General features: G+C 40.8%; 2 protein-coding genes and 3 pseudogenes across 2 annotated transcripts; 1 reads left to right on the top strand and 4 right to left on the bottom strand.

Annotated features, from left to right (window-relative positions):
* Nucleotides 1-13,688: 13,688 nt before the first annotated feature.
* Nucleotides 13,689-50,422, bottom strand: RNF2 (ring finger protein 2). Its single transcript, XM_012736199.3, has 7 exons — nt 50,158-50,422; nt 27,297-27,385; nt 22,865-23,025; nt 21,978-22,193; nt 16,242-16,514; nt 14,913-15,084; nt 13,689-14,635 (listed from the first exon to the last, which is right to left on the bottom strand). Exons 2-7 carry the CDS (start codon nt 27,381-27,383, stop codon nt 14,534-14,536), a joined length of 1,011 nt encoding a protein of 336 aa, XP_012591653.1. The 5' UTR covers nt 27,384-27,385; nt 50,158-50,422; the 3' UTR covers nt 13,689-14,533.
* LOC105855333 (high mobility group protein B1 pseudogene) lies at nt 17,276-20,158 on the bottom strand (annotated as a pseudogene).
* On the bottom strand, nt 39,955-49,701 carry LOC142863881 (adenosine 3'-phospho 5'-phosphosulfate transporter 1 pseudogene; annotated as a pseudogene).
* A 48,701-nt stretch (nt 50,423-99,123) lies between the features above and the next one.
* NIBAN1 (niban apoptosis regulator 1) lies at nt 99,124-243,033 on the top strand. Its single transcript, XM_012736170.3, has 14 exons — nt 99,124-99,436; nt 156,405-156,535; nt 159,406-159,537; nt 163,651-163,765; nt 168,026-168,193; nt 212,515-212,630; nt 220,443-220,547; nt 220,856-221,018; nt 225,607-225,794; nt 228,416-228,577; nt 230,434-230,544; nt 232,472-232,579; nt 236,255-236,366; nt 238,296-243,033. The coding sequence occupies exons 1-14, from the start codon at nt 99,382-99,384 to the stop codon at nt 239,396-239,398; spliced, it is 2,769 nt and encodes a 922-aa protein (XP_012591624.2). The 5' UTR covers nt 99,124-99,381; the 3' UTR covers nt 239,399-243,033.
* Nucleotides 143,638-144,081, bottom strand: LOC142863882 (protein MIX23 pseudogene; annotated as a pseudogene).
* Nucleotides 243,034-254,972: the final 11,939 nt, after the last annotated feature.

Consider the following 254,972-nt stretch of genomic DNA (forward strand, 5'->3'; position numbering starts at 1 on the left):
TCTAACAGGTGTTTTTTTTTTTTTTTAATCTTTACGAGTTTTCCATATATGATCATGTCATCTGCAAACAGAGACAATTCTTCCTTTCCAATGTGGATGTCTTTTATTTCTTTTTCTTGTCTAATTTCTCTGGCTAAGACTTCCAGTACCATGTTGAATAAAAGTGAGAGTGAGCATCCTTGTCTTATTTCTGAACTTAGAGGAAAAGCTTTCCACTTTTTACCATTGCATATAATATTAGATGTGGGCTTCGTTAGTTTTTTTGTGGGTTTCAGTCTCTTTCATGTCAGAGGCTTTCCTCAAATGTCTGATGATTTGGGCTGAATTCTCATATTTCAATAGTTTTGTGTATAAGGGTATGGTCTATTGACTGCCGGGCCCCACTGCAAAGTGGTCAGGCAGAGTGTGTAACATTTTTGTCTGGGGTACCCTCAAACACTTTTGTGGGTTTCTCTGAGAGGAATCTTCCACTCTTCTACCAAGTAGTCATTAAGTTTAAACCTCACTGCCAGCATTGTGGGGATTTTATATGGGAAGGGAACAGGCCCATCTCATCATTCAGTGTCGGGCTTCTTCCCCTATGCCTGGTGTCTTCAAGCTTCACATAGCTCTGATTAATTTTCTGTAGAGAACCAGATCGCCTTTCTGCTAGAATAGGAAAGGGATACTCATGCAGTAGCAAGGAATGGTTCCTGTGGATACACATCATTAACCTGTCTCATTTTCATGCCCATTTTTTCCCCTTGTCTCACCAGCTAGCCAGTCTCCAATTGTTGAAACTTTTTTGGATGTTTCTGGCAAGAATTTGTGTACTACTTATTGGTATTCCCGTCATAAACATTTAGCATCATTCACCCTGTTAAATAATTTACCATTAGGCCGGGCGCGGTGGCTCACGCCTGTAATCCTAGCTCTTGGGAGGCCGAGGCGGGCGGATTGCTCAAGGTCAGGAGTTCAAAACCAGCCTAAGCAAGAGCGAGACCCTGTCTCTACTATAAATAGAAAGAAATTAATTGGCCAACTGATATATATATAAAAAATTAGCCGGGCATGGTGGCTCATGCCTGTAGTCCCAGCTACTCGGGAGGCTGAGGCAGGAGGATCGCTTGAGCCCAGGAGTTTGAGGTTGCTGTGAGCTAGGCTGACGCCACGGCACTCACTCTAGCCTGGACAACAAAGTGAGACTCTGTCTCAAAAAAAAAAATAAATAAATAATAATTTACCATTGACTTTTCACCTTCTGTGTGCAAATATCTAACCTTCTAATGTGTTAACATCTAACACCTGTTGTCTCCATCTAACATCTGTTATCTCCACAAGTGTAAAATTTCTCTATATTCTTATTGCCTATCTTTTACTTTAGCAATCCTAGTTGGTGTAATGTGGCATCTTGTGTTTTGATGTACAATTCCCTAGTGATTACTAATGTTAAGTATATTGTCATGTATATATTGGCCATTTGTATATCTTCTTTGGTGAAATGTCTATGCAGATCCTTTGCTCATTTAAAAAGTTGGGTTGCCTTTTTATTGTTTAATTGCTAAGAGCTCTTGAAATATTCTGGATACAAGTCCATTATCTGGTATATGGTTTGAAACTACTTTCTCTCATCATGTGGATAGTCTTCTCACTATTTTGTTTGTGTCCTGTTAAGCATAGAAGTTAATTTTGAAATCCAACTTGTCTATTTTATCTGTTGTCACTAGTGCTTTTGGTGTCATATCTAAAAAAGCATTGCCTACTACAAGGTCATGAAGATATACTTTACAGCTTTTCTTCTAAGAGTTTTATGGTTTTAGTGCTTATACTTTGGTCTTTGATCCATGATGAGTTAATTTTTATATATGGTGTGAGGCATGGGGTCCAAATTCATTCTTTCACATATGGATATCCAGCATTATTTCTTGAAAAGACTATTTTTCCCCAGTTGAATTGTCTTGGCACCATTACCAAAATTAATTGACCATAAATGTGAGGGTTTATATCTGTACTCTCATTTCAGTTACACTTACTTACATGTCTATCCTCATAAGAATAACCCTATCTTGTCTACTGTTCCTTTATAGTAAGTTTTGAAAGCAGGAAGTTTGAGTCCTCCAATTTTGTTGTTTTTCAAGATTATTTTAGCTATTCTGGGTCCCTTACAATTACATGTAAGTTTTACGATCAGCTTGTCAAGTTCCAAGCAAAAAAGTTCATGGGATTTTGATAGGGATTGTGTTGAATCTATAGATCAGTTTGAAGAGTACTACCATCTTGACAGTGTTGAATATTGCAACACAAAATGCCTTCCATTTATTTTGGTTTTTGATTTTCTTCAAGGATGTTTTGTAATTTTCATTGTACAAATCTTGTACTTCTTTTATTATATTTATTCCTAAGTATTTTATCCTTTTTAATGCTATTATAATAAAAATAGAATTATCTCTGAATTTTAATATTATTCATTACTAGCATGTGAAAATACAACTGATATTCATATATTGATTTGTATCCTATAAATTGGCTGAACTTGGTTATTGGTTGTAATAGTTTTTTGGCAGATTCCTTGGGACTTTCTAAATACAAAATAATGTCATCTACAAATAGGTATAGTTGGACTTCCTTCTTTCCAATATGAACATATTATATTTATTTTTCTTGTTTATTTGCCTGGCTAAAGCTCTCAGTACAATAGTGAATAGAAGTGAAAAAGAGCAGACGTTCCCATCTTGTTCCCATTCTTAGGGAGCATGATGATTAGTTATGTGTCTACTTGGTTGACTACAGTACTCAGCTATAATCAAGCACTGATCTAAGAGTTTTGCTGTGAAGATATTTCACACATGTGGTTAACATCTATAATCGGTTGACTTTAGGTAAAAGAAATTGTCCTTTTATTATTATTATTATTATTTTTATTCCCCTCCCTTCGAGATGTCCTTGATATTGTGCACAGGCTGCATCCATTTAGTTGGAAGGCCTTAAGAGCAAAACTGAGGTTTCCTTGAAGAAGAAATTCTGAGTTTTCCGTCTTCCAGCCTGCCCCACACATTTCAGAGCTTCCAGCTCCCGCAATCACATAAGCCCATTCTTTAAATCTCTTTGTACACACACATATAAAATTCAATATAAATCTCTATATATATAAATATATAAGACATTTATATTTTTGTATTGGTGTTCCTTTTACTGATTTTGTTTCTTTGCAGAAGCCCAACACCAGCTAATTCCGATACTGGGAAGTGGGGGCTGCTGCAACAAATACTTAAAAGTATGGAAGTGCCTTTCCAATTGGATACTGGGTAGAGGCTGGAAGAATTTTTGAGGCACAAGATAGAAAAAGCCTAGATTGACTTGAAGAGCAAGTTGGAAAAAATATGGATATTAAAGGTGATTCTGGTGAGGTCTAGAAAGGAAGTGAAGAAGATGGTATAGAAAGCTTTTATCTTAACAATAAATATATTGTTGTGAACAGAATGTTGGTAGAAATATGAATGTTAATAAATGTATCTGGTGAAGTCTCCAAAGGAAATGAAGAATGTAATAGGGGAAACTGGAGGTATAAACTATAAGGTGTAAAGTGACATAAAATTGCCTAATTGGCAAATCCTGGTGACACCCAGCTACAGTCCCAGCTACTTGGGAGTCTGAGGCAGTAGAATCGCTTAAGCTCAGGAGTTTGAGGCTATAGTGCATTACAATTGTGCCTATAGATAGCCACTGTACTCCAGACTAGGCAATATAGTGAGACCTCATCTCTTTGAAAAAAAAAAAATTGGCTTGGCTAAATTATGTTCTACTGTGGGTGGAAAGTAGAAGTCATAACCATGAACTTGGATATTTAACTGAGAAGTTTTCCAAGTAAAGTTTTGAAGGTACAGCCTGATTTCTCTTTGCTGCTTAGAGTCAAAGTGAGAGGAAAGAGATAAATTGAGGAAGTAATTATTAAGCAAAAAAGCGATGAGCACTTGATGATTTTGGAGATTCTTCTCCTATCCAAATTGCAAAGGATGCTAAAATTAACAAATATACTGTTGGAAAGGCATGCCAAAGGAGTGGTTGGACAGCCTTTGCTGAAAAGATTAGATGTGTGACTCATGGATACAATCAATCATCTTAGCCAAAGCCAGGAAGAAATATGGGGTTATTTAGGAAGGATCTATGGAGATTTCTCTCTTGTCTAATGGCATAATCCCCCATGGGACAGGACATAGGAGAGTGACAAGGATTTTGAGAATGTGATAGCAGCAGAAACACTAATGACTTGGAATGAAAGTGATAGAAACTATACAAAATGAAAGGTTGTTAAATTTCCAAACTTCTACAGGCAGGAAACAAGCTGCTAGGGCTACTCAACTGCAAACATACATTACCTTTCAAGAAAAACAAGAATGACTCCAAAGGCAGAAACACAGGTAAAAAGGCAGAGGCCTCAGGGGGGCCCAGAGGCTGGAGCTAATTGGAGCCTCCACGGACCCATAGTGTGGAACACTATTATCCCAGAGAACAGAGCATTAAGCCACAGAGGATAATTCACAAGCCTTCAAACCTAATGAATTTTTTTTCAGCTGAGTTTTGAACTTGCTTGGGATCAGTGACCCCTTTATTCATTCCATCTTTTCCTTTCTGGTACCTGATGCCTTTCCCATGATTGTATTTCAAAAGCAGACAATTTGTTTTCTAGTCCACAGGTCTATGGATAGAGAGGAATTCTACACTAGGATGGACCATACCTAGAGTCTCACCCATATCTGATTTAGATGATGAGAATTGGGCCTTTTTGAGTTTAAGAGATTTTAGACATACAAGTTAATGCTGGAATGGGTTAAGACTTTGGGGGATGTTGGGTGAAGGTATTTTGCATGTGGGACAGACATGAACTTGGGGGGACCTGAGGGTGGACTGTAGTGAGTTGAATAGTGGCCCTAAAAAGATATGTCTACGTAGACCTCAGAATGTGACCTTGTTTGGAATAAAAGTCTTTGCAGATGTAATTAAGAAGGTTCAGATGAAATCATCCTGGATTAGGGTGAGTGGGTCCTAAATCCAATGACAGAAGTCCTTATAAGAGACAGAAAAGAACACATTCAGAGACACAAAAGGCAAGGCCATGTAAGGATGGAGCAAAGACTGGAGCAATGCATCTAAAGTCAAAAACTGCCAAAAATTGCGAGCAGCCACCAAAAGGTAGGAAAGCATAATGGAATGCATTCTCCCTCAGAGTTTCCAGAAGATATCAGCCCTGCTGACACCACAATTTCAGACTTCTGGCCTCCAGAACTGTGAGAAAGTTTAAGCCACCAAGTTTGGAAAAATTTGTTACATTTAAGCCACCAAGTCTGGTGTAATTTGTTATGGCAACCTTAGAAAATCGGATGGGGTAAGCATTCAGTGTATCACCATTAAGTATGATGTTAGCTGTGTGTTTTTCATAAATGCCCTTTATTAACTTTCCTTGTATTCCTATTTTGTTGAGTTTTTTTAAATCATCAAGAGATGTTGAATTTTTTCAAGTGCTTTTTCTGTTGTCCATTTAGATGTTTATGTGGGTTTTGTTCTTTATTCTATTATTAGGTGTATTACATTGATTGTTGAACCAACCCTGCATTCCTGGGATAAACCTATGTAGCTATGCGTGTGATCCTTTTTCTTTTAAATTTGTACTTTTAAAAAAAATTTGTAAATGGTATTTTTTAGTGTCCACATATTCATCACTAGCAGAAATATATTTTTTGTGTGTTTATCTAGTGTCCTTAAACCTTGTTGCCCTTACTTATGTTCTAGAAAGTGTTTCTATACATATTTCTTAGGATTTGGTAGACAATTATGTTATCTGCAAATAGGGAGAGTTTTATTTCTCCATTTTTTGATCTGCATGTTTTTCTTTTTCTTACTTTATTGCACTGGTTAGAACTTCCATTGTCACATTGAATAAGTGTTGAGAGTATACGTACTTGATTTGTTCACAATTATGGGGAGAACTGAGGTGTTTCACTATTAAATACAATGTTAACTATGATTTTTTTATAGATGCTATTGATTAAATTGAGGAAGTTCCTTTTTCAAATTCCTAATTTTCTGAGGTTTTTTTTTTTATCATGAATGTATGTTGAATTTTGTCAGATGCTCTTTATGCATATGTGATTTTTTTCTTTAGTCTCTTAATATGGTATATTGATTTTTGAATATTGAGCCAAACTTGCATCTGGAAGAAACCCTTACTTAGTTGTGGTATATAATTCTTTGTATATATCGCTAAATTCTATTTGCCAATATATTTTTAGAATTGTTAGTCTATATTCATAAAGGACATTAATGTCTGGTTTTCTAGCTATCTTTGTCTAGTTTGGGTTCAGGGTAATAAATTCATGGAATGAATTTGTAAGTGTTCCTTCCTCTTCTATTTTCTGGAAGAGATTGTGCAGAATTGTTCATCATCTTTAAACATTTGGTAGAATTCTCCAGTACAATCACTGGAGCCTAAAGATTTATGGGAGTTATTAATTTATGACTTTCCTTAATAATGATAGGGCTATTCAAATTATCTTTTCCATAGTGGGTGAGTTGTGGTAGTTTTTCAAGGAATTATTCTATTATCCTTTTGATGTCAGAAGCATCTGTAGCAGTACATCCCTCATATCATCCATGGTGTGGGTAATTTGTCTTCTGTCTTGCTAGAGATCTTTAAATTTCATGGATCTTATCAAATAACCACTCCTTTGCCTCATTTTCTTTGTAATTCTTGTTTTAATTTCATCTATTTCTGCTTTTGTCTTTATTTCCTTCCTTCTGCTGTGTATTTGTCCTTGAGTTTCTACTTTCTTGAGGTGGGACTTCATTGATTTGAGACTCTTCTGCTTTTCTAACTTATACATTTAGTGCTATAAATTGCTCTCTCAATGCTTCTTTACTTGTGTCCTAGGAATTTTTGTTATATTTTTATTCGTTCAAGATGTTTTTCAAAATTTCCTTTGATACTCTGAGTCACAGATGATTTAGAAATATATTGTTTACTTTCCAAGTATTTGTGGATGTTCCTCTTGTATTTCTCATGTTGAGATCCACTTTGATTCTATTCTTATAGAAGAAAACTGTATGACTTTAATGCTTTTAAAATTGTTGAGGTTTGCTTTGTGGCTCCAGATATGGTCAATCTTAGTATATTTCACATGTACACTTAAAAATGAATGTATATTCTGTGATTGTTGGTAGATTGTTTTATAAAATGTCAATTAAACTTGATTTTTGATTGTGCTGTTTTTTCATACTCTTCCTGGTTTTCTGTCTAGTTTTACTATCAACTGTTGAGAGAGAGGTGTTGGAAGTCTCCAAGTATAATTATGGATTTGTCTATTTCTACTTTCAGTTTTATCATATTTTCCTTCACATAGATGCAGCTGTGTTAGTTCCATGCGTATCTACACTTGCTGTTTTCTTGGTGGATTGGCCCTTTTATCAGTATATAATGACTCTGTCTGATAATTTTCTTTGCTCTGAAGTCCACTTTTCCAATATTAACATAAACATTCCTGCTGCTTTCCTCTGATCAATATTTGCATATCTTTCCTTTTACTTCTGTCCTGCCTATGATATTTGAGGTGAGTTTCTTGTGGACAGCATGTAGTTAGGTTGTTTTTAAACAAATTTCCTAATATTTTTTTTATTGGTGTTTAGACCATTTGCAATTATTGTAATGCAATGTGTTAGGGCTTAAGTGTGTCACCTTATTTTTATATTCTTTGTTCATTTCTTTTTTGGCTTTACTGTGTGATTTGAACATTTTTCAGAATTCCAGTTAAAGTGTATCTCTTTATATAAACACTATAAAACCAGTTTTAGTGGTTGCTCTATTATATATAATTTCAGTTTGATGTCATCATTTTCCCAATTCTAATGAAGTATAACTTACCCTCCCCCTTTAACCCTATTTATGCTATAATTGTGTTAAATATTACCTCTACATACATTTTGAACATCAGTGTTAGAACTTTTACTTCGGCCATCAAAATATAATTTAGGGACCTCAAGAGAAGAAAGTTTATTGAATTTACTCACATTTTCTCTTATTGTGTCCTTTTTTTTTTCTCTACATGATATTTTTATTTTTAAAAATACTTTAAGACGGGTCTCACTTTTGTCCAGGGTGGTCTTCTGGGCCCAAGTAATCCTCCTTTCTCAGCCTCCCCCCATAGCTGGGACTATAAGGGCGCCCAACTGCCTGGAAGGCTTTGTAAGCTAGCAGGCAGGGTAGAAACCAAGGAAATCGAGATCAGAGACGTGAGAGCACCAGGTGGGGCCAACAGGCTATCTGGAGGGACAGTTAGTGAATCCTAAATGGAAATACAAATTGCTGTGAAGATGCCTTCCTCAGTGTCTCACTTCCTTCTTAATGTTCTAAGGTTCCTTCTATTATCATTTTCTTCCTGTTTACAGAATTTTCTTTAGCCATTCTTTCAGAAGTAGGTCAGTTGGCAGCAAATTCTTCATCTGAGAACATCTTGATTCCCCCTTTATTACCGCTAAGGTCACCGGATTAGCAGTTCTTTTATTTCGGCACCTGAAAATATCCCACTTCTTTCTGGCCTCCAATGGTTTTTGAAATGTCTGTAGTCTAAGCCGTCTGGCCTGATATTTTATTATAGGAGCCTGAGCAGACTAATACATTTGTACTACCTTTTATATTTATTCAATTACCTTTACCAGTGCTATTTGTGTAAATTCATGTTACTCTTTTTTATTAAAAATGTTAATTTTCTTCACAGATCTCATCTGCCAAGAGACATGTTACTATTTAATCTTTCATTCTAGCCTAGACTTCCTTTATTATTTCTTGCAGGGCAGGCTTGCTAGTGACAAGAGTCTGTTTTTATATGGAAATGTCTCAATTTCTCCTTCGCTTCTGTGGAATAATTTTACTGGATAAAGAATTCTTGGGTGACCATCTTTCCCATCTCTAGCACTTTGAATGTCATTCAGTACATCCTGGTCTCTATGGTTTATTATGAAAAGTGAGCTGCTATTCCTTAGAACTCCTTCTATGTGAATTGCTTTTCTTGTGCTGCTTACAAGATTCTCCTTTAACTTTGTGCATCTCTTCGAATTTACACTAATTTGCTGAGCTTCTTGGATGTGCAGTTTTTCAAAAAATTTTGAAGTTTTGGCAACTATTTCTTCAAATATACTTTCTGCTCCTTTCCCTCCTGTATGTTAGTACACATAATGGTATCACACGTCTCTGAGGTTCTACTCAGTTTTTTTTTTTACTCTTTTTTTCTAGACTGGATATTCACAATTGGTCTTCTAGTTCACTATTTCTTCTACCAGTTCAAACCTGCTGTTGAGACTCTAGTGAATTTTTTATTTTTCAATCCAAACTTCTAATTTTTTTCATAATTTGTCTCTTTATTGGTATTTTCTATTTGGTGAGACAATCCTCTAGTATTTATGTTTTCTTGTAGTTCTTTGAACATGTTTATAAAAGCTAACTTAATTTATTTCTCATAAGTCCAACATCTGGTTTCCTCACAGACACTTCCCTGTTTCTTTACATATCTTGTAATTTTTTGGTGAAAACTAAAGTTTTAAAAATACAACAGTTCCCCCCTTATCCTTGGGAGATACATTCCAAGACCTCCAGTGGATCCTTGAAACCATAACTAGTTTAATTGATGAGAGATTAATAACTAATAATAACATACAATAGTAATAGTGCACTGTTCACAATTTTACAGATAGAAGATTCGTTCTTTCCATAGGTTCTTAGCAACCCCAGCATATGATTTTCCCCCTTTCCTTATTAAGGAGAGATCTTTTATCTTTTAACTCAAAGGAAGCATTTTGTAGCTTCTCTTTGGCATATCCAAATTGCCAGCATTACTACCCTTGCATTTCAGGGCCACTATCAAGTAAAGTAAGGGTTACTTGAACATAAGCACTGTGATACCATCACAGTCATTCTGATAACCCTGACAGCTACTAAGTGACTATCAGGCAGGTAGCACATACAGTGTGGATATGCTAGACATACTGGGTGGAATGGTACAGTTTCATCATGTTACTCAGATGTTACATCATTAGCTTAGTGGTCAGATAATAATTGCACAGTTAATAAGTGTTCTGCATCTGTTCTGGGATATCCCTTCAACACTCCAGCATGAAGTTTACAACTGTGCTTTGGCCTTAACGTCCTGCTTGCACAGAACCTCAAGGTCTGCCACAGGTGAGTTTAGTGCCTTCTTAGATTTTTTTCTTGGGCTCACAACAAGCCTTGCACATGTGTGTGGCTTTCTAGACACCTACAAATATGTTGGAGCTTTTCAAAGTCCTCCACAGATATATCATTCATCTTTTCCTTCCTTTTGGTCAGCCTCTTTTTAGCCACAACTGCCTCAGGCAACTGCTATTAAATAACCATAGGGAACTATTTTTCACAAATACCCTCATGATAGTCTTTTGCACAAGTTGAGCTAGGTCAAAATAAACACAATCTCTGAAAATAGTGCTTTTCAATAAGGTGCCAGACAGGTCAAACAGTGACAATTCTCTGGAGTTGAGATTTTTTCACAGAGTGTCAGGATAGTTCTTTGGGAACCTCCAAATTCTTTTGAGGGGGCTTCCTGTCCCCTCCAATGGGTGGCAAATTGCTAGTTTTCACTGCTATCACAGTTGTGAAACTATTCTTTTTCAAGATTATCCTGGAGCTAGGGAAAGGAGGATTGGGCAAGTTAAAATACTATAAAATTGTTATGGTTTTAACTGAATTAATGTTCTTCTGATTGTTGGAAGCTTTTGGTTAATTTCAGAGTCCTAAAAAAGTTGATTTTGATGGCTTTTACATTAGTTTTGCTTTTATAACAGATTTTCAGAGGCCCTTACTCTATTAACCCAGAAGACTACTCAATGAAGGTGTTTTCACAGTAACAAGAATACACTAATTAATATTCCTTTCTTAAAATTATGTTAAAATTAGCATGCAAAAGGTAGACAAAGAAAAGCAAATATTTCTGAGTAGAAACGCAATGGGAATTTAAGAGATGCTTTTTCTCATCTGGCATTTCACTTATTTTATATTCAGTTATCCAAATCAGAATCCTGAGCCTTTGTCTCCTCAAATGCACAAGGAAAATATAATACTGTCTTCCTCTTTAAGTTCCACCTATTAGAAATGATAGTGTAAAACTTATCACAAAGCTAAGGCAATGAAAACAGTGTGGTACTGGCAAAAGGTCAGACATACAATGGAATACAAGGCCCGGAAATACTCACATATGGTCAACTCGTTTAGGACAAGGGTACCAAGGTCATTCATTAGAGAAAAGGGTTGAGAAAACTGGATATCCACATACAAATAAACAAAATTGGACCCTGACCTTTCACCATATATTATACAAAACTAAAAATGGATTGAACACCTAGGTAAGAACTAGAACTATAAAACTCTTAGAAGAAAACCAGAAAAATTCTCAGGACTTTAGATTTGGCAATGACTTCTTGAATATGACACCAAAAGCACAGCCAAAAGAAAAAAACAGAAACACTGTATTTTATCAAAATTAAAATATTTTGTACATCAAAGGACACTATCAAGAGAGTGAAAAGAAAACCCACAGAATGGGAGAAAATATTTGCAAATCATGTATCTAATAATGTATTAATATCCAGAATATATAAAGAACACCTATAACTCAACAACCCAATCAAAAATGAATATCTGTCTCTACAAAAAATAAAATATAAAAGTTAGCTGGGCATGGTGGCACACATCTGGAGTCCCAGCTACTCAGGAGGCTCAGACAAGAGAAGCACTTGAGCAGAGGAGTTTGAGGTTGCAGTGAGCTATGGTAACCACCTCTGCACTCCAGCCTGGGTGACAGAGTGAGACCCTATCTCAAGAAAAAGTTTTAAAAACATATAATTATCATATGATCCAGCAATTCCACTATTGTGTATATCTAAGAAAAAAATATATATAAAGTAGGGACTCAAATACCTGTATAGCAATCTTCATTATAGTATTATTTACAAGAGCAAAAAGGTATCCATCAAACTATTAATGAGTGTCCATCAACTAACGGATAAATAAAATGTGGTATATACATACAATGGTATTTAGTCATAAAAATGAATGAAATTCTGATACAAGCTATTACATGGATGAACCTTAAAAACAATTTATAATTCCATGTATATGAGGCACCTAAAATAGTCAAACTTAAAGAAAGAATAGAGGTTACCAAGGGCTAGGGAAGAAGAGTAAATTAGGAGTTGTTATTTATTGCATAGAGTTTCTCTCTGAGAAAAGAAAAGGTTTTGGAAGTAGTGGTGATCATTATATAATACTGTGAATGTACCCAATGCCACTGAATTAAACACTTAAAAATGGTAAATTTGTTATGTGTATGTTATGATAAAAACATTAGAAATGACAGTGTATCATCCAAAAGCTTTCACATTTGGTCAACCTTTTGTTCCTCAGTTGAGAAAGTGACTATAGAAATTATTTGAATAATATTTTATGAAATCGTGGTTGGCAGTGATGGTCAATAGTATCCTCCTTCCCCCTGCTCCAAAACACACACACACAGACACACACACACACACACACACACACTCTCTCTCTCTCTCTCTCTCTGCTCTATCAAATATCTATAATTGTACTTCACAAAGGATTACACATCCAATGACTTCACTAATAATGTAGTTTATATCCTCCCATACTGACAGATAAAAACACATACATTCTCTAAACACAAAGCTTATATTCACAAATAACTCTTTGCTTAAAGACAAAATTTCAATTAATAATCACAATGGGAATTTAGTTATTTAATGCAACCACTAATCTAATGTCACCAACAAAATCTAAGCAGTTTTATCACAAAAGCAGGGTTATATTCAGTGGGCATGCATTTATCTATACAACTTAACATTACACCAGAAAAGGAATTGAATATAAAAGTTCCCTTGATTTTTGGTGGTTTTCAAATTTCATGGCACAGATTACCAAAAAAACTGTAAAAACAGATTTTAAATATTTTTAATAAAATGGTAAAAAAATTGAATAAGCTTTTAAGTTTTCATATTGGGCTGAAGATTTAAAACATCAAGCTGGCCCCAATCTGTCAAAATTGACAGATAAATATTCACAATGACTAGACAGACTTTAGTTACAATGGTACTTGCTGGAGGTCTACTCCCTCCTATCTAAAAACCCTTTGGGGTTAATTTCTCAATGTGAACATGTATTTTTAAGTACTGCAATAATATAAACTTGGAAGCACACCTAGAATCAGGACAGGGACAAAAAAATAACACACAAGTCAATCGTATTTCTGACCTGTCAGCATAAAGCCTTCTAGCTCCCAAACACCCAACACTGTCCCCTTCAATATAAAAATTAGGAGGAGTACAATGACTTTACCCTATTGGCTGGCATTCTTCTACAGAATTATCTTTCACTACCTATCAAGGCAGGGCTCAAGCTCCATTAACCTGCTTCTAGAATATAATTAGCAGAGCACCAAATTTATAAACTGATACGGCAACCCAAAATGCTAAACACACTTTTCCAATGGAATCAAACTTTTCTCCATTGTTCTATGTGCCATGTTACTCTTGAAACTTATGTGGCTACCAATAAGAAAAGAATCAGGGAAGCTGTGAACATATCTTGTACTTTTTATCAAGGCTAAAGTGCAAAATATCTCATCTCTGGTATTTTAATAGGAAAAACATCAAACACACATAATAAAGGAACTGAAGTGACAGCAGAATTAATACAACAAAAAGCACTCTTAAATATACATTTGAAGACTACATATCACTACCAATTTAATTCTTCTTTCAGGAAAATCTGTCAATGGATCAAGTTCTCATAGAACTTAAGATTTTGTTTGATTCTCTTTCCAAGACCCAAAATTCCAAAAATCCAGGGAAAAAGAATGGAAAAAACAAAAAACAAAAAACATTGCATTGACGATGGACACTAAGTTCATAAAGAACTTCTTTTTAAAATGAAATATTATGGAAGAAAATACCATGAAAAGAACAATCCTATGAGAATTGTTTTTAAGCACATTAAACTTGAGCCTTGGTCTTCATGAAGATACTACAGTTTATATAGAAAACTATAAATATACACGACTCCGGGAAGAAAAAAGTCAGAATACATATTATTTAACATTCTGTAGGCCTAAAAACCTTTTGAGGGAAGAGGGAAAAAAGACGGCCAACAGAATCTTTACTTAAGAATACAGAACTATGAAAAATTCCTGGGTCCAAAGGGTGCTCCAAATGGAACCACAATTTGTGAAAACACACAACTTAGATAATATTTTTTAAAGAAACAAAAAGTACTGAATAACTGCAGTCCCTTCCATAAAGGATATCTTAAATTAAGGGGAAAAGATTTGAATAGTGTAAACGAGTCTGGCTCAGAAAGAAAAGTGAACAACATATCCAAGATCTGTCCATAAAAGTAATGACAGTACATCTTTAATATTAAAGAAATAAGCTATAAAAAAGTTCAGTCTCAGAATTGGTTTTTAAAAGCTCATTTGTGCTCCTTTGTGGGTGCGTAATAAAGTTCCATGGGTTTGTTTACTTTCCAGTATTTCTCACTGACCAATTCCAAAGAGAAAGAGCCATTTAATACCTGAAACAAAAAAGAAAGAATTATGAAAACTGTGATGAAACAAAAATAGAAGTCCACAGAATCTTTTTTTAAAAAAATCTTAGGAGTAACTACTTATCTCTTACATTTTTCGTAACAGAATAAACAAAGGGTATTAAAAAATGTTAACTACCCTGTTGCAATTTCTCTCAGGGTCCCAGGGTTCTACACTGTCTTGTTAGATCCCACCCCACCACTTGCCACTCAGGTGGATCAATGTGCTCCAAGTTTCAACAGTCCATTATCTTAAAATACTCACAGTGAACTGGCCACTGGCTGTTGCTATATAAATGGTATATTGCTTCTCACTGGCTGTATCAAGGTTCATCTGGTTTGATTCGCCTTTGCTTCGAAGTTCTTCTAAAGCTAACCTCACAGCCAGATACTTGGATAAGTGATCAACGGTGGCGTTACCTGAAGTCTTTATGTATCTGGAAGAATAAACCATTAAAAATTTCACTTCTAGAATATACTGAGAAAAATTTACTTAAACCATGGACCTAATAATATATTTCCTTCTTTCCTTTTTTTTAAGAGACAGGGTCTCACTCTGTCTGGAGTGCAGTGCAGCACACAATCATAGCTTGCTATAATCTTGAACCCCTGGGCTTAAGAGATTCTCCTGCCTCACCCTTCTGAGTAGCTGGGACTACAGGCACCCACACCACGTCCAGCTAATTTTTTTTATTTTAGGTAGAAACAGGTCTCACTCTTGCTCAGGCTACTTTTGAATACCTGACCTCAAGCAATCCTCCCACCTGGGCCTCCCAGAGTGCTAGGATTACAGGCACGAGACGCTGTATCTGGCCTGGAACTAACACATTTCTTAAAAGCTAAGTACAATGTAAATGTTCCAATTATTAACAAAATAATACCAGAAAATTTATTGCTTTACCATCTAAAAATTTCTTATTAAAAGGTACAGAAAAAAATTACATGTCTACTATCTGATTGCTGGGCTATGAAAATTTTACCTACCTTACCTTCTGTAAAATATGTTACAAAGCAACAAAAAAACTCAACAGAAATACACAAAGTACTTAGGAGGGAAAAACAACATATCCCTTAAACCCCAATGATCAGAATTTGCTGACTGCAGCAGCAAGAGGAATAGTTAGAATATGAGCAAATTTCTTATTGTCTAAAAATTAAAATATGTGGTTTCTAAGACTGAGTAGGCAAGTGTTAATCTTGGGGTTTTTAAAGCCTGGCATACCATTCAATCACTCATTGAATAAACATTTGATGATTATCTGCATTCAATGGCAGGCAGTATGCTAGACATACAATAGTAAAGCAGCCATCCTTGCCAGCAAGAATTTTAGAGGCTATTGGCACCTTAGTGTCATTGTTTAAAAATCTGAATGGTCCTTTTCCCTCTCCTGTCTAAAAGGGTCATTCCTTTCACATATGCAATTTCAGGTGGAAAGCACATGAAAAAGAAAACAATTTAGGCAGCCAGTATATCCAAATCAAACCCAAACAATCAATGGAATGAAATATACTACTCCTACTTCTTCTGAAAAATTGCCTTTTAACTCCAAATTAAACATTCTGAATTCAGATAATCTGAAACCCACATGCTTACCTTGTCTGTGCACTGTCATCTTTTTCCATAAGTGTGGGATGAGGCCTGAACACTAATTCAATTTCACTAGCACCATCCATTACCGGATCAATTGCCACTGCCGCGTTGTTATTATCAAGCTCGAGCCCAGAATCATCAGATGTTTTGGTCCGTTTGTTACTAGGGCCGGCTTCCTGATTGCTATGTGTGGATGCATTACTACAGTGCGAGCTGTCACCATTATCTTCTGCTCCACTACCATTTTCAATCTGCTGTTTTTTGCCTCGCTGTAATCTAGACAAAAAAAAAAAAAAGAAGAATGCATAAAGTTTACTTTTAGTCCTGTAAAGCATCAAATTTGAAGCATGTTTACTACTGAACTTTAGAATTCTAAAAAATCTTGATAACTGAAAATTTGCTCCAAGTTGGATGATGGCATTGTTTCCCACTTATCCGTAAAAGAAAATCTCTCACACACACAGGCAAACATTTAAATGATTTAAACAAGTGTATCTATTCATTTAGTAAGTTTCTTTACTAAACTAAAGACTATAAGAATTACTGGCAAATCCTTATTTATATTTTTATCATTTTGTCCATTATGAAATTATGTTTAAAGAAAGGCATGATTTAGGTATGAAATGTGAAAGTTCTGAGGGAAGGTATTTACGCCTCTTTAATTAGAAATTCTTAAGGAAATACTACTTTAAAAGGATGGTAAGCATCCCCACCCTGACCTCCCTCAAAGTCTAATTGCTAATGCAATGCAAAATGATTCTAGTCAGAAAAAGGGCATGGTATCTAAATAACCAGCATGGACATAGAAGCAGCTCTCTAACAAGCTCAAATACTAAAAACAATTACTGGGCAAGGCACTTTGTATATATAATCTCATTTACTCTTCAAAACAACCTGGCAAGGCAGTTAGCATTACCACCATTTTATAGTTGAGAAAGTGAAGAAACTAAGGTATAAGATTTAATAATTTGCCTATGGTTATACAACTAGCAAGTAAGTGCCAGAGCAAGACCTTAGGATGTGATATCAAACCACATTCTTTCTACCATATCACCAGTCTCTCTACCTCTATATACAAAAAAAAAGAAGGGGTATATGATGAAAAAGAAATACAAAAGGATGACATGTACTTCCAAGAACAGTGTCATTATTATGTTTATTGCCAGGACAATGAAATAGCAGCCTTACAGGAAGTTGCTTAAAAACTCTTGTTTAAAAAAAAAAAAAAATTAAATCCTGCTTATAAAATCTATAGATCATTTCAAAGCCAAGAAGGGATTGTCTAACACATTAAATGACAAACTATGATTCAAAAAATAATGGAACAAAAAAACTTGGGGCCAGGTGCAGTGGCTTGTGCCTATAATCTCAGCTACTCAAGGAGGCTAAGGCAGGAGGGCTGCTTGAAACCAGGAGTTTGAGACCAGCCTGAGGAACACAGCGAGACCCCGTCTCTTAAAAAAAACAATAATAATAACCTGGTACAGTGGCTCATAACCTGTAGTCTCAGCTACTTGGAAGGCTATAGCAGGGGATTGCTTGAGCTCAGGAGTTTGAGGCTGCAGTGAGCTATGATAGCACCACTGCACTCCAGCTTGGGTGACAAAGTGAGACCCCCCTATCTCTTAAAACATAAACACATACGCACACACCGCACGAGACAGCGTGCACATAACCACTCCCGCCCCCAAACTCTTGACAATAATATAGGGATTAACTATTTTCTAAAACCCATGATTAAAGCAAAGGTTGTTTTACTTGACCATAAATTACAGAGATCTAACAGGTTTACTAAGAATTAATGTATGTACTTTTATCCTACACCTATTTCCAAAAAAGGATTGAAGTGACAGAGCTACATTAATGTAATTGCAGGCAGAATTTAAAGAACAATGTTCAGATAAAGGAGATTAATAGCCTATTATTATATATCCTACATGTATCAAATCCCATCCATAATACTACATACTGTCTTGACAGTAGTATTTTAAGAATGACACCAATAATCTTGAACGTCATGTGAGAAATGTGAAAGTTTAGCCTTTAGAGAAGCATGTAAGAAAATATATCTATATTAAAGTATTTGGAAAACTAGAAGTAGAATCTGAAATATACGTAGAATCCAATGTAAGTATTTTGACAGAAGACAGGCCCAGACCGTTATACACTAATTTTAATTCAATATAAAGGAAGAACTTACAAAAAAATTCACATATTCAAAAATATTTACTGAGCAGCTACTTTAAGCCAAGCACAGTTCTAAGTACTGGTGTTGTAAGAGTCAATGATACTAACATAGCCTCTTCCCTCTTAGGGCTCATATTCCAGTAGCAGCAGGTAACACATGTCAGAGAATGGTTAAGTGCTGTAGAGAAAAAATGAGGAAAGGAGGGTAAGAAAGTATGGAGTCCTGGGGTGGAAGATGGGAACTTAGCAGACATCTGGTAAGAAAGTGAGGGACATGAAGATAATCTGGAAGAAGAGAATCGTAAGTACAAATGCCCTGAGGCAGAAGCCTGCTTGGTGAGTCTAAAGAACAGTTAAGAAGCTGTAATATGAAAGGCATTCCTGTCACACAGCCCCCACTGCTTTCTATGTTCAAACAAAACAAAAGACTACTTGTAAAGGATTTTTTTTGCAAGGGGATTCTTGCTCCTTAACAACATTAAAGGCCTACCAACTCTTAAGAATATATAATTCTTTAAAATTAAAATACTTAACATTTAACACTTGATTGATTTATTTTTTTTTTTTTTGGTTAAATCTTACACAGCCTTACATTTCAATTTTTTTCTTTAAAAGGAGTTGTGTAGAAGGGGGTTAAATGCTTTATAAATAAGAAAAAAAAACTGCACTAGAACCAACTTATTCATCATCATCATCTTCTTCATCTTCCTCCTCTTCCTTCTTTTTCTTGCTTTTTTCAGCCTTGACGACTCCCTTTTTTGCCACAACAGGCTTTCCTTTAGTTCGGTATGCAGCAGCAATATCCTTTTCGTACTCTTCCTTCAGCTTTGCAGCCTTCTTTTCACACGGCTGCTCGTCATCTGCAGCAGTGTCATTCCGCATCTCTCCCAGTGTCTTTGCAACATCATCAGTGGAAAGGCCAGGATGTTCTCCTTTGATTTTAGGGCAACACTCAAAACAGAACAAGAAGGAGGCCTCTTGGGTGTACTGGGATCCTTGAACTTCTTTTTTGTTTCCCTTTTAGGAGGGATATAGGTTTTCATTTCTCTTTCATAACAGGCCTTGTCCGCCTTTGCCATACCTTCACACTTCCCTTTCTCTTTAGCAGACGTGGTCTTCCACCTCTCTGAGCACTTCTTAGAAAACTCTGAGAAGCTGACTGAGGCATCTGGGTGCTTCTTGTGCTCCTCCCGGCAAGTTTGCACAAAGAATGCATATGATGACATTTTGCCTCTTGGTTTCTTACGATCTCCTTTGCCCATGTTTAGTTATTTTTCCTCAGCAAGGCAAAGGGTCACTCAGTGCCCATCCGACTCTCACTTGCCCCGGCGCTGTCACTATGGGCCTCAATGTACTGCAATGGCTGTGAGAGTCTAACACTTTATTTTAAGACAGAGTGGTAGGTTAGTGTACTAATATTAATATATTTATAATGGAGCACATCTTTAACCTTTAATTCAGTGGTTTTGAATGTACCTGCACGTTAGAATCACCTATGGAACCCAAAAAACAGTAAAGCCTGGGCCCCGATTACTCAGTTTGCCATGATACCTACACCCCAGATTTAAATGCCTTCCAAGTGATTCTGATCTTTAGCCAAGGTGAAAACCACTAGATTGAGATGGTGCTTTATTACTACTTCTACTTGGGAAATCATAATTCTCCCCCGGGTCTGAATACATTAGAAGATAATGTCAGAGGCCGGGAGTGGTGGCTCACGCCTGTAATCCTAGCACTCTGGGAGGCCGAGATGGGCGGATTGCTCAAGGTCAGGAGTTCAAAACCAGCCTGAGCAAGAGTGAGACCCTGTCTCTACTGTAAAAATAAAGAAATTAATTGGCCAACTAATATATATAGAAAAACATTAGCTGGGCATGGTGGCGCATGCCTGTAGTCCCAGCTACTCGGGAGGCTGAGGCAGGAGAATTGCTTGAGCCCAGGAGTTTGAGGTTGCTGTGAGCTAGGCTGACGCCACAGCACTCACTCTTACTCTAGCCTGGGCAACAAAGTGAGACTCTGTCTCAAAAAAAAAAAAAAAAAAAGATAATGTCAGAGAGAAAAAAAGGATAGGGGTAAAGAAAGTGCCCAGATTACATAGGGTCTTAGAAGCTATCATAAAAGTCTTTTGGTTTTCAATGTGAATGTGAACAGAAGCTATTAGAGGGTTTTGAGTAAAAACCTCTGATCTTACTTTTAATATCTCTAGCTGTGGCTGGGCGCGGTGGCTCACGCCTGTAATCCTAGCACTCTGGGAGGCCAAGGCAGGAGGATTGCTCGAGGTCAGGAGTTTCAGAAATAGCCTGAGCCAGAGTGAGACCCCATCTCTACTATAAATAGAAAGAAATTAATTGGCCAACTAATATATATAGAAAAAATTAGCCGGGCATGGTGGCACATGCCTGTAGTCCCAGCTACTCGGGAGGCTGAGGCAAGAGGATCTCTTGAGCCCAGGAGTTTGAGGTTGCTGTGAGCTAGGCTGACCCCACGGCACTCTAGCCCAGGCAACAGAGTGAGACTCTGCCTCAAAAATAAATAAATAAATAAAAAATAAAAATAAAATAAAATCTCTAGCTGCTGTGCTGATAATAGACTATAGGGGTAGCATGGGAAGCAGAAAGAGCAGTTGGCAAGCAATTTCAATACTTCAAATGAAAGATCACAGTGGCCTGGACCAATCTGGACATACTATGGAAAATGCTAAAAATATTTATTCACAGACTGAGAAAAAGAGGCTTAAGGGTGACTCTAAAGTTTTCAGCTTAAGCAAGTAGAATGATGGGGTTGCCATTAACTAAAATGACCAAGAATGAACAGAAGCAGGGGATAAGAATTACAAGTTTAGTACTGATCATGTTAAGTTTGAGATGCTTACTAGACATCTAAGAGGAGATGAGTCTAAAATTCAGAGACGTCAAGACTGGATATATAAATCTGGGAGTCATCAGCATATAGATGGTAATTAAAACCATGAAACTTTCTGAGATAATCTGAAACAGACTTTGTATTGAAAAGAGAAAATAAAGTCTGATCCCTGGCACACTCCACCTTTAAGAGTTAGGGGAATTGAAATAAAACCTGCAGAAGAAACTAAGCAGAAACAGCTAATGACATACAAAGGGAACCAGGAGAATATGGTGTCAAATACTACTAAAATGAGGTCTGAGAATCAGCAGTTAGACTGCGTAATGCGGAGGTCACTGATGAATAACTTTGATAAAGGCAATGTGATGGGGTGGTGTGGATGTAAGCCTGACTGGAGGGAGGTTCAAAAAAGAATGGGAAAAGAACTGGAGAGAGACACAGCAACTCTTTCAAGGAGTTGCGCTATGAAGAGGAGAAATAGAATGGTAAGTGGATGGAGAAGTAGATACAAGAATTTCCAAAATTTTAAATGGAATACCCTATTATGCCCAGAGGCATATATTATACTGACATGAAAAGGTAAGCATGCATAACTACTATTTGTTACTATATTTTACCTTTTCCAAAAGCAAATTCAATATTTAATAAAGTATTCAGAAAACGGCTACTCTGGCCTTACTTCCCATATACCTGTTCATAGCCTGTATCTTCAGTCCTTCCTCAATGCTGTGACTGAGTGCTTGCTGATTATTGTGCTTGTTGATCCTGGCTAGTACTCTCTCTTGATGAGCTTCGTATTCATCACGACTTGGATAAATTTTGCTGATGAGTGCATCAAAGTTTGGGTCTGGCCTTAGTGATCTTTTAGAAACTAGCTTTTTCCGACAGGTAGGACACTCTTTGTTCCTAAAAAATAAAAGGAAGGGAAAGCAAATGTAAATAATGCCAGTATCTCTGGGCTAAAGGCAAAAAATATCCAGCTTCTGGAAAGTTATCTTTAAGGCAATACTTTTACCAAGTCATAGAAATTTAAACCAATTAATCTGAATTTCCATGAAAGTGACTATGGTAAGCAAGATTTTAGAAACCTCAAGACACTCTACAAACCATTTGCCAAAAGTGAAATATTTGAGTATTTCTCAATGATAATTTACATATATATAACCATTTTAGAAATACAAATCTACTCTTTACTAATTTAAATTTCCCTTTTCTGATATCTATGCCATACAAGGAAAAATTACCACTTATATATATTAACTTACATGTTATCAGTTCTTTTACTGAAATAACAGTTTAAGAAGGATATTCTTTTATATACTTAAAAAGCAGAAAAACCATGGTTTCATGCTTTGTATTATAATTTCCTCAAAAAAAATACTCATCCTATAAAGCTTCTAAAATTATATAAAACCAACTGTTTCAAAACAAAGATTCTCCAATAATTAAAACCTAGACTTTAGAAAAATTTCTAGCTCTCAACTAAATATTTATAGAGAGTACTATATTTCCCAAACCCCGAAGAGAGCACTGTCATGGTACAATTTAAGTACCTATTATAACTCTTTTCAACATACCCACTTCTAAGGGCTGTGATGATGCAGTCTGCACAAAAACGATGTAAACACTCCTTTGTAGTCATAGTATTTTTCAACATATCCAAACAAATTGGGCACATTAATTCACTGTGTAGACTGCGAGGTGAAACCACAATTTCCAAGCCATCTGTTATGGCCTCCTGTAAAAAAAAGTCAACTTTAAAATTAAATGCTACTTAATTTCTTTTATTATGGACAAGTTCAAGCATATAAAAAACCTCTATGTGTACCTAGCCACCACCATCAACTCACAGCCAGTCTTGTTATAGCTATGATCTTCTCCAACTTCCCTCAGCCCCACCACCATCACATTATATAAATGCTCTTATTTTAATGCTAAACATAACATATTAATTTATTTAAAAGACAACTATGGGAAATTAGCCTGGTATAATTTTTTTTTTTTTTTTTTTGAGACAGAGTCTCACTTTGTTGTCCAGGCTAGAGTGAGTGCCGTGGCGTCAGCCTAGCTCACAGCAACCTCAAACTCCTGGGCTCGAGCGATCCTTCTGCCTCAGCCTCCCGAGTAGCTGGGACTACAGGCATGCGCCACCATGCCCGGCTAATTTTTTATATATATATATATATCAGTTGGCCAATTAATTTCTTTCTATTTATAGTAGAAACGGGGTCTCGCTCTTGCTCAGGCTGGTTTTGAACTCCTGACCTCTAGCAATCCGCCCGCCTCGGCCTCCCAGAGTGCTAGGATTACAGGCCTCACTGAGCCACCGCGCCCGGCCCTGGTATAATTTTTAAAAGCACTGAATTTGGAATCACCTGCCTTAGGGTCTTGTTCTAGTTACATTATATTAACTAGCTGTATGACCTTAAGTAATTATTTAACATTGTTTTCTTACTAGCAAAATGAGGAAGTTAGGGCTAAATGAAGCCTCAGAATTTTCATCTTCAAAAATTATGCCATTTTGACACAAATTACGTTTTGTGCTACCCATTAAACTATTTTAAGATTCCAAAACAAGTATTCTCTAATTTATAAACAGTTGAACAAGATTTCATTTTAAATCACTTTGAACCTTAAAAAGTCTTGGCTCATGGAACAATTTTATACCAAGTGATCAGGTTCTCAGGCTAATCCACAAGCTGATTTAAACCAGAATACAACTGAAGCACAACATGTATCACTATATCCAACTGTCATGCCTAAAAACGTTTCTCTGCAAAAATGCATTTGGACTTCCAATGTAAAATTCCAGGAAATGTCTCCCCTGCTGCAGAGCGATTAGTGAATCCCACTTGCTTCACCACCATTATGCACTTTCCTCACAAGCCTGCATCAAGAACAAAGATAACCTAGCTCTAAAGCCACCAATACCAGCTCCTATGGACTGAGGAGAGTTCTAGTGCAATGATTATTATAAACAAAGTGCAAGTGGCTTCCAATAGGCTCCTGACACTTTCTGTTTCCACTAGCTGTCCATATATTTGTGTTTTCTTTATATATCAAAAGACTGATTACTCCACAAGGAAAGACATAGAAAGTATAGATACTATTCCTAAAAGGCTTGAGTAAAATATACTTACATTTACACTAACAACTACCATTATTAAGTACCTGTTATGTTTCAACTTTTATTTATACATAAAGTATTTTTTGTATTTTATTTTACTTAGTTTAATACTACATGCAAACTTCTCATTCGGGAATTATTTATTTATTTATTTATTTTGAGGCAGAGTCTCACTCTGTTGCCCAGGCTAGAGTGAGTGCCGTCAGCCTAGCTCACAGCAACCTCAAACTCCTGGGCTCAAGCCATCCTGTTGCCTCAGCCTTCCGAGTAGCTGGGACTACAGGCATGTGCCACCATGTCTGGTTAATTTTTTCTATATATATTAGTTGGTCAATTAATTTATTTCTATTTATAGTAGAGACGGGGTCTTGCCCTTGCTCAGGCTGGTTTCGAACTCCTGACCTCGAGCAATCCTCCTGCCTTGGCCTCCCAGAGTGCTAGGATTACAGGCGTGAGCCACCTCGCCCGGCCTCATTCAGGAATTATAACTTCATTTTATAGATGAGGAAACTATCACTCAGAGAGAATGATGACAACCCAGGTAGTAAGCAAGTCTGTTCTCTTCCTTTTTAAAACATGCCTAACAAAATCCCAACCCTAGATAAACTCAACCTTCTATGTTCTTCAGGGGTATACCTGTGCAGATATGTAACATGGTAGGGAAACAGGGAGAAGGGAAACTACACTGGTATCACTAAAAATTTCACCACCAGACTCAGGCTGGGTGTGGTGGCTCATGCCTGTAATGCCAGTACTTTGGGACCCCAAGGCAGGAGGACTGCTTGAGGCCAGGAGTTTTGAGATCAGCCTGGGCAACACAGCAAGATCCCTTCTCTAAAAAAACAAAACAACAACAAAAAAACCCAAATTAACTGGGCATGGTGGTGCACACCTGTAGTCCCAGTGGCTTGGGAGGCTGAGGCACAAGATCACTTGAGCTCAGGGGTTGGCTGCAATGAGCTATGATCATATACCACTGCACTTCAGCCTGGGCAACGGAGTAAGACCCATCTCTTTAAAAAAGAAAAAAAATTTCACCAGCCTTAAATGGGTGTTCAACATTGCTTAGCAATTGGTTAGTCAAACAAAGTTGCTTTTCCTTTCTCTATGCTATTTTACACTTTTTCTTCTGTCTGCACTTTTTTCCACCTGAACTTTCAATAGATGATCTTACAATATTTCACTAAAACAGAGCTCCCTCATTTCTACTCTACCAAATCTATAAATCTTTATCTCCTCTCTTGTTCACAGAGAAACTATGCTTCTTCCCATCAAAGGTACATTCCTTTGCACCTTCTCGAGGACATCCCCTTTTGATTATTCTATTTGCTCTCAGGCTTCAGCAATTTATCCCTTTCCATTGAATCAGCCCAGAAGATTAGTATCTCAACTGGGCTGCTGCATAGTAAATTGTGAATAATGAACTCTAGAGTTGTGCAAGGGAAGGGCAGAGAGGAGCACTCTATCTCCATCTTATAAATTTAACAAAATTTAAAATTTAATTTCACATTCCCCTCCAGTTTTTTGCTCCATTTCTCTTCTCCCCTGAATAGCCAAATTTCTCTGAAGAATCGTATATTCATCTTTTTTTCACCCCCATCCAATTACTGGACCACATATACATATAATTATCATATCCTTGATTCATGATGTGAACCAATGAGAATGCATCACGATTCCATTTAACCTTCGGCCTACTATAATCTGCTCAAGTGAATTGGCTCTTGTCAAGGTCATTAAGTATTAACACATATGGTCGTCTCTCTGTATATCCATGTGGAACTGGTTCCGGGAACCCTTAACAAATACCAAAATCCTTCGGTGCTCAAGTCCCTCATATAAATAGTGTAGTATTTCCATATAACCTATACACATCCTCCTGCGTACTTCAAATCATCTCTAAATTACTTATGATACCCAATACAATGCCTACACATCACTTCACTTACATGGAATCAGTGCAGTACTCGGCACATGGAAAATTCAAAGTTTGCTTTTTGGAACTTTGTGGAACTGTTTTCCAAAATATTTTCAAACCTGCAGTTAGTTGAATCCACAAACACAGAACTCATAGATACAGAGGGCCAACTGTATTGCCAAATCTAGTATAGACACTTTTCTCAACCTTCACTTTATTCAATTTCTCAGCAATGTTGAACACATTAACCACATCCTCCTTCTTGAAATAGTTCCTTTAGATTTTAAATCCCCCCTCTCTCCCAACCTTCTAGTTTTCTCTCCTTTACTCTGATGGTGCCCCTCTCAGTTTCCTTCATTGGCTCCTTGTCCACTGCCTAATTTCTAAATGTTGAAGCACCTCTGGATAAACGTATAGGCCTATGCTCATCTCTCTGGGTGATTTTATCCATTTCCACTGCTTAAAATGTGCTGACTATCCCTAAAATTTATAAGTAGTTCAGACTCTGGTTAGCATCTTTACCTGCCTATTGTATTGGACTCTCAAAATGAGTCCAGTTTTAAGCATGCTTATTGTCTTCTAACCTGCTCTTCCCCCATTCTTTGCTATCTTTATCTTCTCAAATAGTCTTCCCTAGCACCTTGTTATTACTTGTTACAATATGGAGGACCTGCCCTTTACACAACTTCTCACATGTGATTTTATGGATATTTACTTGTTTAATGCCTATAAACTCCATCGGCTGGAGCCACATCTATTTTATTCACCAATGTTTGCATATGTCTAACACAGAAGCTTGTATAGAGTATTCAAATTATTGTTGAAATGATGATGTGTCAACCAAATACATATAAGTCAGGACTGCTTGTACATACTTTATCTTCTACTTAAGTTTTCATTTTCTAAAATGTACCTCAGTTTACATGTTTTATATTTCCCCTTAAGTCATCTTAGTCTGTATTACCTGAGGTGTTCGTTGTAATTCATACAAGCTGAGTTCCCATGTTTTGCTTAATGGTTGAGTTCCATTTGTCTGCACAGCCTGAGACATAGCTAGAAACAAAAAGGAGACAAAAACAATTTTAGTATATGAAGGGGAAGGCTACCGTCTGAATCTACGTGTACCTCCAAAATTCTTACGTTGAAACCTACTTTCCAATGCAATAGTAGTAAGAGGTGGGGCCTCCGGAAAGTGATTAGGCCCGAAGAGCTCTGCCCTTATCAGTGGGATTAGTGCCCTTACAAAGCAGCTTGAGGAAAGCCTTTCTGATGTTCTGCCATGCAAGGACACACAGAAAGCACTATCTATGAAGGAATAGGCCTTTACCAGACACTGAATCTGCTGGTATCTTGATTCTCAAAGCCACAAGGCCCTTCCAGCTCCCTATCCTCCCCCATACCACTCCTGCAGCTTCAGTGCTGTCACCTCTCAGCCACTCACCATAAAGACTATGTCTCCCTCCTAGGAGTGTGCCAGTACTACCACCAGGACCATCCACTGCCAGATCAACCGACAGCTCTATGCCTCCTATACCTGTCCATGCCTTACTACTTTGTCATCAATGACGTGGCTTTGAAGAACTTTAACATATATTTTCACCAATCTCATGATGAGACGGAATGTGCTGAGAAAGTAATGAAGCTGCACAACTAACAGAGGTGGTCAAGAAACCAGACCATGATGCCTGGGATGGTGGGCTGAACACAATGGAGTGTGCATTACACTTGAATAAAAACGTGAAGTAGTCACTATTAAAACTACATGATCTGGGCCAGGCACGGTGGCTCATGCCTGTAATCCTAGCACTCTGGGAGGCCGAGTCAGGATTGTGTGAGCTCAGGAGTTCAAGAACAGCCTGAGCAAGAGTGAGACCCCATCTCCACTTAAAAAAAAAAAAAAATAGAAAGAGACCGGGCACAGTGGCTCACGCGTGTAATCCTAAGCACTCTGGGAGGCCGAGGCAGGAGGATTGCTCGAGGTCAGGAGTTCGAAACCAGCGTGAGCAAGAGCAAGATCCCGTCTCTACTATAAATAGAAAGAAATTAATTGGCCAACTAATATATATAGAAAAAATTAGCCGGGCATAGTGACGCATGCCTGTAGTCCCACCTACTTGGGAGGCTGAGGCAGGAGGATTGCTTGAGCCCAGGAGATTGAGGTTGCTGTGAGCTAGGCTGATGCCATGGGCACTCACTCTAGCTAGGGCAACAAAGCGAGACTCTGTCTTAGAAAAGAAAAAGAAAAAGAAAAAAATTAGCTGGACAACTAAAAATCTATAGAAAAAATTAGCCGGGCATGGTGGCACATGCCTTTAGTCCTAGCTACTCAGGAGGCTGAGGCAGTAGGACTGCTTGAGTCTAGGAGTTTGAGGTTGCTGTAAGCTAGGCTGACGACTCTTTTCGGGCAACAGAGTAAGACTCTGTCTCAAAAAACAAAACAAAACTACATGATCTGGCCACAGACAAAAACAACCCCCACTTGCAGGTACAAACTGAATGAGCAGGTGAAATCTGCTCATTGAGAGGTACAAACTGAATGAACAGGTGAAATCTATCAAAGAATTTGGTGACTATGTAACCAACTTGCCCTGACCATATAGAAACATAAAAATATTTTCTTTTCACACAGAAAACATTTGACCAACTGTTAAATCTTTCTTTTCTCTTACCTTTCCCATGTTTGGTTTTGTTTTAGTTTGTTCATCTGAATCAAATTTCTTTATTTAAAAGAATGATACAAATGAAAGAACTTCAGTGGATATTTTGGTACAACTTACAGAGAAAAGTTAAGGTAACCCCAAAATGCATGCATTGCCTTGGTAGGGAAGTCACCCCCATGGCTATGGGAAAGTCAGCTTAGCTTTTGTCATTACTGTCTCCCCAAATGTGCTTGTTGAGGTGGTCCTCTACCTTGCCAGATTCTGTTCTGCATGCTCAGGCTACATGACATGCACTTGTAGTTGTTACATGTAAAAGGTAACCTGACATTTGTTGTCAACAGAGTAGGCCCAGTTTGAGCTGGTCCCGTGGTTATGAGACATTTCTGGTTCAAATTTCATTAGATATGTGTGGATTCTTTATAAAATGTTTCTTGGATTATGATCCCCATTCCTTGGTCCCAAACACATACACAATCTTTGAGGGGATTAAGATAATACCCTGCTGACGATTAAGGATATAGTGCTAAGCACAGAGAACCTACATAGCCTTTCTTCTCAAGGTCAGACTCTCCATAAGCCAAGTGAGACTCAAGTGAGACCAGGGCACATGCTGGATCATAGTGAACTCATAATTCAATTCTTGGATAAGAGCCTCAAGAGTATATTTCCTACAGTATAGCTGAAAGAGGAATTCATATTTAAATAGCAGATGTATAGGCAAGAGAGCTAACACTGTGTTGTAAAACTATAGGAGTCTGAATTATACTCTTACCAGAGCGGCTATAAGAAGGCAGCCATGAGGCAGCCTCCAGATTGGATAAAACATTTTTCTCAAGAAAATAACTTTAAATATAACATTTTGGGCTAAATTCTCAAGAGTTCTGTGCCTAAGAAATGTTTACCAGATGCTTTATCATAAAAATTCCCTGGACTATTCAGAGTATGTGAAATGAAACTATAGATTAATATGAGTGCGCTATGAATTATAACCTCGAAAAAAGGAAGAGTTTAGGTAAATGTAATTATTTAGAAATGTCCATTTACATTTTGAACAATGACTGCTATATTAGTTTTCTATGGCTACTGTAATATTACCACAAATTTGACGGTTTTAAACAATAGTAATTTATTCTCTCACAGTTCTGGAGGCCAAAGTCCTAATTCAGTATCACTGGGCCAAAATAAAGGTACCGGCAGGGCTGTGCATTTTCAGAGGCCCTAGGTGAGAATCTTACCTCTTTCATCCTTACCTCTTTCAGCCTGAGGTAAATGCCAGCATCCCTTACCCTGTGGCCACATCACTCCCATCTGCCTATGTGGTCACATTGCCCCATCCTCTTCTGTGGCTGTGATAGACCTCTACTCCCTCTCCTATAAGACTACATGTGATGACATAACCTCCTCATCCCAAAATTATTAATTACATATGCAGAGATGCTTTTTTCCAAGTAAAGTAACATTTATAAATTCCAGGGATTAGAATGTGAATATCTTTTGGGAGACATTTTTTAGCTTACCCCACTGGCCAAAGGTAAAATATTATCCACCAATGAACATAACCAACTCCCCACAGACAACATTTAAGTCTTTATTCTGTATGTAACTTGTTTTCAAATTTTGTTTTGTTTTTATGAAATACATATCAGAAAATATGATCACTCCTAAATTTCTTAGATTATTTCATTTTCCAACAATGTATTTTTCATGATTTGTTTTAGCTATGCCTCCCTAAGCACTATGAAAAAAAACTAAGAAGCTTTCTCTCTCTCTCCTTTTTAATAAGCTATATATCTTTTTTCTTCTGTGGTTATTGTCCCATCTGAACAGAGTAAAAACAATAAAGGTCACATCAAATTAACTCTCCCAATCTCTAGCATTTTTCTTTTCCTCTTTATATTATATAACATGTGAATGGGCAAACAATTTCTTCCTTAATTAAAACACTGCTTGCTTATAGGATACAGATATTAGATTTTAGAAATTTACTCAAGACTAGGCAAACTGGGAAGCAATAATATATTCTGAGTAAGCAATCCAACTACCATCATAACACTGCCTGAAGTAACTATCACCTTGTAAAAACCACTTTCAGCAGTTTAATCTAAAACTACAGCTGTAAGACAGACACTAATTTCTGTAAGCTTTTAAAGACACAAGGAAAGGGCTCTTTATAGAAAAACTTGTCATTGTACTAAACATCTGGAATATGCATCTAAATTACTTTTGGTAATCTAATAGCTTCTTTATTTAAAAAGCTAAAATATTCAATTCCTAGATTATATCTTTTCCACACTGTGGAACATATATAGTAGAAACCATTCAAAGGTGATCTGCTAAATCTTCATTACCCAGTCTTAAATTAAATCTTTGAGTACTGGTAATAAATTTAATGTTTCTGAATCTCTTTATAATTAAGTTATTATTACAGTGAAAATAAATATTAAGATTTTTAAAGCTACAGTTTAAAAGCATATCTAATTTAGTGTGATCTGTGCCCTCCTACCATACTTCTCCCATCACCCATCTCTACCTCATCTCTTCTAACACTACCTCAACACACACAGATACTTTCTTAATAGCCCAATTTAATCTATTTCTAAAGTTTCAAGATCCAATGTTACTCAACAGTAGTTACAAGCAGCCTTGTTTTTGTTCTGTCCCTCTGCATATCCGTATTAGATGTTAACAGACTCATAACAAAAAACAGATGAGTTCACTAGTTTAGGAAACATTTATCAAGAGCTACCATGTGACAGGAAATAAGAACATCCAAGAGTTTACTGGCTAATGGGGAGGACAACCTCTGAACTTGTTTTCACTGTAATTTGGTAAACACTACAAGAGCACAAAGAAGCAATCAAATGGGAGATATCAGAAAAAGTTTCCTAGAGAAGAGACTCCTCCTTGTAGGAAGAGTTTAAGGTTAAGTGGAAGCTAACCAAGTAGGAAAGGAAAGCAGTCCAGAGGGACCAACATAATAAGCAAATGCACAACTCAGCATAGTATGTTTGGGAAACTCCAAGTGGTTCACTATTAAATGAGTGGAAGGGGGGAGGTAGGGAGTAGCACAGGATGAGGCGGACAAATTTAAACTGTGGACCAGATAAGTGAGGCCTAACATGCCATGAAAAGGTGTCAGGAAAGTGCAACTAACTACAAAGTTAGATTTGCATTTTAGTCAGATTACCTCTGGCAACAGTAGAGGATGGATTTGAGAAAATCAAGAATCCTACTTAACTGTTTGTGCAATAATCGAAAGAAGAGATGAGAAAGGCCTACATCAGAGCTGTTAATAAGGATGAACTAGGAAGGGAACAGCTCAAAATACTTGGGAGATAAAATAGATGGGATATAGGAAATGAAAACGGAGAGTAAAGAAGAGCTCCCAAGCTTGTGGTTGTGTAGATGTTGATTCTAAAAAGAGACAGTAAAACAGGAAATGGTGTTTTTACTACTTCTATTCAACATACTAGTGGAAGTTCTAACCAGAGCATGTAGGGAGGGGGTAAAAAGAAAAGGCATCTAAATTGGAAAGGAAGAAGTAAAATTTATCTGTTTATAAATAAGATCATATAGAAAACCCTAAAAATTCTATGCCAAAATAAAAACTGTAAAAAGCTGAACAAGTGAATTTACCAAAGTTGCAAGGAAAATAAAAATCAACATACAAAAATTGGTTGCATTTCTATATACTAACAATGAACAATCTGAAAAGGAAATTAAGAAAACAATTCCATTTAGAATAGCATAAAGAAGAATAATACTTAAGAATAAACTTAACCAAAGAGGTGAAAGGCCCGTACACTGAAAACTATAAAACAAGGTAGAAAGAAATTAGAGACATAGGTAAATTTTAAAAAGCCCATGTTCATGAATTGAAAGACTAAATATTGTTAAGATGACAGACAATACAGATGCCCCTTGACTTATGACGGGGTTACATCCCATTAAACCCATCAATAAAATAAAAGTCAAAAGTATTTTCAACTTTCAATATTTTCAACTTAAAATGGGCTTATCCAGATGTAGCTCCACGGTAAGTCAAGGTGCATACTTGAATGCATACCACTTTCACACCATTTTAAAGTCAAAAAAATCATAAGCCAAGCCAGTGTAAGTCAGAGCCATCTGTACTATCCAAACCAATCTACAGATCCAATGCAATCCCTATCAAAATCCCAATGATGCTTTTTGCAAAAATTGAAAAACCCATCCTAAAATTCATACAGAATCTCATGGGATTACCAAATAGCCAAAATAATCTTTAAAAAGAACCAAGTTAGAAGACTCATACGTATTGATTTCAAAATTTACTACAAAGATACAGTAATCAAAGTAATGTGATAGTGTCATGAAGACAGACATAGAGAATGATGAAACAGAATAACGAAATAAATCATCACATATATGGTCAATTAATTTTCAGTAAGGGTGCCAAGACCATACAATGGGGAAAAGACAGTCTTTTCAACAAATGGTACTGAGAAAACTGAATATCCACCCACAAATGAATGAAGTTGGATCTTGACCTCATACTACATACAAAATTTAAATAAAGACTTAAACCTAAGAGCTAAAACTATAAAACTCTTACTAGAAAACATAGGAGAAACTCTTCATGACACTGGGTTTGACAATAATTTCTTTGGATATGATACCAAAAGCATAAACAACAAAAGAAAAACTATAACCTTTTTATATAAAGGACACTATATCAAGAGTAAAAAGGCAACCTACAGAATGGGAGAAAATATTTGTAAATCATTTCTGATAAAGGGTTAATATACAAAATAAAGAGATCCTACAACTCAAAAACAAAAAAATTGCCCAATTAAAATGGGCAAAGGACTTGAATAGACATGTCTCCAAAGATGGCCTGAAAAAAATGTACATGAAATTGTACATGAAAAAAAGCTCAGTATCACAAATCATTAGGGAAATGCAAATCAAAACCACAATCAGATCCCACTTCACACCCATTAGGATGGGCATATGCCTATTATTTAAACAAAACAAAACAGAAAGCAACAAGCCTTTATGAGGACATGGAGAAACTGGAATCCCTGTGCACTGCCTTGTTGGTGAGAAAATGTTACAGCAGCTTTTGAATACAGTATGGCAGTTTCTCAGAAAGTCTGACACAGAATTACTGTAGGATCCAAGAATCCCAATTCTGGATGAATAGCTCAAAGAACTGAAAGAAGAGACTCAGATATTTGTACACCCATGTTCATAACAGCATTATTTATAATAGCCAAAAGATGTAAACAACTCAAATGTCCATCAACAGATGAATAAACATGTGGTATTATACATACAATGAAATATTAGCCTCAAAAAGAAATGAAATTCTCATACATGCTACAATGTAGATTAACTTTGAGAGCAGTATGCTGAGTGAAATAAACCTACCATAAAAGGACAAAGATCTCATATGATGTACCTAGAATAGTCAAATTCACAGACAGTAGAATAGTGGTTATCAGAGACTGAGGGAATGAGGTAATCGGGAGTTGCTGTTTAATGGGTACAGAGTTCCAGTTTAGGATGATGAAAAAGTTCTGGAGACGATGATGGATGTACAACAATGTGAATATATTTAATATCACTGAACTGCAGCACTGAACTGTATACTTCAAAATGGATGAAATGGTAAATTTTACATTATGTATATTTTACAAAAAATTAAAATTCATTCTTACCATAGAGTTTTGCAAAATCAGCATACAATTTTTTTCGTTCCTTATTAAGTCAAGAACTTTTACGTTTTCAATTTAGAAAAAAGCAAGCATTTTATGGCTTCGCTTTGGCTTAACCAAATTGCATCATTACTCTTGCACTTTGGAGTCATTATCAAGTAAAATAAGAGTAACTTGAACACAAGCACTGCAATATTGCCACAGTCAAACTGATAATTGAGACGGCTACTAAAGTGACTAATGGGCAGTATCATATACAGAATGGATATGCTAGACAAAGGGATGATTCACATCCCAAGCAGGACTGAGTGAAATTTTACCATGCTTCGCAGAACAGTTCACAATTTAAAACTTATGAATTGTTTGTTTCTGGAATTTTCCATTTAATATTTTCAGACTGTGGTTTGACTGTGGCTAACTAAAACTCCAGAAAGCAAAACAATGGATAACAGGGGACTATCGTACATTATCTAGGAAGGGATGAAAAGCTGAATTCATTAGAAAAGGAAATGGACTCTCCCCTAGAGACTCCAGAAGGAACACAGACCTTTAACACCTTGATTTTAATCCCACAAAACTCATTTTAGATTTCTGACTACCAGAACTGTAAGATAATAAATATGTGTTGTTTCAATTCACTAAATTGCAGTAATTTGTTACAGCAACAATAGGAAACTAATACACCAACTGCCCCACAATTATCAGGAAAAAAACAACAATAGAGTAGGAGAAGGTGAAGAAAAATATAAACTTTAGTTCATTTGCCCAATAGTCTTGTCTTCCACCAAAAGAAAAATACATGCCTAGCACTCTGGGAGGCCGAGGCGGGCGGATCGCTCAAGATCAGGAGTTCGAAACCACCCTGAGCAAGAGCGAGACCCCGTCTCTACTATAAATAGAAATAAATTAATTGGCCAACTAATATATATAGAAAAAAGTAGCCGGGCATGGTGGCGCATGCCTGTAGTCCCAGCTACTCGGGAGGCTGAGGCAGGAGGATCGCTTGAGCCCAGGAGTTTGAGGTTGCTGTGAGCTAGGCTGACGCCATGGCACTCTAGCCTGGGCAACAAAGCGAGACTCTGTCTCAAAAAAAAAAAAAAAGAAAAAGAAAAATACATGCACCCACAGGAAAGCATGTTCCTCCAGTGAAGTAATTCTCATGTAAGGAATCATCTGAAAAAAACTTTTAAATAATTCTGGACAGGCATGGTGGCTCATGCCTGTAATCCTAGCACTTTGGGAGGCCAAGGTAGGAGAATTGCTTGAAGCTTTAAGACCAGCCTGAGCAACAGTGAGACCCTGTCTCTATAAAAAAAATAGAAAAATTAGCTGGGCATGGTGGTGTGTGCTTGTAATCCCAGGTACTTGGGAGGCTGAGGCAGGAGGATCGCCTGAGCCCAGGAGTTTGAGGTTGCTGTGAGCGAGGCTGACCCCATGGCACTCTAGCCCAGGGAACAGAGTGAGACTCTGCCTCAAAAAAATAAAAAAGAAAAGAAAAAACGATGTGGCTCTGAATTCATTCAATGGTTTAGTGTATGTTTTGCTTACTTCAACAGCAAAGAAGTTATCTTGGCAAAAAGTTGTGGTTGGCAAATTCCTAGAAGTGGAATTACTAGCCTAAAGGGCAAGGAATTTTTGTGATAAACACTGCTAAACTGCTATACCAATTCACATCTCTACCAATTAGGGATTATTGAAAAATTTTTAAAAGCCTGCCCAATCTGATAAGCAGGAAATGACACTTCATTATTTTAATTCGCAAGCTTCAATCATAAGTGAGGTTAAGTATCTTTTCACTAATTTATTGGCCATATTTTGGTCTGTCAATTACCTATTCATATCCATTTCTATTAGTTTTTTTTAAAGTTAATTTGTAAGAACTCCTTCTAGTAAGGAAACTGACCTTTTGCCTATCATGAGAGTTAAATATTTCCCCCTGTTTGTTGCTCTGTCTTTTGTCTTTAAATACTTTAGGATACAAATTTTATTTTTTATATATTTTTATATAACAGTTCTGACCAAACTGGACAAAAACAAAAACCCTACATTTATATATTTTTAGTGTACTTATCTTTTCTTCCATTGCTTCTTTGGAAAGATCATCCACACTCTAAAATTATAAAAACATCCACCCATACTTTCTTCTAATACTTTCAGAGATTCATTTTTTACATTTAGGAGGTCAGGTTCTAGATTTTCCACCCCATTTAATTGGCAAGTTGTCCCAATATCATGTATTGCTTAGTCTCTTCACTGATAAAGTTAGCATGCTTTTAACTCATAAGAAATATGGCAAAAGACAGAAGTAATTTTATATATGTGAATTTATATATTTTATGTTTATATATATGTATATATGAAAACTATAAAGCCTAACACACTGTAACTGTCAACACTGTCAACTGTCAACAATAAATAACTGCCCAATTTGTTACACAGATTATACAAATTCCTAAATAAGGTTATGACATATGAAAGTAAGCTTTGGACACACTGTCTCCAAAATTCCCTTTGCAAAAAGAACACAACTGTCACCAGGCTGGCCAACTTTTCCTCAAAAGCAGTGAAAAATTCTCCCTATCAGTTCTCTCCAATGTTTGGACACAGCCTTGTAAAATACTTGCTGCCACTAGGTGGAGACAATTTGATAACAGGAATATTGGTTACTGAAATGGGAGTAGCTACAATTTTCTACAAATACTTCTAATGGTAAAGAAGCTCTGTTACTAAATTCTTGGGTGAATAAGGGCTAGTCACTTTAGCTGATAATCCAATTTCCTCATTTGTAAATTTAAGGCTTTATATTAAGTAGCCTCAAGAGCCCTCTTAACTCTAATATTCTGTGGATTAAAGCTTGCTTAAATGTTCTTGACATATAGTGACTCAAGACAGTACTATTTCTCTTGACCTAAAAAGGAATTCTAACTTTAGCAACCTCTTTCAACTCAAATACTTCCACCAACCACAACCAGCTGCTTCCTCCATTTTTTTCTTTTAAAGAAGTCAAAAAGAGGCATATTGCCTATTAAAATCAATACATCTCGCTTCCTAGGTCAGACCCGAGGCTTTCTGCCTTTTTCTTCCTTGTTTTAAAATAGCTAATCCCATACTTCTCCACATCCACCTGCATTGATTGTATATATATTTGAAACAACAAATTAGCTATAGATTTTCCTCTGAACTGGCAGTCTTAGTGCTAGAGTCCATATATCTGGGGGGGTTTGGTTTTTGCACTTGTGGGATTTTTGTTTGTTTTTGTCTAATTTGGTCAGAACTTTTCATTTTTGTTTCCTTGATCCTAACTGTCCCTCTGACAAGACACATTCCTTACACTGATACTCATCTATACTGGTACTCATTCCTCCTGGTTCTCATCTGCCAGTCTAGATTTTTACCTTTTCTAAGGATGTTTTAACCTCTGCTTGCCTAGAGTTTGCAGTCTATCACTTCATCCAACTGTTTAAATCTAGTGATCCAACAGTAGTCTAGATCACAAACTTTGGCATAATCCAGACTCTCAGCCCTGAACACACACCAATTTTATACCACAAATTCACCACATTCATAATTTACACAGGACTAGCTTTAATTCTCTCAGTGCCCTAAGACCAAGAAGCACAAAGGACACTAGTGATTTCCTAAGCAGAATAGGAAAATTCTGAGTCTCTAAGTAAGCAAGGGACACTACCAATTTCATTTCCCAACCCAGATCACAGGAACCTATAAACAAGGGAGCATACTGATGTGATAGCAGTAACCAGCTTACTACTGACTCTTGACTGCTACTCTCTGCTATCACCACATACGGTTGGCCCCCAATAATTAAATATGGCACAACAGACAATGGCACAGACAGATCAGTAATCTGTATCTCTCAGAGGGAGGTGTGACAATTAAAGCAAAGCTTAAAGATTCATAAAGAGAAGTTTAACTACTGACTCTTATTAGTCCAGAGCTTCATATGCCAGAAGTCGACAACTTTTGAAAAGTGGTATACCCCAAGGTTGTTATACCTTCCTGGGAAGAGAAATGTCCATCAAGTGCCAAGTTAACTTTAGCAAGTAATGACATAAGAAGTCAAAGCAACATTCCTTTGTGTCACTGAAAATATACTAACAGGTTCTACTTTTCTGGGTAGGGCATAATCTGCTGACAAATTAAATTTGTGGCCAGGTAGTGACCTAAATAATAATTAGATTAAGACAAGAGAAGAAAAAGTTAAAAGGCTGATGCATCCACAGTCTCCTAACAGCAACTGGGATAACCCTTTTGAAAAGCAGCTAGGGGATGCATTTCTAGAGACAAAAAAAATTTTCAAATTCTTTGACCTAATAATCCCAGTCCTAGGAAATAATACTTATATTAGGTAATATCTACCATGTTTACCACTTTATATGAAATCTCATTTACTTCTAACAACTCCATGGAGTAGATACTATTAATGCCCTAATTTAACAAGGAAACTGAGCCAAAATATAAATAAATAAGCAAGCAAGCAAATTGCTTAATGGTCTCATAGTAAATAGTAAGAGGTAAGATTCATAACCAAGTAAGTCTATTTGACTAGGGCCATGGCCTTAACCACTAACCAAACATACTATTATTACAATACCAACAATATTAATACCATTAACATGGAGATGTTTGCGGCAACTAGGAAATTTTTTGTCACTAAAAATAACTATTTTCTTTTTTTTTTTAATTGAGTAGTATTCCATTGTATAAAAATAACTATTTTTAATATCATACAAAATGATCAGAAATACTTGAAGGGTAACATGATGATATAATTTGCATCTGTGCTAAATGGGAGCTACATAAAAAATTATATTCTAGATCTAGAAGGTAACATGGACTTGTCAGGAGTTTGTGGGGTTCCCCCTTCCATCTTTCAGCTTCCAATATTATTATTATTACCATATTACAATAAACACAAATTTTTAACAGTTTAGGATAGTTTTAAGAATATAGGAGTAAAGGCCAGCGAGGTGGCTCACACCTGTAATCCTAGCACTCTAGGGGGCCAAGGCGGGTGGATCGCTCAAGGTCAGGAGTTCAAAAGCAGCCTGAGCAAGAGTGAGACCCCCATCTCTACTATAAAAAGAAAAACATTAACTGGCCAACTAAAAATATATAGAAAAAATTAGCCGGGCATGGTGGTGCATGCCTGTAGTCCCAGCTACTCAGGAGGCTGAGGCAGGAGGATCACTTAAGCCCAGGAGTTTGAGGTTGCTGTGAGCTAAGCTGACGCGACGCCACGGCACTCTAGCCGGGGCAACAGAGTGAGACTCTGTCTCAAGAAAAAATAAAAAATAAAAAAAATAAAAGGAGCCTTATAATCTAACCACAAGGAAATGGTTAAATGCACTGGGTACATTCTCCTGAAATATTTATGCAATTATTAAAAATGTTACCAAACTGGTTTTGGCATAGAAAATGTTTGATATTTGAAGTTAGATTTTAAAACACAAGTAAATTTTGGTCAGCATATAGAATGAAGTTAAAAATATGTTTTAAACCAAACCAGACCAAAATCTAAAATTTATTTCCAAAAGGAACTATATCAAAATGTAAGAGCAATTGAGTACTGAAAGCATGGATGATTTTTTTCTTTCTACTTCTTCGATTTTCCAAAATAAAATATAAAGATGAATAAAGTAACAATTGAACTTATAATATTTGATTAAAAGACAATTTAAGTAATAATTTATGGATTTTCCCCCATTATTAGCTCTTAAATTACTTCTGAAAGCACTAAGCAACACATTGAACAGAGGGATTAAAACTAAAAACAATCCATTTTAGAAATGAATGATGGATAATGTACCATCTACAACTTTTTTCTCACTGTCACACCAACAGTCTTAATTATCCTAAATCAATTATTCCAAAGATTGCCCAAAAGGTTTCAGAACAAATTAAACTGACATTAATAATGTTATCTATATTGAACATAATTGCAATATTAGCTTTTCGAAAGTGAGAAGACTTCTGAAAAACAAATTTCAGGAGACTACATTTATAATTTATAACTGGTTATCCCAAACTGATAAACAGGACCTATATTTCAATCCAACTATAATGATTAGGCTGGGCAGGCTCGGTGACTCACTCCGGTTATCCTAGCACTCTGGGAGGCCTAGGGGATCGCACAAGGTCAGGAGTTCCAAACCAACTATAATGATTATAACATTAAGAAGAATAGAGAGGCGGGGTGGCAGTGGCTCACGCCTGTAATCCTAACACTCTGGGAGGCCAAGGCGGGCGGACTGCCAGAAGTCAGGAGTTCGAAACCAGCCTGAGCAAGAGCGAGACCCCGTCTCTACTATAAATAGAAAGAAATTAATTGGCCAACTAATATATATACAAAAAATTAGCCGGACATGGTGGCGAATGCCTGTAGTCCCAGCTACTTGGGAGGCTAAGGCAGGAGGATTGCTTGAGCCCAGGAGTTTGAGGTTGCTGTGAGCTAGGCTGACGCCACGGCACTCACTCTAGCCTGGGCAACAAAGCGAGACTCTGTCTCAAAAAAAAATAAAAAATAAAAAAAAAGTAAAATTATAGGAACAAAAAGTTATAGTTCCAAAGTACTCAAAACCTGCAACTGGCTCATGCAAACAACCTAGGGATCCAGGAGCACTGGGTGGTGTTGGGCAGGGACCTCCATCCCCTCCCTCAGGGCAGAATCAGTCATATTTCACCCTCCTGGGAAAGCAGCATTTTAAGCCTACTGCAGTAAAAAAATGCAGGTATCTGCAGAGGGAGGAAGTCTTGAGTGGTAGAGTGAATAGGCAGGGCAAGACGTCAAGGAATTTGAGGAGGGGGAGAGAGCTGTTCAAGGCACCTCTGCCCTCTTTTTTTCCCCCACTTTTTATTTAAGTGGACTTAGAGGACTTAGAGGACTTTTTTGTTACATGGATGAATTACATAGTGGAGAAGGCTTTTTTGATTTACCCATCACCTGAAGAGTGTACAATGTATTCAACAGAAATGTTTTCATCCTGCAGCCCCCTTCCATCCCTCTACCCTCTTGAATCTCTACTACCACCCATCTACACTCAGGACTGTCCACCCTGTGACTCAGAAGAACCTGCCTATGGCAGGATAGGTAACTTAGCGCAACGGCAAAGGCTCCCTCAGGGCTCCCCACTCCCAGCCGCAGAGCTGGTGTGTGCTGAGAAAACACCCTAGAGCCAGCACTTCTGATAAGTTACAGCAGAAGTTACCATATGAGAGGAAAACAAGCATGGTGAGAGGGTCCTACTTCACTTTACCCCTCAGACCACCTCCACCCTCCTCATATCTTCTGCACAGGGGACTCAATGGGCACAGCCTTCTCAGATGCCTAGATGGCACCAGGCACAGACTCAGAGCAGGAGGGCACCAAAGACCATACAGCACCCCAGTCCTCCCACCAGTGACAGTGTGGCCATAGAGGCAGAAAAGAAGATGGCAAAGGCCTGGTGGAGGGTCACAATGATGGCGAAGACAGTGGCCACAAACTGCCCAATGATGCAGAAGATGAACAGCTGGCCACATGCAGAGCAGAGGGAGAGCAGCAGGGCATGGGCAGCAAACTCGCTGTCACTCCATGCAGCGGAGGGCTCCCTGCTCTAGCAACGAGCCTACTGCGAAGAAGCAGAAGAAACTGACCCCACACATCACCTGCACTGATTACACAGGCAAAGAGGGCACCCTGCCAGTTTGAGGTGAAGGTGTCAAAAGCAATGTAGCCTTCCAGTAACATGAGGCCTAGGAGTGTGGAGGCCCGGGAGGTCCACGACTCTGGTCTGCAGGACAGCAGAAACATGCTGACCCTAAGGGAAATGAGGCCAGCTGTCAGGTAGGTATTCCCAGTGTTTGCAGCTGTACCGAGATACCAGCTTTCCCATCAGCATAACAGGGATCACCTTGGCGGCCATGGACAGTATCTGAGTGGGTAAGCTGACAAACTTGAAAACTTCACATAGGCACCAGCTGCTAAGCATATGTGACAGGCTGGCAAAGGAGTACCAGTACTTGGGTGTCCCATGCCAAGGATGCTTGCAGAGGATACAGTAGAGGCCAGCCACGATCAGTGCCAGCACTCTGTTCATTAGCACCAGAAACTGAGTCCATGAAGTGCTCACCTGGTGATGCAGCTATGGCCCCACATCTGCGATCATCACTCTGTCCTGTAGCACACCCCAAGTCAGGGAAGAGACCTGGAGCCCTGAAGTACAGAAGAACAGCTTTGGGGCCTGCCACATGGGAGTGGTCTTTGCTGTCTCTGTCCGGGGAGCCAGGAGAACCTCAGAGGCCTTGTGCTCATTGCCAAACACACAGCTTCCACCAGGGGAAAGCAAAGACCCCTGCCTGTCTCCAGGCAGTTCTTCCATCTACCTGAAGTGTTGCACCACGAGGTAGCCAGCAGCATTCACCAAAAACCGGAAGAATCAAAGCTGGGTCCATGACTCCAGAGGGGCTTCAGGAGTCTCCCCATCTGGGGAGCCCAGGGGTGTGCACACAGCACCACCACTGCCCAAAGCCTGGCGTCCATGGTCCAGTTCACCTGGGGTGGAGTGGGTCCAGGGAATGTGAGTTCTCAGACCCTGTGCTCCCTCCACTGCCTCTAGGCAGTGTTAATATTTTAGACAGTATTTAACTACCAATACTTGAGAGCTCTTAACAACACATATTACTTTACAGTCACATGAGGAAATGTTCTTAGAACACAGTACCCACATACTATTTAAAAAAAAAAAGAACTTTCCACTTCCACTAATTCACAAAGCCCTGTTTTCTTCACAAATATACTAACTAAAAGTGTTAAGATCAAGAATAAAAGAAGACGAAACAGATACAATTTCTTCCAAATATATTTTTAAAAGAAGAGATTTTCTGAAACTGATATAATTATCATATAAAACAAAACTACAGTAGTAATTTCCAGCCAAAATAGTAATACAGGTTTAACATCCCTAATCCAAAAATGCAAAACTTTTTGAGCACTAACATGATGAGATGCCTATCTGGTAAGTACCATGCAAATATCTCAAAATCCAAAAAAGTCTGAAATCTGAAAACACTTTTGCAAGCATTCCAGAAAACCGATACTCAACCTGTAGCATCTGTTTTTCCTAGTCCCTCAGGCCCTTGTCATTTAAACAATCTCCAAAGTGACAGTTTTATTTCTATGCATAAAGTCTGGGATATTGTCTCATGAAATAGGATACTTAACGCTGGTGGGAAAAAATTAATGAGATATGTCAACCTTAAAATTACGGGGGGGGGGCAGAATGTTACACTATGAAGCAAACTTGCGAAAACTAGGGTTACAGGACATCCACAACTCCTCCCACAACCCATTACAACCCTAACAATTTTCTTTTAAGTACAGAAACTAAAAAACTTGAGAAAGTGGATACAAAACCATCCTCAGGGTCCAAGCCATGAATCAATGGATCTCTCTTTTTTTTCTTTCTTCACATAACACCCCTTATATTTACAATGTGCTTTACCATTTACAAAAACCCCTTTACTTATATTACCTCTTCATGTCTTTTCAAATAATCCGTAAGGTCAAGTAAGGGTGTTCTTTTTTTTTTAACAGAAAAGAAAACAAACTCAGAAAGGCCAAGGATCCTGCCAGTAGTGGGTCCAGGCCTAGAAACCAAGTCTCCTACATTCAATTCTGAATTCTACTATACACAACACTACCCCTTCTGTAATATAGTAAAGCCTTCTATAAAACATTTGGCTGGGTTCCAAGACAGCCGTCCCAGACTGAATAAGACTCTATATAGCAAACAGTGTAAATAGTGAGAGTCTAATGCAATTACTGGCATGGAGGCATACATCTTTTTTTAAAAAGTGAAGAATTAGTTGGTTTAAAATTAAATCAACATGGTGTGTGTATGGTGGGGAAAACAAGCAGAACACTCTTCTAAAAAGAAATCAAAACGAAGTACTGTAGATTTGTACATTTCACATTAGCTGATAGAGGTAGTGGCAATCAATACAAGGAGGAAGAAAAAAAAAAGGAGACAGAGTGGACAACTATGAAACTGCATGATGTTTTATTTGTAGGAACTAAAATGAAAGACTTCTGCTCCCCTCAAAATAACTGTGAGATTTTAGAACATTAGTTTATAAAATAACAGAAGAGGTAGGGGAGGATTTTATTCAGCCATCAAAAGGAATCCCTGCCAAAATGTTGGCTCTGGAATATAGATCAGGAATCCAAAGTCCCATTTCTAGATCATCTCTTGGTGCTATGCATTTTAAATTGTTTTGATTGTTTTGCCCTTTCAATTCTCACATCTGTAAAATCAAATAACTTTACCCAAACAATTTCCTAATGACCTTGGAAGGAGGAAGCAATGTCTGCAAAGGTAATGATCAATATTTTATTCCCATCCTCCACTGCAAAAACAAGTACTTCTCACACATCTATATACACAGGACTAGGCTAAAAGTGTGAAGAAAGTGATGGTCTTTATAATCCAGATGAATAAAGCACAGAGAAATGTTTATGGATAATATGACAAATTTAAACATCGTAGAGAAAGTTTCCACAGGAGTTGGGCTGAACACAGCAGACAGAAAGAATGAAGTTGGATTTGATCAGGATAGTAGTCATTAAGTTTAGGTAGGCAGAGAAGCAGCAGCAAGTTGGCTGTTATGTCTTTTGGGCTCCCAAAACACATCACTCATCTGTTATTGCATTTAAAATACTGTCGAGTAGTTTATTTGTCATCCCTACTTAGGCTATCAATACTTCAAAAACAGAGACCTTGTTTCATTTTTCTATCCCTAATCCCTAGTATAGGGTCTGGTACACAGAAGATAATCAACAAACTTTTTAAAATAAAAAATCCACTTTATTTGTTATTTATTTATTTAGAGACAGAGTCTCACTTTGTTGCCCTGGGTAGGGTACAGTGGTGTCAGGGTAGCTCACTGCAACCTCAAATTCCCATGCTCAAGCGATCCTCTTGCCTCAGCCTCCAGAGTAGCTGGGACTGCAGGCTCCTGCCACAATGCCCAGCTAATTTTTCTATTTTTAGTAGAAATGGGTCTCACTCTTGCTCAGTCTGGTCTTGAACTCCTGAGCTCCCACCTCATGCTCCCAGAGTGCTAGGATTACAGGTATGAGCCACCACACCCAGCCAATGAATGCTTTTTGAAAGGCAGTCAGGACAGAATTCCCAGTTTGTTGTATTTTAACCTACACTATTTGTGCAAATCATTTACTCATTGTCTCTCAACACCAAAACTATCCTCCTCTATTCTGTTCTATGTTGTTGTGGCTGAGACGGTGCAAGTGCATTTCATCAACTCCTTTGCCAGCCTGGTCCAAGTTAGGTTTTGCCAATAGACACAGTAAATGGAGACAGGAAAACAGGAAGATGTGTGAAGGGACTAGAAGGGACATCCTTCCAGTTCCTGTCAGTAGTAACTGCAACTGCTGGCTCTGGCAGCAGCAATTAGTTCACATTTCCAGCTCCTTTTGGTTCTCCCAGAACCAGCTTTACATGCCTTTATATGTACCGGCAGCAACTGAACAAAGCTAACCTACTCAAAAGTCAGACACCAGGTCCATGGAACCTCTCCTCTCAGCTCTTAGGTTCTGATTACTGTAATGTTCCCCTTTTGCTCTTACACTCATCTAACCAACTCCCTATATTAAGTCCCCTCTGTTCAAATTCCTATTGAAGTTTCTGTTTTCTCTACTGGACTCCCATACACTGTTAAATACAGAGATTCTAACCGCTCTCCTCTGAGATATCCTGCTGCTTCACTGAAGGAGAAAGTAAACAAAACTTGAGTTATTGTATAAATAAAACTTATTTCATAAAGGATAATTTGAAACCCTCTAAATTTGCTCCTGTTAAATTGCAGCACTAAGATCACTTAACGTTTGTGATTTAAACTATCACATCATTTATTTTTTTTTCTTTTTTTTTCTATTTGACTAAATTATCCTTAGAGAACACATCATTTAAATGAGAAATAATTTAAATGGTGCAGGCTATTCCAAGCACACACACCCTCCTCCTCTTACTACAGCACATAACCTACAGATAATGTGAAATGGTAAAGTTGTTCGGCTGTTCCCCAGTGGTCTCAGTTCCCAGCTCCCATGTGCCTCTAACAGCACGGCATGAGACCCTGCTAAATGTGATTCTTGTATTTCAAGACCTTTTTTTCCTGTTGTTCAACAAGACCCCTAAATGCAAGCTAGCTACTTCATCTAGTATTCAAGGAAAGAAATGGCAAACTGGTCCAACAACAAAGCTCAGGTGAATTTAATGCTATGTTGTTCTACCTTAAGGGATTTTCAAGCATAATTTTTTACTGCATGTGATTTTCATTTTATGCATTGACTTTAGAATCTAACCTCTTCATAAAATACAACATCACTCTATAACATAGAAACAAAAAGAAATCTACCTTGCAGGAGAGCCCATAAGCAACATATCTGTTGAAAACAACCAACCAAAATGCTTAGATGTTTTTCATTTGGCCTGTTACTTCACTTAATAGTATACCCTCACTAGACAATTTAATCGAAGGTTAATTTCAAAACATAATTTTCACGATTACATTTAATACAGATAAACCAATTTTTAAATATTACAACAAATGGTATGTAGATGCAGCAAACGTATTAATTCATTCTCAAAAGGAAATGGGAAGGCAAATTTATGCAATAGGAATCTTTCTTAGAATTTTTAGCAATGTATATAGCTGCTGAGCATCGAACAAGACACATCACTAGGCCCAATCATTAGTCCACTTCAGTTGCCTAACAACCCATAAGGCAAAAGACAATTAAGAACATGGCTAGTTCCACTGAAGTTCCTCCACACAGCATAAAATTGAATAATGGGCCACCTACTACTCTCTTAGCACCTACAGAGTGAGGGATTTTATCACCTAGCTCCTGTCTAAGAACACTAACTTCTACTTAAATGCCAAGAGTCCCATTACCACAAGTCAGTATATCTATGTAAAATCAACCAAACTGTAGTCCCCACACAAGAAATACCAGAAGACCCGTAGACACATTAGGTAGAAAACATAGAAAACTAGTGAGGGAAGACAGGATAGACCTTTAGGGAATGAACTGGGTAAATGTTACTGTACCTCTGTACCCCCAATTTTATGGGGACTTAATTAAATGCAAATGAACGGTCAATAAATTACTACAACAGCAAAGATGTCAGAGAAATGAATCAATCGAGAAATTAAACTGGCGTCTGATGGCAATGTCTGTCAGCAGAGTGTGTAATAAACAACACTGATTAAAAATCAATTGTAGATCTGTGTGTGCAGAGTATAATCTCACAATTTTTTCTTTTAAAACTGCAAACTATGATGCATTTTTAGTTTCCCCAGAATTTAATAAATGAGTCATTATAAAACTATGAAGTGCTTTAAGTCACACAAGAAACACTGCCATAATTTTAATAAAGTGCATTTTAATGTTAACTCATTTCTCTTGCTGGAAGGAATTATGCTTCTTTGCTAATGTATAGAAAATGAAACTGTCACTGAAACATCTGGTTATATATTATTCATTAGGCATATATCACCTTTACTCCAAAGACTGCATAATATAAACACAAATCATGAATAAATCCGATTAAAGAGATAGACCTGACACCACAAACTGAAGGTTAGTAATAAAATTCCAAAGATGTCTGCTGACCTGGTCTACCCACTCAAACGTGGGAACTGGCTGTCTCAGTGTTCCACACACGCAGAAAAAAACTCAAAATTCCCAGTATTTTGAATATCTGCATTGTCTACATTATGTTAGTGATTCTAATTTGAAATTTTTCTATGCAGCACATTGGAGGATCATTAGCTAGTTATTCAAATACTCAAACGGACTAGCCTGACTCAGGCAATTTTCCTTCACAAATTCTCCATTTCATTCTCCATCTAATATAAATAACCTCAACCGTGGGTTCCAAAAGGGTACCTGAGGGAAATAACTAAAATCCTTAGAAAAATGAAGGGCCATATTTGCTGTGCTACCCCTGGAAAACGGAGTCTTAAATAACTAGCCATTATTTTACTAAAAAGTAGGTTAAGTGTACAATCAAGATTTTGATACCTGTTGATTGTAACAAGCAAAAATTTCAGAGGAAAAAAGGAATAACCAAGAGTCATATTGCTGCTATTTAAATTCTTTATAAATCTACAGATAAAGTTTCACTAAAAGAACCAAGAACACCAAATCTAAATTATTAAACTATTCAACAATTACACCTCATAAAAGCATATTGATTATCTACCCATTACACTAAGTATACCAGTTGATCATCTTGGAACTACCCAAGAAGATTATGTAATGCCAATCGCTCACACATTAGTTTTAAGCACACTCCTCAGTTTAAAACACTGAAACCACGTCTCAATTTTTTAATTTTTAAAAGAAGTATATTACTACAACGCTAAATGCATATCATTTTCACAGTAAACAAATTTCTTTACACACCTCAAAGAAACTCTATATTTTCAAACCATTTTACAATGATTCTCTAGATCTTCCGACGAGCTCACAAAAGATAACCAAAGGGGCTTCAAGGAGATTAGTCTATAATTAGTTTTAGTGAGCAAATAATCGGAATGAACCTCAAAGTTTGAGACCAATTTTTACTAACACCATCTCTGAGAGCAGGGAGGCAACTTCTGTGGGAGGGAAAAGATCCTGACCACCGGGACGAGGGCTCCCCAGCGACACAGGGTACCGCGGAGCTCAGCGCGGACGGCGGGCGCAGAACGCGGAGCTCCCACCAGAACAAACCGAGACGCCCCCTCCCCCACGACTCCTCGGGGCGAGCTCGCGGCGTCGGGAGCAGCAACAGATACTCCCGGGCAGAAGGCGGCACTCCAGGAATGCTGGAACAGGAGGGGTCTCCCGCGGCCCACAAGCCACCGGACGCCGAGGAGCGCCTCCACTCGCGAGCCCGACTCCGGCCCCCGGGAGGAAGGGGACATCCGCACAAAGTGCCCCCTCCCCACCCCCACGGCGCAGACACCTATCCCCGGTTGCTAGGGGAAGCCCGGAGGAAAAACCCGCATTCCACCCCGTCCGCCTCCGGCGCGGGGCGGCAGAGGGGCCGGGCCCCCGCCCCGCGCAGCGAGGGGCCGCCCCGCCGCCCGGCCTCCGCGCTCCGGGGAGGGCAGCGAGGGCTGGCTGCAAAGGAACGAGTCCCGGCGCGTCGCCCACTGCGTGCCTCGCAAACCTGGCTGGCTCCCGTCTCCTGACCCTCGAAGAAACGGGAACAATGAGAAGCCGCCCCCTCCCCGCCATGGGAGCGCCGGGGGCGGCGGCGCCATCTCCCTCACACCCCCGCGGACACACACCCCCCCACGCCGCGGCGGGCGGCCGGCGCCAGCCGTCCACGGCCCGGCCGGGCGGACGCGCGTCCCAGCCCGCCGCTCCCGCGCCCTCGCCCGCCGCACTCACCGGCTCCTGCCCCAGCCCCAGGCTCCGCGGGCCCGGCCGGAGCGAGACTCGGGTAGCAGCTGCCGCGGCCGCCTGCGCCGCCGCACAATATGGCGAGCCTCGGCTTCCGCAATGGAGCTCGGGAAATACAACAGGGGCCGCTCAATATTCATGAGAGACTGAGGGGAAGCCGGCGCGGCCGGCGCTGCGGGGAGGGCGGGAAGCAGCGAGCGAGCGAGGGGCGGAGGCGGGACGGAGACTGCTCGGCGCGGGCGGCCCCGGCGCGGGGGAGGGGGCGCCGCGTGCTGCCCGCCAGCCCCGCCGCCGCCCCGCCCCGCCGCGCCCCGCCCCGCCCCGGCGCCCACCGCGGCCCCCGGCGACGCCCGGTGACGACGCCGCCACCTCGTTCTCAACGTCCGTCTCCTTGGGTTCTTCTGCCCTTGCCTCGGCCCACCGAGTGCGCCTCCTGGCCGGCTCCTCGGGGCCGGGCTCCGACTTCTCTCTCCTGACTTCGTCCTCTTACACCCATCCCACCCGGTAGAAATCCTAATTAGGCTTTCAACTCCAGAACTTCACCTGAACTTCCGCGCCCTTCCACCCCCAGTCCAACACACACACACTTTTGATCCTTGCAGGATAAACCTGCACGGTCTAATTTTTCCGGAGAAAATGACCTTCAACTCTAGATTTGTATTAGCATTCTGATTGTACTCATCAGCTCTCATTGTTTACCTTGTTGATGCTTTATCCCTACTTGTTTGGCCCCTTCCAGTATTATCTTCTGCACTTGAGGATCTAAAAAGTTATAGATTAAATAGATGTAATCATTACCTAAAACACACTCAGTTAGCAAGAAATTATTCGACGCTGAATACATATAAATTATGAGCTGAAGAAGTAAAAGAGTTCTCTGACCTCGAGATGTCTATCCGTGAGATGTCATGTTCTCTTGAAAAGATAACCAACAATACCAGATGGCAAATCTGAAGGCACTCATGGCATAAAGGAATGAACTGCAATGGGAATTGAGCAAACGGGTCCATAGCCACCAATGTGAGTCCAACTATGTCACTCAAACAGAATACATAACTCCTTTGGACTTTATTTTCCTCATGTGTAAAATGAGAAGATTGCATTGATTCTTAGGTCCTTTTCAGTTCTTGAACTCTCTAAAACTCCCTATAATCGATTCTAAATAAATAATATGAACTTACATAGGCTTTTGGAAAAGAAAACTATCGATTCAAGCTGGTATGTTCAGGGACGATTTCCTAAGAAGCTAGGATTGAGCTGGTCTTTGACAGATAGCCTTGGATAGGTGGAAGAGGACAGGTGTTAAAATATTAAAGACAGCACATTATGTATGCTACCTAACAATCCATCAAAGTAAACAAGAGCAAAGCATTATTCTTATTTCAATGGCTTGAAAACTTTCGCCTACTATCCATAGCTTTAAATAAGAAATGACAGTTCTCTGACTCCACAAGTTCTTCAAGGTTAAGCTCTTCCTCCGAAGTAGAAAAAATAAATCAAAATAATCGGGAATGCTCTGCTTCTCCCGTCTGTGAGAGTCCACTTTCTACTTTCTAGAGACAGTGCAGTTGCAGAAGCATCTCCCTTCTTTATTCATGATGACTGCATATGTATTTCAATTAAAGGAAGACAGGATGTTCATAATTTAGAAACTTTCTAATTAAAATGCTTTTGAAAATCATGATGTGTGGTTAGATTAAACAATTCAATTGATGTTGAAGAAAAGTGATCATTTGTAAAAAGCACAGGAACTTTATGGATGAGAGTTAAATATAGTGCTTAAAAAAGACTCAGGAGAATTAGTGGAAAAATGGAAAACTTATGGGATATCTGGATTAAATGTGATTAAAAAGCTACACCTCAGGCTAACATCCTTAATATGAAAAACACTACTGACAAATTAATGGAACTCATTTTATCTATTTTATCTCTTACTCAAAGATTTGGCACTGAGAGTACTATGAATCTTCCCGGACTATATTAATCAGGAAAGATTATGTTAGGGTGTAGTAACAAACATCTCCAAAATCTGTGTGCCTTAACATGACAAAAGTTTATTGCTTGATCATGTTTCACGTGGGCCAGCCAGATCCACTCTGTTCTAGTCATTCCGGGAACCCGATTAACAGACTCCATCATCTTGTAACTGTATCACCTGGAACACAGCAACTCATTCTCTGTGGCAGAGTGTTAGAGGCAAGGACCCTCAAAGACCCTCAACTCCCCTATGACTCGTCCTACGCACGGACTTCGCCCTGGAAAATTCCAGCTATAGCTCCGAGAAGAATGCATTCCATGACGTGCTGACCACGGGATGCTCCAGGGAGTGCTGACTGCAATTGTTCCCGACCACCTGCCAGGTTGGAGATGAGTAACCAGTCAAAAACAGGATACCAATAAGACGCTGATTGGGGCTGATTAACCCAGACCCAAGCCTCATCGTCGCCCTACTCTATTTTTTGTTTCTACTTCCTTGTTTCTGTATGCTTATAAAACCTACTAAGAATCTAAGTAAAGCAGACCTTGACAACCCTTTGCTTGGTCTCGTTCCTTTCTCTCGCCCATCTCTTTCAGGCAAGGTCCCCCTTGACCCCCGCGAGTAACAGAAGGTCCTGTGGGTCGGGACAGCAGAGGAAGAAAGTGATGTAGAATTCCCATGAATTTTTCATAACCTTAGCTTGGAAGGGAAATAGATCGCTGATCACATTTCATTGCTTAGAACTAGTTGCATAGCCCCACACATCTACAAGGGAACTGAGTCCTTGAACTGAGTTCAGGAGGAGTGGGGAACTTGGTGAACAATACTAATGTCAACCACACCAATGCCACCAGTTGGTTCTTAGATGCTATGAAAAAACTCCAAGAGATTTTATTCCATAATGCTGGTTCCCTTGAGTGACTTCAAGAAAGTTATACTTTCAAAAATAAACTCTCTGTGCCTGTTAAGATTTGACTGTCATATAAATAGGGTGGACTTTCCATTTTCATCCTTTTTAATTATATGTTAAATCAATATAAACTCCACAGTCAGCGTATCAATAGTGATTTGCCATATCCAGACTATATTATTTTTGCTAATGTTTTGAACTAACATAAAGGATATCACCCTGAAAAACATTTTCATTCTGCCTGTGTGTTATACTAACTGGAAGTGATGTTTTTATTTTAAATAGAACATTAAATTAACACTACATAATAGAAGTATCATATCATAAATGGATGACTAGATGAACTCCTGTTTAAAAGATTCTTTCAAGCTCAGTAGTAGTACGGGGTTAATCACATGGTGAATGGTAGGGATCCCAAAGTGGTCCCAAAAAATCACCATTTTGCTGCCATTCTGCTATGGTCATGCTACAAAATTAGATAGTTGAGCTCAACCAACTTTTACTGAGTAGTGCGTGCCAATCAGTTTTTAAGTGCTTAGAATAAAAATGCTAATATGACTATAAGTTCTTTGCGAGCAGAATTTTTTTTTTTTTGAGACAAAGTCTCACTCTCTTGCCCAGGCTAGAGTGCCGTGGTGTCAGCCTACTCACAGCAACCTCAAACTCCAACTCCTGGGCTCAAGTAATCCTTCTGCCTCAGCCTCCCAAGTAGCTGGGACTACAGGTATGAGCCACCATGCTCAGCCAATTAATTTCTTTCTTTTTTTTTTTTTTTAGTAGAGATGTCTTGCTCAGGCTGGTTTCGAACTTTTGACCTTGAGTGATCCACCCGCCTTGGCCTCCCAGAGTGCTAGGATTACAGGCGTGAGCCATCACTTCCGGCTGAGGGCAGAAATCATGTTCACCACCATATACCTAGAGATGAGCTTGGCACTTAGTAGACACTCAGTAAATACATGTTAAGAGAATGAAAGAGATTATTTGATCCCACTGTGTATATGAAATAGAATAACACATATGCCATTTGCCTCACTTTTTTTTTTTTTTTTTTTTTTTTTTTTGAGATAGAGTCTCGCTTTGTTGCCCGGGCTAGAGTGAGTGCCGTGGCGTCAGCCTAGCTCACAGCAACCTCAAACTCCTGGGCTCGAGTGATCCTTCTGCCTCAGCCTCCCGGGTAGCTGGGACTACAGGCATGCGCCACCATGCCCGGCTAATTTTATATATATATATCAGTTGGCCAATTAATTTCTTTCTATTTATAGTAGAGACGGGGTCTCGCTCTTGCTCAGGCTGGTTTTGAACTCCTGACCTTGAGCAATCCGCCCGCCTCGGCCTCCCAAGAGCTAGGATTACAGGCGTGAGCCACAGCGCCCGGCCACATTTGCCTCACTTTTATAACTTAGCAGAAATTTCTGTCAAGATTGCATTGGTCCCTCCAGAGGCTTTCTCTGTTTAGGCAGTCTTAAATGGAAATTCACATCTGCCTATTCCATATCCACTGCATGGATTTCTTTTCAGCCATGCTCCAAGTATCTAATTGTCATCTATTCGTCTGAGATGAAGACTGCAGGCCATCAAGAGCCTGTTAATACTAAGCTATATATGTATCACAATTTATAGAGCACTTTAGATCCATTACTTCCCTGAAACTTCAGACAATTTTTCAAAGTCTTATTCCTGTTTTATAGTGGAGGGAATTATGACTTCTGTGGTTCAATAACTCTCCCACATGTTGAGTTAGTAAGTTGCAGAGCAGAGGCTCAAACCCTGGCCATTTGATTCCACGTGCAGGATATTTTCATTATGCCACATCTGCCTTACTACTCTCTGCTACATGCACAAATGCAGTATCTTTCTCCTTTGTAGTGAGCAAGTGGTACATGAAGCAATCATTTCCAGAGCTTCCTCTCAACATTATTATTTATTCCAACCCTCAGTGTAGTCTATCTTCAAGAAGCCAGAGGTGATGGTAAATATAATAGTCTATGACCCTGATCCATTAAGAGGAAACTAGCAGGTTTTGTTTTTGTCTTATCAGAAAACTTTAAGAGAACAAAACAAAATTAAAAGTAAAAGGTAGGCTAGAAGAGCTTGGGCTTTAACCACTATCTATATATACTATTGTCAAGATATATCCTCTGCCAATATCTTTATTTGCCATCTTTTAGATGTGTTGTGCTTTCTTTGAAAGAGCCAAAGTAAGTAGGGACATTGTAGAAAGGCCTAAAGAGACCTATAATTCAAGGTGGCTTCAGGAAGCAGGCAGCTCAAGATTTATGACCTCCTCAGCTGAGAAAATATAGCTGTAGCCACAAGCTTTAGTGAAGTTTTATTTGTATTTCAGCACAGTGCATTTCTGTTTGCGATACTTCCCTTGGTGTTTTAGTGCCTTTTTATATTCCCAAGATAACCAAAATAATTGCTGCTATTCTTATTTGCTAACTGTTCACCTTAAAGGAGTTAAACAGGTTAAATGAGATGGTCTAGTTAGAAAAACTTTTAGGGAGAACTAAACAATATTGCTATTTCCCTCCCATGGAGACTTGGAATGGTATTTTATATGTCCCAGATGTGGCCACATTCTGCCTAACATCTGTTAATGCATTTTATTAAAATAATGAACTAGCATGTGTTTGAAAGGCCAAAAGAATGAATTAAAGTTTTCATTCTGATGCAGCATAAATTGCTGTTTCTTTATAGTTCATAATGGAGTATGTAAGTGGGAGATATTATTGTGCTATCCATCTTCAAATATAAAATAAAACATGATTTAATAATTGCTGGATTTTAGTTTTCTAACATGAAGAAAGTTTATTAAGGTTCAAACAAACCTTCTCAGGTTTTTATTTTTTTCTTTCAAAATGTTTTCTGCAAGAGGTGGAATTTGTGCCTTGGTATTGATCTAGGAACACCAAGAATCATCTTAGAAACCAATAAAGAACAGATAATTCAGGTCAAAACTCAGAACTAAAGTGGAAATTCCTCTGGAAAGGAAGGCTAGAAGATCCCAGTGGGAAAGTACAGATGAAGAGTGCAAACTGTTTAAATCAACTTGCAGTTTGCTCAAACTGCCTTTGTGTACATTTTAGTTATTCCCACTTAATAGAAGCATGATGCTAGAATGATTCTTTGTGGGGTGAGAGAATGGAGGGTGAAGATATCTCTTATCTAATACAGTTCATATGTTTTTCAGTAAAGAATTTAAAAGAACTGCCAAATTCCATCCATATAAGAAAATTTTATTTTAAACTGTATCAAGATTTAGAAACCTCTGCAGTATCCATCTGCTGAGACGTTAGCATTTTATACTCCACAAAAACAAATCATTTAAATATACATTGAATAACATACTAAAGTAGGTTATAATTTAGAATAAATCTAAATAAATATTCTGGTCAACCTAAAGCACTAAGGTTTTATGTGCTACATCCTAAAAGAGATACTTTCTAAGACTTTCTAGTCTTTCTGTAGGAAATTTTTGTTTTATTATTATTTTTTTAAAACGAGCACATTTCATAGGGCATGCCTATAAGGTCAGAATTGACTGTGGTTTCCTATGTATTATGAAGACTGCTGCACAGAAATAGATGGGATAAAGGTAGCTGCCAATGACCCTTCCTGTTAGGGATCAGTAGGTGGACTAACTCACCTTCCTGTGAACCTCTCCAACACTCAGTCCTCCTCTGATCTAATTATAAGTAGTCTTTGTTCTATAAGTGTTTAAGTTCATAGTTAGTGGATTTCCAATTCTATGACTTCTTGGCATACACACATCCTTAGCTACAAGTCTTTACTCTTGGACTTCATCATATTAGCTGCCTTAGTTGACCCTTTTCTAAAATTTGAAAGATTAGTGTGGGTCTGTTCTCAACGCACCTGTCTCTTCTTCTACACGATGCAGATTTTAGCCAGTTGCCAACCTATTCATTCTCTCACTTGGCCCTTAATTAGGTTTGGCCATATCCTCAGCCCAGCCTTTAGCTTATAACTTGACATATAGTAAATGTAAACTGTATTATAAGGTAGTGTCACAAACATAACCCACAGGCACCATGCCATTCTTGGTACAGAAAAAGCCTTTTACATGGATGCTGATAGGAACACTCATACACTGCTGGTGGGACTGCAAACTAGTACAACCTCTGTGGAAAGCAATATGGAGATACCTCAAAGAGCTACAGGTAGAACTACCATTTGATCCAGCAATCCCATTGCTGGGCATCTACCCAAAAGAATAAAAAACATTCTATAAAAAAGACATTTGCACTACAATGTTTATAGCCACACAATTCACAATTGCAAAGATGCGGAAACAACCCAAGTGCCCATTAATACATGAGTAGATTAATAAAATGTGGTATATGTATACCATGAAGTCCTGCTCAGCCACAAAAAATAATGGTGATCTAGCACCTCTTATATTATCCTGGCTAGAGCTGGAACCCATTCTACTAAGTGAAGTACTCCAAGAATGGAAAAACAAGCACCACATATACTCACCATCAAATTGGTATTAACTGATCAACACTTAAGTGCACATATAGTAGTAACATTCATTGGGTGTTGGGCAGGTGGGAGGGGGAGGAGGGGATGGTTATATTCACCTCTAGTGGATGTGGTGCATACCATCTTGCAGGGGTCCTCAAACTTTTTAAACAGGGGGCCAGTTCACTGTCCCTCAGACCGTTGGAGAGTGCGCACTGTGGGCCCGGGACAAATCAGTTGCTAAGGAGGACAGGCGGTGCCGGCAAAGACACCCGGTGGGCTGGATAAATGTGCTGGGCGGCCTGCATGTAGCCCGTGGGCCGTAGTATGAGGATGCCTGGCTAGGGGATGGACACGCTTGAAGTTCTGACTCGGGTGGGGCAAAGGCAATATATGTAACCTAAACATTTCCACCCACCTAATATGCTGAAATTAAAAAAAAATTTAAAAGAAAAGAAAGAAAAAGCCTTTTATATCAACAAATGCAGAAAATGGAGAGCCCTGAAGTGGAAACGAACTGACAAGAAATGAGATTGCTATCTTTGGCGTTGAATACCACAGGAATTATCTTGGGTTAGTAGAACTTGCATGACATTGGGTGATAATGTTGCAATTATCTAAGGAAAATAAAACCAACCAGAAAGCTTATTCTTGGTGAACTATCAGCAAGTAGAACTGTATTTGGATGTTGATTTTAAGGAGTCCTGTCAAAACACACTATTATGAATAAAAGTTTAAAATACTCTACATTAATCTTAATATTCCAAATTGGAACTTGAAATTTGAGTAATTTTATTCTCAGAGCACATTTAGCATCTGTCTTTCTCCCCTGTTCACTTGCTTCAATTAGTAGTATCCAAGTACATTCCTACCCTACCACCAGAGTGAAAGTAGCATGAGGAAAACCATGTCACTATTCATCTTTCAACACCAGTAGTAATTTATCTTTATGTAGGCCCTAGCATTTGACACAATGCAATGTACATGTATTAAATATACGTAGATATCTACCTCGTTCCTAAGGTACTTTGGTATCCTTCTAAGTAGAAATAATAACTACAATTTGTAAAAAGCAGGTACTAAATACACTTGCTTTATATATTTAACAAATAATATCAAATTAAACAGTATAATAACATTTAGAAAATGCAAATTTGAATAGATACAATTTTCTACTTATCATGTTAAAGCAATTATAATAATCATCGTTGTTCAATGTTTATGAACACCAAAATTGCATTCATTATCAATGTGCATGAAAAAATGATGCAACCTTTTAAGAGGGCAATTTGGTAGTTATCTCTTCAAATTTTAAATATGTATATCTTCTAGCCTAAGAATTGTACAATTCTAGGAATCTCTCCTATAGAGATACTCACACAAGTGAGCAAAGAAATATGTACATAGATATTAATCTTTGTATTGTTGTGTTTGTAAAAAACCGAAAATAGCCCACTCTTTTTGGCTAAATAAATTTTGGTATATCAACACAGTACTACATCATGTAGCTGTCAAAAAGACTGAGATAGAGCTACAAGTGCTGACATAGAAAGAGATCAAAGATGTATTAGTAAGTAAAAAATCAAGTTACCCAGCAACATGACTCCATTTTTGTAATACAAATAAAAATCTAAAAGAATATACACCAAACTATTAAAAGAAATTATATTTGAGGAAAGGAAGACTTCTGAACACTTGCACTTTCTAAATTATTTCTTCATTTCTATACTGTTTGAATGCTTCACACTGAAATAAAACATTGTGTTTCAATCATAAAGTCAATAAAGATACAATTACATATAAAAAGCAAACTCATCTAATACAATGGGTAAAAATTTTAGCACGTATCTACTTATTATTAAATAAAAGACTGTGGTAAAGAAAATAGCTGTTCTAGATCAGGCATCATTAGCCAAAGCAAATGGAAAAACTAGAACTCCAAAATTCTTTGTTTCTAGTTGTGTAGTGGCCTTGAAAATCAGGCAGTCAAATGACTTATTATTAGACCTTAATCTCCATTCCCCTAAACATTCCTAGCCCTATTTAGTAAGAATTTAGGCTAAACTGGAACCAACCAATGATTATAGATCCCTCAAATAGCAGGCATTTAAAAAGAGTTCTAGGACTTATATAATTATCACTCTACTCTCCTCCTACTAATTTATATCCCACAGTCTCTAGGGAAAATATCAGGTGTTGTTTGCTAATTAGTCTCCTTAGCACTCCCTCAAGAAATTCCTACTGATTTAGCACGCCATTGCTGGAAGCAACTAACTGTAGGTTAAGAATTTAATATTTGAATTTCCCATCTTCTATACCTCTATGCCAGGGAATTTTTATTGTGCATACTCTGTGAGATCACCATCTGGTAAAAATCTTGAGCAATGTATTTAATATTAGGCTGGTTTCAGAAGACATGCCCTTCCTCCAAATCTGGCACAAATGGCTTGAAGGGTCATAGCAAGAGCACTAGCCACTGGATTTGGGGTAGAGTGGGGGCAGGGTTGTGCAGAGATAAAGGGACCAAGGAACTGGCTGAAAAGGACAGGATATTTGTCCCAATTGGCCAAATGCCCAGAGCTGAAGCAAGAATATAATACACAGGCAAGAAAGAAGTACATGAAAGCAAGACTCAGTATAAGTTTAAGGGGATGCAAGGGACTCCCCTGAAAACTGAATCAGGGGGTCTGAAGCCAAGACTATCAAGAGCAGCTATGCTTCCTTCTCCTCCAGTGGGGAGCATGGCACAAAAAGTGAGGAGCCGTGGGAGATACAATGTGCTGATATGAGCTGAGGCTGGCAAAAGGATATCCCTGACCTAGACTCTAGGTCCTCAAGTTACAAGTGGGGCAAATTTGAAGACATGTGCAAAACCCAGAATTATTGAGTGAAGGTCATGAAAAGCAGAGGGCCAGTTAGAAAAAGTAGAGATGTGTATCCAAACAACTCACCAAAATTGGGGGAAAAAAACCAAAACCAAAACCAAGATAGATGTGAGGAGTCAAAGAATGAGATAAGAGCCAGGGACAATGACAGCTGATAGGACGATTTGTCTGGGTTCTCCTAATTTCTCTGACCCCCTGGCTCACTCCATCTCAGTCTCCGTTGTGGCTTCTCATCATCATCTCAAACCCTAAAGTTTTGGAATGTCCCAGGATTTTGTCTTGGGACCTTTTTTCCCCCTCTTAATGTATACCCTCTTTCTGGGTGATCCTATTCGGTCACATGGTCATAAGTACCACTGTTGTGTTGATAGCTCCCAAATTTCTCCAAAGTTATGGACCTCCATACTTACAGGTCTGTAAGTTTCTCCATACATACATACATACATACATGCTTACAGACTTCTCCAAACTTATGCCAGCTACCTATTCAACTCCACGTTTTGATGTCTAGTAGGTATCTCAAATATAAAATGCCCCTCTTTGAAATGCAAACAAAGGGTAATATATGATTGTTAACTGTCCTTTTATGTGTAGCTATAAAGTCTATGTTGCTTTACTAGTCCCAAGGGAGTTAAAAGAAATTTTTCTTTACAATTACTTAAAACCACAAAATAACTCAAGTGTAAAATTAATGTTTTAAGTGTATTTACATGCATATTTCCTTTTTACATTATTTCCTTATGGAGTCTACAAATAACCAGCCTTACTAATTCAAAAAAATGTAAAATGCAGACCTCATCTTCAAAGAACCCAGCATTTAGTAGGGGAGACAGATACATACCAAATGTGATGCAGCCAATAATAATAAAGGCAGTAGGAATACCTCTCCCTGGAGGCCCATTATTAATTACACACTATAGAGTAGTATCTCTCATAGGGCTCCAGCCATGGCAATATTAGTTTTAATCCTGGAAATTAGAAGAGTTGTAGGTAAATTCTCAACTGCGCTAATAGCCAATTATCTCATGAACTCTGTGTCAGGTACTGTGTCAAGTATTTTATAAGTATTATCTCATTTAATCTTCACAACAATCCTGTGAGGAAGTTACTATCATTCTTATCATTTTATGGGTTGGAAAATAGAAGTATAAAGTACTTCAATACTAAGCTACATCAAAATAACAGGATGGAAAAACCCATACCCTTAACCACTATTCTAAACTGCCTTCTTATAATTGGTGGCCCTGCTTTAACTAATAAAATAGTGCTTAGTTTTTTTTTTTTTTTTAATATTTGGAATAAAATAAAAGGATAAGTTTCTTTTTTTGGGGGATAGAGTCTCACTCTGTTGCCTGGGCTAGAGTGCCGTGGCATCAGCCTACCTCACAGCAACCTCAAACTCCTGGGCTCAAGCGATCCTCCTGCCTCAGCCTCCCGAGTAGCTGGGACTACAGGTATGCACCACCATGCCCGGCTAATTTTTTTTCTCTATGTATTTTTAGTTGGCCAATTAATTTCTTTCTATTTTTGGTAGAGACGGGGTCTCGCTGTTGCTCAGTCTAGTTTCGAACTCCTGACCTTGAGTGATCCTCCCGCCTGGGCCTCCCAGAGTACTAAGATTACAGGCGTGAGCCACCGCGCCCAGCCAAGAATAAGTTTCTGAATAAACCAAATAGTGAATATGTCCATTAATCTTGAATAATAATTCTTAATTACTGAACATAATTGGATGAAAAGGACCACAGCACATGAGGCTCAGCTGCATGACACAGAGGAATCAATTTTCCAAAGCTCATAAAGACACAGTAACAGGCTGGGCGCGGTGGCTCACACCTCTAATCCTAGCACTCTGGGAGGCCGAGGTGGGCAGATTGCTGGAGGGCAGGAGTTCGAAACCAGCCTGAGCAAGAGCGAGACCCTGTCTCTACTATAAATAGAAAGAAATTAATTGACCAACTAAAAATATATATACAAAAAATTAGCGGGGCATGGTGGCACATGCCTGTAGTCCCAGCTACTCGGGAGGCTGAGGCAGAAGGATCACTTGAGCCCAGGAGATTGAGGTTGCTTTGACCTAGGCTGATGCCACAGCACTCACTCTAGCCTGGGCAACAAAGTTAGACTCTGTCTCAAAAAAAAAAAAAAAAAGAAAGAAAAAAGAAAAAAAAAGACACAGTAACAGAGATTGGTCCTTTCAAGCTTCCTGCTGATTGCTTTTGGAGATAAGCTCTTAATTCTAAAATACATTCTATGTTTTGGGCCTTCTCTTATTACTATAACGTATATAAGCTAAGATGGAAAAATCATCAGACTTGCAGAGGCTAAGAGACTCGAAGCCAAAGCCTATAGGAATGTAGCCTTCCAAATTTATTATCTGTTGTGCATTGATGAACCACATATGGCAGGAACTTAAACCAGATGTATTTTAATGGTGGAGGCCATCCCATAACCAGGGCACAGGAATATGGCCTCAACTTCAAATTAGACAATAGGACTTGTAGGTGGTTCAGGGGTTTCCTTTTATTCTAGTTGTACACTAGAGTAAAAGTTTTCCAATCACCTTTTCAAATTAACTGGGACTCCATTTCTTAAGCTGGAAATTGTTGAAACTTCTAGCTTTTGAAATGTAATTATTTTCATTTTTAGAAAGACCCAAGATTTTCTGAATAATTCTTACTTAATCTAAAATGAAACATTCTTGGAAACTACAGCTCTGATATTAACATCTACATGTCCCCATTTGCTCCATTCTCATCTGGAATTTAGACATCACATTTTCATAGCCAGAATTCAACAAAACATCTTGGTCTGTCATCTGTTTTTTTTTAACTAAAGTTTTAGAAAGTCTATTATTTTAAGTCACATTTAAGTATTAAAAAATAATTTCATTTTAATCATGTACATGTAAGGAAAAAATTTTTCCATGTTAATGCAAAATGAGTTATGGTTAAAGAGTTATAAAACCTTTTTATATGTATTTATTTAGAGACAGAGTCTCGCTCTGTTGCTTGGGCTACAGTGCTGTGGCGTCAGCCTAGCTCACAGCAACCTCACACTCCTGGGCTCAAGCGATCCTCCTGCCTCAGCCTCCAAAGTAGCAGGGATTACAGGTGTGTGTCACCACGCCCAGATATTATGTTTTTCTTGATGGCTGGCCAGGATGTACTGGGTAAAAGGAACGGAGATAAACAGGCCTTTAAGGTGTGGGAGGAAAGGAAACATTCTGTAGTCCTATGGTTAGGTCTCAGTCTTTCAATTAGCCTGTGCCTTCGGACTGTGAACTTTACAACATCTGCTCAGTACACCCTACCCCTTAAGTGGGACGGGATGGCCAGGTGGGCTGAAGTTGAATATTCCCCTTTCCCAGGTTAGTTAGGCTCTGAAAAAACCTCTAATAGCTTAGACTCATTCATAGGTTCTCTTGAGTGCACGTCTTGTTAAGAACAGAACGCTCTGGTATATTTCAAAATATGCTTTCCTCCTTCACCTGGTATAAGCAGGAAGAGATCTTTCTGCAACATTCACTGTGAGGATCTGGTAGAGCTTTTAGAGGTAAAGCTCCCAAAAGTGTGGGGATCCCCTGGGGTTTTGAACTCTCAGAGTTGTCCACACTGAGCCTTCAGCGATTTGTCAATTACAGTTCAGGTTTTCCTGGGCTGACGCTAGTTTCTGTGGCAGTTTCTGCTCGTGGGTTTCAGTAAGCCGCAATGCTCTGTATTTGCCTGTCTCTCCAAATTTGAGGGTAGCAGTTTGCCCTGTGACCTCACTTCTCTGAGGGATCCAGGGAGAGTTGTTAGTTTTTCAATTTGTTCAGCTTTTTACTTGTCCGGATGAAGCAACAACTTCAAAGGTACTTACATATCAGACTACAAGCCTGATTTACCTTTTTTGTAATCTTGATGGTATCTTTTGATGATCAGAAATTTTTAATTTTGATAAAGTCCAATTTACCCATTTTTTTTTTCCTTTATGGTTAGTTCTTTCTGTGTTCCAAGAATTCTTTGCCTACCCCAAGGTTGCGAAAATATTCTCCCATGTTTTCTTTTGGGATCTTTGTAGTTTTAGCTTTTATGTTTCACCTATGATTCAGTTCAAACCAATATTTGTGTATGCTGTGAGATAGGGTTGAGGTTTATTTTTTTCCATATATTTTTCCAGTTGTTTCAACACTATTTATTTAGAGGACTTCCCTTTCCTGTTGAATTGGTGCCTTTGTGAATATTCAGTTGACTCTATATATGCAGCTCTATTTCTGGACTCACTATTCTTCTCCATTAATCTATATGCCTATTCTTGTGCCATAATCACATTTCTCTTTAATATCTAAACTATTTTGATTTTAGTCTCACCTTTTTCCAGATTACCCTTTGGAGTTTGCCCCACTCCCATTAATACTCGGGATGCACATTCACTCATGGGATCAGTCTTATTTTCATAACTTGTTCAGAAGGAAGCAGAGAACGTGATCAGCCCCCCTCATGGTGTCTTTTGTAGCTGTTCTGGCTGTAGTCTGTCATTGAAAACACAAAGTCTCAAACCCCCTGAGATCATCACTGTCAACTGCTAGAACAACCAGGGCCCTTACCATTGCTGGCTGCAGTGGTAATTTTTCAGAGTGTAAGGAGAAAAAAGGAGAGATCTCTGTTACTATTATGATCTTTAATATGTACTTTCCTGCACAGCCATTGTGACCCAGCATGCCCCCAGTGCTAAGGTGACTGAATCAAGATAGTCTCTTGCTCAGGTTCCTCTCTGGAGCCCTGTAATATGCCCAGGTTCTCCTGCTTCTTGGGGTACTAGGACTCCTTTCCTTTCAGGTGAATTGAAATGAGAATATTTAGTCACATCTCTCTAAGACGTTCTAATAAACTTGAGTCTCAAAAGGGAAGAGTTTGGTTTGTGGATCCATTTTTCTCCCAGGAGACTTTTAGGGTCTACATTAGAAAAAATTTTATTTCCTTCCCAGAATACAAAATAAGACCCCAAAGTATCATTATAACTAGGGGTAATGAACTGGTGGCCACAGGCCATATCAGGCCTGTAGCTGTGATTTGTTTACCTGCCAGTGTTTTCTGAATGTAGGCCAATATTTAAAAATGGAGAGATTTTAGTTAAAAACACAGATATCTAGCTTCCACGTGACTTGGGAAAACTAGATCTGCCTGCTGCTTCCATTAATTGGAACTGAGTTGGGTTTACTCACTTTAGCTCTCACATCGAGCCATAGTCACTTAGCTAGCTTTCTTCAGCATCAGCCTGGCTCCTGAAGCTTTTGAGTTTGTCATTCTCCTATAGAACCTGAGAACTATTGTTCATGCCTTGCCTTGTCACACATGCGCATAACTAAAAAGAGCAAGTCACATCCTTGGTTTCTGAACAAAGCTTACCACCACAGTGGCTTTTTTGTATCCACTACTAGACTTAGAAGTAGCTGACAACTTTAATAATGTCTGTTTTTGTTAACAGTAAGAAGTTTAGAGTTTCACTTTACCCTGCCATATTTATTCATTCAACAAATACTTATTTAGCACTGACTATGTGACAGGCTCTTTTTCTAGGCACTTGGAATACATCAGAGCACAAAGTAGCAAAAGTGTCTGCCCTTGTAGCACTATTAGTGGGGAAAGATGAATAATAAACAATTATCATAGTAAATACGTTAACTATATAATCTATTATAAAGTGTGGCGTATTATATAGTGAATTCTTGCCAAATGGTCTATGTGCTTTTCTACTTATATGAAGTACCCAGAACAGTCAAATTCATAGAGACAGCAAGTAGAACAGGTAATCATCACCAGGGGCTGGAGGGTGAAATGGGAGAAGTTGTTGTTTAATAAACACAGAGATTCTGTCTGGAATGATAAAAAAAAAAAGTTCTGGAAATGGATAGTGGTGGTTGTACAACATGGTGAATGTACTTAATGCTACAGAATTATACACTTAAAAATGGTTAAAATGGGCTGGGCACAGTGGCTCACAGTGCTAGAGTAATCCTAGCACTCTGGAAGGCCAAGGCGGGCAGATTGCTCGAGGTCAGGAGTTCGAAACCAGCCTCAGCAAAAGTGAGACCCCGTCTCTACTATAAATAGAAAGAAATTAATTGGCCAACTAATATATGTAGAAAAAATTAGCTGGGCATGGTGGCACATGCCTGTAGTCCCAGCTACTTGGGAGGCTGAGGCAGCAGGATTGCTTGAGCCCAGGAGTTTGAGGTTGCTGTGAGCTAGGCTGACGCCACGGCACTCACTCTAGCCTGGGCAACAAAGCGAGACTCTGTCTCAGAAAAAAAAACAATGGTTAAAATGGTAAATTTTATGTTATGTACATTTTATCACAACAAAATACATTTTAAAACAAGTCACACTTTAACAAACTGAATACTGATTTTAACATAAGTAATTGTAGGTGGGCATTCCTTTCCAAACTCAAATCTTCCCTGGACAGGGTTCATTTCGAATGACAGAACTGTGAACAGGTGCAGTTTGAGATTAGGAGTGTTTGCTGACCTTCCAGAGATCAGTTTAAGTTATTTGAAGGGAGCAGAAGTCATAAATCAGAGGCTAAGGATAAGGTGTGTGGTGAGAAAGTTGAAGGCCTTTGATTTTGAATGGAAGAAACAGCCTGTAATTAGAAGAAACATTGGGTTAAGTGGCAGTGTTTTTAATTTAACTTGATACCTAAAGAGACAAAATGGGAAGAGATTGCAAATGATGGAAAGAGGGGTACAGAAGGGGAGGAAGTCCTGAGGGAAAATATGGGAAAACAGACCTTGGAAGGAGGGACATTTATTTATCTAAGATGCAAAGCAGATGAGAATAATATAAAGATGTCTTAGGAGTAGTGTAGGGCAGAGGAAGGGCAGAGGAATTTGTAGGGCAGAGGAAGGGCAGAGGAATTTTTCCAATTGTCAGGAATTTACTTGGGTGGGGCAATGAGCTAACCGCAAACTTTTGCTTCTGGTCATTGCTTGCTTGCTACACCGCTGTATGGGGAATTATGGGATGAGGTCATTGAAGCACAGGCAACTGGCCCATCAGGCAATAGAGGGCAACCAACCCGCCAATTATTTCAAAAGGCAATAGTGGGCAACCAATCATTTTAAAGGTCAACGCATGATCTATGCGTGATCAGCTTATGCGCAGCTTGTGCACCATGGGGATAAAAGGCATGCCGTTGTTCCGGTCGGGGTCCTTGCCTGCGAGAGTGGCCACTGCGTTGGTGCTCTGCGGCTTGGACCCTGGCTAGCCAGAAAATAAACCTCCTCTTGTGTGATTGCATCCTTAATGTCTCTGCTTTTCTGTCCGGTGGGTCTGTGGAAGGTCGGTACCTAACGTTAGAAAGGAGGAAATATTGAAGAGATTATTTTTATTATTTTTATTTATTAATTTTGACACAGAGTCTCACTCTGTTGCCCTGGCTAGAGTGAGTGTGAGTGCCATGGCATCAGCCTAGCTCACAGCAACCTCAAACTCCTGGGCTTAAGCAATCCTCCTGCCTCAGCCTCTTGAGTAGCTGGGACTACTGGCATGCACCACCGTGCCTGGCTAATTTTTCCTATATAGTTTTAGTTGTCCAGCTAATTTCTTTCTATTTTTAGTAGAGACAGGGTTCTGCTCTTGCTCAGGCTGGTTTCAAACTCCTGACCTTGAACGATCCTCCCTCCTCGGCCTCCCATAGTGCTAAGATTACAGGTGTGAGCCACCACGCCCCGCCTTGAAGAGATTACTTACCAATAACTTTGATCTCTACCTAGAAAGAGATTGAAGGTTAAATCATCTTTAGATAAGGAGGAGTGTCTAGAAACATAAGACTTTGCATGGTCTGTTCCCCATGTTCTGAATGCTTTGCCCCCAGTCAACCACATGGCTCATCTCTTATCTCCTTCCAAGTTTCCTTCTCAAGGAGTCCAATCCTACACCAAATCTAAAACCTTAACCTGTCCTCTGGAGCCCCCTGAGCCTTTTCTTTTTCTTTTTTCCCAGAGGTCTTATCACTGTCAACTGTGCTATCTAATTTACTTACTGTATTTTTCTGTTATCTGTCAGCCCTCCTGAGAATGTAAGGCCACAAGGGCAGGGATTTTTTTTTTTTTTTTTGAGACAGAGCCTCGCTTTGTTGTCCAGGCTAGAGTGAGTGCCGTGGCGTCAGCCTAGCTCACAGCAACCTCAAACTCCTGGGCTCGAGCGATCCTTCTGCCTCAGCCTCCCGAGTAGCTGGGACTACAGGCATGCGCCACCATGCCCGGCTAATTTTTTATATATATATCAGTTGGCCAATTAATTTCTTTCTATTTATAGTAGAGACGGGGTCTCGCTCTTGCTCAGGCTGGTTTTGAACTCCTGACCTTGAGCAATCCGCCCGCCTCGGCCTCCCAGAGAGCTAGGATTACAGGCGTGAGCCACCCCGCCCGGCCAAGGGCAGGGATTTTGTTTGCCTTTTTTGTTTACTGAGAATGATCCCTGGTGCTTCATAAATACTGTTAATGAATAAAGAGAAAGGTTGGTGTTACATGGGGGCAAGAAAAAAGAAGAAACAGTTTTTGGAAAACTTACACTTTAGAGAAAAGTTGATATTTACTTGGTTCCCATCATACAGCTGTACAGTTGGTAAAATACTGACACACATCTGTTGCTCAGGCAACCTCAGCTCCCCCCCAGCCCTCAGTCAGCAATTACAGGGTAAACGCAAAGTGCATCTGGGGCCTCTCTCAGCCCCTGCCCTAGTGCCAGTGTTAGTTCAAGGTTGATGCCTCTGTTGTACTAGCTGTTCAAAATTTTGAATATTATCCCTGACATAGATGATTTTAAACAATCAGTAAGAAATGACCAAAAGGATCACTGGGCAGCAGTAGGGGCCTTGTTGAGGTGAAAAGTTTGAATTTACAGAAAGCCAAGCCAACAAAGTTCCCTGACTTTCTCCAGGAACAGTCATCGGCCTGGGACCAGCACACAGACAGTCACAATAGGGATGACACCGAACAGATATGGGCATGGGAAGGGATGGGGGGCTAGAGATTTTAGGTGGTAAGAAAGAGCGTCTTTCGTCTTTCGGATGGCTGATAATGGAATCCCGGCTGTGGGTTGAATGTCACCACTCTTAATGAGGGGTGGGGGTGGGGAAGGAACTCAGACAGTGACGTGAGCAACGGGAGTGGCTGTAAATGAAGCTTCAGTAGCTGGCCCACCACTCACTTCCTGCTGTGCACGCCTCCTTCCCCCTGCCCCCCTTCCTAAATTTGGGGTGGGGCGTTGAAGCTCTGCACCGCAGGGTTAGGTGACTTAGGAGGAATCCAGTGACAACAGAATCCAGACTGGTGATCACCTTACAACTGTTGGGGAGGAAAAACTTTTCCTTTATGCTCTTAGGCTCAGTTTTGGGAGACTTGCAAATTAAACTGACAAAGGACAGATTAGCAAGAGAATAGAGATGTAATCACTTATATATAGGAGCTCACAGAAAACTGTGCTGCAGTTAGAATTTGAGGCCTATATACCAGCTTAACAAGGGAAGGAGAGGAGGAGAAGGCACTTATGGGAGAACAAATGACTCTTTGGAAAGACTCTAGGTCTCCTAGGAGAAGAGACGGAGATAAGACAGCAGCTGGGAGATCTGACAGCTTCCTGACAATGCCCTTGTGGGTGTGGTGGGGAGACTTCTCTTCTTTTTTTTTTTTTTGAGACAGAGTCTCGCTTTGTTGCCCAGGCTAGAGTGAGTGCCGTGGCATCAGCCTAGCTCACAGCAACCTCAAACTCCTGGGCTCGAGTGATCCTTCTGCCTCAGCCTCCCGGGTAGCTGGGACTACAGGCATGCGCCACCATGCCCGGCTAATTTTTTTTTTTTATATATATATATATCAGTTGGCCAATTAATTTCTTTCTATTTATAGTAGAGACGGGGTCTCGCTCTTGCTCAGGCTGGTTTTGAACTCCTGACCTTGAGCAATCCGCCCGCCTCGGCCTCCCAAGAGCTAGGATTACAGGCGTGAGCCACAGCGCCCAGCCGAGACTTCTCTTCTTGATGATAAGAGTCAATCTGCTTTTAAGTAGATAAGAGATTTCACAAACTCAAATGCCTTCTGCTCAAAATAATTTTTATGCCACAATGGCATATTCTGGATCCCTTCACTACCCAACTCATTTGAGCTTTGGGATTAAAAAAGCAAAAAGACATTGTCAACTTCAGTTATTTTTTTTTTTCTGCTGTCCTATACGTCTGAGGACCTTCTTATTTCAATATTAAATTGAGACACTATCTCTTTATCATAGACTGATGTGAGCATTATAGGAAATAGCATAGTTACGCAGGACATAGTACCAAAATAAGTAAGAAAATAAGTAAATAAATAAAATTGTTTAAAAACTAAAGGAAAAAAACAAAACAAAAACAAAGAAAATAAAACAAAACCCAAAACAAAGAAAACAAGACAAAAACAAATAAAGAAAGACATAGTACTTGCCCTCAAGATGCTTATCACCTCTTGCAGGAGAGGGAAGATTGATATTCTTCAAGCATGCCACTTGTAAGATTGTGTATTATAGATTAAAATATGACTGGACTTTAAGCTCTATGCAACAACGTGAAAACAATGAGTCGTAGGTAGCATCTAGTAGTCATCCACTGTTCTCTTAGATTTGATCACCAATATGTGCTGTGGTTTCAGATTCTCTGGGGAATTTTCCCAGCCAATGAAAGTGCTGCCTTGAGATTGTGTTGTAAAATGTTCAAAGCCATTTCAAATTTAATTCATCTTACCACCGTCATGATTAGTCAATTAATTAAACTCCTGATCACGCCGTTCTAAGTTTCCTCTTTGGAAAGAGAAGCTCTGCTGATACTTAAACACTTTGGCCAAGAGACAATTTCTGTATCTTTCCTTTTCACTTTGAAAGAGGTTTTGTTTGTTTGTTTGTTTGTTTTTGAATGTTATTAGCAATCTGCAACACAGATACTGCTTCAATTTCTGTTCTAAATCATGCAGTATGTCTGTGTGATTTTAATTCAACTAGTGCCTGCTTTTCAGTCTAGACACACGTTTGCCTTGTGATAATAGGTGATATCTCTGCATAGGAATATGCTCTTATTAAACACATTTGTGGGGGAAAACACCATGTTTGGGAGAAGCTACCTAGCGAGAGCTCTGCTTGTATTATGGGGGGCAATGGGGGGAGGGAATGATATATTTCTTCCTTAGCTTATTATAATTAGAGATATTTGTATGAAAATAGAATCTCTGTTGCTTAAGTGCTGCTCGGCTCCTGCTGATCTGCCCTTACTCACAGGCACCGTCCTTTGTGATATAATAGTTAGTTGCTGTGGAGATGATTATCCTGTCATGGAGAAAAGAGACTTATGAATTTAAATGAAGAATGAGCAGCAGGAGTGAAAGAACTATGCCAAAAGCCAAGCACTTCATCCAATTTAATTTTCCCTTGCCTTTTTAATATATGTTGTACGATAAAGTTAGATGTATCAGCTTAAATAACACAGTTTCAGGGTTAATGATGAATAATGACAAAAGGGAAATTTAAAAGGAAAAGCAAGATATAATACTGACATCCTCTGCAGGAGAAAGAATGAGTTCAAGTTACAGAAAATTCAACAATAAACGTATACTATTTAGCCATACCGTATGGTTTAAATAAAAAAATTAAGCTTATTGCAGTTTAGCTTTTGATGAATTGTGGAGGTAATTTAGGCATCATTCAATAAGTAGGAAGCGGAATGTTGAGAGAGAAAGAACAGGTGTTGTATCAAACAGAGCTGATTTGAATCTGTCCTCTGCCACTTACAGTAATCCGTATTATTTTCGGCAAGCCACTTGATCCCCTCTAAATTTCAGTTTCATCAATTATAAAGTGGATTATAAATTTGTAGTGTTTTGTTGGTTTTGTTTTTTTTAAGAGATGGACTCTTGCTCTGCCGCCCAGTGCAGTGGTACTATCATAGCTCACTGCAGCCTCAAACTCCTGGCTTCAAGCCTTAAGTGATCCTCCCACCCCAGCCTCCCCAGTAGATAGATTACAGGTTCATACCACCATGCCTGGCTGTGGGGTTGTTTTCAGGGCTATTCAACTGGCATGGACTCATGCACCCATGATAGTTGTTTACAACCAGTATCTTTTATTCATTGGTCACTGCATTCATTCTAATAGGTCAGTGCCCGTTCTGTGCTACTTATCATATATTCTGAATATCATCTATGTTAGGACAAGACAGGTTATGCTGCTGTAACAGAAAAATTCTGAAATCTCAGTGGTTTAACACAATGAAATTATATTTCTCACTGTCACAGATTCCAATGTGGGTCTGGCCGCTGTCCTTCCTCTTGTGGCTATAGGCTTCTAAGCCAAGATTATGACAGCAGGAGAAGAGAGGGATGAAGGAGGCACACCAGCTTTTAACTTCCTTGACCCCAAACAGGCAAGTGTTATTTCTATTCATTGTCCAGAACTGGTCACATGGCCCCAATCTGTTCTCAAGGGAGGCTGGGAAATGTAGTGGAGGTTATGGAGTCATTGATGAACATTGGAACTATCTCTGCCACCCTTGTTCTTGTGAGAGTTAGATGAGAGAATATATATATATATATAATTATGAATTATTTAACAGTTATACCTGATGAGCTAGGTTAGATGACAAAGGTTGATCCAGGTTTAAGGTTTGGTATGAATGATGACTTGGTTGAGATTTCCATTTTCACCTGAAACTAGCAAAGAAGCAGAAGGAAGGACATACATGAGGCTATCAAGGACACAGGGTAATGTGGGTTTAATGCAGGACCTCAGGGCCCCACCTGCCTTGTTTCCATGGAAGCATACAAGTCAGAGGAGCCTGGAGCAACGGCTTGTTACCTGTCAATTATTTTAGGGCTGGATGGTGGTAGTGTAGGGAGTAAAGGGAGGAAGTCAACACATAAGAGTCCACCCTATTGCCATAAAGAAATTTCTTACTGAGTCATCTTTATCTATTACATAATTTATTCTTCAGTATATCTTTGATTCTGCATTAATAAGAATTTCCTGAGTTTGTACTTCATGTGTACGGTAGAATTACACTGGGAGAATTATCCCTCCATAGGAGATGCCAAAAAAAAATATTAAATCTAACCTCTCCTCATAAGGAATTTGTAATCTAATTAGGGAGATGGAAGTCACTATCAGTAAACAAAACAATCAATGAATGGCAAAACCATATCTATGAAAGAAGGACAATTTAAAAAGGTTAGGACTGGGCTCACACCTGTAATCCTAGCACTTTGGGAGGCTGAGGCAGGAGGATTGCTTGAGCTCAGGAGTTGGACACCAACCTGAGCAAGAGTGACACCCCATTCCTACAAAACATAGAAAACTCAACTGGGCATGGTGGCATGCGCCTGTAGTCTCAGCTACCCAGGAGGCTGAGGCAGGAGGATCCCTTGAGCTCAGGAGTTTGAGGTTGCAGTGAGTTATGATGATGCCACTGCAGTCTAGCCAGGGTGACAGAGCAAGATTCTGTCTCAATAAAATAAAATAAAAATAAAAACAGAGTATCGTAAAATAAGGTGTTGATTATGGGGTACAAATGACCAAAAAATGGAATGAAAAAGAATAATTACTAGGAAAGTTAGTAGAAGAAAGGCAACACTAATTCTCCATGGACAATTAAAGACTATTTTAATTTAGGTTCTGATACCATAGCCAAGAAGTGCAGAGATCACATTTGACAACAGGACTAGTCTTGGAGGCTAAGGAAATTTCAACCCGGTAGCTCTGGATAAGGTGCTACCAGGAAGTGCCTGGGTACTGTGGGAATGGAATGCAGATGAGATATCCCCTGGGGCTTCTTAGAACCGCCTGGGGAAGACTGAGAAGGCCGAGCTGAGGGCGTGTGGTTACCAGCAAGGGGCAAAAGAGAAAAATTGCGCATTGATGTATTCATATGATAGGTTACAGGAAGATTTAAATTATATCTATAATTGTAAGCATTATCTGTATATACTTTAAATCTTAATATTATATTATATACATTTCCCCTATTGTGAAATAATATTTAAAACATTATTTGTACTGGACAGAAAATGTTTCTCAAGTGTTAGATAATGTGCTCAGCATTTAGAAACATACATTCTTTTTTTTTTTTTTTTGAGACAGAGTTTCACTTTGTGCCCAGGCTAGAGTGAGTGCCGTGGCATCAGCCTAGCTCACAGCAACCTCAAACTCCTGGGCTTAAGGGATCCTGCTGCCTCAGCCTCCCGAGTAGCTGGGACTACAAGCATGTGCCACTACGCCCGGCTAATTTTTTGTCTATATATTAGTTGGCCAATTAATTTCTTTCTATTTATAGTAGAGACGGGGTCTCGCTCTTGCTCAGGCTGGTTTTGACCTCAAGCAATCCGCCTGCCTTGGCCTCCCAGAGTGCTAGGATTACAGGCATGAGCCACCACGCCCGGCCCTAGAAACATACATTCTTTTGTTTAATTTTTATAGCATCTATATGAAATAAGTGTGAGTACCTTTTTTTTTGAGACAGGGTCTCGGTCTGTTCCAGGCTAGAATGTGGTGGTGGCATCATCCTAGCTCACTGCAACCTCCAACTCCTGGGCTCAAGCAATTCTCCTACCTCAGTCTCCTGAGTAGCTGGGACTACAGGTGTGCACCACCTCACTCAGCTAATTTTCTTATTTTTTGTAGAAATGGGGGTCTCACTATGTTGCTCAGGCTGGTCTGGAACTCCTGGCCTTAAGTGATCCTTCTGCTTTGGCCTCTCAAAGTACCCAGTAAGTACTACCATCACCACTTTACAGATTTAAAAAAATGAGGCTAGTAGATGGTAAAGTCACACATTGAGTATCTGATTGAGGCAAATGAAACCTTAGTTTGTCTGATTTGAAAGCCCATCCTCTAATTATATTGCCTTTCCTATTGTACAGCATCCTGTTAATGTACCACTAACTAATAAACTGATCCCCTGTTGTTGAATATTTAAGTTGCTTCAAAGTTCTTTTTGTAATAAATAATCTATGAACTTCAGTAGATCACTTAAGAACATTTAGGTATACACATCAGTGACTTTGGGGAAAAAAAAAAAAAAAAAGAACATTTAGGTAGATCTTAAGTGTTCTCATTACACACACAAAAAAATGGTAACTGTGAGATGATGGATGTGTTCATTAACTTGATTATGGTAATCATTTCACAATATGTATGTATAGCAATTAATTATATTGCACACCTTAAATCTATGTAATTTTTATTTGTCAATTATATCTCATTAAAGCTGGGGAAAACAATCTATGGTAAACATTCTTGCACATAAATGTTGGATACGTAAAATTTACATGCATCTTTACATGTGAATTTCTTTAACAGTAAATATTACTATGCATGAATTGCTTAAAGTGGATATATGGGTCATCAAAGAGTTTAAATATTTTCAAGTTTTGGTTAACATTATTAAGTTTGCCAACTGAGAAGTTATACCAACTATACTCCAACCAATAGTGTATGAAAATGTCTATTTCCCTGAAACCTCCCCTACAATAGGTACTATAACTTTAACAGTTTTTTTTTGTTTTTTTTTTTGAGACTGAGTCTCGCTTTGTTGCCTAGGCTAGAATGAGTGGTGTGGCGTCAGCCTAGCTCACAGCAACCTCAAACTCCTGGGCTCAAGCGATCCTCCTGCCTCAGCCTCCCGAGTAGCTGGGATTACAGGCATGCACCACCATGCCCGGCTGATTTTTTCTATATATATTATTTGGCCAATTAATTTCTTTCTATTTATAGTAGAGACGGGGTCTCACTCTTGCTCAGGCTGGTTTCGAATTCCTGACCTCGAGCAATCCGCCCGCCTCGGCCTCCCAGAGAGCTAGGATTACAGGTGTGAGCACCCGCGCCCGGCCTACAGTTTTTGTTAATCTAATGGCAAAATGTCAAAAGTTCAGAGCCCCCTAAATTGCCTAGATTTGTGGTATTCTAGCAGTCGTTTGTGTTCCTTACTTGGCATTAGTCTTTAATAGAGTAACAAATGTTCTATTAATTAATTGCAATCATTTGCATACTTAATATTATATTAGCCCCTCTTGGACCATGAATGCAAACCTATATTTAAAAAGTAAATCCTTGGAATTTATTTAATTCAGGTCAGCAGCATTGTTCAGCCAAACACTATTACTCTATCAGGAGACTTTTTTTTTTTTGAGACAGAGTCTTGCTTTCTTGCCTAGGCTAGAATGAGTGCCATGGTGTCAGCCTAGCTCACAGCAACCTCAAACTCCTGGGCTCAAGCGATCCTCCTGCCTCAGCCTCCCGAGTAGCTGGGACTACAGGCACGAGCCACCATGCCCGGCTGATTTTTATATTATATATATTAGTTGGCCAATTAATTTCTTTCTATTTTTATGGTAGAGACGGGGTCTCACTCAGGCTGGTTTTGAACTCCTGACCTCGAGCAATCCGCCCGCCTCGGCCTCCCAGAGTGCTAGGATTACAGGCGTGAGCCACGGCGCCCGGCGTATCAGGAGACTTTTAACTAAACCATATCTGAAATTCCTCCTGTAGAGGAGAAGGAAAAAATCACTATCCTTTATCTTTGTAGACATGAATTCCTCAGATATTCTTGTGTTTGTGGTCCTGGGTATGGGTTTATGTCTGTAGGGGCAGGGCAGGAGACTGGAGTGCTATTGTATAGTATGAATTAGATTTAGGGAAATGAAACAGTAATGATGAAAAGTGGAATTTTTCTTAATAATAATAATCATTAAGAAATGAGTTTTAGGGTGGGCGCGGTGGCTCACGCCTGTAATCCTAGCACTCTGGGAGGCCTAGGCGGGCGGATCACTTGAGGTCAGGAGTTCAAAACCAGCCTGAGCAAGAGCGAGACCCGTCTCTACTAAAAAATAGAAAGAAATTAATTGGCCAACTAAAACTATATAGAAAAAATTAGCTGGGCATTGTGGCACATGCCTGTAGTCCCAGCTACTCGGGAGGCTGAGGCAGAAGGATCGCTTGAGTCCAGGAGTTTGAGGTTGCTGTGAGCAAGGCTGACACCATGGCACTCACTCTAGCCTGGGCAACAAAGTGAGACTGTCTCAAAAAAATAAATAAATAAATAAATAGAAATGAGTTTTTAAAACTATCTTGTATATTACTTTGTGTTTTGGGAGAAATAAAAATTTTTCAGGATTCAGTAAATAATGTCCAGAAAATATGTATAATTCATCAACTAAAACATAAATAAGATTATTATTTGAAAAATAATTTATACATTTTATTGGAAATATTAAAGTTACTAGTGGCATGTTCTTCATAAGAAGTCTAAATGCCACCTAATTTGTATCTGTTCAGCTGATTAAACTGCAGTATCAACAAGGAAGCTGTCTTAATTCCTAATTTCAGATAAAAATACTTGAAGTGTGAATGTGTATATTAAAATGAAAAGCAGTAGTGCATGACAAAAATCTCAGAGTATTTAGAGCATAGACTTTTGAGTCAGAAAAAAATAGAGTTTATATCAAGTTCTTTCACTTCCTAGCTGTTTAATTTAGGGGAAAGGGACAGTTGCTTAACCTCTTTCATCCTCATTCCCCAAACTATAAAATAGGGATGCTTATACTCACCTTGTGCCCAGGTGGGAAGAGGTAAAGGAGAATCTGTTTCAGAAATAACTAGACATAATAGATGGCTAATAACTGTTACCTATTTCATTAGTCAGCATGTTCTTGGTAGATGGACTAGTGACCCAGATCTGTAATTATCTAGCTATTTTGGACTTATCATAATTCGACCTTATGGTAATTTAATTTGCTTAGTTATAACAAGCTGTCATTCTCACTGTGGGTACTATTAGGTGTGAAGTAAACAATCTGTAGCTCATTATTTTCAGCTAATGGTAATCCAAGCCAGGCTCCAGGAGATGAAAAAAGGAAAATGAAGACAAAAGGTCCAAATACACTAGAATTTAAAATAACTCTTGGAGAATTTTGAGAAAATGAACTGTTTCAAGGTTGACATTTTTTTGAAAATGAGAAATAGCATTAGCTATGTGGAGGGAATTTTGTGCTTTGAGTCGACATGGTTTAGTGCTAAAGCCTTTAATATATTTCATTTAACAGACTCAGAATCTGTTAAATAGCTAAGTGATTTCATTTTTATGTGTTTTAGGCAGCAAAATGAATAGCTCTTTAAGTGCTTTTTGATGTGTGAAGTAATATACTTTTCAATTGCCACTAGTAAGTGTCCTTAATTTAGTGAAATCTCTTCTCTGTTGATGGTTTGCCTCTCTGATAAAACAAAAAATATTTGCTCATTGGCCATAGATATTATAATGATCTTATAGAAGGATGGTGATAAAGGATTTGATAATATGTGTATAGATAAATAGGAAGATTTATAGGAAATGCAGCAAGGTAAAAAAATATTATCTTTATAATTAGCACCAGAATTTATGTTAGGGAGGGAATTCTCTTACTTTAGAAAACTACTTACTACTGTCTTTGGACCTTAAAAAAAAAAAAAAAAAATAGAAAACTACTGCAATACATTGCTTTGAGTGGAAGGTGAGACTCAGTAGGGTCAGCATGAGACATGGGAACGAAAAGGTAGCGTGGATGAATGGATTCTGAGAAGATGGTAGAGTGGGAAGCACAAGAAATTTGTGTCTACAACAATTGCACTGGCAGGGTCTGTCTAATGTAACTATTTTGGAAATCTGGAGTTTATTAAAGAATTGCAACTTCTAGGGGAAGTCTTGGATGATAAGTTGTTAATTTGGGTCAATTTGATTGCTAGCTGTAGCTACCCATTCCCTACCTCTCAGCCTATAGCAGGCAACTGTGCAAGTGCTCCCGGAGCAGTGTGGACATCAATTGCAGGAGCCAAGGTGGGCAAAACAGACCCTGACCTCCAAATATCAGGAATCTGTGCTCTTATCACTGCTTCTGATCACAGGGATGCAGAAAAGACCATTGCTTTGTACCTTCTCCCATTATTGTGAGTCCCTCCCCCTCTGGCTGAAGTGACTTCCAGGGTACTCAAAGGGCTGGCACCTTTTCTCTGCCTTTGTTTCATTTCTCCATTTTAATGTCCATTTCATTCTTCATTTTAATGTCCAGACATTGAAGACTAGGACATTAAAAGCAACTGCACACAAGTGAGAAATTAAAAAGTCACTGTACATGCCCAAGGGAAGGTGCAGGCTCAGAAAAGATCTGAGAAGAACTTAGGCATATACCTTAGCCTGATCCTTGGCATAGAGACAGGCTATAACAATGAAAAAACAAAAACAAAACCAAAAACCAACAAATCGTGGCAAAGAGAAGAATCTGATTCCCAGAGTTATGACGTTATTAAATTCAAGTGTTCAGTTTTCAACAACAATAACACAATCACAAAAACAGAAAAGGAGGCACATTAAAAGGAAAAAAATAAATCAATGGAAACTGTACTTGAAAAAGATCTGACGACGAATCTACCAAAGACTTTAAAACAGCCATCTTAACGATACTCAGGGAACTAAAGGAAGATATGGAGAAGGTCATGAAAATGATATATGGAACAAAATGGAAAATGGAAATATCAGTAAAGAGGTAGAAAACCTAAAAAGAAACCACGAAGAAACTCTAGAGTTGAAAAGTACAACTGTAACAGAGTGGTCGTCATCGCTCATATGTAGCGGAGCAGTCACCCTCATCCTATAGATGTGGAAGGGACATATTGAGAGTGGGACATATGTAACAGAGGAAATGGCTTTGAAAAAATGGCAAAAATATTTTATGTCCCTATGAAACACCCTCCACTCCTTTTTGAGAACTAAAAAGCCTGCATCTCTCTGCCTTAGGCCAGGGGTTGGGAGGGGCAGGGTAAGTCTTTTGTTTATTTGTGTAACAGGAGATGTTCCAGCCAGACCTGGTAAAGGGAGGTCCTGGGTGGAGGTCATGAGATTGTCTTCAGCGGAAATGGGATGATCAGAATCTTCAACTGTAGTTGAAGAGTAATTGCCTGAAGCTGAGAACTCATCCTTTAAAAGCTCTGTATTTCTGTGAATGTTCAGGAAATTTGAATTTTGAGACGAGAAGATCTACCATGTTTTCTCCTTTGCCAACAAAGTAATAAGACTTCTCTTTCCTCCTCTTCAAACCACTTGTCCTCGTTCTTCTGATTCGGCCTCATGGACAAGTGCTGAGTTTTCGGCTGAAATGAGACTTCACTAGGGGGATTCGAAGATAGATTTGAGCCGGCAGAAAGAAGAATCACTGAATTTGAAAACACGACAACGGAAATGATCAAGTATGACAAATAGAAAGAAGAAAGATGAAAGAAAGGTGAATAAAGTCTAAAGGGACCTATGAGACACCATCAAACAGACCAACATCTGCATTGTGGGAGCCCAGAAGGAAAAGAAAGAGAGTAAGGAACAGGGAGATGATTGGAAGAAATAATGGCTGAAACCTTCTCAGATTTGGTGAAAGACATCAGTATAAACATCCAAGAAACTCAACAAACTTTAAGTAGGATGAACTCAGAGACTCACACTGAAGCACAGTATAATCTAACTGGAAATGCAAAGATAAATAGAATTTTGAAAGCAGCAAGAGAGATATGACTTATGGAATATAAGGGATTCTCAAAAATATTATCAGCAGTTTTCTCTTTAGAAACTTTGGAGGCTAGACGGCAGTGGGCTGATATATTCAAAATGCTAAAACAACAAAAGTGTTAACCAGGAATTCTATATTGGCAAAACTGTGATTCAAAGGTGAGAAATAAATTAAGACATTCCCAAATAAACAATAGCTGAAGGAGTTTGTTACTATTAGATCTCCCCTCAAGAAATGCTAAAGGGAGTCCTGCAGATTGAAATGAGAAGACACTAGATAATAACCCAAAGACATATGAAGAGGTAAAGATCTTTGTGAAGGTAATACATGAGCAGTTATGAAATCTGTTACTAAAACAATGACATGAAACTCTACTTTTTGTTTTCTATATGATTTAAGAGACTAATACATTTTTTTTTAAAAAAATCATGTGTCTAAAAGATAGTATTATTGTAACTTTGGTAATTTCACACTTTATTATATAATTTAAGAGACAAATACATCAAAAATTATTAGTTTGGCACTCTGACCTGGGCAACAGAGTGAGACTGTCTCAAAAAAAAAAAAAACAAAAAACCAGTATTAGTTTGTATTTGTAGACACAATGTATAAAGAAAAAATTTTCTGATATCAGCAACTGAAATGGATGGGAATGGAACTGTTAAAAGAGCAGAATTTTTGTAAGTTATTGAAATTAAGCTGGTATAAATTCAAATTATAGCACTATATCTTTAGGAGTTAAATATAATCCCCATGGTAACTACAAATAAAATAGCTACAGAATATACACAAAAGGAAATAAGAGAGGAATTTAAGTATTTCACTACAAAAAATATCAACTAAACACAAAAGAAGATAATAACGCAAGAAATGAGGAAAAAAAGCTCTAATGCATATGGAAATTTGCTAAATATATTTGCTAAATAAATAGCAAAATGATAGAATTAAGTCCCTCCTTATAGGTAATTACTTTAAATGTAAATGAATTAAACTCTCCAATCAAAAGATGAAGATTGGCCTGGTATGGTGGCTCACACCTCTAACCTGAGCACTCTGGGAGGCCAAGGCAGGAGGATTGCTTGAGCTCAGTAGTTCAAGACCAGCCTGAGCAAGAGCAAAACTCTGTCTTTACAGAAAAACAAAAAAATTAGTAAGGCATGGTGGCAAATGTCTGTAGTCCCAGCTACTTGGGAAGTTGAGGCAGGAGGGTCGCTTGAGCCCAAGAGTTTGAGGTTGCTGTGAGCTATGATGACACCACTGAACTCCAGCTGGGGTGACAGAGTGAGACTCTGTCTCCAAAAAAACAGATGGAGATTGGCAGAATGTATAAAAAATGATCTGTTGTCTCTAAGAGACTTACTTTAGAACCAAAGGCACAAATAGGTTGAAAGTGATAAGATAGAAAAGGATATTCCATGCAAATAGTAACCAAAAGAGAGGAGAGGTGGCTATACTAATAGACAAAATAGACTTTAAATTTTAAAAAAGGTTACAAGAGACAAAGGACATTATAATATATTAATATAAAGTTTAATATAGGAAAATATATAATAATTATGTTTTTTATTTTTTATTTTTTTTGAGACAGAGTCTCACTTTGTTGCCCAGGCTAGAGTGAGTGCCATGGCCTCAGCCTAGCTCACAGCAACCTCAAACTCCTGGGCTTAAGCAGTCCTCCTGCCTCAGCCTCCTGAGTAGCTGGGACTACAGGCATGCCCCACCATGCCTGGCTAATTTTTTCTGTATATATTAGTCGGCCAATTAATTTCTTTCTACTTATAGTAGAGACGGGGTCTCACTCTGGCTCAGGCTGGTTTTGAACTCCTGACCTGGAGAAATCCACCTGCCTCGGCCTCTCAGAGTGCTAGGATTACAGGTGTGAGCCACCGTGCCTGGCCAAAAATTATAAACATTTATGTACCTAATAACAGACCATCAAAATATATGAAGCAGAAATTGACAGAATAAAGGGAGAAACAGACAGGTCTACAGTAACAGTGTACCCTACTCTCCATAATGAATAGGACAACCAGATAAGATATGTAAGGAATTGGAGGACTTGAACAACTCAATAAACCAACTAGATCTCACAGGATATACAGAACACTCCATCCAACCACAGAATACACATTCTTCTCATGTGCCTATTGAACATTTTCCAGGATAGATAATATCATAAATTAAGTCTTAATAGTTTTTAAAAGATAAATACCATACAGAGTATCTGCTATAGCTTTCTACATTTTCTTTGGCTTTTATTCAACAAAATTAAAAAATTTATAGATTCAGGAGCTTAGTGAACACATTTACTATAAGGCAAAATGACATGGTTTGATCCAAGTTCAAAAGCAAGTAGGTAAGAAAAAATTACATTGATTGAGGTAGATGTTGCACAATGAGAAGCTTAACTTCTCAATTAATAATTTAATCAACTGAGTGAGGGGATATTTATAATGCTCATCTGTAAGAATTGAAAACATTCAGAATACTTTTTTTGTTCAGGAGTTACACTAATACTATATAATATTTTGTGGCAAAAAATATTAACATGGGGGCAACCAGAAGTATTATAATAGGCTGTGCCATATTTGGCATAAATATTTGGGGACTTGAGTCCTGTACATCCTGGCTCCTTCAGCTCCAATTATTTCTCTTGGATTTGCTCCTCTTATCTCTTCAGTTTCAGCACCTCTAAATGAAGTTGCCTTGCTCACACAAGGCTTGTGTTAATAGAATCTAGCTTTTGAAGCAGGGTCTGAATATTTCATTCCTTCCATCTGAATGTTCCTCTTCCATCCGGATTGAGCCTGCCTTTCAGCTCAACTGTCCTCCCTTGCTCGATGACCTACTCGTGATGTACTTCTCTGGCTTGTGCTCTTTATCCTGCAGCCAGTAACTACATGTAGAGGTACCCAACCCTAGCCCTCCCCCGGCCCCATGGAACTGTGTCCACAGCCCTGTTTCCCGCCAGGCCTTCCCATCCGAAGAGGGGAATATTGTGTTGGGTTCATTCATCAGTCTGAATGCAGTTTTCTCTCGGGTTCTCAGATGAAGATGTGCTCAGTGACCTCCGGCTCCCTCATGCTTGTCCGCTCTACACAGAGTTCATGATGAATGGATCATGCCTTCTGCACTCAGCTTTCAGTTCTGGCCTCCCAGTTGACTTGTCTCCTTCCTTCCTGCCTGGCAAGCTCCAGGGTTTGAGCCTTAATAACGAGTCCTGATAGACCCACAATTGCTATTCCCCAAGCTTCTGTTTCCTGATTGCAAAAAGGCACAAGACATAAAAAGCTCCGATGCGTGCCATAGCATGTATGAACCTTGAAGCCATTATGCTAAGTGAAATAAGTCAGATACACAGGACAAATATGATTATGTGATTATATTTATATGAGGTACCTAGAATAAACAAATTAATAGAGACAGAAAGTAGATTGGAAGTTACTAGTGGCTGGGGTGGGGGAGGGAGAGATGGGGAGTATTATTTAAAGGCGACAGAATTTCTGTTTGGAGTAATGAAAAAAATTTGGAAATAATGGTAATGGTTGCACAACATGGTGAGTGTAATTAATGCCACAGAATTGTACACTTAAAAATGGTTCAAATGGTAAATTTTTTTTTTTTTTTTTGAGACAGAGTCTCATTTTCTTGCCTAGGCTAGAGTGAGTGCCGTGGCGTCAGCCTAGCTCACAGCAACCTCAAACTCCTGGGCTCAAGCGATACTCCTGCCTCAGCCTCCCGAGTCGCTGGGACTACAGGCTCGAGCCACCATGCCCGGCTAATTTTTTTTTTATATATATATTTATTAGTTGGCCAATTAATTTCTTTCTATTTTTTTTTATAGTAGAGACGGGGTCTCACTCAGGCTGGTTTTGAACTCCTGACCTTGAGCAATCCGCCCGCCTCGGCCTCCCAGCGTGCTAGGATTACAAGCGTGAGCCATCGCACCCGGCCTCAAATGGTAAATTTTAAAATGTTTAAAATGGTAAATGTTATCACAGTAAAACAGAACAAAACAAAAATGCACAATAATACCTCCTTGACCTTTTTCAGTTTTCTGCAGGGCCACTCTCTTCACCTACCTCTGAAACATTAGGGTTAAGCAATGTTTGGTCCTTGGTTTTCTTCTTTTATTGTCCTGCCCTCTTCCTTTGAGGAATCTCATCTAGTTTGCTAGTGACAACTAAACCTATATTTTTAGCCTAAAACTCTCTCCTGAGAGGCAGACCCACGTTATTAAGTGATTATTTGAAATCACCACCTAGAGGTTCCACTGGCTCTTCAATCTCAATATCCCCCAACTGAACTCGTCAGCTTCCTCCCAGAGCAGATATTTCCTTCTGGAAATCTTTAGTGTCCTCTTCTCTACCAGCCACAGTTCCCCAGCCCAGACACTCAGGTGTGTTCCTCCCTCCTTCTCCCACACGCAGTCTCTCACAAGGTCCCGTCTTTCCCATTCGACCTTCCGCAGTGCCCCACCATGTGTCCTGCAGCAAAGCCAAACTACTGGCCTGACCCTGAATTTGACTGTGCCTTTAGCAGTCACCTCCTTCTGTCTGGACTGTTTTATAATGACTCCTTGCTCTTGGTCTCTTTTCTCTTTACTCTCAAAGTCCTTGGCCCCTCAACTTCAAGATCTGGGTGGAAGGTCACCGTCTTGGTATATTTGTTGCCTTTCCTTTGTAATCCTCTTCTCTCTAATAGAATAATTTCTCTGTCCTTCTTGCCCAAGATGTCTTAGTTCATTCAGGCTGCTATAACAAAGTACCATAGACTGGGTCACTTATAAACAACAGAAATTGATTTCTCACAGTTCCGGAGGCTGGAAGTTTGAGATCAGGGTGCCAGCACGGTTGGCTTCTGGTGAGGGGCCTCTTCCAGGTTGTGGATTGCTGACTTCTTGTGTTATCCTCACATAGTGGAAAGAGGGATAGAGAACTCTCTGAGATCTTTTTTCCCCCCCTTTTTAAATAAGGGCACTAATCTCATTCACGAGGGCTCTACCCTCATGACCTAACCACCTCCCTCCCAAAGTCCCACTTCCTACTGCCATCACTTTGGGAGTTAGGGTTTCAACATGCAAATTTTGAAGGAATGCAAACATTCTGTCCATTGCAGTTGTTCTCGTAAATCATTATAAATGGAATGGTATTATAAATCATTTTTTTATGGCACTGAACATGTTATGAATCACTGTACTTGCTTGTTATCTGATGGTCTCCCCACTAGACCCTCACCTTCTTGGGGTGAAGGTTATGTCTCATTTCCAGAAAACACCCTAGTCTGTGGTAGGCACTCTTTAAAGAGCTAAAATGTCTAGCTATGTAAGCTTTCAGAGAACTAGACATGTTCTCAACACTTGAAGTTCAGCAAATTCAATTCATTTCATGTTTTATTTCCCTTCACTGCCGGGTATTGCTACATGGCTGCCACCTAATCACTCAGTACATTGTCATAGTTGCACGTCTTTCCAGCTTTCTTGGTGGCTCCAGATGCCTTTCTGATAGCTCTAATTTCATATTTTAGTGGTTTCAAACTGACTAGGGCACGCCTAAAGATGGATATTGGAACACAATCTGGATACAAGCTGAGGACTGAACGAAATCCTAGGGGATTCCTTAAATTAGTGCTTCAAAGTGGTTAAAGTTACAGCCCTTTCTCATTGTCTGACTTAATCATGGCCTTAGCACTTTCTCAAACCCATAAATCACTTGTATTTCTGACATTAAAATGGCCCAAAGTTGATTTTATTTATTTTAATGTTTGCTCTATATGTGCTATAATTAGAGGTCACAGGATCCCCAAGGAGATTTGGGATTTATGTGTCTGAATAAATGCTGTCAAAGAGAGGGAGACTCCTAATTGCCTTTATCTTTTTAACACTTGTTTATTTTTGAGCTGTTGCAGATAGTGTAGCTACTGTATTAGTCAATGTTCCATAGAGAAACAGAACTCATATACATATATATTAAAGCTCTGTGCAAAAGGGCAACTGCATTTAGAAGTGCTGAGACTGGAGAGAAAACTGGAGGAGTGAATCCACAAGAGGTTAAGGAGTTGGAGCAGAAGGAGCCAAAATGTACAGAACCAAGGTCCCTAAATATTTATACCAGTTAGAGCACCTGCTTAATATTTCTGATTGCCCCTATGTTAATATTTTTGTGCCCAAAACTTAAAAGATAGTGCAATTTCTGACCAAAAAAACCCAAAAGTATTCTGAATGCTTTTAATTCTTGCAGATGAACATTATGAATACTCTTCACACAAATGATTATATATGTGTATGTATATATTATATGTATATATTATATATACATATGTGGGTATATATATTTGTAGAGATTTATTTTAAGGAATTGGCTCATGCAATTGTAGGGGCTGGCAAGTCTGGAATTTATAGGGCAGGCCTGTAGGCTGGAAACTTAGGCAAGAGTTGATGTTACAGTCTTGGGTCTGAAATTTTGGGGGTAGGCAAGGAGGTTGGAAACTCAGGCAGGATTTCTATGTTGTAGTCTTGAGACAGAATTCCTTCCTTTTCAGGAGTCCTCAGTTTTGCTATTATGTCTTTCAACTGATTGAATGTGGCCCACCTGCAGTACTGAGGGTAATCTCCTTTACTTAAAGTTAAGTGATTGTAGATGTTAATCACATCTACAAAGCATATTCACAGCCATTTCTGGACTAGTGTTTGAACAAACAGCTGGGCACCATAGCCTAAGCAAATCGACGCATAAAATTTTACCATCAGAGCTACTCTAGTGGATATATTCATTAGCATAAGATAACAAAAAGCAATAGTATATTCATCCATTGTATCTGTAAATTTCCCCACAAAAGAGCTGGATGGTAAATTAAAAAGAAATCTAACAAGGTAAATCCTAGTGGAATTTCTGACTACTTTGTTGCAAGTACCTTTTGAATTGCTACAATGAGAGTTTTTCAATGGTTTTATTTAAGAAAAGATCTGCTGCTGTGTTATTGCTTTTTTACCCTACTCTATAACTTGGCTTCCAAGTTAGAACACTTGCTTGAGGAAGATAGTAAATTTTGAACTTAGATAGGGCGAGTTCAGTCTATTGAGCTACATAGATTTGAATGTTTTAGGATTTGCTAATTCCCACAGTTGAATAGACTGGGTAGCATCTTTAGAAGACAACCCCTTCCTTATCTGTAAAATAGGGACGACCTCTACCTCATATGATTGCTGAGAAGATAAAATAATATATCAAAGTGTCTAGTACAATACCCAGTACACAGTGGGTACTCAATAAATGTTATCTTCACCCCTCTTACAAGTTCTCAGAACTGCAACCAGGGAGAATCTGAGCAGTATCTCCGCAGAGTCTATGAACTGGGTAAGAAGATGAACTCTCTTTCTTTGTCTGTGAACTTACCATGAACCCTCAGTGACTTATTCTCTTTCTTTCTGACTGCACAAGTCTGCAGAAGCAGAAAAAGAATGACCTTCCCTCCATTTTCTCTTACGCACGTGTGCGTTCATCTATTCTTTCAACGCACCTTTACTGAGCGCCTTCATGCTCCAGGCGTCATGGCAGGTACGGGGGATACAACACCACTGTCACTGTCCGTAGTCTTTGTCCTCGAGGGCTCACAGAAAATGATAGAATGACTAACAGTGTTTACACATAAAACCAGATAGAATGGAAAGATGTAGTTACTACGAGTTTCATATTTAATTGTGGAAAAGATATGATGTTATCTAAAATATTATACATAATATTTTATAGCTTAAGAAATATATTACATGTATACAACAAATTACATACAACATATTAATATGGGAAGAGAGAACAATGGATAATGAAAAATGTCTTAATGACAAAATATTTGTCAGTCTTCGTTGGCATTTGTATTATCTATCCATATAGACTGTCTGGTTTAAATGCCTTACGTATCATTAGAGTAACCAAATTAAAAGTAAAAAAAACATAATTTTTACTTGAAAATTTCTGCTACTTTGATGACCATACCAAATTAGGAATGGCGATAGCTACCTTTAGTTTTGATTATGTTTTCATTCATCTGGAATTTATTTTTGTGTAAGGTCTGAGCTTTATTTTCATCTAGATGTACACCAGTTGTTCCAATAAAATACTATGCCTGTTAAAATGCTTTCAGCTGTAAGTAACAATAATCAATAAAAATGGCTTAAACAATGCTTATTAACTCACCTAACAAGAAAACTGGAATGGGCTATTTCAGAGTTGGTTAATTCAGTGGTTCAATAATGACTTCAAGGACCTAGATTTTTTCCACTTTCTGAGTGCATTGACTTTATTTCTTTGAATAACTAAAAACTGAGGAGCATGTCTCTTTTATATTGAACTCAAAACAAGAATAGTGCTATAATAATTCCATTTAATTAAATAACAACACTTTTGGATCACTAAACTTAGATTATCACGTTTGCAGACTATTTTCACACTGCAAATCAATAAACGTAGGAGTCACACCTTTCAAAATTTCATTTATTGTGTCCAATACGACAATTCTAATGGTGGCTATGGCTATACTCTGAAGCAGGATTGGAGAAAACTGGATTCAACTCCAGTGGAATTGGTCAAGAACCATCTCAGCTCTTCACCAAATCCTGCAGCCCACCTGCATCTGAGCTCAGTCACCTGTCCTTCCCTCAAGTGACAGTGGGAAAAGCATCCCGGCTCTGTCCAAGACCAAAGGCCAATCTTTCCACGTTGCTTTGCGCCTCATCCTCTCTTGCCTTCTCCAGGACTGTGTGTCTTCAGTTTCCCCCTTGCTCTCCTTTGTCATGAAGTTCCTCCCTTCTGCTGGGCCACTGTATTAGCAGTCTAACTTGCACTTTGCATGCTCTTCCTCCATGGCGGCCTCCTCATCATTCAGGGCTCGGCTCACATGACAGTCCTTAGAGAATGCTCTGCTGAGTGATCTAGCTGAGTCAGCCATGTTTCTCTCCACCTTCCATCATTCTCCACCATAATGTTCTGTATTAGTATTTTAATAGCATCATTTATCAAGATCTGAAAATATCTTATTTATTCATTTACATGTTTATCATCTTTCCCGACTGGAAAGCAGAGCTCCTTGAAGCTCCTTGAAGACAGAGACCTTGTCTGCTTTATTTATGCTCTGCTGTGTCCCCATTGTTTGTAACAGTACCAAGCATTTATCAAGTAGTGGGTATTTGATAAATGTTTGCTAAGTAAATACTACTCCTATCTCTGTGTTGAGCAGCCACTTTACCTTTTCTGGTCTCAGTTTCTCTAACATTAGGATGAGGAAGCTTGAAAAAAGGACACATGAAATTCCTTTTGGCTTAGTCCACAATGGCTACTTCTTACAACCTATAGCAGTTGCTGAAAAAAATCTTGCTGCACCAAGGATTGTGTGTATTGCAGAACACTCATTGATTCAATAAACATTTATTGAGTGCTGACCATAAGCCAGCCCAGTTCTGTTCTAGGCATTAGAGACCAAGCCATAGCCATTAATATCATAGTGCAGGTCTCAAAAAACCAAAAAACAAAGCAAACCACCCTCCACTCAACAAATAACAAAAACACACACAAATTCCATTGAAAATCAAGAAGGTTGATATTAACCTGTTCTCCAATTGGTTTTCTACAGATAACTCACTTTTGTGATAGCTTTCTCAATATTGCTCAATATTACACTGGGCTCCCTCTAAATTAAAGTTACTGTGGCTCTTATAGTAGCTAATTTCCAAGAATTCTAAGATTAAATGATATAATTTATATTGGCTATAACTTTAATAACACCATGTAAAGCATATTAATTAAGGTTGCAGAATTTCTGCCAATCTGATTTAGTTCTAACCCAAACTCTGCCATGCTTCCTAATTCAATTGCAGCATGATTTGAACTAAAATTTAGAATTTTATGAATCTAATTTTTTATAAAAATGAATAAAATATGTATTCGTCCGTTTTGCACTGCTGTAGAGAAATGCCCGAGGCTGGGTCATTTATAAAGAAAAGAGGTTTATCGGCTCCCAGTCCTGCAGGCTGGACAAGAAGCATCACGTCTGCATCTGCTTCTGGGGAGGGCTTCAGGGAGCTTCCAGTGGGAGTGAAATGTGAAGGGGAAGCAGGCGAGTCACAGGGTGAGAGGAGAGAGAGAGAGAGGAGGTGGTGCCAGGCTCCTTTAAACAACCAGCTCTTGCATGAACTAATAAAGTGAGAGCTCACTCATTGAGGGGAGGGCACCAAGCCATTCATGAGGGATCCACCCTCATGACACACACGCCTCCCACCAGGACCCACATTCAACACTGGGCATCAAATTTCGATATGAGATTTGGAGGGGCCAAAGATCCAACCTATATCGAAATGGGAGTAAGATGGGACTATATTTATATCTATTCAGGTCACGGTGTGCAGAAGGACTGCTAATTGTCTTACCAAAATCTGGCTCTTTGAGTCAGCTGCTTTTAAATGTAAATCAGAATTAGTGTATATGTGTAGTCAATAATTAATTAAACATTGAGAATGAAAAGAAACCATTTTCAAAGCTGACTTTAGAGGATGACAAATGACTGGAAATGTAAACTGTTATATAGTGTGGAAACTGCTATTTGTTGGTATATGCTGTGAGTCACTCATAGAAAGCAGTCTGCTTATATTTGCTTTAGTCAATTATATAAAGGGTAGAGTATAGTTATAGAATGTTTTAATCTTACATACAAGCACTATATTTAAAGCCTTTTACTTGTCAAAATGTTTTTGGTTGGGAAGGAGGACAGAAATCCAATTCAAACTTGCTTAACAAACAAAAATGGAAGTATTTATTGTTTTGTGTAACTGGGCAAGCCAGGGCTCGACTAATGAGATGTCATCAGAGAATTCTTTTCTTCTAATCAGGGATTCTCCTGCTGGTGGACAAATGTTCATGTCCTACCAGTTTATCAATCCCAGGGAAAAGAAACAGCCTTCTTCAATAGCTACAATAGAGAAATCCCAGACAAGATACGGATGGGCTTGGTTTGGAGATAGACTACCACAATGTGTTTTAAAGGACCCCATGCTCCTACATGACTCTTTCCCTCTTCTCCTTCAATGCTGTTATTCTGGCAGTGAGATGATCTCAGCTAAATTTTAGGAGGCATGCAATTGGATTAAATGAGTTCATATAAGGGAGTTTAATATGATAGCTTTATCATTCGTAACCTAAATGAATTGATAACCGGTACAATGTCAAAACAGAAAAAAGAATTTAAAGCAGTGTGGATGAAGACAGCTTTTTTTTCTTTTTTTTTTTTGAGACAGGGTCTCACTTTGTTGCCCAGGCTAGAGTGAGTGCCATGGCGTCAGCCTGGCTCACAGCAATCTCATCAATCTCCCGGGCTCAGCGATCCTACTGCCTCAGCCTCCCGAGTAGCTGGGACTACAGGCATGCGCCACCATGCCCAGCTAATTTTTTGTATATATATTTTTAGCTGGTCAATTAATTTATTTCTATTTTTGGTAGAGACGGGGTCTCGCTCAGGGTGGTTTCGAACTCCTGACCTTGAGCAATCCGCCCGCCTCGGCCTCCCAAAGTGCTAGGATTACAGGCGTGAGCCACCACGCCCGGCTGAAGACAGCTTTAATCAGGTACAAAAAATCATGCCAAGGTTGAAGATGGTATATTCTTTCCACACACAAGGCATATAAATCAGGACATCTCTGCCCCACTCCCCACACCAAGTGTGAGTGCAAACAATCAGAGGTATATTGGAGGCAATGCTGAGACAGTAGTCTGCCCTTATTTCAGGCAAAAAGGGGTACAACATAGAGCATTGAAAAGCAATAATGAGACTAACTCAGCTTGCATTTTCTTAAATCACCATGTGCAAAAATTCTAATTAGTGATATAAAATAATACCTCTCCCCACTTTGATGGATCAGTCCCACTGTTCTCATGTCCCCTTAGGGTTCCACTGCAAATACTTCCTCCCATTCCCCATCCACACACACCAAAATAGGATTCAGAGCCCTGGCTATCACTTCTCAGTAAGTATTGACACCTCACCAGAATTACTGTGTTGGTCATTTGCACTATAAAGAGAAGACGGAACTGTGACTCTAAGAAAAAAAAGCATCAAAAATGTGCTTTACAAAGTATAATTAATGTCAAAATGTGTGTTATAAGCACATTTTGTGTGTACAAATGTTATACATGTGTACAAGCTTGCATTGTAAAATAACTGAATTAATCCCCAAAATAAATTTAGCAGGAAACGCCCTGTTCTGAAAGAATAATTCATTTGTCAGCTGAGAAAAAGAATCTAGAATGTTAGTATTTGTAAAAAATAGCCGAATAATGCCAAGTGACTGTTAAACTGATGTAAGTGCAGGCATATGGATTCGATTTGGATATAGTCAGTATCATTTCCCGCACTGCCGGGAGGCTGTGGCCCCACAGGGAGTATCATTGGCGGTCCAGCAGGTGGCACTCTTTCCTTTGTGCACTAGCACTAAACTAACTTCCCCAAATACAAAGTACTGTAGTTTCAAGCCATGCCTTTAGAAGAACCAGTAGAATCTGTTAATTAATCTTTGGCAATAATATGACTATAGCTTTCACAGGGGCAAGTATGCTGGTCTGATCTTTGTTAGATTTGAAGATTGGTACCTACGCATCTACATTTGTCTTTGGTTCTAGAGTTTGTCATCCTAGTTCTAAGACTTTATTGGTTTCTGTGAAAGTACTTAGATATCTACTCTGTGTTGAGAGTCTTAAGCAATGCTTGAGGTCTACATAAAATTGAGATGATTCATATTTTAAAAACACATTGAGCAAATGTTTCTCAACTTAAAAAAAAACAAAAAACAACCTATGTCCTTTTCTAATAAAAATTCCACCCACACCTGGAGCTCCTGCAACTTCAATAATCATTGATGAGGGGTTGATTACATCTTCAACAGGTTCTCTCTAGAGAAGATTTTATTCAGTTTTAGCTTTCTACAGTTTGTATTATGATTTTTTTTTTTTTTTTTTTTTTTGAGACAGAGTCTTGCTTTGTTGCCTAAGCTAGAATGAGTGCCATGGCATCAGCCTAGCTCACAGCAACCTCAAACTCCTGGGCTCAAGCGATCCTTCTGCCTCAGCCTCCCAAGTGGCTGGGACTACAGGCATGCGCCACCATGCCCGGCTAATTTTTTCTATATATATTAGTTGGCCAATTAATGTCTTTCTATTTATAGTAGAGACGGGGTCTCGCTCTTGCTCAGGCTGGATTCGAACTCCTGACCTCGAGCAATCCGCCCGCCTCGGCCTCCCAGAGAGCTAGGATTACAGGCGTGAGCCACCGCGCCCGGCCTACAGTTTGTATTATGAAAACAGCTATTTTTTAAAAAATACAGTTAAAATATAATAGATACACCTTTTCCCTTTCAAAAATGGCACTAATGCCTGTCTCCTGGAAAAGTTTGATATGCTGGTTACAAAACAAAAGTACTATAATAAACACATGAATAAAAAAATCTAACATTTATATTACAGTTAAAGCACCTTTTCATTTATTTTCTGTCAGCATACTAGCTTTATTGAAAGCATGCTAAATATATGTTAGGTATGTTAATATGCATTATATATATGATCTCATTTAATTTTCACAGATACCCATTTTGAAGATAAAAAATATGAGGCTTAGAAAATTTAGGTTATTTCCCAAGATCATGAGGCCACTCAGTATCAGAATGAGTATTGGAGCCGAGACTTTTCCACCCTAAAGGTTGTGCCCCTAAGACAGAATATATTAGATTATTACAACAATTTTATGAGGCAGCTAGTAAGTAGAGGAGCTTCTTTAAAAAAAAATCATAACACGACTTTCAACAGTTAATCTGTTTTGTATAAAAATTCTATGTACAACAACCCATAAGAGATATTATTAAGTTAGGCATTCTTTAGAAATTATATAAAGATAAGGGGGAAAGAAGTGTGCTAAGATGAGAAGGTGCCAGAGAAAAATTTAATTGTTTTTACCATTTCTCTATGGTTAGCCAATATTCAAAGGAGAAAGTACAACAAAGAGTACAGGGAAATATGTTTTAGTAAGAAAAATGTGTTTAATTTGCAATGTGTTATAGTAAAAAGGTTAACGACTTTAATATACGTATAAAGCTCTTCCACATCAATAAGAATAATAAATCAATAGAAAAATGGAAGGCATTCACAAAGAAGGAATACTTATGGCCAGCAAACCCATGGAAAATATAATTAATCTTTCTCATTAAGAATTTGTAAATTGAACAATAGAATGTGATACCTACTTTGACCCTCAAATTGACAAATATTAAAAGGAATAATGATACTATTGATAACATAATTTTAAAGATATAAAAATGTTCAATGTTTTTGAGCAGTAGGGAAACAGGGATTACACTTTGCTGGTAGGTGGATGAATTAAGCTACATTTATAGATATAGATATTTAAGTAGAAATATAACAAATGAAAAATTATGATACAGACCATAGAATATATATAAAGCATCATATTATTTTGATACATAAGTAATTATAACAATATACATGTACTTATAAATTATAATTATATAAAAATATTTATAATTATACATAAATCTATAGGAATTGACACCAAACTGATAATTGAGGTTATCTAAAGATACTGATTTGGCTAATTTCCCTCCTTTTTTTCTTTTTACTTATCTATGTTCTCTAATTTCTATAGTTAAGCCTGGATTACTGATGTAAATAAAATCAAGATTTTAGATAAATGAAGCAGTATCATAATTAAGAGGATGAACTCTGGAGTCAGACAAGCTTAGGTCACAGATGAGCTTAATTAAATTCCTTAAACTTCTTGGCCTTGGTTTCCTCACCTGTAAAATGGTGATAATAATAATACTTACATCAATGGGTTTTTGTGAGGATTAAATTAGTAACCTGCCATGTGTACTCATCAATTAATCAATTACAGAGTTCCTGCTGCTACATTACAAGGCAGTATAAGGTACTTGGGGAAGTACAAAGATGTTGGAGACTGTCTCTGCTCTGCAGGCAGTTAAATAGACAGACGCCACAAACTCCAACAAGAGCATGGCAAACAAAGGCTTCATAGTTCTATGACATACAAGGGAATCCCAAAACACACACACTTTAAAGATATTAAATGCCTATTAAACTAAGTTGGTCCTTTGAAGAAAAAGGTAACCTAAATGGGTGAATTTTATGCTATGTGAGTTATATCTCAATGAAGATGTTAAAAACATAATTATTTTAGTATTAATATTTACTGAAAGATGGTCTTAAGAGTATTTTAATACAAAATACTGTACACTGATACAGTACAGAAACTAAAATTGCATGGGAAACTTTCTGAACTAGCTGATTTGAATCGTGAGAAATTGAATCTGGTTCATAAAGTTATTGAATTGCTTGGAGACTTATTTTTAGTGTGTGATTAATAAAATCATGCCCACATAGGATTTGCAAACATTAAATACTATGACTAAAATAATGAATTTCTTAATTTTTTTCTGTAAACCATTGGGGGAAAAGAACTTTATTTGTTTGGGGGTAAAGGAAGCAGCAGCTCTTTCTTAATGTAACATCAATAATTTTAAAGGTCCAATTAAAATTTCACTTTCTCTAGAAAATTGCTTTTCTTGATCACTCTTGCTCTTACTAATAATAACAATTCTAGTTTCCATTTAATAAATACTTACTATGCTCCTGGGAATATGTCAAGTGATTCATGGACCTGATGAAACTTAATTTTGACCACAACCCAAGTGGTGAATGTTATCAGCTCCACTTAACAGATGAGGAGACTGCAATAGGTAAGTTGAGCAACTTGACTAGATCATATGGCCATTACGTGATTCAAAGCTGGAACTGGCCAAATTACAAACCTGTGGATACTACACCATACAAATCCTTCCTTGTATTAATGCCTTGTTCCATCTGTGAATGTTACAAATGAGCAAATCATGATAGATTGGAATCATGAGTCCTTTCTCAGAGTGTTCCTAAACAAGAGCTGACAAGCTAAAACTATACTTCTGGCAGGAGACTCAAATTAGTTTTTTCAATGACAATATTGAAACTGTATTTTGTGGCACAATTATAGCAATTTATATTATGAAAGAAATTACCACTCTAAGAAGACACACTTAATTTCAAGAGTTGACTAGAATATATGAAAGGAAGATTTGAACATGAAATAGTTTAAATCACTAAGTGGTTGGATCATAGCTGTCATTGAGTCCAGATTCTTACATTTTGTGTTTAATTCATTCACTTATTTAATGGTTACTTATTGGGCACCTACTATGTGCCAGGTGCTGTTCCAGGCATTTGAGATGTATCAGAGGACATAACAGACAAACATTTCCCTGCCCTCAGGGAAAAATAAAAACAAACAAAGCCTGATGATTAAAAAAAATTAAGAAACCAAGAAACAATGACAACAAAGAAAAATCCCTGACCTTATGGAGTTGATATCTCAGTTGCGGAAGACAGACAAAGAGTATGTTAGAGGAGGTGAAGTGATGTGATTAGAAATAATGAACAGTGAGGACAGGAGGGGGTTGAGGGCTGGTGTTTACGTAGGGGTCAAGGAAAACCTCTCTGAGTTATTAACATTTAAGTGGACACTTGAAGGCAGTGAGAGACTTAGAGAGCAGCCCATGTGACTACCCGAGGAAGAGCAAATGCTAAGGCCCTGAGCTTGATATGTCAAGAACAAAAAGACAAGTGGGGCTGGAACAGAGAGAGCAGGGAGTGGTAGGACAGGGGGTCAGAGAGGAAGCGCTGGACTCTGTGGCTTTTCCTCTGAAGAAGGAGGAAACCGTTTAGCGACTATTGTAATGATGGAAGTAAGAAATGATGGGGCAGGTGGCGCGGTGGCAGTGGATGAGAACTGGTTGGTTAGTGGATATATTTTGAAAGTGGAATTGGTAATGATGGATTGGGCTGCAGGGTGGAGAGACTGGGTGTGAGATGTGAGAAATATTTTTGTTAAAGTGCAAGTTAATTAACTTTGGGGGGGGGAAGCGGTGGGAAAACCTCCCAAGTCCTCCTCAGGGCTGGTTTTAGTGTGTACAGACCATCTGACCTTGAGGTTAAGTCAATAGGAGTCGCTAAGGAAACTGACTACTAAGAATAGGATGAAATCAGTGGTGACCCCTCTACCCAAGCCGGTCCTGTTTGGAGAGGCTGCCAAGCTAAACAGCGGTTGTGGGAAAAGGACAGATGCCCACTCGAACGATCCAGGTCCAGTTCGTTAGGGAAAAGAATGGAAACTAGAGGTGTCAGGACTTTCATTAAGTCTTATTAATAGGAATTTCAGGTCTGGGAGTCTATTGTGGGACCCAGTCTTGGTTTTTCCCTCTTTTTCTTCCATTTTTTGCTTTCCGTTTCCCTTCCTTGGCCCGACTGGCTGCAGGCAGGTGTAGCTCACCACTGCTCCCTCCACTTCAGCGGGCACCAGAGTCCCGGGAAGCGGTGAAACCGCAGAATAGGGTGTGCGTGTGTTAGTGTGTGTGCGTGTGAGTGCGTGTGAGTGTGTGTGAGAGTGAGTGTGTGAGTGTGTGTGTGAGAGTGTGTGTGAGTGTGAGAGTGTGTGAGTGTGTGAGAGTGTGTGAGTGTGTGAGAGTGTGTGAGTGTGAGTGTGTGTGAGAGTGAGGGTGTGTGAGTGTGTGTGAGTGTGTGTGAGAGTGAGTGTGTGTGAGTGTGTGAGTGTGAGTGTGTGTGTGAGAGTGAGGGTGTGTGAGTGTGTGTGAGAGTGAGTGTGTGTGAGAGTGAGTGTGTGTGAGAGTGTGTGTGTGAGTGTGTGTGAGAGTGTGAGTGTGAGAATGTGTGTGAGTGTGAGAGTAGGTGTGTGAGTGTGTGTGAGTGTGTGTGTGTGAGTGTAAGAGAGAGTGTGTGTGAGAGTGTGTGTGTGAGTGTGAGTGTGTGTAATTGAGTGTGTGAGTGTGAGCAGAAGGTGGAGCCGGAGGGCCTGAACGCTCGCATTTCTCACAGGTTCCCGTGGAATCGGGAAGAGCCGGCACTCCTCGTGCGAGGCGGGGAGCTTGAGCTCCACCCCACAGGGTGTGAATGGGGAAGGTTCCAGAGGTTTGCGGTCACGTGGGGATGGTCCACTTCCTCCAAGGTGTTGCTCGGCTGCCCCCAAACAGGTGGAAAGGCGGGGTGCAGGCAGTGCGGGCGGCAGCCCGGGTTGGACGCCCGAGCCGCGACGCGGAGGCGGGCAGAGGGCCCGGCCGGCCCACGGCTCCTCGGAGGGCGCGCCCGGAGGAGGCGCCCCAGACGGCGACGCCCTCGCCCGCCGGGGAACGGCGCTCACTCGCGGAGCGGGCCTCGCCGTCGCGTCCACCCGGAGCGGGCCGGGCCGCCTGGGCACAGCCGCCGCGGCCATGGGCGGCGCGGCCTCCAGCCAGCTGGACGAGGGCAAGTGCGCCTACATCCGAGGTACGTGCGCCGCCCAGCGCCACACGGGCGTCCGCGAGGCGGGGTCCGCGCCCGGTGTCTGCCCGCCTCGTCCTGCCGCCGCGCGGTCCCGTTCCCTGCAGGGCGCAGGGCGCGGGGCGCGGGGTCCCGTTCCCGGCAGGGCGCAGGGCGCAGGGCGCGGGGTCCCGTTCCCTGCAGGGCGCAGGGCGCGGGGCGCGGGGTCCCGTTCCCGGCAGGGCGCAGGGCGCAGGGCGCGGGGTCCCGTTCCCGGCAGGGCGCAGGGCGCGGGGTCCCGTTCCCGGCAGGGCGCAGGGCGCGCGGGGCGACGAGGGGACAGGCAGGTGCAGGACGCCGGTGGGGCGGCCTCGCCTCCTCTGCCCGTCGCCCGGGGTCAGTTCTGCCCCCGCCCGGACACCTTCCGGCACCTGCCCTGGACCTAGTCCTGGGCTGTCCCTGAACCTGCCGCGGAGACCGCAGCGGGGACACCCCCGGTTTCTAGAGACGCCCTGGGGCTTCCCGGCGTCTGGGCAGAATTTCCCGCCCGGTGCCCTTGGCCTTTCGTGAAACGCGGCTCCTCTCCAGCCTCACTCTCGGACGGTTTCATCAGAGGCAGATAGGACGATGTCATGACGGTCCCAAGTCGTACTATTCCCTTCCCTCCCCGGAGAGGGGGAAAGCAGAAGAGGAACCCTGGCATGTTTTGTAACAGTTGCTAAAGTTACAGATGGGGAGAAACTCATTGAGGGGGACCCGCAGAGATGTAGTGACTCAGAAGAGAGCTTGCGGCAGAAGAAAACAAAAACCAAACTGAACTGAAACTGCAGGAAGTCGAGGCTCTTTATCTCCTGGGTGTACTTGGCTCCCCTCTTCCCGCCCCCCAACCTTGCCCTCAGCCACTACTTATCATTTGGTAATCTTGTCAATATAGTGGGGTGTTTTTTTTTTTTTTTTTTTTTTTTTTTTGCTGGCTTCAAAAATATCTTCTAAACTAGGTATTAAACTCTAGGTTTTAACCTAATTGTCTAAATAAATGGTTAAGTTCTTCCCAAGACCTCTTTCTGGCCCTTGAACCTTTTCCTAAGAGGAAGGCATTTATTTGGTGTCTTTATTCTATAATTTGTTTTCAGGGAACCACAGCGTTTAAAACCACTTTCAAAGGATATCAAACCAGGGCACTTGAAGAGCAATCTAATTGATTTTCCAGATTCGGGCTCCGGTACTTTTGGAGGGAAAAGATCATCAATAACCCATACTGTCAGGGATAAAAAGCGGTCAAGTATCACTTTGCTGTTGTTTATTAAAAGGGAAAAAGATGGATGATTTATTTCTTTTAGTAAAAGAGCTAAACTAAGCCTGCCTTGGTCTTAAAAATTTGGCCATATGCTTATTTTCACCAGGGTATAGAGACTGAAGGAGGAGTGTAGTAGAACATAGGCAGAAAGCGCTTGCCTTTGGTTGTTAGCAAAACTATGTTCATGGCATTTATTTTATAAGACTTTATTTTACTGGAAGGCTTATGAACACTTAAAGTTAAAGCATGGTCATCTACTGTAATCCTTTGAAGCCCAGCAAGGTGAAGGATTAACTTGCTTAAAGAAGACTTCGTGGTCATGAGACTTGTTGCTGCTGATGCAAACATTGTATTTACTAGAAGAAAATGTGTTACCTTCTTTATTCTGAAATGACATTATTGCACATACACAAGTATGAGGGAGTTAGGGCACATGAAGAGCTTGTGATGAATGTGTTTGAATGAGTAAAACTATATAGCAGGTGGTGTGAAGATATTCACATCCTCAAGTCTTGTTCAATTTTATCTCCTCATTCTATATTCAGGAAGGCACTTCCAAGACACGTGTAGTGGGAGAGGGAAGAGAGGAGTTAAAGTTAGAATACTGCCAGGGAGAATGACTCTTTGCTTCATGTGAGAATACTAGTCTTGCCAAAAGAGAAAAGAACCTTGGAAAAATGCATGGTGTTGTGAATTGTTAGTGTGTGAGCCAGTGAAGGTCGCGGGGCTGTAATTTCCTGATGGTTTTGAAGCCCCAGGTCCCCGAACAGAACAGAACCGTAGGCCTATCTTTACCTCTTTGTCAATCTTTTAGCCTATAAATATTCTCAAGGTTCAATTCAATTGTAAGCAAAATGGTTGAAAGTTTGACGGTAAAGTTTAAATACAATTTTATAACCTGTTTCTCATAGAATAGCCACCAGTGAAATATTATAGATTTGAAAGCTCTTGTAGCTGAGACTGTAACTTTCTTTCAAGCTTGGTAAACTTTGCTAATATGGAGAATAGCTAGTCATAGATATATATATATATATATATATATATATTTTTTTTTTTTTTTGAGACAGAGTCTCACTCTGTTGCCCAGGCTAGAGTGAGTGCCGTGGCGTCAGCCTAGCTCACAGCAACCTCAAACTCCTGGGCTCAAGCAATCCTCCTGCCTCAGCCTCCTGAGTAGCTGGGACTACAGGCATGTGCCACCATGCCCGGCTAATTTTTTCTGTATGTATTACTTGGCCAATTAATTTCTTCCTATATAGTAGAGATGGGGTCTCGCTCTTGCTCAGGCTGGTTTCGAACTCCTGACCTCGAGCAATCTGCCCGCCTTGGCCTCCCAGAGTGCTAGGATTACAGGCGTGAGCCACCGCGCCCGGCCTAGTCATATATTCTGAATGAATTTTGTTAACTTCATTTTGTATGTGTTGTAAGCAGCCGTACTTCTAGTATGCTAGGGACGCTAGATCAGCATTTATTTCTAGACAGATCATTTAACAGCTGCCATTCGGTTTGTGTGCCTTGAAACATCTGTGTCACATGGATGTTTTGAAAATACATTGTTTCTTAGGACTTAGTCAATCTCTAGGTAAAGATACAGCAGATGTGTTAAGGAGTTACTTCATTTTTAAAGATACTAGTTTTCAAAATTACTACCATACTCGTGTTTCCTACAATAGAATAAATTTTTAGGATTGTTTCTAGAGGCCTTTTAGTAACTTCCCTTCGTAAGACATTTCTGTTAATAATCATGTGTTAGCCTTTAGTGATGCTTTCAGCTCTCACCAGAAAGCATCTTCCTTTAATGAGGAAGAAAGCTCTTATGTAATCTAGTCATTAGTGGTCAGTTTAAAGTGCTCTTCTCTTTTTATGCCGTGTTTCCTTTTCCTTTAAAACTTTTGGTATGCCTGAAATTGAACTACGGCTAAAAAAAGCACAATGTGTTTTCCTGTTTAAGCAATAATTTTATTTTGTTTTAAAAATTACCATTGAATTTCTTATGAATCAAAAAGAAAACAAACCTAAAATCTCTCCCATATAAGAAGTCTTGTGGAAGGGTCAGAAAAGTATTGGAAAATCAGTGCCGCAGCTGAGAACTATGGGATACACAGATCTGGCTAGGCTGGGAGGCACTTCTAGGTCTGTGAGCTGCGGATAGCAGTTAGGAAAACTGTTCTTCTCACAGATCCTCTATTGCACTTAATGGGTAAAGGGCCCGGTGGCTTCCTCTGGCGTGCTCATCTATGACCTGATGCTTATAAAGTAAGAAGTGAGTTTCAGCTTAAAAACACGTATTTCTCTCAGGGGAGTTCTCTCATATTTATACCACAAGGGTTAACTAAGGTGGCTAGATATAAAATGTATGCTGGAAACAGTGTCTAGAGTGAAGTCTCCATGGGCACAGTGGAGGATGGGGAGAGCTGTGCATGTTTGCAGCCCGCTCAGTCTAGGCGTGCAGTGCAGTGCTGGTCCACATGTTTGCTGCTTCTTCAGTCAGAATTTGTTGGTGGGAGATGGACACAAAAGCTGGTCTGATTTAACCTGGATAATTCTGACAGTAGTCTTAGAGTCCAGGCTATCTGGCTGGCAGTGGCAGTATACTGCGATGGAAAGTGAGCGTGTGGAGCATGGCGGACACTGTTGGATGTCAACCCAACATCCTCTCCCCTGTGCTGTCTCCAGCAGAACCACAGTTTTGTTCAGGTAGTGAAACGCCTCCACGTAGCCCTCTGTTTCAGAGAGGCTAGCTCCATTTATGGCCTGAGCAGTGGGGGCTGTCTGGTCTGTGCCTTTCATGGCGGTGTGGTCCCCTGGCCAGTGATTATACCAGGCACGGGATCGTGATGCTATCTGGCCAGTGATGCTTAAGAGGAAGTTTGCGAGCTTCTTCGCAGAGAGGTTTCTCTTCTTTTAAAAAAGAGGCAAAGCAAAGGGTACTTCCTCTCCTCCTTCTTTGGAATTTGTTGCATCTGAATGGGATGGCTGGAACAGCGGTTTTGATCTTGATGAGCAGCAGGGGAGCTAGTTTAAAGACAAAGCCTAAACTTGGAGCACTACAAAGATGAGGCAACCTCAGAGAAGAGAAGCCTGAGCCAGGACAAACGTTGCTGACTGCCTGCTGCCCTGTGCCTACATACTTCATGTTAGAAGAGATACTAAATCCCTTTTGAGTTGGGCTAGTAGAAATTGCTAATTATCCCCAATGTCATTCTCCCCTGCTATCTTTAATTAGGACCCCCAAATTTTAGCATGTGAACTCCCATGATAATGATATTGCCCAGTCTCCTTTGCAACTAGATGGGGTCATGTAACTGAGTTTTGGCCAATGGCATGTAGGTACAAGTGTTGTATGTGCTGTGTCCGGAAAGTGACATGAAAGGGGAAGGGTATGACCTTGTTTGTCTCATCCTTCATGCTGATGGCTGGATTGTGACCATGGCTGGAGCCATCATCTTGGACCATGTGGTGTTCATGCGGAACAGAGTAACTGAACAAAAGGAACATAGTTTCCTGCGTATAGTAGAACCTCCAAACCAGCCCTGGACTACTTACCTCTGGACCTTAATAAGGGAGAAATAAACTTCCATTTTATTTAAGCCAGTGTTATTTGTGATATTACTGTTATCCAAAGACAAACCTCATCTTAACATATAATTGTCTTCTGTTTCTTGTGGCCAAAAGCATCCTAACCAATACACTAAGTGTTGCCTTATTGGGTCCCTTTTAAGAAAAATGAATCCAAAGAAACTAGAAAGTGGATAAAGATTATACTGTTAATATTTGCCTGAGTTTATAATTTGTACAAATGAATGGACTCCTCTAAGAAGTAAGGAATTGCAGCTGCCTTGGTGGGAGTAGCAGGGATGCGGAAAGAAGTGGGAGAGGGCTCAGTATAAATAATGATATTGATTACTTTCTGTTTTGATTAAAAAAATGCCTTCAAGCATGCCAAACTACCGATGAAGCTATTAAATAGTAGGAGTTTCAAATAAAAAAAATGACTACAGAGTGGGAATGTCTAGTGTTAGTACTTACTTTCCACTTCCTTCAGTCTTTGGAAGTGGAAACTAAGACCTTGAGAATAAGACCCTCTTTAAGATGCCCCAAATCTAAGGTTGCAAAGTCATAAAGGATTTTGTGAATTAAGAATTTCTGAGAGTCAATCGAAAAGAAAGCAAAAACAGTAGACTATGACAAATGAACGTTTTCTCCTGTACTTGTGGAAGAAACTTTTGACCTTCCCTTTTGTAGGTTCTAATATAAGCCTTGATGAACTCAATAGAGTCAGATGCTGAATTAAGGCCTGGTCTTGATGAAAACATGTCTTTTTGCTATGGACATTGGCAGCAAGAGGACCACATAATCAAGGGTGCTCTAATAATCTTAACTACCACGGTAACAATTATAATTTTTATTATTTTGTTTTTACTGTGGACTACTGAACTGATTGTAGTTTACTCTGTTCTAATCTTTGAGAGGGTCAGAACTGGGTTCACAGGTAGAAAGTGCAACAGCAGGAGTCCAATTTCTAGAAACAGTAGTTTCTCATTTAATTAACATAAATGTACTGTGAAAGTTTTACAAAATATTCAGTATGAATTCCGGCAGTGAATTTCCATCTTCTAATCAAAAATTTAAAATTTTTTTGTCTGTATAGCTAGGTAATATCACTCTAAGAAACAAGGTACATAGAACAATTTGCATTGTGCAATGGGAAATGAAGTCTGAAGTGAAGATAATAGTATTAATATAATGGAAAGGAAGACAAAAGAATAAAAGCACAATTCATGTGCTGCTGTCTGTTTAAGGCACTTTAGTAGAGCACAGGACATGAGGGCTAAAATTCTAACAGTTCCAGACTAGCACACGCACATGCACACACACACACACACACACACACACACATACACATACAACTAAACAGAACCCCAAATGCAATACAGATTTTCTCCTTTGAAACTGGAAAATTCATTTAAAAAAGAGACTAGCAAGTTTCTGCCAATAAGAAAATATAAGCCAGCTTTTAAAAGTATTCCCCACCTCCCCAGCCTTTTTTTGGTACTGCATGTTTTCTTCTCACTTAGAGGACAGAATAAAAGATTTAGAGATATGAAAGTAGTTAGTTAAGTTTTGCAAATGGCAAGGTCTAGGATCCAAATAAAAATGTACATTTCTATGCTTGATGTTGTATGGAATGAGCCTATAGGACTAAAATATATTAATAGTTTTTACTAGGAGCCTCAAAGTAATTTTTTAAAAAGTTCATAGTCTCAGGAATTTTGGAAGAAGAGTAAATGTCTCTATGCCAAACCATGTGGATTTTTTTTCTTTTTCCTATTGAAAAACTATTTCTATTTTAAAATGAAACATAGGCTCAGAAAACTACACAAAACAAATGCATAGCTTAGTGAATCATTATAAGGTAAATATCTATGTAGCTGTCACCCTGGTCAAGAAATAGAACTTCACAGGTTATTGCAGAAACTTTGCATACGTCCTGTCCTGGTTCTAGACCCCTTTGTCTCTCCAAAAATAACCACTATTTTCAGTTATCTATTTCTGCCTGACAAACTAGCTCAGAGATGTTGGCTCTTAAAATAAGTATTTATTTGCCCACAATTCTGTTATCTGGACTGGGTCCAGTTGGGCACTTCTATTTTTTATTTTTGCTGGTGGTCATTCCTGTGGCTGCATTCAGCTGGCAGATCAGCTGGTGGCTGGATTTAGTGGAGAAAGCTTTCTTTCTCTCTAGCTGGCCTTTCTCTGCTATCTCTCCAGTAGGGTACTGGACTTTTTAAATGGTAGGTCAAGGTTTGCAAGAGTGCAAAAGCTTCTAGAAGCTGCTAGGACTTCTTATGGCTTAGGCCTGGAATGGCACAACATTTTTCTGTCACATTTTTTTTTTTTTTTCATGTTTTAGAGATAGGATCTCACTGTCACCCAGGCTAGAGTGCAGTTGCATGATCATAGCTCACTGTAACCTCGAACTCATGGGCTCAAAAGATCCTTCTACCTCAGCCTCCTGAATAGCTGGGACTGCAGGTGTTCACCACCATGCCCAGATAATTTTTTTGCTTTTTGTAGAGATTGAGTCTCTCTGTGTTGACCAAGCTGGTTTCAACCTCTGGGCCTAAAGCAATTACAGATGTGAGCCACCATGCCTGACCCTTCTCTGCCACATTTTGTTGGTTAAAGCAAGTCTCAGGGCCAGTCCAGATTCACGAGGAGGGGACTGCACACAGGCCTGAATACCATTAGGTATGGCTATTTAGTGGCTACTGGAGTAGCCCACCAATAGATTAATTAATAGACCACTAATAGACTACTTAGATTTCATAATAATGACTTTCTCATATTTACTTATGGTTTTATCATGTACCAATAAAAATATTTTTAAAAAGCTTAAAAAACCAAAATATCTGCAAAACACAATAAAGTGTAATAAAATAATGTATGCCTGTATTTGGATATAGGATCTTTAAAGAGGTAATTAAGTAAAATGAGGTCATTGGGGTGGCTCCTAATCCTACATAAGTGGTGTCCTTATATTAAATAAGAAGGGATTAGGACACAGACACACACAGAGGGAAGATTGTGTGAAGACACAGAAGGTTGCCATCTATAAGCCAACCCTGCTGACACCTTAATTTCAGATCTCTAGCCTCTAGAATTGTGAGATAATAAATATCTTTTGTTTAAAAAAAAATGTCTTTTTTCTGCCAGATTCAAGTCCAAGAAAAAAAAAATATGTCTTTTAAGTCTCTTTTAATCTATAGGTTTCCCCTACATCTCTTTCTTTTACTTACAAATTATCTGTTGAAGGACTGGGCTGTTTGACATGTAGAGTTTTCCGTAGTCTGGGGTTTGCTCATGGTGCAGTTCCACACATTTCTCTTGCATTACCTACAAATGGACAGGGATGCTGAGACTTGATCAGTTTCAGGATCAATGAGAACATCTGGTTGTCTCTCTTTTTGTGATGTTAGTAGCCACTGATGCTCATTGCTGGGACCCACTAATTCTCTGAGGATTGAAAAACGATGATGTTCTAATTATGTCATTTCGTTTTCATTTATTAGCTGGAATAATTTTATAGCGTGATACTTTCCTTGTCTATTATTTGACTACCTAATATAATAGTACACAGGCAGGGAAAAAGAACTTTATCTTTTCTTTCTCCTTTTTTTTTTTTTTTTTTTGAAACAGAGTCTCACTCTCTTGCCTGGGCTAGAGTGTCATGGTATCAGCCTCGCTCACAGCAACCTCAAACTCTTGGGCTCAAGCAATCCTTCTGCCTCAGTCTCCCTAGTAGCTGGGACTACAGGCATGCGCCACCATGCCTGGCTAATTTTTTCTGTATATTTTTAGCCGGCCAATTAATTTCTTTCTATTTTTAGTAGAGATGGGGTTTCACTCTTGCTCAGGCTGGTCTTGAACTCCTGACCTTGAGTGATCCTCCCACCTGGGCCTCCCAGAGTGCTAGGATTATAGGCGTGAGCCACCACACCCAGCCTAGGGCTCTGGGTTTCAAAAATACTTAGGGAGTATTAAATGGTGACATCTCCATTTCCTCCCATGTGACTCTTTGAAGTAAAGTGCCTGAGCTCTAGTTCTGCTCCACAATTATTTATTCACCCTTTCTTTTTATTTATCAGTTTTAAAGATAATTATTGATTTCTTATCACCCCTTAAAGGTGATCAACTGACTAAAAAGTCATTATGAACTCATGAATTCAGTTGTAATTCTTGTCTTTATTGAAGCTTAAATTTCCCATCATTAGCCAATGAAATCCTCTGCAAATTGGTTCCTGAGTCTTTCTGAAATTACCCTAGCAGTATTTGATAGTTTGTTTGCCATCTGGCAGGTCAAGATGTTTTAGGCTCATCTTATTTATTTTCTGTCCCATACGGAAGAAGCAAACTCTCTGAGAAACCTTGATTTCTTTTAGTGGGAAATGGTATTTCAAGATGACAATTTGGGTCTAAAGATGCTCATTGCTATGACTGGGGTGGCCATTGTTTTTGGACTTTTTTAGTGTACAGAACTAGGAAAAAATGTGTATATTCTATGTTATATCTCTGCCTCCTTTTTCTTTTTCTTTTTTTTTTTTCAGTTTTTTTTTTTTTTTTTTTTTTTTTTGAGACAGAGTCTCACTTTGTTGCCCAGGCTAGAGTGAGTGCCGTGGCGTCAGCCTAGCTCACAGCAACCTCAATCTCCTGGGCTCAAGTAATCCTCCTGCCTCAGTCTCCTGAGTAGCTGGGACTACAGGTATGTACCACCATGCCCGGCTAATTTTTTTCTATATATATATTAGTTGGCCAATTAATTTCTTTCTATTTATAGTAGAGACGGGGTCTTGCTCTTGCTCTGGTTGGTTTCGAACTCCTGAGCTCAAACGATCCACCCGCCTCAGCCTCCCAGAGAGCTAGGATTACAGGCATGAGCCACCGCGCCCGGCTTCTGCCTCCTTTTTCCACACTGAGAAGAATCTTGACTCTCAAAGGCAGGGGAGATGACAGAATTTAAATATACCCTAATTCTCATTGGCTTTATTATACTTAATATGCACAACAGCCTCAGAATAACAGAATATGCCACTGTCAATTATGATTATAGAAAACTGTTGAACAAGCTGTTTTAAAAATCAGTAACAAGCCAGGCATGGTGGCGCATGCCTGTAGTCCCAGCTACCCGGGAGGCTGAGGCAGAAGGATCACTTGAGCCCAGGAGTTTGAGGTTGCTGTGAGCTAGGCTGACGCCACGGCACTCACTCTAGCCTGGGCAACAAAGCGAGACTCTGTCTCAAAAAAAAAAAAAATAAAAAAAAAAAATAAAAATCAGTAACAAAATTTTTGTGTATGCTAATTTAATTCTCCTCTAACTTTATTTTATGCTTTTACTATGTCAGAACATAGAACCATTAAATTCTATTCTCTGTTCTCATTTACTCTTTGTTCTACAATTAAGTGTTATTTAATGCATCAGTCTTTATGTTGATGTCTCTCTGGTGTTTGAAGCTCATTATCTGGTAGATTCCTCAGAAAGAGCTCATGGGAATGTCACAAAGAAGTATGAAGATGAGATTAATTTAGTGGCTCAGTGATATCACTGAAGACCAGCTTGTTTCTATTTTTCTACTCTCTGTGGACTAGCTCTCCTTATGATTGAATGGCAGCTGGAGCAGCAAAAGGTGTCACATTCTTAGGTACAGCAGTGTCCCAGAGGCTGAAAAGAGGACTATGTATTTGAATCTCTTTATAAGAGCAGAGAAATCTTTCCCAGATGCCTTCCTGGCAGACTTCCCTTTACATCCCACTGATCAGAATTGGGTCATACATTCCTTCCTAAGCCATCACTGGCAACAGTGTGGAATTATCACGATTTGGTTAGGCAAGTCAAGATTCATCCCTGGACTGGGGCTGGGGCCACTGCTCTGAAGCACATGGCTGTAGGGAGGATCATGAATACCTGAACCGAACCAAGTTCAGTTAGCAAGAAGGAAGTGTAAATGGCTGTTAGGTAAGTAACCAACATTACAAATTTTGGTAAGTGTCAGGAAGGGAACGAAAAGAGCACTGAGACAGAAAACTTATAGTAGAGATAGAGCAGGGAGATGAGATATACTTAAGATATGGTATTCAGATCTGGGCACAGTGGCTCACACCTATAACCCTAGCACTTTGGGAGGCAGGAGGTTCGCTTGAGGCCAGGAGTTGGAGACCAGCCTGAGCAAGAGTGAGACCCCTGTCTCTACAAAAAACCAGAAAAATTAGCCGGGCATGGTGGCATGCCTATAGTCCCAGCTATGTGGAAGACTAAGGCAGGAGGATTGCTTGAGCCCAGGAGTTTGGGGTTGCAGTGAGCTAGGCTAGCCACTGCACTCTAGCCCAGGCAACAGAGCAAGATTCTGTCTCAAAAAGAAAGAAAGAGAGAGAGAGAGAGAGAAGAGAAGAGAGGAGAGGAGAGGAAAGGAAAAGAAAAAAGAAAAAGGAAAAGAAGAAAAGATATGGTATTCAGGAGGATAGTAAGTTGGTATCTGTTTGAGGAACATTTTGGGTAGAGAGACCAGTTTTCAAAAGGTGAAGCAGGGGGAGGAACTTGAAGGAACTTAAGAAAGGATGGTATGTTGGGAGTATAGTGAGCAAGAGGCAAAAGGGAGAGAGGTTTGATGGGAGGGGATCCCTCTTAATATTGTATTACCACCTACCACCACTAGAAAACAAGTGCCATAAAGGCAGGGTCTGTGTTTAAATTCATTGCTATATTCTCAGCAAGTAGATCAGTGTCTGGTTCCTTATCAATAAATATTTGCTTAATGGATGGAAGGAGAAAAAAAATTTTAAGTCTGTAATGACTATCTCAAGAAATAAGAGCATTATTGCATTTGTAAGCCAAGTTCAGGATGTGATAAGAAACAGTGATAACAGAATAAGAAAGAGCCCTAGGAAGCTGAACATCTGATGATCAACATGAAAACAACTCTAGTTGTCATCTTGGAAAATAAAGTTGAGGAGATCTTGTACAAAATAGAACACAAAGATCAAAAGATGGAAAATAGAAGTGGCTATATTTAAAAAAATTAAAAGATCAGTCCAAAAAGTTCAATATCTGACTAACAGAAGTGCCATAAAATAGAGAACAAAGAAAATGAGGGGAGAAAATTACCAAAGAAGTAGAAGATCATTTTATGGAACAGAAGATCGTGTGTCTCTGGATTTTTAGGAACAAACAATTCCTGGAGCTCACCCAGAGCGGAGAACAGTTCATACTCCCGTCACCCAAAGTAGAAAGACCTTATAATATATAGGACATTGGGTAGATTCCACAGTAGTAGTGAGCAGAGATTATCCCTAGACTGTAAGGCTGCTTTAGACCTGCTCTAATAAAAATTTTAAAGCAAACCTCAAAAGGATAAAACTGATCCCCAGTAACTTAACTGCATGCCTGAACAAAGTCCAAATTCTTTATAGGGATACAACAAAATACCCACTCAATGATATAAAATGCACAATATCCAGAATCCACTTGAACTTTACCAGGCAAATGAAAAAGCGGAAAAATATCCACAACTATAAAGAAAAAAATATAAATCCATAGAAACAGGCTCAGGAATTACAGACATGATTAAATTAGCAGACAAGGTTGGAAAGCAGTTATTATACATCTGCTCCACATGCTAAAGTAGAGGAAAACATGAACATGAGGAGGAGGGAATTGGAAGATACAGAAAATCTTTGTAGTCTCCAGTCTTCAGGAAAGAGCAAAATGACAACAGTGCTTTTGTAGCCTTTTGGAACATCTGGGGAGAATGTAGCTGTACTGACCTGCCACTCAGCAGCCCCTAACCTTTTGGGCACCAGGAACTGGTTTCATGGAAGATAATGTTTCCACGGATTGGGAGTGCAGGGATGGTTTGGGGGTGATTCAAGTGCATTACATTTATTGTGCAGTCAAACCTCTCTGCTGATGATAATCTGTATTTACGGCTGCTCCCCAGCGCTAGCATCACCGCCTCAGCTCCACCTCAGATCATCAGGCATCAGATTGTCGTAAGGAGCGTGCAACCCAGACCCCTCCCATGTGCAGTTTACAGTAGGGTTCAAGCTCCTATGGGAATCTCATGCTGCTGCTGATCTGACAGGAGGGGGAGCTGTTGTGGTCAGATGCTCGCCATGGGGAGCGGCTGTAAATACAGATGAAGCTTCTGCTTGCTCACAGCTGCTCAACCTCCTGCTGTGCTGCCTGGTTCCTAACAGGCCATGGACCAGTACTGGTCCGAGGCCCAGAGATTGGGAACTGCAGACCAGCGTTCTCTGCAGAGCTAGTAGAGGAGCAGAGCAGACTGCTGAAAATTGTGTGTGCACGAGGGGCTGCTGGGCGGAGGCTGGGCTGGGGCCAGAGCAGATGAGCAGGGGCAATGCAGAAATGAAGGGAAATTGTGCATATTCTTTTAGAGAAGACATTGCTAATAGTGGCAATTTCTATGATGAGCTCAAAAGAATTCTGAGATTTTTCCAAATTTGGATTGAATCTGTTTGTTTAAAGAATTATTTCCTATGTAACTCATGCTGAATGAGGTAGATAGATAAGTCTCAGTGATTGCCTAAGCAAAGCAGTTGCAGGCTTCGAGTTAAAATAAAGATAAATATTATTAGCAACAATGGCAAATGTGTAATACATGGAATGTAAATATTTAAAATGGTTTTTTTAGAGAGGATTAAATTAATAACCATAATTGAAAAGTATTGTTTATACAAAGTAAATAAGAATTCTAGAGCATGACTAACACTTATGCTTATCAACTGAGATGTCAATTCTTATCTAAAAAATGATAACTTCTGGTCTGAGGAATGATAATAACAACCATAGTTAAAGCTAACATTTTTTGCGTGCCTACTATGTGCCAGGCAAGCAAATGTCTCAGAGAAAAGGTAACAGGGTATTGGATGCTCTTCCAGAAATTCTGAGAGTTTCTTCCAGAAATTTCAAGCCAATATAGCTTTTTCTTTATTTGATAGGATTTGAACAGCGACTTAGCCACTTTAGCCAACTTAAACTAAATCCATAATTTATCCCTTGGTATTAATTGAAAGATTTATTAAGCCTTTGATTCTGTATCTTAATTCTAAATTATTTGGCTATTTTTGAAGTGGATATTTTCAGTGGGCGAGGCAGTAGATTATAAATAGCTAAATCCAGAAATTAAAATTCACCTACATATTAGCAAAAAACCATATGTAATTTACAAGTAGGTGAAAGCTGGCGTTGCAGGTCACTTTAAATTAACTGTATATAAAATGATACCGTTAGGCAACTTCTTCATTATAAAAGAACATATTTATATTTGGGAATCAAGGCATAAAATGAAAAAAATAAAAATAAATGGGGCTTTCAAATTTGCAAAACAGGCATGACAGTCCCCTGAGGACTCACCGAATCTGAAGCTGGATTCTCTGCAGATCTTGGATCTGTTGACTGGCTGCCTTCAGTTTCTCGCATGTAAAATAGGGACAGCAGTAATGTCCAGTGAAACAGAAGGAGATCAGAAATGAATACTATGATGTAATAAATGTAATATGATTCTCAGATTTCCCAGTTCTACCATTATGCTAATCAGTGTGTTTTACTATCAGTAATGGCACCCAGCCTTTGCTGGGTAAATGATTGGCTTTCACATACTGCAGAATAATACCTATCTCACACATTTGTTCTGCAGATTAATTAATGTTTCAGAGTGTTTAAACACAATGCCTCTACAGAAGCAATGGTATTATAATATGTTGGGACACTCTAGTATTGTAATTAGTACTAATTAGATTCTTTTCAACAGCTTGTTGAATTGACAAATTACTGCGTGTAAGGTATACTGCTTTATTTATTCATTACGAGAGAGTCAGATACAAGGGTTTAAATAGGAACCTTTAAACATCTATTCCCAAGGTCCTCCTCATATCCCTCCCCTCAAACTAGGGGGGGCAACAGGAAGATATCTTTCTAGGAACTGTCCTGGGGAGAGCAGCTCCAATTGTCTGCCGGGAGCTGCCTTACACTGGCTGGTGAGAGCAGTATCTGGGCATCTCTTGCTAACTCAGAGTTCAATGAGTGTCTTTTTTTTTTAAGACTGGGCGAGGTGGCTCACGCCTGTAATCCTAGCACTCTGGGAGGCTGAGGCAGGCGGATTGCTCGAGGTCAGGAGTTCGAAACCAGCCTGAGCAAGAGCGAGACCCCCTCTCTACTATAAATAGAAAGAAATTAATTGGCCAACTAATATATACAGAAAAAGTTAGCCGGGCATGGTGGCACATGCCTGTAGTCCCAGCTACTTGGGAGACTGAGGCAGGAGGATTGCTTGAGCCCAGGAGTTTGAGGTTGCTGTGAGCTAGGCTGACGCCACAGCACTCACTCTAGCCTGGGCAACAAAGCAAGACTCTGTCTCAAAAAAAAAATTTAAAAAAAGACCTGCTTTACCGGCACATCACTGCCGGTCCCCTTCTCTTCAGTGCATGGAATCTGGTCTCAGTGGTAACCAGTCGGCAGTGGCCTGAAGCCCTGTTTCAGCTGCGTGTTAGTCAGAATGGGTTACGCACTGAAACAGACATCCCTCAAAGCTCAGTAGCTTACAGCGATTTACATCACACTCATTCCACAATCCGGTGTGATTTGGTGGGGTTAGCGCAGGGCAGCGGGCTTGTCTGTGGACCCAGACTATTTCTATCTAGTGCATTGTGCCATGGACTCCTTTGACGATCTGGTGAAATCTATGGACTCCTTTTCAGAATAACATTTTAAAATTAAAAAAATATATAAAGGATTATAAAAGAAGCCAATTTTGCTTAAATGCAGTTATCAAAATGTTTTAAAATCTGTGATATAATAATATATGTGCTTCTTTAGTAATACATTCAATGACAAGGTCTCACAGAGGGTTTCATAACTACTGTCACTTTGAAGGAATGCTATTCTAAGATATGCCGCAACTTAAATGTGCTATGAAAACATCTGTGGCATCTATTAGTGACAGAGTCACAAGAACCGCCGAATTCTATTGTGGCTTGTTGCCTACATTCAGAACTGAAGGAAATGCTGAATTTGAGTTAAAGGTTAATAAAAATGCAGATGTTATGTTCCCCATTCAACTTTGGGACTTCCTGAATTCTATCCACAGAGCCCTTGAGGGTCCATAGACCCTAGATTGGGAACCTCTGACCTAACGGCTCCATTATTCTTAGAGCCACAAAGGCTTTAAATGGATACTGTGCGTATGTCTGTAGATAAGGGAAGAGGGAGAGTGGAAGGTGATGTGTAGATTTTTGTGGACCACGCCTGGAGGTGGGTCACGTCATTTGTGCCCAACCTTCTCGTTTCCACCTGACACAGCCTTCCTCTGCAACTTTCCACACTGGCGATTCCCATCAAAAGTCCTGTCCCTTTCTTTGTTAGTCACCTCTTTCCGAGTACCATCCTCAACGTGTTGAACCTAACATTTCAGTGAATAGCTTTTCTCCTTTAAGCAGATTCTCATTTTGAAGGTAGGCTATGCTATATGCTTACTTTATCTTTAGGTAAGAAAAGTTGAAGCCCTCCAAATCTAGACCGTCCAGTATGGCAGCCATTAGGCACATATGACTATTTTAACACTTGAAGTGTGTCCAGTCCAAATTAAGATAGGATGCAAGTGTGGAATACACACACATTGTGAAGATTTAATACAAAGAAGAGAATGTAAAATATCTCATTAATATAGCCCTTCCATAGTTAAGCGATACTATTCTGGACTCATTGGATTAAATAAAATATACTAAAAGTCACTTAATCAGTTTTTTTAAAAATTTTACTGTGGCTACTAGGAAGTTCAAATAACATTTGAGGCTCACATCCATGGCTCACATGGTATTTCTTTTAGATTGCTTTTCTTGAATAAAGATTCATAGAACCGTCATAGAGCTGCAAGGAATCTTAGAGCTAAGCATCTAATCCGACCCTTTTATTGTAATGTGAGAGGCTGAATGAGCTGCCCCCCCCCCATAGCTAGTAATAGCAGATGTACGACTGGAATTCAGGTCTCCACACTCCTACTACAGAGCTCTTTTTTATAGCGTATGGTATTCAATCAAACCAAACCAAAAATTGCCACAATTTAAGTTTCTAGTCCAAACCAGAACATACTCTAATTCAGAGTTATATATGAATATAAGAACGCTGAAAATGACAACCCTTTTTTCCAATCTGATGTATTATTCAGCCCTAGTTAAAATTTAAGTATAGCTTCCCCTTGCTATTGAGGAATTGCAGGCCCAGGCAGGCAGACAGACTGGCTGGGACTTGACTCTCTCATAAACCCAGATAAAAGAGGCCCAGAGGTCACTACCCTCGCTCCTGTTCTCATGCATTTCCCTTTGTTGAATGGTGAAGCTCATAGAGAAATGCTAAGATATTCTTAACTCTTCTGGATTTTGTCTTAAAAAGATGGAAACGTGTGGAACCCTAGTGTTTAACGTGACTACCCCTTTCTCCTTAGCCAGGAGGTGGCAGAGTAGAAAGCAATTAAAAGACATAAAGGATAGGTTTCATTTTCTTCTGTGCCATTTTCTATTCTTGGCTCCCACTTTAGATTCTGCAGCCAAATTTAAGAGGATGTCTGGAATCTTTTCTGAACTCTTTGTCATAGAATATTCCTACCCATAGGTTTCCCCCCCCCCAAATCACTCTCCCTCTGTAACTCAGCAATTTCCATAGGATCACTTTTGAGCCATTTGTATTTATAACACTTAAGAGCTTAGATAAAAAGTTTCTTATCTAAAACAATGTATTGCCAATACAGCATTTCCCCCCCCACTTAGGAATTTTAAATGCTGTAAGTGCTCCCTGAATCATGTAATTTTGCTGTTAAAATTGAAATAACATAGTTATCTTATTCAGCATTCTTTGGAAAAGATTATATGTCACTTAGACTCTGGGGTTGTCTCATTTTCTCTGAACTTTCTCTGCATTTCCAGTGGTTTCTAGAATTCTAAGTTCTGAAAAGAGCCATAAAGAATGCCTCCCAACCTGTGACAACTTTAGTGACCCATTTACCGACACGTTTCATGTTTCTGCACTTAATCTCTACAATATTATTTGGCACTTTCACAAGAAACTCTTGAGGGGCACCATAACTGACTGCTTTGCTTATTTCAGATCATCACGGCTATTAACATCAATGGATGTCTGAGAAACTGGGCACAAACCCTGAGTGTCTTCAAATGTTTTTTAATGAAAATATATGATGTCTTGAGATGTGTTGATAACCAAACTCAGCATTTCTCCAGGGATTTTTAAAAATTTTGCATTGTTAATTAAAAGATGAAATGTATATATTATGATGTACTCTGCAAATGAGTGTAAACCATATTAAGATTTGTAATAAGAACTTTCAAAATGATATTTACAATATGTATCTGCCTCATTTTCAGAAAAGTGGGCAAAATAAAATGAACTTCTAGAGCAGATAAATCCTTATAAAACATTTATCATAAAATGTTAACTGTGCAACTTTATTGATTCAATAGAGCATTGGCTGTGGAGGTAGACTACCCAAGTTTAGATACTGGCCCCATCTCTTGCTAGGTGTGCAGTCTTTTGCAAGTTACCTAACCTCTTCTAACCTTGGTTTCTTCCACTGCAAAATGGAGATAATGGTACCAGGGAAGATGATTGTAAAGATTCATTGTGCTAATCCTTGTAAAGCACTTAACACCGTGATAGGGACATGGACTCAACAACCAGTAGCTGTCTTATCATTTATAGTAGTATACTTTATTCAATTTAAGACCAAAGTCAAAGATTGTAAATAAAGAATACATCAAATAAAACCATTTTCCTCAAAATCCTTAGTCAATCAGTTGAAACCAGAACTGAATTTACATGCATTTTCTTTAATAAATGGAGTTGAGATTAGAAAGCATGGACTTTGGTGGCAAGTACATGAACTTGGTGCAGCAGAACTCATTTGAGTCCCAGTTGTATTAATAACACACATACTATGTAACTTGGAGCTTGTCTTTAGGCCTCAGTTTTCTCATTAGTGAAACATGTTGTTTAACTTAATAAATCTTTCCAGACTTACTTAGGATGAACTTATAAGCCTTAACTTGCAGCATTTAGTTTAGTCCTTAAAACCCCAAGCTTCACAGAACACATGTGTTTCTTAGAGTGAGGCATTCATTGTGTGTCTTTCCTTGTAGTCATTAAATAGAATATGCCCCTTTCTGTGAAATAGGATGAAGAAAACAGACCAGATCACTGCTCTTGTGGGACTTACATCATGGAGGGGGCGGCGGGGAGAAATCAAATAAAGAAATAATAAGACAGCATGTAGTAGTGGTATTGTGAGGCAAGAAGGCCAGCCTGTCACAGAGGAATGGGCAATGGGAACGGTGGCAGAGGGAGGGCAGCAAGATGGGTGGGGTCACATCTTACAGGGACTTACAGGCCACTGTGAGAGCTGAGAAACCATGGGGAGTTCTGGGCAAAGGCCTGACATAGTGTGATTCCTCTGCTGTGTGGAGAATAGACTGTAAGAGAGACACGGGAGGAAGCAGGTCAGATGGGAGGAAGCTGGAGGTATGACCCAGGGCAGGAATTATGGTGGTTGGGACCAGGGGGAAGCTGGAGGTAGGGAGATGTGGTTGGGTTATAAATAAATTTTGGAGGTTGAGCTGACAGGATTTGCTGATGAGCTATGTGGGATAGAAAGAAAAGCAAAGTGGGCCGGGCGCGGTGGCTCACGCCTGTAATCCTAGCACTCTGGGAGGCCGAGGCGGGCGGATTGCTTGAGGTCAGGAGTTCGAGACCAGCCTGAGCAAGAGCGAGACCCCCGTCTCTACTATAAATAGAAAGAAATTAATTGGCCAACTAATATATACAGAAAAAATTAGCCAGGCACGGTGGCACATGCCTGTATTTCCAGCTACTCGGGAGGCTGAGGCAGCAGGACTGCTTGAGCCCAGGAGTTTGAGGTTGCTGTGAGCTAGGCTGATGCCACAGCAATCACTCTAGCCTGGGCAACAAAGCGAGACTGTCTCAAAAGAAAAGAAAAGCAAAGTGGCTTCAAGGATGACTCCAAGGTTTCTGACTTGAACAAAAGAAGGAATGGAGTTGCCACTTAGGGAAATAGGGAGGGCTAGGGGAGCACGTTGGAGGGAGAAAATGAAGAGCTCGTTTTTGGGCATGCTAAGTTTGAGATTCAAGCGGAGGTGTCAGGGAGGCAGGTGGATGTCTCATCTAATAATAACTGTCATTTGTTAAGTGAGTCCTTTAATTTCCTGCCAGGTACCATGTTAAGAATTTTCTACATGTCACCTCATCTAAATTCTCACAACGACCCTCTGAGATGGGTACTATGATCCTCATGTTGCAGATAGCAAGACTGAGGCCCAGGGAGATGGTCTGTGGTAAAAGCCACATATCTAATATTTAATGGATGAAGTTCTCCTTGAAGCCGAAGCCCTGCTCTTCCATAGAGTGTCACTCACTAGGCAGCCATGACAGGAGGAGCCTGGCTTCAGAATAGCTGAATTTATGCTCCAGGAGGAGTTTGCTGTATGGCTTTGCCTCAGCCTCTTTTTGTCTTAATTCTCATGGACAAGTTGAAGGTTATTGAATGCAAGTCAGAAATATCATTTACTATTTAAGAGCAGAAAGATGCTGATGATATATACTTATAATATATTTTACTTCTGAGGATTATAAATAATTTTCAGTGCCAAATACTATAATTCAAGAGAGCAGCAAGAACTGTCATGCGATAAGATTATTGTTTCCAAAGGAAATAAGCCTGGATGCTGATCCATGTCCTTTATTGTCTTCTTTTATAGCTGAATTAGGTATTTGGCCATGAATTTTCATTTCTAGCATAGCCTAATCTAAAACCAGCTTCTTATTTGTGATGCTACTGAGCAAGTGAAGTTTTTCTGCCTATATTTCATGATAGCCTTTAGATGAACAAGCAGAGGTATAATCACGATGTTCTCATTTGCATAAGCGTCTCCCTGACAGGTCATCAGATATCTTTATTGTTCTTGGGTACATTTCATGGGCTGCTGAAGGCATGCATAATCATCTCTAGCAATTCATCTTTTTACCTAGCTTAATGGCCCCTGTTACATATCAGGAGAATGATGGAGTGAAAAGGCAGTGTGTCCAGGGCCTGCCCGCCTAAGGATGTGGAGTAAATTACATTGGGGAATAAATTACATTAACTCCTTCTCATCATTCAGTTACCTTTTGTAAATTTCAGTTCATTGGGCTAACCAATCCTGGATGGCCCGGGAAAAAAGTCATGCACCTTCTCACCAACAGGCTCAGATTCCTTGTTCAGCGTCAGGATAATAGAGACAAACTTTGTTATTAATATCTCATGAGACCATCTACCTTTAAATTAACAAAGACTCATTCCTTTTACTAGTGAACAGGGCTGATGCCTTCACTTGGGTTGGGGTTGGATGGGGTTCTTCCCTTTATAACCCCCTTTTGCTCAAACTGTTTTAGAGATAGCAGCTAAAAGATTATTTTCTTGAAAGAGTTGTTTTAAATAAACCCTTGATCGAATTATGTCTTTATTACTGCTCTCTCGGCCTCCACTCAGTGACAGTGGCAGTAGGATGGTGAGGAGTGTTGTCTGTCTGGTGGTGCAGGAGCCTCCCCTACCCCTGTTGTGTGGCAGAGCAGCGACTCAAACCCCATTCTCTATAATTTTCTGTAGGTATTGTCATCTCCAGTTTCCCAGTTAGGAAATGAGACTTACATTCTAGCCTGTGACTTTTTTCACTTGAGTATGTGTAAACCCTGCCCTCCTAGAATTGCCCTAGTTCAGTTTTGATAGTTACTCTGAAAAAAAAAAAAAAAACCAACATTGTCACAGGATTAATGTCATCTGTTTTTAGAGGGAAGTGCAGTGTGCTACTATCTCTTAACCATATTTAAACTTAAAATTGGTCAGACAAGCAGAAGGGGAACTTGAGTGGCTTTGTGACTGATGGAAAGAATGTGACAAGGACTGAGGGCAGTCTGGGTCCTTGCATAAGTTATGTAACTGAGCCTCAGTTCCTTCATATGTAAAATGGGTAATAACAACTAATATGCATTTTGTTGTGAGCATTAGGTCATGCATGTACTGTATTCTGTTCATACTAAGGACTCAATAAATGGTAGCTATGCTAGTTATTATTATCAGCCAGTTTCTTTCAACAATAATCTGATTTCAAAGAACAGAACTAAAGCAAATATCTCACCAAATGTCAGGAGTCTAATAAATCCAAAAGATTTTAGAAAAAAATTAGGGGAAGATATTAAAACACCACTTTTATTTCAATATTTTAAGTAACAGTTTATTCTCACTATAAATTACTACATGAAACACAAAGGAAAATATAAAGAAAAAAAGTAAATTATCCATGCCCCTCAATCCATTAAGTAATGTTATTGATCTATTTGCTTTCTCTTCTCTTTCTTCTTCTCAATATTTCATATAAATATATTCACACACATAAAAAACAAAATTTGAAACATTTTTTGTACAATACATATAATGCTACTCCACTTAATATCACAGACAATTCCCTTATCACTAAATATTCCTCTAAAACTTAAGTTTTATTGTTTGTGGAGGATGCTAGCTCCCATATATCCTATACTGTACGTAACTATTCTTCTCTTATTGGACATTTGGGTCATTTAAAATTTTTCATTATTATAAATAACATTTTAGTGAGCATCCTTATGCATACATATTTATGTACATATCTGATTATTTTCTTAGAGTTACTTCCTAGGTGTCAAAGAGTGTGAACAATTTTTAAAATTATAGTTTTAAAAAGAAAGGCATAATAAATGCATAGCATATCAGCCACACTGAATTTTTTTTTTCTTTTTTTTTAAAGAATTTGTAACTTCCTGTATTCACACTGAATTTTTGAACCTCCTGGAACACAGCAACTAGTCTGAGCTTTTAGTAGAAGAAATTTTATCGTATTCATTTTCCTACCCTCTTTGTATTCCACGGCATCTGCCCCCAATACTTGTTTGTTGAATAAATGAATAAATGAATAAATACTTGCTTTGAACAGGAGTTAATTGAATGTAAGCCTCTTTCAGATAGAAATATACCTGAATCAGCCCTTTCTAAGTACCATATATGCCTAAGGAACTCTTGAAAAAATTTCATAAGCTTATATAATCATTATATCTGACAATTCTATTGCTAAGGAGTCTTTTCTTTTTACTACATATTCTTGAATATCCTGGCTATGCTTATAGGGGAATAGGTTGAATAAATAATCTGAGAGTTCTTTTCTATCTCCATTATTTTTCTACTTCACCATTATTTGGGGATATTTCTGTATGTGTCTTATAGTTTAAGGAGATTATGGTAAAGGAATAAACATCACCTGCTTGCTCTTTTGGAAGGGAATTCAAAGGTCATTAAAAGTCATTTTCATGCTTGAATGCTCTTACCACTGGGGTGATAGCTTTCGATACCTGCAGTAACAGGGAACTCACTGTCTCCCAAAGACAATCAATCCATATTTGGACAGTTATGTTGTTAGTGAGTTGAGCCAGGACTGAATTCTTCCTAGCTTCCAACCCTGCCTCTTGGCTCACACTTAGCTCCTGTGCCATGTCCCCTGCCAGCCGCTCCTGCCCAGGCCCAGCCAGTTCTCCTGGTCTCCAGCCCTGGTCAGCACCAAGCCTCCTGTCTGTGTAGGAAGAAAGCTCAACTGTAAGAGTCTGGGATTCACACCCAGGTCTGTTTGCTCAAAGCTAGACCCTTCCTAAAATTATTGTGGTAAAATATACATAAAATAATATTTATCATTTTAACCATTTGTAAGTGGGCAATTCAACAGCTTCAAATACATTCATAATGTTGTGTAACCAACATGACTGTCTACACCCAAGACTTTTTAATCATTCGTAATATAAATTCTGTACCCATTAAATAATAACTTTCCATTCCTTCTCTCCCCAGACCCTGGGAACCTCTGTTTTACTTTGTATGAATTTGCCTATTCTAGATACCTCAGGTTGGTGGAATAAGACAGTGTTTGTCCTTTTGTGTCTGAAGCCAGCCTTGTTTTTACTACAGCATACCTGCCTTTATAGCATCACTCTCCATTATTAACATTTTGTATGTTTAACCTTCCTAAACTCATTTGGGTCCAAGATCTGTCACACTTTTACAAAGATCTCCAAGGCCATGACTACATGCCATTTGATTCAATAGAGAGCAAGGCGGGAGAAACGATGCATTTCTTTGTTTTGAACTCTATACTCCTTTTTCCTTCCTGTTGTTCTAGGTTATTATTATTATTATTTTTGAGACAGAGTCTCACTTTGTTGCCCAGGCTAGAGTGAGTGTGTCACTAGCTCACAGCAACCTCAAACTCCTGGGTTCAAGCAATCCTACTGCCTCAGCCTCCCGAGTAGCTAGGACTACAGGCATGTGCCACCATGCCTGGCTAATTTTTTCTATATATATTAGTTGGCCAATTAATTTCTTTCTATTTTTAGAAGAGACAGGGTCTTGCTCTTGCTCAGGCTGGTTTTGAACTCCTGACCTTGAGCGATCTGCCTGCCTCGGCCTCCCAGAGTGCTAGGATTACAGGAGTGAGCCACCGCTCTTGGCCTTATATTATTTTTTATGAAAATATAAAGAGTGGAGAATAAGTGTCCCTCTTTCTGGTTTTGATCCTGCTTTTTAGAGGAATGATCTCTGTTATTTCTCCAATAAATTTGATATCAGTAGAAACAGATACTATTTATGATCCATTTTTTTTTATCATGAAATTCAAACCATCCCATTAACTCCATAATCTTTCCTGGTGTTCAAATAAAGCTCCAGGGCTTACATAAATCTGCATAAATCTCCACCATCCCTCCTCTTTTCTCTTTTTGAGAATCAGGTCTACATTTGTCCAGTCAACTTTTCCAGCACCTCTTACAGGGTTGACAACTGCTTAGCATTCTCATTTGTAAATCTCTCGCTACGCCGGACTGTGGTTATTTCACAGCATCCCACTGCTCACTTTACATCTCTACCAATCTTGGTCTTCCTTTTGCTGTAACCATATTTAGTCTACTATTTTAAGTCTGAAAATCAGTATTATTGGAAGAGAAAACAAGAACCAAAGTGACAGTGGGGCAGTTCTCCTTTTGCTCTGCTGTTCCGGCAATATCATGTCATTGGTGCCAAGCATCTGACTACTGTCTTCGTGGTATTCCTTTTGCTCTTAACATAACGATGACAACACTTTCTGTTCTTGAGATTATAGGTGTCAATCTGTCTGTCACTGTATTTGGAGAGCCCCAGGACTCTCTTACCTTTGCTATTGAGGAGCCCCCTCTTTCTCTTTTGCGATCCCAGCATTTTTGAAACCAGGGGTCATAATAGAACTATGTAGGAGCCCCCATCATTTCTCCCTGGGTGGAATCACAAGCTGTGATTGTGTAGGCAGAATTGTTCGTGGTCTGTGAACAGATGGGTGTTACTGGACTTTCTTTCAGACTCTTTTGCCCCAGAGTCATTATTCTGTTTTTGCTGAGCCTTTTGAAGTCTGCCTTCCTGGAGTCCAGGCCTTGTCGTTGTATTTTCGGCCACTTCCTACCTGGCTATCAAAAATGTCAGCATAAACGTCTTTTATCTATTGCTGTTGGAATGGAGTTGGACAATGATTCAAAAAGATGGTTAAAGTATTAAATCATAAAAAGATTCAGGTACCTTGAATATTTTATTTTTAACTTAAAATATGTTAACAAAACAAATGTATTCACTCACCAATCTTTCGACCTAGGGCTAAGGTCTTTTTTAAAGAAATTGATTGGAGTTCCACGTTATCACTTTTGCATCATCTAATATTTTCGGTTTTGGTTTCTTTTAAGTTGGGCGAGACCTTGTAAAGGAATCCGATCATGAGATCCATCCAGATCTGTACTTGCAGTTTTTAAGTTTCAAGCAACGTTGTCTAGCCTACACATAATTTAACAGTAATTATTTTTAGTAACTCTTCATCAAAACTTTCTAAAGCCTGTTTTACAAAGAGAGCAAAAAGCCTTGGATGAGTGGCTAGTGGTTAAGAGGGCTTCTAAGAGGGCTGGAGGTTAAGAGGGCTTCTACCCATCGTTGATGTCACCAGGGCTCGTTATTTCATGTCACTAGCTGGTGTCTCTCCAAGCAGCAGTTCCCCTGGTTACTTCTTCTCTCCGTAGAGAAATACAGTTGCTATTCAGTCTACGCAGTAACTTGCCAGACATTCTGTTTTTAGTTTATCTCCAATCAAATGTGGTTGAAGTTCCCCATCATAATCGTTTCATGCCTCTGTGCCAGCATGGTAAACTAAATTAGAAACACATTTTCTATTTCTTCCATGTGGCCAGATCATCTTTTAATATCTATTTCATCACTAATATGATTTCTTTTCCTCTCATTTAATTCTCATTCGAATGCCTCTTCATCATCCTTACCACCTGGGTTCATGGATTTTCTCACAGGTGATAGGCGATATTTCTTTATCTCTCTTCCTTATAGATATTTCTTTGGAATACTACCAAATCCCAGTAGTTATTATGGGATCGTCTTTAGCAATCATCTCATTTTCAAGTTCTCATGCTCTGGACTGATCCCATGCAACCATGAGACCCTTGTGAGTATCACTTTGGGAACTTTTCCCAATTGTGTCATGTAGAATCTCATGGCTCCTCCCACCACTGTTCTCCTTTTTCCCATGACATGACTGTGGACCTCTCTGGTAACTCATTGCATGGTTTTATATCAGCATTGCTCTCTTTCCTTTTCCATATTCGATTTAAAGGCTACCTAATAGTGTTGAAGGCTTTCTTTCTTGTCCTTGTGAGGTGTACTTCAGCCCTACCCAAAGCTCATTACTGCATTACCTAAAGGCATCCAACAGAAAAATTATGTTTTGCTGAAGTTGCTGAATGTATAAATGTTTTAAGTTTGAGGATTATTAAAAAAAATAATCCTAATTAGCTGTTTTCCCATTTAGCTGTTCACTTGCCCAGTATGCTCTTTTTTCCAAAGTCCTAACTGTTGGAAGAGGTCACAAGAATCCCACCTGTGTGCCAGGGTCTTCTCATCTCCAGCCTGTGACTTCTTAGGTGCCAGTGATGCTCCTTTTGTCTTCTAGCAGTGGTCTAGTGTGGTCATTTCCAGAAAGACCCAAGAACTGAATTGTGGGTTAGTGGGCTCACCATATCTCAGTAGACTATTATATTCCAGAACTAGTCATCAGAAAGATGGACAGCAAGCTTGACTGGCCATATCTCATCTGCACACAGCCCCTCACTACCCTCTACAAGGAGTGGTGACCATCATCCATCCTCTTCTTACATGAGTGGTACTTGGATATCTTCTGGCGAGGACTCCGTGATGCTCCTCTGTCCACAAAGTAAGCAAGCAGCAGTGTCTGTAGAGGCAACTGTACCGCCATGGCTGAACAATGTGCCAGGCACAAATGTAGTGCATGATTTTTCCATGTATCTTTTTAGAAGATCATCCTACCCATCCCACCCCTTTTTTGTGATAAGCTTAAAATCCTGAGCTTTATGTTTTTTTTTCCCTTTGGGTTGTACTCTTCCATATCACCCACAGTGTCTAGTGTAGTGCATTAGAAAATCCAGCTCTTAATAAAGACTTTTAAGTTAATTAATTTATATAAGGTCCCACTAACTATATGAAAAAAGATGCTGGAAGTCATTTTTGCACAATAATTTGCAGTTGCTGAGTTATTGGTCTTGACTTGTTACATTGCATTTCCTTAGCAAGTTGCAAATATTCAAGCAGCAAGATATGTGGTCAACTTCTAAATAGTATGATTGTTTTTTTCTGTGTCATTCAGTATTAGCATGTGCTTGCTTCATTAACCTGAACCCGAAACACAACCTCTTTGCTTCTGTTAGGAAAACAGAAACTTCTGTCTAAGAAATGACATTGATGCATTGGTATATTAAAGTTGCAGCAATCAGGTACTTATGTTAATACCAAAGAATTATCATTTTAAAAATTGAATTTAAGTCTGAATTAAAGCATCTCTCCTTTCTTCATTTATTCTTTCAGGCCAAGCCCACTGTCCTTCCATTTGTGGCCAGTGCGGGCTTCCCACGGAACTCATTCTGATCTAATTTTGTAACTGGGAGCGTTAGGCTTGCCAGCTTCAGAAGGATTCTTCATAGACATCTAAATCAAAACGTCTTGACTTGAGGTCAGGGAATTCGAAGTGGCAGCATTTTGTGTCTATGTACATTTTTCTGGTATCCAAAGCTTGTAGCAGGGGCCTGTGACCCCAACTTAACCATTTTTATAGACATCTTAGATCACAAAAATGCCTATCACATTTTTATAGACATCTTAGATCATTCCCAAATAAGCAAAACACTTGGCTCCCATTCTGGTACTTCTTCCTCTTCGGGGTTGAGGATTTTTCTGAAACATCGTTGATTTTCGAGTGCCATGGAGGTGGCTTTGTCATATTCTCTGTGACCAGTGGTGGGGGCTGGCAGTACTGTCAGGGCGAGTCACAGTGTGGGGTGAGAGACTGCTCCCGCCGGCCATCACCTCTGTGCTGGGTGTGGGCGGTGAGCAGGGCACACCCATAGACAGCGTCTGGGAGGAACGTGACTCTTTTAGAAACAGCAGCTCTCGGCACATTTCTGCTGCACGCATATCTAAGATTAAAGTTTTCCCATAAAGTGTACTTGTAAAGATTTTTGTTTCAAATAGGTGATGAAATTCAAGCCTTCTGTTGATTTCATTTGTCTTCTTCCTGCTGTGCTAGAGATTTGCTCCAAAGCTAAGTGTTTTTATATTTTATAACCTGCAAAATGCATCTCCTCTTTTAAATTGAAAACAGCTAAATGAACTAAAAAAAATAATAACTTTCATGCACATAGGAAGTGCAAAGATACAATAATTACTAAGCTCTTTTTCTGATAGTTTATTATTGTATTTCTTGACCTATACAGCTTTCATTATGAACTCTACTGGCTCTCTGGGAAATTATTCTACAGGTCAATAATTTGTGTGTATTTGAGTAAATAATAACACAGGGACCTCAGTAAACATTAAACTGTCTTCTTAAATTTTTTTTAAACTGTAGGCACTATTATGATTTTCTTTTCTTTTCTTTTCTCTTCTCTTCTCTTCTCTTCTCTTCTCTTCTCTTCTCTTCTCTTCTCTTCTCTTTTCTTTTCTTTTCTTTCCTCCCTCCCTCCCTCCCTCCCTCTCTCTCTCTCTCTCTCTCTCTCTCTCTCTCTTTCTCTCTTTCTCTCTTTCTTTCTTTCTTTCTTTCTTTTCTTGAGACAAGGACTCACTCTGTTGCTGGGGCTAGAGTGTGTGGTCATCATAGCTCACAGCAACCTCAGACTCCTGGGCTCAAGTGATCCTCCTGCCTCAGCCTCCAGAGTAGCTGGAACTACAGGCGTGTGCCACCATGCCCGGCTAATTTTTCTATTTTTTTGTAGAGTTGGGATCTTGCCATGTTGGTCAGGCTAGTCTCCATCTCCTGGCCTCCAGCAATCCTCCTGCCTTGGCTTCCCAAAGTGCTGGGATTACGAGTGCGAGCCACTATGCCTGGCCTATGCTTTGTCTTAATGTAGTGTCTGTTATTGTTTATGAGCTGTGGGAAGTTGAATCAAGGTCAGTCCTCTATTTTAAAATCACCTATCTTTGCACTGTCTCCACATCCTTCCCTATGGTTAAAAACTTCCCTCTTTTCCTGAGAACCCTGAACACCCTTCTCGTGGGAGGCTCACCTGCTCTTTGCACTTCTCTGTTAGAGCAACTGACTCCATCAACTGAGGTGTAACCTCGGAACTTCGATTACAGACTTGCCCCTCCTTACTGATCCAGGTCCCAGAGACAGCATTCATGGCACCACTAATACTTTTACACAGCTTGTTTCTTAGGGAGACCTGGGGGGGCCACACCTGCATTATATGTGAGGTCAGACAGCTACAGAATGAGGGGTTGAAGAGTGTATTAAAAATTAGGGCAAATATCTAAGCAGGTGACCTGTTGTTTAATCCCAGTTGTATCTGCATCTCTGGAAATGTTGCAGGAACATGACAAGAGGCAGCAATCTGTGATGTTATTCAGTGTGGGAGATAGGGAAGCACTTCTAATTGGTTTTTAATAACCAGAGTAAAGCAACGGGTATTGCAAGATATAGGTGCTACGCTCCCCTCCACCGCCCCCACCCCCAGGAATCTGAATTCAGGAGATCCACAGATCCCTCCCATGTTCTTTAAATGAAAGCATTGACATTTTAGATGTTTAACTTTTCTAATTTAGAATTACACTTGTTGGAGTTGAGAAAGAAAGGCATGCCAGATAGCTTCAATTGGCTTTAGTTTACTTGCCTGAATTTCTTCTCTCCTTTCTTCAAACTCTCCCCTTTTCTTTTCCTCCGTCTTCTGTTTGCTGCATCCCTGAGTGGTTTGGGTATTGTTCTAAGTGATGTTTAGGACCAATAACACGTATATCAAATTTTCCCATAATGGGAATCGGAAGATAATTGGGATATAAGAAAGGGTGAACTCCAGTGTGTCTGGGTGACTTTTCGTTTGTACCTGTTTGCAGCATATTGTCCCTTTCACAGCCAGGAGATGTAGGAAGTCAATCTATTCAACCCCCTCTCACACAGAACGGGTGACAAAATGTGGAGGATTTCACCATACCTTTTCCACTCAGAAATAGAAAGGGCCTCCTCACATTTCAACAAAGATGATCTATTTCCTCTATTAACTGAGAATGCAGACTATGTTTTTACACACAGAACAAATGAGAAAAGTTTTACAGAAAAAATATTACACAACTGGGGTTCTTAACTTTCTTGCCAAATGCCTGCTTTAATAATAAGTTAATAAGAATCATATTATTATCAGAAGGTTTTAAGACAGTAGTAGTCTGCTCATCAGCGCCCTACCAAAATAAATTATGGTATATTAATTTACACTAAATTAAGGTACTATGTATTCATCACTGTGCTTCCATCAGAAAAGCATTTAAATGCAACAAATCATAAATTGTTTTCTTTCCTATGTTTTAAAGCCACTCATTGCTGAGCAATATCGAGGGAAGTCTGTGCTATGACACATTTGAAAAATTTAAAAAGTTCCAAGGTACTGACAGGCCTGCTAAAGTTATTTGGGGAAATTTATTCACTATAATGCTTTCTTGCTGCCATTCGAGATCACTGATTTCTTCAAATCTAGGTGTGTTTTGCCGTGGATGGGGAGATTCATTATTTAGCCTTGAGGTCCAGCCACAGTTCTGTAATCTAGGGGCGTTGGGCGCTGAGGTCTCTGAATAGCCACTGCCCAGGGCAAGGGGTGTGGCCCCATAATCCCAGTTTAGCCCAGGACCTGGCCACTTCCTCCCTTCCCTCTTACTCTGGGTCCGGACACTTTGCCTGCTCACTGGTTTCTTCTCCTCATCCTGGAAAGACGCTGAAGTCTTCCCCATTTCACACACATTTCATACACACACACACACACACACACACACACACACACACACACTCTCTCTCTCTCTCTCATGTCTGCTTCCACCCCCCACCGCCAAGAAATCCCTTTGATGTTTGAGCTGGTGTCCCCTCGGACGGCTCTCTCCTTTCCTTCCCCCTCAACTTGTTTTCAAGAGTAGGATTTTATATTCATCCCTTTCATTCTCAGTCCTTACCGCCCTGTCCTCCTGTCTCCACCTTCACTTGTCTGATAAAGCCGCCACTGTTGCAGTGTCAGTGACCTCTATTCATGAAGCCTTACGTTGTCCTCAGTCTTCCTTCTCCTTTTCTCCAATATTTGCCACTATTGAGACAACTGCTTTCATCTGGATCTCTGTTTTTCCTGTGGGCTCTGTGGACAAGGATGTCCTGTGGTCTTCCTTTCTCCCTGGCCAACCTGACCAACCCTCCTCTTGCACCATCCTTATTTTTTCTTTCTTCTCCAAATTGGGAAAAGTGAGATTATTCTAAGCTGTATCTTCCCCTTCTCTTTCCTTCTATCTCTATAGTCTTATCTCTTGATTTCACTACTGCACACAACTCTCAAATGTATCCTTCATTGTGGATGATTTTCTTCTGAGCTTAAATTCAGAATCATCATCTGTTAATTGTATATTTTCTCCTGAGGATCTTCTCAGAGATACTTCCAGAACAAGATATTGGCCACCGAAAATTTTAATTTATTCAACATTTTCCAAATGCCATGCAAGAGTCTGGAGATATAAAGATGAATTTATCCCTCCCCACCAGAGGTTTACTGTCTAGTGTAGGAGACAGAGCTCTAAGTATGTGACGATAACAGTCGTGGCTAGCACCTGTTGAACATTGACATAGGTGTGGTGCTGAGCCCTTGACAGAACTTGCTCCATGCAATCATAGCCAGTTCTGTAGGTATCAGTATCTCCATTTCCTAGATGAGGAGATCAGTGCAGAAAAAAGTAAAGTAACTTGCCCCAAAACCAGGCCGTCATTCTTAAATATTAACAGACTTAAAACCAGGCCGTCATTCTTAAATATTATGTGATAAATGCATTAAAAATGTGTTCTGAAGGGTCTTTGTGAATTCCAAAAAGGAAACTTTAAATTCTACTTAAAAAGAGAAGGCTTCTTAAAGGAAATAATGTTTGAATTGAGACCAGGAGGAGAAAGCAAAGAAGGCAGGCAGGTGGGCATTTTTGGCAAAGGAGCGTCCACAAGAAGGCTCCTGTGTGGTACCCACTGAATTCTGTTTTGTTCTGAACCTGCTGGATCTCACCTTTGCCTTGGCACCAAACTGTGTTCTCCTTTATATTACTAATTCTGCAGCTTCTAGGACAGTTGCATATAATTGCAACTCAATACACATGCATGAAAGGCTGAGTGAGTGTTCATCAGGGCAAGACAAGCAAAATTATCAGAAAAGTATGTCAAAATAATGCATAATCCTTGCCAGATGGAGTGGTAATCAATTGGCTTCAGGAGTAAATTAGCCAATGGATGTGTGCTAACATAACCCACCCCACATAACTCAATTTAGCTTCTGCAGCAAGCTTTTAAAGATGCGGTTTATCCACTGGCCATGGTGCGTAGGTCATGATTATTGGGGCAAACCCTAAAATTCTACCTTCAATATTTTGTTAATATTTGGCATTAAGCCCTCTGAGCACTCTATAATTTCTTATTAGTGAGAAGTATGCTTTAACTTGAGAGCTCCTTTAGAATCATTAAATTTTCTGAATAGAAAGCTTAACAGGATTTAAAAATACATTTATAGTAGCTGCACGATGTCAGAACAGCCACTTGAAAGCTGAAAAATATGTCCAACATGCTTTTGTATTCATGTCCTAGTTTGAATTTCTTTTTTGATTCACAAAGAAAGATTTGATTTTATTAGAAAGAAAGGAAACAGAGAGGGTAGAGAGAGAGAGAGAAGGAAAAAAAAGAAAAGAAGGAAGGAAGGAAGGAAGGAAGGAAGGAAGGAAGGAAGGAAGGAAGGAAGGAAGGAAGGAAGGAAGGAAGGAAGACTGATTACTGATTCTCTTACTTTTGAGATCACGCAGATCTGACTTGAGAATCTTGGAGCCCCCCCTTGTCTGAGAATCTTGGAGCCCCCCTTGTCTGTTTCCTCTCCATCAGCTGCCACAGAGAACCCACCACTAAATAGTAAATTCCAACTCCAAAGTGTCTTTAATATTCCTCCTTTCTTATTCATTTCCATGTCACTGCTTGACTTCAAGCTTTTGTGAACTTTTGTCAGGATTATGCACCAATTGTAACTGATCACCTTAACTCTCATCTTTTTGTGTTCCCCAAACCATCCTTGACACATCTGCGTAAATCTAAGCATGTCACTTCCCCACTGAAGGTCTCCAGTGGCTCCCTGTTAATTTCCAAGACTGACTCCTGCTCACCTCTCCAGCCTCGTCTTGTGACCTTCTTTCCAATCACCCTCTGCTTTCAGCCTCTGCCTGACGGGCCTGACAAAGCTCTACCTGCCGGCCCTACCTCAATTCAAGCCTCACCTCCCTGTCAAGCTTCCCCCGGCCCTCAGGCAGGCTAAGCTACTCCTTGAACCTGCAACGTGCCAAGTGCTTTACCTGTGTTATACTATTTAGTCCTGATAGCTGTTTAACGTAGATGGTGTTTGTCTCCACTTTACAGGTAAGAAAAGTGAAGCTCAAAGAGGTTAAGTAATTTGCCAACGGTCACGCAGTAAGGAAGTAGGTGGTCAGCTAGGATTTGAACCCAGTTCTTTCTGTTTCGAGAACCTGACTCATTCCTCAATGTGTCACTCCCCTGCTTTAGCTTCCCCCAGCACCTGTGTTTCCTTTTACTGTGACGTCCATCATGCTTACTGTGTTTGCAGTTCTCCACTTCTGCCATGCTCACCAAACGCATCAGCCCCGCCTTTCATCTCTGCGTCTCCAAGACTAGCACAGTGTCTGGCTCATTAGAGGTGTTAAGAAATATTGATTGAGATAGTGGATGAACCAAACAACATGCAAACAGTATACAAACTTCACCTGTCTGCGAGGGAGTAACATAACTTGGCTTTTTCTGTGTGGTGGTGTGGAGAAGAAAGAGAGAAGTAATGAGTGCCACTTTCTGGAGTAGAAGGGTTCTAGTGAGTCAATAGAAGCTATGTGACCTCCAGAACCATCTTAGGAATGATTTGAAAATCAGCTATTAACAGCCGGACATGGTCATTTGCACCCGTAATCTGCAAGAGAAGAGTCTTGCAGTGTGGCTTCATAAAGACCCTTGGTTTCTTTATTTATGTTAATCATGGGGATGAATTTTATGAATGTGGGGTAGAGGTTTGAAGAATGTTCCCCAAAGGTATCAGGTTGTAATCACTGGAACCTGTAAATCCCTGAAACCCTAGAACCTGTAAATGTTACCTTATTTGGAAAAGGGGTCTTTGCAAACGTGATTAGGTTAAAGGTCTTGAGATGAGGCGATTAAATGCAATCATTAAATATATCCTCAGAGGAGAAAGGCAGAGGGAGGTTAGACTCACGTATACACAGAAGAGAAGGCAACGGGAAGACTGAGGCCTCATGGACTGCTGCGGCCACAAGCTGAGGCGTGCCAGCAGCCACCAAAGCCGGAGGAGGCAAGGAACAGATTGTCCCCTAGAGAGTCTGGAGGGGGTGTGGTCCTGCTGGAGGGAGGGTGAGCCTGCTGATACCTTGGTTTCATCCCAGTGAGTCTGATTTAGACTTCTGGCCCCCAGAACTGTAGAATAAGTTTATTATTTTAAGCATCCAAGTTTGTGGTAATCAGTTATGGCAGCCACAGGAAACCAATACAAACCAGGAGGCAACAATATGGGAGGATGAGAAATAAGAGCCTCAGCAGAGAGCTCCTTTGGATGGCTCTCCATCCCCACTTCCCTTGGAAGCCTTTCTACTTTCCCTCTCCAGGGGGCCAACACCAGGGAGACTCTCTGCCTCTAAACTCCCCGGAATTTGGGAGCTCGCCTGTTCTCTTCTCTCCCAGGATCCTCTGATTCCAGCTTCCACCATGGTTCGGCAGAGCACATGTGCACTCCTTCCGAGTGTGGATGGCTTTCGCTGACTGGTGGTGGAATCTGGGAACACAGCTATATTTGGATGAGGTCAGTTCTGAGTGGGCGAGTTCCTGTTACTTAATTAGTTTAGCATAAGTGTAAACCTTTAAATAGACATTTAGCTCTCCCCTGTTTTTGCATCTATCACAAGAGTAGTTGGATTAGATTATAGCTGTGGCTCCTTCCAATTCTGAAATCCTGTGACTCTCTCACTCGTCTGCATTTGCCTTCGCCCATGAGTCGGAGGCCCTTTCTGCTACAGGACCACCTTCTACCATTAGATTCAACTTGAGCTCTCTCTCAGCTATATAAGTTTCTAGAGAAAGAGGATTATTTTTCATTTGTGATTCCAGGTTAAAGCTTAAAAAAGAAAAAAAACTCTTGATTCCACTGGAGTCCCTGGATTCAGACGTTGGAATTTACCCAACTAAGCTTTATTTATGTTTCACCCAGTATTGTGAACAGAGGGTGCGTGATCAAGCCAGTCTGAATTCTTGCAAATTTCATTCCCATTTTCACATTTTTTCTTTGAATACGTTTCTATGTATTAAATGTTGCTTCCAATCTCAATCAGGTCATCATCGATTATTGTCCCTTTCTTGATTTCCCACATACATTCGGAGATCCTTCACAGCTCTCGTCTTCCTTCTATCTGAACTTCCACTAAGGACTATATGTCCCCATTTCACGCCACGCCAGGGAGGTCAGTTGGTTCTCAGACCCCCATGATTAGGAACCAGCACTGACATTCACCAGAATACTTGGAACACAACTTCCTTACTAAACATCCTTCCAGCACCTGCTATAAACCAGATATTTCTATAGCAAGTGTTCAAACTGTATGTTAGACTGAGTAAGATTTACTTCTTGTTTTAAGGTTTTATTACAATAAAATAAGGTAACCATACAAATAATAACAATATTAAGTGGGTGCTGCTGAAATATTGATGGAAACAGCCCCAGATACAAAAGTCAATAGACCTAGGTTCTGGTCCCTAATCGAGCATTGCCATGAAAGTGCATTTGTGTGCATCAGCTTTCTGCATGTATAGTGGGTTTATGGAGCCCCCTATTTGTGAATATGTGGTGTGGATTAAGTGATGTAAATGTATGGGAAAGTGCCCAGCATTATCCCTGATTCATAGCAGGAGATCAGTCTGAGATTCTTAAATAGCAGAGAAGGATATTCAAAGGAAGGAGAGATCACAGGTGGCTGAGTGGATGCAAAAGGACTTTGCAGAAGATTGTAGCATTTAGGATAGGTCAGATTGGTGGATTCTAGGGCAGGGACCTTCTGAATTTCTTTTTCTATCCTCAGTACTTTTATACATAGACTGTGCTTAATATAATTTGAATGAATAGACTTTGAAGGATGGATAGGATTGTGAAGGATTGGGTTGGACTTGGAGAAAGGGCATTTTAGGCAGGGGCACAGCACGGACAGGAAGGCGCAGGTCATGTGGCAGAACAGAATTCTAGTTTGATGGGAGCATAGGGACGTAGTAGAAGTAAGAGCGAAATGTAAGCTGGGAGTATCATGGGAGTATTGAGAGGGTTTCCGATGTTAGACTGGAAGCTTGTATTTAATTGTGTCACTCATTGCTCTTTAATTTCTCTGTCTCCAGCCAAATTCTGGGGGAGGGAGTTTTTTGTCATCTTTCTGGGTTGTTGAGAGTTTACCATTATAATTGCCATCTGTTGTGTTTCTCCTTTTTGTTGTGGGCATTCACTCGTAGGGATGAATGCATAATTTTTCTACATGCTAAAGAAAACAGATAAAAGAGATTGGTACTAAGGAGGAATAGAGAGGAAGACAAGTTTTTCTTTGTTTATGCCCAAAGCTTGTCTTTCTTAAATACTATGCTAAACATTATTAATAGCTTTTAATCTTTTTAAAAAATCATAAAATTCAAATCAAAGTAGCCAAATATGCAAAAGAGAAGAATTTATGATTTTTTAGATGAATTGGCACTGTTTATAGCTACCAATAAAAGAGCAAATATATTTGAACCTATGATTTTCTATGTGTTCTAGATGATTTCAAGGAATAATACAAAGCAGTTTTACAGCTCGAACCAGGCTTGCACATAATTCATTTCATAATTAGATATTACATTTCAAATATTAGTATCTCTGAGAGAGGTAACACAGAAATAGCTGGGGAGTGTGTATGAGGTATCTGAAGGAAGGGAAAATGATGAAGAAGGTGCTAAAGACAAACTTGACTCTGGTATTTCATTGACTTCACTATGACTTCAATTGTCAGTACACTGCTACTTTATGTACCTTTAAGAAAAAAAGTGCTGTCAGTTATGTTTGGTGATTGTCCTGCACTGCATATGAGTTGGCCATACTGGCTTCTCATTGCTTTAACATTTCTTGCATCTCTTCTGAGATATTTGGCATTTCCTCTTGCTGTCTTATATTGCTTGGCATAAGATAAACAATTCTTTGCCACACATTTGTGTAGAATATACAACTCAACTTCATTTCCCTCTTGTTTAGATCCCATAAAACAATTAATTGTTGCTTTGCAATAAAATAAGAAATTGGGGTCATTCTTCTGAAGAAAAATACTTATTCCACAAATATGAAATTTATCCTACAAATTCATCTCCATACCTTTTCTACTTATACAATAATTTGTTATTTCAGTGTTCAATCAATGTAAATTTTTAGAGATATATAAAAATGGCAATTAAATTCAACACTACCTATAAACAAAGCTCAGTTAAAGTGACAACACTACGTATAGCTATGGCCAAGATAGCACACATAGGTAGCAGTTGGTAGAGGCAGTTATAAGACCCCATTGATTATAAGACACACTCCCAATTTAGAGATGTTGAAATGTGAAGAAAATGTGCATATTAGAGATAATGAAATACACTCCCTTTAAAACGTGCCCACAGACCAGTCTGCCTCTTGCTTAAGTATTTCCTTTATCACTAAAGACTAAATTGGTTGAACCACATCCCTTTATGGCTCTGGTTTCTTGGCGTGCACTAAAATGTATCCTAAAACCATAACGTACATTTCATGACCATAGTCATCTTACCAAAGGGCTCTGCAGGAAGGAAAGCTCATGCACTGAGCATCCATGCACCTAAACTCTGTTGTCCAAGTTAGCAGTTGTATGATTATTTATTTGTAGAGACAACATAGTCATATTTGCCCTTGCTCCCTTCTACCCATTACATATACCAGTTAGGAGTTTATTTAATGGATGATTTTGTGATTTTCTTCTCTGGTTTACTTCTTGAAGATCCATATTTCATACATCATATCTGTTCATATGCACACAAGAAAGGATGTGTTGAAATCGCTGAAATGGCATAACTTGCCTTGTTTGAGTCACTTTCATGCTTGTGTCTTCGAGCATGCTCATTTCAGGCATCCCCGCGCTGTGGAGTGTGCACTACAAATAGAGATGTGGGAGATCTGCCAGGAGAAATCAAACTGTCAGTCCCCTCGTCTTGCAGGCTGAAGGTTGATAGATACATCTATGTATGTTTTGGCAGCCTTCACTCTGAATTGAGCAGATTTCAAACTTTCCTCTCAGCAGTGTACCTAGAGTTTAATCTCTGAAGACTTATTTCATTGCTGATAATTTGCAAGATGTAGAGATTTGAGTTTTACTCTATCCATTTTTCTCCAGTCACATATTGGTAAAAGAAACACTGAGTAGGAAGTCGTGAAAGGGGATAAAGAAAAGCTCAGCCAACTGGATGGTCTTGAAAAGGCTGTAGGAAAGATGTGGAAGGTAAACACACCGATTGCTTTTGTTTCTGGCGGCCAAGGTCATTGGAGCACAAACAGGGCAACTTCAGCTTGGAGCTGGATGTAGTGATCCTTTGGAAGCCCTCTTGGGATAGAAAGGTTCTTGATTCCTGTTTTTGGTATTACTCCTATTACTATCTCAACAGGGTTGCTTCTGTTCTAATCTGCTGAGTGCAGTCTTACGGTTGGTTAGATGATGAGCATGATAATGTTGACAACATCAAGCGCAATGTCCGGTAAAAGTTAGACACATCTTCCTGTTAGCATTTAATGGTAATTTACTCTATCGGTACGTGCCTTAACATTTTTGACTTTGTATTTGTGGAGCTTACATAATTAGCCAGTCTTTGTTTAATTGTTATATTAAGGAAAAACCAAAATTTAAATTTCAGTGTACAACCCAGTTGGCGAAGAAAAAAAGACATACTTCCAGAGAGAAATTCTTATACAGTGAGTTTTATTTCTTAAAAACTGGGTATCTTAAAATTTGTATTTCTTCTTTTTTTGAGGGGGAAAAGCATCATCCCAGGAAGTTGCTATTTACAAAAAAACAAGTGGTATAGACCTTCCTTTCAAACTTTTAGAAAACCGGGCTTAGTAAATCTCATATAGTAAGTCAAGGACAACATCGTTTGGAAGCATTTAAAATATTATGATTTTATGGGAATAAAAATAATTATGTGTTAGATGATATGAACTAGTTTTTTTTAAATTGGGGTTTTGGCGTGATAAAAATATCTTGTATCTTGATCATGTGGTAATTGTACAATTATAAACATTTGTCACGACTCACATAATTTTACACTTTGGTGAATTCCCTGATCTTCTTTTTTACACCTTATTATGCATAATTAAATCAGAAAATAAATTTCTTTTTGTTGGGAGAAGTTTTCTATCTGTTCCAACTTTTACATACTACCTTTAAAGCAGTAGATAAGCTACTAAATTTTATAATAATCAGCATATCTAATAAATACTGCGTGTTCTCGCTCATTTGTGGAAACTAACAAAGTTGATGTCATAGAAGTAGGGAGTAGGTAGTGGTTCCTAGAGGCTGGGAAGGGCAGTGTGGAGTGGGAGGGATGGGGGGGGCTAGCGAAAGGATATAAAATTACAGCTGGATAAGAATAAATTCTAGAGTTTTATAGCACTGTAGAGTGACTATAGTTAATATACTTTCAAATAGCTGGAAGAGAAGTTTTCCAATGTTCCCAACACAAAGAAATGATAAATGTTTGAGGTGATGAATTTGCTAATTACCCTGATTTGATCATTAGTATCACTGTGTACCCTATAAATATGTATAATTATGTGTCAATTGTTGTGTCTTCTTATAGACTCTTCATATAGCCGTAAAGGATTAACTGAATGTACTTCATGTCTTTGTGATAATCTAGTCATGGGCTTTGAGTTTCCTTCTTCAGACCAGACTCTTGATTTTCTATTTTTATGCGTCGTGGGGGGTTCCTACTCCTCCGAGTCCTCCAGGTGAAGGCCGAACCCACTTCCTCCTTAAAGTTTGCCTCATTTCCTGTCCATTCATTGCCCTGACTTTGGCTGGCAGGTCTTACTTATTTTGTTTGTTTTTTTTTTTTTTTTGAGACAGAGTCTCACTTTGTTGCCCAGGCTAGAGTGAGTGCCGTGGCGTCAGCCTAGCTCACAGCAACCTCAAACTCCTGGGCTCGAGTGATCCTTCTGCCTCAGCCTCCCGGGTAGCTGGGACTACAGGCATGTGCCACCATGCCCGGCTAATTTTTTATATATATATCAGTTGGCCAATTAATTTCTTTGTATTTATAGTAGAGACGGGGTCTCACTCTTGCTCAGGCTGGTTTTGAACTCCTGACCTTGAGCAATCCGCCCGCCTCGGCCTCCCAAGAGCTAGGATTACAGGCGTGAGCCACAGCGCCCGGCCAGGTCTTACTTATTTAAAGTCATGCCAACTAAGATATATTTTTTCTTTCTATTCCTGGGTAATTGATTGAGAAAGACTTTTCATCTCTTTCCCCTCTAAGGGGAATTTCTTCAGCTTGGAGATTATTTTTTATTATTCTTTCGTGTTTTGTTTATTTATTTATCTGGAGACTATGAAAGAGCCCATGACTCAGAGAAGGCGCTGTACAGCTGCACGTATTTAGTCCTCACCACTGGGGTGTTCACAGAGTGCCCCTCGGGGGTCAGTGCGGCTGCTGTCCATCCTCACCTGTTCCCCGTGGACAAGGCCAGAGCGCCACAGAGAGCCCCAGGAGAAACAGCGGAACAGATGACAGAGTGGCTCATTTCTTTTCTCCTTAAGGGTCTCTCTTTTAAAATCATCCCCAAAGTAAATCCGAGTCTGTTTTGTTTTTCCACATCTCTAGGAAGGTTAGAGACGTGCCTTGCTCGGTGTGGTGGGGAACATGCTGTGACTTGGCCAGTGACACCATGCTGTGTGGGGACAGGGGGAGCTGAGAGGGGGCCTGGGCCGACTTGAGAAGAGCCTGGAAGAGTCCAAGGTGTTTTTTTGTTTTGGTTTGGATTTTGGAGACAGAGTCTCACTCTGTGGCCCAGGCTAGAGTGCCATTGCGTCAGCCTAGCTCACAGCAACCTCACACTCCCGGGCTCCAATGATCCTTCTGCCTCAGCCTCCCAAGTAGCTGGGACTACAGGCATGCACCACCATGCCCTGCTGATTTTTTCTATGTATTTGAGTTGGCCAATTAATTTCTTTCTATTTTGAGTGGAGATGGGGACCCGCTCTCGCTCAGGCTGGTTTCGAACTCCTGACCTTGAGCAGTCTGCCCGCCTCAGCCTCCCAGAGTGCTGGGATTACAGGTGTGAGCCATCACACCCGACCCTCTATTTTCTTAAAAGAAGTCTTCTGAGAGTAAAGGGAGGGTGGAGAAGGGAGTCTGAGGATACTTGTGAAGATGCAATGGCTGCTTTGAAAAGTGGAAGAGGCAGTTCTTGTTGAGATAAGAAAAGGTTTGGTGGGGCCCACTTGTGTTTAGTGGAGCCAAACGCACAGCTTTGCAGTGTTTCCTGTATTGCTCTGGAAGCCTGCAAGAAACAGCCAGGAAAATGGGCAGATGGGTTGATCCACGGCTAGAAATTGGCTGGGCAGATTTTGAAGAAAGATTTCCTTAGGGGTAAGAAAATGAAAGATATTCTTGACTCTGGTAGTAATGGATAAACCATGGGATCCTGGAGGTCAAAGATAGGCAGCAAAGGAAACTAAACCTGAAGTGGATTGGGGTTGGGGAATCAGGAGGCTGAGGGAGATGAATATTAGAACAGTAGGTTGGAAAGAGAGGGAGAGAGAGAGAGAAAAGAAAAAAGGAAAGGATGTTGTGGACTAACCATGGTGTTTTCATACATACCCAGTTTATTCATTCATACATTCATTCCTCTCATAATTAAACAATATTTGTCTTCATTATATTATTATAAATATAAAATATTTATATTTTGTTATGTTAAATGAAACAATCTTCAGTCTTCTCTTAGAAATTGAATATTTTAATTTAAAAAAACCCCTCATTTTAATGCTTTGGCCAAGTTATAGTTTATTTGGAGATATATATGTGCACACATATATACACACACACACAGAATTATACAAGGGTTAGGGAGGTTAATGAATTATTTTATTTTATTTTCTTGCTCAGAGCTAAGTTATCCTCATCTACTGTACTAGTAAAATAAAATTCAAATTCTTAGTTAGCCTAATCTTATCATGTCTATGTTGCAATTAAATAAAGTGAAACATTTTAAATGTAAACTCAAGTGCAGTTTCCAACCTAAGCTTCTCTTAGCTTTACACATAAATAATTTATTTACCTATTGCAGCTTTCTTCTTCCCCTCATTACTATTTTTGTGTTCCCCTGTGTCAGTATCTCTGTTACAAAGCAGACCCACTGGTATCTATTTATACTATCCAAATCAGCTTCCTTGATGAGAAGAGCTCACAGAAACCATAGCAGACACATTTATTAGCATATGATGTTTCTGCCTCTGCACATCATAACCTCTCTTGTAATGTCTGTATCTTTTATATGGAGAGCTTCATGGACTCTGAAAGCATCCCATTTTATTCCCTTAAGGATAGCAGATGAGCAGGTTGCTTCCACATCTGCCAAATGTATTCTAGAAATAAAGTATATAACTGGTAAGTGGTGGAATGAGCTTAACAGGGATGTGGATCTACACATTTCTGAAGTAGAGTCTTGGGCCACTGTAATTCCAGCTTCATTCAGCAGAGAGTGAATCTGCTCACGGGAAAGGATTGAAGGTTCGCTTGGTGCTGAGATTCAGAAATATCCGAAACCCCGGAAGTCTTCTCTTTTAGGTGTTAGTACTGAAACCAAATGGGCCGTCTGCGATTAGCTTGGTATAAACCTCTAATGGTAACACACTTGGGGGAATGCAGACAGATGATAGCCATTAATCTGACTGCACAGTAAACCAAATTTGCATGCATGGAGGCAATCCACCTCTGATCTGTGACCTATCAAGAGAAAGTTCACTCGGTCCAAGAGAGCATCTGCTTTTAAAATGTTTCCCTTTTGCAATGTGGAGATAAGAGTTTCTCTTCTTAAATCTAGGCAATCCTTCATGTACTCCAAATATTTCCAATTTAAATCAGTGGTTTGGATTTTGGAATACCTTTATATTGTAGAAACAATATTGTCAATGTTTCCAGGCTGGCCTACAAAAATCTGCATTGTGCATAAAAGAAATAAAGCACCTGAATCATAATGCAGACCTCTAAGTACAATATTAGTTATATTTAACCGCCATTTACAATTTTTTTACACTGCTGTCAGAAAATTATTTTAATAGTTACAATTTTTTTTTGTTTGTTTTACAGAATCAGTGTAAAATAGCAGTTGATTTCTCCATAATTATCAGAATTATTTATACTTGAGATCTTGGCTAAGTGGAACTGAAATCAACAAAAGGTTTTGGACTGTTGGCTCAGAAATCGCCCCAGGAAGCCTGCCCAGTTGATATCTGTCTTGGTTAGCTCTTATGAGATGATGACCTGGTCCTTAAAAAAAAGCCTCTCTTTATTCATTCTTTACAGGCTTGAAGTGAATTTGGCCGCATTCATTAAACATCTTCCAGCTCCTGTCATTTACCACTTCGTCAACATTCAGTTCTGACTGTATCCATTTTAACTTTGCTCTTTTGTAAGTTGCTTTCATAACATTAAACCATCCAAATTCTTTTCTCTCTTCTTGGAGTTTTTTTAAATTATTATTCCTGCTGAGGTCTGGGCTATACAATTTTTTATGACTGTCCCTGCTGGAATGAGCTGCCATCAAAGACTCATAAAGTTGTTTACAGGTTTGGCTGGCATCAATTTTCCCTGCAAAGGAAGCTGTTGGAACTGCAGTGCTTAACACAGTGCTTAATTCATGTACCGCTCTGTCATCAGTTGTCCTTGTCACCTTCAGTAATTCCTCAAACTCAGTGAACTCACAACTCACACCATCAGCAGACACTGCCATATTGGACCTACAGCTCTTCTTTTGTGAGACTATACAATACACATTCCAACTTTCTATCCTGGAAATAATTTGTCCCATTCTCTGTTAACCCTTAATAGTTTTAATGGAGGTCAGGTAGATGGGATGATATGTCTTGAGCTCTTCTTAGCCCTCTACATCCACATAAAAGATGCATCTCTCCTTGGCAAAGATACAAAAGTTTAAGAACATACCGCTGATGAGTCTGTGGGTAATGACAATCTTAAATGATACTGGTTGCAGTGTAAAATGGTATAATTCTTATGGAGGTCAATTTGTCTATTTTTATTACATATGCATTTACTCTTTGACTTAGTATTTCTATATCTGCAAATTTATCATATATATATATATGCACACAGGTACAAAAGGTTTATGTAAGGTGATTCATTACAGTATTGTTTATATTAGACAAAGGAAACTGCCCAAGTATCCCTGAATAGGGGGGCTGATCAAACCTGTGGTTACAAGCTTCAGAGTGGATCATCATCACTTGGAAGGCTTGCTAGAACACAGATTGCTGGGTGGCACCCCCTGAATTTCTGATTCAGTATATCTAGGGCTGGAGAACAGCCGGAGCTAAAATCCAGCCCATGTTGCGTTCTCCATTCTTGTGGAACTGACTGCCTGAGGAAGGGTTTATTTGCCTAGTTTAAACAGAAGTGCTATATGGCTAGCAGCAGTCTTAGATCGGAAAACTACATCATAAAGCTGTCAGCCTCATAATAATCCTAAATTCATTGTTACTCTAATCAAAATGCTGACACTGTTTTTCCATAGAACTTGATATAATTCATTCTAAATTCACATGGAAGGGAATTGGGTGAAGAATACCTACGACAATTTGAAGAACCAAGGGAAGACTTTACTCTCCAGATATCAGAAATTGTTATGACATTATAATCATTAAGACATATGGTACTAATGGTATAGTTACCAACAATAGACCTATGGAACAGAATAGAGAATTCCAAACAACCCACTCAAATGTGGAAACAGTATAGATCAGAAGAGGCTATACAGATTTGGAGAAATTGTACTATTCAATAAATAGTGATGGAAAAATTGGTTATATGTATGGCAAAATATAGATTTCTAAATCATGTTCTACACAGAAATAAATTCTAGTTTATAAAAACCTTTATGCAAAAAGAACTTTTAGAAGAAAATATTGTAGGAGAACATCCCTGTAAGCAAAAGGGTAAGGAAGGATTTCTTAAATCAGACACTAAAAGCACACACCAGAGAGAAAAAGATTGTTAAATTTGACTTCTTTAAACTTGAAAATTTTGTTCAACATAACACAATAATTAAAGTGAAAAGACAAGCCACACACTGGGAAAAGATACCTACAATGTTTATATCTGAGAAGGATTTATACCTAACATTTATAAACAATGCCTACATGACAGTAAGAAGACACATGGGGAAAGGATATGAATTCACAGAATAGGAAACCTGAATGGCCAATAAATGTAGGAAAGGATGCTCAACTTCACTAGTACATGCAAATTAAGGCCCATTTCTCACCCATTGAAATAGACAAAAATGTCTAAGTGAGACAATTCCAAGAGTTTCTGAGGATGTGAGAAGAAGGGACTCATGCTCTGCTGGTGGGAGGTGAAATGCACCACAAATTGCAACTTGGCAATATCCAGTGCAGGTGAAGATGCTCACGCTTTGCCCCAATATTCTAAACACACACTCTAGAGAAACCTGCATAGATGCACCAGGAGATACATGAACTAATGTTCACATCAGCATTGATTATAACAGGCGTCCGCAGACTACAGCCCACGGGCCACATGCGGGTGTTTTTGCCTATATGGTTTTTTACTTCAAAATAAGATATGTGCAGTGTGCATAGGAATTTGTTCATAATGTTTTTTTAAACTATAGTCCGTCCCTCTAGCAGTCTGAGGGACAGTGAACTGGCCCCCTGTTTAAAAAGTTTGAGGACCCCTGGATTATAAAAACAAAAAGAGAGGAAACAAGTGAGAAGTCCATCAACAAGGAAATAAATTGTAGTATCTGCTAGAATGATAGATATCAGTTAAAATGAGTAAACTAGAATTAAACAGATCATGTATATGTATTATATATGGTATGTATACATACACATATATGATATATACCATAATGAGGGTGGAAAAAGAAAGTGGCAGAATGACAAGAGACAGTAGAGTCAAGTTTAAAAACATGCATAATGTTAACATTAATTATGTGTGGCTACATACACATGTTGTAAGAGTCTAAAATGACACACAGGTATAAACACCAGTTTCAGCATAGTGGTGTCCAGTTATGTTGTAGGGCAGGGTAGAGGGGTCTGCAAATATAACTGTAGTATTTTGTTTAAATTTTTTTTTAGAGGCAAATGTGGTATAATGTTAACATTTTATTTAGCTGGGCAGTAGTTAGATATGTTATTCACTTTATTACTGTGTATGTTTGAAATATTTCATAATTAAGGAAAATATGTTCATGTAAAAATCTTGTTACAACTCAACACATCTCATCTCCCGGCTCATGTAAGATACAGAGCATAGATCAGAGAAACTTTGTTGAAAACATTTCAAATACCATGCATATGATGCGGCTGGTCCACAGCAGTACCTTTTAACCTTGATTTTGTGCAAAACAGATTCTTAATCAGTAGATAAGAAAATCTACTTAATTAGTGCATTTCCCAGGGAGCCTTATGGTATTAGCCAGCAAAGACTGCAGCTTTAATTGAGACAGTGATGCAACTTAATTGGAACACCTGAATGAGATTAAGGGGTACTCAGATAAGGTCAGCTGTTTTCCCCGGTGCCTAGAGCTTTGCTGGGTCTGAGGCTTCTCGCTGGCAACCTCTGCCAACTGGGAGGAAGCTGAGCTGAATGCTTTTACTGTCTTTCATAGATCATTTAATGGAATGTTTTAAATACAGATGCCATGTATTCAGAGTCTGTTCTGAACACATTGGCATGCTGATTCTACTGATAAATTTTAAAATTCATTCCACTGAAGCACTTTGCATTGCTATTTGCATTGCTTTTAACTTGTTATTGATCCAACAGTTTAATATACATTAAATGAAATAAATTGATTATTGTGTTGGGACTTAGTAATATATTTCAATTGATTACAGCTGTATTAGAGTTCTCCAGAGAAACAGAACCAATAGGAGATCATATATATATATTAGTTGCAACAAGTTGGCTCACATGATTATGGAGGCTGACAGGTCTAAGATCTGCGGTGGACAAGCTGGGGACCCAGGAGAGATGATGCTTTAGTTCCAGTCCAAACGCCAGCAGGCTGGAGCCCCAGGAAGAGCCCATGTTCTGGTTCACGTCCAAAGTCTGGAAAAGATCGTTGTCCAAACTCAAGGCATTCAGGCAGGAGAAAATCCCCTCTTACTCAGGCTTTTTGTTCTAGTCAGGCCTTTGTCTGATTGGGTGAGGGCCACCCACCTCGAGTGACTGTGCAAAACAGACTGGCCAATCTCCTTATTCTGTCTACCGGTAATCTCACCTGGAAACACCCTCACAGACACATCCAAAATAATGTTTGGACACCTGTGGCCCAGTCAGGTTGGCACATAAAATTAACCATCACAACATCTTTTAACCTAAATTTAAGATCATTTCCCAAGGCTTCTTGACTATGTAGTATTTATTACCAAAGAGTATTTATACTCCTTCATTAATTAAAAAAGTGCTTGAATTCCTCCATAAAAATCAATATAGTATTAACAGAGAGGAAAAATTTTAAAATTGGCTCCCATCTTTTTTTAAATGTTCTGTTACTAAGTAGTTTGATGACCTTGGGCCAATTATTTTCTGATTGGAAAGTAGGAGAGCATTGAAGATGACCATCGCGACCCCACACAGCTCTAAAGGTCTGCAATCTTTGATCTTTTCATCAATATATGAATGTGGGACTGTGCTTAGCATTGGCATGTCTATGCTACCATCCAGATGAACTCAACTTGTGTTCTTAGGCATATCGTGGAATGTAGCCTCAGTTATTTATAGTTCTACTGCATATTTAATCCCCTGGGTGCGTGTAATAACTAGTTGGAAGTAAGTGAATTTTACCTGTGAGACTTGGGCTCCAAGCAGAGCTGATGTCATGCGGTTCCAGCACATTTATTAAGTGCCATGTGAACTCACCTTATGGAAGAGCAATTTCCCTAGGCAAAAGAGATGACTTAAAAGAACATGATATTACATAAATAGTTAACACTATTGGATTTTTGGTAGGTTTTTTTTTTTCTGTCTCTGTTTTTAGAGCATCACATACAATAGTTTTTGGATGATTTTTCACTAATATACATTACTCAAGAATTTTTAAATTTAGTGATTAATTGAGCCAGTGATTGGCACACTGTTCAATAAATCAGGATGAAACAATTCATTATCTGCATGGCAAAATATGGATTCCTAAATCATACTCTACACAAAACTAAATTCCAGGTCATAAAAACCTTAATTCAAAAAGCACTTTTAGAAGAAAATATTCTAGGAGAATAGCCTTATGAACAAAAGGTTAAGGAAGGATTTCCTAATTCATACACTAAAAGCACAAACTAGAGAGAAAAAGATCATTAGATTGTGGAAAGAAATAAAATTTGACTATATGATGAGCTGAATTTTCAACAGTTCTAGGTCAGATTTTATTATTGGGGACGTTCGGATTGTTATCAGGAAGACTATATCCAGAGACTCAGTGCCTGACCAAATCAAGTGGACATTGGGTCAGACCATTTTGACACTTCTCCAAACCTTGTGAGGATGAGTTAGAGCATGCTAAAATAATTTTCACTAATGAATACTTTTTCAACTTTGTGAATAGTTTCATGAAACAGTTGGCTGGCCTACAGAAATGTTGAATAGTTTGTAAAGTTTTTCTTGGACCCTCCCAAGCCTAGCAATGCCACCTTTAATTTTCTAGCCAAGGACACTCCTTCTGATTGTTGCCCATGTCCCCACACTATTAAAACAAGCATATCTGGGCCCAAAACACGGTTATCTAGAAATGCATTTTTTTACATTAATGCATAGATTCTTAAGAGAGAAGGAATGCAAAATATAAAGAAAGAATTTCAAAGAAATATACTTCTGTGTGGAAAGAAGAAAAGTGAAATGACATAAAGGGAAAAGATGGGAAAATAAGAGAGAAACCTGAAGGAGACACCAGAGAACCTTCTAACATGTTGGAGGGGAAAAATCACTAAAATTCCTAGGCTTGTTGCCTGGTTTATTTTAAGTCTGGCCTGGCTTCTTTTAATGTGCATGTTGTGTTCATTTGCATGGTTGCAATGCTAAGCAAAGAATATTTTCAGGATTTTGGAATAATCTGAGAGCCTCTAATAAAATATACAGAAAAGATTTAATAACTGTGATTAGACACAAAAAGAGCAAAGGGAATCTCATTATTTCAGTTTTTGAATTTCAGTTATATATTTTCTTCAAAACCAAGAAAGGTTGTCTAATGAGCAAAAACATTATTATTTCTCATGAATTCATAGTTCTTCTGATGCTTTCTGAAAAAAGCAGCTGTATCAGATTAGTTTAATTTTCTTTTTCATACTCTTTCCTCTCATTTTTATGAAGAAAAAGACAGCCAATCTGTGGCTTTCTTGGGGTGACATTAGACAGCTTAGAAAAGTGGCAAAATAAACAAGATTTATTCTCATCCCATGTGTCATGAGAAAATTGGAGGCATGCTGTGAGGTAATGACAAAATAATCTTGAAAATTTTCAAGCACTTTTTTCAAATGAAATGGAAGGAGATTTAAAGTGATCTTTCATCTAATTACAGCTAAAGCAAGATGTGTGCATAAATGTGTAAGCATGTATATTTTCCTGCCAATAATTTCTTTTTTCCCTTAAGAAAGAGGCCAGACTCAAGGCTTTCAAGTTCTAGAAAGCTGTTCTCTAGAATAGTTGACAACAGTGGGTTTTTTATTTTTCTATAAAATAGGGTAAAGCTCATTGTAACATCAAACGGTAGTGTGTTTTTCCTCTCTTAATGTCTCCCCCCATTTATCTTACTAATGTTAACTTTGAAGATATTGTTCTACTAAATAGGTAGTGCTGATGGGACCTTAATTGATTTCAGTGGCTCTGGTCATTTGTAGAAAACGTTGTTTTTGCTTCTGCTCATCCTCTGGCGCTGGTGTTTGCTCCCTTACGTAGCGTCTCTGAGTACATGTGGACTCACTGAATGCCCCTGACGGGCTCACCTTTGTGCCTATTAAAAAAGACACTAGGCTTGCTTTTAGAACAGGGCTTGGGGAAATACGTAGGATCTCTAACAGTCTGAGGGCAAGTTCACTAAAGGCTTTACTCCCTTCAGATCTCTATGGGTATGAGTTCTGAAAACCAGGAAACTGCATTTTATTGTTTGTTCTTAAGCATGCCTGCGATTTATCCAGATGCTTTCTGATCCCTGGGATGGTCCTGGAATGACTTTGACATATTTAATATGAGCTCTAAGAGAGGATACGTGTTTGTATGTTCTCTTTGTGGATCAATATCCAAAGTAAATCAAAGAGAAATTAAATTGGTTTATATGTCTCTTATTTCTAACTCAAGGTGGGGTTTCTGCAGTGTAGGCTGCATAGTCAAGGCTGCCCAGGAATCATTTGGCCTTTTCCTAGTAGAAGCTGTTCCAAAACCTGTCGCTTGAGCACCAATAATAAATGTTCTTTAAAAACACTCACACACCCCCTTTCGTTCAATTATGGAGAATCCAATTTATCCCCATTCTCCAAGGCATTTACTAGAAGAAAAAGAGAGTCCTTGGGCATTATTCTATGTAATTAGATTTTTGCACCTCTGTGTTGTGAATTGAGATTTTCAGTTTCTCCACCCTAAGGTGTAAAGTGATGGTGCTTAGCAACCCAAGAACCATAGCTAATGTTATAATTCATCAGGACTTTTAAACTTTTATAATTTGAGAAACTCTGGGGAAAATAAACAATCGTGGATTTTGTACTTTATTTTATAACTATTAAATGTATTTTATTTTTTAGAGCCATTTGTCTTGCTTACCAAAATTAATCTTCACCTGAATTCTCAACAGTTTATAAGAAACTATGCCAAAGGCCTGGTTAATCTTCTCATATGTAGATTTGCTTCAGTTCCCAGGAAATTACTACCTTGTTAAAATGAACTTATTTTTGAATTTCTGTATTTTTCTCTTTCATAGTAGCAATAAAAATATGACATATGAAAATCATGATTTTTTTGGTAATGCCATTGGAAAAACCATAGATAAAATGTTAAATAAATAAAATAATATAAAATATAATCTGAATTATTTAAAAATAGCTTTAAAAAGATTAGAAGGAAATGTAGAAAAATTGTGTTTGGATTTTTTATATCTTTTTGTACTTATAAGCTACTTTTCTGAAAGTCATTAAAATAAGGAGGAAGCTGTATATTTCAGAGAAGATTTTAGAATATATCATAGTGCCCTGACACTGGGAATGATGGGGCAACTAGGAATAATCTATAAATAGTATCTTTCAAGAAAGACTGTAGATGAACTATGGATTTGAGTACAACTGCTTTAGGACTGGGAACTGGTTTTAAAAGAATCTTCTAAAATGAGAAAGTATACAAATCTGTCAGGTTCTTCAGACTTCAAGTAAGTTTTTTTTTTTGAGACAGAGTCTCACTTTGTTGCCCAGGCTAGAGTGAGTGCCGTGGCATCAGCCTAGCTCACAGCAACCTCAAACTCCTGGGCTCAGGCAATCCTGCTGCCTCAGCCTCCCGAGTAGCTGGGACTACAGGCATGCGCCACCATGCCCGGCTAATTTTTTCTATATTTAGTAGAGACGGGGGTCTCGCTCTTGGCTCAGACTAGTCTCAAACTCCTGAGCTCAAACCATCCTCGCACCTTGGCCTCCCAGAGTGCTAGGATTACAGGCATGAGCCATGGCGCCTGGCCCAGACTTCATGTAAGTTTTAACTAGACTCTTATATACATCCCTTGTTTCCAGGCTAGTCAAGGAAAACAAACAAGCCAAGAAAGAGTTTTGTTTGTAAATATTTTCCCACAAATAATTTCACGGACAAAACTCATTTAAAAGCTTAAGAGGAGGCCATTTGTGGTGATTCACACCTGTAGTCCTAGTACTTAGGGTGGCCAAGGCAGGAGGGTCACTTGAGGCCAGGACTTTGAGATCAGCCTGGGCAACATAGTGAGGCCTTTGCCTCTATAAAAACATTAAAAAAAATTAACTGGGCATGATGGCATGAGCCTGTAGTCCTACCTTCTTAGGAAGATCCCTTGAGTCTAGGAGTTTGAAGCCGCAGCAAGCTTTGATTGTGCCACTACACTCTAGTCTGGGCGACAAAGTGAGACCCTGTCTCTTAAAAAAAATAAAAAGGAATTAACCTATAAGCCTGACTTTTTTGTAAACAAATATGAATTGAGTTATGAGAGTGTATATTTTTAATAATAGATATTCAAGCTGAAAACTGTACCCTTCTTTACTTGGGGCATGATGTGGGTTTCATTATTATAATACATCGTAATTTGCTTTGTTCTTGAATATTTACTCAGCCATTCTTTCATTCATCCAACAAATATTTGCTGAATATATTAATATAAGTATAGTGTACTCTTGGAAGAGAGATAAGCTATATTTAAACAGCTGTAGCAAAAATGGTACACAGTCACAACCAGTTACAGATTCCTTAAAAAAAAAAAAGTGCAGTTTTGGGGGAATGCAAAAGAAGGTGAGATTGCTTTCAGCTGGGAAGATTCCAAAGCGATCTCTTCTTCTTGGGTTAGGATTGTCATCTGGGCTTGAAGGGTCTGAAAGTGGTGGCAGGGCATTTAGGGCAGAAAGAAGAGGAAGGCATGGGTGTGCACAGAGGCCAGGACATTTAGTTTGGGGGCCAGAAGTGGCGTATAAAGACAGTTGGGGCAGATCTCAGGTCTATGGTGCTAGGCTGATGGGTTATTACCCTAAGCAAAGTTGAACTGTTGGACGTTTTCTACAAAAGTAGTGACGTGATCTGGAAGCAACAGGTCAAATGAAACTTGTCAGGCCAGAACCCAGAGGATGTGCCTCTATGACTCACGAGGCTTGCACTCCACAACTCTCACAAGACTGCCCCAGCATCAAGGCCAAAGTTTGGTTCCCTACTGAAACAGCTGGGCGGTGGTAACTTGTGCTGCCTTCATCCTGAGTGGGACTAAGCTGGCCAGCTTGGATGTAGCCTGTCCTGTTCTGCCCCATCAGCCCTGCACTCTGGCCACATCTAGAAACCTGCCTCCAAGCTTTGGCAACTTCCCATAATCCCCCAGGGTGTGTGTGTGTGTCAGCCCTGGCACCCCCCTCCCACTCTGGTTTTGACATGTTTTGTTCCTCTTTAAGAGCTGAGAGTTAATTAAGTTTTTTTGCCCTGCTGTGTTGCTGAGGCAGGGTAGTGTAAAAGACTTATGTGATATTGGCTGGGCGAGGTGGCTCATGCCTGTAATAATAACACTCTGGGAGGCCGAGGCGGGTGGATCGCTCAAGGTCAGGAGTTCAAAACCAGCCTGAGCAAGAGTGAGGACCCCCCCCCCCCGTCTCTACTATAAATAGAAAGAAATTAATTGGCCAACTAATATATATAGAAAAAATTAGCCGGGCATGGTGGCGCATGCCTGTAGTCCCAGCTACTCAGGAGGCTGAGGCAGGAGGCAGCCACTAATCATGCTTTTTGCTTCGGCTCACTAATGCTTGTGATTTATTCAGTTGGTTTTAATTCTCGAATGCACTGAGGGCCTTCAATGCTGACACAGCTGTGAAAATGTCGGTTATATTTGTTTCAAGCCTGCGGGGTAGGGGGTGGGATGGACAGGTCTTCTGCATGGGCAGGATGGCCCTGATTCAAGAGCTACAGGAAACAACTCGCTTTTGGGCTTCTCCTTAATTTCTTAGTTCAGCTTGAGGATGTTCTCCCGGTGCTTGGCTAAGAGGTGCTCCCATCACCATCATCATCAGTTTCAATTATTATTAATTATTGAACGAACACTTTCTATGTGCCAGCTACGCTGCTGAGCAATTTACTGCATTATTTCGTGGAATCATTAGAATTGCCCGGTGAGGTTGCTACTCTTGCTTTCTTCATTTTACATTTGAGCAGAAAGAAAAAGTAACTCCTGTGAGGTCCCATAGCTTGTAAGTGGCAGCGATGGGACTTGAACCCATGTCTACTCCAGAGTCCATCTTCCTAAGCACAGTGGTATTTTGCCCCAACACCAGCCTTTGTTCTCCTTCTCAAGGTTCTGGCGCTGGGCACTCCTTTATTTGGGTTTAGATAGGTTTAAGCTAAAATCCAGATATATTTGGGGAATAACTTCAGGCTTTAACAACTTGTGATATTCTTAGCTGTTTTATTCACATGTTGAACTAGTTATTAGGTTAATTACCTAAGGAGGCCACAATCCTTTGTTTATAAGTGCTACCTGGTGGATGATGTGTTGATGGTACCACATGCAGTCATTCAAATAACAGAGCATTTTTCTCAAACGTTGGGAAGGAGTGGTGGCATTGCTGCACCTCACCGGAAGCAAGGTGTCCCTGGGGGAGGTTTGGTGATGTGGCAGAAAACCAGCCTCCAAAGCCTTGTAGAATGCGTCATAGAAATGACACCTACCTCCTTTCATTTCAATCCAGGTGCTTTCAAGGGTGCAAAAATTATTAATAGCATCAGAAACTGACAGCTTGCTCTGCTGATAGACCAAAGAGCGGTTACTTGGACCTAAAGGGCAAATTTTGTTAATCATTTATATGTTTGAATGAAGTAATACTCATTCTCATTGTGGGAATTCTCAAAGATGTCCTATTCCTATGTAATACAATTACAGGCAAGGATAGAGGATTTTACTACTTATGCACTGAATAAAAGCTAATAATATAACAATCAATTGGATAGCTATAAAGCCTGAGTATATTTAAAAAATTATGCAAATACTGATTAATAGTAATACCATAAACTCACAGAGCAAGTAAAAGCATGCCTGATTCAGGTTATAGGAGCTTTTATTTGCATTTCTACAGAATCTATTATTAGTAGGTCTCAAAGCACCTTACAAGTAATAATTATTTAAGCCCATTATATGCCCAGTGTCATTAAGTGAATAAGAAAGAATTCTTCTTTACCTCATACATATCATGAGACCTGAATACCTGAGCAAAAGTAGGATTCTCCATATATGGTGCGTTCTTACCCTGTGGATGTCTGGGGCTACAGTTCTGTGGGCACAGAAACTGGCAACCCGGGTTCAGGGCTCTCCTATTATTTCAATCAACGTGGTTAGAACTCTTCACTTAGTTTTGAAATTTTAACTGCATGATAGCTCTAACCAAAGCTTGCCAGTTGTTCCATTTTAATATTTCTCTATTGATTATAATATCAAATTTTAAAAACAAAAATTATGCCAAATTCACATGAAGGTACTTAAAAATATTTTTGAATATTATATCAGATTTCTTCTTCTTCTTCTTTTTTTTTTTCTTTTTGAGACAGAGTCTCACTCTATTGCCCAGGCTAGAGTGCCGTGGTGTCAGCCTAGCTCACAGCAGCCTCAAACTCCTGGGCTCAAGCGATCCTCCTGCCTCAGCCTCCTGAGTAGCTGGGACTACAGGCATGTGCCACCATGCCCGGCTAATTTTTTCTATATATTTTTAGTTGGCCAATTAATTTGTTTGTTTTTAGCAGAGACGGGGTCTTGCTCTTGGTCAGGCTGGTCTTGAACCCCTGACCTCGAGCCATCTTTCCGCCTTGGTCTCCCAGAGTGCTAGGGTTACAGGCGTGAGCCACTGCGTCCGGCCTCAGATTTATTCTTTCTGAAGCAAATATCTTGTTCTGTGAACTAACTGCTTTTACTCTGTAGCAAGTACTTGAAATGTTGTTAGGATTTCTGATCTGTTTCAGGACGCTCCTTTGCCCTTTCTCCTCTGTTTCTCCTCCGTTCCCTGCTTTGCAACTCCCGTGTTCTCTAAAGCTAAGCATGGGTTGGAAAAGCACATGGATGTCTCTCCCCGTCCCTCCATCTCGAATCCTCAGGCTCCCCCGACATGGTTGAGAGTTAGCTCTATTTACTCCTGGTGCTGGGAGACCACACCGCATTGCTGGTCACTGGCATGGGCAGAGTTCATGGTGTCAGAGTTCTCGGGGAATTGGGGCTGATAAGTCCCTGGGGAACAGTGGCACGAGACACACTGGAGGGATGTTTACAGAATTACATAGGTGTCTATTCTGCGAGATACGCTACACTTCAAAATTCTCGTTTCATATTTTTTTCAGGGAAAACTGAGGCTGCTATCAAAAACTTCAGCCCCTACTACAGTCGCCAGTACTCTGTGGCTTTCTGCAATCATGTGCGCAGTGAAGTAGAGCAGCAAAGAGATTTGACGTCACAATTTTTGAAGACCAAGGTAAATCGTGGACATTTGGTTTACATGTTTCTCCCATTGAAGAACGCTTTATAGCCCATACTATTTCTGAAATAAACAATGATTTGAATAGCAGTTTTAAAAACTCTGCTCTGAAATCATTTCATGCCCCCAAAACTGTATTTGCCTGGCGCTTAGAATGTGTTACTTCTTGTTGATGGTTTAATCCATATAAAAAGAAAACTAGCACAATTCCAATTTTATTATGTGTTTTTTCTGATGCTTTGATATCAGAAAATTTGACTTGCTGTAGTGAAGTTCAGGTAAAAAAAAAAAGTCATAATTTCAGTGTATCATGCCCTGAGCTGTTTTATTTTGGTTATTGATCAAATTGATTTTCTATTTGAACCCTCTAATTCATTCTTACTCCTTCGTTCCATTATTATAATTAACCACAACCTCAACAAACATTGATTAGCACCTACTCTGTATGTGCAGGCCGTAGTCTAAGCACTGGGGAATAAGACCAATTCTCTGCCTTCTTGGAGTTTATACTCACACACAGGAGACAGGTAATAAAGAAACAAATGAATATCAGGTGATATCAGGTAATAGTAAATGCTACAGAGGAAAATAAAACAAGAGTCTTTTAAGAGAAGGTGATCAGGGAAGCCCTCTGTGGGGATGACGTTTGGGCAGAAACTGGAGTGAAACGCGAGTGGGCTGCATGAAGATCTGGGGGAAGAGTATTGCAGGCAGCTGGAACAGCAAGTGCGAAGACCCCGTGGCACAGAGGAATGGCCAGAGGGCACTGAGCAAGGGAGGAGGGACTCGCAGTGACTGCAAGAGTCAGGTAGGGACCAGACCATGCAGACCGGTAGGCCGCCATGAGGGTTTTGATTTTGCTTTAAGCACGGTGGGAAGTCCCACTGGAGGGTATTGAATACAGGGGGCAATTATACTTTTAAGTGATCTTTCTGGCCTCTCTGTAAAAAATAGACTCGTGGGAGGGGCAGGAGGAGAGTGTGGCCTCCAAGGGAAGGATGATGGCAAACGGGACTGAGTTGGTCGTGGCCGTGAGAAGAGTATTTATGATGGAGCTGACAACTACTGACCATAGAAGAAGAGAGAAGTCAGTGACTATTTCTTGATTTTCAACCTGAACGAATAAGTGGATGGAGCTGCCTTTTGCTGAGAAGGAAAGGTCGAGGGAGGGGAAGGGGCTCACAAGTTCCCTGCAGGCCACGTGAAGGCTGAGATCCTTATCTGACACACACCTGTGGAAATATCTAGCAGGCAGTTGGATGTTCTGATCTGGAGCTCAGTAGACTGATGGAGGCTGGAAAATCGAAGGCTGGGAGCCGTTAGCTTATAGCTGGTGTTCAAGCCATGGGACATCATCAGGGGAGAGAATACAGACAGAGAAAAGAAACCATGCACTGGCCCCACCAATATTTGGAGATCAGAAAAAGAATCCAGCAAAACGGTCTGAGAAGAAACAGCCTGTGGAGTAAGAGGAAAATTGGGAAAATAGAATGTGCCAGAAGGCAAATTAAAAGGGGTTTTGAGAAAGAAGGAATGATAAAGGAGTCAAATACTGCTGAGAGATTGAGTTCATAATAGATTTAGCAGCTTGAGTATGTAGCGATAATGGATTGTTTTCCCCATAAGACAGTGATTCTCAAAATTTAGGGAGCTTGTTAAAAATGCAAATTCTGGCTCACAGAATCTCCCAGAGATTCTGAGAGAGTAAGTCTCAGGTGAGGCCACATTTTTAATAAGCTTATCCATTGATTAAGTGGACTAGGTTTAAGAAAAGCTGCACATGAGAACTATAAAGTGCAGCTTAGACTGTGATTTCAGCCTCATTTAAAGAGAAGAGTGAGATTCTGTCTTACCTCTTAATGAGGCACGATAGGAGACTGCTTCGTTATCTGTCAGGACAGAATATTAAGCCCTGGAATTTGGAAGGGAACTTATTTCATCCCTTAGATGATTCTTAAAAGAGATTGGCGTATCTGTCTTCTCTGTATGGCTCATGTACATTTTCGCTCGAAAGTAGATGGATAAGTTTCTGAAGGCACTAGGATTTTTTAATAAAAGGAAAATAGATGTAAATTCAGTGGCATGTGAAAGACAAGAGGCCCATTCGTATATTTTGAAATAATGCAGAATTGTACAAGGAGGCAGGAGGGGAATTATCCTCACGTAGTTAACCCCATGGAAGGACTAACTAGGAATCTAGTGGAAACTCTCCTACAGCACATATATTGCCAAGATTAATGAGAAATCCTCAACCTTTTAAGTAGAAGGGGTAGAACTGAGGTTTGCTGGCTTGATACCTGCTTGTCCTTTAACCAGGTAGCAAACATGGTCTCCTGGAGCAGCACTAGGAAGGCTTAATGTTCACAGCCTGGGTCCCCTGGCTTTGGGGTCTGAGAAAACCATTGAGCGCTGGCTGTGGAGGCCACACCTGCTGGTGTGATGAAAATGGGAAGAGACTGTTAATGCTCCTGCTTTTCAGGAATTAGCCCTGAGCCATGTTGAGGAGTCAGGGTAGATGTCCACGCTTACACTTTCCTGCCTCACTCCCCCTCTCCCACAGAGTTGATCAAGCATTTATTAAGTCATGCAAGACACAACCTTATTACTACAATCCCTTCTACCATGTGCTTCTATTCTTATAGCATAATGGAGGGAAATGAAAATCATAAAAACAGCAATAAGACAAATATGTGCATTTGATCACAAGGAGCAGGAAAAGGAAATTGTGGAGGAAGAGGAGGAGGGAGCAACGATTTCCCCAGGATCTCAGTGCAAGATAGTTTTGAAATATAATACCATGGATAACTTAGTAGGAACAGGTATGTTATCATCTGTTGTGACAGTTAATTGTGTTCATCTTCTTTAAGCCACCATTGGAGCCTGGAACTGTTTTGTATGAAGCAGAGCTGTCACAGTTTGCTGAAGACATAAGGAAATGGAAGGACCGATATGTTGTAGTTAAAAATGATTTTGTTGTGGAGAGCTATGAGAACAAAGAGGTAAGACATTTCCTGTTACCACTGGTTCTTGTAATATTCTTAAAACATTGGCTGAGTTGATCGGCATGCCCTTTCCTTTGAGATTGATTCATTCAACAAGTACTTATTTACGTAGGCACTCATTTCAGCAAGCAGATATTTATAGAATGCTTACTGCATGTTAGGTGTGATAGAAGGTTCTGGGTGCACAGCGGTCGATCCGACAGATGCTTGCAGGCTAGTGGGCAAGATAACCGTTGAACACGTGATTGCGAGTGAGTGTGAAAATAGAAGGTTGTGCCGAGTGACCAGTGTTTGCCGTAGGAGCCTTTCCTGTGATCGCCCAGCCTCAAGGTCTTTCTCAGTCGCTTTCCTGATGCCTGTCCCTCTCTGTCTCCCCACTCTGCAGCCTGATACGTGACAGGTGACTGAGGAGTTATTTCATAAGGTTGTCATTGAATTTGCCTGGTTCTTAGGAATTCAGAACACTTCACATACCTTATTCCACTTATGTCTATGGATTTTTACTCATGTAACTTTTTTTCTGGTCTGTAAAATGTGGAGAAAATGAGATAATGTATAGAAAGCATCTAGCACCTGGGAGGACTTCAGTTTTTATTGGTTCCCGTCTCTTTCCCCAAGCAGGAAGGTAGGTAGCACAGTATACGGGAAAGAATAGGGGTCAGTGAATTTGGAAAACTATAGTTTAGGTCAGGTTGTGCCGCTAACTAGAAGTGAACTCATTGGCTTAAAGAGTCAGGCCACACGATCCCAGCGGTTCCTTCCAGATCTCATCCTGTGCACACTGCTTAGTCTACGTACATCCTCAAGCTCCCTTGGAAGTGAAAAACTACTGTTTATCAGTTAAAGACAGTAACGGTGTTATACTCTAGATTTACAAGGCCGCAGGACAGAGAGACAGAGTCACCGAGGCTGTAATTATCAAAAGGAGTTTTATTGTCTAGCTCGAGCTAGGGTCCGAGCCCCCAGAGTGCCAGCGCAGTGGCCTCTTCTCCGGGCAGGGACCCTCCTTTGTGTGTTAGTCCCCTTTTTATAACTCAGTTGTTTACACACTGGTCATGCATCCGCCCCCACAGTGATTCTTACTTCATCCTGCCCCTGATAGGCTCCAACCTGTTCCGGGTCCTAGCTGAGAGACTCCGGTTTCCACGTTCTTTGTCTTTTTCCTCTGCATCCCATAATGTACTCATAATGCCTTGCGGTTAGCAAGCAAGCAGTAAACAGAAGCTGGAAGGTGTCCACTGTCCTTATAGCCCAGTATCTTAACAACAGATTTAAAACTGTGCTCTCTGGACTCTAAGCTCAAGACCAGGCAAGACCCCAGAACGCCCTGAGCGATAGCTCTGGTGCTGAACCGTTAGGAAGAGGCTTCGGGCTGACGGACCAATGTGTTTCCTTTGCATTTCCAATGAAATGAAATACAATACATAGGCTCCCAAGGCCCAACCACTCTCTCGGGTAGACTTATTCTTTTGCACATTGATTAAGCTAATATTTTCTCTGCTTATCTATCTTAGGATTTCATTCAACACTTAATTTGTTCTTAGAAACAAATTATCACTACACTACAAATAATAATAGTAACAAATCAACTTATATTTTGGATGGGCTGTTAGAATTTCCTCTCAGAGAAGCTCGAGGAGAGACAGGGTAACATAATGGTTTATACCAGGGGTTCTCAAACTTTTTAAACAGGGGGCCAGTTCCCTGTCCCTCAGACCGTTGGAGAGTGCCTGTATGTGGCCTGTGGGCCGTAGTTTGAGGATGCCTGGTTTATACTATGGGCTTTGAATCATACCTTTACCAGAAACTAGATATCTGGCCTTGCCTAGGTTCTAGATCTCCTTGAGCCTCAGTTTCTCATCTGTGTGGTGAGTGTGATGCCTTTCTCATGGTGTCGTGGTGAGGCCTGAATGAATGTACTGAAGCTCTCAGCGTGTGGCCGGCCTGTGGGGTAGCGTGGGGTAGCTGTCAGGACGATAACTGCTGACCTATGGGAGGAAACACCCTAGAGCTTGTTCTTGGAATTATTAAGGTTTTCACCACACTGAACACTCACTGAAATTTCATTTTTAATCAAATTTTGGTGTTTTTCCTCTTTTTACTTATTTAAGCTTGCAAGTTGCTCATTATACTGCTTTTTTTTAATCCATCATTTTCAAATGAACCTATTTAAGTTGTGAAACTATGGTGACTGAATTTGGTAAGAACCAAGTATTAAAAAAAAACCACACACACAAGCATTTTCTTTTTTTTTTTTTTTTTTTTGGAGACAGAGTCTCACTTTGTTGCCCAGGCTAGAGTAAGTGCCATGGCATCAGCCTAGCTCACAGCAACCTCAAACTCCTGGGCTCAGGAGATCCTCCTGTCTCAGCCTCCCAAGTAGCTAGGACTACAGGCATGCGCCACCATGCCTGGCTAATTTTTTGTATATATATTTTTAGTTGTCCAATTAATTTCTTTCTATTTTTAGTAGAGACGGGGTCTTGCTCAGGCTGGTTTTGAACTCCTGACCTCGAGCAATCCACCCACCTCGGCCTCCCAGAGTGCTAGGATTACAGGCGTGAGCCACCGCGCCCGGCCAGCATTTTCTTAATACTTAGGTATTAAGAAAAAGTCCATGCTGTTCTCCATAATTCCTATAAGTTTTAATAATATCCTGTTTTTTAATTTATAGCTTTGTTTTTTAAGATTACACCTAAGAGTTACACATTAGGTACCTATAAATTGCCTATTATTTTATTGAGAGTGCAGTTTTGGCTGGTGATTAAATAGGGAGATGAAGCATTTTGATGAGCAGTTCCTACTTCCCACTCACTTGCCCTGGGCTGAACAGACGTGAGTGTGGATCCTGGGTTTGTGCCTCCTCACTACTGGGCCATTAGGAAGTTATTCAACCTCTGTAAGATTCATTTTTCTCATTTGCAAAATGGAGATAATAGCTAATGCATAGTATTATTTTGAGTATTAAATGACATAATGTTTAAAACGCCAATATTGGGGCCTGTTATAACTAAAAACATAATTTTCATTTGAGTCCAGTCTAAATCAAATTGCTTCTAAATGTTTTCAAAATCATGCAAGTTTAGATTCTTCTCTTATGTTCTAGGTCCCTGATATGCTCATGCAGTTAGTTGATTACTGGGTCTTACAAGTATGAAAATAAACTTCCGTATTATCTGGGAGTTAATTCTGTTTGGGTCTCTCAGTCACTATCTTATTGATGTAACATATGTTGTTATTGTTATTCAGATTTTTTGCCTAGATCAACATTAGTTTAGTTATTCTCAGGAGTATATTCTAAATTTGGGGTCTCACAGATTTTTGGTTTTAATTCTAAGCCTGGCTTTAGGTTGCTATTTTCAAAATTTTGCTTTGACTTATGCCCTCCCATCACGTCCACATAATACTTAAATTTTATCTTATCTGTGTGTCCTTGTGGATATACCCTAACAAACTACTTTGCAATGTGCTGTGTCTCTTTCATGTTTCTCAAACAGCAGAGCTTCTTGTGCCAGCTAGATTTGCTCTGATGTTGTGATACTGGACTTCCATTCTAATCATTTTACTGCAAACTAGTCTTCACGTCTGAGGACAAAGTGGTGGCGTATTTTAGCATGGCAACATTTTAATGTTTTTGGTGAAAATCCATGGTAACCATCTTGTAGTTACATGTTCCACAGTCGCATTCGTCATCATACATAGCCCACATCAGTCACCAAGCATTTGGTGCAGTGTTTGTGTGATCCTCACCGTTGTGGTTAGTATCAGAATGACTCAGGAGTTAGCACCTGAAATGGTGAACAGTGCGTGGATTTTCTAGAAGTTATTGCGATTATGTTTTCCCCATTTGAGTACAAACCTACAGTGAATCTCCCTGAGATTAGGGACTCTGAATTTACCATGTTGTGATCATCACACAGGAGTATTAAAGTACTGCCTTGCAATTAGCAGGTGTGCCAAACACTTTTTTTTAATAAATGACTCTAACTCAATGACATGATACGGGTATTGCTAACTCTGGGTGTATGTGTCTGGGTCTGTCTATTTTTAATATTTTCCAAAAATCTAAATGGGGAAAAAAATCATTCATTTATGCCTTTCCTTCCCCAGGCCTACCAGAAAGGAGCTGCTCCTAAAAGCCGAATTCTTCCAGCTGGGGGGAAGGTGCTAACCTCAGAAGAAGAATATAATCTGTTATCTGATAAGCATTTCCCAGACCCTCTGGGTGAGTTGCTGGCATTCTTTTTCAAGGCAAAATTCCCAAACTTCTTTGTTCAGTTAGACTGGTGGTTCTTAATGAGGGAAAGGGATTTTACCCTCCAGGGATATTTTCCAGAGACATTTTTGGTTGTCACACTTGGCAAGGGGCAGCTACAGGCATTTAGTGGGGAGCGGCCAGGAATGCTGCTAAACATCCTACAATGCACAGGACAAGCCCCCAACAATGAATAATTACCTGGCATAAAATATTAGTAGTGCCAAAGTTGAGAATCTAGGGCACACCCACCCTCTATAGACAAATGGAAGATGCGATTTTTTTCATTTAGGTAACCTTTGAACCCCTTCTACTCTTTCAAATCCTATTCAGTGATATACAAGTCAGTTTTTGTGTTTCTAGCACATGGGAAATATGCTATTGGTCAGGTATCTTGAAGTGTTTGGAATATAGTGCAGGCTTTGATAGCATCCTACAGTGCAGCAGAAATAAACAGGTAGGGCCCAGTCCACGAAGGGCACAGTTCCATCTTTCAGTAAGCAAGCCTGGACCTGTCAAGGAAGATTATTTTTCTAATTTAGGGTATGTAATAAAATACCCTAAATAAAAAAAAGTCTTTTAATAAGAGTTATAGTAGTAACTCATAGTTACTGTGTAAAAAAAGCATTGCATTAATTCGCCTATCTATAAATAAAGCTGACTGCTGCCGTGGAAAGAGCATTGAACTGAGAATTGGGAGACTGGCTTCTTATCTGGTTCTGACTGTGCCACTTATCAAATGTCCTCCCTTTGCCAGCTGCTGAACCTCTCTGGTTTCTGTTTCTCCAACTCAAAAACAGGGCTTTGAATTTGAAAATCTAGAAGGGTCTTTTTAGTTCTAACATCCTTTGATTCTCATTCATTGTACTTTTTTCATGTAGAAAAAGTGATGGATAATATATAGGCCAAAGAGGGCAATTCGTAGAGATTCATGAACTGTGGATAATGTAATAACTCCATCTGGCTTTGTGTAAATCATACTACACAGTAATTACATGGTTTCTTGAAGAGAGCCCTGATTCTTATTAATGGGCATAATCATTTCATTAGAATTTATGGAGAAAATATAATCATTTTATCAATTGTTATTTCAGTGCAGAATGCTTAGTATGGTGTTTTTAATAATGCAATTATAGGATTAGTACATGGATCATAAACCTAGATTAACAAATTATTACTAAGTAATTCAGGCTAAAACAATACTTATGTGTACTATGCATATTATTATATTTCCTTCCAACATCTGCTTATAGACTATCTTGGCTGTGGAGCTGCAGCTAGAAATGGGAATACCAATAGGTTGACTGAAAAATCTCTCCAGAACTTTCCAATGAAATCAGCCAGAAAAGACAATGTATTTACTGATTTATTGATGAAATCATGTCAGAAGGAATGAAAAGGATTAAAAACACAAGGCCTGTGTGTCTAATGCCGACTGGCCCAGGGCTTCACATTGGGGCACTTCAGTGACTTTTTAAATTGAATAGTGTGGCCTTCTGAGTTTTAAAAATAGAATATTCCACAGTAGATCATTTGTGATGTCTTTGTAACTCAACTTAGAAAAAAATGCAGACTGATGGCCTCTGGAAAATTGTTGTAAAAGGTTAAGCGAGAGATAACTAGAGGCTAATGGGAGTGAATTTTGTGGGGCTTGCTGAGGCTTTTAAATGCAAAGGGTCAATGTTGCTTTCGGCTGTTTGTACAAAATTATGACATTCTTGGAGAAGGCCTGGAAACTGTTTTAGAAAATCATGTCAATCGGGAAGACTGACTGTGTGATACTATGTCTAGTGGAAGGAATCAAGGCACAATAAAGATGGATGGAATTAACCTTGCTCAAGGAAAAGCACTAGAGGCTTATGAATAAATGTATTCTTTACAGAGTGTTCTGCTAAGATGATGTATTGGAAATGTCTCCATGTTTTGCTAAAGTGATTCACTTATTTGGCATTTTATTAGTTAGAATCTGGTTTGCTGCACACAACAAAAAACTCAAATTAAATACATAGAGTTTTATTATCTCACTAAAAATATTTGCATATTAGTCCAGGGCTGGTGAGATAGAGCCATAAATTTCTCAGAGACTCAGGCTCTTTCCAGCTTTCTCTCCTTTTATTTCTAGGTTGTAACCCTTACTGGCAGAGTCTAGGTGGCTGCTGGCGCTCCTGCCATCGCTTCCTCCATCCACAGAGCAGGAAGGAGAAAAGGGGAGGAGGAGGACCTGTTCCTTTTCTTTAGGGATACGTCCAGGAAGTTCCTTATGCCACTTCAGGTTACATCCTACCGGTCAGAACTTAGTAGCTAGGGGGACACCAAGCTGCAAGGGATGCTAAAAATATACAGTCTTTATTTTATGCAGTCACTTTGCCCAACTAAAAACCAGGGGTATTCAATTACTAAGAAAGAAGGGGACAATAGATATTGTGTTACAACTATAGGTCTCTCTACAGCATTCAGTCATTCATTCGTTTGTGCATTCGTACGTTAATTCATTCTTAAGTTATTATGTGCCAGGCATTTTGCTAGGTCCTGGTGGGCCAGAGTTCATGCTCCCAGTGCATGCCACTCTGTTACCTTCGGATTCCAGGACACAGGCACAGGGCTCCCACCTGTGCCCTGGGAATCTATTCCTTATTTAAGCCAATCCTGATTTATTAATTTGCCAATAGCCGACTGGGTTCTAGAGCCTCCCTTATGGTAATGATTCATTTCTTCGTGTGCCCAGGGCTCTCACTGGCCTCTCAGGGCGTTCCCCCTTCCTTTCCTTTCTCCGAGATGTGGGTGTCCTTGCTTGTTCTCCATGACTCTGGAAACAAGCTGGGACTCATGTAGCCAACCACAATATCATGGAACCGGAATGCAAGGAAAGGAATAAAGTTTCGTTAAGGGTTCTGAATAGTAGGATGGTTTAACCTGAGTTTCTTGGAATTGATTTTGAGGGAAGAAGTAAAAAGACCTATTATTTACGGCTTTTAAAATTTCCTAGGCCAACATAGCACATTTTTCATTCAACAAACTGGAGTTGACTATCTACCAATGCCCACGGCTGTGCTTCGGGCTGAGGATACAGAGGTCCGTGAGACACCTCTGCCTCTTTAGGAGCTCGCAGTCCCAAGCAGCGGTTCTGCTTTCCCCTGGGTAGGGGAACCTGGGGGGGGATCAACAGGTAGCTCATCTCACTCTCCCCCTACCCCACCCCCACCCTGAGAGTGGGGAGCAGATGCAGAAACAGGTCATTGCAATAGTTGAGGAGAACAGGTTGGGAGCACTAACTGTGTCTCTGGTGGCAGGGCTGGTTCCGGCAAAGCATCCCAGGGGAGGTGCTTTTCGAACTGACTTTTGAAGGATGAGTGAGAAGTTTCTATGGGAAAACATGATGGAAAGGAAGGAGGACGGGGTAAAGTGACCGTAAAGCAATATAAAAAGTCACGGAATGGATGAGCACAGCCCGCGATGGCACACACAGAGTGGAGGGGAACCTGCAGGGAGCAGGCAGACACCAACGCTACCGGGGAGATGGAGAGAGGTGGCAGAGGAACCAGTGAAAGTGACAAAGTGGAAACAATTTGTAAACAGCATGAAGGAGGGAAGCCAGGAGAGAGTTGCTCCTGGAAGTCACGGGGAGAGAATGTTTGTAGAAGAAGGGCTCATTAGCAGCAACAGATGTTACAGGTCAGATTAAAAGGGCAAGTAATAAAGAAACAGCCACAGACTGGCAGTAAGGAGGACATAAGTGATCTCAGCAATCGGGTTTCAGAACCTGGTGGGGCAGGAATCAGACCAGGTCAGAGTAGGGGTGAGGCGCGGAGCAAGCAAGTGCTGGTCAGCAGTGATGGGGAGGAGGGAGAGCGCAGGGCAGGGGCAGACCTGGAGGAGCTGCAGCCTATGGGGAGGGTGGCGTGCGTGCATGTCCGCATAGGTGGACAGGTGAGCCTGCGGGGGTGGGGTGGGGGGGCTCTGTTTACAGGTCTTTGTGACTTAAGGAAGTTGAGGAAGATTGTGTCTGCTGGCCTTGGCTGTCCCTGCAGCCTGCTGCAGGGAGGCTGGGGACACTGGGAGAGGGAGGGGGGAGGGGCTCCTGCACTCCCATTTCCGCCCCCTACAAAAACATCTGGTACCAACGTTGCATCCCATGGCCGCCCCCGATAGTTACCATCACAGCCTGAAACAAATATTTGCAATAAAAGATACATGCTTTAAAACGTATTTGTGTTTTTGATATTTTTTTAGCCTCCGGTGAGAAGGAGAACACCCAGCCCTTTGTGGCCATGCCGAAGGAATTCCCGGTGTACCTGTGGCAGCCCTTCCTCCGGCACGGCTACTTCTGCTTCTGCGAGGCTGCCGAGCAGAGGAAGTTCAGCGCCCTCCTGAGCGACTGCATCCGGCACCTAAACCACGGTACGGGTATGGCGGCCTCCCTCGTGTCCCCTGCCCTGCCGCCCTCTCCGGGTTGCCCCGGTCAGTCATCTGTTACAACGACTCTTAGAACGGGCCACAGATGTGCTGCCCCGGCAAGGACAGGGTGTCATACACAAGGAGCTTGGCCTGCTCTGGGGGGTTTGTCGGGTCTGGGAGGTCTCAGGGCAGCACAGTGTGAACGTTAGCTGATGGCAAGTGCAGACAGTCATTCGGGCTTCTCTGTGTTTATTTATGCAGACCATTTTGCATATAAATCATGCTCCTTTTTCCTGATTGTTTACATTTAAATGCCAGCAAGAATGTGCCAATTTGTTCCTGACAAAATAATAGTCTTTGTGACATTGCTTGTTTATTTCTGAATAACAGTTACTAACTTAAATCAGTAGTGGTTTATTAGCTAATATTTATTTCTCAGTCATTGGTTCTCAGAACTTTAGGGTCCTTAAGAACCATCAGAAGAACTTAATTGAAACACAGATTCTTGGGATTCGCTGGGTTACTATGATGGGGCCCCAGAGTTTGCTTTTCTAACTGCCAAGGGTTTCTGCTGCCGCTGCCCGTGGGCCACCCTTGGAGTGGCGTTGCCTCAGAACACTTTGCCTCTAGGTATGGATTTAATTAGGATTACATCCATAATAAAAGATTTTTCATTGTGGTACGTGATGTTTCCGATATATTAATGTGAATACTGGCTGTTCTGGACGCCATGAAACCTTCGGTTGCAGATAACCGAACTCTTTGTTCTTTGGCGATTGTAGAGGCAGCCAGTCTAAGAGCACCGAGGGCTTCTTCTCTGCTAGCCTCTCTCTGAGTGTTAGGAACAGAGTAACGAGGCATACGAAGTTCTGTCTCGGAGTCTAAATTCAAACAGGCAGGAAGGACAAACACACCCACAAATTCTCGTCTGGTGGTTGTCAACTTTAATGCATTAAAGAGTAGTAGAGGTCACTTGCCCAGTGATGCAGGGAGTGCAGCACTTCAAGCTTGCCGGGGAGGCCTCTGTGAGCAGGTGACATCTGAGCTGAGTCGCTTGTGCCTTCGTTTCCTAATATGGCAAATTTGACCGTGCGCTTGCTTTAAAGCCGGAGGGCCCCCTGACAGCGCCAGTCCCACGCCATGAGAGCCGCTCGTGGTGCATCTCAGCCGGTCCTTGGTTTCAGCGTGTGCATCGCCAGCAGGCTGATGGAAAAAGATGATGTCACTCTGTTTTGCTGTAGCAACTCTGAGTCACATGTGTCAGACTATTGGCCCAGAACTAGTTAGGAACGTTATAAAAATGGTACCCTTATTAACATCTTTCCTGTGGTTTTGACGTTTTAGAAACAAAGAGTTGCCCAGCACTGCCTGCTCGGGCTAGCTCATTTTCCAAAGCACTTACACCTCCATGTCTGGGGCCTTGTTCTAGCATGAACACGCAGTTGGCACCGGCCACGAGAACCGCAGAGCTGCACTGAGCAGAGAATGTTCCCTGCTCAGCCCACGGGACTCGCTGCATTCTCCCTTCCATGTACATAATAGGAGTTTCTCTGGGGAGTTTTGGGAGGCTGGGTAGCCTGCATTTAGACTCCATTTATGGAAGATTTCAGTGGATTCAAAACTAGCTTTGCTCTCCACTGTGTTATCAAAGGCACCCAGATGATGAGGTCTCGTTATATTTCCCTGCTTCTGTGTCACATTACTCTGTCCAGAGACTGTTTTTTCCTCACCAAGCCTTCCGCAGGCTTAATTTGGCATCACTTCCAGTAGCTTCAGCCAGAACCAGGGGCCATCGCAGCCCTGTGGGGCACAGTCCTGGACTGTCCTGGGCCAGTGAGCTCGGGGGACTGTCCCTGCCTCTCTCTGTTTTCCCCAGGGCAGTGGACCATCCACTGTCTCTGTATCACTTTTTCTGTCCTAATTATTCATTGTATGATCTTGAGTAAACCAGGGAGATTTTCATGAGCTGCCAGTTAACTATATTTTTCCCCATAATTATCAGAAGAGTTTAGATATAAATATGAAATTAAGGCTGCAAAAAAGGCCAGCAACCCTGCGGGGGCTGCTGGAAGCCTGCAGTCCTCCCGCCCCAGGCCAGCAGAGGAGGGCGGGCGGCTCGCTGTTGCTGGCGCTTCCCTGGCTCTCGGGCCACCACGCGTCCTGTTGAGAGCTGGTCCTAGACGCTCTAGCAGCTGATGTTGGGCCGCTGTTCATCCCACTTGGGGTGCGCAGGATACGTCCCCAGAGCTCAAATGACTCTATGACCCAGCCAAGGCCCCAGAAGTGCTGGGTTTGCATTGGTCCAGGTGCCTATGTCCATTGATTCTGAATGTGGAGCCACTTGTCCTGTACATCCTTGTGGGGTGTGTTTCCCGCATAACCCTGACAAAGGGCCGGGTGACACCCAGTTCTTTTTTTTTGAGACAGAGTCTCACTCTGTTGCCCAGGCTATAGTGCCTTGGCGTCAGCCTAGCTCACACCAACCTCAAACTCCTGGGCTCAAGCAATCCTTCTGCCTCAGCCTCTGGAGTAGCCGGGACTACAGGCATGCGCCACCATGCCCGGCTAATTTTTTATGTATATTTTTAGTTGGCCAATTGATTTCTTTCCATTTTTAGTAGAGACAGGGTCTTGTTCTTGCTCAGGCTGGTTTCGAACTCCTGACCTTGAGCAATCCTCCCGCCTCGGCCTCCCAGAGTGCTAGGATTATAGGCATGAGCCACCGCGACCAGCCGACATCCAGTTATTAATAAACCCACCTCCTAAGGTAGGGTAGGGCAGGTAGAGAGCCCTGTGTTCCTCCCTCTTTCAAGGGAGGGAGCAGCCTCTGGGTGCCTCAAAGGTTATTTACACGCCTAAGGAGCATAAAGGTGTGTGTGTGTGTGCACCCATGTGTGTGTTTTATTTTGGTTTAGTTTTGGCATCTCTTCACTGAGCAGGCATAGGGAAATCTCACAAGATTAATCTTTAGAATCTTCCACTCCAACTCCCTGGACTAAATATGAAGCCCATTGTATGACATGTGCCTAGAGCAGATGCTGTTCTCTGTCCCTTTTGAAGTCACACTGCGGTCGCTTGTCCCTGATGAAGGAAAGCCATGGTTCTGAATGACCACTGCCACAAAATGGGCCTTATATTAACATAAAGCCAAGATGTTCTGAGATAGTGCTGTTGTCCAAAATTCAGTCTTATTCTCCAGCATTTTAGTTTGCAAATGTGCTCATTGTTGTTATAGGGATATAGTTAGGACTCCTGATAAATACATAGGGCTGAGCACATGCAGTATGGAATAAGGGTCGTTATCAGTGGGAATGTGTTCTTCCAGCTCAGGCTGATCATTCCTTGGCACCTAAATTTACAGGAAGTGGAAAAAGTGCTCCTGGCAGGAGGGATAGGATATTCGAGGGCCAGGAAGTGAGACAGAGCATGGACCATTAAAGGAACTGAAAAAAATTCGTGTGGCTGGTGCTCAGAGAGGAGAGAGGAGCAAAGTGAAGATGGAGAGACAGGGAGGATCTAGCCCCTACAGGGCTTTGTGATGCATATTAAGAATTTGGACTTTATTCTAACAGCAATAGGAAATCATGAAAGTGTTTTAAGTAGATAGATGACCTCACTGGACATTCGCTTTAGAAAGGTCACGATGGCTGCAGTATGGGCAGTGGATTGGAGGGTGGCAGGCTGCACGCCCAGGAGGCCACTTAGGAAGCTTTGGCAGATGGCAGAAGGTGGTAGCCAGCCCCAGAGAGGGGTGCATGAGTGAGCAGAGGCATTTGTCAATATAAAGCGACTGTACTCACCCTAAAGGATTTGGGGAGCAGAGGAGTTGTAGCCATCGCTGGATGAGTGGTGATTCTGGAAAGCAGGTGGAATGTTTTGTTCCACAGGGCTGTGCTAGCGCGAAGGGCAGCCAGGACTGTCACTAAACAGATGCCAGTGCCCACATCATCATAAACACTAAGGAAGAGGGGACAATAGAATATCTGGGAAGCATGAAATCACATAGATTAAAAAAGACAGTATCAAAGAAAAGCCCGGAGTATTTTGATAATAAGACCACAATGACGTAAAGACACTCTGCAAACCTCTGCTTCGAGTTGGACCAGTTCGATCACCTGGGACAATTATAACATCAAGGGCGCTTATGACGGAGTGAGTCAGGCAGAATGTGGAGCTATAACAGCGATTGCATTTTGGAATTGGTTGCTCTGTCAGTGCTGTATGCCTTGAGCTCTTATCCCAGAAATCCCATGTTAAATCAAATGCCTTTATTAGATTCGATTTTGACATGCCTGCACATTTTGGGTGTTCAATAGATGTTGCTGAATTAAATTCAATTTGATAACAAAAAAGGACCTTACAATTCAAATCAGACAGAGCAAATCCTTTTTGATGTGTTTATTTGAGCATGATGCTTTCTGCCGTCCGGCACTCAGCGGCAAGTCTCAGATCTATTTTCGCCAACTTCATTTCTGCTCGGAGCCCATTCTCACCTATGAAGCAAGTTCATTACTTGAAGAACTAAGTGTCTAGTATGGGCATCAATCAATTCCAACTGCAAACATACAATGAATTTTATTTTGTAATATATCAAAACATACTTTTAACTTTTGTGGCACATGCTTGTATTTGTGGATTCACACGTACAGAGTTGGAAAATTCTAACTTATGCATAGGCTCTTTTGGACACGTTACTACAAATGAATAATGTTTGGAGATAAGTAAATTAAAACAATTTTTGTAAACATTTCTTTGAATATTTTTACTTGTAAAATAATGTATAAAATATTATGTAGTATACTGGTGTTGTAGTATGTACATAAAATCCTCTATGTGCTGCAAACAAAATGCTTGTTAATAAATAAGTAGATATCAATTTCTAGTTTTCATAGAATGGCCCCAAACAAAATTCTTTAAAAGGATTTTCTCTGCTTGGGCTACATTTTCTCCTAGAGTTTGGCGTGTGCTCTTTTCCTTACGTAGTTAATCCTCTACAATATAAATATTTCTCTCTCTCTGTGAGTAGGTGGTTTTCTCTTAAGTTACTTCCTCCTCTCTGGTCCTTGCTGGTTATTCAAAAAATTCTAAATTTGGAAGGGACCTTTGTGGTAACCTATTCCAAGCCTTCAGGGTTTAAATAATGATAAGACGTATATAGGTCACAGCTAGTTAGTGGCAAAGGACCAGTTGTCCTGACACGTGGTCCTTGACATCTGTTTCAGTTATATGTATCATGTTGTCTTCTCAACGATACTTTATAAAAGGCTCATCTCTTGGGCATTTTAAACATGCTACTATTAATTCAAAATACTCTTTGCAAGACACATTTGCATGATCCAGAGTGAAGCAAATCCAGGGCTATTCACTTAGGTCACCTGAGATGTGGGAGACGTCTGGCTTCTCTATAAGTAATATGATCTGAACTTAACTTGGTATTTTGTCCACCAGCTAAATGTGACTATATCTTTTAGTTTAGACGTGCTCTGAAGATAAAATATTTGATAGGGTAGCTTGTTTACTGGTTACATTTTGTGTAGTCTAAAATGCAAACCATACATGATTTTATACAATTTAAATGAAAACTCCCTAAGGAAGACTGCTTTTGAGAACATGGGTTGGACTATTTTAAAAATAATAGATCTAAAACATGTTTTCATATTATTTATACTTACGGATTTACTTAAGCTGCTTGAAACTCTCGAAGCCATCTAAGAGTTGGAAGTAGAAGAATAGATCTCTATCAGAGACTAGAATAAATAGAACCGCTCTCTCTTGGCCATTTAGTGTGTATCACCACCAGTACATAGGGTATGTAGACTTAGGGTCATTGTAGCCTAAGACTATGTTGCCATGAATCTATTATACATTTGGATACTTCTTTTGGCCTGTTAAACACGTTATTATTTCAGTGAAACCACTCATTCTCACCCCTCCTTCCCACTTCCAATGAACCAGATAGTTCTTTGGTATGAAGGTCTAAAATTATGTGATTATAGTAGGTCAGGGTGAGAAATTGGAACAATAATACAAAACAATTAAGCAAGCACGGAGTGGAAGTTAATTCAAGCAATTTTTTGGGGGGCGTGCTATTTACATTGGGTAGGTTCCAAAATCACTGGACAGTTTTTTGATGTTATGATTGACTGTGGCAAAGCTTTAAAAGCTTTCAAGTTTTTTTTTTTACTTGTAGATGGGATATATTATGATTAAAACATACTGATTAAAGTATAAAGAACATTACTGTTACCTCTGAAATTTCTTATGTCTTTCTCTAATCCTATAACCTTCTTTTGTCTTTGAGAGACACCATCTTAGATTTTGTGTTTTCCTTTCCTTTATAGCTTTATCGCATATACTTAATCATTTTGCATGTTTTCAAACTTTGTATGGAATTTTGCTATGTGTCTTCTCTCATGACTTCTTTTTTCAATATTATATTCCAGTGATTCCCCATGTTATAACTTGTAGCTGTAATTTGTTGATTTTCAATGCTAATTATATTCTATTAATATGCCATCATTTCTAATATTTATTTTACTGAGAAGCATTTCAGTTGCTTCCACTATTCATAACTAACAGTGCTGCTATGAACACTTTCTGGTTGTTGCCTGTTTATAGGAATTTAATTTTGACTTGGTTTGCTAGTATCTTAAGGAATGTTCCCATTTGTATTCATGAGCGTATTTGCTATGTAATTTTTCTATTTTTTAGTGGTGTTTTCAAATTTTACAATCAAGGTTATATTCTTGCTTCATAAAATGAGTTAGAATGTGTTCCCTCCTCTCTCCTCTTTTTTCCCTTTCTATAATCTGGAATAGTTTGTGTAAGATTTGAATGATTTGAATTTTTAATATTTGGTAGAGCTTGATAGTAAAACCATCGTAGCTTGCTGTTCCTTTTGAAAGAAGATTTTAAGCTACTAACTTAGATTTTTAAATTGTTACAGGATTATTCGGTTTTTCTATTTCTTAAGTCAGTTTTAGTAGGTTACAAATTTCTAGAAATTTGTCCATTTTGCTTATGTTCTAAAATTTAGTGGCATAAAGTTATATATAATATCCTCTTATTTTTTAAGGATATAGTCATGGTGCCCCCTGTAATCTTTGTAGCATCTATGGTTGTTTCCTCTTTATTTCTAAGATTACTTGTTTCTGTCGCTGCTCTTGTTTTCTTAGTCATTCTTACTAGAAGTTTGTCAATTTTGTCAACTTTTTCTGAAAAACCAAATTTGGACTTGACAGATTATTATATATTTGTTTTCTATTATGTTAATTTCTGATGTTATTAAAACTGCCTTTCTTTTATTTCCTTGGGCTTTATTTTGCTGGGTTTGTTTTCTTATTTTTTCAGGTAGATGCTTAGTTCATTATGATGGTTTTTAAAATGCTTGCAGACTCTTTGACACTCTTTCCTTTAAAAAATGGAGCCTAGTTTTCCTCCGCTTGAATGTCAACCAGACATAGTGACTTAATTCTTATGAACAGAATGTGGCGGAAGTGATCACATGTGACTTCCAAGAATAGGTCACAAAAAGAATAACTTCTGCCTGACTTTCTCCCTCTTGGATCACTCGCTTGAGAGAGCCTCGCCATCATCATGTGAGAACACATGAGCAGCCCAAGTAGAGAGGTATTGAGTTTTCCTGCCAATAGCCAGCATGAACTTGCCAGCCATGTGAGTAAGCTACCTTGGAAGTGGATGCTTCTGTTCTGGCCAGCCCTCAGACGATCCCAGTTTTGGCCAACATGTGACTGCACCTCACGGCAGACCTCAAGCCAGAAACACCCAGCCAAACTGCTTTTGGATCACTGACCCACAGAACTACGAGAGAAAATAAATATCTGTCATTTCAAGCCACTAACTTTTGGGATAATTTGTTTTATAGCACAAGAAAAGTATATATTCGTCCATTAATAAGCATTTAAATACTATAAATTTCCCCCTATATACTGTTTTAACTGAATCCCAGAAGTTGGGATAGGCAGTGTCTTTTATCATTCAGATTTAAATATCTTCTACTTTTCATTAGTATTTTTTAAAATTTATAAGTTAGTTAGAATTCTGTTTCTTAGTTTCCAAATATATATTGTATGTTTATTATAAACTTCTAGCTTAATTGCATTTTGGACAGAAAATATGGTCTGTATGATACCGTCCTTTAAAACTTATCACACCTTGCTTTATGGTCCTGTGCATGGTTGATTTTTGTAAAAGCTTGAAAGCAATATATATTCTACAGCTCTTTATGTCCATTAGCTTGTGTGTCAATTGCATTGATGACACAATTGACACACAAGCTAATGTGTGCCAGTTATCTTAACTAATTATTATTTTTTTGCTATGCTACATTTATCAGTTATTGAGAGAGGTATGTTCAAATCTGCTGCTATGATGGTAGATTTGTTTTATTGTTTACATTATCATTGTTGAGTTATATATTTTGAGAGAGAAATATATACACAAATATATACACATATACATACATATATATGCACAATGTTATACACAATGTTACCAGCTGGATATGTTTAGAATTATTATATCTTCCCAGTGGACTGAGTATTTTATCATTATGAAATGACCCATTTTATCTCTATTAATGTTATTTGCCTTAAAGTCTATTTTATATGATAGTAATGTAGCTATACCAGCTTTTTCTTGGTGCTTGCATGAAATATCTATTTAATAAAAATACCTGACAGTCTTTTAGATGAGCATTTAGTTTATTTACATATATTATAATAACTTATATTTTTGGTTGTAAATTTACTGTCTTATTTTGTGTTTTCTATATGTCCTGTCTTTTCTGTTTCTTTTTCTCTACTTGCGTGCCCCTTTCTGGATTATTATTGCTCTACAATAAAAACATGTGTATTCTATTTTTATTTTGTTAGTGGTTACCATAGAAATTTTAGCCGCAGAACCAAACTTATCAAAGCCAAAAAGTAATCAATATCCTTAACTTTCTTGCAAAAAATGCAGAGAACATAGAATGCTTTAACTTCTTTAACCTCCCTCCCCAATATAGACTGTTGTAGACTTGAATTTTAATTATATCCTTTTAATTTTAACCCCTTGTTATATTATTATTGCTATTTTATACAGTTTTAATGTTTACTGTATTTTTACCACTGTAGGGGAGGAAAAACTTTTATACTCTACCCTCTCAGGTTCTATAGCGAGGATCTGCTAAAAGACAGATTAATAGGAGAAAAGCATACATACAAATTTTACTTTATGTTAATATTTTTACATGGCACAAGGGGCTTTACAAAAAAGAAGGTAAAACCCCAAAGGCGTTAGATTTGGGGGCTTATATACCATTTTAACAAAGGTGATAGTTTGTGGAGAAGTGACTAGACAAAGGAAAGAAGTTAGGGTTTCTAGGAATGCTAAATTGTAGGAAAATGACTAGGAATTTTATGGGGACTCTGAAATGGAAAATATGGGTTATTTTAGTAAGGTGTGTTTGTACAGACTCATCTTGGCGTGAAAACCTGGGGAGAAGAATATTCTCTTCTTCTTGGAACCAGGAGAGCACCTTTCTCATGGAAAATTTACACCTTGCTTTTTTTTTAAGCAGAAAGAGCAAGGGCAGAGAGCCCTTCTGGTATCTGCTGTTTCTCAACCGCCTTCAACGCAAAATAACCAATATTCGAAAGCAGCATATTTTGAGGTGGCAGGTTCTGATCCCCTTCACTGCTTTCTCTGCTCACAGTTTCTTATTGCATCTCAGACTTTCCATCTGGAAACATTCTCCCTCTGGCTGAAGTACATCTTGTAGAATTTTGCAAAAGTTGGGTTTGTTCAAGGTACATTTTCTCAGTTTTTGTTTATCTCAATGTGACTTTATCTCATTCTTGTTCTTAGATATTTTCACTGAATATGAAATTTGGGGGTGGCAATTATTTTCCTATTGGACCACATTGAACATTTTGTTCCATGATCCTTCTGGCTTCTATTACTGAAATTGAGAAATTTGCTATCAGCCTAATTGTTGTTCCTTTGAAGGTAATTTGATTTCTTTCCCGCCTCATTTTTTAAAAAACATTTTTGTCTGCAGTTTCACAAGACTGTGTCTTAGTTGTGGGCTTCCTATTTATTTATACTGCTTGAAATTTATTAGTCTTTCTGAATCTTTGGGTTATTGTTTGATCAGTTTTGGAAAATTCTCACCCATTATTTTTTCTTCTCCTTCATTCTCTGTCTCTTCTTTGGGTAATCTGATTAGATGTGCATTAGACATTTTTATTCCATCTTCCTCATCTCTTAAACTTTATATTTTCCATATTTTTTCTCTTTTTCTCTCTGAATAGTTTCTATACTCTGTCATTCAGTTCTCTACTTCTATCTTATTCCATATTTAATGTTATTAATCTTATCCATTGAGTTTTGATTTTAATTTTTATATTTTTCATTTCTAATACTTACTTTGGTTCTTTTTCTAATCTGAATAGTACTTAAAATAATCTCTTACTTTTTACTCATGTTTTCAGTTCCTTTTTAATATTTATTTATTTAGAGACAGAGGCTCACTCTGTTCCCCAGGCTAGTGTGCCATGGCATCAGCCTACCTCATAGCAACCTCAAACTCCTGGGCTCAAGCAATCCTTCTGCTTCAGCCTCCCGAGTAGCTGGGACTACAGACAGGCGTGCACCACCATGCCCAGCTAATTTTTTCTATATGTTTTTAGTTGGCCAATTAATTTCTTTGTATTTTTAGTAGAGACAGGGTCTTGCTGTTGCTTGGGCTAATTTCGAACTCCTGACCTTGAGCAATCCTCCTGCCTCAGTCTCCCAGAGTGTTAGGATTACAGGTGTGAGCCACCGCGCCCGGCCAATTTTTAAACATGTTAAACAATATTTTAAATTCTGCATTTGCTAATTCCAGTACCTGGGATCTTTGTGGGTTATATTCTGCTCTCTGCGATTTGTGCTAGCTCTTACTCATGGTACTTTATTAACTTGTGTACTTTGTGGGTTTTTTTTTTTTTTTTTTTTTGAGACAGAGTCACGCTTTGTTGCCCAGGCTAGAGTGAGTGCCATGGCGTCAGCCTAGCTCACAGCAACCTCAAACTCTGGGGCTCAAGCAATCCTGCTGTCTCAGCCTCCTGAGTAGCTGGGACTACAGGCATGCACCACCATGCCTGGCTAATTTTTTCTATATATATATTAGTTGGCCAATTACTTTCTTTCTATTTTATAGTAGAGACGGGGTCTTGCTCTTGCTCAGGCTGGTTTCGAACTCCTGACCTCGAGCAATCCGCCCACCTTGACCTCCCAGAGTGCTGGGATTACAGGCGTGAGCCACCGCGCCCGGCCTACTTTGTGTTTTTTGATGATGAGCTTATATTTCATTGAGGCCAATAGAAGGTAAATTCCTTCAGAAAGGATTTGTGTTTCCTTTTACCAGATGCTTGAGGGCACTACCAGATATTTGGACTGCCCAGTTAATGTGTATTTAGGCCATAAATGTTATGGGGATATGCTTCTGATTATGGTTTCTCAAGGGAAATAGTTATCTCTTTCATTCAATGCTTAGGTTTGAGTCAGGCAATTTTCCTTGTAATGGTCTAAGACCATTTGTATGTGGATAGTTTCTGCAATTTAATTTGGCACATTATATGGATTGGGCCTTTGATTCTGGTACTCAGCATCCTGAGAGGCTATAAAAAGGGTAGTGTAAGATCATTAGGTTCTATTAATGCTTTTGCAGAGGAAGCTGGTTTCAAGGCTTGGCTTACATTTTTGGGTTTTATGTTAGTTTGCTAGGGCTGCTGTAATGAGTCACTTGGTGACTTAAACATCAGAAACTTACTGTCTCACAGTTCTGGAGGCTAGAAGTCCAAAATCAAGATGTTGGCAGGGGCATCTCTTTCTGATGGCAGTGAGAGAAAGATCTGTTCTAGGCTTCTCTGCTTGGCCTAGAGAAGCATCCCTCTGGTCTCTGCCTTCATCTCCACATGGCATTTTCCTTACGTATGCACCTGTGTCCAAATTTCCCCTTTTTATAAGGACACCAGTCATACTGGATTAGGGGCTTACCCAACGCAGAATGATCTCATCTTAACTAATTACATCTCCAACGACCTTTCTGAGGCTCTGGGGATCAGCGCTTCAACATATGAACTTGGGGGTATTCAGTTCACCCATAACAGGTTCCCTACTTCATTGCCAGTAGACTGAGGAATTCAAAAGTGGTTTTTAAAGTGTAATTTATCCAGTATGTGTTTTCTGCAGTGAGAGGATTGGCTGGGGATTAGTGCATACCATATTGCTGGGCACCCATAGACAAAAACCCACATGGTATTGACAAGTTCACTGTCACGAAGAGCAGTTTTACAAAGGCCGCTTCCATCTTTGAAGCGGCCATTCATTTCATAGCCTCGTTATATAGCCCTAAAGGGTCTGCAGCGGCACATTTGCTACCTGGGTCTTGGGGAAAAGACTCGAAAGCTAATCCTGACGTTCAGAACATTTTCAAGTTGTACAGCCACTGAGGGGTTCAGTCAACTCGGTGTTGAATACTCTCTGCAACTGCAGCTCATATCAACCCTGACGGCAATAATAATGAAACCTCAGTCATCGAGATTAAGTTATACCCTGTACGCTGTGTGTTAAATGATAAAGAAATGTGGAATACATTTTAGGAAGCTTTCCATCAAAAAATAGTTTAAATCTTTCCTGTATACAAAGAGTTAACTCTCAGCTCTGAAAACTGTGCTTCATTAAAAGAACTTAGGCACTTAGGGTTATCTGTAGGCAAATATTTTTAGTATTATTTTTCAAAACATGATCTATCAACCACTTGCTTTTGAATACCTTGGTGTGGGGTCAGGGTGGAGGTGAAGAGACTTCTGAAATCTCAGCTTCCTTGGCTTTGTTCCAAACTCACTGAATTGGAATCTCTGAAGAAAGAAGCCTAGAAATCATTATTTTATTTTATTTCATTTTAATATGCAAATATATCTTTATGATAATTTATTTCAAAATAATCCAAGGGGAAGAAGAAATGAGCGCAGGTACAGATGAAGCAAGACTACTCATGAGTAGATCTTATCACAGCTAGGAATAGGAAGATGGGAATTATACTATTCTATTTTTTGATATTGAAATTTTCTTTTTAATTTTTAATTATTATGGGTATATAATAGTTGTATATAAACTTTATAGGATACATGTGATATTTTGATACAGGCATACAATGTGAATTAATCAAATCAGGATAATTGGGGTATCCAACACCTCAGGCTTTTATCATTGCTTTGTGTTAGAAACACTCTAGGCCGGGCGCGGTGGCTCACACCTATAATCCTAGCACTCTGGGAGGCCGAGGCAGGCGGATTGCTCGAGGTCAGCAGTTCGAAACCAGCCTGAGCAAGAGCGAGACCCCGTCTCTACTATAAATAGAAAGAAATTAATTGGCCAACTAATATATATAGAAAAAATTAGCCGGGCATGGTGGCACATGCCTGTAGTCCCAGCTACTTGGGAGGCTGAGGCAGCAGGATTGCTTGAGCCCAGGAGGTTGAGGTTGCTGTGAGCTAGGCTGACGCCATGGCACTCACTCTAGCCTGGGCAACAAAGCGAGACTCTGTCTCAAGAAAAAAAAAACAAAAACACTCTAATTCCACTCCTGTAGGTATTTTTTTTTTTTTTTTTGAGACAGAGTCTTGCTTTGTCACCCAGGCTAAAGTGAGTGCATGGCATCTGCCTAGCTCACAGCAACCTCAAACTCCTGGGCTCAAGCAATCCTCCTGCCTCAGCCTCCCGAGTAGCTGGGACTACAGGCATGTGCCACCATGCCCGGCTAATTTTTTCTATATGTATTAGTTGGTCAATTAATTTCTTTCTATTTATAGTAGAGATGGGGTCTCGCTCTTGCTCAGGCTGGTTTCGAACTCCTGACCTTGAGCAATCCACCCACCTCGGCCTCCCAGAGTGCTAGGATTACAGGCGTGAGCCACTGCGCCCGGCCTCCTGTAGGTATTTTAAAGTATACCTTAACTCTGAGGCCACAACCCCTTGGTCTGCGGCCTGTTAGGAACTGGCTGCATCACTGCCTGAGTGCCACCTCCCCCGCCTTCCATGGAGAAATTGTCTTGCATGAAACTTAGGAACCAGCCGCACAGCATGGGTGAGCAGTGGGTGAGCAAGTGACGCTTCCTCTGTGTCTATAGCTACTCCCATCACTGGCATCACCGCCTGAGGCTCTGTCTCCCCCACCCTGTCCGTGGAAAAATTGTCTTCCATGAAACCAGTTCCTGGTGGCAAAAAGGCTGAGGACCACTGCCTTAACTTATTGTTAATTATAGTCACTTTGTTGTGCTATCAAATATTGTTCATTCTATCTAACTATCTAACTATATTTTTGTACCCATTAACCATCCCCCTTTATCCCCCCTCCCTATGACCCTTCCTGACCTCTGGTAACCATCATTCTACTCTCTGTCTCCATGAAATCAATCGTTTTCAATATTTAGCTCCTACATAGGAGTGAGAACATGCGAGATTTGTCTTTCTGTGCTTGGCTTATTTCATTTAACATAATGTTCTCCACTTCCATCCATGGTGTTGCAAATGGCAGGACAGAAATCTGTGTTTTAAGTAGTATCCCTTCAAAGTTAGAGAGTGGTTGTTGCCTAGGGTCTTCCTCTCAAAGGAAGCTATTTTGCTTTAAGCAACTTAATCTTTACTTTTATTAAATTATACTACTAGTAAGGAGTTATGATTTTTATTAAATGAAATTGGTGTTTGAAATGAAATTGGTGCTTGAAGTGATATTCAATAATAGAATTAAAAAGTAGTGGATAGAAAAAAGAAGTAGTAAATGGCCACAATGTGCTAAGCAATTATAAAATAAAATTAAATATACTATTTTAGTTATGGTACCATAACTGGGCTCTTCATAGGGTTTCTTTTTTGAAAATAATCTTGAATCTAATAGCAAGTACAACTGAGATGTATTTTCTTTACTGAGTTCTGCAGTGTGACCCTTTTTCTTTTATACTGTTATATGATTTGATGTGAAAGCTCACTCTGACTGGCTGCACCTTGCATATATATGTATGGACGATCCCCTCTGGTAAGATAAGAAAAACCTCTCTTCCCTTCCGCTTTTGTCCTCTACTTCTGTCCAGTTGACTGTCTACCACCTCTAACTCAAGACAGCCAAAACACCCCAGGAGGTAAGCAATCCCCCTCAAAGTTACATAGTCTACTCCCTTGCTAGAGCCAGCATTAGAATGCCCTGGAGGGCCTGTTGAGGCACAGGCTGCTGGCCCCACCCCCACAGTTTGTGACTCAGCAGGTCTGGATTGGGTTCTAAGAATTTGCATTTCTGACACGTTCTCAGGTGATGCTGACGCTGAGGCACACTTGTGAAACCACTGAATTAACTCCTCTAACCCTCACAGCAATCCTGTGATGTTGGCACTGTGGTTGTCATCGTCCCCATGTCATAGAGGGGTTTTTGGAGGCACCTGGTGATTGGCGCAGATGGCTGGGGATTGGTGCAAGATTTTAAAGCCAGCAGGTCTGACTCCAAGCCCATACTCTACCCCCCTATACCATTTGGCTTCTCAGTCAGCAGGCACTTATTAAACACCTACTGTATTTTACTAGTTCCTATAAAAAAAATCTACTCCAATTCTTTATTCAGGAGCAGATGATTTGCAGTCCGTCACTTCTCGCTGAAGTTGGCGTGGGTGATTTCTTAATATCGATTTGAGAGGGAAGCGAGTCGCTGTGCGTCTGTTGGAATTCACGTGACAGTTGAGATACAGAAGTGAAGTCTTCTCTCTGCTTTTAAACATGAAATTGTGCCTTAACCCAAATGGCTGTTCCTGTGGTGAACTGTGTGCTGCACAAATGTTCTCCAAAGCTAGAATTTTCTTGGCTTGTGCAAATAGACAGCTGAGAATAATTTTGTGGAGTATGTTGCAGGGGTGGGGCTGTAAAATTCACGGTACTTATGTATTACCAGTTCTTTATGTCTTAAATCCTTAGCCTTTTAGTTTTTTCCTTTCAGCATTTTCTTCTGTTAACTGGATTCCCAGAATGGCTATTGCTGGGGGACAGGGAGGGGAGTCCTGACTTGACCTGATTTTAAAACATTTTTTTTTTTTTATTTTCTTGTGGAGACCACAAATCATGCTTCAAGTCACCAACATCTGGTCCCTGGTGAGACATTCCAATTTAAGGGGCTGAGGAAAAAAGGTGAAAAGAGAAGGAAGTTGGCGAGGGGCAATGACAGCATAACACCCACTTTCACATCTTCCTAGGCTAAGCCCCTCCCTGCCAACTTCCTTTCCTGTGGGAGATGAGGGCAGTACCAGCTAAGAAAGGAACTAAGACTTCTCTTCACTTGTACTTCTCTGTTCCTTCCCCAGCTTTCCACAGAAACTAGAGGACTATATAGATTGGCCAGTCAGCTAGATTGGTGATTACCATTTTATTCTAGTTTTGTGCATGTATGGCAGGAATCCATGACACTTTAAGGGACAGGGTAGACAAAATTTGGAACAAAAGAACTTTATTAAGGGTGTATTGTATTCAGAACATTGTCTTAGATGCTGGGGGGAGGGCGGTGCAAAACAAACCCTAAACATGGCCATTGCTGATAAACAAGACTCAGTTTGTAAGGCTAGCGTGTTCAACCCACAGTGGAGAGGTTCTGGAATTGTTTTCTCCTAACTTGCAAGAGTAGGTGGAATAAAAGAACTGGAATGTGGACCAGGGACATCATTTCACCTCATTCCATCTCACTTCAAGTGAGCTCTTGCCCAGTCCCCAAGCGGTTCTGTTCAATAAAGCGCGGTGAGTCAGTCCAGATGTGCTCCTAGCAGGTATCTCAGCCGTGTCCTTTCATTCCTAAATGCCCTGCCAGGAGGATAGTAGCTGAAGGTCCCCTTCTTTTTTCTTCCCTAAGCTTTATGACATCAGATTAGATATTTTCAAGTTGAGGATCAAAAGCCTTTCCACAAACTCATAGATTCTTTTTGGTAATAGTAATGAATCATCCTTGCTGAGAACATAAGTAGTTCGCCTCTTTCTACCATTTCTTGTCAGAAGAAGCTTAGCAAACGCAGAGTGAACTGTCTTTCCTGTCACCGAATGCCCTAGTCACAAGCCACAAAATTTTGCAACAAGGATATTCGTTAAGGGTATGCAATATGAGAGCTGGGCCACTTTTGATCTGTGTAGTGTGTTGGGGGCCATTTTGTGTGTGTGTGTGTGTGTGTGTGTGTGTGTGTGTGTGTGATGGGGGTACACTTCAGTTTCCTGGCTGGCCTTGCCAATGTCATTGCGTGAGTCCAGGTGCTGCGCTGCATATCTTTTGTGCAGATGCAAATCATCATATTTAGTGTTTGCCTTTAAAATGAATCAAGTTGCCCACAGGTGTGCTGATAAATGAACAACAGCAGAAGGGAAAAGAAATGTCGGATTTCATTTGGTTGAAAGAAGCACAAAACTTCCATTATTTCTTCCCTAGATACCTTGAAAGCTAAAAGCTTTCTAGGATTGCTAGGTGAAGTTCTAAATATCATTTATTTCAAGATAGATTGAGTGACATTTATGGTTGGGTTTGGTTATGATGGAGGATGATGAAATTCCCAGCACGGATGAGTGAGTTGCCAGTGGTCCAACATGTTTGCATCCCTGGTTTCGCCTCTGATGTTTCGTTCTGCATTTGGTGGTTTTAAATGAACACAGTATTGCTCTGTTCATACCATTTATCCTTTACCAGGTCAGGAATATAAGAAGCTTATGATCAAATTAAGATGTCACTGGAAATGTGAATTTCATAACTGAAGAAAAGGGAGCAGATTTGAAATTGAAATATTATAATAGGGAACTGAGAATTTCGTTAAATGGATTGTTACGCATTATAATCTTAATAGTTATATTTCTTGTTTTAATTTTCTTCCAAAGAACATATCCTAGAATTTTAACTCCATTTTTACTGACCTTTTTCTTCCTTCTGCCCTTAGAACTAAACCCTGGGCCGGTAACTCACTTTGGGACTCCTTAGTTTCATTTTCTAAAGGCCTTAGGTTAAATGTCTTTTCCACTAGAAAGCCTTCCTTAATCTATCAGGGCTGGATGAAAGCTCCTTTGAGTTCCTTCTTTCTGTCTGTCTGGGCATCAGTCCTTCCTTCTTTCCTCCTTGCTCTTTCCCTGCATCACAGCACTAATGACATCACACCATCACTGACTGTTTATCTGACTTCTGAAACTGGAAGCTCCTAGAGGCCGGGGCCTTTGTCCTTCTACTATTGCATCCCAGCCCTTACCACTAGACCTGGGTGAGGGGAGCACACACTCAAGTTTCTTTTTTTTTAACTGAATGAATGAGTAGGAAATAGGTGATTATTTGAAGAAGTATCTGGAAATTATAAGGATAGTTAATAGAGCAATCCAGATTATTTGGGAAAAGGACTATTTTTCTTATATTAACAGCAAAGGCAGTTTCTTTGGAAGTCTCAGCTTTCTTCCTGGACTACCCATGCAGTTATTTGCTCGTTTTTAATTTTTCCAAAGGTACATCAACTTTACAAGTTTTCTTTCTTTCTTTTTTTTTTTTTCTTTTGAGATAGAGTCTCATTCTATCACCCAGGCTAGAATGCAAGGGGGTCAGCCTAGCTCACTGAAGCCTCAAGGGATCTTCCAGCCTCAGCCTCCTCAGTAGCTGGTACTACAGGCCCGTGCCATCAAGCCTGGCTAATTTTTTCTATTTTTTGTAAGGGGGGGGGTCCTCATTCTTGCTCAGGCTGGTCTCAAACTCCTGAGCTCAAGTGATCCTCCCGCCTCCGCCCCTCAGAGTGCTAGGATTACAGACAGGAGCCACCACGCCCAGCCTCTTTACAGTCACCTTGGTGACTGTAACTTCCCCTCACTTTGGAATAAGTGACTTCACAGAAGAAAAACCCAAACAACCTTTCTTTACCTTCTACAGACTTTTCCTTTCACTTTGGAGTGGCTTCTGAAACCTTTCCTATTCACGAAGCCTTACTGGAATAATGGCAGGGAAGATAATAGCTTCCTCCAATTCCACCTTATTGAAATGTGCAATTCATACCTATTCACAGACAAAAATAATGCATCTGTAAAATGTTTATTGATTATTATATAGCTCCCGGAGGAAGAAAACAGAAACGAAATGGTTTGTACATTATAGCTTGTCAGAAATACGATTGCCAATTAAAATGACAAAATACTAGCTAACACTGCTAATATTTACTGAGCACCTACTCTATTCCAAGTACTGTGCTAAGGCTGACAACAATCCGTTTGGTTAAATAGTGTTATCATCTTTAAGAAATCGTGGCTTAGGCAGGTAAAGGAACTTGCCTAGATAGAAGTAGACAGTTATCAAAGTACTAGGCTCAGAATTCAATCCTGAATGTTTGACTCTGAAACTCAAACTTCTAACTGCTATGTTAAAGAGCCTGGCACCTGAAGAATTATTTTTTGTTTTTCCTGCCACGTTTTAAGAGGGCTTTTAGGAAATAATAATACTAGTGATCAATTATTGAGTGCCAGGTAGTATAATGGGTGCTTGATATATGCTCTTTCAACCCCTATGACAATACTAAGGAGAAATAATTTTATCCCCATTTCACAGATGAAACTGAGGCTCATGGAAATTAAGACACTTGTTTCAGTCCACAAAGCTGTTAGATAGCTAAGCCTGATTCACACTTAGATCTCTGCTCTTGCTACTGTAATGTACTAGAGTATGTGTAGTGTGTGAATAGTAAGGGGTCTGGAAACTCAGTTATATGACTGAGAAAACTTAGCCTGACAATGACTAAAGGGAGGAAAAAAATCTTTAGATACCTCCTGTCACATAGAAGAAGGATAAGACATGTTTTGTTTTTCTCCAAAAGGTAAAAGTGGCTCTTGTAAATATAGGCAATCTAGACCCTGAAATTATAATTGCAGTTGCTTGCTTCTAGAAATTTTATTTAATGAAAAGTAGAAATTGAATCTATAACTCAAAATTGGTAAAAACCAGATTTGAACTCAGTTAAAGCTCCCAGGTGGCATCTATTAGACGCATCTTCTAAATATGCCATTTCACTTTTGTTGTATTAGAAGGAACAACACTTCCAGAATGCCAGAGGTGAAGCCTCCTGTCAGTTCTGTATCTGCCGGAATGAAAACAAAAATCTTATCATCCTTTTGTTTTGCCCTTCTAAAAATAAAGTGTCAGTTGTGTCAGAGGAAGGTTAGGTCAACTGATGGTCTGGGACAGGGGAGTAGGCTTAGTGTTCAAAGACCGCATAAAGCAGGGAACGTTGGACAAGTCACAAATAATACCCACCACATCCTGTGGTGGGAGACAATGAACTGCTGAACAGGAGGTTCTTGGAGCTCCTGCGAAGAGGCGTGGAATGTCAAACTAAAGAAACCCGGTGAGAGCTGGCGTGTGTGGTGGCACGCGCCCCTGGTGCCTGGGACTTGGGGGTCTGAGGCAGGATCACATAAGCCCAGGATCAAAGTGCTGCCATGCGCTTTCGTCAGGCCTGTGAAGAGCGACTCCACGCCAACACAGCGAGACCCCCATTTCAAAAAAAAAAAAAAAAAAGTAAATAAATACGGTGACAGGTGGCGCATTGACTAGGAAGGTAACCTGAGGAGGATCAAGACATCCAGTGTTAGTTGGTCACTTCCGGTCATGGTGCAGCAGCTGGTGTTCTGGGCAGAGGGAATGTTTAGAGATAAACAAGGGAAGGCCGGGTAGCTCACTCCTATAATCCTAGCACTCTGGGAGGCTGAAGTGGGCGGATCACTCAAGGTCAGGAGTTTGAAACCAGCCTGAGCAAGAGTGAGAGACCCCATCTCTACCAAAAATAGAAAGAAATTAATTGACCAAAAATGTGTAGAAAAAATGAGCCGGGCATGGTGTTGCATGCTTGTAGTCCCAGCTACTTGGGAGGCTGAGGCAGGAGGATTGCTTGAGCCCAGGAGTTTGAGGTTGCTGTGAGCTAGGCTGACGCCAAAGCACTCACTCTAGCCTGGGCAACAGAGTGAGACTCTGTCTCAAAAAAAAAAAAAAAAACAAAACAAAAAAAAAAAACAAGGGGAGGTCTGTGGGTGCCAAGGAAGGTGTGTTGGCAACTTTCTAATATGTACTTCAGCATGGTCTAATGTTGACTTTTTGCAAGGAAAAGACCAGGTGAATCTTATTGTCATTTCTTCTCTCTGAATTGCAGAATAACTGGGTGCCCCTGAACCTGTGGAGAAAAGCACAGAAAATTTGTTTTTCTTTCATGTAAAAAGACATGGGGGCACTTTGGTTTCTAATGGTACCATAAGACTGCACAGAATCAGTCACAGAGGTGCTAGGAAAGGTGGCTTTCTGAAGCATACTAATTCCACTTCAGAACAAAGAACAAGGCTAAGTATGAAGAACTGGTATCCTCCCTCCCTCCCTCCCTCCCTCCCTCCCTCCCTCCCTCCCTCCCTCCCTCCCTCCCTCCCTCCCTCCCTCCCTCCCTCCCTCCCTCCCTCCCTTCCTTCCTTCCTTCCTTCCTTCCTTCCTTCCTTCCTTCCTTCCTTCCTTCTTTCCTTCTTTTCTTCCTTCTGCCAACTAATACTTACTGAATGCCTTTTGTATGCCAAGCACTTGTACACTTGCTAGGAATCCGTGGTGTACATAACAGATATGATCCCTGCCTTCTTGGAAGTTACAAACTAGTAATAATAATAAAGAAAAAAATAATTATGAATTGAGATATGTAGGTTAAAGATGCAACGAGAAATTGTAACAGAGAGACTCCATTTAGATTGGTTTAAGGAAAGGATTCTGTGAAGGAGTAACATGGCAAACTAGCCGTAAAGAACATATGGTCCGGAGCAAGAGCTGGCAAAAACTATGGTCTAGAGACCAGATCTGTCTGGCACCTGTTTTGTGTGGATCTCAGCCACGCCGGTTGCCTGTGTATTCTTGGGCTGCTTTTGCAGAGTGGCAGAGTTGACTAGTTTCAACAGTGACCGTATGGCTTACAAAGCCTAAAATATTTACTACTTTGCCTTTTACAGAAAAAGATTGCTGACCCCTGGTCTAGAAAATACTGGAAAATAAGAGCTACAATATTCAGCTTGGTCCATGCATTTTCCGGCAGCCATAGACTGCAAGACTGAAATGTTTGAGGGCATGAGTTACTTGGATGAGGTAGTATATGTCTCTCCATGAAGTAGACTTTAAGCAGGCAAGAAGTTTTCTCTGAATTTTGAGATTGCCTATTTCAAATGGATTTTGTATTTGTGGAGAGAGGTGTTATGGTGTTATGGTTATAAGCTTTGCATTTGGAATTCTATTTTAGAAGACTATTTTGAATTCAAATCTTGGCTTTACCACTTAGGAGCTATGTTACTCTCCAGGTTCCTCATAAGTAAGACAGAAGTACTTACACTATCATACATTATTTTTGAGATATAAAACTATTTTCATAAAATGACACATCAACTTTTGTAATGCCATCCCATAAACAAAGTTCATATTATAGTTTTTGTTTTATTTTCTATCCTAATACAACAACTTCTTTTCACAATGTCTGAGGATAAATAAAAGTGGTGACTTCTTAGTCACAATTTTACCCTCTTTTGAAGCTGATTTTGTAATATTTTGAAATGTTTTTGCATGTTTATAAAATTAGTTCTTTTTTAACTCTGGAAGTTTATAGTGTTTGCCTACTATGTCTGCTTCCTTTTTCCCCCAGTGCTCTATTTAGGGGTTGTGTACTTCTTACTGAACTCCCACCCTTACCCCACTGCCTGTAGCTTTGCATATCCTTAAATGCCCATTAATGCAAACCTTCCTTCCCACCACTCCCTCAGTCTACAGCTCTGGCCTGCATTAATCCTATAGCTGTAATCCAACCCCACCTAGCACCATAGTTCCCGAGTTCATTTTCAGCTAGTTCATGAGAGGGTCTGTTCTTCCAACCTCTTCTTCTTTTCCCTCTCATTGAGGTCTACTATCTTTGCATTGACCTGACCACTCCCCCCACCTCCTCCCTGTAGTCCATTCTTCCCTGAAGTTCTGGCTCTGGTTCCACTTTCCTATGGCCCTGACTTGCAGGAGTGCTTGGGGGCCAAGCCAGCTGCCTGCACACACCCTCCTCAGCGGTGCCCTTTCCTGCTCCAGACCTCAGTTCCCTGCAGAGCAATAGAGTTTGCACCACGCTGTCCATGAAACTGGCACCCAGCCCTTCCCTGAAAATGCCTCTTTGGTGGCCAGCAGTCACTTACAGAAATTGGGTGAACATTGCAGAGCGTACCAGCAACGTATAGCAGGTGGCCTTGCTCACATACCAGGGCGACGAATTCGCAGCACCATGGAAATAAGCACTGGCCTAGTTGCCTAGTCAAGAAAAAAACAAATCAGAACTCGCAAAACAGAAATGAGGTTGTGGGATACACTCTGCTTCTGCTTTCGGATCCTTTTTGGCTTGTTTCCATAGGCTACGTGGTTAAGGGGGAACACAGACCAAACTCGTGTTCTCTGAGCTCAGTGACACAGGAAGCAGAGGCATCGAATGATGATGCCAGAGCTGGAAAGTACCGTAGAGACCTCGTGCTCTACGGCCATAACTTGAATGATAAGGACACAGGGAGGTTGAGTGACTTACCCAGGATCACGTGGAGGAAGAGCGGCTTTGATAAACGTGGGTAGCCTGAGCATGTATTTGCAGGCAGCAGAGAATTTAATGAGCCACATATTTAATTTCTTGAGTCAAATATTGTTTTCCCTTTTTGTGTTTTATTTAAAAGTCTCATACACACAGAAAATTTTATAGAAATGCATAAATTGTATCATATTGTAAATGTTAGGCTTTTTTTTTCTCTCACTCTCTCCTTCCATTCTTTTAATTCCTCCATAAACAATATTAAAAACCCTGTATGTGTCTTTCCATATTTTTCTTTGTATATATACATGCATTACAGGGGGTTTTGGTCACTTTTTTTTTTTTTTAAGGGACCATGTAATAGATACTTTTCTGCATTTTTAAAAAAATTCAACAGGGCCTCATGGAAATCCCTTCAAGTCAATTGACATAGTACTAATTAATTTATTAGCATATTTGTTTGTTTGTTTGTTTTTTCCTGAGACAGGGTCTTGCTCGGTTACCAAGGCTAGAGTACAGTGGTGTCCATAGCTCACTGTGGCCTCCAAGTCCTGGGCTCAAGCCATCCTCCTACCTTAGCTTCCTGAGTTGCTGGGACTGCAGGCATGTGCCACCACGCCCAGCTCATTTTTTAATTTTTTGTAGAAATGGGGTCTTACTATTGCCCGGGTTGGTCTTGAACTCCTGGGCTCAAACAATCCTCCTGCCTCGGCCTCCCAGAGTGCTGGGATTATAGGTGTGAGCCACCGTGACTGGCCCATGTTCTGTGGTTTGTACCTTACATTATTCAACCATTCTCTTACTGACAGCCTTCCCTTTGTTTCCGGGTTGGCCACTGTAATCCATGAGTAAGTAAGTATGCCTGTACTTCTCCTTGTACTTATCCTCATATTCTCATTTCTGTGAGGCAGAGTCCAGGAAGTTGGGTTGCTCGGTAAATGTATTATTTTTTTCTTTATTTCCAGGCTTCCTTTTCTTGGTAGTTAAATGTATTTTAACTTAATAGATGCTGCCAGATTAATTTTCAGCTGGGCTATAACATTTTACTTTTCTACAGCGTATGAGAGTACTCTTTTCCCTGCATCCCTGACAGCAGCAGGCTTCTTAGCGCCTTTTTTGTTTTGTTTTGACAAGCTGATGGACAAGAAACAAACCTCCTTTTTATTCTGAGTGACCTTTCCCTGACTGCCCGTGAGTCTGAGGGTCTTATCTGGTACTTGTCAGCCACTTTGATTTACTTCTGTGTGAAAAGTCCACCAGTGTTCATTGCCATTTTCATTTTCATTCATTCTTTCTCTTGTTCTTTCTTTTTGTTTTGTTATTTTCTTGTAAGAATGCTATGAAAATTTAGATATTAATATCTAATATATTAATTTTTATATCTCCATTAGAAACACTTTTCTCAAATTCATCATTTATCTGTCATTAACTATGTCATTATTAACCTTTAATGATGATATTTTTGCCATGCAAAGGTGTCTAATTTTTATATGGCCAAATATGTCCATATTTGTTTTTTTTTTTTGTTTTTTTTTTTTTAGACAGAGTCTCACTTTGTTGTCCAGGCTAGAGTGAGTGCTGTGGCGTCAGCCTAGCTCACAGCAACCTCAAACTCCTGGGCTCGAGTGATCCTTCTGCCTCAGCCTCCCAAGTAGCTGGGACTACAGGCATGCGCCACCATGCCCGGCTAATTTTTTATATATATATCAGTTGGCCAATTAATTTCTTTGTATTTATAGTAGAGACAGGGTCTCACTCTTGCTCAGGCTGGTTTTGAACTCCTGACCTTGAGCAATCCGCCCGCCTCAGCCTCCCAAGAGCTAGGATTACAGGCGTGAGCCACCGCACCCGGCCATATTTGTTTTTATGGCTTTTGGATTTCCTAGCTGGGCTAAGAAGATTTCCTTTAACCCTAGATTATATATATAATTCCCTCAATTGTTCTTGAAGTTTTGATATTGATATATTTTTAACATTTAAATCTCCAGTTTGCGTGGGAATCATGTTTACATATGACGTATGTCAGTAGTCTAACATTTTTCTTTTAAATGGATGACCATTTGTGCCGGCACCATTTGTTAAATAATCTAACCTTCCCACTGAATTAAGCTACTATCTTTGCCATATATTAAAATTATATGTATGTGTGTGTGTGTATGTGTGTGTGTGTATATATATATATGTATATGTATATATATTTGTCTCCTGTGGTTATCTAGATATTTTCTTTTCCATTGATTCATTTTTTTATTCCCATGTCAATGCAATTTTGATTTGATTACAGTAGATTTTTGTTGTATATTCTTAAACACAAGAAAATTTTCCACTTAGAATTCATTCATACACTTTTCTTGACCATTTTTAGGCATATAATTCTTATTTGGGAACTTACATTCATTGTAGCTAATTATCTCCCAATGCCTGCTGGGATTCTAATTACAATTACATTAATTTTTAAGTTATTTTAGACAATATTATTAAATTATTACATGTGATATCCAATGGAGATATCTTAAAAATTCATTTTAAAAACCAAACTCACACTCATGGGGACAAACCAAACGCTGTGAGACTGCGCATTCCCTGTGTACTGAGCTCAAGGCTGCAGTTGGGACGCTGAGCGGAGGTCACTGGTGGCTGTAGAGAACCCGCCGAGTGGCAGCTCTGTCCTCAGTCCTTTGCTCATGTTGTGTCACCTCGCACAATAGCGTCTTGGTCATGGTTAGGAAGCGCCTCGCGGACTCTAGAACCCGCTGCCTTGCACTGTGTTAGAAGTCTTTATAACCACTTTATCTTGTATCTGCACCTACTATAAATTAACAACTCTTTGTACAGGTGGGTTTGAATTATTTCATAGCTTGGGTGTTTAAAAACAGGAAATGCTGTTTGATGAGGACATCGTACGTGCGCTGTGTGGTTTGTCTCTGTGCTTGGGGTCATGCTCTTTCCTTTGCCTTGAACACCGGCCCCCTGCCACAATTCAACCCCCCCATGTCTCCTTAGCTCCCTGATCCATGAACACGTGCGTACCCCAAACCAGACTCGCACGGCCCTTTCTTTCTCTAATAGCATTTATCACACTTGTATTACAGATAATTATGCACTCTTCTCCAAGCACATATTCTTTTTCACCCTCCTTGTGGTTGTTCAGGATGCTGGGGGTCATCTGGTGAGCAGATGGTGGGTTTATCATTATTTCCCACACAAACTTTATGCCCGTGAACCAAACCTGGTTCTCTTGTGTATGGAGAATCTATGTCAATCAGTTATCACTTTTTTCCTAGTTAAAAATTTTTCCCGTGTTTTGAATATACCATATTTGTTGCTATTTTCCTACATGTACACAGTGAGATTTTTTGAAGTTTGCCAGAATGAATTTTTCATTAAATGAAAAATATTTTTAGAGCCCCTAGTATGTGTCAGTCACCATAATAAACATTGCGGAGAAAATGGCAATCAAAAACAGACCCAAATGAATAGGATTGCCATTTTAAAAAAAGGAAGTTGTATCAGTTTTCTTCAGATAGCATGTAGACACAATATTTTAAAATCTAAAGCCATGAGATCTAACTTTTAAAACAGGTAAAGATGTCAAACAGGAGCCTAAAATGGATTTAATATCTATATATTAATATATCTGATATCTATATTTAAATTGAGAAGCGAGCATAACTGAACATTCCAGACTTGCAGACTCAGTATTCATAGCTAGAAAGAAGAACATGGGAATATGTCAGAAGTAATCAGTACCTCCAACCCTTTATACTAAATAATAACTCACTTTTTGAAGACTGAATGCTACCAGTATAATTCATTTGCTTTCTTTTATATTGTAATAAAATAAAGGTGTATTTTTAATTTAGACATTTAACTTTGTCTTGCCGAATGTACTTACTAGTCAACTAGAAACATGAGTCTAGACTCTAGATGAATACTTCTATACTAATTTGATCTAAATTAGAAACTGATAATCACTGATCAGATCTACATTCATTTATTCAGTAAATATTTATTGAGTATATAGTATGTGCCGAGCACTGTTCTAGACACTCAGGATACAGCAATGAGCAAACCAGATTTCTGTTTTTGTGACATCTCTGGTGAGCAGATGGGGGGTTTATCATTATTTCCCACACAAATTTCATGCCCCTGAACCAAATCTGGTTCTCTTGTATATGGAGAATCTATGTCAATCAGTTATCACTTTTTTCCTAGTTAAAATTTTTTCCTGTGTTTTGAATATACCATATTTGTTGCTATTTTCCTACATGTACACAATGAGATTTTTTTGAAGTTCTAGATTCTTTTATGTTCTAGGCAGGGACCAATGGCAGTAACAGGAAATAAACCATAAACATAATAAATAAGCAAATTTAAATAAGCAAGTTATGTAATATGATAGAATGTGATAAGTGCTGTTGAAGAATAGTAGAGTAGATTAAGAGGGTCCAGGAGGGTGGGGACTGGAGGGGTAAGTGTCAAATTAGTGGTATTAAATACGCATGGAATGAGGCCTGGTGCCGTGGCTCACGCCTGTAATCCTAGCACTCTGGGAGGCCAAGGCAAGCGGATCATTTGAGTTCAGGAGTTCGAGACCAGCCTGAGCAAGAGTGAGACCCTGTCTCAACTAAAAATAGAAAGAAATTAGCTGGACAACTAAAAATATATAGAAAATATTAGCCTGGGCATGGTGGCACATAACTATAGTCCCAGCTACTCAGGAGGCTGAAGCAATAGGATTGCTTGAGCCCAGGAGTTTGAGGTTGCTGTGAGCTATGATGATGCCACGGCACTCTAGCCAGGGCAACAGAATGAGACTCTGTCTCAAAATAAATAAATATGCACAGAATGAAATAGGGAGATCTATTCCCAGCCTAAAACTTAAGAGAAGTGTGGAGATATAGAGTACTATCAGAGAAGATTTTTTTAAAAATGTAAGCATGGGGTTAGGTTACTCAGCTTGAAAGAAAAGTTCTGGGAAGACACAGTAATGATTTTCTAATGTTATGTTCAACTGTACCGAAAATGCTCTCAATGGGAACATAAGAAATGTATGTTGCACATGCCTGATCGTGAGAACTTCCTGATCATGAGAACTCTTGTGTTCTAACATGTAAAAGACTGAACAATCTATATGGAAAGATTGAGGCAATGTCTTCTGAATAACTTACACTTCATTAACTTTAATCTGTAAACCTACACTATTTAATAAATGTTAGCTTTTACTATCATTAATGATAATAGGTCTAGAAGAATGTATATGCTGTTACAGCTATTTAGTAATAAATACTGCCCTATTTGTAGGGAAATGGACTGGACATTAAAAGCACATATGTTTCTATGACTCCATCATATCTTAATCACAAAAATACCATTTTTTGTGGAGGCCAGTCACAGTGGTTTGTGCCTGTAATCCTAGCACTTTGGGAGAACAAGGTAGAAGAATTGCTTGAGGACAGGAGTTTTGAGACTAGCCTGGACAACATATCAAGATCCCTATCTCTAAAAAAATAAAAATTAGCTGGAGGTGGTGGTGCGGGCCTGTAGTCCCAACAACTCAGGAAGCTGAGGTCAGAGGCTTGCTTGAGTCCAGGACTTTGAGGTTGCTGTGAGCTATGATGACACCATTGCACTCTAGCCCGACAACAGAGTGAGTCTCTGTCTCCAAAAACAACAAAATACCATTAGGAACTGTGAATGCCCAAGAGGCATTAACTTACTTATAACTAACACACCATCATAGAAAATGTATACACGTACACACACACACTCACGTCTTCAAAGCTTTGACACTTTCAACACAAGAATTGAGGTTTTGTTTTTATTTCCTCTTTTTCTGTTTTACCGTAAAGGAATTAGATCACTGGACCAATGCATTCAAATAGTTCCATGGAGTGAGTTAATTACATCATATGATTCAAGTCTGTGGCCACTATTGAGACTGTCTACAGTAGGAACAGGGCACCTAAACCCATCAAACATTTTAGCTGATTTTTCTTTTTGGTGCAGGGAAGGAGCAGGGTGAACAATTTGTTGCTATAAATATAGCAGATTGTTGTAAGGCTGTATCCTGTTTGGAAATGATCTCATCTAATAACTCCATTGCTGATTAGCAGTTTTCTACCACCCTGAGCAGGAGTATCATGCTATGGCCTTGTAGTCAGAGAGCCCTCAAAGTTAAAGCCGCAAAGGTTCCTCACTGCCCATAATGTAGGGTTCAACATATAATTGTCAAGAGTCTTAAACTTGAACTCAAAGTAATCCACAAAGGGACTTGTTGCAAGTTATCTAATTTCTTATTTTTTGTACATTACTTTGATCCTGGGGTTGTTCTATTAGATGAACTGTGCTATGTGTCTGATGATGACTTAGAGAAAAAGTCACCTTTCTTCCTTCTTTATTGATTTAGGACAGATCCCCTTTGTAGTGACGGTGTTTGAACACAGACAAGTGTGTGATGGCATGCTCTATTTCATCGCCTGTCTCCTCTGCTCCACCTCAGATAGACAACACGCCTATTCACCCAGGAGCGTCTGGAGCTGCTCCATCCAAAATGGTAGCCACTAGCCCCGTGTGGCCACTGATCATGTAAAATATGCTGAGTCCAAACTGAAATGTGTTGGCTGGGCGCGGTGGCTCACGCCTGTAATCTTAGCACTCTGGGAGGCCGAGGTGGGAGGATTGCTCAAGGTCAGAAATTTGAGACCAGCCTGAGCAAGAGCGAGACCCCGCCTCTACTAAAAATAGAAAGTAATTAATTGGAGAACTAAAAATATATAGAAAAAATTAGGCGGGCATGGTGGCGCATGCCTGTAGTCCCAGCTACTCGGGAGGCTGAGGCAGGAGGATCACCTGAGCCAAGGAGTTTGAGGTTGCTGTGAGCTAGTCTGACACCACAGCACTCTAGCCCAGGCAACCGAGTGAGACTCTGTCTCAAAAAAAAAAAAAAAACCGGAACAAAAAACTGAAATGTGTTGTAAGTGTAAAAGGCACACCAGATTTTGAAGACTTAGCATGAAAAAAAGAATGTAAAACATCTCATTAATATTTTTATATTGATTACATATTTCAAATACTTGGGATTATATAAAATAGATTATTAAAAATATTATCTAGGCCAGGTGTGGTGACTCAGGCCTGTAATCCTAGCACTCTTGGAGGCCGAGGCAGACATATTGCTCGAGATCAGGAGTTCGAAACCAGCCTGAGGGAGACCCCATCTCTACTAAAAATAGAAAGAAATTAGTTGACCAACTAAAAATATATATACAAAAAATTAGCCGGGCAAGGTGGTGCATGCCTGTAGTCCCAGCTACTCGGGAGGCTGAGGCAGAAGGATTGCTTGAGCCCAGGAGATTGAGGTTGCTGTGAGCTAGGCTGATGCCATGGCACTCACTCTAGCCTGGGCAACAAAGTGAGACAAGTGAGACTCTATCTCAAAAAAAAAAAATATATATATATATATATATATAAAATCTGTTTTTTATTTTTTGATGTGGCTACTATAAAATTTAAAATTGCATATGTGGCTTTCATCGTATTTCTATTGGATAGCACTGGTCTAGAGTCTCCCATTTCCCCTTCTGTTTTCCTGGGATTAGTCCTTTAAAACCCAATATTGATTACTTTCTGCAGCCTAGAGAATGGTATGCATTTGTGTGTGTGGTCTGTGTATCTTGTCATAGACCATGAAGTGGCAGACTTGAATATTTTCACTATTTTATCAGGTCATTTAATGAGATAGCCCGTGTGGTGAACCCAGCAGAAATAACCATGAAATGAACTGTTGTTCAGGGAAGTGGAAGGAGAAATGAGGAGAGCACAGAGACACTAGAAAAACTCTGTCCAGTAGAAATGTAATGAAAGTCACCTGTCATTTGATATTTGCAGTAGCTACACTGATGACTTTGCAGCTCAGAGAAAGATGAGTGTCTGGGAGAGAGAGAGAAAGAGAGGGAGATAAAGAGAGAAGGAGGGAGGGAGGGAGAGAGAGAAAGTTTAGTGGAAATAAAAGGATAAGGTGGCCTTGAAGCTGGAACTTTATGTCCCTAAGTTGGAATACTATTATGGAAACCAAATATTAATAACACTAACGGTGCTTTAAGTTCTCACAGAATTATGCTATTTCATAGCTTAAAAAGGAGACATGACTGTCGGCCTCTCATTTGAAATGAGAAATTAGGCCCAGGAAAGCAAAGGAACTCACCTCGGGTCCCACAGCAGAAGTGTAGAAGTAGAAATAGCACCAGTTTTAATTCTTACTAGACACTGAGCTGTGGCCCACAGATACTGTGATAAACATGACACGACAGTCCCTGTCCTCAAGGACACTAAAATGTAGTGGGACACAAGTTTATCTTGTTGTGTCACGATGACATCCCCTCCTTTTGACACGTGTGCACCTGTACTCTCCCCGAAGTGCTCCAGGATGTAAGGAGTTTCCTCCATTCACGAAAAGCAAAACGTTTGAAGAGTCAGCAGGGACCTCTTGCGGGTCACCCACACCGAGCAGTATCTTTAGGGAAAGGGAGAAAAGAACGACGTCTTCAGCTGAAACCGCACTGGACGCTGCGTGGTGGGCGGAGTGAGGAGCCGGGCTTGAGCGTGGCCGGTCGGGGGAGAGAGGGGCTGGGCGGGGGCGACTCCGCTCACTGCAGTTACTGATTTTACGAGCGCCGCACTGTGGGCTGAGCGTCGGGACGGCGGCACGTGCTGGCACTGGGCAGCTGCTGGCACTGCTGGGGACCCTCTGAGATTCTAAGACGCAAACTGCCCAGGACTGTCTTGACTCTGAAGAGGCAAATACTGCCGATGGTCAACAGAGGATTAGTTAAAAAAAAAAAAAAAAAGTCATTAGATCAGCAGGTATCTTCCTAAGGATAATTAATAGTCTTAACATTTCGTAAACTTTGAGCCACAAAATCCCTCACTCTTCATTTCTTATGCATGCCCTTTCAATCATTGCTCACGTGGGTGCACATTTTACATTGATTAATAGGATGTATATGTAATTTTATAATCTGTTCTTTGCAATTAAAAATGATCCCCAGACTACTTTTCCATAATGTGTCTAAGTCATCATAATTGTTATTTTAGTGACTGCAAAATATTCCAATCAGTAATCCTATCTTGTTTTGCTTAAACTTGTTGTTAGCCAAGTTATTGAACAAGATGCCCCTTGAAATTTCCTGAAAATAACTGTGAGTGCTTAGAGTTTTCACAATAAAATCACGCATTTACCCTAAGTGTAAATGCTGCACGGGGCCCCGGTGAGACAGCACGTGCTCATGCGCAGAGGCCCAGGCCTCCCCCGCCCACAGGCACAGTGCTCTCCCAGTGTTGTTCAGCTCAGAGCAGTTGCGCAAACTTGGTGCACATCGCAGGCTAAGCTAGCCCAGAAATTAAGGAGAACTCTGTTGGCAGCACTGCTCCTTCCTGTAATAGGTCAGGAATATGGACACTATATTTATTAGTACACGACTGCTGAAGTTCCCATTAAAGAAAAAATGATCTGGTGCCTAAGAACCTGAGGATTAAATTGTATATTGCCCCTCCCCCCCCCAAACCTAAGGAAATTAGCCTGTGTTCTCACCTTCCGAATGAAGGCAGTGTGATGGGTTTCCAGGAGCCGGTGGTTGCCATCCCTACCTTTTAGGAAGAAAAATGGAGCATGAGTCAATTTAGTTTTTTAGGTCTTTGGGAAAAGGTTACAAATAAGGAAACTGAGATATGTTTTCCTAGGTAAGAGTAGACTGTTGTAGTTAGAAGTTTTGAGTAACGTTGAGTCCTTTTTGATAGGATTAGAAATTACATTCCACCTATAATTCTTATTCTTATTTGATGACCTGATCAAATGAGTTAATTATTCACATGAGCTTGGGAAATGACATAAACTTCTTTGATTTCAGTTTTTTCCATTTTGTACCAGGAATGATTACCTCTGGCTTACTTGTCTCATGAGATTGCTGTGAGAATCAAATGAGATGTTATAAACTGTAAAATCCTCTGACAAATTCAAGGTAGATGCTATTATGTTTATATTAATCATTGGTAATGATGAGTAAAATATCCCTGGAGAGCATCATCAGACAGTGCTGTACTCTGTGGGTTTGTCGGCGAAGCTATGATGAAGTGATGCCAATTAATGCCGTCGATTCCAGCGATTTGTTTCCTAGTGTAAACCTGGCCAAGTCATTTCCCTGCCTGCCTTTACTTGCAGAAAGTTTGCTCTCATGGACTTTGGCAAGAGTAAGGGGTCCTGATTTCACAAGATGAAGGTTATCCATAGAATTGGTCAAGAAGAATTTCCCTAATATTTTTGTGTGCTACGGTGACAAATTATACCAAGACCCAGCTGTTAACAGCCATTTCTGGGACTAAGAGAAAGTATCATCAAAAATGAAGGACAAGTCTACAACTAGAGGAGCACCTTCTCTATTTACTTGAAAACCCAAGCTTGCTTTAAATTGTGTCCAGCTTGTGTGGTGAATTTTTGCCTGTGGAGAGCAAGCCACACAGCTCCCCACAATGTCACCAGGAGGCACATGACCCAGTTTCTGTGGTCTGCACTGAAACGTTACCCGAGTGTGTGCATTGCCACAACTGCCTGTAAAACATTATGTGTTGGGCACTTTTTAAATTCACATTTTAAAGAGGAAATTAGATCGTTTTCATTTGTTTTGCTTAGGTTTGGGTGTGTAATTTTTTTTTTCCTGAGATCATTTGCGACAGCATTTCCACAAATAGTTACCAGGGGATTGGGGGACAGTTCTGCACTGACTGTCTTAAAATACGAATCTACCCCTATACAGCCATATATATTTGTGCTGGACAGATAGGAAACAATTGACTGTGTAATTGTTCTCTTGGCCCAACTCTGCCCAGGTAGCTGAGGCACCCAGGGTGATAGATTAACTCTTTTGGACCCATGGAAATCATGCTCTGTGAATCACATCTTCAGGGCACAGTGTATTTTGATGGGATTCAGAAAGAAAGATTCTCTCTTCCCTTATGGGGGTCTGATGACACCATCCTTGCTTTTTGGGAGAGACTGGAGCATGGGCCATTTTTATTTTTTTAAGGCTTTGAATAAAACTTCAGGTGAAGGGAACTGAGATCATTCATGCTAGAGAAAGGAAGGTTATCACATACAAGACATAATCCACACATCAACTGAGTACTGAAAAAGGGAAAATGAGATCAACCAGGGTTCCAACCTGTTTGGTCTCATTTTCAACCAGAGGATTTGCGTCTAAACAATGACAACTGCTCCTGAAAGCAGTGGGAGGGGGACTCCCATGGAACACCTGGAGTTCCAGGTGTTTGGAGTGGTGTCTTTATGACCCTGCCCGGAGTATTATCTCCTTGTCCACATATTTCTTATAAAGCTTCATTGTAGGACCATATTTAATCATCACTTGGATTAAGTATGAGGGTGCATGTGTGTTAAGTGGGTGAACAGTTGACAGACAGTGTCCCCATTCTTAACCTATGAGTGAGGGGACAAAGCTATCAAGACCCTCAGCATTCAAGAGTCATGGTCTTCTACCACATCTTTTTCCTCTGTGTAAATTTTTTTTCTCAAATGTGATTCGTAAACCACCTGCAGTAGGATCCCCTGAAGAGCTTGTTTAAATGCAGATTCCTGAATCCAATTCCAGACCCGCTAAATTCAGAATCTTTAAGGCAAGATCAAGAATGGATTTTTTAATAAGCAGCACGGGTGACTCTGATGTTGGAGAACCACTCCCCTGAAGCTGGGTAGAGGAGTGGTCCTCAGAGTGCCGTCCTGGACCTGCGCTTTAGCACCACCTGGGAGCTTGTTAGAAATGCAAATTCTTCGTGGTACTCGGGAGTCTGACAAGCACTGGGAGAGAGCACAACAGTTGCTTTCAGTAGCTCTTTACAACAGTGGGCAGGAACTCATTAAGACAACGTAACCCATCGCAACACTTGGGCGTCTTTTGTAAATAAACATGAAGTTTCAGATTGGAAGGAACTGTATAGGAGATTTAATCCAGCATTCCTTCTAGTGTGTTAATCCCTTCCTTTTTCCTCTCTCCCTCCCTCCTTTCTTTCCTTCTTCAAATATTTAATAAATCCATGTACTAGGGATTGGGGATGCCACAGTGAATACGAACAGTAGCCCCCTGTCCTTTTGGAGCTTAGAGTCTGGGGGAAGATGCATCTCCCATGATCACACTAATAACTAAAATTATAATTGTGGTAAGTGCCGTGGGAGGGGAGGCATGTGGTGCCATGAGAGTATGTAATAGAGGGATTTGGGCAAGTCTGGACACCTTCTAGAAGGTAACTCAGCCCTGATGGAGCACTTGCTCTCTAGGGGAACTTTTGACATCCTCTTGGCCCCTATTGAACTCTAAGATAAGCCTAAATGTTAGAAATTTTTTCCTTATAGTGAATCAAAATCTGCCACACTGTAGCCTGCACAATCCTGGCTGTAGCATCTGAATCCACATAGAACAGATCAAGTCCTTTTTTATATTACTCATCTTCACATAGATAAAACCCCCTCTTTTCATGGTTTTTTCTTTCCAAGGCTGTGAGGTTCATCATTCACTTGATCTTCTTCAGAAGTACTTCACTTTTTTCCTTTATTTTAAAAATGTTTGTAAAATATTCTGGTGCTCAGCACGAGCTACAGGTTTGGAATGATAAGCTCAGAGGAGCATAGCTCAGAATCCACACGTGACCCTCCTTGACCTTGTTATACTCCACATTTCCGAGGCCCCAACTTACCTGCTTTGTTAAGTGAAACACCAGGATTTTGGGGGTGGTGGTGGTAACTTTAGTCAGTCTATCTATTTATCAATCTTTTTTTTGCATGCCTATTATGTATCAGGCTCACATCATATACTTTTGTGGTTGTGCTTTTGGACTTATGTGCTAGATGAATTTATCCATATTATGCTTCGTTTTGGATGCTGATTCTGTTACCCACTAGTCTGTTAGGAACTTGAAGTTAAAAGCCATATTTTGTTTTTTCAGCTTTGTCTCCTAGGGCCTAACTCAGTGCTTGGCCTATAGTAGGTAAATAAAATTTAACAACTATTATATATATATATATGTATATATACACACACACACACACACACACACACACACCCATACAAGCAAACACATTCTTTTCCAAGTAATTGAAAATATTTTGAGGGCAGTACTCTGAAGATTTCTTCTGTGATGCTAATAACCACAGTCCTTTAACCAGCACCTATCATTTAGATTTTTTAACTATTTATGCTTATTTGCATTATCAGCCAATCTAAACTTCTTTAATGTGTCAATCAAAATCATGCAAGACATGATTTAATCATTGCCTTGCTAAAATCTGCATACAGGATGTCTATAACATCCTTCTAATCTACCAATCTAGTGTGTCTATCTAAAGGAAATGAGGTTAGTCTGTCTTGTTCTACTAATCACCACTTCCTTTCTTCTGTTGACGGTCTTTTAATATTTATTGACAAGTCAAGAATTCATGAGCTTCACTGCTTTTAGCTGGAGAGGCACATAGTATTTCTCTGTGTGGTTAAAAAATTTTCTCAAAACAATGTCTTCATCAGAAACACCTTTCTTCTATTTGTTTGAGTGGTTTTCGATCCGCTGAGTGAGTCTTTGTATCTGTGTTTTCACCTAGAGAGCAACACCACTGTCACTCATCCTTGGTTTCTGCATCTGTGGTGTACATTTTCATTTGGGGGGGGCAGATTTCTCCTCTCTTCCTGGTACGTCTGTGCTCACTAACACAATATGATTTGGTCAGTAGATTATTATCTTAGTCTAAGAGTTTACTAAATATAGTTCAGGGGCCCTGGTAGTTTTACCAGTTTCTTCTAAGTACCTGGGGCTAGTTCCTATAAGAGTTATCATTTATAATACAGAATAAATATTTGCTTAGGTTGGTCATGTATAAATATGTTTTTAAATAAAAATTAAAGCTCTATTACCACCTCATTTGAATGGACACCATTCACTGTTTCCAGTGAGGGAGTTTTCTTTTGTTTTATGTTTTTTGTTCATGTTCTGTCTGGCCCTCAGTCTGTCTGTTCACTTGTAAAATGAGGGGTTTGGACTAGATGATCCCTAATCTATGGTCAAACTCTGGAATTACATGATTCTCATGAGGAGGAAAGTCCCTTTTAAAATAACTTTAAAATTAAACCACGAGACACACACACACACACACACACACACACACACACACACACACACACACGAGTGCCTGTACAACTGGTGAAATCTGAATAAGAAGGTTGTACCACATCAGTGTTGATTTCATGTTTGTGACTTTATACTATAGTGTTGCAGAATGTTCCTTTTGGGGGAAACAGGGTGAAGGGTATATGGGATCTCTCTCTATTTTTTTTCTTACAACAGTATGTGACTCTAAAATTATTTCAAAATAAAAAGTTTTAAAACACTAAACCGTGGAGTGTTATAACAGGACTTTGGAGGTGTGAGCCTTGCTGGACCACACGCTAGCTTAAAGAAGCTATTTAACCCACCTGAAATTTAGTGTTCTGTCCTCTGTAAAGTGGGGATATTAATTCCCACCTGATGTTGGAAAGATTATAAGACACAGTGTGTGTAAACATCTCCCAAGGTTCATACTCCATGGTAGGGACTCAGAAAATGTTGGCTACCTTCCTCTGGGCCCCTTCTCCTTCGTTCTAAAAGACACAAGGCAGACAGGCTCCCTGCAGCTCCCTGGGAAAGGAGCCTGCGGACTGAAGCTGGAGACAGCTCAGACCTGCACCTCGGTACGATGGGCCCCTCGTGCAGCAGCGCCGTGAGTAATGCTGTTACATAACTCTCACAAACCCCCGGGCAGATCAGCTAACAAGGCTTGGCGCAGTTTGAGGATAAAATAAAATAACAAGGCAGGCTCCAAACTCAGCCTGAGTCGGGGAGTCCCGGCACAGCAGCCAGAGTCAAAACCCAGGATGACTCCACGGGCCTCGGCGCTTCAGTGCCGAAGTTGACTCAGATTTGTTAAAAATCTGTGTAACTGGAAAAAAACAAAAGCGATTTCTTTCTGGCTTGTCCTCTGAATAACTGTCCCCGAGAGGCCTGGAGAATTTTTCCTTCCTCTGCAAGATCCTTAATTATGCCTCCCAAATATGAGTTTTCCATGCAGCTGCACGGATGAGGAAGTCGGGAGAGACTGAAGAGAATAGTGCTTTCCTAGACGTTTCTTGGTCCTGAGGATGTGATTGTTGAATGCACGGCCAAGATGCGGCTCCCACATGTCTCCTAAAATGCTTCGGGTTTCCCAGGGCTCTTTCCTTGCCCCTGAGCTGGTGGATGTTTTAATCAGGGATTTGGCCAGAAGCGCAGAAGGCAAGCTCACCAAATCTCCAAAGGACACTGAGGTGAAAGGGAGTTGGAGACAGAGTTACAATTTTAAAATGATTTTGGCAGGCTTCGGGACCCTGAGCGGATCACAGTACGTTGTCATTTAATTGGCATAATGTTAAACTACGTCCTTCAAAGTCAAAAGCAGAAGTGCAGGTTAGGAGAGGCTTAGGTTGGCAAGAGTTGTATATGAAAAAGATACAGGGATTTTATTTGGCTACAAGGAAGATATGAGTCGACAGTATGACAACGTGGTTATATTAAAAAACAGGGTAGAGTTGGCCGGGCGCTGTGGCTCACGCCTGTAATCCTAGCTCTTGGGAGGCCGAGGCGGGTGGATTGCTCAAGGTCAGGAGTTCAAAACCAGCCTGAGCAAGAGCGAGACCCCGTCTCTACTATAAATAGAAAGAAATTAATTGGCCAACTGATATATATATAAAAAATTAGCCGGGCATAGTGGCGCATGCCTGTAGTCCCAGCTACTCGGGAGGCTGAGGCAGAAGGATCACTGCAGCCCAGGAGTTTGAGGTTGCTGTGAGCTAGGCTGACGCCACGGCACTCACTCTAGCCTGGACAACAAAGCGAGACTCTGTCTCAAAAAAAAAAAAAAAAAAAAAAAACAGGGTAGAGCTGTAGTCCCCAACCTCCGGGCCACAGATTGGTACCAGTCCGTGGCTTGTTAGAAAGTGGGCCACACAGGACATGAAAAAAAAAAAAATGAAAAAAAAAAAAGAAAGTGGGCCACACAGCAGGAGGCGAGCAGTGGGGTGAGGGAAGCTTCCTCTGTATTTAGAGGTGAGGGAAGCTTCGTCTCTATTTACAGCCGCTCCCCGTGGCTGGCACCACCGCCTGAGCCCCACCTCCTGTGAGATCAGCCGCTGTCTCCCAACACCCCCACATGGGACCGTCTAGTTGCAGGAAAACAAGCTCAGGGCTCCCACTGATCCTGCATTGTGGTGAGATGTATAATTATTTCGTTATATATTACAATGTAATGATAATAGAAATAAAGTGCACAAGAAATGTAATGCGCTTGAATCATCCCGAAGCCATCCCCACAGCCCCGTCTGTAGAAAAATTGTCTTCCATGAAACCGGTCCCTGGTGTCAAAAGGTTGGGGACCGCTGGGTTGGAGATCAGAAAAAGAAGTCTCTTTCTGCTTTATGTGATTTACTCTCGTCAGACGATGCCAGGGTATTGTACTCAGTTGTAGGGGCAAGTTTAAGAAAGATACTCATAAATTAGAATGGATCACTGAGGGGAGGAAGGAAAAGGGAGGGCAGAATTAAAAAGATCCAAAAGATAAGTTGTTTAAAGAACGGTTGAAGGAAAATAAGGGTATTCAGGTGATTGCTGTTTTTTCGAGCTACCATATGGAAAAGGAGTAAACTTGTCTATTTTGCTCTGAAAAGGAGAAATGAGATTAATGAGAGAGAGAGAGTTCATGGAAACATATTTTGGCTCAATAGAAGGAAAATTTAGAGCAGTTCAGTGATGGAAAGAACTATCGCATTAAATTGCGAGCTTCCTGTCGCTGGAGATATTCAAGCTGGGGCTGCACAACGGTCTCCCTGGGACTCTGAGGGACCCCAACGTGGATCGGAGCGAGAGCTTTGGCTGGTGACCTTTGCGATCCCTTCCAGGTCTCATAGTCTGTGATTTAAGTGAGCGTGAGTGCCAAGGCCGCTCACGGCAGGCCGGAGCCAAACTCTCAGCTCTTGGCTCCGACGCTCACCAGCTGTGTGACCTTCAGCTAAGAAGTTAACCATTTCTTGCTGCAGTTTCCTCGTCTATGAAATGAGGAGCTGAATTCACTAATGTCGAGCCGCACACCAGTCTCCTCGGGCGTCCCCGTATTCCATGCCGGAAACACAGAGTTCGGGCTGACATCAGCCTTTTTTAAAAGTCTGCTTGCAAGAAGGCTTAAAAGCCAAAAGCTATTGTTGATTCTGGGGGCCACTGAGCTAAGCTCGGTTTGCGTGTTGGCAGGAGAGCCAGCGACTGTGGCCCTGGAGTCTGTTCTCATGAGATCCGTGGCAGGAAGTTGATCAAGTGTCTGATAATCTGGGTTCCCTCAGACACCTGTACACGCTGGCTGGGTTCAGCGACGCCTTTGCAAACAACTTAGAAGAAATGAAGGTCATATTACCATTGCAGCATAATTCTGTCTTTCACAAAGCAAACTTTTGTGCTTTATTTGCTTAATGTTCTGGCAATTGCTTTTGAGCTTCGCTGACAATCGTGAGAACAAATGTCCATAAAGCAGCTTACTGTATGGGGACTCTGTTCTAGAAATATTGTATAAGCTAATTTATTTAATCAGTTTATAAGCTGCAAATCTAATGATGAAAATCTAAAGCTGAAAATCTAATGATGAATCAGTAGATGAGATCACTTTTCCCCTATGGAAAGGGAGTAGTTAAAATCTAGTTTAAGTTTTTCTTAGTGGTAAAGAGTCCAGAATTCAGATCCATGCTCTCATTCTCTGAGTCTTCATTGTTCGAAGACTATAATGTCTTGGTGGTTCATTCGATTACTAATACTTTTCTTCTCTGCCTAGATGAAGGCGCCTCACTTCCACTGCCAGTGCCCTCTAGCTCTTCTCCTATTCCCTCCTTGACTGCTCAGTGATGCTCACATCATTGTCTCCAAGTTCCCTTTCCTCAGTTATTTTTTTCCAAGGATCTTTGAAAATGCAACCATCCATGTGTGTGTCATCGTTTGCTTAGATAGAGATGTAGAAGTTAACAGACAGGATTTCAAACACTTTCTCCTGAGGTCAGCAGGGGAAGAAGTAAATACATGTATGTTTCTTGTAAGGACATGAGGAATTTAAAACTTCATTCCCTGGCTTGAGGGTCTGGCCGTATTTACTCTATCCAAATACAGTACCACATTTTCTTCCATCTCTTTGTTTTCTTAGGATTTAAATGAAAACAGCTGTTAAAAATAAGAGCACATGAGTCAATCTTGAATCCCAATGTAGTGATTGCAGTTTCCATCTCGGTAAAGTCGTCTCAGTGCACCGAGCCCCGTAGCACAATCTCCTTGGGGCAAGAACACTACCAACGGCATTGTCAATTTTATAGCAGGACCTTAATTTTTGTTTTCCAAACCTCTAAGATTAAACACTAAATCAGTTGCAAAGCCAAAAAATAAATAAATAAATAAATAAATAACAAGGGAAAAATACTTCAATTTAAAAACTGGATTCTTGGGATGTGCCCTTTTTCCGAGATGGATTTTGACCAACTCCCTATGTTGATATTAGAAATGTCAGTTATTGTCCTACATTTTTGAAAGTGGGGTTTTCTGGGCTCCATGGTATCCTCACTGTGAAGAACTGTGCTTGAACTCTTGTAGAAGCTGTGCCTTGAATTGTATTTTCTCTTTTCCAAGTTCCTAAGGCTTATGAACTAGTAAGCCAATCTCAAAAGAGTCATCCACAATCTATTAATCGATTATCATCTTTCAGAGCAGGTTGATCCTCATTTAGTTCTATCGAGTCCCACATCAACCATTTAGTCCTTGACCGAGGAATCCCACTGCGTGAAGCTGGGATGGCCCCTCCTTCTCCCTGCGCCCTGCTCCCGAGAATCAGCCGCGTCAACGGACTGATCTAACGTGGCCCTGTGCGTGCAGACTGCGTGGAGAGCTCTGGGCCTATGGAGAGAGAGGCAGGAAACTGGGACCTTCACTCACTTCACTTTTCCTACTTTATTTCCCCTTGATTTCTATATTGTTTAATTAGATTATTTCTAAAGTTCATTTCTACACTAAGATTTCCATAATTCTGTTGCCACTATTTCCCCCAGGAGCCTAATTTATGTGTTAGAAATGAAGACACTGCATGCGTTGTGTGACTGATGGAATTCTGAGAAGGCCATTCAGCCCCAGCTCCCTCCACCACACCTGAAACCCCACCATTAGAAATTCATTTCTTGTGGCAGGATATTACCTCTCAGATTCTTTTTACTATTATTTTTGTTTTTATTTCAGAGGGTACAAATGCTTTGGCTACATAAATTGCCTTTGCACTGCCCCAGTCAGAGCTACATGCGTGCCCATCCCCCAGACAATATGCACTGCCCTTGTTAGGTGTGAGTTTATCTGTCCCCTCTGCCTCTGCCCTACCTTCCCAACACCGATGAATGTCACTTCCCTATGTGTGCCTAAGTTTTGATCAATGAGTATCAATTTAATGGTGAGTACATGTGGTGCTCGTTTTTCCATTCTTGTGATACTTCACTTAGAAGAATGGGCTCCAGCTCCAACCAGGATAATACAGGAGTTATTAGTTCACCATTTTTTATGGCTGAGTAGAACTCCATGGTATACCAATACCACATTTTATTAATCCACTCATGGATTGATGGGCACTTGGGTTGTTTCCATTCCTTTGCAGTTGTGAATTGTGCTGCTGTAAACATTCGAGTGCAGATGTCTTTATTTTATAGTGTCTTTTTTTTCCTTTGGGGAGATGCCTAGTAGTGGTATGGCTGGATCAAATGGTAGTTCTGCTTTTAGTTCTTTGTACCTCTCAGATATGACACCTTTTAAAATCCAGTATGTCCGGAAGGGCAAACCCATAAAACTAGTATGGGAAGCAGTGTAGTTGGTAGTGGTTAGCAGGAGGCCCTGAATCAGACTAGCTGAATTCACATCCTGGCTCTGCCTCTCACAAGCTGTATGACCTTAGGCAATTCATTCATCTGTCTTTGCCTCCTCTTCTCATCTGTAAAATGGGGATGATGATAATACTCTCCTCAGGGTTTTGTGAGGTTTCGGTGAAATATGTGAAGTGCTGAGATGAACAGTATTCTGCTCAAAGCATTAGCAATTATTGGCTTTAATTTGCATAAATTTGCATATTATATTGATGTCCTTTTGACACAAAGCCGATATTAAGTCACAAAGAAATTAGAGTTTTGTTTGAGAAACTGGGAGAGGATGCTTTGAACACAAGAGGTGCTGTTAAGGGGTGGCCTACATGAGTGAGGTGTTAGAGTTGGTAGCAGAAAGTCACCAGGTGCCTGGGGCTGGGTAGGAAAGCATTAGTTAGAGAAAGAAAGGAGATAGACCTGCTGCTAGTCCTAGCCAGTATGCTCAGTAAGTGGCAGAATTAATCAGCTAGGACAGCAAACAAGTAATATGATGATGTACACTTGCCAGTGAACTTTGAATTCAGTACTCGCTTGACTTTTTCTATGTCTCATAATCCCATGCCTTCAACATTGCACTTGAAGAACCATGGAAAAATGTAAAATGAAGTGTCTTACTTTGCTAAATCCCCCTTCATCTTTCCTTCAGATTACATGAAGCAGACGACATTTGAAGCCCAAGCCTTCTTGGAAGCCGTGCAATTCTTCCGACAGGAGAAGGGTCACTATGGCGCGTGGGAAATGATCACGGGGGATGAAATCCAGGTAACGGCAGGGCTCGGAATTTTGGATCTTGTCTCTGTCCGAGTGGTAGGAGGTCAGGGTCCTTTTAATAAATGATCAAGTAAAAAAAAGTTACAAGAATAGAAGATGTGGTTCCAAAGGCCATCCCTCTCATTGTCTAGAAGCATTGCTCAGCAAGCTAACATTAGGCACCCGCGACAAAGACAACCAAACTAGGCGCTAAATAGGGCAGCCAAAAACACTGCAACGGCCGTGGAAAGAGCAGCTTCTACCATTTTTATAAAAAGAATTATTCTTTCCAATGATCTTATGCTTTTGATCTTATCTTAGACTAAAAACAAATGTGAATGGTGAGGTATGGTGCAAAGCGTGTGGTGGGGCTTTATGGTCAGCAGACTTGGACTTAAATCTTGTCAAATCATTTAACCTCTTTTAGTCTCAGATGACCCCTCTAAAATAATAGCAGTAATAATATTTACCTTGCAGGGTTATGAACATTAGATGAGATGCAATTGTCTTTATCTACTGAATGCTATGGAAATGAAGTAATGAATAGAATCAAATTTTAAAAGTGTTAGATAGTTTTCTAAATGTTCTACTTAGCTTTTAGTTTTCTGTCCTCTGGGGTACATTATAATTTCCCGTTATCCTGCTTAAACACCAGTCATGGCCTAAACACCTCAATGGGCTCGGTCCCGGGGACAGCCATACAGATCTCCAAAGGACACTGTGTTTTATCCTGTGACCATGGCCTCCTGGGTGACACCAATCACAGGGCTGATTCAGCCGAGAAGAGGCTGGGTATGGGCCTTATTTAATTAGAGGAACACAGTGTCCAAGAATGTGATTCTTTTTTTTTTTTTTTTTTGCCACGTCTCTAGGGTACGTCTTTTGGGGGCTGGGAAATTTGCTGTTAGGGAAAAATATTTGGAAGATGCAAGATGGTCCCTTGTCTCTGTATGGTCATTAAACATCTAAAGCCAAAAACATTTTCTTATGATGATGGAGCTGTTCTTTACTGTTTTACCATATGCAGACATATGTTTACCATCATAATCTTCTCCTTTTGTTGGTAGATTCTAAACTACTCTTTTCCCAATCTGAGACTTATTTCAGAACTTTAACCAATTCTTGGTTTCTGATATTTTGGGGAAGCACATTCATTTAGAAATCTGAGAGGACTGAAGACTTGTTATATTTATGCCAAAAAGAAAAACAAAACCATAAGAAGAGGAGGCTAAAGCACTGGACGCTGATTGGCCTGCCACGTAAACCAACATACTTCATGCACACACCAGTGTTCAGATGCCTTTTTCTGACACTTTTTAATGTTCAAATCCTAACTCTGTTTGTTTTCCCAATCTTATGAGATGGGGAGGGCAGTTACTATTATTTCCATTTTGTAAATGAGAAAACTGAGGGAGCCATAGGACAGTTAGGTGACTTAACTGGTTTTATTCATTCAACAACTATTTGCTGAGTGCCTGCTGTATGCCAGGCGCTTTGCTGGGGGCTAGTGATCCAGAGATGGACCAGACAGAAGGGTCCCCGCCCTGTGGAGGAGGTTGACGGTTTCCGGGGCACATGCTAAGTGGATAAATGGCAAAGAGGATGGTGGCTTCTGTCTCCTGCCCAGCAAAGATCAGCGCCAGCCATGGGAAGATGCTTAGTGACACATTGATTCTGCTCCTTCAGCTCAGCTGTGCCACTTGCTACATTTTTTTCTTTCACTTGCAATCTTACATCAGATCCCATTCCTTCATGAGAACATTGAAAACAGGTACTTGATAAATCCTCTCTGGGAGTTGAGTATTTAGTTCGTTGTGCTTTGTTTACTTTGTGATTTTTGCTGTAGGCTGCATGTGCTAAGTGCTATTAGGTATAAGAGAACTAAACGACTCATCATCCCTTGCCATTGAGGTGGGGCAAGACAGACATAGAAAGCACCAGAAGACAAGGCAGCGTGTGTGTGTGTGTGTGTGTGTGTGTGTGTGTGTGAGAGTACGTCGGTCTGGACGTGTATCCACGTCATAAAGCATCAGTGCAAAGCGGTCAGAGAAAGGCCCTAATTCTGCAGTATAAACAAATATTGTTAAGTGGGAAAACAAAACAAAAATCAGAAAAGAGATCAGCAAAAGCTGGAATTATGAAGTGATCCCATGAGAAGTTTTGCTCCCCTAGGAATTTGATCATCTTTGGTGAAATCACAGACTCACAAAATGTGAGTGCTGGGTTATTTGTCCAAAACCCTCCAGGTGAGAGAAAGGACATTCAGAGAGGTTGGAAGTCACAAAGCCAGTCTGTGACACAAATGCATTTTGCACTAGCTTGGAGAAGCTGGTAAAAAGAAATGGTTTCCAAAAACTTTCCCATGTGGGTCCAGGTAAAGATTAAGGTTTGCTGTAAGTTCTGATACATGGAGCTTAACAGTAAAGCAGTATCCACTCTAAGACTTAGAAAAAAGAGGCCAGGAGCCCAGTAAAGCTACCAAGTAATTAAAGAAAATGGTGTGGCATAACTGAGTTTGAGAAAATGACATCTTTTGTTTAAAGCACTGGAATTTATTTGCATTTTTTCTTCCTGTCTGCTAAGAACTTAATCATAACACCGTCCTAACCCCCTCCACCCCAGGGGCCTGTATTCAGAAGGTTTTCGCCCTTGTTGCAGCACTATCTGCACAGTAGTGACTCACACAGCAAGTGTGGCGGGCCTCATGGCAGCGGTTGTTTTAGGCAAGCGTCCAGGCAAAGCACATGTCTCAGAATAACTTGCCTGACAGACTGCTAAGGTGAAAATATTTGTACACCAGTAAAAACATCAACATATTTTCTACTTGTCAATATAAACGTATCAAATGAGATCATGAGGGAAGGTGCTTTGCAAAATGTTTTTTTTTATTTTTAACAGCTTTATTGAGATATAATTTCTATAATACCTCTAAAAAACTACACATGTGTAATGTATACAATTTGATGAGATTGGACATATGCATACACCCGTGATAACTATCACCACAATCGAGGTAGTAAACATATCTATCACCTTCTAAAGTTTCCTTGTGTCCCTTTGTGTGTTCTGTTTTATAGTAAAAACAATTGACATGAGATCTACCCTCCTAACAAATTTTTAAGTGCACAATACTGCATTGTTAACTATAGAAACTATGTTGTACAGCAGATCTCTAGAATTTATTCGTCAAGCATAACTGAAACTTTATACCAGTGGAGTAACAACTCCACATTTACCCATTCCCTGCCCCAGCCCCAGCCCCGAGCATTGTCCACTGGTCTACTCATCCATTTAGCAAGCCGGCAGGGTTGGTGTCTCTGTCCCTATTTCCCAAAGCCCCCTGTCTTGCCCCCTTTTCACTAAGACTTTGTGGCTGCCTCCCTCCCATGCCCCAGTTGGACGGGTGGGCTGGCTCAGAGCACCCTAGGCCATCTTGGTTCAGTCCTCCTAGATGTGTGTTGTGGCTCAGAAAATGATACCACAAAGTATGGCGCCTTGGTGCGCTGAGTGCTCTGAGCTAAAGAACTAAAGAGACCCGTGAAGCAGCCTCAGAAGTGGAGTCTCTGTCTGACCTCCTGCCTTCCTGTCTCTCTCCGCTCTCTCTCTCTCTCTCTCTCTCTCAAAGGTGCCTTGTAAATGTAAAGCACCTACAGTGACTTGGTACATTTGTTATTTGTCTTTAAATCAGCCATGGGGGCCAGAGAACCGCTGGCAGTTCCCACGCAGCAGAGCGGCCCAAGACAAGAAACCGTCCGTGTGTTGCAGGCCTCATCCCTGCGTTCCAGAGTTGTCTGTCATTGAACGAGGTTGGGTGTGACCCCTGTAAATGGACTCTGTCCCCGCACGGCCACTCAGTACCACAAGGGGGGGCAGCAGCCTGGCCGGACGGTGAGGCCGCCTCAGGAAGGGGGCTCTCCCAGGCTCACCCTCCTCTTGGCCGCCACATCTGAAAAGAAACTCTGGCGCGGCCTTCGGGGAAGAGCCCAGTTTGTTAGTCTTGATCAACCTAATGACACGTTTGGCTTCCTATACGTGTGATAGGATTTAAAAATCTCCACATCCCAGTGGTTAAACTTATACGACACCTCTTTTTTTTTTTTTTCTCAAACAAAGTGATATTTTTAGGTTCCTTAGGGTGAAACTCAGTGGATCCTGTTCTGAGGGGAGGAGGTGAGGAAACTCCTTCAATGTCATGCTTTGTTAGATTAGCTGCTTTCCCTAGGAGAGCCCGAGAGCTTAGGACCCTGCTCGTGCAGAGCTGACCAAGGCAGGGCTTCCCAGAGTGGGCTCCGGGCCTGTGAGGGACCTCACAGAGTCAGGGTGGAGTGAGGTGGGGCCGAAGGTTAGAGGGCAAGGGTGACAGTGTTGGGATGAGACGCAGCTGGGGGTCAGCGCCCAGAGGTCCTGCCTGCCCCGTGTCTAAGCCTCGGCCTTCTTCCCACCGGACCCTTGCAGCCGTCCCCAACCTCTTCTTTTTTCTCCAGACACAACTCCTTTCCAATTCCCTAAGTTGTAAAACAGAACCAAATTTCTTGGAACGCTGTGTGGGAAAGACTACAAGAAAACTATAAGCCCACCCAAATGGAATGTTCTTTCTCTCTGGCTCTGCGTATAACATTTTCATCTTTTCAAACCCATTTCACACTTATGCTCAAATTCAAACCAAACTCTGCAAAAGGATAAATCAGGACAATTATTGTGATTCTTGAGCTAAATATTTTCCACCCATTGATTTGGAGTTCTGGCGTCAGTCTCCTTCTGTCGTGGCTCGCTCTCTGCACGCCACACTTTGGGCAGATGTGTTCCAAACAAGAGCTTATCCCACTGAGCAGGACGGGGTCTGTGGATTGTTAATTACCTACTGGATCTAATTGTTAGGCCTGCTCACTTCCATGGAGTTTTATTTGCACATGTCAAGTTCGTCTTGCATAGCTCAGAAACGGGTGACTCGTCCCTGGCCTGCCCCAGAGCGTGGCAAAGACAGGCGGAAACATCCCGCCAGTGAATTACCAGGGCTAGTGGAAATGCCGTCCCCGTTATAACCTGTGCCACGCCAGGCAGATGCACGGCGCAGATGACAGCAGCCCCACTGCGGCCCCGACCCGAGCAGCCTCCTCGCCCAGGGACTGGACGGCTCGTCCACCCCACCCTGGGAGGGTCCTGCTTGGTTGGGCTGGGGCCTCACACCCTGCTGCAGCGCAGCCCTGGCGAAAGGCAAGATCCAGTGAGCTCATGCGTATTTCCACCAGCATGAGGCTGACCAGTGACCTCAGAGAAAATCTTCCTCAATTCCCAAAGCGTACTTTGAATTTTTATGAGAAGTGAGAAGGAGGAGGTCAATTATTTCGAACAAATATTATTTCAAACTCGTTGAACAGATGTCTTGAGCAATTCTCTACTTTTCTGCCTGCTCCCATTCCTAAAACTGCGCTTGCCCTTTTGTAAATCCTAGTCTGAACCTCCTAGCAAAGGCTGAGCTGTGGGACTCCTGGTCTTTTTAAGTCACCGTGAACAGCAGAGCTTTCACAGTTCAGAGCCAGGGGTACAAAAGGGAGGGCGAGTGCCACACGGTCATTGGAGCAAGTGGATGTATAGAATGCTGCTCAGGCTCGTGAGAAACATTTTAATTGATCTAAGCAAAATCTGGGGAGAGATTTGGGAACAAATTTTTAAAAAGCACCTGAAAATGTCAGACACCCCCCATATTCTGCTCAGCCCCCACATGTCCAGTTGTTCTGAAGTATTGGTTACTCCCTTCTTTCTCTTTTTCTTCTTTCAAACTGTATTTAGCTTTTTTTTTTTTTTTTGAGACAGAGTCTCACTTTGTTGCCCAGGCTAGAGTGAGTGCCGTGGCGTCAGCCTAGCTCACAGCAACCTCAAACTCCTGGGCTCAAGCGATCCTACTGCCTCAGCCTCCCAAGTAGCTGGGACTACAGGCATGTGCCACCATGCCCAGCTAGTTTTTTGTATATATATTTTTAGTTGGTCAATTAATTTATTTCTATTTTTAGTAGAGACGGGGTCTCGCTCAGGATGGTTTCGAACTCTCAACCTCGAGCAATCCGCCCGCCTCGGCCTCCCAGAGTGCTAGGATTACAGGCGTGAGCCACCGCGCCCGGCCTGTATTTAGCTTTTTGAAAGATGCTTTTTACAAACAGTCATGGTATTTTAGGCAGGACCTGGACAGACGGTTGTCGATAGTATGCAACAAACTTTCCAGCTCCCTTCTTCAATGGACCTCCCAGGTTGGAAAGCCACAGAAAACCCAACGAAGTCTTCATTTGATTCCCCTCTTGACTAGAGTGAGGGCTGCCACTTCACGTGTAGCATGCTGTTGGACAGCTTTTCATGAGCTGGCCCCGACATTCAGGAAATGAAATGAAAATGGCAGAATTATCAGTCTGCAGACACACAACCTAAAACGAGGACTGCTGCTCTCCTGAGGGCTGCCGTCGTTATGGCATGACTGGAGGGTCCAGACTGCCGGCCACACTGCTCCCCAGGGTAGGCGGGCGGGCCAGGTCCCAACAGGTGTCCGAGTTTGAAGGAATTAAGTGTTTGCTGACGGAGAAGAGGGAGGAGAGGACATAAAAACAAATCTCAGTCTTTCCACACCGAAAGGCGTTTGTGCCCAAGTGGCTGCATACGTCGACCTCAGGGAATCCTTCCTCCTGGGAATGAAGAGGAAGTTTCTCAAAACTAGAAGGGAAAGGGGTTTGCCCCCCTATCAGTCCAGCTTCAGACACATTCTGTTAGTGACATATGCCCCTTCCTCAAATGGCAGCAATGAAATGTTCCGTGTGCTAACAAGATAGCTTTAAAAAAATTATAGAGCAAAATTCTGCATTTTTATAAAACTCAATTAAAAATAGTATTTCAGGCTCATGCCTGTAATCCTAGCACTCTGGGAGGCTGAGGCTGGCAGATCACTCAAGGTCAGGAGTTCGAGACCAGCCTCAGCAAGAGTGAGACCCTGTCTCTACTAAAAATAGAAAGAAATTCATTGGCCAACTAAAAATATATAGAAAAAATTAGCCAAAAAATTAGCGCACGCCTGTAGTCCCAGCTACCCGAGAGGCTGAGACAGAAGGATCCATTGAGCCCAGGAGTTTGAGGTTGCTGTGAGCTTGGCTGACGCCATCGCACTCTAGCCTGGGCAACAGAGTGAGACTCTGTCTCAAAAAAAAATAAAATAAAAATAGTATTTCAAACCATACGGTCACCAGAAGCGCACAGTAAGCAAAAAGGCACCCACCTCACTTGGCGCTGCAGCACCTTCAGCTTTCTGTGCCGGGCAGTGCGGGGTTTTCTCAGCTCTCCTCCACGCTGCTCCTCCCAACTTTTTGCAAACATCGAAGTGGATGGAAGGGGGCTCAGGGACAGTAGTGACAAAGAGCATGAAGACTCTTAGATCATGAGGGGACTTGAGGAGGATGGATGACAGTCCCAGAGGATACAGACTAGGACTGGGGCCGCCAAAACCAAGCGTGACACTCCATTCGCAGTTTTGCTACTGACATTTCCCCTGTTGTCCTTATTGCACTAGATCCTTTTAGCTGGAATAGGAGGAAGGGTAAATTTGAGGAGTTTGTTCTTTACATTGGGAAAACGGCAAGGGGACGATGTCCTCAGACATGCCTGCTTCTCGTGGGTGTGTGAGGATGTCTACCCTCTAACATTTGTCTCGGTGGAGACTTCTGTGGCCGCAGACCTGGGTTAACGATGAGCCCGCAGAGTTCACTCAGCCCGGGGCGGGACGTCTGGGGTGGACCCGACGTTGGGATCCCGGGATCCACCGCCCCTGGGGCTGTCTTCGCGCCGCAGGTGCTGAGCAACCTGGTGATGGAGGAGCTCCTGCCCACGCTTCAGACGGACCTGCTGCCCAAAATGAGGGGGAAGAAGAACGACAGAAAGAGGACCTGGCTCTGTGTAAGTGACGATCGTGTGCTGCAGCCGGGCTGCTCACAACGAACGTCCCCTTCCCTTTTCTTTTAGGGCATTTGTTGTTGTTCCTAGTGATTCCTTCCCCGGGTGGAGGAACACCTACCTCGGGCCTGCCCCGTCTCACTTCTGTGATAAGTCATTCAAACAGACTCAAACTTTGAAAGAAAAACGAGGGCGCATGTGCAGTGTTGTTTATGTTATGACAGTCTGTGACCAGGGCCCCTCCCTCTGCTTGACCCCGTCGGCACGGATGTTTGACAGAGCCAGATTTATGTGTCGTTTTCCCCGCGCAGCTCCTCGAGGAGGCCTACAACCTGGTGCAGCAGCAGGTGTCGGAGGGATTAAGTGCCTTGAAGGAAGAATGCAGGGCTCTGACAAAGGGCCTGGAAGGCACGATCCGTTCAGACATGGATCAGATCGTGAACTCAAAGAACTTCTTAATTGGAAAGATCAAAGGTCAGTAGAGATGATCCGTGCTCCTGCTAATCGAAGCAGCTGCGCACTTAGGGACCCAGCGCATGGCAGAATGCGCTGTTTTGGGGAGAATTAAACTGAGGAAATTGGGAGGAGGTAGTCACAGCTGTGACAGGTGCATGCTCTTGGGGGCCTGGACTGTCTCTTGGAAGCTTCACGGACACAAGGCAGAGGAAACTTTGCCTCTTGCCTTGTAGTGGTGCCTGTGTGTTCTGATGCTGCCTGCATCGCCCTCACCCCACTATAGCTCCCCATACTCTGAATTCTAATGGCTTCTGCCCCGCCTCTGCTCTGCTGCAAGCTCTCAAAGAGCAAAGCCCTGTTGCCCTGGTTTACTCTAGCATACCCGGGCCTAGTACCGTGCCTGGCACATACAGACTGTCAGTGAATGCTTGTATCAATGGATAAATGGATTTTCCTTTGATAGGAAAGCCTATAAGTTTGACTTAGAACCACTAAATCTGGATTTATAGCCCTAATTCCAACATTAGCCAGTTACATGTACTTGGGGAGGTTACTTGACTTCCATTTGCCTCAGTTTTCTCTGAAATCAGAGGGCCCACAAGAGTAGGATTGGCAAACTGCAGCCCTTGGGCCAAACCTGGCCCACTGCTTGTGTTTGTATGTAATGTTTTATTGCAGCACAGGCATGCTCATTCATTTACGTATCGCCTATGGCTGCTTTTGTGCTACAGCAGCAGAATTGAGTAGTTGGAACCAACACCTTATAGATTGCAAAGTCACAAATATACACTATCTGACCCTGGACAGATAAAGCAGTTTGTCTGTTCCCAGACAGTAGGCCTTAGACAGCGCTCAGGAATCCTATAGGATAATGTTCTATGGTTCTCGATTCTGTCTGGGGCCCCCACAACTCAACAAACTCACCACACCTGAAGTCACTCGCAGGGAGAGCATGCAGGCCCATCTGTGATTGTTTATCAGCAGTCTTCTTAGATGGTCAGGTCATCCACTCACTTGCTCACACACTCACTCATTTGACCATTAAAAAATATTTACCGAGTGCTTCCTTCCCAAGCAAGGCAGTGGAGCTTTTGTAGGGGACAAAAAGTTCCCGAACGCATGAGGCTGAGCATCTGAGAGGGGACTGTCTGCTTGGTGCATTATCCTCTGCAACCCAGAGAACTCACACTCCAGCCCAGCTTGCTCCAGGGCTCCTAGAGCAAGCAGGTCCTGCCGAGAGGAGATGAGAGGAGGCACCGCTGCAGCAAGGGTGGTGTGTCTGTGCACACGATGCTTTCCAAAGCCAGACAGAAACTCACTTCAGAGTGTTCTGTGTTTGCTGCGGTCCTGTCTTGTTCCTCCATGAGCACGACTGATCTAGAGTTGACTATAGAAACACTCTGTACAACTTAAAACTGCCAACGTCCAGCTCCTGTGCCAAAATTTCTGTTATCTGGGGCTAAGCCAGGCCTAACCGCGACCGTTCTCATGGCCTGAATTAAACTGCTCTCTCTTCCCTAAATCTCTGTGGCTCTGATATATCCACACAGGATTGGGGAAAGACTGCACCCTGGACTATTACTATTATTTGTTTTTCAAAAGAAGCCTTGAAAGGTAGTAATGATCAGGTCGTTTTAAAATGAAATATCAGGAGCGCATTTTACCCAGGCCTCTGGTTCTCTAACTTTAAAACAAAAAGGTGTACTTCAAGCTGTGTTGATAAAAGGCTCTGGATTTCAAAAATACTTGTGGAGTATTAAATGGTGATGTCTCCATTTCCTCTCATGTGACTCTTTGAAGTAAAGTGCCTGAGCTCTAGTGCTGCTCCACAATTATTTATTCATTCAATGAGCATTTATTCTGCTTCTGCTGACTACAAGGGCTGGGAGGATTCAAAGAAGACAACGTGATTTTACAAGTAGTAGAGGATATGAGGCATGTCACAGATGCTGGGACAGAAGGAAAAATAGGGCAAACGCCCTAGGAGAGGCAGGAGCAAAGAGCACGGTGGCTCCCAGTCTGGACACGGATCCAACTTCAACCTCAGAAAACTGCGTGGGCTCCTCGTAATGAAAGTGCTGCTTTAGCGTTGGGCAATTGGAAACAATGGCAATGGCAGCAGGTACAGCAAGAGCTAACAGTTAGAGTCCTTCTGGAGTGCCACTTCCAGAGTTCTAAGCTCTCTGAACATAGTAAACTCATTTATTCCTCACCATAATCCCAAGAAGAGATTGCTGTTATATGTCCATTTTACAGACACGGGGACGGAGGCAGAGGTTCAGTAACGTGCCCAAGATTCCAAAGCTCGTGTGTGGCAGAGTCAGGCTCCCGACCCAGCCCCTCTGGCCCCAGCTTTTCAGGCGTCCTCACTCGGTTCAAGGGCTTCCGACAGCTGCCTTCACGTCAGTAAGGTTTAGGAACCCGTGAGTCGCAACACCATATTCATCACAATGACATCTCTGCATACTTGAAAAATAGCAGAGCATGTAAGAATGGGACGTGAGATTTACTCAGCCCATAAGGAAACACCTGCAGGCCACAGCTCAGGAAGCCACGGGTGGCTCCGGGGTATTGGGCTGTCCTGAGTGGGTGGAATTTGAGCCAGGCCTTGACGAGAGGAGTAGGATGTTTATGAGCAGAGGTGGAGGAAGGAAGGCGCAGGTGAAACACTGAATAAAGGCGCAGAGAGGGGGCTGGAGCGCCGTGTAAACAGGCTGGGAGGGAGGACGGACAGAGAGGAATGTTCTCTCCCACGGCCCTCCCCACTCCTGTACCCGCCTCGGCCCCACCCAGCAGGTGAAATTGGCCGCTGCTGCCCCGTCTTTACATTACCCATGTTCAGCCTTGCTCTGCAATTTCAATTAGATGCTTCTCAAATAATTCCTCTCTCAAAGTCAATGAACTAGTAATTCATTTATCCTCTGGGCAAACAATTTTGCATTTTGGTATTAAGCAAGGCATTTTTAGAAGAGTCATAGATTGTTTCATATTTAAATCATACAATTGAAAAAGGGTTTTTTTCCTACTAATTCTATGACCTGTTACAATGTTTTACAACCCTAATTATTTATGACTTATTTTTTTTTTTTTTTTTTTGAGACAGAGTCTCACTTTGTTGCCCAGGCTAGAGTGAGTGCCGTGGCGTCAGCCTGGCTCACAGCAACCTCAATCTCCGAGGCTCAGTGATCCTACTGCCTCAGCCTCCCGAGTAGTTGGGACTACAGGCATGCGCCACCATGCCCGGCTAATTTTTTGTATATATATTTTTAGTTGGTCAATTAATTTATTTCTATTTTTGGTAGAGACGGGGTCTCGCTCAGGCTGGTTTTGAACTCCTGACCTTGAGCAATCCGCCCGCCTCGGCCTCCCAAAGTGCTAGGATTACAGGCGTGAGCCACCACGCCCGGCCTATTTATGACTTATTTATAATATTAATAGTATTAGTCATTTCAGATTCTCAGAATAAGAGGCTACAATCTGATCCTTTATAACTCTGTGAAATATTCCTGCCAATTGAAATAAGGTTGTGGCCGTTCCTTGCGCTGTAAGCGTGTCGTTTGCCAATAAGAACTCGGGAAGCACACTCGTAGTCCTACTTCTGCAAGTTAGGACGTGGCCTCGGTCCAGTCGTCTGACATCGCCAGGCCTCCCTTTTTCTTTTTCCCATTTGTACAATGAGAGGCTTGGCTGCCGGCTCAGGGTTGCACTTCCCTTTTCAGTTCCGTGACTGACAGGGCTGTGTGACCTGCCTGGATCCGGAGCGAGCTCGGCCTCTCCCAGCCCAGGCTGCCCCGCACAGCGCCCTTCCAAACCCCGCAACGACGAGAACGACCTGGGCGCTGGGAACAAGGCAGATTCTCATGTCCCACCCAGACGGACAGGGCCTGCGCCTTTGCTCTGCGCCTCCTCTCCTAAATCAACGGCAGTATTTGCCTCTGGGGAGCGGAGTTATGGTGACAGTTTTTCACCCCTTTTTATGATTTTCTGTACTCTTTACATTTTTGTCACTAAACATGTCATTCTTATCAGAAAAAAAATATTGTTTTTGTTTTGTTTTGTTTTCATTGGGAATGGGGATGGGAGTTGGGTGGCAAACCGAGTAGAATTTGGTTCCATTTGCCCAAGAAAAGAATGTACTTGAGTTTGTAAAAAATCTTTTGATGGGGAGAGCGGGATGGAATTATATTGACTGATAAACTCTTAGAGAAAGAAATTAAAACTTAAGAAGTTATGTTTTTAGAAGACAAACTGCACATATTCGATGATGGTGACGGGCAGCAGATGGGCGGGTCACCAGCCTTTTCTTCTTTGTATCAGACATTGCATAATGTTCAGAGGGACCAACAGAAAATGCATTTTATCCCAGGGCAAAGGAAAGCTTGGGCAGAGGACAGATTCTGTTTGCTTCAATTCTCAAAGCGCCCAGTGGTTTTCCTTTCCGGTGAATGCGGGCGCAGGGCTCCTCGTGCCGGTGTGTCTTGCCCGCTTAAGCTTGCCTTGGCTGTTAAATGGCTCCATGGGGCACGATCCAGTCCTGGCCTGACTCCAGGGCCTCTGAACCCAATTTTGTCCTAAGTCCCCATTGTTTGGCTGTTTCCTACCTCAGCGATGGTGGCGCAGCCAGCAGAGAAGAGCTGCGTGGAGAGCGTGCAGCCGTTCCTGGCGTCCATTCTGGAGGAGCTCATGGGACCAGTGAGCTCGGGGTTCAGGGAGGTACGCGCACTCTTTGAGAAAGAAGTGGATGAACTCAGCCAGAGCTTCCAGACCAGCAAAGACAGAGTCCAGCTAAAGGAGGTAGGACACAGAGCCGAGGAGTGCCTGGGCTGCCTTTTCCATGGGGCTTCATCTGCCATTTTCCCCTTCCTCCCTCCCTTCCTTCCATTCATCCAGACTTTCCCTCTACTCACCTAGCCTTTCTTCCATCCATCCGGCTACCGCACTTACCCATCCATTCATCTATCCATCCGCCTGATTTTCTTTATTGATGGTTTTCAAATTATAAAGATAATAACATATTTGCACAAGTGAAACAATATACTGAAATATACATATGAAGGCAAAATTAATCACCACCAGTGATACCCACTAACCCCAGTCCACCCCCAACTCCTAGGCCACCTCCCTTCCTAACCCCATGAATTAGCTAATACAGATAGCTTGGTATGTGTTTTCCTATGCTTTTTCTTTGCTCATGAAAGACATAAGCATATGTCCGCATTTAGAGAACTTTGTTTGGTTGGTTTGTTTTCAGAAATAGAGAGTCATGACATAGACCAATGTGTCTCCAAGTGTGGTCCCCGGACCAGCAACATCATCAGCACCTGGGTATTAAAAATGCAAATTCTCAGGCCTCACCACACATCTGCTGAATCAGAAACTCTGGGGGTTGGGGCCCAGAAGTCTGTTTTAACAAAACCTCCAGAGGATTTGGTTCACCCTAAAGTTTGAGAATCACTGACAAAGACATAATGAGGCAGCTAGGTTTTACACTTCACATATGATGAACATCCCTACAAGTGACTTGATAAAACCACATACTTCTGCTTCTTTTCCTTTCTTATTTTTTTATGTATTTATACGCATATGAAATTGTACATAGACAGGACTCTTTTATAACAGCTTTGAGGTTTCTTATTGCAGCCTGTTTTTTTTTTAACTTGCCTTTACTCCCCCTCCTTCCCTGAAGCTACACACCTGCCCTCAAGTAATCAGTGTTAACAACTTAGCACATGTCATCCTATACCTTTCCCCATGCTTATATGACATATAAAACACACATTTATTGGCTATTTTTTTAGATTGTTTGGTTTAAGAAAAATAGGATTATATGCTATGATCTGCTCTGCTTATCAGTTTTCTCATTTAAAAATATCTCATGAAACTGTTTCCAAGGCAACTGTTCCAGCTCTAAATCATTCTTTGTAATGACTGCATAATATTTCATATGTGGACGCACCACGATTTATTCAGTCCTCCCCAATATTGCTGGCACCAGGAACAAAGCTGCAGTAAACAACCTTGTACATATATTCTGATACCCTGATGCTATTATTTCTATGAGATACATTCCTAGCACAGGATGGCGAGGTTGGAAGGCATATTTCTTATGTTAGCAAATGTTTCCATTGCATTTCAAAGAAAGATTTAAATTTTACATTTCCACTATTTGTGTACGGCAGGGACTTCCTCCTCCATATTCCCATCAGCCATCGGTGCCATCACTTGTTTAAACTTTTGCCAACCTGATAGGAGCAAAGTGGTAACCCATTTTTCCTTTCCCTGCTTCACTGATATTTTTTTAAAAAATAGATACATTCCATATTGTGTGAGGAGGGGCAAGCTTGGCAGTGTGCTTTCTATTATAAATTCCACGTCAGTGGACCTCTCCATAACTCACGTCTCGAAGGAGGTGATATTGTCCCTTTAAAGCATGATGAGAATGGGCCCTGTTTTAAAACACGAATTTTAAAATTCCTGTTTAGAGAAATCTAGATTTATCTCTTTCTGTGAGCTGAAAGTCAGACAGGGCATCCTATATTATTCCTACTCGCCCTTTCTTACACCACCTTTTCCCCTAGAGCCTCTGTTTTCAGCACCTTTCTTTCTGTCTTCTTCCTCCCCACTCATTCTCCTGTTTACTTGAAACCTCCAGTATTCACTTTACAAAATTATTTTAAAAGCAGCTTGGAAAATAGAAGGTACTCTGTTGCAGCAACATTCATAGTGTAAGAGGGCGTTGATAACGCTGAGGGCGTGAGCAGACGTGATCTGACGAGGGAAGCCCCGTGGCCTCATAGATTAACTTATCACTTGTGTAAACCGGAGTTAGGAGGGACCCCAGTGTTTAAAACTGGATACCCCTCCCGGGTCAGGCTCTTCCAATCCTACTCCTCATCCACTGGCAGCATGGAGCAACCTACAGCACAGGGAATCCCTGCGGGCCTTGGCAGAGCCACACAGAATTGTGGAAACGTTGGCTTCCCTCCTAGTGTCCAGGAGTCCAGGGAACAGCCCAGCTTCTCTGGGGTTTCCTGAGAGGGGTGTCACTCATTAAAGAAGGCTTCATAGGCTTGTGGCCCAGGAGCAACTGTGTGTCAAGAGCCTGCCTGGCTGGGGCTTAAGTCCGGAAGTGGGATCTTAGCATCCACTGAGGGCTGGAACTGCACTGGGTGCGCCCCTGGGTCTGCTCATCGTCCGGTTGGTCCTTTTGCTGGTCTTTGTCCTAGCAACAGAGCTGCCCCGGGGACCCACCGCTTTTGAGGGAAATAAGACAATTGAAGATGTCACATATGTAATGATCTAAGCAGCGATTCACTTTACTAATGTACATTGGATTGTTTAGAATGCATGCGATATGTATGAAATATCACTCCTGAGTCTGGAGGTGTTTCATTTTTCCCTTCACTCAAATGCAGAATCTAGACCGGCTTATGAATCTTCCACTGGATTCTGTGAAGATGGAACCTTGTTATATTAAAGTCGACCTGCTTCAGGAGCGCCTGCAGGATCTCAAGAGCCGCTTCCGGTTCCCCCACGTTGACCTGGTGGTGCAGAGAACACAGAACTACATGCAAGAGGTGGGAGTGCAGGGGCATCCTTGGGGGATGGGGGTGGAGAGAGAGCAGAGAAATAAGTGCTGGCCGATGGGACAGGAGTGCTAGTGTAGCTCAGGGAAATAGGTCACATTTCTCTAGCCATCATGTCAAGAGAGGACACGTTCTGTCTCTCCAGCTGACTTCATCTTCCTCCCACGTTCATGAACATCACAGGGAAACAAAGTAGCATCAATTGATAATTGCTTGGTTTGTGAAATCAGTAACCTTGGCTACCCATTAGAATCATCTGGGGAGCTTTTAAGAAATACTGATGTAGCCGGGCGCAGTGGCTCACGCCTGTAATCCTAGCACTCTGGGAGACCGAGGTGGGCAGATTGCTCGAGGTCAGGAGTTTGAAACCAGCCTGAGCGAGACCCCGTCTCTACTATAAAATAGAAAGAAATTAATTGGCCAACTAATATATATAGAGAAAAAATTAGCCAGGCATAGTAGCACATGCCTGTAGTCCCAGCTACTCAGGAGGCTGAGGCAGTAGGATTGCTTTTGAGCCCAGGAGTTTGAGGTTGCTGTGAGCTAGGCTAATGCCATGGCACTCACTCTAGCCTGGGAAACAAAGCAAGACTCTGTCTCAAAAAAAAAAAAAAGAAAAGAAAAGAAAAGAAATACTGATGTCTAGGCCCCATCCCCAGTGAGTCTGATTATACATAGCATATATATTTTGGTACTTTTAAAAGAACTTCCCCACTCCCATTCTTACTGCTTCCAATTTTCAGCCAGGATTGAGAACCACTGTCTTAAATCAATTCCCCAACATAATTTAGAGTAAACCAGTCAGTCAATCACAGCTTCATATTTGAATTTCTTGAGTCAGAGAACCATTTCCCCAACAACAGGAATGAATAGCACAGATGCCTGCCATATTGCATGTAGGGTTTCCCAGATGAAGAAAGTGTAATCATTGCGGCTATAAGGACGTAATTCCATTTCACATTGTGCCGGATCCCATTTCAGGGAGCTTGAGTGAGACGCATTCTTAGATAAATTCACCGCAGTGTTGAAGTGCTGTGATAAGGGTGTGTATTGGATGCTTTAGGATCACAGGCTTGGAGAAGAAAGGAGCATTTTTTTCCTTAAAAGTTATGGGCAGGTTTAAGCAATACATTTTATCTAACCCTTGAGTTGTGAAGGATTAAAGAGGAACAAGGAACAAAATTGGGCAACAGTTGAACAGAAGTCCCTTTGGTAATACTGGGCCCTGGCGAAGCGGATACAGGCGAAAGTGCAGAGACCAAGATGTCAGAACCACTTCCGTTTTCTGACCCACAAGTGTCTGAGCCACGGTCTCCACGGAGCCCTCACCCGCCTCCCTTCCCAGACTTGCAGACAGGGAGAGACGTGAGCTGCGGACGAGACGCGGAAGGAGAGAGGGGCTGCGGAGTGGCTCACGTCTACCTACAGGGGGAGAATGCTCCCACCTCAGCTCGTGAATCCATCAACAAGATAGCATTCTTGGCGGCTAGTAGGGAGTGGAGGAAGGAGAATGACCGCAGGAGATGACGGACTTCTCAGACCCACGATCTTGGGTTTTCCAGTTCAGAGATGACGGAGAGGGGATGGGCAGAAGATACACGTATGCGTGCATGCATACACATATACACGCGTGTGTGTTTCCCAGCCTCTTACCGTGTCCGCAGCTGTCTTTTTCACCGTTCAGGTAGTGGGACCACATTGCCCTGGGTCACCCCAGAGGAGTGCCTGAGGCGACTCTTCTCGGATGGCTCCTACCCGCCCTGCCCTCCAAGCCGGGTCAGACACGCCCGAGGACGGCGAGCCCAGCCTCTGACTGTGTCTGTTTCTGTGCTGCTTTTGGTTTCCAGCTGATGGAGAACGCAGCGTTCACTTTCGAGCAGCTGCTTGCCCCGCATCTCCAAGGAGAGGATTCCAAAGCCGCAGCCGCCATCGAGAAGGTTAAGCTCCGAGTCTTAAAGGTAAAACTGGTCTCTCGTTTGTGGGAAGCAGCAAACGAGAACGTGACCCCTGTTTCTTTTGTTAAGAGGAAAATACCACGTTCTCTCCTTCACTCTAATCTTTCCTCCTCTCCTCCAAAGTACCAGGGACTGTCTCCTCACTGGCAGCAAGTTCCTCAAACATGACTTCCGTGCCTGTTCTGCCATCTAGTGGCTACTTAAGGTCACAGCATCATTACCCGCAGATAGAAGGGCTGCGTCCCAGCTTACTTGGAACGTGACATTTATTGGCTGTCCACTGTAAGCATTGTGGGTATTGCATGGGATATAAAAATAGTCCAGGCATAACCTCTTTCTTCAAAGAGTTTACAGGATAGTAAAATCCATTAAATTGGCCGTTTTTAAGAAAAATCAAAACCTCATGGCAAAGGAAATATTTCAAGGAAAAGATAACTGCCATGTGAGATTGTTTTAAATGTATTTCAGCATATGCATATACCAAAATGATTTTAATAATAGGAGCTCACATATATGTGGTATATTTTAAAGCTTTTATAACCTACTTTGTTTCATTTGATTCTCACAAGAACTTACGAGATAATTAGAATATGTCCCCGTTGTACAGATGAAGAAACTGACTCTGTTAAAGCTAATTTGACTTACTTAAGCTAAGCAGGATAGTGAATGGTGAGCTTAAAGCTAAATTATCCTTATACCTAGTCTACTAATATATTACTACCTCCTACTTCCCCTCAACAATGCTTTGGAACAGAAGGTCCAAGTCCCACAGAGCCTAGGAATGGTTCCTGCATTTTGGACATGTCTGGAAATTCTAGCAACCAAATCCTTGAGATTAAAAGCAATATTGATCATGGTAACACAAATAATGATGAACTTGCAATTGAATTGAAAGAAAAGGTAATATCAGTGTCAAGTGCTTCAGCAGACAGAAGGAGAAGAAAGCAAGCAAGTAGAAAGGCGTTTAAATATTAGGACCTCAGGTTCGAAAGGGAGTTAGCATGCCTCTAGTTCAACTTCATATCCAGTGTTAAGAATGTGCCCCCCAGGGGGCAGTCCCACCAGCACTTGGCCTCCTCGACTGTCAGGATGCTTTCTTCCTCCCAGGACAGCTCATTTCATCTCTGGACACTTTTGACTGCAAGAACATGTTTCCCTATGTTAGACCAAAGTTCTCACCACTGGTAATTCCAGTTCTGCCCTCTTTGTTCATAACTTCCTTCCACGTGGCAGCATTTGGTTGTTTGAATAGAGTTATAATTTTACTCCAACTTATTACCTCCTGTATAAATGCTTTCATCTCTTTAACCATTCTTCATTTAGCCTGACCATCCTGCTCACCTGCCTGTGACTACCCTCCAGTTCGTCGGTGATTGCCTTGGGGTGACATCTAAAATTAAACCCTGGTCTCCAAGGTTGGATGTTTAATGCAGAGCAGAGAGAATCATCATCTTTCTTGTTCTAGATCTTTGGTTAACATGTCACAGTGTTAATGGAGCTATGAGGCAGGCCTCTCTTTCTTTATGGAAATCATTACGACCCACCAACCCAGCTTTTGGCATGTAGAGTAATAGATGATCCTGGCTCCTATGGACCCACCCGGGACAGGAGTGATGAAGTACAAACTCACCCCCTCCAGGTCTAGCCCCAACTTCTTTGTAATACAGAAGAAGTCACTACTCTGTTTCTATCTTGCCTCAGTTTCCATATCTGTAAGAGGAGAGGATGAGAGGGGTCGTTATCAGTCATACCCAGCCTGGAGCGTGAGGGAATTACAAGGTCTCAGAAAGATCTCTGAGACCTTGGCAATACAAACGTTTTCAGAAATTAGGGGAAGGAAGAAAGATGAAGCGGGTGGCTGAATTTTTTGTTTAAGTGAAAGCTAACAGATTGTAATGTTGCTATTTAACATATGTTTCTGTATTGACAGCAATATGATTATGACAGCAGCACCATCCGGAAGAAGATATTTCAAGAGGCGCTGGTTCAAATCACACTTCCCACCGTGCAGAAGGCACTGGCATCCACGTGCAAACCAGTAAGGGGACAGGATCCTCCAAAGAGCACCTGCTCTTATTGCCTCTGAAGTTCAAAGTTCTTTTGTGGTGGTGCACGTGCAAAAACAGCCTAGATGAGGGGGTGGTTGGCAAACTTTTTTTGTAAATGGTCAGATAGTAAAATATTTTAACCTTCATCGGCCATACTATTTCTGTTGCAACTATTCATCTCTGCTTTTGTAGAGCAAAAACAGCTATCGATGATATATAAACAGACTATATTTACAAAAACAAAAAGCTAGCTGGATTTGCCGACCCCTGGATTAGATAAAAATCTCAAAGGGTATGATCTGAATTTGAGCCAAGCTAAGGGTTGACACAGAACTCTTAAGGATATCAGGTGTTCCTCATTGTGTAACAGCGTGACTCATAGGTCCAACATGTCTTCTGAAACTTGACCGTTACATCCTGAAAAGATTGTAAGATGATTACAGAAGGACATTTGTTCTGTTAAACCCAGTAATGTTTGTTTAATGAAATCAATGAAACCATTCAAAGCTTCCACCAACATCAGGCATCCGGTGATGGCCATGATTACGAAGGTGCGCCTCAGTCTGCAGAGCAGAGTGATGGGCAAGCAGAGTCTGAAAATAGCCTGTGAGGAGGTTAAGTAACCGACCCAAAGTCAGAGGGCTGGAAACCACCAGAGTCTGAACCCAGTTCACACTCACCTATGACATGGTGGACGCCCAGTAAATGGAATCAACTCCTGCCACTACTGTCATCATCATTAGTATTACTACTACTTCTACATTTCAAAAATGATCTATGAGCCTGGACATTGCAAGGCCTGCTCCCTCTTGGAACAAATGATAAAAAGGTTTTTAGAATTTATAAAGGGCTTTTTAGCAGCTTGGAGAGTCTCCTAGCCCTGGAACATTAAAATCCTTCACTTGAGTTATTTTACTGCAGAAATGTCTTTGGTCACTTTTATAGTCTGTAAATGCTGTTTTTCTTCAGACACTCATCAGCATATCTAGTGTTTGGCATTTATTTCTTGGGGCATATTTCTTTAATAGAAAAGGATCTGAATAAGCCGGGGGAGTAAGGCATCTGTCCATGGGACCGTCTGTTGGCCTCATGTAGAAGACCAGTTCAGCAGCTCAAATGGGGACAGGTCCACCTTTACAGGTGTCTGCACGCAGATGTTCTACCTAGGATTTTTGTCTTTTTCAAAACCCAAAGGCAGTTTTGGGGCCTCAGAATCATCTCCTCCCAGATGAGGAGAAGGGTACAGAGGATTCTCCTTCTCATCGGCTCCCCTCTTTCCAAGCATCAGCAGAGTGAGTTGTTTCCTGTCTGTAAGAGGCTCCTGTCATTTCTTAATCAAGAGAGACTGGTTTCAAAGGAGCCCATGATCCAGAGTTTCTAGTAATGAAGGATATTGTATCAGTGTCAAGACCTTTTTAAACATCTGGATTTATAGAATAGTTAAATTAGGGGATTATGTCCTTCACAGAAGGAGCCTTTATTTTGCTAAGATATGTTTCCCTTGGTTAATTTGCATCTTCCTAGATCTGTGGTACTCAATCCTAGCGATCTACTAGAATTGTCTGGGGAGCTTTAAAAAAAATGCTGACTCCCCAAGACCCACCCTTAGGAATGCTAATTTAATTGGCCCAGGGAATGAACTATATGGCACAGTTCAATCAATTCAATATCGAAGACCTGTTTTGCACAGTTGGGCACATCGCAGCAGTATAAATGTCCCTAGAAGTTATTCTTTTCCATAGAATTATTTAGCTGGTGGAAATGTTAAAGGTTCTCTGTTTCTTTACTCAGCAAAGATGTAGTAAATATGCATCAGATATGATCCAGGCCTTGCGCCAGGCCAACGTCCCTGCGGTCCTGGAGTTCACAGGGTAGAGGCAGGAGACAGGCAGACAGGCTGCCGAGTGAGGGGTACAGCAGGAGCCTTATGGGGAGGAGTTCCAGGGACAGTGCCAAACTCTGCTCATGGGGTCAGAGAGGACTTCCCGGAGTCATGCTTTCCTCCAGCCCTGAGGGATGAGTGACAATCAGGAGAATAAGGAGAGGAAGACCATGAGCCTGTGCCCTGCGTTTAGCAGAGGAGGAGACAGCAGGGCAGGGCAGTTATGTGGCCACCCAGTGTCCCACGGCTAGGCCAGGGAGCGTCCAGTCCCCTGGGCAGTGCTCTTTCCACATCCGTGTGTCAGTCTTGTCTTCTAGACCCTCCAGGGGTCATTGCAACTCATGTCTCTTCAATCCTTTGACTTTCTTTGTGGGTGGGTAGAAAGGGGCCCCATTATTGCCTGCTGTGATCTGGTCCTGGCACAGCACCCCAAGTCCTAGCACTGAGAGGTGTCTGAATGTGGTGGCTTCTGAGTACCTGCAGTAAAGGCATCAAATCCCGCTGCTGAGTCCCTGATTCTCTAAGAGCCACCTGTGGGGAGCCATCCCCCAGGACCATCGGGTACAACGATTACTAAATCAATCCCTGGGATATGATTTGGCACATTTTGATCTCTGCCCCGTCCTCCTGCTGATAATAAGCAAACCATTTGGAAACCCTTGGAGCACAGGGCGGGTAAGGGATTTTGCATCATGCCTGGGCTGTGTTAGAGGGACTCAAAGAGGAGTGTCAGGGCCGGTTGGAGGGAAAGAGAAGCGTGTTCCTGAAGAGTCCTTGACTAGAGAGTCTCCCAACCTGAAATGGGGCCCCATTCTAATAAACAGACATCTCCTCTATGACCCAGCAAACTCATTTGCAGATATATACCCAAGAGAGGTCCTTCAATCCACAAAACAATACGTACAAGAATGTCCAGTGCAGTTACATTCATAAAGGTCAAAAAGTGGAAAAATCTCAATTTTCATTGATAGGAATATGGATAAGCAATTTTAGTTTATCCATAAAATGAATGCCATTGATTAATATAAAGGAATAAGCTACTAACACGTGCAGCAACATGGATGAATCTCAAAAACAGACACAAAAGAATACATGATTTCATTTATATAAAGTCCAAGAACAAGCAAATCTAATCTATCATGCTAGATATCAGACCAGTGCTTTTATCTTGGGGAAGCCTGGAAGGGGGAATGGAGGAGCTTTGTGTGTGTGGGGGGGGGTGATGGAATGTTCTATCTTGATCTGGGTTATGGTTACCTGGATATATTTATGTATTTTAAAGTTGAGCTATACTTTTAAAATCTGTACCTTTTACTGTATGTAAGATACCTTAATAAAGTACTGTTAGTATAAAAAGAAAAAAGGAAGAAGAAAACACTTTGGTAATGAGGGAAAAAAGGAGGCTTCAAAGCCACTGATGAGGAAAGCCACTTGAGATGATCAAAAATCTTTGCTGTCTTCCCCCATGAACAGCAACGGATGTGTGTGTCCAGTACGAGGAAAGGGAAGGGAACTGCCAAAGGATCATGCCACCCACTATCGTGGACTGTTACTAGAAATGGCGAGGTCACACATGGTGCCCAGCGTAGTGAATTAGATGGAAGGGAACCCAATAAAATACTGCTGAATTAAGTTGTTATTTAAACATCTTTTGCCTTTGGGCCAGCCTCAACCTCCTCCCACGCACCCCAAGAAGGGCATCCTGAGTGGGAGCCACCCTTTCCAGCTCTCCTCTAAGAAGGGGCATCTCAGCCTTTTCCTCTTTATCTTCTCTCACTCTCAGGAGCTTCAGAAATACGAGCAGTTCATCTTTGCGGATCACACCAACATGATCCACGTGGAAAATGTCTATGAGGAGATTTTACACCAGATCCTCCTTGATGAAACCCTGAAAGGTAAGGAAGGTCACCTGGTGCCGGGAGGAACTCCCCGCAGAGGGGGGTGCTCCCAAAGTAGGACTCGTAAGGCCAGTGGAACTGAGTGGGCGAGGTGGGGGACCCCCGGGAGTGGGGGGAGGGCAGGAAGGACACTCACCCTGCCTGTGCATTCACGACGCGCACGCACTGTGCTGGCCCTTTGGGTGTTTATTTTCTCTTTTGGTACAAATATGAACTCTGTGAGATGGGAATTTTCAGCTTCGTTTTGCAGATGAGAATACTGAGGCTTAGTGAGATTAATCCTTGGGTGCGTCATGACAAAAGAAAAAGGGCTCTTCTCAGGCACAGGCTCACGACCCCTCCCAGAGCCAACAGGAGGGGACTCCAGCAGCGAGGCTTCTGCCCTGTGCCCTCGGCACCTTCCTGGCCTCCCTCTAGCCAGGCAGAGAAGGGCACAGGGCGATGGCACGGTACCCTGCACGCCTGGTTAGGACTCGAGCATCTGATGTCCTGTGGAATCAGGCCTCGCCTGGGATTGCAGTGTGGATAGGGAACTTTTATAAAAACATGCTGGAGAGGGCCACCATCAAACTGTGCACCTAAAACAGGAGTAAACTCCATTGGAAGGTCTTGAGTAGGCGTCCTCAAACTACGGCCCGAGGGCCACATGCGGCCTGCGGGTGTTTTTGCAGCCACTGCCTGTCCTGCTTAGCAGCCCACTCATCCGGGGCCCATAGTGCACATGTGTGGAATGTGCCCCGCACTCTCCAACAGCCCTCCAACGGTCTGAGGGACAGTGAACTGGCCCCCTGTTTAGAAAGTTTGGGACCCCTAGTCTTGAGTATCACAAAAACCCCTCTACAAAGAAAACTAACCGAGAACAAGCCCCCAGGCCACAGTAGCTCATCACGGGGGATCCAATGAGAAGGAATGTGAAGGTGTCAGCACAGTGTCAGCATCAAGGAAGGGCTGGGTCCAGCCCACTGCCAGCCCGCCACTGCCAGCCCACCTTTGGGTTTAGAAATAGACTCCTATGTCTATGGCCGTAGCAGCCTGAACCTGCCCCATCTCGTCTGATCTCAGAAGCTAGGCAGGGTCAGGCCTGCTCAGTACTTGGCTGGGAGAAAAAGACAGCTTTCCTAGACACTTCACTGTGTCAGAAAATTATCTCAGTATACAGATTTTCTTAGAGAAGAAAACTCTACTGCTAGCTGCTGAAACATTATGCTGAAAACACAAATCTATGTGGTCTTTGGTCTGAATGCCACCCCCTTGGATGTGACATTACTGGGCATTACAACCCCTGCACAGGCATACGCAGAAGCCTGTGGTAAAAAACGTCAGCTGCTGTTACTGTTTTCGCTTCCCTCGAGACCTTGGAGACTGAGCTTGGTACACAGAGATCTCCATTTGGGACACTTCAGGTCCACACGGCCCCCCATGTGCCTGCTCGTTGCTGGGTGCACATTACACATTCAGGTCACACTGTGGGAAGAAGAGAAGTGGAAGGTCTGCCCCCGCCCCAGAGGAGTTTCAGTCCGGTTGACAAACTGGCGCCACATATATTAGCAGCTAATAAAATGTGCTAGGGCCTCCTTGGGTGATACAGATGATGCGATTGTAGGCCAGGAGTGCCTTGAACGCAAAGGCCGTGTGTTGTTCATCTCTGGATTCCCAGTGCCCGTCCCATGTTAGCTGCCCAGCAAATATTTGCTGTTTGAATAAGCGAATGGATGAACACTACAGAGGCGCAGGGTTTGGAAAGAGTTCAGGGTCTTCTGGTCTTCAGGGAAGGCTGCCTGGAAGAGGGTGGTATTTGAAATTGAGAAATGAGGTTAGCCAGAGAGGCTGAGAGGGGGCTTTGTGGCTTCTCAATAAAACCAGAAAATCCAGGCCTGGCCAGGGTTAGGGTGTTAATGCCACGTTTTGTTTTCTGTGGTCTTTCAGTGATAAAGGAAGCTGCGAGCCTGAAGAAACACAACTTATTTGAAGACAACATGGCCCTGCCCAGTGAGAGCGTGTCCAGCTTAACAGATCTGAAAGTCCCCACGGGGTCCGGCCAGGCCAGCCCTGCCAGGGGGGCCTCTGCCGTCCCGCCGGGCGTGCTGGGCGGCGAGGCCCTGAGTAGCGAGGTCTTCCAGGAGGCGGAGGAGAAGGAGCCGGGGGCCCCGGGCGCGCCGGCCACGGGGGAAGGCCCTCCGCCCGGTGGGGCCGGGCAGGTGACTATCTCCAGCACGGGCGGTCCCGTTGGGACTCGTGTGGCCGCAGAGGACACCGCGGGGCTCCCGGGCGCTGGCCCCTCAGAGCTGGAGTCCCGAGGGGCCCTGGAGGCCGAAGGGCGCGAGTCGGGCCCTGCCTCAGGCTCCCTGCAGGAGCTCAGGAAGCTGTTGACGGAGACGGTGGAGGTGCCCGCGGAATCTGTCCTAGCAACTGACGAAGATACGAACGAGGAGCCCCTCGGTCCCCAAGAAAATGAGAAAGGAGCGGCGGAAACCCAAGTCTACACTGAGGCCCGTCAGGCGGCGGCCTCCCCTCAGGACGACCGCGAAGACGCGGAAGCCAGCGAGAGGGAGGCGCGTCCTCCTGCGGAGGCCGAGGCCCCTGGCGGCGGGCTGGGGGGCTCCGCAGAGGGTCGCGGCCCCCTCGCCCCGCCGGCCTGCGCGGGGCTCCCCGAGGGTGGCCGCTGCCCAGGCCCCACGGAGGAGCCCGCAGGGGAGGCGTCCACACTGGCCGCCCCGGGGGCGGGAGAGGCCGAGAGTGCCGCTGCGGGAGAGGCCACGCTGCAGGAAGGTCGCGCGTTGGGTTCGGGCCCCGCCAGCCCCGGGGGCTGCCCGGCGGCGTCTGAGGGACGGGCACGGGCGGGCGGGGAAGGCAGCCCTGGCCCGGCCGCCGCGGGCGCCAGCACAGAGGCGACCCCTGCCGCCCGCGCCCACGAGTGCCAGTGGGTGGTGGAGGACGCCCCCTACGCCGCCGCCCTCGAGTCTCCGGACGGGGATGGGAAGGAGGGAGCAGGCGCTCAGGAGAGCTCCCCAGAGCAGCCCTCCGAGTAGCGAAAGGGACGTTTGGCAGAAGTCTTTCTTTGGCAAAGCCAATCAAAGGGTTACAGTGATGGCCACACTTAGGGGTTGCGTGTGAGTTGTTACCAAAAATTAAAAAAAAAAGATGTATTAATTATTTCCTTAATTTGAAAACTAAAAGCAGAGGAAATGCACGCAGGGCGAGGCAAACCTTTGTGGAATCGAACTGTCCTACCATGCATTGTTGCTTGAGTGTTTCAACAGGAATTACAAAGGCAACGTCCAGCTTGGGCTGAGGGAGCTTGGGGTGTCTGAGGGGGAGTGGTACCGCAGTGAAGACTGAGAAAGCAGTAAGAGCACGGTTTTCGATACACTCTGCACATTTCCGTGGTGCAATATTCTTATGCACTTTAAGGCTTTTTAATTTCGTATATGAATACAAATGTATACTGCAACTCTAGCTGCACCATCTACTATGCCAACTTCACCGTCTCTTAAGAACTCAGCATTTGTCCGCAGCCAGGCTGCACGAAAGAGGAGTTCATGAGCAGTCACCCCTGCCGGGCACAGCCACACAGGGCCAAGTGTGCCCCACAGATCCAGTGAAAAGCTGAACAGAAATGGAGGGAGGAAGGTGTGGGCTGTGGGATTGTCTGGCTTGTTACTAATCCTGCTATCACTTTCTTATTAATTAATCTTGTTGATTCTTAGGAATTAATCACCTTTTAAGAAAATTCAGATGAGGCAAGAAAATCTCACTGGTGTGTGTGAGACTGACAGCATTCCAAATTAGCCTTCCACTGTTAAGCAAAGGGCTTAACTAAGTTGTCAGGCTTAAAACCTGCCAGTTAAACAAACATTGTTTGAACAGCCACTGCATGCCACGTACTGTATTGGGCTTAGGAATTAAAAAAAAAAAAGATAAGGTGCTTGTTCTAGTGCGCATTAAAAGGCCCCAGGGAATTTGATCTAAAAGAGGAAACATGCTAATTTTCAAACTATGACAGCTTTCTCTCTTTCCATTCAAACAGTCCTGATTCCTTCCCAGAAGGGAATGAAATGAATAAATAAGTAAATGGATTATGACAAAGCCAAGGTATATACCATCAAGTTCCAAAATTGTTACCAAAAGTAGAAATCATTTGTTTGGTCATTCAGCAAGTTAATTGAGTCCCTGTTAGGTACCAATCTCTAGGGATACCATAGCGAGAAAGACTCTGTTCTTTCCCCCTGGAACTTACATGCTAATGGAAATAGACACAAATACATCTTCCAAATTGATCATGACCTATAACCATTAATGTTAAAGACGAAATGGACTTACTTGTAGAAGATGAAGAAGAGTGTTCTATTTATTATGCTTCAGAAAAATACCAGATTATTTCCCCAAATTTTCAGTCCCAGGTACTGCATCTTGAAGTTTCTTTCCACAGATATTAATATTACATCCCAACATATTGTCCTAAGAGTTTGTTTTTATCATCACCGTCCAGTAAGTTTATATCAGTGCTTTAGAGAATTTGCCCCATAATTCAACCATTGAACAAGGAATTATAATATTGTCCTCCCCACCCCATGAAGAATTTTTTGGATTTCTAGGTGATAAGTAATGAATAACATCAGGCCAGGTGCCGCGGTGGCTCACGCATGTAATCCTAGCACTTGGAGGGTGAGGCGGGCAGATTGCTCAAGGTCAGGAGTTCAAAACCAGCTTGAGCAAGAGCGAGACCCTGTCTCTACTATAAATAGAAAGAAATTAATTGGCCAACTAATATATATAGAAAAAATTAGCTGGGCATGGTGGCACATGCCTGTAGTCTCAGCTATTCGGGAAGCTGAGGCAGGAGGATCACTTGAGCCCAGGAGTTTGAGGTTGCTGTGAGCTAGGCTGACACCACGGCACTCACTCCAGCCTGGGCAACAAAGCGAGACTCTGTCTCAAAAAAGAAAAAAAAAAGTAATGAATAACAATCAGTGTCCATATGCTCACATATTGAATTGCTATATGTTTTCTTGGGGTGTTTGGATCCTCAGGTCTAGGAGGGATCCCATTGTTGGTAAAGAAGGTAGAGGCCGCTTCTCCCTCGGTCCCTGCATCACCCTGGGCCTCACTCCTATCCTGGCATTTAGCACGGGGCATTGAAATTATGTTTACCTCCTGTCTCTCCCAGAGGCTCCTGTCTTCAAGGACAGAAACTCGGGTTTAGTCATCATGTGCGCTTCCTGCTAGTAACCCGCAGCTTTGAATAATGGCTTCCTACCTCCTCAAGACTTTAATATCCCCGGCACCTAGCACAGGAGCGCTCAGGAAACATGGGAACTCCACACCCGGCACGCCGCTGTGCTGGGACGACTTGGGGCTTGCTGCCAGGCAGGGAGACAGACGGTTTTTAATAGAACTTTCTGCTCCTGTTGAGTCTTAAGTCCAAAGTCCAAGGAGCAGGCGGCCAGTTGCGCTGCCCAGTAGGGCAGGGAGCCAGAGGAGCAGCGCCTGGCCCTGCAAAGACTGCCCCTCTCTCCAGGGCACAGGCCCAGCCCAGGCTGGCCCCACCTGGAGCTTCCCAGCTTCCTCCCTTTGCTCACCTCAGGGCTTCTTGCACCCCCTGGAAGCTGAGAGATGTTTTTTTCAACCCTAAAAGAAAGTGCATTTCACTGCATTGAATGGATGAACATCAGCGCCCTTCCTTCATTCACCCTGGGGGCCAGAGAGCACTGGGCACTGAGTGGCAGGACATACTCAAACAATTTTTCTGGATATATTTCACAAAAGACAAGTTCTCTAGAATAAGCAAGACGATTGTTTCATTTGAAGATGGAACAGGAAACTAAAGTGCTAAAATATTCTGTATTCATTTTAACATATTGAATGGAATGACTTCCTATTACAATGAGTTTATCTTGCTTTTTGTACAGACTTGTAGGTGCTGCTTCAGTGATTTCCAGATTGGAGCAAGGTTATTGTGATCTAAATGAGCAGCACGAAAAACTTCCATGTGCTGCTCTGGGGATCTCTCCTGTGGGCAAAGACATTAGAAATGCATGAAACCTTAAGACATGGCTTTTGGCTAAAACTTAATGACTTTAAACTAGTTATGTTACTGTTGACCTTTCACAAAGAAAGAATATTTTCCTTGAAAAAAAAAATGAGCTCACTTTTCCTTTGTAGCTTGGAACAGAGACAGTAGTGCCTTGCATTATGCAGTGTAAACTCTCTTTTCAAAAAAAAAAAAAAAAGGGTTTTGGAGACTACAAAAATAAGACTCTAATTTTTCCAAAAGCTTTCTGACCTTATGCATTTTATTATAAAGCTTCTCGAGTCTGATGTTGTAATCATTCATATCAGAGCTAGTGATTTCGAAGGGTTTCACAATTCTCCCAGACAAAAGTGATTTTAATGCATTTTAACAAGTGCTAAGTGATATGTGCTTCACAGCAGTGTCAATATGGGGAAGAGAAGGACATCTCTGACTTAAACATAAGTTGGCAACATATGCCTTCTTATTTTACTATAAACACACAGCCTTCCATAGTCTGCAACTTCAAGAAAAGAAATCTACACTGTGGCTTGATTTTTCTGGTCACTATATAAAGTAAATACTTAAAACACTTTGTAACCACGTATTTACTTTGCCAAGTGCCTATATTCTAATAAAATATTTGTCCTCGAAGAGCTGTCCAGATGTCATTTATTTGGAATAGGGCTGGTTTCATCTTTTAAGCAAATGTCATACTTAAGCTGGGAGGAACAGCCCTCAGAAATGAAAAGGTGAGTCACTCTTGGTGTTGTTATGGAATTTTTACTTTTCTGTTGTCAGGAAGGAATCTACAGGGAAGCCACTTAATGTCAGGTGTAATTACGCTTTGATAATGCATATGCTTATTTCTCTTAGGAATTGGATCACATCCCTAATACAGCACTGGGCAATTACTCTTGACATAACTGAACCGCTATTCAAACTTAAATTTATTTTCAGTGGGTAGCATTGAGCAAAACATTCATTCTTTCTGTAATCATATAATAAATAAAACAGTATTTATTCACCATATCCATAGTTGCTCATTTCCCCGTGAATTTATTCATCCAAAAATAATGACCGTGTATCTGTTACATGCAGGCACTCCAGTGGGTCGTAGAGAGACAGCAGTGAGCACAGTAGACATGGCCCCTAACATCAGCAAACGCAAATTGTCAGGGTGTGCATGGCCAGGGAGAGCCAAACCCTGTCTATCAGCTCAGCTCTAACTCCATCTACACCAACAGCTTCAGGCAAGAGAGGAAGAAATGTTGGGGAAATCAAGTCCAGCAGTGATGGGGACACTCAGTATGGCATAAACTTTCTCCTTGTCCTCTGTCTATACCAGACTTCCAGTATGCAATAATCAATCCATTTTAACAAGTGCAGAGTTTTTTCTTAGACTATATATTTATTGGATGTGGCTTGGGCAGGACTGATGGAGGCCCTGGGAGTGGTCAGCTAAAGCTATCGTCTCCTCAGACACCCTGGGAGTTGCCCCTGCTTGAACATGGCTGAATCTTTGCCATATTCTTTCCTTTGCCTAAAATATCTGGCTCTCCCTTCTCCATCTGGCCCATTCCCACTTTTCCTGTAAGAGTCAGGAAAAGTCAGGATAATCCCCACCCTGCCCCCACAGCCGATAATACCTTTCTGAACTCTCACCCTAATTCACTTGCCCGCTGCTGGTCATCCTCTCTCACTCCAATGCAGCCATCTCCCTTCCCTGTGCCCTTGGGGCAGGTACCTTGCCTTGTACCCTTGCATATAGCAGTACATGCTGAATGCATTGAATGACTATCACCCGTCCCAGATGTAGGAGACAAGTGGGTATAGCTGGTGATCCCTTAGCGTACCAAAAGTGTCTGGATCTGGTGGCTTTACTCACCCTCAGCCTACTGAGATAATTCTGCTTTAGTGATGAAACTTGACCGTGTGTTTTTGTACACCCACACCTCTGGGAGGGAGCTCCAGAGTTAAGTTACTCCCAAATCAAGCTACCTACTAGGAATCACCTCCTGGTTTTCAGGTCAGTAGCCTCTACTGGATTCTCCTAAGGTCTCTGCAATGTAAACAATGCAAAACAGTTAAGAAATTCATCCCTGAATTGCACCCAAGTCTGCAAAACACTGCTAAGCAAATGCCCAAGAGTTCATGGACAGCATCTGCCTCTGGCAAGCTGTCTTGTGGTTGGGCAGGGAGCAAGAAAAAGATGTAATCCCTGCTTCTTAGGGAGCTCTGTCCAGTTGGGAAGACTGAGAAGCAAATTGTTCTGCACAAAAAGGAAGAAGGAGGCCAGGTGCGGTGGCTCATGCCTGTAATCCTAGCACTCAGGGAGGCTGAGGGGGGGCGGATTGTTTGAGCTCAGGAGTTCGAGACCAGCCTGAGCAAGAGTGAGACCTGTCTCTACTAAAAATAGAAAGAAATTAATTGGCCAACTAAAAATATATAGAAAAAATATTAGCCGGCATGGTGGTGCATGCCTGTAGTCCCAATTACTTGGGAGGCTGAGGCAGGAGGGTCACTTGAGCCCAGGTGTTTGAGGTTGCTGTGAGCTAGGCTGACACCATAGCACTGTAGCCCAGGTGACAGAGTGAGACTCTGTCTCAAAAAAATAATAAAAAATAAAAAAAGACCAGGCGCGGTGGCTCACACCTGTAATCCTAGCTCTGTGGGAGGCCGAGGCGGGCAGATTGCTCGAGGTCAGGAGTTCAAAACCAGCTTGAGCAAGAGCAAGACCCTGTCTCTACTATTAATAGAAAGAAATTAATTGGCCAACTAATATATATGGAAAAAATTAGCCGGGCATGGTGGCGCATGCCTGTAATCCCAGCTAATCAGGAGGCTGAGGCAGAAGGATTGCTTGAGCCAAGAAGTTTGAGGTTGCTGTGAGCTAGGCTGACGCCACGGCACTCACTCTAGCCTAGGCAACAAAGCGAGACTCTGTCTCAAAAAAATAAATAAATAAAAAAAGAGGAAGAAGGCTTCTGGCAACACAAAGAAAGGCAATTAATTACTGACTCTACCCAAGAAATTTCAGGTTTTGCTGTTGAACCTACTAAGCCTTTATTTCTTGCGTCTTTTATTTCCCCTCTTCCATGAACTAAAATCCAAAATCTAGCTGCTCACCCTGAGGAAAACTTTACCAAGACCCCTTTATGCCAGCCCCTACATGCTCTTCCCAGGAATCCGGGTCCTTTTCTGCCGGATGCCGTTTTAGACGTGCAGACTCAGTCGTTGCTCCCGCTTGGGTCGCTACACCAGGCAGTATGCATACATCGTAGCAATCACTCTCTGTGTTAGCATTTCTAAGCGGGTGGGACAGGACACAGTCAGAATAGGAAAGTGGATTATGTGTTGAGGAACTCCTACAAGACAGTAAGGTGACTTCGAGGCTAAGAGGTGGATTTTCCTGGTACGACTTCAACTCCCACATCCCTCTGCCTCTGCAGTTTGTGCTGCTGCCCGAACCATGTGGGGACAAGGTTTTCTGTACATTGGTTTGAGAAAGATCATGTGGGAGAAAAGGAAGGTGTGTTTATTTCTGTGTATTGGAGAATTCAAGTATTGAACACTTACATTTTCACTTCAGGCCTGAGAATAGATGATGATTTCCATGGACTGTTATTCAGTCAGGATTCATTCATGGATTAAGTCTTTCAAAAAATATTTACTGGGCCGGGTGTGGTGGCTCACATCTGTAATTCTTGAGAGGACAAGGTGGGAGGATTGTTTGAGGACAGGAGTTAGAGACTGGGCAACATAGTGAGATCCTGTCTCTACATTAAAAAAAAAATTAAATATTTATTGATATCTACTAAGGTGTTGCAGATTCTGTGAGGTCCTGGGAATAGAACAGCAAACAAAACAATCAGCCCTGGCCCTCACTGCATTCAGACTTGTGGGTTTTCTTTTCTGCACTGAAAATTTCAATTATTCCACTTAAGGGAGATACTCTTAATATAAATGAGCTTCTGTACTTTCACATTGCATTTCGAAATTCTTCACTAAGTTCCCTTATAAACTTGGTTTACTTTCTTTGAGATCCTGTATGAAAAAGTTGTATGGCTGCCAACTCATTGTGTTACCTCTTGGGCTGATCGCTTCACCTTTGTAAGAATTTGTCTGTTTATAAAAGGGGATAATGACACCCACATGACAAGATTATTGTGAGTATCTAAAAGAGATAATGTATAATAGACATTGAAGCACAGATGAATATAATGAGGCTCAGAAAAGTTAAGCAACTTTCTGAAGGTTACAGAGCTAGTAACTAGTTGAACCAAGTATATCATTTAGCAATTGCTCCAAAACAAAACCACTCCAAAACTTAGTACCTTACCACAATAAGCTCAGAAGACTACAGGTCAGATATCAGGAAGATGGTTCTTCTGATGTTGGTGGCTCTGTCAACATGTTTGGGAGGTAGCTGGCTGCATGTTGGTCTGGCTTTGACACATCTGGGCCTACTATTTCAGGGGCTGTCTGAAGTTTGAGCAGGCCAGTCCAGGCTTATTCTTTTGATAGAAACAAAGTTCTGGGAGCTGGGGGTGGGCATGGGAGTGGCAGGGAGGGTGGATTAAGGGATGGAGAAGAAGCAAAAGGCTTTTTGAGACCTGTCCTCAGGACTAGTGCACTGTCACTTCCTCTATATTCCATCGGCCAAAACAAGTCACAAGGCTGACCAGGTTTCAATGGATGGGAAGAGCTGCAAAGTCATTGTACACTGGGCATGCATTCAGGGAAGCCATTAACTGGGGCTACCAAAGCAATCGGTCTACCTGACCAGGATGCAAAGGACTCCTGTTTGACTCTAAAACCCATAATCTTGTTTCCATATTACACTATTAGGCTATTAAGTATGAAATGTCCGATTTCCTTGTATGCTAAGTTTGACAGTTGATATCTCTGACATTTCACTTTGACACTTCTTGTTTATGTTTATTGTGAAGATACATCCTCAGCCTAGCAAACGCACCTTTTGGCTTGTGATTATCCTTCAAATACTTTTTTGAGTAATTTTTGTGAAACCATGGATAAATGAAAAATTCGTGTTATTTTCGAATATGAGTTCCGTTGGGGAACCAACACAGCTCAGACAGCTCGAAATATCAACAAAGTGTTTGGGAAGGATGTGGCTAATGAATGCACAGTACGTTGATAGTTTAAGAAGTTTCCATTCTGGTGATTTTAATCTTGAAAATGAGTCACGTGAGTAACCTGAGACCAAGGTGGATAATGACGAGCTGAAAGCTATAGTGGAAGCGAATCCATCTCAACCTATGCATGAATTAGCAGCAAGGTTTGACATTACTATTCCAACAATATTGGATCACTTGAAACAAACGGGCAAGGTAAAGAAACTGGATAGATGGGTTCCACATGAATTAAATGAGCGTCAGAAGAGAAATCGTCTTGCAGCTTGCCTTTCTTTGCTGTCACAACGTAAAGGCGAACCATTTCTGTGCACTATTGTTACATGTGATGAAAAATGGACTCTTTTTGACAATCACAAGTGTTCAGCACAATGATTGGATAAAGATGAAGTGCGAAAACACAGTCCAAAACTGAATACTCATCACAAAATACTAATGGTGTCTGGTGGTCCAGCACTGGTCCATTGCAGCTTCATGAAACCTGGTCAGTCCTTTACAGAAGATGCCTACTGCAACCAGTTGAATGAAATGGTGAGGATGCTGTGATTAAGCAGCCAAGATTGCTCAATAGACATGTGCCAATCCTCTCACAAGACCATGCTCAAACACATGATGCATAAACAACGCTGCTCAAACTACAGAAGCTGGACATGGAAACTCTGTCATTCATCCTATTCCCCAAACCTTGCACCAACTGACTACCACTTATTCCAGGCTTTGGGCCACTTCTTGGAATGAAGAATATTCAATTCTCAACAAGCTATGGAAAATGACTTTCACGATTGCATCACCACTGGCTCTCCAGGCTTCTGAATAAAAGGTTTTGAGTCTTATAACAATTTTATTCTGCATCTTGTAGTATGCTGTCTTACCAAGAATGTTCTTTTCTTTCTGTCTGCCCAACACAGAGGACCACATCAGCACTCACATTCTGCTCTCAACATCATTTTAAGCCTCCTTTCCATGAGTTTATTTGGCTATTACAGCAGAAAATATTGATTTTGGCATTTAACTACGTATCATTGAGAAATTTTTAGTGATTTCATATGTGTTTTGACTCATAACCAGATGGTAAGCTTTTGGAAGAGACAGATTTTTTCCTGCATGTCTAGACACTCAATATATTCATAAACTCTTAGGGTTGGTAGATACCCTAAATTTGCAGATATTGCCCTTCTATTCTCCCCTCTTTCTCTACTACCATCTCCAACCATAATTTCCATCCCATGGGTCCGATTCTGTCCATCATGGCTATATACAACATTCTGAACTCTTTTCCTCAAGATAGCTTTCCAACATCTCCAAACAACTGAAATCCCTTTCCAGGTGAAATATTACCAAATCCTTCTCTTTTATGTGGTATGGCTTTGAGTTCCTATGTTGAATCTTTTTACAAACTAATTCCTTGTGTTTTCTTTTAAGCAGTTTCCTCAAAATACCCCTCCTTTCCCTCAGTAGTCTGTACCTCACAGTTGATACCTTTTCTCTTGAAGATCTTCTCTACCCAAACCCAAACCAGAGTAGGCACCTTTTGTTCACTTCTTTCCTTTCTTGTTATCTTCAAAGGAAAGAAAGGAACAATTATTTTTTTCATGGTAAAGCTTTTGTTCCCAAGCACTACTGGAAGATAAATGAGATGAAAATAATAAAAAATCTAGAAGTCATAAAAAATGAGAAGTTCTTATATTTAAGTTTCCAGGTCTACCATTTTGACTTCTTTTGAGGAGATAAAAGGAAGACTTGCTTGTTGTCAGTCCGTTAATTATTTGTAAAAGTGGGGCTCACCAATGTTCCCTCTCTACTCTGACCCCAACTTGTAGAACACTGTATCTTCAAGAAAACACCTCTTCCCAGAGTGCAATTTGGACAAAACAAGTGTTTCAATGGCTAACTGTTATCTATAAGGGCTTCCAGACTGCAAGACATCTCCACCAAATTTGTCTTACCTAGGAACAAAGTCCTTTTGATGTTGTATTATTTCTCTTAGAGGCCTCTTTGTTGTCTTCTGGGCATTTATTAATCAAATATTTTCACCAAAACCAAAATAGATATATAAAACAAGAACTCAAAAAAGGTCAAGGCTAGAAACAAGGATTTGGGTGTTAATGGCATATAGTTGGTAGTGGGAGTAGATAGAATATCTCCCTTGTAGAATCTATAGAAAAGAGAGCTAGGAAACTTGGGGCACATCTGTATTTACGGAGCAGGAGGAGAAAAAGTCGTGCTCAGAAAAGGAGTGAAAAACAAAGTAAGAGTGTAATAATGAGAAACCAAGAAGACAACTTGGAGAAGGAAGTGGTCAATGTGTCAAATGCTGCAGAGAGGTCAAGTAGGATAAGGCATGAAATGTGTCCATTGGCTTACAAAAAAGTCTTCAGTACTCTGGTAAGACAGAAACCAGATTGCAACAAGAGGTAAAGATAGACACACTCCAGTTTGTCTTTGTCTGCCTTAGAGTGTGCTACACCAAACTGAATCTGATATTCTAAGTGTGGTCTGACTGGTGGAATAAAGAGAGATCATCTCCAATTTGACCAATCCACTTCGTGTGTCTACAAGGATAGCTTCAGGACACATGAAAGTTTTAGGGGTTGTGTTTTTGTTTTTGTCTTTGGCAGCTCCACTTATTGCATCATTCCAATGACTCATGTGAAACGCCATCTGCTCAAACCTTATGTCATTTCCATTTGAAGCAGCGGTAATACATACTTCCCATTCTGTGCTTGTGTAGTTGAGTTTTAAAACTAAGTTCAGAATTCCATTCAGCTACAATTTATGTTGTTTGTTTCAGTTTTTTGTTCCAGCCTATCTTCTCTGTCCTAATTCTGTCATCCAACATATTAGTTATTCTCCTGGCTCTATGTCATCCATAAATTTGATTTACACACCATCAGTGTTTCCATTCAAGTAATCAATAATGTCAAGTCCCACACATTCAGGCAAGAGTTGGGTAAAAACTGGAAGATAGGGCTGGATCTAAAGCCAACAACAATTGTCAAAATGCTGACACTAGCAGATCCAAAGCCAAGGAAGTTAGCGAGTTTGGTAGTAAGAGCTGTTCAAGAAAGGGTGGGCAATGCATAAGGAATAGTGCAGAAGCCAGGAACTGAGTCAAATCACAAGCTAGATGAGCAAATTTAATAAAAAGGACAAATCTGGAAGCTAGAGAAATCAAAGGAACATCTGAAATCACAATAGACTGAATGGAGGAAATGCATGTATAGATAATAACTTCTGGACTTTCCAGTAGCTTTTATTTCCTCTCCTTCATGGGCAAGGGTATCTATCCTTCAAAATTACAAAGGTTTTTAATAAATAAAAACCTGATATAAGACATGTCTTACAGCTCTTTCCTAAGAAACTTCTCTCATATGGAACTTTTTTGGGTTGGCCAGGTAACTAACTAATAATTCACCTAACCACTATCATCTACTTCATTCATATTTTCTTCCTGTCTCCAAGGCAATGAGATTTTATATGAACAGTAGTGGGGAATCTTAGTTCACTTTGCAGTTGCTATAACAGAATACCAGAGAGTAGGTAATTTATGAAGAAAAGAGATTTCTTTAGCTCAGGGCTCTGTGGGCTGGGAAGTCCAAAATGGGCAACCATATATGGTGAGGGCCTCAAGCTGCTTCATAGCAGCGTGGAAAAGTGGAAGGGAAAGTGGGTGTGTGTGTAGAAAAGGAGATCAAACATGAGAGGAAGCCTCACTTTACAACAACTTGCCCTTGTGGGAAGTAATCCAGTCCTGCAAGAGCAAGAACTCACTCATTCCCATGAGAGGGCGTTACTCTATGCGTGAGTATCTTAGTCCATATGTGTTACTATAGAGAATACCTGAGGCTGGGTAACTCTTAAAGGAAAGAGGTTTATTTTGCTCATGGTTCTACAGACTGGATGAGAAGCATGGCACCAATGTCTACTTCTAGGGAGGGCTTCAGGCTGTTTCCACTCACGGTGGAAGGGGAAGGGGATCCTTGTGTGCAGAAATCACATGGTGAGAAAGAAGAAGCAATAGAGAGAAGTGGAGGTTCCAGGCTGAACAGCTGAAAAGCAACCACTTCTCATGGGAACTAAGAGCGAGAACTCACTCACTCCTGTGAGAATGGTACCAAGACATTCATGAGGGATCCAGCCCCATGATCCAAATACTTCCCACTAGGGTCCCACCTCCAACACTGGGGATCAGATTTCAAAATGAGACTTGGTGAGGCCAAACAAACCATATCCAACCATAGCAATGAGGTGTCCACCCCATGACCCCAACACCTCCCCAGAGGCCCTACCTCCCAAAACTGTTGCATTGAGGACCAGGCTTACAGCACATGAATTTTTGAGGGACACACTCAAACGATAGCAGGAGGAAACAGAAGAGCATGACTTTTCACTGGGGTTCCAATGTTGCAATGTTGTGTTCCATAATTTTATTTTCTATCCTGGAATTTCATCAAGGATTAGCATCAAAATTATTTTTAACATATATGAGCATAGCTAAAATAAACACAAAATTGAGTGCTGGTGAGGACGCTACTGGGACTCTCATACACTGCGTGTGGAAATGCAAAATGGCATGGCCGCTTTGGAAAACAATTTTCCAGTTTCTTATAAAGTTAAACATACTCTGACCCTATGACCCAGTAATACCACCCCTAGGTGTTTACCGAAGAGAAATGAAAACTTTTGTTTACACAAAAACCTGTACTCAAATGTCTATAGTTGCTGTTTTTAGAATTGTCAAAAACTAGAAACAACCCAAATGTCCTTAAGCTGGTGAATGGATAAAGAAACTGAGGTACATCCATATGATGAAACACTACTTAATGGTGGGGGAGGGGTGGCAAGGGCAATATATATAAACTTGACTATATTTGTACCCTCATAATATGATGAAATTTAAAAAATTATAATAATAATAATAATAAAAATACTACCCAATGATAAAAAGGAATGCTCTACTGATATGTACAATGACATCGGTGAATATCAAAATGATTAGGCAGACTGAAAAAAGCCAGATAAAAAAGGCTACATACTATATAATTCCATTTCTATGACATTCTGGGAAAGGAAAATGAAAAAGCCAGATAAAAAAAGGCTACATACTATATGATTCCTTTTCTATGACATTCTGGGAAAGGAAAAACTATAGGGACAAAAAAATAGGTAATTGTCACCACCATTTGGGGAGGGGGGAAGGGCTGACTTTGAAGTGTCAAGTGAGGGAATTTGGGGTGTGAAGAAACTGTTCTATATCTTATGGTCGTTGCTCCATGACCTTATGCATTTGTCAATGCTCACAAAACCAGACACTAAAATGGATAAGCTGTACAGAAGAGTACATTTTACTTATATGCAAATTATACCTCAATAAACCCGACTAAGAATGTATATTGTCTTAAATGGCCCAGAATTGTAACACCAAAGGAATTAAATATATTATGAAACATTTATACAATAAAGCATTACACAGCTGTCTTGAACCTTGTCATACTTTTTGTCCACTCAGCAGCTTATGAACAGCCTTCCTGTGTGTGGGAAATTTCTCACCTTATCAGCCTACCTGTTCCTAAATTAGAAATCACCAACTTACTTTTCCACTCTCCCTGCAGCTAAGGCCCCCTCTTATAAGATTTCAATCCAAATGACTGATAAGAAGAAGGAGGCGTCCGCTATGGCTCACGCCTGTAATCCTAGCACTCTGGGAGGCTGAGGCGCTCAAGGTCAGGAGTTCGAGACGAGCCTGAGCAAGAGCAAGACCCTGTTTCTACTAAAAATAGAAATAAATTAATTGGCCAGCTAAAAATATATAGAAAAAATTAGCCAGGCATGGTGGCGCATGGCTGTAGTCCCAGCTACTCAGGAGGCTGAGGCAGGAGGATTGCTTGAACCCAGGAGTTTGAGGTTGCTGTGAGCTAGGCTGACACCTAGCTAGGCACTCTAGCCTAGGCAAGAAAGTGAGACTCTGTCTCAAAAAAAATTAAATTAAATTAAATTTTTAAAAAAATCACAAGAAGATGAAATACATATGCATAGGCAAAAAAATCCTAGAAGAAAATTTGCTGAAATGGTAAGAGTTGCTTGGGCCAGTGAGATTTTAAGTGGCTATTATTGTCTTCTGCATCTGCCACCCTGCCCTCCGTGATCCACAATGAAAATGTATTACTATCAAAATCAGAAAAACATGAATGTTTAAAAATATTTTAATTTGAATTTCATTTGGTCCTCTGTTTTCTCAAAATCCCATAAGTTAAGGGATTTTTTTGGAGTGCATTTATTCCTATCCTTGGGCCCTTTAACAAATAACTGGGAGTGACATATAAGCAAAAGGAAAGAAATCATCAGAATGTTTTGCCAGGTTAAAATTGGCTCCCTAAAATAACCATTTGCCAGGTATTGTTCTGAAGGACTCTGCTGCCCTGCTAAGTCCTGACCTTGACTCAAATCGTCACTAGAATTCCACAGTGATGCCCTGGCAGCTGCTAGGCCACTTGGCTGGCACTTTCCTCCCCCTACGGGAAGCCAGGCACCTGGGCACAGCAAGATGTGACAGCCTGTCCAGGTGGAAGCTGGGACCTCGCAGGTTATATTTGCAGCTGTGTGGTTCTGAGGAATCGCCCGAGAGGTTCAACATGAGAGACAACTCAAGTTATTTAAGCCCATTTCCACTTGCTCGATATGCCTCAAGAAATTACGAATACAAAAGAGATCACACTCATTAAAGCACAACATGACATGCTGTGAAAAATACACCATATGGTTCTTTGAAGTCTGAAAAGCCTACCAAGTTTTAAATTTTTCATCTGAATATCCTTTGATGTATGAATGTGTTCTTTTTAATTTAATTTTGCACAATAGTGGTTTCTAGATCAAAACCACAGGTAGAAATTTTCTCTCAGTAGGGAGAAATGACCTGAAGATAAATTTGCTAGTCTCCTTTAAGGAGAGATTAAACACATGGACACAAAGCATTTTAAATACATCTCTATGAACAAGACAATTTTACAATTACTCTTTATTTTTTTTTTTTTTTTTTTTTTGAGACAGAGTCTCGCTTGTTGCCCAGGCTAGAGTGAGTGCCGTGGCGTCAGCCTAGCTCACAGCAACCTCAAACTCCTGGCTCAAGCAATCCTGCTGCCTCAGCCTCCCAAGTAGCTGGGACTACAGGCATGCGCCACCATGCCCGGCTAATTTTATATATATATTAGTTGGCCAATTAATTTCTTTCTATTTATAGTAGAGACGGGGTCTCGCTCTTGCTCAGGCTGGTTTTGAACTCCTGACCTCGAGCAATCCGCCCGCCTCAGCCTCCCAGAGTGCTATACAATTACTCTTTAAAGTTTAGTAAATTGGCTGGGCATGGTGGCTCATACCTGGAATTCTAGCACTGTGGGAGGCCAAGGCCAGAGGATTGCTTGAGGCCAGGAGTTTGAGATC

The sequence above is a fragment of the Microcebus murinus genome, chromosome 23, assembly GCF_040939455.1.
Source record: "Microcebus murinus isolate Inina chromosome 23, M.murinus_Inina_mat1.0, whole genome shotgun sequence".
In the NCBI taxonomy this organism is placed as follows: Eukaryota; Metazoa; Chordata; class Mammalia; order Primates; family Cheirogaleidae; genus Microcebus; species Microcebus murinus.

Excerpts from the sequence above, each read along its gene's own strand:
- NIBAN1 (XM_012736170.3), top strand. The coding sequence starts at position 99,382 with ATGGGCGGCGCGGCCTCCAGCCAGCTGGACGAGGGCAAGTGCGCCTAC. Across the intron at positions 228,578-230,433 it reads CACAGAACTACATGCAAGAG|CTGATGGAGAACGCAGCGTT; the intron begins GTGGGAGTGCAG and ends TTTGGTTTCCAG. Across the intron at positions 230,545-232,471 it reads TTAAGCTCCGAGTCTTAAAG|CAATATGATTATGACAGCAG; the intron begins GTAAAACTGGTC and ends CTGTATTGACAG.
- RNF2 (XM_012736199.3), bottom strand. The coding sequence starts at position 27,383 with ATGTCTCAGGCTGTGCAGACAAATGGAACTCAACCATTAAGCAAAACA. Across the intron at positions 15,085-16,241 it reads GATGACAGTGCACAGACAAG|ATACATAAAGACTTCAGGTA; the intron begins GTAAGCATGTGG and ends TTATTCTTCCAG. Across the intron at positions 14,636-14,912 it reads CAGCCAGTGGCCAGTTCACT|GTATTAAATGGCTCTTTCTC; the intron begins GTGAGTATTTTA and ends TTTTTGTTTCAG.